General features: G+C 56.1%; 65 protein-coding genes and 2 non-coding genes across 67 annotated transcripts; 32 read left to right on the top strand and 35 right to left on the bottom strand.

Moving 5' to 3' along the window:
- Positions 1 to 4379: 4379 nt before the first annotated feature.
- On the bottom strand, positions 4380 to 5918 carry STR3 (cystathionine beta-lyase; the record flags this gene model as incomplete). The annotated part of the gene is made up of 3 exons (XM_066774620.1): positions 4380 to 4538; positions 4592 to 5638; positions 5718 to 5918. 3 exons carry the CDS (start codon positions 5916 to 5918, stop codon positions 4380 to 4382), a joined length of 1407 nt encoding a protein of 468 aa, XP_066634739.1.
- A 3631-nt stretch (positions 5919 to 9549) lies between these two features.
- Positions 9550 to 11680, top strand: SSC1 (Hsp70 ATPase ssc1; the record flags this gene model as incomplete). The annotated part of the gene is made up of 3 exons (XM_066774621.1): positions 9550 to 9576; positions 9630 to 9828; positions 9891 to 11680. The coding sequence occupies 3 exons, from the start codon at positions 9550 to 9552 to the stop codon at positions 11678 to 11680; spliced, it is 2016 nt and encodes a 671-aa protein (XP_066634740.1).
- Positions 11681 to 12999: 1319 nt separating this feature from the next.
- On the top strand, positions 13000 to 13707 carry SLS55_003142 (uncharacterized protein; the record flags this gene model as incomplete). Its single annotated transcript, XM_066774622.1, has 1 exon — positions 13000 to 13707. One exon carries the CDS (start codon positions 13000 to 13002, stop codon positions 13705 to 13707), a length of 708 nt encoding a protein of 235 aa, XP_066634741.1.
- A 1174-nt stretch (positions 13708 to 14881) lies between these two features.
- Positions 14882 to 16056, top strand: SLS55_003143 (uncharacterized protein; the record flags this gene model as incomplete). Its single annotated transcript, XM_066774623.1, has 4 exons — positions 14882 to 15245; positions 15307 to 15514; positions 15563 to 15788; positions 15841 to 16056. The coding sequence occupies 4 exons, from the start codon at positions 14882 to 14884 to the stop codon at positions 16054 to 16056; spliced, it is 1014 nt and encodes a 337-aa protein (XP_066634742.1).
- An 860-nt stretch (positions 16057 to 16916) lies between these two features.
- On the top strand, positions 16917 to 18141 carry SLS55_003144 (uncharacterized protein; the record flags this gene model as incomplete). The annotated part of the gene is made up of 4 exons (XM_066774624.1): positions 16917 to 17184; positions 17372 to 17567; positions 17700 to 17853; positions 17938 to 18141. 4 exons carry the CDS (start codon positions 16917 to 16919, stop codon positions 18139 to 18141), a joined length of 822 nt encoding a protein of 273 aa, XP_066634743.1.
- A 6202-nt stretch (positions 18142 to 24343) lies between these two features.
- SLS55_003145 (uncharacterized protein) lies at positions 24344 to 25357 on the top strand (the record flags this gene model as incomplete). The annotated part of the gene is made up of 1 exon (XM_066774625.1): positions 24344 to 25357. One exon carries the CDS (start codon positions 24344 to 24346, stop codon positions 25355 to 25357), a length of 1014 nt encoding a protein of 337 aa, XP_066634744.1.
- Positions 25358 to 27189: 1832 nt separating this feature from the next.
- On the bottom strand, positions 27190 to 30323 carry FOX2_2 (bifunctional hydroxyacyl-CoA dehydrogenase/enoyl-CoA hydratase fox2; the record flags this gene model as incomplete). Its single annotated transcript, XM_066774626.1, has 6 exons — positions 27190 to 27980; positions 28037 to 28144; positions 28334 to 29650; positions 29700 to 29808; positions 29864 to 30091; positions 30165 to 30323. The coding sequence occupies 6 exons, from the start codon at positions 30321 to 30323 to the stop codon at positions 27190 to 27192; spliced, it is 2712 nt and encodes a 903-aa protein (XP_066634745.1).
- A 435-nt stretch (positions 30324 to 30758) lies between these two features.
- SLS55_003147 (uncharacterized protein) lies at positions 30759 to 32100 on the top strand (the record flags this gene model as incomplete). The annotated part of the gene is made up of 4 exons (XM_066774627.1): positions 30759 to 30908; positions 30988 to 31493; positions 31703 to 31842; positions 31976 to 32100. The coding sequence occupies 4 exons, from the start codon at positions 30759 to 30761 to the stop codon at positions 32098 to 32100; spliced, it is 921 nt and encodes a 306-aa protein (XP_066634746.1).
- Positions 32101 to 37191: 5091 nt separating this feature from the next.
- Positions 37192 to 38530, top strand: SLS55_003148 (uncharacterized protein; the record flags this gene model as incomplete). Its single annotated transcript, XM_066774628.1, has 4 exons — positions 37192 to 37299; positions 37362 to 37601; positions 37795 to 38140; positions 38349 to 38530. 4 exons carry the CDS (start codon positions 37192 to 37194, stop codon positions 38528 to 38530), a joined length of 876 nt encoding a protein of 291 aa, XP_066634747.1.
- A 2331-nt stretch (positions 38531 to 40861) lies between these two features.
- On the top strand, positions 40862 to 42376 carry SLS55_003149 (uncharacterized protein; the record flags this gene model as incomplete). The annotated part of the gene is made up of 4 exons (XM_066774629.1): positions 40862 to 40871; positions 41478 to 41755; positions 41812 to 42057; positions 42158 to 42376. The coding sequence occupies 4 exons, from the start codon at positions 40862 to 40864 to the stop codon at positions 42374 to 42376; spliced, it is 753 nt and encodes a 250-aa protein (XP_066634748.1).
- Positions 42377 to 44072: 1696 nt separating this feature from the next.
- SLS55_003150 (uncharacterized protein) lies at positions 44073 to 44869 on the bottom strand (the record flags this gene model as incomplete). Its single annotated transcript, XM_066774630.1, has 3 exons — positions 44073 to 44197; positions 44259 to 44521; positions 44595 to 44869. The coding sequence occupies 3 exons, from the start codon at positions 44867 to 44869 to the stop codon at positions 44073 to 44075; spliced, it is 663 nt and encodes a 220-aa protein (XP_066634749.1).
- A 733-nt stretch (positions 44870 to 45602) lies between these two features.
- On the bottom strand, positions 45603 to 46006 carry SLS55_003151 (uncharacterized protein; the record flags this gene model as incomplete). The annotated part of the gene is made up of 2 exons (XM_066774631.1): positions 45603 to 45936; positions 45996 to 46006. The coding sequence occupies 2 exons, from the start codon at positions 46004 to 46006 to the stop codon at positions 45603 to 45605; spliced, it is 345 nt and encodes a 114-aa protein (XP_066634750.1).
- Positions 46007 to 46789: 783 nt separating this feature from the next.
- Positions 46790 to 47911, top strand: SLS55_003152 (uncharacterized protein; the record flags this gene model as incomplete). The annotated part of the gene is made up of 1 exon (XM_066774632.1): positions 46790 to 47911. The coding sequence occupies one exon, from the start codon at positions 46790 to 46792 to the stop codon at positions 47909 to 47911; it is 1122 nt and encodes a 373-aa protein (XP_066634751.1).
- Positions 47912 to 50567: 2656 nt separating this feature from the next.
- On the bottom strand, positions 50568 to 52211 carry SLS55_003153 (uncharacterized protein; the record flags this gene model as incomplete). The annotated part of the gene is made up of 3 exons (XM_066774633.1): positions 50568 to 51071; positions 51127 to 51914; positions 51968 to 52211. 3 exons carry the CDS (start codon positions 52209 to 52211, stop codon positions 50568 to 50570), a joined length of 1536 nt encoding a protein of 511 aa, XP_066634752.1.
- Positions 52212 to 54483: 2272 nt separating this feature from the next.
- SLS55_003154 (uncharacterized protein) lies at positions 54484 to 55248 on the top strand (the record flags this gene model as incomplete). Its single annotated transcript, XM_066774634.1, has 1 exon — positions 54484 to 55248. The coding sequence occupies one exon, from the start codon at positions 54484 to 54486 to the stop codon at positions 55246 to 55248; it is 765 nt and encodes a 254-aa protein (XP_066634753.1).
- An 87-nt stretch (positions 55249 to 55335) lies between these two features.
- Positions 55336 to 55938, bottom strand: SLS55_003155 (uncharacterized protein; the record flags this gene model as incomplete). Its single annotated transcript, XM_066774635.1, has 2 exons — positions 55336 to 55670; positions 55845 to 55938. 2 exons carry the CDS (start codon positions 55936 to 55938, stop codon positions 55336 to 55338), a joined length of 429 nt encoding a protein of 142 aa, XP_066634754.1.
- Positions 55939 to 56895: 957 nt separating this feature from the next.
- On the top strand, positions 56896 to 58141 carry SLS55_003156 (uncharacterized protein; the record flags this gene model as incomplete). Its single annotated transcript, XM_066774636.1, has 5 exons — positions 56896 to 56964; positions 57014 to 57353; positions 57447 to 57554; positions 57601 to 57795; positions 57846 to 58141. The coding sequence occupies 5 exons, from the start codon at positions 56896 to 56898 to the stop codon at positions 58139 to 58141; spliced, it is 1008 nt and encodes a 335-aa protein (XP_066634755.1).
- A 3084-nt stretch (positions 58142 to 61225) lies between these two features.
- SLS55_003157 (uncharacterized protein) lies at positions 61226 to 62682 on the bottom strand (the record flags this gene model as incomplete). Its single annotated transcript, XM_066774637.1, has 2 exons — positions 61226 to 62322; positions 62382 to 62682. The coding sequence occupies 2 exons, from the start codon at positions 62680 to 62682 to the stop codon at positions 61226 to 61228; spliced, it is 1398 nt and encodes a 465-aa protein (XP_066634756.1).
- A 610-nt stretch (positions 62683 to 63292) lies between these two features.
- Positions 63293 to 70775, top strand: SLS55_003158 (uncharacterized protein; the record flags this gene model as incomplete). The annotated part of the gene is made up of 5 exons (XM_066774638.1): positions 63293 to 64763; positions 64824 to 67382; positions 67441 to 68343; positions 68399 to 69151; positions 69241 to 70775. The coding sequence occupies 5 exons, from the start codon at positions 63293 to 63295 to the stop codon at positions 70773 to 70775; spliced, it is 7221 nt and encodes a 2406-aa protein (XP_066634757.1).
- A 662-nt stretch (positions 70776 to 71437) lies between these two features.
- SLS55_003159 (uncharacterized protein) lies at positions 71438 to 72745 on the top strand (the record flags this gene model as incomplete). Its single annotated transcript, XM_066774639.1, has 1 exon — positions 71438 to 72745. The coding sequence occupies one exon, from the start codon at positions 71438 to 71440 to the stop codon at positions 72743 to 72745; it is 1308 nt and encodes a 435-aa protein (XP_066634758.1).
- A 2224-nt stretch (positions 72746 to 74969) lies between these two features.
- Positions 74970 to 78705, bottom strand: SLS55_003160 (uncharacterized protein; the record flags this gene model as incomplete). The annotated part of the gene is made up of 2 exons (XM_066774640.1): positions 74970 to 78570; positions 78620 to 78705. 2 exons carry the CDS (start codon positions 78703 to 78705, stop codon positions 74970 to 74972), a joined length of 3687 nt encoding a protein of 1228 aa, XP_066634759.1.
- Positions 78706 to 79354: 649 nt separating this feature from the next.
- Positions 79355 to 80645, top strand: SLS55_003161 (uncharacterized protein; the record flags this gene model as incomplete). Its single annotated transcript, XM_066774641.1, has 2 exons — positions 79355 to 80525; positions 80581 to 80645. The coding sequence occupies 2 exons, from the start codon at positions 79355 to 79357 to the stop codon at positions 80643 to 80645; spliced, it is 1236 nt and encodes a 411-aa protein (XP_066634760.1).
- Positions 80646 to 81226: 581 nt separating this feature from the next.
- On the bottom strand, positions 81227 to 81591 carry SLS55_003162 (uncharacterized protein; the record flags this gene model as incomplete). The annotated part of the gene is made up of 2 exons (XM_066774642.1): positions 81227 to 81472; positions 81556 to 81591. 2 exons carry the CDS (start codon positions 81589 to 81591, stop codon positions 81227 to 81229), a joined length of 282 nt encoding a protein of 93 aa, XP_066634761.1.
- An 805-nt stretch (positions 81592 to 82396) lies between these two features.
- Positions 82397 to 82968, top strand: SLS55_003163 (uncharacterized protein; the record flags this gene model as incomplete). Its single annotated transcript, XM_066774643.1, has 2 exons — positions 82397 to 82405; positions 82645 to 82968. 2 exons carry the CDS (start codon positions 82397 to 82399, stop codon positions 82966 to 82968), a joined length of 333 nt encoding a protein of 110 aa, XP_066634762.1.
- Positions 82969 to 92112: 9144 nt separating this feature from the next.
- Positions 92113 to 93390, top strand: SLS55_003164 (uncharacterized protein; the record flags this gene model as incomplete). The annotated part of the gene is made up of 1 exon (XM_066774644.1): positions 92113 to 93390. One exon carries the CDS (start codon positions 92113 to 92115, stop codon positions 93388 to 93390), a length of 1278 nt encoding a protein of 425 aa, XP_066634763.1.
- A 14019-nt stretch (positions 93391 to 107409) lies between these two features.
- Positions 107410 to 109737, bottom strand: SLS55_003165 (uncharacterized protein; the record flags this gene model as incomplete). The annotated part of the gene is made up of 1 exon (XM_066774645.1): positions 107410 to 109737. The coding sequence occupies one exon, from the start codon at positions 109735 to 109737 to the stop codon at positions 107410 to 107412; it is 2328 nt and encodes a 775-aa protein (XP_066634764.1).
- A 627-nt stretch (positions 109738 to 110364) lies between these two features.
- On the top strand, positions 110365 to 115376 carry SLS55_003166 (uncharacterized protein; the record flags this gene model as incomplete). Its single annotated transcript, XM_066774646.1, has 9 exons — positions 110365 to 110727; positions 110780 to 111026; positions 111122 to 112168; positions 112227 to 113071; positions 113125 to 113673; positions 113720 to 114716; positions 114766 to 115017; positions 115078 to 115191; positions 115243 to 115376. The coding sequence occupies 9 exons, from the start codon at positions 110365 to 110367 to the stop codon at positions 115374 to 115376; spliced, it is 4548 nt and encodes a 1515-aa protein (XP_066634765.1).
- A 4516-nt stretch (positions 115377 to 119892) lies between these two features.
- On the bottom strand, positions 119893 to 122195 carry SLS55_003167 (uncharacterized protein; the record flags this gene model as incomplete). Its single annotated transcript, XM_066774647.1, has 2 exons — positions 119893 to 122154; positions 122187 to 122195. 2 exons carry the CDS (start codon positions 122193 to 122195, stop codon positions 119893 to 119895), a joined length of 2271 nt encoding a protein of 756 aa, XP_066634766.1.
- Positions 122196 to 123287: 1092 nt separating this feature from the next.
- On the bottom strand, positions 123288 to 124780 carry OLE1 (stearoyl-CoA 9-desaturase; the record flags this gene model as incomplete). The annotated part of the gene is made up of 2 exons (XM_066774648.1): positions 123288 to 124248; positions 124299 to 124780. 2 exons carry the CDS (start codon positions 124778 to 124780, stop codon positions 123288 to 123290), a joined length of 1443 nt encoding a protein of 480 aa, XP_066634767.1.
- A 3531-nt stretch (positions 124781 to 128311) lies between these two features.
- SLS55_003169 (uncharacterized protein) lies at positions 128312 to 130291 on the top strand (the record flags this gene model as incomplete). Its single annotated transcript, XM_066774649.1, has 2 exons — positions 128312 to 128406; positions 128578 to 130291. The coding sequence occupies 2 exons, from the start codon at positions 128312 to 128314 to the stop codon at positions 130289 to 130291; spliced, it is 1809 nt and encodes a 602-aa protein (XP_066634768.1).
- Positions 130292 to 131091: 800 nt separating this feature from the next.
- Positions 131092 to 132592, top strand: SLS55_003170 (uncharacterized protein; the record flags this gene model as incomplete). The annotated part of the gene is made up of 3 exons (XM_066774650.1): positions 131092 to 131318; positions 131601 to 131892; positions 132242 to 132592. The coding sequence occupies 3 exons, from the start codon at positions 131092 to 131094 to the stop codon at positions 132590 to 132592; spliced, it is 870 nt and encodes a 289-aa protein (XP_066634769.1).
- Positions 132593 to 132780: 188 nt separating this feature from the next.
- Positions 132781 to 133326, bottom strand: HNT2 (Dinucleoside triphosphate hydrolase; the record flags this gene model as incomplete). Its single annotated transcript, XM_066774651.1, has 1 exon — positions 132781 to 133326. The coding sequence occupies one exon, from the start codon at positions 133324 to 133326 to the stop codon at positions 132781 to 132783; it is 546 nt and encodes a 181-aa protein (XP_066634770.1).
- A 1433-nt stretch (positions 133327 to 134759) lies between these two features.
- Positions 134760 to 135885, bottom strand: SLS55_003172 (uncharacterized protein; the record flags this gene model as incomplete). Its single annotated transcript, XM_066774652.1, has 3 exons — positions 134760 to 135073; positions 135125 to 135227; positions 135283 to 135885. 3 exons carry the CDS (start codon positions 135883 to 135885, stop codon positions 134760 to 134762), a joined length of 1020 nt encoding a protein of 339 aa, XP_066634771.1.
- A 6328-nt stretch (positions 135886 to 142213) lies between these two features.
- On the top strand, positions 142214 to 142777 carry SLS55_003173 (uncharacterized protein; the record flags this gene model as incomplete). Its single annotated transcript, XM_066774653.1, has 2 exons — positions 142214 to 142220; positions 142293 to 142777. 2 exons carry the CDS (start codon positions 142214 to 142216, stop codon positions 142775 to 142777), a joined length of 492 nt encoding a protein of 163 aa, XP_066634772.1.
- A 3162-nt stretch (positions 142778 to 145939) lies between these two features.
- SLS55_003174 (uncharacterized protein) lies at positions 145940 to 147568 on the bottom strand (the record flags this gene model as incomplete). Its single annotated transcript, XM_066774654.1, has 5 exons — positions 145940 to 146047; positions 146361 to 146838; positions 146896 to 147073; positions 147143 to 147404; positions 147455 to 147568. 5 exons carry the CDS (start codon positions 147566 to 147568, stop codon positions 145940 to 145942), a joined length of 1140 nt encoding a protein of 379 aa, XP_066634773.1.
- A 766-nt stretch (positions 147569 to 148334) lies between these two features.
- On the bottom strand, positions 148335 to 151001 carry SLS55_003175 (uncharacterized protein; the record flags this gene model as incomplete). The annotated part of the gene is made up of 4 exons (XM_066774655.1): positions 148335 to 148682; positions 148741 to 149098; positions 150274 to 150407; positions 150459 to 151001. The coding sequence occupies 4 exons, from the start codon at positions 150999 to 151001 to the stop codon at positions 148335 to 148337; spliced, it is 1383 nt and encodes a 460-aa protein (XP_066634774.1).
- Positions 151002 to 154827: 3826 nt separating this feature from the next.
- SLS55_003176 (uncharacterized protein) lies at positions 154828 to 155352 on the bottom strand (the record flags this gene model as incomplete). Its single annotated transcript, XM_066774656.1, has 2 exons — positions 154828 to 155220; positions 155287 to 155352. The coding sequence occupies 2 exons, from the start codon at positions 155350 to 155352 to the stop codon at positions 154828 to 154830; spliced, it is 459 nt and encodes a 152-aa protein (XP_066634775.1).
- Positions 155353 to 157516: 2164 nt separating this feature from the next.
- On the bottom strand, positions 157517 to 158054 carry SLS55_003177 (uncharacterized protein; the record flags this gene model as incomplete). The annotated part of the gene is made up of 3 exons (XM_066774657.1): positions 157517 to 157636; positions 157738 to 157809; positions 157977 to 158054. 3 exons carry the CDS (start codon positions 158052 to 158054, stop codon positions 157517 to 157519), a joined length of 270 nt encoding a protein of 89 aa, XP_066634776.1.
- A 915-nt stretch (positions 158055 to 158969) lies between these two features.
- Positions 158970 to 159623, bottom strand: cdc4 (myosin II light chain; the record flags this gene model as incomplete). The annotated part of the gene is made up of 3 exons (XM_066774658.1): positions 158970 to 158998; positions 159055 to 159288; positions 159443 to 159623. 3 exons carry the CDS (start codon positions 159621 to 159623, stop codon positions 158970 to 158972), a joined length of 444 nt encoding a protein of 147 aa, XP_066634777.1.
- A 666-nt stretch (positions 159624 to 160289) lies between these two features.
- Positions 160290 to 161495, bottom strand: TMT1 (trans-aconitate methyltransferase 1; the record flags this gene model as incomplete). Its single annotated transcript, XM_066774659.1, has 2 exons — positions 160290 to 161163; positions 161491 to 161495. The coding sequence occupies 2 exons, from the start codon at positions 161493 to 161495 to the stop codon at positions 160290 to 160292; spliced, it is 879 nt and encodes a 292-aa protein (XP_066634778.1).
- A 475-nt stretch (positions 161496 to 161970) lies between these two features.
- On the bottom strand, positions 161971 to 164006 carry SLS55_003180 (uncharacterized protein; the record flags this gene model as incomplete). Its single annotated transcript, XM_066774660.1, has 3 exons — positions 161971 to 162521; positions 162757 to 163615; positions 163833 to 164006. 3 exons carry the CDS (start codon positions 164004 to 164006, stop codon positions 161971 to 161973), a joined length of 1584 nt encoding a protein of 527 aa, XP_066634779.1.
- Positions 164007 to 166285: 2279 nt separating this feature from the next.
- On the bottom strand, positions 166286 to 166585 carry ORC4_1 (origin recognition complex subunit 4; the record flags this gene model as incomplete). Its single annotated transcript, XM_066774661.1, has 2 exons — positions 166286 to 166553; positions 166581 to 166585. 2 exons carry the CDS (start codon positions 166583 to 166585, stop codon positions 166286 to 166288), a joined length of 273 nt encoding a protein of 90 aa, XP_066634780.1.
- A 344-nt stretch (positions 166586 to 166929) lies between these two features.
- ORC4_2 (origin recognition complex subunit 4) lies at positions 166930 to 168660 on the bottom strand (the record flags this gene model as incomplete). The annotated part of the gene is made up of 1 exon (XM_066774662.1): positions 166930 to 168660. One exon carries the CDS (start codon positions 168658 to 168660, stop codon positions 166930 to 166932), a length of 1731 nt encoding a protein of 576 aa, XP_066634781.1.
- Positions 168661 to 169090: 430 nt separating this feature from the next.
- On the top strand, positions 169091 to 172630 carry HRQ1 (ATP-dependent 3'-5' DNA helicase; the record flags this gene model as incomplete). The annotated part of the gene is made up of 1 exon (XM_066774663.1): positions 169091 to 172630. One exon carries the CDS (start codon positions 169091 to 169093, stop codon positions 172628 to 172630), a length of 3540 nt encoding a protein of 1179 aa, XP_066634782.1.
- Positions 172631 to 173001: 371 nt separating this feature from the next.
- SLS55_003184 (uncharacterized protein) lies at positions 173002 to 174034 on the bottom strand (the record flags this gene model as incomplete). The annotated part of the gene is made up of 5 exons (XM_066774664.1): positions 173002 to 173051; positions 173122 to 173297; positions 173369 to 173694; positions 173750 to 173816; positions 173871 to 174034. The coding sequence occupies 5 exons, from the start codon at positions 174032 to 174034 to the stop codon at positions 173002 to 173004; spliced, it is 783 nt and encodes a 260-aa protein (XP_066634783.1).
- A 735-nt stretch (positions 174035 to 174769) lies between these two features.
- SLS55_003185 (uncharacterized protein) lies at positions 174770 to 175471 on the top strand (the record flags this gene model as incomplete). Its single annotated transcript, XM_066774665.1, has 1 exon — positions 174770 to 175471. One exon carries the CDS (start codon positions 174770 to 174772, stop codon positions 175469 to 175471), a length of 702 nt encoding a protein of 233 aa, XP_066634784.1.
- A 656-nt stretch (positions 175472 to 176127) lies between these two features.
- On the bottom strand, positions 176128 to 177756 carry SLS55_003186 (uncharacterized protein; the record flags this gene model as incomplete). The annotated part of the gene is made up of 1 exon (XM_066774666.1): positions 176128 to 177756. The coding sequence occupies one exon, from the start codon at positions 177754 to 177756 to the stop codon at positions 176128 to 176130; it is 1629 nt and encodes a 542-aa protein (XP_066634785.1).
- A 2781-nt stretch (positions 177757 to 180537) lies between these two features.
- SLS55_003187 (uncharacterized protein) lies at positions 180538 to 182476 on the top strand (the record flags this gene model as incomplete). The annotated part of the gene is made up of 5 exons (XM_066774667.1): positions 180538 to 180985; positions 181035 to 181175; positions 181235 to 181569; positions 181643 to 182168; positions 182271 to 182476. 5 exons carry the CDS (start codon positions 180538 to 180540, stop codon positions 182474 to 182476), a joined length of 1656 nt encoding a protein of 551 aa, XP_066634786.1.
- Positions 182477 to 182965: 489 nt separating this feature from the next.
- Positions 182966 to 183064, top strand: SLS55_003188. The gene has a single exon. It is a non-coding gene; the product is annotated as a tRNA-Glu (tRNA).
- Positions 183065 to 185643: 2579 nt separating this feature from the next.
- On the bottom strand, positions 185644 to 187812 carry BEM1 (bud emergence protein 1; the record flags this gene model as incomplete). Its single annotated transcript, XM_066774668.1, has 3 exons — positions 185644 to 187446; positions 187609 to 187704; positions 187804 to 187812. 3 exons carry the CDS (start codon positions 187810 to 187812, stop codon positions 185644 to 185646), a joined length of 1908 nt encoding a protein of 635 aa, XP_066634787.1.
- Positions 187813 to 189315: 1503 nt separating this feature from the next.
- SLS55_003190 (uncharacterized protein) lies at positions 189316 to 190963 on the bottom strand (the record flags this gene model as incomplete). Its single annotated transcript, XM_066774669.1, has 4 exons — positions 189316 to 189535; positions 189588 to 189759; positions 189916 to 190803; positions 190957 to 190963. The coding sequence occupies 4 exons, from the start codon at positions 190961 to 190963 to the stop codon at positions 189316 to 189318; spliced, it is 1287 nt and encodes a 428-aa protein (XP_066634788.1).
- A 425-nt stretch (positions 190964 to 191388) lies between these two features.
- On the top strand, positions 191389 to 193337 carry VPS36 (Vacuolar protein-sorting-associated protein 36; the record flags this gene model as incomplete). The annotated part of the gene is made up of 4 exons (XM_066774670.1): positions 191389 to 191489; positions 191550 to 191685; positions 191742 to 191796; positions 192280 to 193337. 4 exons carry the CDS (start codon positions 191389 to 191391, stop codon positions 193335 to 193337), a joined length of 1350 nt encoding a protein of 449 aa, XP_066634789.1.
- Positions 193338 to 193926: 589 nt separating this feature from the next.
- SLS55_003192 (uncharacterized protein) lies at positions 193927 to 195039 on the top strand (the record flags this gene model as incomplete). The annotated part of the gene is made up of 2 exons (XM_066774671.1): positions 193927 to 193930; positions 194315 to 195039. The coding sequence occupies 2 exons, from the start codon at positions 193927 to 193929 to the stop codon at positions 195037 to 195039; spliced, it is 729 nt and encodes a 242-aa protein (XP_066634790.1).
- A 727-nt stretch (positions 195040 to 195766) lies between these two features.
- On the bottom strand, positions 195767 to 197044 carry SLS55_003193 (uncharacterized protein; the record flags this gene model as incomplete). The annotated part of the gene is made up of 3 exons (XM_066774672.1): positions 195767 to 196431; positions 196485 to 196785; positions 196982 to 197044. 3 exons carry the CDS (start codon positions 197042 to 197044, stop codon positions 195767 to 195769), a joined length of 1029 nt encoding a protein of 342 aa, XP_066634791.1.
- Positions 197045 to 197629: 585 nt separating this feature from the next.
- Positions 197630 to 198611, top strand: SLS55_003194 (uncharacterized protein; the record flags this gene model as incomplete). Its single annotated transcript, XM_066774673.1, has 2 exons — positions 197630 to 197833; positions 197931 to 198611. The coding sequence occupies 2 exons, from the start codon at positions 197630 to 197632 to the stop codon at positions 198609 to 198611; spliced, it is 885 nt and encodes a 294-aa protein (XP_066634792.1).
- A 306-nt stretch (positions 198612 to 198917) lies between these two features.
- GDI1 (Rab GDP dissociation inhibitor alpha) lies at positions 198918 to 200706 on the bottom strand (the record flags this gene model as incomplete). The annotated part of the gene is made up of 8 exons (XM_066774674.1): positions 198918 to 199006; positions 199065 to 199322; positions 199376 to 199927; positions 199948 to 200329; positions 200385 to 200412; positions 200468 to 200527; positions 200578 to 200602; positions 200661 to 200706. 8 exons carry the CDS (start codon positions 200704 to 200706, stop codon positions 198918 to 198920), a joined length of 1440 nt encoding a protein of 479 aa, XP_066634793.1.
- Positions 200707 to 201097: 391 nt separating this feature from the next.
- MRPL4 (mitochondrial 54S ribosomal protein uL29m) lies at positions 201098 to 202145 on the bottom strand (the record flags this gene model as incomplete). The annotated part of the gene is made up of 4 exons (XM_066774675.1): positions 201098 to 201235; positions 201292 to 201429; positions 201587 to 201753; positions 201806 to 202145. 4 exons carry the CDS (start codon positions 202143 to 202145, stop codon positions 201098 to 201100), a joined length of 783 nt encoding a protein of 260 aa, XP_066634794.1.
- Positions 202146 to 203349: 1204 nt separating this feature from the next.
- Positions 203350 to 204353, top strand: CDC36 (transcriptional regulator; the record flags this gene model as incomplete). The annotated part of the gene is made up of 3 exons (XM_066774676.1): positions 203350 to 203643; positions 203696 to 204144; positions 204209 to 204353. Coding segments are annotated over 3 exons (888 nt in total), but the record flags the coding sequence as incomplete, so codon positions are not given.
- A 2119-nt stretch (positions 204354 to 206472) lies between these two features.
- SLS55_003198 (uncharacterized protein) lies at positions 206473 to 208438 on the bottom strand (the record flags this gene model as incomplete). The annotated part of the gene is made up of 2 exons (XM_066774677.1): positions 206473 to 207151; positions 207780 to 208438. 2 exons carry the CDS (start codon positions 208436 to 208438, stop codon positions 206473 to 206475), a joined length of 1338 nt encoding a protein of 445 aa, XP_066634796.1.
- Positions 208439 to 216133: 7695 nt separating this feature from the next.
- PRD1_1 (metalloendopeptidase) lies at positions 216134 to 217350 on the bottom strand (the record flags this gene model as incomplete). Its single annotated transcript, XM_066774678.1, has 2 exons — positions 216134 to 216326; positions 217184 to 217350. The coding sequence occupies 2 exons, from the start codon at positions 217348 to 217350 to the stop codon at positions 216134 to 216136; spliced, it is 360 nt and encodes a 119-aa protein (XP_066634797.1).
- A 330-nt stretch (positions 217351 to 217680) lies between these two features.
- On the bottom strand, positions 217681 to 219712 carry PRD1_2 (metalloendopeptidase; the record flags this gene model as incomplete). Its single annotated transcript, XM_066774679.1, has 2 exons — positions 217681 to 219558; positions 219623 to 219712. The coding sequence occupies 2 exons, from the start codon at positions 219710 to 219712 to the stop codon at positions 217681 to 217683; spliced, it is 1968 nt and encodes a 655-aa protein (XP_066634798.1).
- Positions 219713 to 220452: 740 nt separating this feature from the next.
- On the bottom strand, positions 220453 to 220551 carry SLS55_003201. The gene has a single exon. It is a non-coding gene; the product is annotated as a tRNA-Glu (tRNA).
- A 124-nt stretch (positions 220552 to 220675) lies between these two features.
- Positions 220676 to 223276, bottom strand: SLS55_003202 (uncharacterized protein; the record flags this gene model as incomplete). Its single annotated transcript, XM_066774680.1, has 2 exons — positions 220676 to 223234; positions 223271 to 223276. 2 exons carry the CDS (start codon positions 223274 to 223276, stop codon positions 220676 to 220678), a joined length of 2565 nt encoding a protein of 854 aa, XP_066634799.1.
- Positions 223277 to 225373: 2097 nt separating this feature from the next.
- Positions 225374 to 227008, top strand: SLS55_003203 (uncharacterized protein; the record flags this gene model as incomplete). The annotated part of the gene is made up of 2 exons (XM_066774681.1): positions 225374 to 225377; positions 225435 to 227008. 2 exons carry the CDS (start codon positions 225374 to 225376, stop codon positions 227006 to 227008), a joined length of 1578 nt encoding a protein of 525 aa, XP_066634800.1.
- A 456-nt stretch (positions 227009 to 227464) lies between these two features.
- Positions 227465 to 228746, top strand: LAP1_1 (Leucine aminopeptidase 1; the record flags this gene model as incomplete). The annotated part of the gene is made up of 3 exons (XM_066774682.1): positions 227465 to 227665; positions 227719 to 228148; positions 228199 to 228746. 3 exons carry the CDS (start codon positions 227465 to 227467, stop codon positions 228744 to 228746), a joined length of 1179 nt encoding a protein of 392 aa, XP_066634801.1.
- Positions 228747 to 230786: 2040 nt separating this feature from the next.
- On the top strand, positions 230787 to 232847 carry SLS55_003205 (uncharacterized protein; the record flags this gene model as incomplete). The annotated part of the gene is made up of 1 exon (XM_066774683.1): positions 230787 to 232847. The coding sequence occupies one exon, from the start codon at positions 230787 to 230789 to the stop codon at positions 232845 to 232847; it is 2061 nt and encodes a 686-aa protein (XP_066634802.1).
- Positions 232848 to 234091: 1244 nt separating this feature from the next.
- On the top strand, positions 234092 to 235651 carry SLS55_003206 (uncharacterized protein; the record flags this gene model as incomplete). Its single annotated transcript, XM_066774684.1, has 1 exon — positions 234092 to 235651. The coding sequence occupies one exon, from the start codon at positions 234092 to 234094 to the stop codon at positions 235649 to 235651; it is 1560 nt and encodes a 519-aa protein (XP_066634803.1).
- Positions 235652 to 236400: the final 749 nt, after the last annotated feature.

The following is a 236400-nucleotide window of genomic DNA, read 5'->3' on the forward strand; positions in this document are numbered from 1 at the left end:
ATGGCTTCAACTACCCATGACATGAGCAAAAAAAAAAAAAGATCCACGCTAGCCATCGGCTGCGCGAAGGAGCTGTAGGGTCAGGGCGGCACAGCCTCGTCCTCATGCTTGTCTTGATCGAACTTATTCGATACCGCTGCCATGGCTGCCGAGAAGGTTCCCGGAGAAGCTGGTAATTGTCTTTCATTCGTGATCGTTTGTAGAGTTGTATCCTCGGGCTAGAGAAGTTGAACGAAGTCGTGAGAGGAGCGGATTATGGGCGACAAGCTCGAGCTAAAGAATGGGATGAAAGATTCTGCGTTTTGTAAAAACGTATTCGTGTTCACGACAAGTACGGTCATGCTTACACGTAGTCGAATCGGGCCGGGAAGGGCGGGCTGACGCGCCCTTTGCGCGACAAGCCGACGGAAACCGTCATCAGACTACATATACCCTTTATATAGCCACTATTCAACCTTCAGCAGATACAACAGCTAAACATCGATTCGCCCGTCTTCAACAGCCTTAATTGCCCGGGAAATCAAATCAAAATGACTGCCACCGAGTCCCACGAACTACCTACCGACCAGCGGCCATGGCGAAGCACTCCCCTGGTCGAATCCGTCGCCCTCTCCAAAGCGGCTGGATGGTACATACGATCTCCCTTCCCCAATTCTCGTCGGTCACAACTGACACTCAAAAAGCAGAGTCTTCCTGAAACTTGAGAACCTTCAGCCGTCCGGATCTTTCAAATCGAGGTAAGTCACGAGAAAGACGCAAAAAAGCAAAAGGTCGAGAAGAAGAGCAAGGAAGAGAAAAGAAAGGACACAGGGGCTAGCCACATTAGTTCCCCACACATCCAACACTATACCTCCCACCCAACTCCACATCACGTGCCATCCATCCCTTCATCCATCCATCCGCCCATCCACCAAAGAAAAAAGAAAAGAATCCAAACCTGACAAAAAGAAAACCAGAGGCATCGGCAACCTCATGACCCTCGCCCTCCTGCGCGCGCCACACGGGCCGTCCACCGTGCACTTCTTCAGCTCGTCGGGCGGCAACGCCGGGCTCGCCGCCGTGCACGCCTCGCACACCTTACACCGGCCCTGCACCGTCGTCGTCCCGCTCTCGACCAAGCCCTTCATGATCGGCCGGCTGCGCGCCGCCGGCGCGCACGACGTCGTCCAGGTGGGCGCGACGTGGGCCGAGGCGGACGCGCACCTGCGCGAGGTGGAGCTGCGGCGCGCGGAGGAGCGCGGCGAGACGGGCGTGTACGTGCCGCCGTTCGACCACGAGGACGTGTGGGAGGGGAACAAGGGGATCGTCGGGGAGGTGGGGGCGCAGCTGGAGGCGGAGTCTGGGGTTGCGAAGCCCCCGGCGGCGGTGGTGTGCAGCGTCGGCGGCGGCGGGCTGTTCAACGGGCTGTGCCGCGGCGTCGAGGAGAGGGGGTGGGCGGAGCGCGGGACCCGCGTCGTGGCGGTCGAGACGGAGGGCGCGGCCAGCTTGCATGCGAGCGTCAAGGCGGGGGAGCTGGTGACGTTGCCCGGGATCACGAGTTTGGCGACGAGCTTGGGGGCAACGAGGGTGAGTGAAACGGCGTTTAAGAATGGTTTGAAGGAGTATGTGAGGAGTGTGGTGTATAGTGATGGGGAGGCGGCCATGGGGTGCTTGAGGTTGGCGGATGAGGAGAGGCTGCTGGTGGAATTGGCGTGTGGTGTTTCCGCAGCGGTCTGCTTCGGCGGGCGGCTCGAAAAAGCAGTGGGGAGGAAGCTGGGGAAGGAGGAGGCGGTCGTCATTGTTGTCTGTGGAGGAAGTAACGTGACGGTGGAAATGTTGGCGGAGTGGCGGAAAGAGTACCAAGACGTGGAGTAAATTGCAGAATGGAAGAAGCCCCAGGGAAAAGACACCACCTACCGGTCGCCTTTCGCGACACAACTTTCTTTACCATAGAATCCAGCAAGTAGACTGCGGCCTAGAAAAACAAACTTCATTTGAAACCTGGAGCCTACTGAAAAAGCATCCAGTATCGACAATGAATGCTGACCTCTCTTCAGTAGCGGACAATTTCATCATCGATTACAAACGGAGATGGAACGCATCGATGAAAGAAAGTGGCAACAGTCAGTTGAAAAACAGAACCCCTCCAGAGATTGCAGATGTCCGGAAATTAAGATAACCTCCTCCCATCAAGAAGCATGCTTAAGATACCAGGTCTATAAGTATGCATCTTGATTCGCTTAAGTTACAGCTCCATGTTAATACTAATATGCTGCTTATCATCATTATATTTCAACGGTAAATTATATTCGCATTCCCAGAAAAATCTCATATTGAGTAGAAGAACAGTTGTTTTCAATCCTACCAAAGGAAAGAAAAGGAAAGCAAAGCAGTCTGGCTTTTTTTCTGGACTTTGCTTCGAGTTTAATTCATAAACCTTTTCGGATAAAATCTCTCGTGGAGTCGGGTAGACTTCGAAAGAACGGCTTTTTATCGCTCAACGAAAACACAGAGAATTCAATTCCACCGGCAAAAAGCGGAATCACATGGCGCAAAGGCCACACAAGTATCACGAAGCCATGTGCACGTCATTCCAATACAAACCGCGTTCATCAAAGGCAACGCCAAAAGCGCATCCACAATTAAGCCATTTAGAGGACATGTCTCCGCGCCGAGGACGACAACCTCTATTGAAACCACTACCGGTACTCTATGAGAACTCTATATAGCGACCACATAGCTGTAGACACTTCTTTCTCTTTATTTACAATGCTCATTCTACTTCCGTTCCAAGCTTACCAACAACGGTAATGGCGCTGTGTATCAACATCTCCAAATACTGCGCTTCCTCATTACTGTTGTGATGCCCCGCGAAATTTCCAAGATATGGCCCGATGAAGATATATAGAACAATACAAAAGACGCTAGCTCTCACAAAGAGCAACAAAACGAAGTATATGGGCAACATTCGGCTACTCCTTGACACAAGGGGCCAGCATGAACATCAAATGGTCAACCTTTGTATTCAGAAGAGCAACCTTTAAAACAATATCTCAATACAACTTCGGAAGTGAAACAACTGATAGAGATCGTTGGGCATTCACATGATTAGTTTTCTCACACGATCAGGATGTCCCTTACGACATGGCAACGTGAAAGCATAAGAGAAAAGCTACGGTGCCGCCATAGATATGGAGAGCAATGTAACGAACCGCAGTTTTGTGGGGACGTACGAATCAAGGCCGTCGCTTCACTGCGCTTCGATTCCTCGTCCCTCGCTCCACCCCCCGGCTGAGGCGATTGCAATTGACCAGTCACTAACTCACAAGAATTTACTGCGCCATACTTTCAAGATGATGACTCCCAGCATCAAACGCATATGCTTCTCGCCAGCTTGATCTTATGTCAGCAATGCGCCCATACTTATCAGCTCAACGGAGTTGACGAGAGGAAACAGCACCAATTCCTCAGGCGTGGGCAAACGACGAACGAACGGAGAAGGAGAAGTGGCATGGTGTTCTGCCCCTGAATTTGTCTTTGCATCTTTTTCACTTGGGGTAGGAGTTCATAGTGGTGGCTGCTTCAAACCAGACATCGAGGTTGGTATCTTGTTTTATACGCTCGCAGGCGAGAGAAATGGAGATTTTGCCACATGCCTCATCACCGAACTCCGGCCACTGGTATGTGCCACTGAATACCATGAACCCTCAGCTGTGAGTTTCTTGGGTATCCATATGACGTACACCCCCCTCTTGCAGCCGATGGCTAGCGCGAAGAATAGCAGAGCATGGCGTAACTATGCCTTAGCTCGTTCTTAAGAAAAAAAAAATACGTAGGTAGTTGAAGCTATGGTCCGGACGAGAATGTCGAATTAAAATTTCTACATACACGTCCGGATAATGGCTTCAACTACCCATGACATGAGCAAAAAAAAGGATCCACGCTAGCCATCGGCTGCGTGAAGGAGCTGTACATGTCACGAGCTACCCGAATGACGTTGCAAGCCCATTGCACTCAACTTGAAGGACCAGCTACTACGAATCTCATCACAAAACCTTCGGCTTCTCAGTCCACGAATAAACCAATCACAAAGAGCTCTCACACTCATATCGCCAAAGAAAGTTTTCACATTTTCGGCACCCTTCCAAATTTTGGCTAAATCGCCTTCACATCCAGTGTTTTGGTATCTCCTTGCAAACCACCACGCTCTATTCACCTCCGTCCTTACCGCTTGTTACGCTTGTTTTTCAATCAACCTCCATACAATCCAATATTCGTAAATAAAGACAAACTCCAAACACCACTATGGCATTTCAGGTCGCCATCGAAAAACCAAAAAGATGACTGCCACATGAGACCATATCCATGGTACAAAAAGAAAACAAAAAGAGATCAAAATTCTACTGCTCTTCAGCAGGAGCCGTACCCGCAGCCTCAGGCTCCTTGAAGCCATCAGCAGCAATCTGCTGGCCTTCGGCGGTACCCGAAGCGGCCGGGTCGGTCGACTCGAGGGAGGAGATTCCGTTCATGGTGACCTTAACGGCGCCGGCTTGGACAAGCTGTGTGCTTTGTTAGTATTCGTATGACCTCAGATGACAACATTACGACTTACCGCTCTCCTCAAGTCATCAATAAGGTCGTCAGCGTCCTCAATGCCGACGCACAACCTGATGATATCCTCAGGCATGTTCCGCTCCGCACGCGTCTTCGCATCGATACTGGCGTGGCTCATGCGGCAAGGCATGGAGATGAGCGAGTTGACGCAGCCGAACGACACGGAGATGGCCCAGAGGCGGGCGCTCTCGACGATGCGCTCGCTCAGCTCGACGTTGCCGGTCTCGAAGCTGAGCACGGCGCCGGCACCGCGAGCCATGCTCCAGTGCAGGTCGTACTGCGGGTGGCTCTTTAGGCCGGGGTAGCGCACGCGGAAGCCGGCCTCGTTCTGCAGGAACTCGGCGATGCGCTGCGCGTTGCCCTGCTGCTTCTCCATGCGCACGCCCAGGGTCTTGATACCGCGCATCAGCAGCCACGAGTCGAACGGGCTCAGACCGCAACCCGAGGCATTGATGGTGAAGAACAGCTTGTCACCCAGCGCGGCGTCGTTGATTGCCAGCACACCCGCCATGAGATCGTGGTGGCCTGACAGGTACTTGGTACCCGACTCGTAGACAATATCGGCGCCCAGTTCGAGCGGGTTCTGCAGCATCGGCGACAGCATCGTGTTGTCGACGGCCACGACGGCGGCCGGGTTGGCGGCGTGCGTCGCCGATGCGATGGTTGGGATGTCGACGATCTTGATGAGCGGGTTCGTCGGCGTCTCGAGGAGGACCATAGCCGTCTTCGGGCTGACGACAGCTTGCACAGCAGCGGGATCCGTGGTATCGACGTGGTGCACAATGATGCCGCCGTTTGTCGAAAGGTACTTGAGAAGACGGTTGGTGCCGCCGTACAAGTCGTCGCCGGTCACCACCTCGTCGCCAGGGCGCAGCAGACGGGTGATGACATCGAGCGCGCCCATACCCGATGACACGACGAGGGCGCGCCGTGCGTTCATAATCTTTGCAAGGTGTCGCTCGAGGTGGGTGCGCGTGGGGTTACCGGACCGCGTGTAGTCATACTCGCCGCCGCCGCTGCCGGAGTCCTGCTTGAACGTCGCAGTCTGCAGAAAGTAGGTAAGTACGGAGCCAAAGCTACGAGAAGCGAGCCTGGAAGGCGGCCATGCAAGTCTGCAGCCTTACCTGGTAGATTGGGGTGCTGGAAGCATTGTACTGGTCGCTGCTCTCGGTGTAGACCAACTCGGTTGCGAGAGCGTACTTCCGACCAGTGTGCGGGCTGCTGGGTGCTGGGCTGGGCGGCAGGTTGTGGCCATCCAGGTCGACGGTTTGCATGGCCTTGCCCAATGGGCCGGTCTTCTTGGGGGCGTCGTTCGGGGCGGACATGGTGCGCGGGAATGCGGGAGTGCTTGAGGTATAAGGTTTGCGACAGATCCGAGGTGGCGGACGTCGACACAGGGAGGGGCCGAGGACGGAGGACCTCAATTGATGGAATTGGTCGGGTGGTGTTGTGGCGAGGAGAAATGTGCGGTGAGATCGGGAGAAGATGTGAGAGAAATAGGATGCAGCAGATTGGAGAGGGTCTCGGAAGCTGCAGGTACGTAGCCGGGCTGGGGTGGAGCATAAACCGTGGGGTCATAAGCCGAAGACTCATTCTTCGCGATGGCGTCAGATCCTTTGCCGCTCATTCGCTCCGAAGTCGCTCTCCGCGCCGCTAAAGTCGTTGCCGCACCCCCGGCCAACCACAGTACACTCGCCGCATCACCAATTCTCTCGCCATTCGAGTTACACATTGCCTAAATAGCTCATTCTCATGACCGCTGTTTCAAGAATGCAAGGCAGTGCGGGCAAATGATGATCTTTTCGAGTATTCCGGCGTATCTCAGTAAACCATGACTCATATTTTACTGCAGCACACAGCTCCTACGAACTCCATATCCACCCTGTGTTCGATGTACCCAAATGCGCCGATCCTGCTAGCACTCCATCAAGGGAAGAGAAGAAAAGATATACCATGCCCGTATATGGTCGGCATGAGGATATGAAGATAAGGCACCGGAAGTCGCTCTCAGAAACGTCGACATGAAATCATCTCGGTTCGACCGCGCCCCACCCCTTGCGGCCGCGGACGTCAATTTCGAACTCGAAGATGCCCTCCTCAGTACCAATGTAAAGTTTTCGCCCATCTTCGCTCATCGCCAATCCGGCCGTCCTCACACCAAAGGATGGGTTCCAGCGACCAGACATGCCGACGCGCCGACCAATCACGCCATAGTCATCGAAACCGCGAGATGCAGTCTGCATATTGCGAACACGCTCACGTGCTCGAGCCAGCTGTCTCAACCGACCCATTTCGGCCAGAGGGTCCATTGACCGCGGAGCAGATGTGGTGTTGGCATTGCTCGGGCGAGCAGCTGCTGGTGGCTCGGGGCCTGTTGCTAGAGCCGCCTCAATTGTGCGCCATGCATCGGAAGAGCTAAAACTTCGCGCACCTGTGTTTGAGGAAGATCGGTTGGTATCGTCGTTTGCGCTGCTACCAACAGTGAGGATTACGGACGCTTGCCGACGCGGTGGGTGTGGGGGGACGTACGAGCCGCTCTCACGTTCACGCTCGCTGCGGTCGCGGAGAAAGTCTCTGAGAGAGCCGAGAGACGGAAGAGCTATGTTTCTGCCTTCGTTGCTTCGGTTTCCAGTCAAAGACGGAAAGCTGTCTGTTGCAAGCTCTGGCCTTCGTTCCCGGGACTCGCCAGTGGTACTTAGATAGTTGATGCTGCGAGGGATCGAGGCAATCCTCTCGCGTTCGCGCTGCACTATGTTTCGGTGCTCTCTGGTTCGCAGCGCATCGAGGATGGAGCGCTCTTGTGCTGTCAAGCCGTGCGGGTCATTATCCGACTCGACGACTCCAGCATGCCGTCTACGCTGGAGAACCGCGCTCATGAACTCACCGACGACTTCGAGCGCTGCCGAAGTATCATTCGCCGCCGACGCTAACGCTCGTCTGTGCCTGTTGATGAGGTCTTGCTCCTGAGTCAACTCTGACTCCAGCCGCGCAATTTCCCGATTCCGCTCGTTGCTCGATGGTTCGCGAGCTCCTTCCACGTCCATCAATAACGTCTCAATTCTGATTACGCTGTCTTCTTCCGGATCCAATGACAAGACCTGTCGCGCCAGAAGCCCCTCTCTGAGATCTGCAACACAAACTCTCGCTTGGTCTTCGGCCCAGATCAAGAGATCCCACGGCTGAGGCGAGAAGCACATGGTGCGCACTGCACCTGGGCCGTGCGTGGTGTCGGGGCGCGTTGAGCGGATGACTTGGACGATCGCATCTTCGCCAAATTCGTTGGATCTCAGGAGATCCGTGTCGAATACTGAAATATAGCCACACTCAGAGCCAACCGCACAAAGCTTTCCCGAGGGAGACCACGCAGTTGTGAAATAGCCTGTTGTTGCCGAGTTTGCCGGAACATGTAGCTGCGCAACGCATATGTTTGTCCACTCGGAGCGACCGCTCCCCGCTGCCGTGTCTGTTTTGGTGGATTGCGACCTTTGCCTCGACCCGGAGCGCTCGAAAAAGAAGGCTTGGTGGTAATCACCGACGGCAACCATTAGATTTCCATCTGGTGATATCGTGGCATGGTTCATGGGGAAGGGCAGGTCCAGCACAGCTTCCTCTAATCCATGTGTTAGACAGTATACGCGGACAGTCTTGTCGTTGTTCGTGAGGACTGCGACTACCTCATCTTCTCCCCCTTCCTCTGAGCTGGCCAGCTTGTGGATTGAGATTGAGTTCACAATCTCCTCCCCGATCCTTTCATATTTCACTGTTGGGGTTGTGGAAGCAGCTGGGCGACCAAGGGGGCGGTTGCCTAGGTCCAGTGGCAGGAGGGCGTCGACGTCGGCAGCCAGGGGAGAACCGCCGTTGAGCTTGACCGCAGCAAAGTTACCCTCCTCTTCACCGCCGCAGCATAGCCAGCCATGTCCGGATGCCGTGCATCGCGTGTCGAACTGGAGGGTTGCGAGGTGGGTGCGCTTCTGAGTGGAGGTGTTGAGAGCGAATACGTCGGCGCCGCTGGCGTAGTAAAGTACGTCTTGGCCTTCGCAGCTGATGTAGTGGCGGAGCTGGTAGTGGGCGACGGGAATTGTCAGAGGGTAGAGAGTTTTGAGCGGGAGGACAAGGGAATCGGTCTCGCGGAAGCTGTGCAAGGAGCTATCAGCGTGGGTGGTGAGCGCTCAGGAGCAGCGCGCCCACTCACAGGTACTCGTCCACGGCCATTATCAACTGCTGGTAACTTTATTCGATGCAGGTGTGCAACATTGTCGTGGGAGAGCTGCGAAGATTCCGAAGTTGCATCAGACACGCATGAGCCGGCGAACGCTCATACGTCACCCGGCTCGGGGAGCGAGTAGCGACGGCCGGACTGAGAAGAGCAAGACGAGTCACGGGTGGCGCGGGGTGCGGCTAGAGCAGGCGCGAGCAGAGCAGAATGCAGCGGGGTTTCAAGCAGCGCGGAGAGCGATGATGTAGTGTTCACGCAGGACGGGAGCTCCAAGACGGACGGGGCGAGCGAGGTGTGAAGGGAGCGTCTCTGGGCTCTGTCGCCGCCGCACGACTCGCACCGCCCGCACGGTACGCGCACGTGACGACGACATTTTGCGCAGTGGCAGTCGCGACTGGCGACGCGCGCCTCTCCATTGCGCACGAAGATTTCTCGGGCGCGACGGAGCTGCGCTGCGCTGGACGGCACTGGCCTTCATCTATTGCATCATCCATTGGTCGCTTGTCCGTCCCGCGGCAATTGGCCACTCGGCATCCCGGAGCTACGCGGGCACAAGGATTGGCGCACTGACTAGCGCAGCGTAGAAGAGCTTCGAATGCTCAACTTTTTCTCTCGACCTCGCCTTCCTCCACCATCACCACCATCCCATTTATACCCCGCCGTTCCTCCTTCATCCCCGTGTCCCTCACGTCACTGCCCGCTACTTGCGACGACCTCTTCGCTGAGCGCTCCCGTCCACAATGCTGTCCTCAAGGCTTTCCAGAACCGTAAGCCCGCGCTGTTGATGACGCGCGCGACCACATGCTAACACTTGCGCCAGTTCCTGCCCCGGGCTACTGCCTTCACCCGCGCCTCTCCCATCTCCAGGTCGCCTCTCGGCTCATCCTTTGTGAGACGGTATGCGGACGAGGCTCAAGAGAAGGTGAAGGGCCAGGTCATTGGTATTGACCTTGGTACCACCAACTCCGCCGTCGCCGTGTTGGAGGGCAAGCAGCCGCGCATCATTGAGAACTCTGAGGGTATGTCATCAATTTTTTCGCGCGCCTCTTTCCCATCAACTCTGCTAACAATTGCGCCACAGGTACCCGTACCACTCCCTCCGTCGTTGCCTTCAGCAAGGATGGCGAGCGTCTGGTTGGTGTCGCCGCCAAGCGCCAGGCTGTTGTCAACCCCGAGAACACCCTCTTCGCCACCAAGCGTTTGATCGGCCGCAAGTTCACCGACGCCGAGGTCCAGCGTGATATCTCCCAGGTGCCCTACAAGATCGTTCAGCACACCAACGGCGATGCTTGGCTCGAGGCCCAGGGCCAGAAGTACTCGCCCTCCCAGATCGGTGGTTTCGTTCTCGGCAAGATGAAGGAGACCGCTGAGGCTTACCTCGGCAAGAACGTCAAGAATGCCGTTGTCACTGTCCCTGCCTACTTCAACGACTCCCAGCGTCAAGCTACCAAGGATGCCGGTCAGATCTCCGGCTTGAACGTCCTCCGTGTCGTCAACGAGCCCACTGCCGCCGCTCTCGCTTACGGTCTCGAGAAGGAGTCTGACCGCGTCATTGCTGTCTACGATCTTGGTGGTGGTACTTTCGATATCTCCGTCCTCGAGATCCAGAACGGCGTTTTCGAGGTCAAGTCCACCAACGGTGACACCCACCTTGGTGGTGAGGACTTCGATATCACCCTCGTCCGCCACCTCGTCCAGCAGTTCAAGAAGGAGCAGGGCATCGATCTCTCGGGCGACCGCATGGCCATTCAGCGTATTCGTGAGGCCGCTGAGAAGGCTAAGATCGAGCTGTCTTCCTCTCTCTCCACCGACATCAACCTTCCCTTCATCACTGCCGACGCTTCCGGCCCCAAGCACATCAACACCAAGCTCACCCGTGCTCAGCTCGAGGGTCTCGTTGACCCTCTGATCAGCCGCACCGTCGAGCCCGTCCGCAAGGCTCTCAAGGATGCCAACCTCCAGTCCAAGGACATCCAGGAGGTCATCCTTGTTGGTGGTATGACCCGTATGCCCAAGGTTACCGAGTCTGTCAAGAGCATCTTCGGCCGTGACCCCGCCAAGTCCGTCAACCCCGACGAGGCTGTCGCTATTGGCGCTGCTATCCAGGGTGCTGTCCTTTCCGGTGAGGTCACTGATGTCCTTCTGCTCGATGTCACTCCTCTGTCTCTCGGTATCGAGACCCTCGGCGGTGTCTTCACCCGTCTGATCAACCGTAACACCACCATCCCCACCAAGAAGTCCCAGGTCTTCTCTACCGCTGCCGACTTCCAGTCCGCTGTCGAGATCAAGGTCTACCAGGGTGAGCGTGAGCTTGTCCGTGACAACAAGCTCCTCGGCAACTTCCAGCTTGTTGGCATTCCTCCTGCCCACCGTGGTGTCCCTCAGATTGAGGTCACTTTCGACATTGACGCCGACTCCATCGTCCACGTCCACGCCAAGGACAAGTCCACCAACAAGGACCAGTCCATCACCATTGCCTCTGGCTCTGGTCTCTCGGACAACGAGATCGAGAACATGGTTCAGGATGCTGAGCGTTACCAGGAGCAGGACAAGGAGCGCAAGGCTGCCATTGAGGCGGCCAACCGCGCCGACTCTGTCCTGAACGACACCGAGAAGGCTCTGAAGGAGTTCGAGGACCGTCTTGACAAGACCGAGGCTGGCAAGATCCGCGAGAAGATCGACTCTCTCCGTGAGTTCGTCAGCAAGTCTCAGGCTGGTGAGGGCACCGCTACCGCCCAGGACCTCAAGGAGAAGACCGACGAGCTCCAGTCCGCTTCCCTCTCTCTCTTCGACCAGATGCACAAGGCCCGCTCCGAGCAGCAGGGTGAGCAGCAGCAGCAGCAGCAGGGTGAGGGCGAGAAGAAGGAGTAAACTTCCTCTAAGAATTTACACCTTTCCTCGTTCTTCTTCCAGCTGTCTGTTTGTGCATTAGAAAAAGCGGTCTTGCATACCTCGGGTCGGTTTCAGCAAGCGTTTTGCTTTACACGCTGCCACCATGTAGAATATCCTCTTTCACCTTTTCTGTATTAAGTCTGACATATCCTCTCTTGACGCCGGCAAAAAAAACTCACCGTTCGGGAACGTTAGGAGGGTGGAGTAAGGGTTGGGGGTCCGGGAGCGACTAAAAGTCGTCATGGTTCTTTGTTCGCTTTTTGGGTCATTTGGGCGCATGGCATACATGACTGCGTCGGAAAGACGCAGGAGATTTGTGAGTGTTCTGTAGGATCCAAATGACGTGTAATGAAAATTCTCCTCTCAATTCAGCCAGTGTCTTCCTGCCGTTGTGCTAATGTTGCGCCTATCGGGAGGCCGTAGGGTCTCGGCCTCGAAAGACCACGGCATAGCTCCGGCGCCGGCCAGTACCGGAGCTATCGTCATGCAAGTTGCAGCAACTCCAACCTGTGCGGAGCGGGATGGCGTTCCAATATAGGGTTTAGGGGTACATAATTTAACTAAGGTGAGATGTCAATGATCGCGAGCGCCTCGCGTGGGCGGTTGCGCCCCCTGACCCACAAGCGAGGAGGACGCGCTTTTATCGTGGCCAGGACTCTAAATATTGTCGACGCCTCCGATCTTCGTTTCTTTCGACTTCGAGTCTTTTCCGTTCCCATATTGCTGGACAAGAAAAAGGCGACTAAAGTCATGACCTGGCGTTTGGAAGAATCTCCTCGGTATTAACGACTGCCGTACTCCTTCCGGGTATCTTACAGCAACCCCGTCCACTCATTACCTTTGCCGCGCGTTCCCTTTATCTTTTTTCTTTTTATTCTTCGACTCCGTCCGCTCCCTGTGAGTTGGTCAACGTTGCTCTTGTTGTTGTGCTCCACTGTCGCTCATTGCTCTATTCGGTTTCCCCTCGTGTCTCGCACTGTGCGTTTGGTTGCTTTCCATGAGTAAAGGTGATTTTCAGGTTATTCGTCCTTTCGCCTACGATCTTCTTCCCCTTCTTGGCCAACAGAAGCCTTGACTCAAAGAGTTTATTTCTATCGCTTCTCGTTCCCGCTTCCTTCGTTATTCTTTTTTCGATTCCATTCTACGTCTTATTCGTTCATCTGTTCCTTCTTACCGTCGTTGCTTCTATTCATCTTCGCGTTCGATTACCGGCTTTCGTCTTTCCAAACGGGGACATATCAACAAACAGAGAAGGAACGAAGAGCTTCCCCCCGACTACCACCAAAAAGAAACAAACCATGGCCATCCTCCCCGACCGCCCCGGCATCGAAGTCACCGTCCGCATCCAAGACCCGGAGGGCCAGTCCAACCCGCTCGCCTCCGTCTCCTCGGACCGGCCGCGCACGCCGAACCCGCCGCCGGACGCGGTCGAGTACCCGTCGCGCGGCGAGAAGGACCGGGCCAACTCGAGCACGCGCTACATCGAAGCCATCCCCGACGCCGACTTCTCCATCGTCATCAAGTTCACGGCGCGCAACGCGGAGCTCGAGGGGTACAGCCTGGGGCTCTGCATTTATGTCGATGGCATGCGCGTGCAGGGCAGCGTCATCGACCTGAAGAGCCACGCGAGCCAGCGGGCGTGCTGGTACGTGTGCGACGGGGCGATGGGCTGGGAGGGCGGGAGGTGGGTGCAGAGGAGTTTGCGGTTTGACCGGTTGGTCGTCGGTGAGTTTTCACCACTCCCTGTTGTTGGTGTTGTGAAGAAGGGGCGGTGGGCTGATTTTGTGTGTGCAGATAGGAATGCCCGGGAGAGTTTGTACCAGACGCAGTTTGAACGGGCGCAGTGCTTGGGCGAGATCAAGGCGCGGTTTTACCGCGTGCAGGAGGTGGGGAGGATTCCTCATCGGGACTGCCCCAGCCCGACTAGCCCGACTGGATTGGTGAAGTTCAACAAGGTGGCGGAAAGGGCGTTGAAGGAGAAGGCGATTGATCTTCAGGCAACGTAAGTGATCGTCGAGGTTGGGGGCGTAAGGGGGAAGGATGCTGACGGTGAACAGGACGGGAAATGTCAAGAGGACGTTTGGCAGATGCGGAAGGGTCTTGACGGAACAGATCGATCCGACGGACGAGCCGTGGGCCGAGTTTACGTTCAGATATCGGTCCTGGGAGGCGTTGGAAGAGGAGGGAATCCCGCCCAAGTCGCCCCCGCCGGCCACGACGTTCGACTTCCTGAATTGATGAGAAAGACCAAGGGTTAAAATGAGACGGCGAACGTAAAGGCCCGCAGAAGTACAATAGTGCAATGCCGCCCGTCAAAAGAAGTCGCGCCCCACCGTGCTGCTGCGTCTAAAAGTGCCAGTTGGCATCGCTGGAAGAGCAGAGAGGGCAGCTCAAGATACTTAACAAGCGAGCAAGGGACTAATGCTTGAAGTAGCAAGCCCGAACGCAACCATGACAACGGCAGCAGCGCCAATCTGTGGAGCACCCCAGAGAAAGGCCGGAAAAGCTGTTCACGAAGGGTCTATGGAACTCTTCCTATCCGGATGCTTCGGCGCATGGTGACTTGAAAATCCCATGCTGCACGCCAAGAGACGAGTGCTTGCCGGTTAGCAATAGACACGAAAAAGCGCAACGCCGACCAATTACGAGAAGTAGAGTTGCGGTAGTGCTTGTGCTATTCTTGAAATGTATACGATCTTGTTGGCCTTGAGAAAGTTGCGTTGCTGCCTCACTTCATGCCTGGCGTGACTGCCTGCCGACATATAGCCGATGGTTTCGCGTGCCCGCCTGATTCGCTGATGCGCTGACGCGTTTCTTCCTCTGCACTTCCAATCAAGACACATAGCAAACGACGCGGACTACCCAGCCCTTGCTTCTCTCCGAGGCTCCTCATCCAGCTCACCGTCGGCTATCGACGTTGCAGCTTCCCTCGCAAGCAAGCGAGCGTAACGTTCTGCGCAGCCTTGCAATATTGTCGACAGGGCTTATTTCGTGCCATAGCGCAAAGCTGAGCTCACCCGCTGATTTCTCCCATTCCGTCAACAGCTCCTGCACCAGACTCAGCTAGCGTCGCTCTCACCTCTCCTTACGCACTATTTGCTGCATCACACGTTACCAAAATCGCCTTTGACTTTCCGTGCCTCTGGGCGCTCGCGTGTTACAAGACGCCACCGGCTTATCATGGCAGTCATCTCCGATATTCCCGGCCTGAAGGTCGAGGTAAGGGTGCATGGCCAGGCTCTCGACGAGTTTCCCAGCGAAGATGAGTCAGATACGTCAGACACCGCTACGCGATACATTGAGGCAACTTCCGGTGTTGAGTTCACTGTCCGGATCACCTACGACGAAGCACTCGACCCCAGGTACAAAAGTTGCGATATTCAATCAAGGCTGGAACTTGATGGCAAGCCTGCCGATAAACGCAACACGGAGAGAAAGGATTGGATAGGTAAGGAACGTAAAGAGGTCAACTACTCCGGATCCCGGAGCCTCGAGAATGGAAAATGGTACTTCCGAACCATGGCCTTTTCACAAGTCAACATCGGTACGTCCGCCCTCTTCCCTTTTTGAAATTTAGGCTGATTATACGGATGTGTCTCATGAAGTTGATGAGAACGATCAAGTTCAACGTTCAGTTGCGGAAGCGGAGGCCATCAAGTCTCTGGGAGAGATCAAAGTCACTATCTGGCGGTGCAAGGTACCACGCGGATCGCGCCCACTCTCACCTAGCAAGTATCCCCGCCGCAACTTCAACTTCATCGACAACATTCCGGAGAAGAAGCTGAAGGGCCGAGCAATCAGCCATCAAGTGAAGTGGGTTTACACCCCGTACAGATTACCGGACCAATGCTAATAGTTCAGGCTTGGGGAGGCGCAAGACATCACGAACCAATTCACTTCCAATCCGCTTCCCTCTAAGAAAATTGATGGCAAGCCCTTCGCTATATTTATTTTCCGTTATCGTTCCAAGGATGCACTGAAGGCAGAGTGCGTCATCTCAAGGACTGTTACACCTGAGCCACTTGAGAACCGTCCAGTTGAGAGCTTGACGGCGGAAGAGGCCCGTGAGCTCGTGCGTCGCCTCAAGGTTAGTCTCGCATTCTACAACTTACTTCTGGCTGCTGATTACGCGATATCAGGACCAGCAGGGAGCGCGCCAGAGCCCGCCGCCCGAGACCAAGCAGGAGGTCAAGCAAGAGATAAACGACGGGTTCGACCAGGGAAAACGCACGAGCGGCGCTGTTGTCGTTGACCTGGGAAGTGAGGATTCAGACGTCGAGATCACCGGCGTGCGGAAGCGAAAGCGTCTGCGCACTTCCGGACCTGTCGAGGTCATCGACTTGAGCGATGACTAAGGGAAAGGCAACAAGGCGTGTGCACTTCTCATTTTCACTTGGCGTAGCTCGGCGTATGCACTGATCGTGCTTAACGGTGGGACGGCACTGGCTTCGCGGGCGCTTGAGGAAGGGTTTCATAATCAGGCTGACGAAGACATGAGTATTGGCTTAGCGGCAGGACATGGAAATAGCACAGACGTCAAGCTAGAGCGAAAGTCAGGCAATATTGAGAATTCTTGTTTTTTCCCTTTCCTGGTCGGCTTTACCATTTCTCTCAGTTCATGGGGTTTGTAGCCTTTTTTTTTTTTTTTTTTTTTTTAAAGAAAGAGAAGTTCGATCTAGAAAAGTGCATATGTGTCGTTTGCGAAGTTCGTCTATCAGTAGGGTCTCACCTTCCGAAACTGCGTTCGTCAGAGGCCGTGAATTGCACCCTGGGCCACCACCTCATCCGAATGAGGCTAGCGTGGCTGGTCAGGCGCGGATATATATCCCGTACCACCTCGTCGCCGGTTCACCTAACACCTCACCCACTACAACACCGAAACTCTAACGCTGCATGCGTTTGGCCCAGCGCAGGCCTTTGGACGCTGCTCTGGCGACAGTTCTTGAGAGCCGGCATTGGCGCTTACTGCGACAACCTCTGGCTCGAGGTTTCTACACCCACCCTCTCTCGCTCACCTTCCAAAGACCTCGGTCTTCTTGTCCGGAAGATCCGACACCGCGACATTTCCGCCCGTCCAAGATCCTACTACGCCGCTTCACTACCGACTACTGAAGGCACTTTTCCGTGCTCGAAGCAAAAGTCACTTCACCTCGATAGCTGTGTCCCGCCGCTACTCTCTCACATCAGCTTGTCAGTTTAAGCGTCAAGTCCAACCATGGCTATCATCTCATCGGTTCCTGGAGTCGAGGTGGAGGTGAGAGTGAATGGCGAGCGAGCTGAGGAGTACATGGACAGCAACCAGGACGATTCGGACAACAAGGCGATACGATACATCGAAGCCATATCGGGCGCCAGATTCACCATCCACTGCACCATTTCGTCTTCATGCGATCGTCAAGGCAAGGACATTTACGTTAAGATCATCCTTGATGGGGAGAAGATTAAGGGAATGGTCTTGTTCCTTAATGATTCCAAGGAGGGCGGTACACTGCATATGAACTATGCCACCTCAATCCATAACGGGCAACTAACCGGAGCACCTATGGTGTTTTCAGAACTCGATGTTGGTGAGACTCATCTAAGATTCGTTCCGATGCCCGAATAACCTGTCAGAAGATAAAAAGTGGAATACATTACCGAAAATGATCTAACATGACGTTTGCTATTTAGATGAACACAGCACAGATATCTCAGACGGAACGATGCAGGAAAAAGTCATGTCTATGGGAGTCATTAGCATACAACTCCACAGAGGTCTTGCAATTGCGAAACAAGGAACTCCGCGCAATCGCACCATTACGATGAACAAGATTGGAAAGGTCCCCGAGAAAGCTCTCAAGGGCAAACCTTTGTCTCATCAAGTCCAGTAAGTTCGGATACCTTCACATCAAGCCACCATTTCATCGCTGACCTACGATAGGCTTCAAGCATTCCAGCCAGTTACACAGAACGACAGTTGCAGACATGGCAACTTTCTTTGTAATGACCCGGAAAACAGGCCGTTCGCTGAGTTCATTTACCAATACCGATCTAAAACCGCACTTCAAGCCGAGGGCGTCATCCCGAGGACGCCGTCGCCAATACCGCTTGAAGACCGCCCGCTCGAAGAATTGAACCCGGAGGAACTTCGAGAGCTCTTGCATCGATCCAGGGTACGGTCACCAAGTCTTGACAGTCTTTGTCCTTGTTTTCTCATTTCGTTCTATAGATACGAATAACTGACCAATTGGCTATAGGAGAAAATTGCAGCGGCCACTGCAGTCAAGAACGAGAGCGAGAGCGAGGTCAAGAGCGAGGTCAAATCGGAAGACAATGCCAGCGCCAATGGGCCCAAGAGGGCTCATGATCGGTCTGAGCTGGAATTTGTGGAAGCGCGACCGGTCAAGCGTCAGCGTACCTCGGGATCGGCTCCGGTCATCATCGACCTATCCGATGACTGATGCTTTCAACATGGGTTGGATGAAGAGGCGTTCGGCCTCACTCATTCGTTTTCTTGCAGTATTGAACAGGGCAGAGACTCTCCATACAGAGTCGGAATTGGCATCATGACCACGGTTATCCGCAGACGATATGCATCAGATGGCCACAAAAGTTGGTGAGAGGGGGGTAAAAGTTGCAGAATGGCCAAAAAGATAGGAGTTTGGGTCAAGAGGTTAAGGGGGCCTCATTGATTTATGGTAGAATGCAGCATTTTTGGTTCTGAAGGTCGTCGTTATTACGTCTTGCGTTATGGCTTTGATGTCTGTTGAGGGTGTTTCACTGGCCAGAGAAGTGTTTGGTGTTTGAAGCGAGTCCATGACGACGCCGCGAAGTGCAGACGAACAGTTCCGCATCCTGACGAAGTCGACAAACACATCGGATGCGCAGCTGGACAAAGTCATTTCACGAGCTGATTCCCCCGGCGCAGCTGCCCGGCGAACGGCGGTGCTCGGTGGGCGGGCGGCCAAGTGGAGTGACGGGCGCAGGGGATCGAAACAGGCAGGCAGCTCGCAGCACGCCCGGGCACCAGCACAGAAGCAACCGGGGACCCTGTAATATATAAAGCTGGCGACCGAAAGCCCAATTAAAGATGGTTAGTGCGATGGGCAGGCTCCGGCTCAATACATCGCCACCAGAACCTTAAGGCAGTAAAATCCAAGGGTTTGTGATCTGTGGATTACCCAAATAGGAATTGAACACTTCTAAGCAGTTCATAGGTTCGATCCTACCTAGCGTCATACTTCGGTTCCTGCACTAGGATGGGGTGGGGCTTGTGGATTCCGGGGTTGCTTTTTTGCTTCCTTGATGCACTGCGCGCTTTCACCTTTTCCCCCACCACCTTTTCTCAAGCTCCCCTCTTTTTTGGAAACAGCCCGCTGCTACTTTCCTTTTCGAACCACCACCCCCAGCAACACGCCAACATCTACCCCTGCCTGACAGAGCCCACCGACCGCAACGAACCCACCCACCCCGATATTTCCCGACGACAACCCCACCGCCGACACACCCAACCACCGCGCCTCCAAGGTTCACCTCGCCGCGCCCGCCCACCGCACTGGCCTCTCGACTGGGCGCTGACCACCATGTACATCGCCTCACCCCAGCGTCTTCGCGCTCCGCCTCCCGGCCACCGTCGGCTCCAACCTGACGCACACCGCAACGACGACGATCATGGCAACGACAACCCTCTCCCGTCACTTGCTCTTCCTCCGCGTGTCGGCGTTAAAGCCGCTCCTGCCACTCGCCGCTTTGTGACGTAAGCGACGCGGCGAGCGCGCGGGTGTGAAGGCGCTGCTCAGTGAGGCTCGCGAAAGTTATCTCCGGCGTGAGACGGTGCACTTGGGAGCGGACGGCGGAGTGTCTGTGCGGAAGAGAAATCGATAACTAAAAGTTTGTACATAGGTCTAACTCGCTGACAACATCAAACCCTATCCCGTAGCCAGTGTATCATCCGTAATAATGGAGCTGTTGGAAAATCAAACGACGACAACAACTTTGCGTTCCTGGATAGTTCCGGCAAAGGAAGTAAAAACTGAACATCTTTTCCTTCGGCCTCTAATAGGGATATGCATTCTGGCAACCATGCAAGACCAGCGCGTGAAATTAGCCCACCATTTTGAACAAGAAACTCCATCAGGGAGAAATCTTCAGGAGAAACTTTTCTTGACTTTCCTATAAAACAGATCAATGAATCCAGCGCGGTATGACCATCGGATCTCATTGCATTGACATTCGCGTTGAACTCCAATAACAGGGTCGCTATCGGCAAATCTGAAAGGCATATCGGCTTGAAACGCTCCTTTCGTTTGCGTCGATTCTTTTCGCTCTGCAACACATCGCAGTTGGGATCTTGTCCACTCTCGAGGAGAACTCGAGCAACACCTGTCGCTCTGTCTCTGACTCCCCCACGCCATGAGTGGTAAAGGGGGAAGATATTCCCATCTGGGTGCACAAACAGCCACTGGAATGGATTTAAGCCCATATACTGGGCTTTTATATTAGCGCCGTTGGCCAGAAGAAGCTGAGTCATCGATGTGTAGTCGAGTCCAATTCTTCTATTGGGAGGGAGCACGTCGGGAAATGTGATGGCTTGGCAGAGAGAAACAAGCAGAGGCTTGTCTTGGTTAGAACTGACAATCGGAGCTTTCGATAGCTCAAGTTTTCGCCGCATGTAGAGCAAGAGGTTGGATACCACAGCAAAAGACGTTCCGGAATTGGTTGTGGAGTATAAATGCTCACACTCTCCAGTATAAGGACGAGGATCAGATGCTGGGATAGGTTGTATATCGTCTATCATCTGGTATTGACAAGTCAAAGTGGTTGTTTCAGCCATGAAGCAATAGTGCCTACATGCTGCGAGGAGCTCTAGGGGCTCAAGACGGCCGTAATAGCCTCTGTTTGAATTCTCATTCGGATACTGAAGCCGCGTAAGGAAGAATTTTGCAAGCTCGGTGTATCCATTCTGAGGCCGAGAGATAGTGTGATGGGAAAGGCAAAGCTGTCGGAACCCCGGTTGGTTCAAGAAGGCTCGCGCCGTCTCGTGCATAAGTTGAACGCGGTCTTCCTTGACGTTGAGTTCTATGAGGCCTCCACAGCGGTCTTTCAGTCTTTGGAAGAATTCTGACACTGTTTTTGCATCGGAAGGGTGACTGAGTCGACGCTCGTGGCACTCCCGAGCGGTTTTGCAGGAAGAACAGCGGACGATATCGTAGACGTCGTTGAGCCGAATTTCTTCTTCAGCACGGAGAGTAATCTCCAAGACAAGGTAAGCCTCCCATCTGAAATCTTGGGGGATTCTCTCAATGATCAACTGGTAAAATTCGTCCAGCTCTGGGGGGATCCGCTCGAAAAATAGTTCCAGATCATCGACCCTTGGATTGCCCCTCCGTCGTAGGGAAATGTTGACATCATCCATGGCAAGTTTTACCCAGAGAAAAACGCCGTCGGCTTTGGCGAGAACAGCCTCAACCAAGTAATCGGTCTGATCTCGTGTTGTTGGTAACGACTTTGGAACCGCGAAAGATTCCAGAGATTCTGCAAGTCTCCCTTCCGTATAACTTCGAATGTCTTTTTGGGTTTTATCTTGGATTTTGAAATTCGTGTAATGCCCAAAATTTGTTTGGAATATTTGCCGTGGTCGGCTTGAGAAGAAGATTTTACAGCGCACTGCTGATCCGGACTCGTGGTGGATCAAACGTCTCATGAATGTGGAAATGAGTTCGAGGTGACCTTCAAGCTCGTCTAGAGCGTCAATGAACAAACAGATCTTCAGCTTCGTGTGATTTTGTTCCAGGATAGAGAAGAAGGCATGCCGTAAGTTGCTTAGGCTCCAATCAAGACTGTCTCCATTTGTAACAGGCAAGCAGAACTCGGAAACCTCCTGGCACAGACTAGGAGCTTGCCTGAGGATTTGGTGTAGGAGACTTCGTAACATTCCCTCGAAGGATTTCTGAGCCTTGGATCCTCGGTGGTGGAAGAAAAACCCCGCTCGTATAAGTGATCCTGGCTGATTCCAGCTTTCCAAAAGTTCTTTTGTTCTCCGGTCCTTGTAGACGAATTTCATGAGTGTTGACTTGCCGGCGCCAGGCTTCCCCTCAATCCAATAAGCTCCATTTTCTTCTAGGAGCCAGGGAGCGAATTGAAGTGACTCATCACTGAATATCCACTCGAAAGTGGATTGAAAATGAGGAGAGATACCGTCGAATCGATGGGTAAAGACATCTAGCCAAAGCGACTTGAGAATTGCTGAGGAATGTACGTCAGTGTTGGCGAGTTCCATTCAGCTGTGCTTGCTTACTCTTGGCCGTATAATTCTTTGGTTGTTTCGGGGCAGACTTTGAAGCATCAGCCTTTCCGTACTCGGCCCTATCCCTATCTTCGAAGCTGCCATTGGCTGATGTTCTTGGAACAGAGCGTTTGTTGTTGTATGCCGTCTCATGGCCAATGATATTCCTGAAACAGTCCATGACTCCAGTGTAGTGGACGTCGCCAGGGGCGAACTTGACCATAGCTGAATGGTCTTCATCAATCGGACGCACCTCGCCCATTGAAGCACGTGAGCAGCTTTGGATGGCCGACTCTTTCTTCACCATAATCTTTCTCGGACCGCTCCGGCTCCATTTGCCGTCAGTGCATTGCTAAGTGTAAGGTAAGCATTTTGCATCCTTGTATTATCATTGCATGGCTTACTTCGACAGTCTGGGTAGTTTTTGTCTCATAGAACGAGAACAACGGGAACTTCCTCGTGTATTGAAGGTTGCTGAAGTACGTGTCGAGAGTTTTCAGATACTCGGATCCCGGTGATAGGTTCGATATCAGTTGTTCTGTTGGTTTTCCGTTTACCATTGAAATCAGCTGATCGGTCTCCATCCCATCGTTTGGAACTCCAAAGAGGAGTATCTTTTTGATTCTTCCCAGGATTGAGGGCTCCTCGCCACAACTCGGCGCTAGAATGACCAGGGCCTCTTTCAGGATGATTCCTCCCAGACTGTGTGCGATGAAGACGGTTGGTTTTGAAGAGATCCATCCAAGGCCTACAGCTGTTAGGCGATTGACGAGCTCCAAAGCAATGTCGGGGATCAACTTGAAAGACGTGCTGTCGTTCAAATGGGTGTCGTAGCCGTAGATGATCGTCCTGATACCGGGGGTGTTTTTCGGTAGCCCGTCCCTGAGCCACATGAAACTGTGCTCGTCTCCACGACATTGCCAGGACCCAAACGGATGGCTTGCAAGTCCGCTGATGGCTATGCAACTGATACTCCGTCAGATGATTGAAGACAGGCAGAATAGGAATCGTAAACCAACTTGAGCACGTGTTTGTCATCATCAACTTCGTTCAAGACTGTGAAGTCCAGAAAGTGGAGGTCAACAACAATTCGAAACTCGGTGTGCTCGTAGTCTGTCAGAAAGGACCACTGCTGGCCGTCTCTCAGCTGTAGAGGAAGCGGGTAGATAGTGACTGTTGCATCTTTGGAGTGGGCTGCCTCCGACGAAACCAAGCTTCGGGCAAGCGAAAAGACGTGTATTGTCGGAGTGCCGTCTTCTGTGGTCAAAAACCGTTGCAAAAGTTGTACGACGCCAGCCTCGTCGATGTTGGGCGGGAGCTGACGGACACGATAGGTAAGAGTTCGCTGATCGCGAGCCATCTTATGGGCAGCACGGCGCCGTTATTCAAGGATGTCGGTCCCGACGTCCCGTCGGACATGACAAGTAAGGCGGGTGTAGAGGGTTCTGATGGCAGCAGCTAGAGTTGCCGACTTCATGGCCGTGCATTCATTTTGGTTGAGTGGGGAGGGGAGGTACTGAGATGGAGATGGGGGAGGCAAGGCTGGAAAATGAAGCGGTCGAACCGCCCCCACTGATACCCTGTTCATTGGATGACTGTAGAGGGGGCGCACCATATCTCATCATTGGTTCAAAGTCGCGTCGCACAAAGCTAGCCCATGCAGGCTTGAGCGGTCTTCGGGCAAGGATATCGTCGGGTAGAACTTCCTCAATCTGACAATTGCGCCCGCAATTGCTGGTCTCGCATCAGCTGTCCATCCAACACTAAGTTGAGCAAAGCTCGAAAGCATTGTGTTACTTTCAAGCTGTTGCGAAATGTTTGCATACTGGTAGCGGGCTTGCGGTTTTTAGAGAGGCGGCACAAATTATGCACAAATTATGCACCGGTCTCGCGCGTTCATTAGCGCCGGATCCGAGCGAGCTGCTTCGGACCATTCGCTCTTGATCTCGGTATGCCGAGGAGCGAAACGACTCTGTGCAGTGAGTCAGCCGTGTAGTAAGCATCCAATATTGACGAAGCACCTGTGGCCGCTTATTGTTATACCCGTTTGGATCGTTGAGTTGCCCGCATCTAGCTCCAAAAGGGAAAGCGGCGCTGAATATACTCACTCCGCAGACACTCCGCGGCCGAGAGCATTTGTGCATCAAGACATCTGAAAGGATTCGATCTATAATCATCGCAAAGTAAAATCATATAAGAAGACAAGCCAGCACCATGCACCGCAACCCATTAATTCCCACATGAACCAGTTCTCCCTCCAACATCTCCTCCGCTCCACCATCAAACAAGCCGCAAAACCAAAACACTTCTCAACAACCTTCTTCCCATCATCCTCCCCAATCCCCCGACCCTACACAACAACAACAACAACCGCCACCATGTCCGCCGCCGCCATCGCACCCCCCTCAACCATGAAGGAAGCCCAAGTAACAACCTGGGGCGCCGCCCCGCACTGCACCACCGTCCCCACCCCGGCGCCCCCCGCAGAAACCGACGAGCTCGTCCAGATCCGCGTCCTCGCCGCCGGCCTGCCCACCCTCGTCCGCTCGCGCGCCGCGGGCACGCACTACAGCACCGCGGCCGCGCGCCTCGCCAACCAAACCCCCCACGTGCCCGGCGTCGATGGCGTGGGCGCGACCGTCCCCGACGGCCGGCTCGTCTACTTCGCCACCTTCGCGCCGCTCGGAGGGACGTTCGCGCAGTACGTCAACGCGCCGCGGGGGGCGCTGGTGCCGGTGCCGGTCGATGCGGGGAAAGACGAGAAGGCGATCGTCGACCTGGCGGTGCAGGTTGCAGGGCAGATGAACCCGGTCATGGCGTCGTGGATGGCGCTGGCGGCGCGGACGAGCGACTTGAAGCCGGGCTTCGCGGCCGTCGTGGTCGGGGCGACGGGGCTGGCGGGCGCGGCGGCGGTGGGCGTCGCGCGGGCGTTCGGCGCGGGCAGGGTCGTCGGCGTCGGGCGCGACGCGGCGAAGATGCGGGCGGATGGGCTGGGTTTGGACGCGGTCGTCGTTCTGGACGGCGAGCGGACGGATTACGGCGAGGCGGCCGGGGCGGACGTCGTCTTGGATTTCTTGTACGGCCCGCCGACGCTGGGCTTGCTGAGGGCGCTGCGGCCGAAGGGCCCGGTGCAGTATGTCCAGATCGGGACGGTGGTGGACAGGGATATGGCGCTGCCCGGAGATATCTTGAGGAGCAAGGATATCACGATTAGGGGGGCGGGACCGGGGTCGTGGCGTATGGAGGACTTTGCGGCGGAGGCGCCGCGGATGATCGAGGCGATTGTGGCGGGAAAGATAAGGCCGTACAAATTCCAGGAGGTGAAGTTGGAGGATATCGAGGAGGCGTGGGGTCAGAAGGGCGGAGATCGGATGGTGATTGTCCCCCAGTGAGCCGTGATGCGGAGAGGCTTGCTCGGCCGTTAATAGATCTCTTGAATTTGTAAGTTGCACTCGAATCAGCAGACACATTTCATATCTACCATGCAGTTATCACCCTCTTGGTTTCAGTGACGAGTTCCGCCCAGGAGAAAGCCGAATGATTAAATGAGATATAAGTATTCATTGGAGTTGGCGGAACCTTGGATGCTCTCCTACATAAGCTGGGCAGGTATATGTCAATTTCCGAGAAATGACAACAGCCGCTCTGAGAAGACTCCCAGATCCGAATAAGGCTGGGACTTAGGATAACACCTATGAAGATCTTGGCGTCGCCTGGTAAGCTGTTGACGGGTTTCTGGGCGGCCAAACTAACGCAGCGGCAGCTCTGATTGGTTTGCCCGTGAACTGAGAAGCCGAAGTAAGGTTTTGTGATGAGATTCGTAATAGCTGGCCCTTCAGTTTGGGTGTAATGGGGATGGTGGTTTGCAACGTCATTCGGGTAGCTCGTGACATGTACGTCATGTGGACACCCAAGAAACTCACAGCTGAGGGTTCCGGTATTCAGTGGCACATATCGGTGGCTGGAGTCTGGTGATGAGGCATGTGGCAAAAACTCCATTTCTCTCACCTGCGAGCGTATAAAACAAGATAGCAAGCAGCCTCGATGTCTTGATGCAAAGACAATTTCGGGATTTCAATATATCGTCACTTCTCCTTCTCCGTTCATTCCTGATTCAATGTCTGGTACTTCTCCTTCTCCGTTCGTTCGTCGTTTGCCCACGCCTGTGATATCGGCGGAGTTTCCTCTCGTCAACCCCTTCAGCTGATGAGTATGGACGCATTGCTGACATAAGATCAAGCTGGTGAGAAGCATATGCGTTTGATGCTGGGAGCCATCATTTTGAAAGTATGGCGCAGTAAATTCTTGTGAGTTAGTGACTGGTCGATTGCAATCGCCTCAGCCGGGGGGGGGGGGGGGGGGGGGGGGGGGGGTTCTGTTTTTCGACTGTTGCCACTTTCTTTCATTGATGCGTTCCATCTCCATTACCCGATGATAAAATTGTCCGCTACTGAAGAGAGGTTGTGAGAAAGTACTGAAACGTCCGGCCCGTCCCAAATGACTATCAATAGAACCTTGAATCTCGTCATCAAGGACAAATTGCTGCAGTACATCATCACATCATCAAATCTGCCTTACAACACCATTTACCCCTCCCTGTATCCATTGAGCCGGATAAATGCTGCGTTTCACTAGTTAGAAAGATATAATGGCGTCTGGCCCTCAGCAAAGCAGTAGAACAAAACGTCGTCGAAAGGAGGACGACACCACAGGCTCAAAGTGCCTTTTCGAGAACCAGTGTTCCACAGTAGGCCTTGCCATCCAAGGTCTCTTTCCACTCTGCATGGCCCGCTAGCTCTTGGTGATCAACGCTACACACAAGCAGCCGGCTCAGTTTTATACGCGCCAGCAGAGAAGATACCCAACCGCTCCAGCTGCCAACACGGTCCCCAACTGACACGTGGCTCACTCCCGGAGGAGGTCTCAGCTGAGTTGCGCCTTATAATCCTCATCACATGAACACAAGACACCACAAAGAGCAGCTGACAGCCACCCTCCTCCCCCCAGATGTAGATGCCCGAAAACAACATTCATTCAAATCATACACGAAAACCCCATATGAGGAGTGGGGGAAAAAAAGGAAAGGAGAAGACATCAAAGTTACATGAAACCCCCCCAACCAACATACCTAAACTCACCCTCCCCAGTTTCCACATTTTCCCTCCCCATCATTCACCTCCCTCTCTCTCTCTCTCTCTCTCTCTCTCTCTCTTTCTCTCCTAGATCACAACTTCGCCTTCTCCGCCCCCACCAACTCCGCGCCCGCCCCCGCAATCGCCAGCTTCCCCGTCTCCTTGACGACGACCTGGAAGACGACGGTGTTGCCATTCTTCCACATCTCGGTCCGCAGCGTCTGGCCGGGCAGCACGGTGCCCGCGAAGCGGACCTTGATGTTGCGGAAGGCGCCGAACGTCTTGAGGATGTGCTTGCCGGCGATGCCGAAGAAGCACAGGCCGTGCAGGATGGGCGTGGCGAAGCCGCCGACCTTGCTGAACTCCGGGTCGATGTGCAGCGGGTTGCGGTCGCCGCTGAGCCGGTACACGGCCGCCTGCTCCTCCGTCGTCGCCTCCTCGACCACGGCGTCCGGCGCGCGCTTGGGCGGCGCGTGCACCCGCGTCGCGGCCCCGCGGTCCGCGCCCTTCTTGGGCCCGCCGAAGCCGCCCGCCCCGCGGATGAAGACGGTCGACTCGTTGTAGAACAGGTCCTCGCCCGTCGCCTTGTCCTTGGTCACCGTGCCCGTCACGATGATGCCCGACTTGCCCTTGTCGACGACCTCGACTAGCGACGGGTACGACACGAGCGTGGCCGACGTCGGGATGGGGAACTTGCGGATCTCCAGGTACTGCTCGCCGTGCAGAAGCATCATGGGCGAGAAGTTGGGGACCACGTCGGCCATGCTGAAGGGAGCGGTGGCATTGAATGGAGGAATGACGCCGAAAGTTGGGACGACCTGGAAGTTCTCGTCACTTTCGAAAACGAGTGGTAGGTCGGTACGCTTTGCGCCAATGCCAAGGTCTGAGGAGAGAACATTAGCTATGGTACATTGTTGTGTTCGATGCTAGATCACTTACTGTAGAGGATGACGTCACGGTCATCATAAGTGAACTCGGTTCCGTCGGCCTTTGCTTTCTTCGCCTCCTCGATGTTCTTGAGGATCTCGTTGTCGCCATCAGAGGATTCTGCACCGATTAGTCAACAGGGTGTCATGAAGATAATGAAACACAGCTGGGCAGCGATCACAAAAGAAAAGTGGGCGGGTTCAGGATTGATGAACAGGGTATACATTTCTTTCATTATACAAAAATTTTCTCTATGCGAGACTTTACAACAACGGAAAATCGAATGGCTAATCTAGAGCTTGGACTTACCACCCGCCGAACTACTCCTGTTCTGGAAGTTCGCCATGATCTTGCCGGCGCTGTCGTTGGGCTCCGTAGGGTGGTCGGCACGGCCGTCGTCGAAGTTGATGATCTTGGGCCACACCTGCTTGACAGACTCGGGAGTAAGCTTGACATCGATCGGGAAGCCGTGGCCGCCGGAACGCTGCCATCTTGTGGCGCCCTGCCAGCCGCTGCCGACCTCGTAGAGACCACCAGTGGGCTGCTCAGGGACATTGTCGGAGCAGAGAGCGACGACGAGAGGAGCGACGTAGTCAGGCTTGAATGCCTGGACGAGCTCCTCAGGCATGATGGTGCGGGTCATGTTGGTACCGGCGTTGGGGGCGATGGTGTTCACAAAGATGTTGTTCTTGGCACCCTCGCGGGCAAGGGCGCGAGAGAAACCGAGAATGCCGCACTTGGCCGCAGCGTAGTTGGCCTGCCCGAAGTTGCCGTAGATACCGCTGGTGGAGGTAGTGTTGACGATGCGGCCGTACTTCTGCTTGAGCATGTAAGGCCAAGCGGCCTTGGTGACCTTGTACGTGCCACGGAGGTGGACATTCATGACCGAATCCCACTGGCTGTCATCCATGTTGTTGAAAGCCTTGTCGCGGAGGATACCGGCATTGTTGATGATGATGTCGATGCGGCCGAAGGCGTCGATTGCGGCTTTCACAACAGTATCGCCATCCTCCGCAGACGCCTTGACGCCAACAGCCTCGCCGCCGAGCTTCTGGATCTCCTGGACAACAGTGTCCGGGTCGGCCAAATCGTTGATGACAATCTTGGCGCCGTATTTCGCGAACAGCAGAGCATATGCGCGACCAAGACCAGCACCACCACCAGTGATAAGCGCAACCTTGCCCTTGAACTCAGGGTTTTGTGCGGGAGGGTTGGCGGGAAGCTTCTGGGCCTCTTCAAGCAGCTCCATGAAGTTGGCCGGACCGGTCGGGTACTCGGGCTTGGAGAAATCGTTGATGTCATTCCACTTGGATAGAACAGCGCCAGGGGTCATGGTGCTGTCCGCCTTGAGAAGACCACCCTTGGCACGCTCCCACCTCAGCTTCGCAACGTGGCCACCCCCAACCTCAAAGATAGAGCCAGTTTCCTCGGTGTTTGAGGGGTGGACCAAGACGGCAACGAGCGGAACGATCCAGTCGGGCTTGAGGTTCTCCAGGACGTCTGGAGGCATGATGGTCTCGGTCATGCGGCTTGCTGCGATAGGAGCAATGACGTTGGCGAGGATGTTGTACTTGAGACCCTCCTTCGCAAGTGTTTCGGTGAAACCAACCTGGGCCAACTTGGCAGCTGTGCTCGTGTTAGCAACTAGTCTCCGTGAAGCTACCAGATGTCTTACAAGAGTAGTTGGTCTGGCCAAAGTTGCCGAAGAGACCTGCTGCGGACGCGGTGTTGATGACGCGACCGTACTTTTGTTTCCTGAAGTGCGGCCATGCTGCTCTTGCGCACTACATCCAGCATCAGCTTCCATACGTTCCTTGAACCGTTCCGGAGGAGACACACCTTGTATGCACCCTTGACGTGGACCGAGTTGATCAAGTCCCAGTCCGCATCTTTCATGTTCTTAAAGCTGACATCGCGGAGGATACCGGCGTTGTTGATGAGAATATCAATGCGGCCAAAGGCCTTGATCGCAGTGTCGATGATGCGGTCGCCGTTCTCGACACTGTCGTAGTTGCCGACGGCCTTGCCGCCGGCCTTCTTGATCTCTTCGACGACGACGTCCGCTGCCTATCGATTTTCACATGTGAAAGTCAGCTTCGGGGAGCTCTCCGGGGAAGCTCTGGAAGCTCCGGGGACGCACCTTTGTCGAGTTGCCCTCGCCCTTGAAGGAACCGCCCAAGTCGTTGACAACGACGTTGGCGCCGCGCGAGCCGAAGAAGGTGGCATAGGCCTTACCCAGGCCTCCGCCCGCGCCCGTCACGACGACGGTCTGGCCATCGAAGCGCAGCTGCTCGGCCATGGTTGTAGTAGTGTGGAGGAGGAACACAAAGAAGAGGAAACAAGGAGCCGATCGACGGAAGCTCTGCGCAGCTCTCGTGTGGAGAAGTGTGGAGGAAGAGGGAAAAGCTGGAGAAGGGCGGAATGCTGCGGAGAAGGGGGGCGTCACGGTGCGGGTTGGTATAAAGTAACTTCACAGGGAACGCGCGCGTGGACGAAGCCGAGCTGCTCACGGCAATCGTCGTCACAGCCTCGGCTGTGCTGCAGCCGACGCCGCCATTGGCGGGGGAGGAGCACCAGGCATATTGTGGGGGCGCTAGACGGCACCCCACGAATCCAGAGCCAGCAGCCTTCACATGCCAGTCGACAGAAGATGACGCTACCGTCCGTAAACTCTGGCTCCCACCATCCCACCTGACTCCCGGCCCAAGCACGAGCTCGAAAAGCAACCGCAGCGATGTCCGCCATCATCGACGACAAGTCTGAGCACTGCGTTCCCTTCATCCTCGACCGCATCAAGGCCCACCGTGCCCTCCACGGCGCCGAGAATGCGCGGCCCTTCTTCCTGGGCCTTAACGGCGTGCAAGGCGCTGGCAAGACAACGCTGGTGAGAATGCGACAAACACGACACAAAAGAAACCATTGGCAGCCGACACCCAGCTAACAGCCCCGTTCCTCACACACAGGTCACCACCCTCTGCGCCACGCTCCGCTCCCCGCCGCACTCGCTCCCCACCGCCGTCCTCAGCATCGACGACCTCTACCTCACGCACGCCGACCAAATTGCCCTCGCCTCCACCGACCCGACCAACCCGCTCATCCAGCACCGCGGCGAGCCCGGCACGCACGACCTCGCCCTTGGCCGCTCCGTCTTCGCCTCCCTCCTGCACAAACAGCCGACCAAGATCCCCGTCTACGACAAGTCGCGCTTCGCGGGCGCCGGCGACCGCGCGCCGGAGGACGCGTGGGAGGAGGTGAATGCGCCGGGCCAGCCGCCGATCGAGGTCGTCGTCTTCGAGGGCTGGTGCGTCGGCTTCCGCCCGCTGCCGGACGAGACGCTGGAGGCGCGGTGGGCGGAAGCAAGGCGGCTGGTTGACGCCGGCGAGAGCTACGACGGCCAGCTGGCGCGACACGAGCTCGCGCACCTGCGCTTCGTGAACGACAAGCTGCGCGAGTACGATGCGCTGACCGAGTGAGTGCTGCTTTTCCCCTCTCTCCATCTCTGCTTTCTTCCCTCATTGCTCGCCCAAGAGTACCCACCCCACTTTTGGCCTGCCTGGCGCAGAGCTGGTGTTGGTGGGCCCGAGCCACGCGCCTCGGGTGAACATTGAGGCGTGGGTGGGTTGCATGTGTTATGCTGATAGCTTTCCGCGCCTTGCCCCGCGGAAAATGGGAATATAGCACTCTCGACGCCTTCGTGCACATCGATGCCGAACACACGCAGTACGTCTACGACTGGCGCCTACAGCAGGAAGCCGCCTTGCGTGCTGCCAAAGGCACCGGCATGACGGATGCACAGGTCATCAACTTCGTGAACGGCTGTAAGTTCGCACCATTCGCCGCTCGCAGCTTTGTCCTTCTACTCTGCTCCTGCTCCTCTTTTACTCCTTGCGGCGAATCAACGGAATTCGTCTGCTGGGGCACCAAGGCTGACTTTTGCTGATGAACCGAAAGACTATCCCGCCTACGAGCTCTACACCGAGTCCCTGCGCGCCGGTATCTTCAACGGCGAAAAGGGCAAGCAGCTCCGCCTCGTCGTCGGCAAGGACCGTCGCGTCAAGACCGTCGAGAAGCTGTAGCCGCAGCACATGCACACGCGTAAAAGAACTGAGTCGTTACGCGCGAAGGTAAGGGCCTAGCATCATTGTTGCATCATGTGAATAAGGCAATCCATACTCCCACTGTAAATGAGAATCGTCAGGGGTAGTCATGCGCAAAGGGCATTGAATTAGTCAAAGAGAGAGAGAGCAAGACTCGCAAAAGTCGGTGGACGAAAGGTGCTGCCCGCAACGCCCACGTCCGATTCAAGGAAGATGATCATCCCACGTACCTACACATGAATGAGGCGAACGAACGCTTTGACAAGGAGCTCAGACTCGATAACGGGCGGGCTTAACTGTTAAAGTCCGCGTCGTAGCGTCCATCGCAAGTGCCAAAAGGACGTGGATTACTGATCCTCATCTGGCTCTGGCTGCTTGTCATCACGATAGTAATCACGGGCAGATGGGTGCTCGTCAAAACGGTAAGTGGGTAGATAGATCTCCCGTATATTGGAATTAGAACAATCATAATACATCGTTTAAAAAAAAAGAGCACACTATTATTAGAACCGTGAGCTTGTGCCAACAAAAGCCCGATCGGGTGATCGTTGAAGCGAGAACGACAACTGTCACAGCCCGTCCGGTCGGCGAACGCAATCACCAGGACTTAGCCCGTCGCTCTTTCTTTCTCCATGCTGCGTCAACCATGCTTGAAAGAAGAGGCGGGAAAGCGTGGGTGAACTTTGAAGCGCAACCATGTACTACTGTAATGCTTGCTCACGGGAAAATGATCAAGCACGACCTACCGTATCCGCCTACCGTATTCGCGCGCAAAGATGCACCTGGGCTACCCTTGTTGTGTGACCTACCTTTCGGGTATAGAGGGCCTAATACTTTATTCTAACATCTGGCGGCGGCAGCGGCGGCGGTGTTCGACAACCGGCTCCCGGCTCAGCTACTTGTTGGTGGGACCTTTATGTGTATGCGAGGCAGAATACTGTACGAGCAAAAACCGACTTTCATCGCCGAGTTGAAATGCGCTTTGCGGTGAAGGAAAGCGCGTCGATTCGAAGCCGAAGCTCGGTAGCTTCGGTCGTATGTGAAAGTAGTCATGGCGGTTTGTTCGTTCGGTGGTATGGGCGACGGGGCTTTTGCGGAGGGCGGTGGGAAGTACGTAGTAGGTCGTTTGGCTGCACGATTCAGCCTCGTATTCGTACAGTCGCGGTACCAGGATCCTTTAGTAAATCATTTGCGTTCTGGGGCGGAAAGAAAGCTTTCGATGTGATGGTGATGGTGGCGGTTGTGGTGGTGTTGTTGTTAGAAAGCTGGGGTTGGTGGATCTGTACAGTCAGCACCTCAAGGCGATCGCTTCGCATCCCCTTTCCACCGTCTCGCCTGCCTAGTTCCTGTATGGCGCCACGATAGGCGAACCCATCGACACCGCTTCTGCAGCGCCTTGATAGATAGAACGGACGTGCGAGGAAGAACCGACAGCAGTTACGGTACCTGCTTCGCCACGAGCCACGGCTCGGCCCGCAACCGCATCGCTGTCTCCTGATCGATGACTCCCTCACCGCCGCATCCGAGAGCCCAACGGTCCTTTCAGATCTCTGCCGGCGATGTCAGAACAGCAAGACGGATCCCTCCAGACGAAGTATCGAGCCGACTGAAGTGTAGAAAAAGGGGTTCGCCAAAGCTGGCTCGTAGCTGGCTGGTAGCTGGTAGATTCCGCGAAACCGTCGTGTGGCGAACGAGCTGTGCTCTTTCACAAGTGCCTATTTCAGTCTGTCTCGATAAGCACGCAGCCAGAAGGTGAGATCTTGCGATTGTATTGAGGCGGCTTTGTTACCTGCCACGTTGATTGATTGCATGGGGCTTGATCGAGCATGTACACCCGTACCCGTTGACACTCTCGCCTGGTATTCGGGGCCATGTGGGTATGTCGGGCAAGTTGGAAATACCGGCAGTCAAAGTTCGATGGTAGTGGTAGGGATGGCCACGGTGACTTGGCGTGTTACTGGCAGGGACTTTCGATGCTCGATTGTCGATGGAGGAGGGAGGTGGCTCCAGGAGCTGTAGATGAACGCATCTATCCTAGACCGGCCATTAATTTGAGATCCTCGAGGGTAAAGGGATTGGATGCACTAGCGTGTGATAAGAGTACGCACGGAGAAAATCTCTGCCTGCAGGTGAGCATGGTCATTCAGCGTACACCCTCCAGTTATCGATCTCTCCCAAGCAAGTAGCTTACCTGCTTACCCAGGTCACTGAGCGTTACCAGACAGAATCTCAGTTCTTGCTTTGTCACCAAAGGCTCCGTGTGCTAGGTCAAGCCCCTGTGGTCCGTTTTGCCGAGCACGACTGAATCGTGCGATGCGGCTATCAGAAGACTATGTGGCTCCCCCACTAACAATATTTTTGGAAGAAAAAATATTTTTCTTCACCGGTGAAGCAGCTGTACCCGCTCTCGGCGTGCACGCATGGCGGAGGGCTCAGGGAAAGGCCGGTTGGTGGAGGCGGAAGAGGAGAAGATGAGGGGGCGAGGCCGTCTTCACTGGCAGCGGAGGAGGATGTGCATAGCTTCTACCTAATGAAGAAGTGATCATGAGGTATCGGTACATCAGACCCCTGCTACGCCCGTTAGCTGAAGGGTGACACGAGCTGGAGGTTGTATGTGCCCTCGATGTCCTGCTGCCGGCACTGGTGCGCTGGAAACCACAGTAGTCTCCGTTTGAGACGAATCAAAGGGGTTGCCATTAGATATTCCACCTCCATACACATATGATCTCCAATATAGATGTATATGGCATGGATGTCACTCACACAGTGTGCGGCTACGATCTTCGTTCTCTGTGCGGGAAAACCGCCGAAACGGACGAGGGGCAGGCCGGTCGGCGAAAGACCGAGCCCAGGGAACTGCAGCACCATGGAAACGGTCAGATACGGGAAGAGAACGCGTAGTTACGAGCGCAGCTAGGACGTGCTGCGTCTCAAGGGCCCGGGATGTAATCTTCCCTGCCTCGTCCAGCCGTGCCCCTCAGCGGAGCCATCTTCTGGAAAGCCTTGGAACTTCCTGATCGGGGGCCCTGTGCGTGCCCGGGAAGTCGTTTTCAGGCCGACGCAGGTCAGCTGCAATATTTCCCCAAGGAGGAAAAATATGATGCTATGGGCCACTGTATTGATTCGTCCAGCGCTGGCAGACGCTGCCGCAAGCGAAACGGGTCGGTTCCGATCCCAGCGAAAGGGAGGATCCAAAGAACAGTGGGCAACCAATCTCAGGCGATTGCTTGTCTACTCCGTAAAGACCGAGCTGTCCGTAGTTCGTGGTTGATGATTTGATGAACGCCGGGTAAGAAGCGGAGGCGGAGGCGGATCCGACAGGCTGCCCACCAAGCGTCCAGACCCCCTGCATAAGACCTATCGCATTTATCCCTGGAATGTGCATCCCAGGTAGAACCATCTGCCCATAGTACGCTTGAATGCGAGAGTTGGGGCCAAGGCTGAGTGACACAGAGATGGTTTCGTACAGGAGCCAGGCGGACTGGCGCCCACGTGGTCACCGCCTAAATAAGCGAAAGGAGAGCGCAAACCAGGAGCCTTGTCTTCGCCCCTAACACACTTAGCCCGCGGGCCAACTACGGCTCTGCACAGCCTGTCCCTTCAATCTTGTAGCGTCCGCATCGACCTTCCAAAGTCCGTGACCCTGAACATCGCAAGGAGAGGAGCGAGAGAGGGCACACGGTTGCCCGTCCCAAGGCCATGTCCCCGGGAAAATTCCCGTCACCAAGCCTTATCGGGCCCTGCCGGTGGCGGACGTTGCCCTGCCCGCCGGCCGTCACCGCGTCATTTCGGATCGCGGTGCTCTCGGTAATTGGGAATAGCCTCATCCTCGGTGGGAATGACAAACGACAACATCGATCCGATGGGGGGTGATCCAATTGGACGCCGCTGGGGACTGTGCGGCCGGCCCAGAAGGTGCGTCGAGGAGCGAACGATGAGCTCACTCTGTCCGGTCGTGGCGGCCTGATGCAGTCTTTCAGCTGCCCTTGGGGCTACCCCAAAACTTGCAGCGGATTGGGCGCTTCGGCAGTGTGATTGGGAATCACTACGACCTGTGACCAGATGACGCTGCCTTGCCAGAAGATCCCCAGCCCGCCGCTGCCGAGCGGGGGCCCACCGGTGCTAAACGGGTGGAGACGGCCAACAAGCCAATGTGATCCAATCGCCCGAGCTCGCGTGGAAGGCGCGTTGCCGTGACGAAACTGGCATCACCAGGCTTCGGGGAGGATGTACCAGGGAAAGGGAGGCTTGGCAAGGGAACGGGAATGCAGAGCTACTGCTCTTCGATCAGCCCGCAGGTCTCAATGCACTCCCACGCAGGCGGCAGATAATGACCGAATGTTGAAGTCTGGGCTAGGCGGGATTTCGTAATGGCGGGCGCCCGCATCAAGCCTTGGCCGTGGCTCCGAGGCACTCGGAGTCTAGAACTCGCGGCATGTTTTGCGTGGTGCTTGCATAGTCATCTGCTGTTGCAGTTGCAGTCGCTTCACCGTCTTTTGGGGCGCAATCGATGCCCTCGAGGCAGCGGGGTGTTCTCTAGCCTTCCTGGGTCCTTTCCGCCGCTTTCTGTTGAGGCTGGTATGCGTCTTCATCGCTTGTCAGGTGAGGACCGGTGTGCGTATGATGTTTCACCAATTTTGCGGCTGTGTCCGTCGACGGCGCGGGTGTTCTTGGCCCCATGCGGCAGCACAAATTGGTTCACCCGTGTGTCCGCGCTTTTGGGTCCTGTCTCGTCCTTATTGCGCGAGGAGAAAGCTCCGGGAGAAATGAAGAAGATCGTGAGGCTTGCGCAGGCCCCTTCGTGCTGCTGTTCCTGTGACATGACGCACATGACAGAGACGCGTTCTTGTTTGGCGGAAGGGGGCCTACTGGCGCTCTTGCGGGGCTGTCCGGCTTCCGCTGCGTCAGGCATCGTGTGCCCACGCTGCGCGCACCCACGCTATCCCGAGCAGCTGGTAGAGCCCCGAGCATCCAACCTTGCCCATGGTAATGCACGTCACCTACGTCGTACAAGAACAAGCCTCAGCAGTCGAACACACAAGCAGCGCATCGTAAACCGAGGGCGACAGAATGACTGAGTCCGTGTCTGATGAGTACAGGGAGATCGTGGAGCTGCACGACCGAGAGTTCCAGAAGTTCTCCATTGACAACCAAATATACTGCGTCCCGGTGGATGAGGTAAGTGCGGCGTGCTCTTTCCAGCGTTGTACATGGGGTGCATCCTGTTGTTCTGATCTCAGCCGGGAATACCCAGCTGGGAGTACGGCGGCCAGGATTTGTTGGAACGGTCGAACAGACGTGAGCTGAGGCGACAACAGGACGAAGAACAGCGGCTCGAGAGCCAGCACCAGATCTTGCGATATCTTTTCGAAGGACGGCTTTTCTTCCCGCCCATCCAGCGCCCGACAAAAATTCTCGACTGCGGGTACGGCCGAGGAAACTGGGCCCTGGAGATGGCGCAGACCTATCCGGACAGCGAGGTAGGTTCTGTAGTGCCGAATCTCTTCCTGGATCGAGCAAGGGATGACCGATAGGGGGCGGAAGGTGCCAGAAGATGCGAATTCTCGAACAGGTCAAGCGAGGCAGAAACGCTGGTCCGGAGTCGTCCTGTTCGGAAGGCGGGCTCGATGCCGCAGCGGCGCGAAAACTCTTCACTGACAGATGACATGATAGGTAACGGCCATCGACGTTTATCCCACGAACGAGCTGCCTGATGACCAACCGGACAACCTGGAGATTGAGGCATGGGATCTCAACCAGACGCTCACGCCGACCTATAAACCAAACGAGTACGATCTAATCCACTCGAGGCTTGTGGCCCCTGGAATAAAGCGAGATCGGTGGCCACGATACATCCGGGACATCGTACGGCTGCTGAAGCGCGGTGGCTGGGTCCAAATGGCTGAGTTCTACTACATCATCCAGTCGGACAGCGGACTACTGACCGACGAACATGCGCTGATGCAATGGTCCAACGGATACCGGCACACGATGGAGCAAGATCGAGATCCTCGTGCAGGTCGACACCTGGGACAGTTGATGCGCACAGCAGGCCTATCAGACGTGCAAGAGGTCACGTACCGGATGCCGATTGGAGGATGGCCGACGGGTAAGGCGCTTCGTTTGCGGGTTCCCCATGCGGAACGGACCTGGGGGCATGCGGAATGCGGCTGCCGCCTTGGTGCCTGGTTTGTGTAACACTCGGCTAACGGGCATCCTCGTCGTAGATCCGAGACTGCAGTGGGTTGGCCAACAGAACCTCGAGAACGTCGGCGCCATGCTCGACTCGCTGGCGATATGGCCTTTCACCACGCGCATGGGCTGGACTAAGGAGCAGGTGACGGCGTTGACAGACCGAGCACGGTCGGAAGCGGCCGATCCACGCCTGAAGCTCTACATTCCGCTGTAAGGCTTCTTCACCACCCCAGCGTGAGCCAAGAATTGACGTTCGACACAGTACCGTGGCTTGGGGACGGAAGCGAGCGTAAATCCTTTGCGGGGAAGAAGTGGGTCTTCTGCGTCGGCGGTTAGCCACCAGACAGGCCTGGCACTGCGCGTCAGACGCGCGGGACTGAGGTGCGAGACTGGACCAACCAGACGACGGCTGAAAGAGCATCCACCAGATTGATTTGGCGCGGCATATGTGACTGGCGTTCTTCCTAGCAACCACAATAAAACCTTTTTCGCTTGCTGCGTTGCTCACCGGTGAGGCGTGAGTGTGCGGTGAGAGCGTGATAGGAGCCAGGATGGTTGTTGGCCCGGCGCCACGCAGTGAGTAGGTGGGTGGTGACGTTGCGGCAGGCGCGAGTGAGCTGATGAGGGTGATGGAAGGACGGGTGCAGCAGTGAAGGCAGCGGCGGCCCGATTTCGTACAGGGACGGGTCCGGTCAGGGCAGCAGGATTGGAGAAGGTGAGCGGTGCGGTCTGATACTCGGCAGGCACGGCGTCCTCGAGGACGGCAAGAGCAGGGCGAGGGAGGCGGAGGCGGGCAACGGGTGGAGTGCAGTTAAAGTTTAGGGAGAAGATAGTGTACCGTGCCGCCAAGGATGCGGGTTCGGGTTCGGGAGGGCAGCAGGGCTGAGGCCAGTCTGGCCGTGCACGGCGGCAGGGCGTCACTGGCGAGGAGGCTGGCGGGTGGCAGAACGGCGGGCAGGGTTTGATGACACAGGCAAGAGCAGGAGCAGCAGCACTTCCACCAGCCCTGCTGAAACGCGCAGTCCGGGAGGATGGAGGCTCCGTCTGCGGGCTCCAGGGCTCGGCGGGAAAAGGAGGACGGCAGCGGTGGGCCACCCAGCAGTGCGGTTCCGACATGTCATTGAGTAAAGCTGGAGGAGATGTGGCACCTGGTCGGCTCAATTTCAAGGCGCATCCACGTCCGTCGACCCAGCGCCATGACTCGGGAATCGCCGGAGGAACAGCGCAGAACGAGCCGGAGATCGATCTGCTGCAGCGTCTGGCAGCGCTCTGGGGATGCGGAGGATCGAGTCCTCACCGCATCGCGCGCAGGCGTGGGCCGGCTTCGCTGCACGATCACGGCCACGACGTCCAGAAGCACAGAGACATGGCCTGCCAGCTGCAGCCGTGGATCCACATCCCGGTTGATCCGACCTCAAGCACCCAGCCGCGGCAGCGGGACTCTCGACTCGCCATCATCCTAGCTTTCGCGGAAGACGGCGCGCTGTTAGGGCCGCATGCGCCTGCAAGCACGTGCGGGCTTGCCGCCAGCCGCCAGCCGCCAGCCGCCGTGGGCTGCGCGTGTCGAGGTCGCGCCCGGCCTGATCGAATCCACTGCGGCGCGCCAGGGTCTCTCCTTCCTGCTTCCATGTCCTCCGGCCCCCAGCGCGCTGCATGGCGCCGCATTGGCATCAGCAATATCACGGTGAGCCTGCGCCGCACAGCGCATCGCGGCACAGCCTGCCTCCTTGCACGACCTCGACACCGCCCTGCCCAACGACAGCCGAACGCGCAGCCCGACCCGATGGCGATCCATCATCAGACGGCCGACTAGCCAGCTAGCACCGCGTCCCAAGCTGCGGTTGACTTTATTGCCGCGCTCGCAGCTCTGTCCCGCCCCTGACTCGCGCGCCTTCCGCCATCGTCGTGAAAACGCAAGTCCGCGGTAAGTCCGCTTCCCCGTCGCCAGGGCTGCAGGGGCTGCAAGCCATCATTCTTTCTCGAACAGGGCCTTTTGCGGATGGCTGGTGTCCACTTGCCGTAGCCGCCAGCATCACGTGGGCCGCGCGCTTCGCAGGAGCGCAGGTGGTGAGTGCATTATTAGCCTTCGCACCGCAGCTTGACGTGTTTGCAGCGCAGGCTCTTATCACGCACGCCGCCTCGATTCCCGCTGTAGAACCACACTTCGACACCGCCTCGTGTTCGGAGCATGCTCCAGGTATCTCAGCCTCCTTCCCCTCCACCCCGCACTCTCGGCTCGCTGCCGTCAGCCACCGTCTTCCTTTCCCGGCCTTGACCACAGCCACGCAGTCATCATCGATCCAAATAGCCTTTCGCAGCAAAGCCTTCAGCACGCGCCGTTGGTGCGGCCCCCTCCTCGGGGTTCCTGATCTTCCCTTTTAGCCTGTTGTGCGCCGCCACCAGCGCCGGACGTACGGCCGAGCTCGCTTAAAGCCTCTTCAGTACCAGCTGTTTCGTGCATTCTGGTGTGTTTCTCCGCCTGGAACCGGTTGCGCAAGTCCACCCCGGGACCAAATAACCCGTGCAGAAGGCCTCCGCACCCAAAATGCACCAATGTATGACCGGAACGTGCCATCCGTGTCTGTCATGTCATGTTAAGCAACGCTGCTATGTCATGCCGCAGAGGCTTAGCAACTAGCAGGCCTCGATTGCGGGGTGAGACGTGGAGTATAAATGAGAGCCGGATCTTGCAACGGCCGTTCGGTTCTTTCTTACATGATCGAAAGCTTGTCGTAGCTTCTCATACGTCCAAATCAAAAAAATTCTCCGTTTTGCTCGCTTGATCGCCATGGTTTACTCGCATATCGTCACCCCCCTGCTTGCTCTCCTAGTGGGCACAGCTTCGGCTATACCCACCCCACAAGACTACTCCCCACCAGTCTCCGCTGACGGGTCCTGGGATCTGCAAACATTCACGAGTCTGGTTGCCTTGGGCGATAGTTACACGGATGAAGGCCGACTAGCTTATTTCATATCCACTGAAGGCCAAGCTCCACCACTGGGGTGGATTGCTCCCGAGGTAATACCTATACAGCATCACGGAGAATGAAACCTGCTCACTTCCTTCTCGTAGAGCAATTCCACATCTACCGGTGGCCGAATCTGGCCTCGATACGTGGCGGATTACACGGGAGCAAACCTGTATGACTATGCCGTGTCAGGTGCTGTCTGCTCCAACAAGCAGGTCAACCGATACCTGGACTCGATCAATGGCCCTTTTCCCGACGTGGAGGGTTATGAGATCCCGACATTCCTCGCGGACAAGGCGTACTATGCCAGCAATGGCACGTCTGTGTTCACCATTCCCGACACCGAGACTGTCTACAGCATGTGGATCGGCACGAACGACCTTGGCAGCAACGCTTTCCTGACCGAGTCTCAAGCTCCCGGTCTCACCATTGTTGACTATATCAACTGCGTCTACAAACAATTCGACACTGTACGCCTTGTATGAGCTCGAGTTGACACGACAGCAAAGCTAACATTCCGGTGCAGCTCTATGAAAACGGCGCCCGATACTTTGTCCTCATGAACCTTGCGGCTCTTCAATTGGCACCTGTCTACGCAACGCCCGAGAACGGCGGTGTTGGTGAAGTCCAGAACCAGACCGAAACGAGCTACCGCATGAAAGAGCAAGTCAACCTCGCCAATGCTGTGTACAAGTACCAGACGCCCTACGAGCAACTCATCGCCGACCGCTACCCCGGCGCGCACTTCGCCATTTTCGACATGTACAGTCTGGTAAGACTCACTCACAGTACAGCGCAGCTTAACTCCTCTGCACCGCCTTTGTCTCGTTCGACGCAAGTCTTTTTGGCAACATGCTGATTTATGAGCACAGTTCACGGACATCTACGAGAACCCGGCCGATTACCTCAACGGCACCGCACCGTTGAACGTGCAGGGATATATCTCAGCCAACGAGTCGTTATCACTCAGCGACCGCGACAGTTACATGTGGTATGACGCGCTGCACCCCAGCGAACAGACCGACCGTGTCATCGCGCGCGAGTTCGTCGATGTTGTCAAGGGCACAAGCAAGTGGGCAACGTACTGGTGAATTGAGTGATTGTATATAAAAGTGTTCTACTCTTTTTCCCGGTATCACTATGCTCGATGTACGAATGAATAATGAGTCATTCATCTTGCTACTTCCAACGTGAAGGGATGGACCTCCCCGCATAAAGGTTGAAGATGGCGATTTACCCAGCGTCCAGTATGCCTCTCACGCCAGATATGCGAAACCCCACCAACAACCAACCAACGATCCGAAAGGCGACAACTCCTACATCCTCGGATCTGCGGTTCAATAATCCTGCAAACCGACATTTGCGATGTCCCTATTCCCCCTCCTTGAATATCCGCGTCTACGCGGCTGACCCCGCGCCCCGCACCGCACCAGCAAACCAACCGCGGATGCATTCCGCGGTTGGCGGCGGCATACGGGCTGACCAGCCAGAACCACGGCTATGCTCATCGAGTATAAGAAATCAACCCTGTAGGCCCGTCTGTTCGGCATGTAATCCAGACTATCGTCTCATTGTCCTCAACTCGAGCAGGCTATCGCACCCTTGAGCAAAGAAAAAGGGACACAAAAAAAAAGGAAGAAGAGAAAACAAACACCCCTCTCCTCTACTCTCCGCCACAATCACCAGCTCCTCTTCCCAATACCAAAACAAACCCCCGTTAGCAGCATAATGGCTTCGACTACCAGCACCAGCACCAGCAATAGCACCACCACCGGCACCACCACCGGCACCTCCGACGCCTCCCCATCCCTCCACCTCCACACCTACTTCCGCTCCTCCTGCTCGGGGCGCCTCCGCATCGCCCTGCACCTCAAGCAACTCCCCTTCACCACAACCACCGTGCACCTGCTCAAAGGCGAGCAATCCGGCGCGGCCTACCGCGCGCTCAACCCGTCGGGCACGGTGCCGACCCTCACCCACACGCTCTCTCCCAACAGGACCATCGCGATCACGCAGTCCACCGCCGCGCTCGAGTACCTCGACGAAGCCTTCCCGGCCGCCGGGCCCGCGCTCTTCCCGAAAGACGACGTCGAGCGCCGCGCCCACGTGCGCACGCTGGTCGCCATCGTCGCGTGCGACACGCAGCCGCTGACCAACAGCGCGCCGATCAAGGCGGTGGATAAGTTGGGGAGCGACGGGCGGGCGTGGGCGAGGGAGTGGACGGTGAGGGGGTTGGATGCGTTCGAGGCGTATCTGGGGCGGACGATGGAGGAGGGTGAGAGTAGTGGGGGGAGGTGGTGTGTGGGAAAGAGCGTCTCGGCGGCGGATGTGTGTTTGGTGCCGGCTGTGTGAGTTATGTCCCGTTTTTTTTCTCTTTTACTTTCCCCCTTTCTTCCTCCGCTGCTCGCTCTCGGTCTTTTTTGGCAACCTTATTTTTTTCTGAGTGGAAATGCTGATGGTGATGAGTGCAGGTGGGCGGCGCAGAGGTGGGGATGTGATATGGAGAGGTGGCCGAAGATCATGGGGGTGTTTAGGCATATGGAATCGTTGGAGGCGGTCAAGGCGGCGCATTGGAGGAGGCAAGAGGATACGCCGGAGGAGTTCAGGGAGGCGTGAGTGAGGATGGCGGAGGAACGGGAAAATGGTAATGGAATTGGAAACACAATTTGAATTGGAGTACTGAGTTTGATCGATTGAAAAGCAATATTTCGTGGGTATGTGACAGAAAGCAAGGCCAATCGGCCTGGGTATCTTGAAAATGGACGAATTCAAAACAGAAAACGACTTCTACTTCGCCGTCGGCGCCGCGTCTAGCCACGCCCAGGTGACTGTCACTCTACCGCTAGCAACGGGCGCCAGCTTCTCGAACGCGCCGGGGCTAACATCGAGGTCGGTGGGTTCGCAGCCAGTGCCTGCGCAGCTTGGATCAGTCTGGCTCCAGGTACGACAATGGTAGGGTCAGTCCACACTCACATCTGTCCACGACGGTCAGGTCCACGCTGCGCTCCTCACTGACGTCCTCGTTGAACCTGCGCGCCCTGATCTTCTTCCCGCACAGCACCACCTGGTTCGGATCCGTGCCCGTCTGCACCTCGTTCCAGATCTTCCACGACAGCGACACGATGTCGTCGTCGTCTCCAGACGTCTCGCCGCAAGCGCCAAGGCCGGGGTCGTAGAAAGTGAGATCGCCGGTGTGCGCTTCGGAGCTATCAGGGAGGGGCAGGTTCTCGCTGCCGCTGTTGTTGTTTATGACCGTCAGCATCGCAATTGAGAAAAAGCCAAAGGAGAGCAGCGGGAGGGAATGCGCACCTCTTCTGCGACAAGCCTACACCCAATCCCACGGCCAATGCGATGATGGCGAGGATGGCGCCCAGCACGACGAGGAGGAACACTCGGCGCGTGAGCCCCAGGTACTTGCGGTGCGGCGGGCACACGGCGTCGAATTTCTGGCGCAGCGTCTCGCCCAGTGGACGCTTGACGCCCGTTCCTCCATGCGCCTGGGCTGCGGGCTCCCAGTCGGGGACCTGCGTGGCACGCGTCGGCTCCGTCGTGGGCAGCGTTGCTTCTTCTTTCGTGGCGGCCATGGTGGTTCGTTCGTTATCTCTCGTGATCGCTGGGTGGACTCGGGGCGGGATGCGGGAAGGGAGTGGTGGTTACGGGTGGGAGAACATGTTTGTAAAGAAGGAGTGGACTCAATTGAGAGTGGAACAGGGAAAGCGGCGCGGAATGCCTTGGTTCAGCGCTTCGCGCGCGCGAGCGAGGCCAGGGTCGCGTCCGTCCAGGAACCACACCCACCTAAATCTCCGCCCCGCAATCTTAAATCATGAGCTTATCGCCTAGCCTCAACACCACCCTCTCAACCACCGCCGCCACAGCATCATTCACATCAGAGCCCCTAGATGGAGCCTTGCGTCTTTCTCCAAACTCCAATAACGTGTCTTGTTCCATCGATTCGCGAGACAATGCCACGTCGCTTGTTGTGCAGTGCAAGTTTGCGGCGCTTCCATGTCGACGCTATTGATTGGCTCCCGATTCACGATGGCGAATCACTATCTTGACAGCGCAATGCTTCACTCTCAGATCACGGGCCACGTCAAATGCAGTATCCAACAACTCTAGGTATTTGTCAAACATTGGAACAACTCAACTAATTTTATCCGTCCCAAGCCAGCTTCCGAGAAGTGAACCTCCCAATCAGAACAAAGCGCACGCGATTGTGCCCACCGACTGCCCTCCGTGGCTACTGCCAGCAGCAAAGCCATCTTCGTCGTCCCCCGCACCCTCCTCCATTCCCGAGTCTCTGCCGGCGGCCGCCAGCTAGTACAGGCCGATGCTGATGTCACCCCTCACCCGCGCCGTGAGGTGGATCTCGGCTTCCAGGTCGAGCTTGATGCCGATGAGCAGCGACGCCGACTTGGCGTTGCCGTCGTCGTCGGACGCGCCCTTGAGCATCTGGCCCGCCGGCGCCCCAAGGTTGGACGAAGACGGCGGCTGGGGCAGGCCCGAGCTCGAGCCCTGCTGCTGCGATGCCTTGGGGTCCTTGCTGTTCACCAGGGCGCGACGGCCGCCGCGGGCCTGGCCGTCCGAGTCGGTGTCGCTGTTGTAGGCCTGGCCAGTGGGGTTGCTGAAGGGGGCGGTGGTGGTGGTGGCGCTGTGCACCGTTATGGTTAGTCGAACACTCAGCAAACACTGCAGTCGCGGCTAGCTTACGTGGTAGACATTTTGGCGGGTGTGGTTTCTTCGACTCGGACTTGATTACGATTATGTTTAAGCGGAGTGGAAAGTCGGAACCGGCCGGCTTTATCGGTGAGGAGATGGATGGAGGAGGTAGTGTTGGTGGAGAGGACTGCTTGCTGATGAGTTGTTCACTTCACGCCTCTGCTGGTCTTATATACAGACTTCACGGCGTCATCGATGTTGTGGCGCTTGGGTTGCTTTGCGTCTTTCGAGCCCCAGAAGCTAAAACCAGCACGCATGAACCTCCTTCCACTCCGTCTGGGGCCGCATCGTTCGACGGAGCTACACACGGCACATCAGTAAACGCGCTGCGAGGACAGATTTTCGTGACTTACTGCAACTCCTGCCAGGCTGAAGCAGATCAGCGAGTCCTCTAACGGGAAAGGAGCTTGGACCATGACGTTGCCCCAGGATTCTGAAACGAAAAGGGTCGCGCACGTCAGGGCGCCTCTTGCTTCTGATCTGAGCATCACGCGATGTTCTCTACTCGTGCCGGGAACCGAGTCTTGGGAGGCATGTGGTCGCGATGGTCTTTACTCTGTTTACTGACCGGACGAGGATCGGCTTCACCCAAGACAGTTCCGCGACATCTCCATCTTTGCTCGCCTCCATCAAACATGCGCTTGTCGCAGCCCTACCCATCATGACTCTCTGGCCTGAGAATTGCACAAAAAATTGATGCAACAACGGTCCATGGAAATGACACCACCAATCCCATACGCCACAACGCCGTCGCAACCACCACCACCACCAACAGCCAAAGCAAGATGGTTCTCTCCATGCTCCTGGCTCTCCAAGCGTGCCCAGCAATGATGGGCACGCAAGAAGCGATCCGACAATCGCAGTCCAAAGAACGGCGCGAAGAGCACCGCGCCCGGCGATGCAACCTGATCGCGACATGCGTCAAGCCATCCATCCGCAGCCGCGAGATCAACGGACGGCGGGTCGTATTGCGCGACAACAAGCTCTACATCGACACCGGCGCCGCTCCTGAAGGCGATGTCGATGAAGAGGACGAGCGCACACACGGCCACCCCTTCGCCGGCTACTTCCTGCCGTACCCGGACGCCGAGTTCGAGGGCCTCGTCAGCACCATCACCGACGTCGCGCCCGTCCTCAATTGGATCTACGTCGACAAGGACACGGGCGAGGTCAAGTACGGCGTCCGCGCCGACGCGCAGCCGCACGTGACGGGCCCGTTTGACTGCACGCGGCAGGATCGTCGAATGACGTTCGAGGGCTGGGAGGGCTTCGTCGCCGTCGAGGAGTATCCGGCCGTCTGGGCGCTCTATTTCGACCGCGATGACGACGGGTTGAAGGGCAAGATCCCTTTCGGCACGAGGGTGCTGGAGGTCGAGCTGCAGCGGACGGAAAAGAAAATCACTCCCGATGTCATGCGTGAGGCTAGGCGGGAGCAAGAGCTTTTCAGATTGCAGATGGAGCAGAAACGACAACAGGAAGCCTTCCATCAGCAGGATGTGCAAAGCGCACAACAGACGCCAGAGGAGGATGCCGATGTCGAATCTCAGCAACACGAGAGTGAAAGGAGGGAGCATCCTGGCAATGCTTCCCATAATCACATCGACGAAACAGGTCTCGCAAGGCTCGAAATCAATACCGACTCAGCCGCCCATGCCGACCCTACAGAGGGAACGGTCACCACTCCCACAGATACAAATTGCGGGGCATCCGTCTGGTCAGCGCCTGAAGACACTCCGAGGCCTACGAGAGACGAGAGGGCCATCCCTCATGCTACCCCGGACAGCTCCGTCCAAGGAGATGACGAAGTTGCTTCGGTGGAAGCCGCATTCAGACAGAATGATGCTGTGGGCGCCCCGCCGCAGACACTGTCGCAGGAGTACAGAAAACCATATGTTGAGGATGATTAGGCAGGAAGTCACATGCGCAACTTAATTTTCGCGTCAAATATCTCTTTACTCGATTTTAATGGATAATGTTCATAAACGCTTTGGTACGAGCTCTTAGTTTTTGGTTGCGCGATTTGGAATTCTCTGCATCTTTTTTCTTAAGCAGAGTGTCGCGTTCTTCAGCACCTCAACCCACATTATATCTGACTCGCATCACCTTACAACTACAACATGCTGACTACTCAGTCCTACACAGTGCACCGCATCAACCGAATAAAGTGGATCCAGCCCCCGCAGCCGCGATGCTCTATTGGGCGATCATCCGCCATTCCTTGACAATGCGTGCTTCGGATGAGGGAACGTCTGGGAATTTCGAAACCCAGGCTGACCATCACCTGAGCTACTCTATGCATTCCGCTCGACACCGTCTCACCGCAAGCCTCAGACGCAAGCAACAGTGCCGCTTAGCCACTGCCCAGAGGTGATTACTCGTGGCCAACCGAGAGTTAAACACTACCAACCGGCTCTACTCCCCCCTTCGTTTCCGTCTTGCTTCGAAATGGATGTCTTCCAGAACTCGTTGACGAGTTTCCTCCCTTGGCTCCTTTCGCCGCCTACATTCCCTCTCGGACCAACATCGAAGTAGCATTCTGTGAATCGCTACTGCGAAGCGCTATAAAGAAATAATGTCAAATGGTTTTTACGAGCGCTTGAGCGCCATCAGCTCGGACCCAGCCAGCCCCGATGGTATGACCGAGCTAGTCGTCGCGGCGCTGGGGTCCTTTGGGCGGTACTACATCTGCTGGAAGACGCGTTCTGGGGACTACAAGCAAGGTCAGCAGGCTTCCATCACCGACATTTTGCTCTCCTCACTCCCATCCTCCACCACGTCTCTACATACCACATCAACCTGTCCACCAACAGCCCACACACTGACAGCCTCAAACAGAAAGCTCCGGCCTCCCCACCCCGCTACACCAATGGCTCTTCCCGGCCGAAAACGGCAGCACCACCGGACAGCACAAAACCACCCGCGACCTGGCCACCCTCCAGGTCGTCCTCGGCCACGGCGACGACTTCTTCGCGGCCGACCGCGACGGCAAGATCGAGCGCAAAGCCAGCAGCGCATCATCAACACCAGAGTCCCGCACGGCATCTCCCCAACCAAACGACCCGCACCACCGCTCGTCTCTCCCCCTACCAGCAGCCGGCGGCAGACCACCATCACTCGACCGCACCAGTTATCCAACGACGACCCAACGACGCAGAGCCCGCACCATGTCCATGGTCGGCCCGCCCGGCGCCGTCCCAACCTTCCGCCTCAGCACCAGCACCAGCAGCAGCGGCAGCATAAGCAGCCAACAGCCGGCAGCAACAGCAGCAGCAGCGACCACCTCAGCCGTCAGTCCGATCAGCGAACTCCCTGGCGTAAAGACTTCGTCGTCGTCGACATCAACGGCGACTGCTACTACGGCGAGACCGCTCGCCGTCGCCCGCCGCGTCACCGATTGGCGCCAACGCCCGCGGAGTATCGCGTTCGGCGAGGGCGAGCTGCTGCGTGTATCCGAGACGGGGACGGGGACGGGGACGGGCTTGTCGCGTAGTAGCAGTGCGAGGATGAGAGGCACGTCGGTGTCGGCGTCGTCGGCGTCGTCGCTGTTGACGCCGTCGATGGCGGTGGTGGGGGCGAGGGGAGAGAGGGTCGGGGGAAGGGGAGTAGAGGGTCAGGGGCCGGCGGCGGTATGTTGCAAGTGCGGGTGTCACGCTAATCCTGCTGCTGCTGCTGCTGAAAAGCCGGCGGCGGCTGGTGGTGGTGTACAGCAAGTGGAACGACCAGTGTACGCGACGGCGGGCACGCAGGCAGATATAGTTGACGATTTACCGCCGCCGCAGTCCCGGCCGGCGTACGTCGATGCGGGTGTTCAGACGGATGCACCGCCGCCGCCGCCGCCGCCGCCGCCGTCGAGAGTGCGGCGGTCGTCGTCGTCGTCGTCGTCTTCTGCACGAAAGCGGCGCTCTGTTGCCTCCTCCTCTTCCTCCATTTCTTACTCCGACTCCGGAACTTCTCCAGCACCATCTTCTTCATTTTCTTCTTCTTCTTATCATTCCTCTTCCTCTTCATCATCATCATACGACTCCGAGTCTCAGTCCGACACCAGCAGCAACAGCAGACGCTCCAGCGCGGCGCTGACGGACATCACCACGCCGTCGACGACTTACGAAGGTGGAGGAGGAGGAAGCCCCCTGCCGGCATTGGGTGGCAATCCGGTCCGGATGGGGAAGATGCAGGATTACTTTAGGAGCAGCAGGTACCAGCTGGGCGATGCGCTGCGTCCGCCGGCGGCGGTGTCGTATTATCAGATGGGGGGAGGATACGGTGGTGGTGGGTGGCGGGGAAGCTATGGAGTGGCGGAAGACGGTCTGATGGGAGGGGAAGTGTGGGAATAACGGGATGCACACGTCATGGCTTGTGAGCTACTTCTTCTTTTGGGAACTCATGGGAGCTGCTGGAAGCGGCTTGTGTTGTCAGAGTACTATCTGAAGGTGGATGAAGGGACGGAATGGGATTTGGGGGTGGTCTCGTCGTGGACAATACGACGTGTGAGAAAGCGTCAGAGATAGTCAAAGATGATCGATTTTCTTCTCCTTTCATACTTCAAAGCTCCGTGGCACGCATTCATCTCTTTGACCAGGTAAGGCTCACATCCTGCGGTCGAAGCATCTGGAAGAGAAGCACCATCCCACTGTTGGCAATGCAATCAGCGGTCCTCTTCCTGGCCTGTTCCATGTCCTCGCCAGCCAGTCTCACGGGCTCAACACGATGGCTGTGGAAAAGCGCTGCCATGACAGCGGCATGCTCCACCTGCGCAAACTTCTTTCCAGGGCATGCCCTGTTGCCATCAGACCAGCCCAAGAAAGCGCCGCGTGGTGGTGTGAGAATGTATTCCCTATCGATAGATGCGCCGTCCCCTTCTGCGGTCACGATCCATCTGGATGGCTTCCATTCCAAGCTATCATCTCCCCAATACCGAGGATGAGAGTGAACAGCATTGAGGTTTAGGATAACACGAGTGTTTGGGGGAATGATGTAGGATTTGCCATCGATCGTAAGGTCGGTTGTGTTGTCCTGGGTGCCTTTGACAACGCTAAGAAGGGGATTGTATAATCGCAGTGTCTCGTACTGTTTTCCTGTTATTTTTTTTCACACGCTGTAAGAGAATATCCGAAACACTTACCAGAACCGCCAGGCATCTGTTGAGCTTTGGGAAAGTGTCATAGTTCCAAGAAGAGATATCGTCGTCCCGGAAAACATACTTGATCTCCTCATTAATCCATTCCTGAACCCACGGGTGCGCAGCCAGAAGGTAGAAGGTAAAGTTGAGTGAATGAGCCGTAGTGTCGTGTCCCGCAAAATTGAAGACGAACATGTTTCCAAAAACCTCCTCGCGCGTCAACCCGGTCTTTCGCTGGCTTGAGTCGTCGTGCACATCGGATGCAGTCTCTTCAAGAGATGCCCTTACCAGGTTGGTCATCAGGTTCTCTCCGGTGACCCGTTTTTCTTTGAACGCCTTTCGCTCTTCCTCGTAGTCCTGGGTCATGTATTGTCTGAAGGATGTGATTGCCTGGCCGACCCGGGCTAGATTCCGGGGATACTTGATTCGCGAAACAAAATCTGGACCCAGTGCTAGGATCAGTAGTGCATTTTCCAGGATTTTGGCGAGAGAATCTCTGTAGGAGAGCGGGCCTGTCTCGGGCTTTTGCGTGGCCCCTTGGAAGGGGAACGATTTTCCAAAGCCCGCGCTGACCAAGACGTCAAGCGCAAGTGTTCGAGAGTCCGTGGCAGTGCTTTGTACCTCGCCGAAGCTCTTCCAGAAGATAAGCATCTGCCGGGCCTGTTGTAGTGCTTCATCCCAGACCAGTCGGTTGGTCTTCTCCGTGAACGCAGTGGCAGTAACCTTGCGATGACGCTGCCAATCTGGGCCATATACGGTAGATATGTTGGCTCCAAAGACGTCCAGAACAGCTGTGAAGATGTTAGCGGTCGCCTCAAATCCTCTATTCTTTGTGTATACTCACCCAAGAGCTCCACCGGTCTCTCAAAATCATGGCGGCGTTCACGCTGGATTACGTCGTGGATGGTTTCAGCATTACAGACATAGATCCAATTTTTCCCCGGAGAAGCCATTAGAATAGCATCACCAAAGTCGCGATACGCTTGGTACTTCAACTCCCATTCCCAACCGACGTGAGCAAATTTGCTGAAATTACCGTTCCCGAACGGCACATATTTCAACCAGGGAACTATGTGTCGGGCCAACATCATCCAGATTGGATTTTCGGGGCTGATAGGAACAATGACGACGGGAAGTCCAATCTGCCGTGCGATCGCATGGTTTTTGAACAGAGCGAAAAGCGTAGAGAGAAACAGGGCAGTAACCGGTCCAAGAAGGAGCAAAATCCAGACAAGAGCCATTAGGAAAGGTCCGACGGTCACGAAGATATGAGGAAAAGAAGCTGTACGCAAGAGAAGCCAGCTCGGTTCGACGAAGCTTGAAGTACTCGATGGGAGGTGCGAAGGCTTGGGAGCTGATCAGTGAGTAGACAGAAGGCTACGCCGCATGCATGCCAAGGCGGTTCCGTACGCGCCCGGATGAGGGACCGCGCATCTCCGTCGCCCCCCTGCAAGACATTGATAAGAAAATCATAACTCGTTATGGGTGAGTTCGCGAAACGTACATTCAGCCAGCTAATCAGAGCGAAGCCCACTTCCCGAGGCTGTGGGCAATCCGCTGCCCAATTAAACACAGCACTAATAATAATGTGAGCTCTCCCAGAACGCAGCACTCGAGCTTGAATCCTTGCATGGCGTGTGCCACAACCTTGTCTGCATTATTTACACATCATCGGGGCGTAATACCGTCCGAGAAGCAACGCAAGTGTAAATAAATTGGGTTGAGAGTGAGCATAAGCGGCATTGCATGACACTTTACGTTGATGATCAGGTGAATGAGCCTCAAACGATCTCCCGGGTCTGTCTTAATTGCTTGTTATGTAAACTCGCCATCCTATTCTTGTTCCTTGCCCTCGATCAGTCTATGCACAACGGTCGGTCGCCGGTTGACCCCAAAAAACATCTTCAGACCGTACATCAGTATTTTGATCGAGAAATGGTTAAAGAAGAAATACCATTGCAAACAAACAAAGATCTGACCGGGCCACATTAGCAAAAAAAAAAAAAAAAAATACGAGACAGAGATGAAGCAAGCGTACAGTCAATCCATGAAAGGTTCTGAGCTGCAAATCCCCCAACGGTCAGATTGTAGACCGGGCTGATTGCCAGGATGAACAGCACAATCAAATCGGCGGCCATGGTAGAGGGGCTGGTATGCTGCACCACCGGTCGGGCGTTGAGAATTGGGCTGATAGGATAAAGATGCATGATTGTGAATGAGTAGTCTTGACTTGAAGGTGGTGCTCAGGAATGTGAGATGAAGGATGATGTTGTGCTCAGAGAGTTGAGAACATATGCCGCCTTTTATCTTCTTCTGGCTCCAGCGGGGCGTAGCTTTTACTCCTGGAGAGATGCAATACTCTTTCCGCCGCGCTGTTGCTGCCACATCATTTGACGCTTCTAAAAACACCCGGCACTTGGAAAATGACTGGAACGCACCACGCGGAGACGGGTTTTCGCCATGTCGACGGTTCCAGGGAGACACAGTCGCTATTGTGGGAGCTTTCCGAGCGGGTTGAGATCTGATTCGGTAGTTTAGCTGACATGCAGCACGGGTGCTTTCAGCTCGCCCCCACGAAGATGGGGGCCGCACAGCTGACTGCCGGTACTAACCAAACCCGGATGCACAAATATATGATATCACCACCAAACAGCTTGACCTGGATGGCTATTTTGAGGATTCGTACCATAATTCGCTGATGGCAAATTCCGAAGCACGCGCAATGCGCGTAGGCAATACTGTCCACACCCTCCACGGGCTGTGATCTCTGATCGATTCGCCGTTCCATCCGGAACAATGTCCTCAATTAGTTTGTTACTAACCTGGCTGTACGAGTGCTCAGCGCATTCGCTTTTGATACGTGTCCCATGAAGTCTCCTTGAATGCGCTGGACTACGAAGTGGAGCGCTCTGTATATCTGACCAGTGTCTGCTCTCCATGAGAGCTGGAGATTCTTCATCCATATTCCAACCCTGATACTTGTATTCACTTCTATCAGTTGACCTTCGAACCTCAGCCGTGATGCTTGCCGAAGCTATTACTGGACTTGTCCACCGAGAGGGTACGCCGGCCGGCCCGCCACCTTATACCAAGAGCCTCCTCTTTCTCCTTACGTGTGTTATGGGCCTCCTTATATGGAGACTCTGGGCGTTCACGTTGTCACCATTGATGAACCCCAAGAGACCAAGGGACGCTCCTTACTGGATTCCATGTAAGCCGCTCTCCAGTGTACACGTTTTTCGAACGAGCTAATATTCAATATCAGTTTTTGGACATTCGTTACAATTCTTCTTAAACAGTGACAAAACCATTGAATCCGCCCTGTAAGTTTGCAAGCGGAAGTCAATACATCCAGTTCTGATGGAAGATATAAGGAATGCCTTCGATCGGACCCGTGAACCTTTCTCAATCCGGGTGTTCAGAGAGCGGATCTACGTCATTAGCTCGCCTTGGGATACAACAACTGCGTACAAGAACTCAACGAGCTTTTCATGGGATGAATACTTGAACCTTTTGCTCCGCGCATTCGGTATCACCGGGGAAGCTCTGGAACGCTCGTGGCACGATCCGAGACCGAACGACCGCGAATACGGCAGGAACCCTCTCAATCCACAGAACAAGAACCTTGTGCATTTGATTGAGGACTTTTACAAGTTACAGCTTCTTCCAGGAGAGCATCTGGCGAGACTCACGGATGCCTACCTCGACTGCCTGGACCGTGTCATCCAGTGGAGTGGGATCCCGAGCCAGTGCGTGTTGAACGAGGGCTTCGCATACAAAAGAGTGTCTCTGAAGCTTTTCGTTCGCACTACGATGACTGAAGCTATCACCAGAGCTATGCTTGGTGATGTGATCTTCGACATCGAGCCTGAAGTTGTCCATCAACTAATGGTTCTGAACGACTACTCCTGGGCGATCATATTCAACTACCCGAAGTTCCTTACGCCCAAGCTGAAGCCAGCTGTTGAACGGCTATCTCGTGCGACCCGGACCTACCTGAGGTCTCCGGATTCGGAAAAAGCAGACGCATGCTGGGCCATTCGATCTGTGCTCAAATCCCAAGAAATTTCCGGGCTCGATGAGGATAGTCGAGTGGCTATGGTAATCATGATATGGTGGGCGTAAGTTTCCCATGTTGACGTGTCAAGGATACCCCACTTACACTGCTGCAGGGCACACAGCAACACGGTCAATGCCGGGTTCTGGCTTCTTTCATATTTGCTGTTCAACCCCGCCCTGCTGGCAGCCGTCAGAGAAGAGACCGGCCATGCTTTCACGAACGGAAGGCTTGATACCGCAAAGCTTGCGAACGACTGCCCAATCCTGGATTCCGTCTGGCTTGAAGTTCTCAGGCTTGTAAACGGTGCAATGAGCGTCAGGAAGGTTGTGACACCGACCACAATCTCGGGTAAGGAATTGGAAAGCGGTAACACGGTGATTATTCCTTTCAGGCAGCTCCACTTCAATGAACATGTCTGGGGACAGGCAAGGTTTGGCTTCGATCCAGAACGTTTCTTGAAGGGCCAGAAACTGCGAAACCACGCGTCCTACAGGCCGTTCGGTGGAGGTGTCAGTCTCTGTCCCGGCCGACATTTGGCCAAGAGCGAGGTTTGCGGATTTGTGGCAACCCTCTTACAAAGGTACGATGTTGCACTGCCGGCGGCGCTTCCTCCGCAAGTGTTTCCGAGACTTGATGAGACGAAACCATCGACTGGCATCACCGGGGCACTGGGGGACATGGACGTTATTTTCGACATAGTCTCGGCCATCCGATAGATTTTCTATTTTGATTGCTGTGTAGATAAACTCCTTCATGATGGTTCCATGTGCCCATATTTCCTCCACAAAGCACATAATGCTGCACATTTCATCGTTATGGCGTGACCACTGCTTCGCCGTGCAAACAAGAATAATCCTCCCGTTGCAACCAGCAACGCCCAAGAGCTTGTCTCAGCCAAGGATCATTAAGGTGACACAGCTAGCAGGTCGGTATCAAGCACCCCTGTCAAAGATACAGACGAGAAACGGCTGTGTTGGTATGTACATTGCGCAAATACGGAGTAAAGACGCCATCTATGCAAGCCATCGATATTCACGGCAGGTGACGAAAGAATATCGCGCAGAATTGCTCGTTTTAGAAACTACGACCGTACGTTTGGGGGCCGAAAGCCCACTCTTGTAGGCAGCAACCGCGAGGGTCAAGGTGGGGCAACCCCCGGCTTCTCACATGGGAACGAGCTCATCCGGGGAACGTTTACGAAGTGCGGCCATAATTACGCTGCATGCAGTGTGGCACATCACGCTTCGCTGTTCATTGATTTTTACCTGCCCTGTTTCCGTAGCGTAGCCCACTGGTCTCCACCTTGCAGGCCGCACAGTGAGCACTTACCCAGTTAGACCGCGGCATGCCACATGCGGAAGCTTGCTTAACCGACGGTACCTACCATGTCGAAGAAGCGGCCCCATGGGAAACGATTGCGCATCTAATGATAGCATATTCACCACATGTGTCCGCTCAGCGCTTTACTTCGCTGCACTCCTACCGTAGTGCCTGCAATTAAGCTCTGGAAAGATGTTTACCGCCCGCAAAGGAGCTGCGAAGGCATGGGTATGCAGCCACTTCTTCTAAAGATATCTCGACTGGCGGTTACTACGGGATTCAAGACAGCCATACCGTGAATATCGACATTGGATGGGACGATTAAATGCCGACAATGAACGCTTCCGCTGGTGAATCATCGAATCCATTCTCTTCAACCAACACTGACCATCATGTCTGATCACATCGGAGTTGCCTCCCTTGCACCCAACCCAGCAAAGGTGCCTGAGACTGTTTTCATAGTAAGTCATTTATTCCCTTATACAAACGGCCCAACTAAATTCTGTACAGGCTGTTCTGTGGGCGGGGTTTGCAACAGCCACTATTCTCAGCGGCCTCAGGTTCTTTTTGCGTTTCCACGTATTCCGAAGGTTCTATCTGGATGACGCGTTCGTCCTTTTCGCCTGGATCATTGCCCTCTCGATTACCATTTCATGGCAGATCTTGGCGAAAGACATGTACCTCGATAATCGCGTAGCCTCAGGTCGTCAACTTCCGCCAGTTGACTTCGTCCCAAGAGTCGAGCGCTTTCTCAAAGGATCCGCTGCAATTGTCTTTCTATTTTACAGCACTCTGTGGGCAATCAAGCTGTCCTTCCTGCTCTTCTTCCGACGTATCTATATGAACATCGGTAGGCTTGTGGCAGTCTGGTGGGTAATTCTGGGGTTCACGATTGCAGCCTGGGCTGTGTGCGTGGGCACGATTGAATACAATTGCCTGGTAGAACCTTTGGTCGACATTGCGGAACACTGTTCGGGAACAAGAGACATCGAGTACCAGCGCAACACCCTCATGTCGAATTGCATCCTCGACGTTGCAACGGACATAGCCAGTACGTATGCCTCTTACACGTTCTGCGCAAAGCTAATCCATCGAAGTTACCTGCATTCCGATCAGCATGCTGTGGAAGGTGCGGATCAGCCCAAAGCGGAAGGTTGGCCTGGCAGCCGTCTTCTCTGTGATAGTCATCACCATTGTGTTTGCCATTGTCCGCGTGGCGGTGATCAGCTCGTTGACAGTGCAGCCGGACATGAGCTGGTTGTACATGTGGAGCAACATCGAGATATTCGCGGGTATGAATAGCTCATTCCGGAAATAATCGCTGTGGCTGACCTGCGAATAGCTTTGATCGTCGCGTGCCTTGGATCTTTCCGCAGCTTATTCCGCATGCAAGACTCGGCCAGAAGGGCAACGCCAGATGTGAATACATCAACAGACAAGAGCTCTCCGCCCAAGTGGCATCTGAAACGGACGCTAAGGAACTTCTTCACAGCCACGGACTCGAACGGCTCCAGCGGGCAGAGCACTGAAAACGACACTCTGGGGAGGATTATCAGCCTTTATGGCACTGGCAACAGATCACAGAAGCCTCAAAGCGATGAAGAATCCGCGAACTTTTCAGCTCGATCAATTAACTGAGCAAGTTTCGGACGCTGACTCAGACGCGAGTGTGCAAAAGTTCGAGGTTCCAAATGAGCATTGCGCACTCGGCAGGGAAATGCTCGACTCAGCTTGGTTGAAGGGTTCTTGGAACAACGGGCGGTAGCTGCCTGTACGGTTTTGCCCCCAGCGCATTTTATTTAGATTCAGCTTCATATGCATTTTGCCTTAGTACGTGCCAAAAATAAAGTGGCTACTTGCTGACGTGCTTGTCTCGGCCCAAATACGTGGAAGGCTCCACTCATATGCAAAGCTGCACGTTTCCCGGTGCAGTACTCCACCATGAATGACCAATCTTGATGCAGCGGCTGAGACAGTCTCCATTAAGCGCCGGATAAACCACCCTGGCGCTGTTGAGGCGCAGTAACTCCGGGCCCGACCCCGCAAGACCTTTCCTTAAACGACATCTGACCCTTCGCCCCTCCCGCTTCATGCCCTGACCACTTCAACCATCCCCGATATTGTCTGACCTGCCTCCATGGAGCCGGCATCCATTCTTACTATCGTGGTTACGAGTCTTTCAGTCATTGTCAAGACGTCGACATGTCTAAAAGAGCTGTCGCAAAAGTACCGCAGCGTCAGCCAAGAAGTTACGTTGATTATTGTCAGACTCAATACGATGGAGGCTATCATGTCTCAAATCGGCTGCTGGTTGAGGTCAGAGCCGTCTGTGGAGGAACAGATGGTATCGGATATTAATACTGCGGTGGCAGCTTGTGAGTTTGTTGTTGGTGAAATATACAATCACGTGGACCGAGTTCGCGACGGCTGGCTGGGCGGAAAGATCAGACACATGTGGACAGAAGATCAGCTACACCAATACCAGCGTAGTCTGGACTCTCAGATATCCGCTCTCGGGGTCTTGCTCAATATCGCAATACTGTAAATATTCTTCGTGCACTAAAAACCCTTGCCTGAGTTCTGACCGATGATAGGAGAAACCAAAGTCTTCAACACGCAGATCGGCGGAAACCGTTCCTCGAAGCTCCATACGAAGATGACCTACATTATTACTTCGACGAAACCTCCAGCAACACTATGGATTCCAAAGGTGGGGCACAAACGTCACCGAATGACCATTTCGATGCTGGGGGTTCGCCATCTTCAGGTTTCCACCAAGAATTGCTTCGATCGAATATCTACAAAACGAGCATCACCGGCAAAGATAAGAAGTACACAGATCCTTCGATTCAACCGATATCCACCGATCACACCAGGCTACCCGGAAGATCTGAGGAGCTGCCTACCCCGAGTAGTGACACAACGACAATCAACACCTTGTCTGGAAGCTCTTCAAACTCATCTACACGAAGCATCAGGAGCGAAAAGATCTTTCTCAACAACAAGTCTCGGCGGCAGCAAGAGGAAAAAGCAAAATTGAGCAAGGAACTCCGTAACGCCGTTCTTCAGGGCAAACCGTCATTAGCCCAGTCACTATGCAGCAACGGTGCGGATGCCAACTATCGGTATCAGCACAATGCCAATACCCGCGATGTGAGGTCGGTATTTGGAAGGCTTCTCCATCAGTCCTACGGGTATGGTGAGCCCACACTGTTGCATCATGCGGCAGAGAAAGGAAATCAGGATATTGCACGAATACTTCTCGCCCACGGAGCAGACCACAGTGCAAGAGACAAAAGTGGCAGAACACCGTTGCATCTTGCTAGTGATGATCTCGCAGAGATGCTTCTCCTCCATGGCGCGGATCCCTCACTCAAAGACAGCAAAGGCGCTACCCCACTCCACTACCTAGCAGCTGCCGGGCGCTCGAATGGAGTCGCCGCTCTGATACAGGCCGGATCAAACGTTAACGCGTACGACAAAATTCAACAAACACCATTGCATCTGGCTTGCATCGATGGACACCGAAAAGTCGTCTCTCTCCTCGTCGAGGCCGGGGCTTATGTTAAAATGGCCGATGCAGATGGTCTCACTCCTCTCCATTCCGCAGCGAAGCATGGGCATGACCGGATAGTCCGGGGACTTCTTCGAGCTGGTGCGGATCCCGAGGCTCTTTCAAAACGAGGCTGGCGTCCCATCCATCATGCCGCCTGCGGAGGAAGCACCAAAGTCATCAAGAGCCTCTTGGCCGTTCAGGTGGACGTTGATTCTCAGATCCCCGGTGGTCAGAGTACTCTCCATCTCGCGATATCCAACGGACAACAAGACGCAGTGGAGCTTTTCTTGCAAGGGGGAGCTGACATCGAAATGAGGGACGAGAAAGGGAACACCCCCCTTTTTCTGGCAGTCGCGAGCATGCGCCCTGACATCCTATCTCTTGCTCTTCAGCATGGAGTGAACGTCAACGCGGCCAAGCCCAATGGGGATACGGCCATATTAGAGGCATGCCTCTCCAAAGCTTCGGCACAGACAACCGTTGCCTTGGTGCAGTTGCTTTTGGAGAACGGCTCGAGAGTGAATCCGAAGAATGCAGCAGGGCACTCGCCTTTACAAGCGGCATGTTCGAGGGCAGAGGGTGGATTGCTTGTGGTGCAGCAGCTGCTGAGTCACGGTGCTCGGGTGCGTTACGAGGATTACGTATGCCTATGGCGTAATCGCAATATCCTTGCTTGGGAAAGAGGGGCAATCAAGGCCGAGCTTGACGTTGTTGCACCAGATGAGTTGAGAAAAGACGAGGTGGAGTGGGTAATGATTGCGCTTTGAGCGAAAGAAATTCCGGGTACTTTCAGCGCGCCTGCGGCCGAGGTTAATCGTTTGAGAGGCTTCATTTGACGGATGAGCTGCGGGAAGATTGCACAAGTATATGGGACCTACAGGGAAATTTCAAAGATGTTTCTCCTTCTCTCTGCCTCTTTTCGTTCTGATAAGTGTCACTATGCTGTGATTAAAGGAGATGAATATTGCATACCGTGATACTGACTACTGAAGCGGCCACGAATTGATCAGGTTGCGCGCTAATCAATTCGGACTTAGCGCTGCCGAGATACACACACACAGCCCAGGCCGTGAGTCCAAACCACCCACCGCAGGCAACGTACCCGGCCAGTAACCCCTCCGCTGCCATCTCAATTTGTTCTCGAAACCACCCACCGTTGTCACTCATCAATAACGACAGTGTCCGCAGTAGCCGCAGTCCTCTGCCGAGCATGCCGTGTAGTCCTGGTCAGAATCGTCATCGCTATTGAACAACACACCACCACCATCGTCGGAGTCGCCCAAGAAATACCCTTCCTCACCGTCCTCGCTGAGTATCTCATCGGAGCTATCATCGGAAGCCCTCTTGGCAGCCCAGGACTCAAGAAGCGTGGGTGGCAAAGGTCTTGGTGCATCGGGCAGCTGCTCGTGGATCTCCAACATATCCCCTTCGTGCCTGCGTATCTCGACTCGGCCAGCATCCGTGTCTTTGGCAATCTCAACTATTCTCCGGATGACCGCGGCAAGCTGGGTGAGGCTGTCCTGATTCTCAGCTTCCCATTCCTGGATTTCCCGACGAACGTCTTGCACGTGGACGTCGTTGAAGAGCCCGCGATCGTGGTACGCCAACACGAAGTTGGGAGTCTGAGTGATCCAGAGCCGGCCAATCTCGTCACCCAGCACGTCGTGGCCCTTCCTTTTCACGGACCGCGTTTTCAAGTCAAATACGGCGTCCTGTGATACCACGTGTCCACCAGCCTTGATTGTCGTCTGCGATGTCCTTGCGCCTTTTGAAATCACGTATCTACCTTCTTCAGGAGCAGATGTCGTCTGCAAGTGCTTCAGGTATCCGTCGCTCTCAAAGCGGACGATGCAGTTCAACCCAGCAAAGTCATAATTGACGAGACGCTGATGCGATTGCGAACCAGCGGTATCGCCCTCCCATGTCGTGTACGCCTCTGGGAAAGTGTGGCCATATCCCCGGACTCCTTCGATTGTCTCTGTAGGCGTGTTCTCCCGCCGTACGAAGAAGACAGTCCGGCCGACTACCTCCGCTGTGAATCGAAACGGCTTGTCGACCTTGCGGACAAAACGCAGCAGGTTACCGAGTGTACTACCGCATGCGAAAATGTCAACTTCTTCCATGGCGAAGGATTTGTCGTGCGCAAAAATTGCGCGGTATGCAGGCTCGATGGGGAAGTCGGGGTGACGCGCTGCATTTGGGTCTCTGAAGAATTGTCCCGCGTCCTCGTTCAGCGGCGTAGGCGTCTCAAGAGGAGTCCACGCTGGAGGCATCCCTAAAATTCTCAATGGCCGAAACGCGCCTCTGTGGAGTTGAGCTTACCGGGAATCATAACGGTGTGCTGTCCATTATCATCGATCCAGTTGTACGAGCCCACGTACTTGCAGTCGCTTATGACAGCCTTGGGCTTTTCACTGCCCACCTTGGCAACAACATCCTCTCTGGAGATCCTCTGGAAGCAAGGCCCAAGAGCCGGCGATGGTGGACCTGTGCTTTCCGTATCTTGAAAGCCCCAACGACCTTTGCTCTGTTCAGTGTTCGGGATCCTGCGATTTAGAAATCCCGGCCGAGTCGAAGCGGTCACTCTGCGACCGCTGCCATGCCCAGAATCATGGAATAGCATGGCAGGAGAGAACTGAATTTTGAAAGAGAGGGTCTGAGCAGTCGTGCCATCCGATGTTTGTGGTAGGAGAGATGCTCCTCGAATTCAACAGCATCCCCAGCGACCTTTATGCTACAAATGTTTGCCGCTCTGCAAGGCGCATAGCGCACGGGAGGACACAGCCAGAATCAGCAAGAAGCGAGTGCGCCTTGTTGCCTGGTGCGGCGTAGAGTGGCACAGCATTCGGAGACCAATCAAGCCGAGCAGCGGATCAACGGACAGAGGGTGAACAAACACAGCGCTTCCAGGAATCACTACGCGCCGTGCTTTACGTGTCTTTCTGTTGCTGCCTAGCACAGCCTGCTTTGACGTAAGGCACGGCGTCGAGATTTCTCTTCGCACTGTCCAAAGCTCATTGGACTCTCGCTTTGATAAGAAAGCCAGGTCGTGCAGCCGCCCTGCCGTGCAACGCATGCGTTTGCACCATCAACTTTGCCCTAACACTACTTCTTGAAACCCCGCAGGCCAACCACTCTTCTTTCCAAGCGTCCACACTTCGTGCAATTTTGGAGTTCTTCTCAGATACGACATTGGATCCATCAATTGTTGCGCACGTTGTTCAAGTATCCCCATGGCACTTCCTCCCGGACCAGATCAGGCCCGAGCCTCGCGTCTGGCAGCTTTTTACACTGCAGTCGTTAAAGGAAAAAGGTCTATCGCCACAGATCGCGACTCAGTACTCTTCCTGGAAGCCATCTGCAACGATCCAGAGAGCACGTCTTGTGTCGAAAGACTGATAGCAAGCAACACCGCCACAGATGCACTTCGTACCAGCTTACGCTTCAATATCTCCACCACTTTCTTGAACGGCCACCTGGAGTGCTTCTTGCGTTATCTGCGAGACCCAACGCTGAAGCATCTCTGCAACGGAGAGTTTCTACGCCGACTCCTCATACTCGTGATCGATCCGCCCTCGCTTTGGTACTCTATCGTCGAAGCCCACAACCAGAAACGGCTATCCTTGGAATCCCAACACTCATTCGCTTGGCTTCTTCTGGAGCTTCTATCGTGGAACGAGAACGCTCCGAGCAATCTCCAAGCCGTGGTACAGGACATTGTCGATCGCGGTACATTCGTCGACTCCGAGAACCATGACGTACGAGCTCTCGGACATCGTATCAAGCATGTCATGCACGCCAAATCCGGCTCACTACCTGTTTCGGTCGCCGGTCCCGGCGGACGCCACGACAACGACTTCGCCGACTTTCGTCAAATCGCCATCTATCCAACAGAAGACGAGATTATGTCAAAGGACACAACCTTCTATCGACACGCCTATACCGTTGCAAATGCTTCTGCCGACCAACGCCTCGCTGTACACCTCGATAACCAGTTTCGGCTTCTCCGGGAAGATATGCTGGCTGAGCTGCGAGATGATCTGAAGCTCTCGCAAACGAACAAGAAAAGGAGGTCTAATGCCAGGCTGCAAGGACTGGCTCTGTCGGGATTCTACTGCGGCTTCAGAAAGAATCGTACCGCCTTCTCAATAACAGTAACTTGCAAATCTGGCTTGGAGCGACTGTCGAATCGGACAACAGCCGAGCGTCAAGCCCTGCTCAAGGATGATCGTAAATTCTTGAAACATCAATCCGTTGGGTGCTTGATGGATAGTGGAAGAGTCATTGCATTTGCGACTCTCGACAGGAACGAGAAGCTGCTTGCGGCAGAGCCGCCACTTGTCACCCTCCGCATCCCCGAGATACGGGCGCTTGGGAGGGTTCTCAGGACTCTGAAGCTTTCGAAGAATGTCGAGTTCCTCGTCGTAGATACTGCAATGTTTGCGTATCAACCCATATTGGATTGCCTTCAACAGAAGCTTGAACTACCTCTTGCGGATGAGCTCCTTTTCCTCAAGGAGCAACAGCCGGTGCAGCCGTCATCCATCTGCCCAGACGATATTGTTCAAGCTGTTCAAGATGGAGCCGGCAAACATTTGGATGAAGCGCTGGACCTGCCACATTCGGTGGATCTTGACCCGTCACAAGCGGAATCTCTACTTGCCGGATTAAAGCAAACAGTCAGCCTGATCCAGGGACCTCCAGGTGAGATATGCCCCTCCTCGCGCACCGATATTGTTTCAGTCACTTACTAATTATGCAAAGGCACTGGAAAGTCGTTTGTCGGCGCACTCATTGCAAAAGCATTCCACGACCACACTTCCCAGAAAATACTAGTGATTTGCCATACGAACCATGCTTTGGATCAGTTCCTGGAAGATCTTCTCGACATCGGCATCCCTGACCGTAGCATGATCCGTCTGGGAGCAAAGTCCAGCAGCAGAACCGAACATCTCAGTATTTCCAATCAGAAGACCGGCCACCACCGCAACCAGGCAACGTGGGCTGTGATTGATAAGCTGGAAATAGAGCTACAAAGCTACGAGTCGAGCCTTCAGAGGCTTCTGGGGACGTACATGCAGTTCAGCGTGCGGGCGAGTGAGATCTTCGAGTACCTGGAATTTTCCGAGGACGACTGCAGCTTTTTCGACGCCTTTCAACTTCCCACCCAAAATGATGGCTTCGAATATGTTGGGGAAGACGGTCATCCAGTGAGGGATACCTACCTGTACGACCGGTGGTGCAAGGGAGAAGATGCGGGAATATTCCAAACCATGATTTCTCCCACGAGCCTTGATGTATGGAGCCTGGACTCCAACCGGAGGCGGGAGAAGATCAACGAATGGACCCAAATTCTCCTCGAGGAAAAGATATCTGGCATCACTAACCTTGTGAAACGCTTCGATGAGTCTCAAAGACAACTTCACAACACGCTTAACGAGCAGAACGCCGAGCTCTTGCGTCAGAAGCGCATCATCGCATGTACAACCACTGCTGCCGCTAAGTACTTCCAGCAGCTGCAGTCTGCCTCGCCAGATATCATACTGGTCGAGGAAGCCGGCGAGATCCTCGAAAGCCATGTCATTACCGCCATGACACCACATACCAAGCAGTTGGTTCTTATCGGGGATCACCAACAGTTGCGTCTAAAGGTCAACAATTATGCACTTACCGTGGAGCAAGGAGACGGCTACGACTTGAACCGGTCGTTGTTCGAGCGTCTTATATTGGCTGGCTTTCCGCACACCACTCTCATGCAGCAACATCGCATGTGTCCTGAGATCTCGACTCTCGTGAGGAACTTGACGTATCCGGATCTATTGGATGCTCCCACAACGCAGAATCGACCGGCTCTCCGCGGCCTCCAGAACAGAGTCATCTTCTTCGATCACCAGGAGCTTGAGGTCTCGGAGCGCAGTATTGCGGACCGTCGAGACCAAGGTTCCGGGGTCAGCAAAATGAACGAGTTTGAAGCCGACATTGTTCTCCGAATTGTGCGATACTTGGCACAGCAAGGCTACGGTACATCTGACCAAGTCGTCCTGACACCGTACTTGGGCCAGCTCAGTCTCCTCCGTAAACGCCTGGGCAAGGAGAACGATCCTGTTTTGAATGAACTGGACTCTTTTGACCTGATCAAGGCTGGCCTTCTTGCACCAACGGGTGCCGGCCACAAGGGTCGGACAATCAGGCTCTCAACAATCGATAACTACCAGGGCGAGGAGAAGGATATCGTAATTGCTTCCCTCACCAGAGCCAACAAAAGCGGTGACATTGGCTTCATGTCCTCTCCCGAACGCTTGAACGTCTTACTGTCCCGCGCACGCAATGGTCTCATCCTCATCGGCAACTCGAACACTTTCCTCAGCAGCCGCAAAGGGAAGAAAACGTGGGGCCCATTTTTCGAGCTCCTCGGCAAGAACGGCCACATGTATGACGGACTCCCGGTCAGGTGCGAGCAACATCCCAACAAGAAGATGGTGCTGAAACAGCGGGGCGACTTCGAGGAGCTCTGCCCCGACGGCGGATGCTCGGATCCCTGCGGCACCAAACTCAACTGCCTCATCCACGAATGCCCGTCGCGATGCCACCAGCTCGCAGACCATTCGAAGATGAAGTGCCAGCAGATCCTGACCGACGCCTGCCCCCAGAAGCACAAGCTGACCTGGCGCTGCTTCGCGGGCCGCCCGAGCGTCTGTGCAATCTGCGACGCCGAGGCAAGGAAAAAGGCCGAGAAGCTGCAGAGGGATGCCGAGCTGGACGAGGTGCGCCAGAAGAAGCAGAGAGCTTATGCGCGAGAGTTGGCCGAGCTTCAGGACGAGATTGCCCACGAACGCCGGCTGCGCTGCGAAAACGCCGAGCAGGAGGAGAGAGACAGAGTCATCCGCCAGCACCAGAAAGATCTTCAGAATCTTCAATCCCGTATGGCTGGACTGAGTCTGGGCTCGCAAAATCCACCCGTGTCTCAATTTGTCAAGGCGCCCGACACCCCTTCTCCGAGCCCTCCTGGCCCTCCGAGCCCAACTGCGGCTAATGCGGGCTCTACTCCCACTGCCCAGCAAGCCAACAAGTACAGCCATGATGGGAAAGGAAAGGGACCTTGGAAGCAACCAGACTCCCCTGTGAAAGATGAGTGGGAATATCAGAAAAAGTTCGAAGGTGCGTCGAACGATACTCTCGACGACCTTATGGGTATGATTGGACTGGAGAATGTGAAGGAAGAATTCCTCGCCATCAAGGACAAAATCGAAGTTGCCATTCGCCAAGGGATCGACATGAAGGACGAGAGATTCGGAACTGCTTTGCTCGGAAATCCGGGCACAGGTAAGTCTGGTGTTCTCATGACCTTGATATTTTTTTTAGTTTGCTGACTTTATCAAAGGGAAAACGACCGTGGCACGTCTCTACGCAAAGTTTCTGAGCTCTTTCGGCGCCCTTCCCGGACATCACTTCGTCGAGACCAGCGGCTCGCGGCTTGCAAACGATGGCGTCTCGGGCTGCAAGCAGCATATCGACGACATACTCAATGCAGGAGGCGGAGCTCTCTTCATCGATGAGGCCTACCAACTCGCCTCCGGCAACAGCCGGACAGGAAAGCAGGTCCTCGACTTCCTTCTCGCCGAGGTCGAGAATCTGACGGGCAAGGTCGTCTTCATTCTCGCCGGCTACAACAAGCAGATGGAGTCCTTCTTCGCCCACAACCCCGGAATCCCAAGCCGATTCCCTCGCGAGATCCAGTTCAGAGACTACAAAGATGAAGAGCTGCTAGATATCCTCAACTACAATCTCGACAAGCGCTACCAGGGGAAGATGCGGGTAGAGCTTGGATGCAGGGGTCTCTACGCCCGCATCGTCGCCCGCCGCATCGGTCGCGGCAGGGACCACGAAGGTTTCGGGAACGCTCGAGCGGTCGAGAACAACATCGCGCGCATAGTCCAGCGTCAGGCGAAGCGGCTCCGAAAGGAGAGGAAAGCCGGTGGGCTGCCCGACGACTTCTTACTGACCCAGGCAGACCTTTTGGGACCGGAGCCTCAAGATGTGCTCAAGGATAACGCTTCTTGGGACAAGCTCCAGCAGATGATTGGCCTTGGCTCGGTCAAGAGTGCCATCCAAGCGCTCTTTGATGTCATGCAGTACAATTACACGCGTGAACTGGACGAGGAGCCTTTGATCGACTTGAGCCTGAACAAGGTTTTCTTGGGTAACCCGGGGACCGGCAAGACGACGGTGGCGAAGTTGTACGGTCAGATCCTGGCCGACATGGGTTTCCTTTCAACGGGTGAAAGTAAGTCTCCGTTGTTGATCTATCACTTCCACAGGCTGACACATTCGCATTATAGTGGTGGTGAAGAGCCCGGCGGACTTCATTGGACAGTACATCGGGCAATCCGAAGCGAAAACGAAGGGTATCCTGGCGGCAACACTCGGCAAAGTCCTAGTCATCGACGAGGCTTACAGTCTCTACGACCACAGCGCCAAGGGAGGCAACACGAACAGCTTCAAGAACTCCGTCATCGACACGATTGTGGCCGAGGTCCAGAGCGTACCTGGCGATAACCGATGCGTGCTGCTCCTGGGATACAAGGAGAGAATGGAGGAAATGTTCCAAGAAGTCAATCCCGGCCTGACCCGGCGATTCCCCCTCGATTCCGCATTCAACTTCGAGGACTTTTCCAACGCCGAACTCGAAGCCATCTTCGACCTCAAGCTGAAGCAATTGGGCTTCAAAGCCACGAAAGAAGCCAAAGCGGTGGCGCTGGACATGCTCTGCCGGTCCCGCAACAGGCTACACTTTGGCAACGCGGGCGAGATCGACATCCTCTTCAACAAGGCCAAGCTTAGCCACCAGAAGCGTCTCGGAAGGGGGAAGCATAAGATTGCGGCCATTTTCGAGGCCCCCGACTTCGATCCCGACTTCGACCGCGGCGCGAGGGCGGAAACTAACGTTGACGTGCTCTTTGAGGGGGTCATCGGTTGCGATGAGATTGTCGCGCAGCTGAAGGGCTACCAGCGCGTGTATGCAAACACGAAGGCGCTGGGCCTCGATCCCAGTGAGCAGCTGCCGTTCGCATTCCTTTTCCGCGGACCGCCTGGTAAGTGATCCCCCTACGTTGGAGCAACAACTCAGACCGATCTTCTCCTTCCCTGTCAACTCACGGCACGCATACTGACACATTTTCAGGCACGGGCAAAACCTCGACCGCCAAACGCATGGGCAAAGTCTACTACGACATGGGCTTCCTCGCCTCGGCCGAGGTCGTCGAGTGCTCGGCCACGGACCTCATCGGCGAGTACGTCGGGCACACGGGGCCGAAGACGCAGCGGCTGTTCGAGAAGGCCCTCGGCAAGGTCCTCTTCATCGACGAGGCGTACCGGCTCGGGACCGGCGACCGCTTCGCCAAAGAAGCCGTCGACGAGATGGTCGACTGCCTCACGAAAGACAAGTTCGCCCGCAAGCTCGTCGTCGTCCTCGCCGGCTACGACGCCGACGTCAACCGCCTCATGCTCGCCAACCCGGGCCTGACGTCGCGCTTCCCGGAGACCGTGACCTTCCGCCCGCTGTCGGCCGCCGAGTGCCTCGACCTGCTCACGTCGTTGTTGCTCGGAAAGAACAAGAAGCGCAACGTCTTGGACGCGGCGGGAGTCCTCGACCCGCCCGCGCCGGCGTTCCGCGACCGCGTCGTCGCCGCCTTCGATGCCCTCGCCGCGCTGACCAACTGGGCCAACGCCCGCGACGTCCGCACCATCACCAACGCCGTCTTCGGCCGCGCCATGCGCAGCACCACCACCGCGGGCCTGCAGACTAAGGCGCCGAGGGTCGTCGTGTCGGAGGCGTGCGTGCTTGCCGAGTTGGACCGCATGCTCAAGGAGCGCACGCACAGGGCGCTTCATGTTGGAAATGGCGGTGGTGGTGCGTCCCGCTTACCTACTGCTACTGCCCCTCCTCCTCCTCCCGAAGCGACGGATGACGATGATGCTCCGAATGCGCCGCCGGTGGCGGCGGGCGCGAGCGGTGGTGGAGCGGGGGCAGCGAACGGTGCCGACGATGATGGTGATGGTGGTGGAGCATCGGAAGCACCGCCATCTCCTCCGGCGCTGGAGACGGATGATGATGCGTCAGAGCCTGATCCAGAGACTACGAGTCAGGAGGCCGACAACGGGGACGGCCATCATCCGCGCGACGCAGGTGTTAATGATGAGGTGTGGGAGCAGCTGCAGCGCGACGAGCGGGCGGCGCAGGCCGAGGAGCAGGCGTGTCGGAGTGTTGCGGCCGAGGAGAAGCGGCTGAGGCGCGAGCTCGATGCGGCGGCTCGGACGAACGGACAAGATGGCAGCGATGGAGATGGAGATGTCACGACAGTCGTCGGTGATCAGGCGGAGGGAGAGCGGCGGAGTAACGCGGTTGCTAATGACGCGAAGAAGCAAGAGCGTGAGCGGATGCGGCTGCAGAGGATCGAGGGGAAGCAGAGGCGGGAGGAAGAGGAAGAGCGGAGGCAGAAGGAGATTGAGAGGAAGAAGAGGGAGTTGGCGGAGGTTGAGCGGAGGCGTGTAAGGATGGAGGAGGATAGGAGGAAGGAGGTGAAAAAGAAGGAGTGTCTGAGGAGAATGGGTGTCTGCTGCATGGGATATCAGTGGATCAAGCAGAAAGGGGGGTATAGGTGCGCGGGCGGTTCGCATTGGGTTTCTGATGCGGATTTATCGCGGTACATGCAGTAGGTGGAGAGGTGTCTTACGGCCGGACCGTCATGAATGTCACTTATCGTTACATGCGACTGCGACTGGCCCGGTTACGAAGATGATTGAACTCGATGGCCCGGACTTCGGCCTTTTTCGACTCCGTATGCTTCTCACGTATCACATCATGGAACTGGGTATTGAGTAGATTACGTTCGGATAGGAAGAATTATAGCAGACCACAGCCTCAATATAGACGTAGCAAAGAAAAAGGAAGGAATTTTCTCATCTTTGATACTGTCCGCCTCAACGGTGGTCGTTGGCGGCGTCGGGTGTTTGCCTTTGGCACTTCAGGAAGCCAGAATTCCGCTTTGGATTGAGAAGGGAAATCATCCGTTACTACACCATTTTGAGAACGTCCATTTTCCAGAATAGGGAAAAATGGAAACTGCCCCGCATTCCTTCGGCTCCTCCAACCAAATCCCTGTCCAAAGTCTTGGCTGCTGACAGAATTCATCAGCATTTCGGACGACCACGGGACCTAGAATAAAAGCCACGCGAAGCTACTGCGGGTATATAAAGCGCTTCCCTATCGATCGTGGGTGATAGATGACCAGAATCTGCTACAGGAACCTCCCAGTCTCCCGAAGCTCCCGACATCGATTCCATTATCCCTCTCTCCACCCAAAAAGAAACACTCCACCATGGCAAACCTCATCCACGCCATCTCCAAGCACGACAACAGCCATCATGCCGTCTTCCCCGTCCCGGAAAACAACACGCCTCTAGCCCCCAACTCCGTCCGCGTCCGCACGACCCTCATCACGCTCTCCTCCAACAACCTCACGTACGCGCGCCTCGGCACCACGTGGGGCTGGTGGACCGCCTACCCGGTCCCCACCGCCGTCGCGCCGCCGCCCTACAACGACGGCGACGCCTGGGGCATCGTGCCGGCGTGGGGCTACGCGACCGTCGTCGCCAGCACCATCGCCGCGCTCCCGGCCGACGGCACCACCACCATCTACGGCTACTGGCCCACCACCTCGCACGCCGTCGACCTGCAGCTACAGCCGGCTGCTGGTATCGAAAACCACTGGATCGAAACCTCGCCGCACAGGCAGGCCCTGATGAACATGTACAACCGCTACGTCCCCGCGCCCATCCCGTCGACCGCCACGCCCGCCGCGGCCGCCGCGACCGCGCGCCGCGTCGCCCTCAAGCCGGTGTGGGAGTGCGGCTATCTGTTCTCGCGCTTCAACTTCCCTCCCGCCGTCGTTGAGGACGACAGTGGCAGTAGGCTCCTGCCCGTCCACCCGCTCGGCCTGCCCGCGCCCGCCGCCCTCCCGTGGACGGCGCGCGACGCGGACCTGCGCCGCGCCGTCGTCGTCGGCTTGGCTGCGACGAGCAAGACCGGGCGGGGGTTCGCGTGGAGTCTGCTGCGGGATCGGAAGGATGGTGGGCCGTTGGCGGTGTTGCAGGCGACGTCGGCGCCGGGGAAGGTGAGGACGTATGATGATGATGTGACGACGGCAAGGAAGAACAAGGCGGTGGGGTATGGGGAGTTGAACGGGGAGGAGGGGGTGGGGTGGGTGCTGGGCTTCAAGCCGGAGAGGGTCGTTGTGATTGATTTCGGGACGAGGGACGGGGTTTTGGAGGGGTTTGTGAAGGCGGTGGAGAAGGAGGGGAAGGGGGTGGAGGTGTTGGTTGTATTGGTTGGGGCGGGGATGAAGGTTTACTCCGAGGACGAGATGAAGGCGGATGCGGAGACGGCGCAGAGGCTGAAGAGCGTGCAGTTCAATACGAGTACGGTGCGGGATTGGGCGATGGAGATTGAGGGGCCGGAGGCTTATTTCGCGAAGGTGAATGAGGCGTGGGAGAGATGTGAGGAGGAGGGTGGGATGGGGGAGTTTGAGGCTGTTTGGGTTGATGGAGTGGACGGGATAGAGAAGGCGTGGCAGGATTTGTGCGACCAGAAGGTCAAGCCCGATGAGGCTATTGTGGTGCGGGTTTGAGGTTGATATTCCAATCTTTCTGAGGACCTCGAGTACTTCTCTAGCTTTTTGTCCGGAAAGACAGAGTTGTACGAAAACAAATTGAAAGCGACAATCAAGTTTGCTTAACGATGTATTTCTCGTGACTGGATATGGATTGGAACTTGGTGTATCTCTTGGGTGCGACACTCTTCACCTCTAAGGATTTTAGCAGAACCTTCTTCTTCAAAAGAAGGGAAGGTTGGCTTGCGCTTAGACATTTGGAGTGGCCGGGCCGTTGAGTGAGTCCATTGCTCGATCTAAACACTGAAAGGGACGACAGACACAGCTACAATGCGGGTGCAGGCTACGTAGGAAGTCCTTGAGTGGCATGAACCCATGCACGGTTCCATACGGTTAAATACTCGGGTACAACAATGTGCAGCAAGCTAGTTATATTGTTGTTCAACACGGGGGCATATCAGAGGCAGCGGTCAATTTGTCTGTCCTCTTGGTCACAAGTGTCGCCTACACTTCCGAAAATGCCGTTCAATACCAGTGCACGTTTGCTCACTCCACCCGGACTTCATCCCGCAGCCTTGCGTCGATACGTATACCCTCCAACTCCCATCCGAAAGATCCGAGCCGGGATCTGGCAATCGGCAGGGAGTATGTGAAACAAGGTCTGTCCCCTGCTTCTGCGATGTCCTCTTTACTGGTGACGATTGGCTCAGTCTTCTATCGCATTGGTCTGGATCCGAAAAACATCAATGCTCTTTGACTGTCAGTCCACCACTTCCCGACTCCAGTGACAATGGCGAAATTTCTCAGAAGATTCGCCCGAGCTGCCGCGAGTCGTCGTTGCGTCCGCCGCACAGCCCCGCTCCCGTGTTTGAGGCTTTGCGGCGGAGAACGCTCCGTGTTTCACGAACCACCAGACAACAAACCACGGCCCTTTGACCATCGCAGTGGCTAGACATGCAAAGACATGCTCCAAGATGCAGGTGATTTGATTGCGGGGTGCAGGAAGCGATGTACACACGCCTGAACATTTCATGCTCAGCTAAAAATCATACATCTGGCAATAATTTACCTGCCATTAATCCGCTTCCATACCAGAAATTTGCAGGGAATAGCATCCGGCGTTTCCATCATTGCCGAATGACATAGAGCTTGTGGAAAGCCGAACGGACCAAAAAAAAAAAAAAAAAAAAAGCTCGAGCATACAACGGCGACGGTATTGATTACCCGACGGACGTCGGCTCCCTCCTCGACCAACTATCCATGTCGGCTGATGGGAAGCCATTACGACGCCAAACAAAGCCCGAGCCCCCGCCGTAGTAGTACATGAGTTGGCAACGGCTACTCACACGTACTACTCACTCACAATGTAGTTATACCTAAGCCGCAAGGGCGGGCCCATATCGGCTTTCGTACCGGGATTGTATACGTGCCCGACTGACTCAGTAAGCGCCCGCTCGCCAAAAGGGGCAAAGAAGAAGCAAAAAGCAAAAACAGCAAGGCAACTCCTTTTCTTCACGCAAAAAGAAGGGGAGAAAAAGCAAAAGAAAAGGAAAAGCGCAGAGAAGCGGTGAGGTTGCCATTTCGCGGAAACAGCTCCGCTCTGGTCCCTTCCCCTTGCTAATAATAACAAAGGCAAGGCAGACGGGACAATGTCGGTACTTGCACGATAACTAACCTGCTGACGTCCCGCACCAGCCAAGCAGCCATCGAGAACGAACTCGGATCGGTCGATGCCCAGCACAAATCGGTTGGACGGACAATTTCAATCTTGGTTGGCGCAGTCGGAACGCGACGATGATCGCATTTGATTGCCTGCCTTGGTCTACGGACCCATTCCTCCTCCCCCCCACACCCCCCTTCTTCATGATGACGTTGATGACAAAACGACGCCGGAGCTGGTCTAAACGATGCATCTTCCCAGAAATGCCTGACGTATCCTCCCCGATACTGTTGGTACAAGTTCTCGTAACATCATACTGCGGATCATCTAATGCGGGTCCCATGCCGTAAAACAAAGTATACATAGCCTCCCGGGATGAAAACAAAAAAACAAGCACAACCCGCGCCATGACCATCCTGTCGGCATAAAGAGACACAAGAAAAATAAAAATATACAACACAAGAACGTAGAATCCGTGTCGCCGTCCAGAAACCTGTTCCGATCCGTCGCGACACTCCAAAGCGCCCCATACACACGCGCACATCTCACCTCATCCGTTCCAGTTATCCGATACCCTCAGCTTCACCCCTTCATTGCCTGTAGTTTCTCTTCCTTCTCTTTCACCTCCTCGGCGCGTCCGCGCCCGTCATCTCCGAACAAAACTCCCTTCAGCCTCTTCAACGGGACTGGCTTCATCAAGAACTCATCCATCCCGCTGCTGAAAGCCTCCCTCTGACTCTCCGCCGCGCCCAATCCGGTGAGAGCGAGGATCCTGACACCCATCCTCTTCCTCCCTCTTCCTCTCCCCTTGGGGCCGCCGCCAACGTCGCCACCGTTTCCATTTGCTTCTCTTCTCCCCCCTCCTACTCCGCGCTGCTCCCTCTCCCACGCCCTGATCGCCCGGGTGGCCTCGAATCCGTTCATCACCGGCATGCTGACGTCCATGAGCACCACGTCAAATGGTGGGTGAGTTGCCGACTTGAAAACTTCGACCGCTTCGTGTCCGTTGGTCGCCGTTGCGAACGTGCAGCCGAGGCGGCGCGCATATGTCGTCAGAATCTTGAGGTTGATGTCGTTATCCTCCACTAGTAGGAGGTGAAGCGGTCGGTCGGTGCAGTCGTCTCCTGCTACTGGTGTCTGTATGGCAGAGGCAGTAGGTTGTGGGGGCGGTGATGCAGGCTCGGGGGAAGAGGGGCAGGGCGAGGATGGTTGGGTGCTGGTGGCGGTGACTGGGGCGCCGATTGCAAGGGCGCCGGCGCCAGAGTCGCGATTTGAAGGACGGCTCTGAGTACCGATCCATGATGTTCGTCGTTGAAATTGGTCGGGAGGCAGCGAATCCTGATGGTAGCGGGAGAGAGCGGCGTTGAACGAATGCTTCATCTTTTTGGGGCCAAAAGGCTGTTGAAGAAAGGTCGCATTGTAGATACCTGCAATTAGGAGCTGCTTCTGCGTAGGCTGGCGTGTACAAATGACAATGATGGCGCCGGTAACATCCTTCAGGGCACCGTTTTCGTGTGCGGCTTCAAGCTGCGCAGCGTGGAGCATGCAGAAGTCTGCTGCCTTGTTGGCGTCTTCAGCATCACTCTGGGAAATTTTCATGTCCCACCAGGATTGAGCGGTATCGAGGGCGTTCGAAAGAAGCTTCTTCCCTTCTGTGTCCGGACGGGATGAGCGGTCACCTGCCAGGGCCAACACAGACTTCCCATGCAACGTTTCCGTAGCCTCCTCGGATGGATCTGGTGCGCACTCGGATTTCGAAGTGTTGCCGTCTGCGTCATTCGGAATCGGTATCATAACCATCACACAAGTTCCAACGCCGACCTCGCTGTGTATGTCCACCATCCCATTGAAATGTGTCACCAGATGATGGACGATAGACAAGCCCAGCCCCGTTCCGCTAACCAACGGATCTTCCTGCGCGTAAGGGGTAAATAAGCGGTACTTCAAATATTCCTCGCTGATGCCACGGCCCGTGTCCTTGACGGAAAGACACATGTAACGCTTCTCGGAGCCATCCTCGGTCGACGTAGATTTTGGTCCATTCTCCGCGCCGACGCACTTCAGGCTAACTTCGACAGATCCACGATCGGTGTACTTCAGCGCATTGCCGACGAGATTCAGAACGATTCTCCTCCACGCGCCAGGTTCGGTGTGCAGTCGCCAGTCATTGCGCTTCTCGATGGACATCGTCAGTAGAACGGGTTTGGACTTGTGCGGGCGCACACTATCCAACTTGGAAGTCGGTGAATCTTCGTTGTCCAGCGGCGTGGACCCGGCGTCAAACTGTGCCCCAGCCTGGGCGCTGTGGCCTAGATACGCTCCTTCTACTACCTCTTGAACCAGCAGGCCCAAGTCTGTTGTTTTGCAGAGATTCAGATAGTCCTTCCTGTTTCTACTTCCTCCTCTGCTCCCTCCGAGGCCATCGGATGAAGTTCGGCGACCCTTTCTGTACAAGTGATTGATCTTGGCGAAATCGAGGAGATGGTCCATGGTTTCCAGCAGAGTTACTCCACACACTTCGACCATGTCCGCTAGGGCCATCCGCTCAGGATCGAGATCCGTCTGCTTAAGCAACTCGGTGCTCGCAAGAATGCCATGGAGAGGCGAGCGGAGTTCATGCGATATCGACGAAATAAAATTGGACTTGGCGTGACTGACCGACATGGCTTCGATGCGAGACACCTCGTTCATGATCGAGTTCCCAAATGCAGAGATGTACACCAGGTCTTCGGATGCGAAAATGCGATTGGCCTTTGTAGACCAGCCAATGGCGGCCGCGTACCACACTTCTTTCTGATAATCCCAAAGCGGCATGAACAAGATCGAACGTGCCGAGCTAAAGATCTGGAAAAGACTTTTCGCATCGCTGCCCTCTTGCTCGTCCAATGCGTCAAGTGCATCAGCGAAAAAGCTAGTTCCTCGCCGATGGGTTTGAAGAAGTCGTTGTAAAAGCGGTTCGGGAATCGACAGAGAGCCTTCAGAGGAGTTGCTGTCACTGCTGACAGACTTTCCGAGCGTCTCGCACATCTTGACCCGGGGGGAATCCTCTGTAGCGGACATCGGTGAGTGGGCCGTTGTCAAGTTGTTGGAAGCGTTGCCACTCTTGGCGTCCAGGCGGGTCCCAAAGCCATTTGGGGATGCGTCCAGGAAGACGATGCCCTCAATGTCCGTCGCTTCTTGGATGAGATTTGCTGCGCGTGAAAAGGTGGCCGGAATATCTCTCGACCGCTCTGCGGGGGGTGGTCTGTCAGACGATGAAGAAGAATTCTGGCTCAACATATGGGTTGGCCTCTCGGGCGCGAAATCTGACGACTCAAAAGGGTTCAGTCTCGGGCTCGGGCTGGGGGTGGTTAATTGCGTCTCCAAGGAATCGTCTGAGTTGGAGGCGGAATTGTCGCGAGAGTCGTTGCGAGATGTTACAGGCCCCGACATAGGGCTCGGCTCAGGGCTGTCCCGAGGTGTGCTAGCTGACGAGCTTTGGTCGCCGTTGTGGTTTGTTTCAAAAGCCTGCATGCTAGTATTCTCTTCGACGTACACACAGAGTTTGTTGAGCAATCTCTCTAAACGGTGGTGTTGCTCTTGCATCTTGACGAGTTCAATATGGTCCATGATAGTTTGGGCAATCTCGGCCAGGATGTGGACGGCAAAGTCATCGGCCCAGTCGTCGCGGATGCGGTTGTCGACTACACAGTAGGATCCGATAACTTCACCAGTCGAAGTGCGCAGGGGCACTTCCAAATAGGCGCGAGCGTAGGGCCAGGCAGCGACATAGGAACGGCTGGCATAGTGCGGGTCGGCGCGAAAGTCACACATGCGGTACCTGGAGCGATCAGCCTGCACGTTAGGAGTGCAGATATCTGAGCGGCCGGCAGGATCGGTGAAGACGTGGATGGTATCCGGGCTCCAGGCAGCGTCTAATGCGGCAACACCCAGGTAGAGGGGGTCGTTTGAATGGCGGGCCAGGTCGAAGTAAGACAGCGAGCGCGTGGCCTCAGCAATGATGTACTGGTGGCTGCGGTCAGTGAGCGAGACGAAGGCGCGGTCGCACTGCAGGCGCAGCGGGCCCAGCTGGGCGAGCGCGGTGAGCGTGGCATCTCTGGCGACAGCGGGCGAACTGGAGACCGGGTCGCAGGCAGGCGTGGCAGAAGAGTCTTCAGGCACTATGCCGAGCGAGCCGAAGTAACTGTGGTTGTCAGCTGAGGCAGGCGGGGGCGGACAGGCGGCGGACGCACCTAGCCAGCTTCTTGACGCGGGCGCGCTCTGCGTCGAGACTGGGCGGCTGTCGCGGGGAAGCCTTGTTTGACCTGGAGGACGGCATGGGAAGCGTCGGGGAGGAGGAGGGAGGTCGCAGAGTCAGGGAGATGGGCGGATGCGCAGTATGGGCAGCGCAGACCAGCTGGGCCGGAGTGGAGCCGGGGCTGAAAGCAGGCGGCGCGCATGGCAGCGCTGGGCGTGGGGTGTGCGAATAATGGAGAGGGCGCGTTGCTGGTGATCGAGGATTAAGAAGGCATCGCATCGCCGGGGCAGGCGCCTGTTCAGAGTCGGACTAGCCTCCGGCCAATCGGCAGCGCCCCCTGCCGCCGAAGCATCGAGGAACGACGCATCTTCGATCCCGCCGCCATTCGATTTGGACCGCCGCGACCGACGAAACGCAAACCCCGATGATCTGGTGTTGTACCAATCTGGAAATTCGTGGCTCGCGTGGCGCCACTTTGCCACTGGCCGCCCACCCACCCTCCGCTCCCCACAAGCCACAGCCCGATGACGTCGCCGCCCCAAGCCCGCAACACGACTCTCCAACGTCCCTTGGACCCTTGAGATGCTCGCCACGCAGATGACGTCGCTTCCCTTCCCACATCGCGCACATGTCGTGAGCGCTGATTCAACCAACATGCCCATCATGCCGCTCACCCCGTCAATTGCGACGCCTCGTCTCGTTCCTCCATGCTCCCTCCATTGCGTCCACCATGCCTCCCTCCGACGCGTCGCTGCACGACGACCACCCCGTCGATGCCGCAACTCCGACCGCTTTTCTCCACACCGACCTTGACGCCATCCTGCCGCCGACCCTCGACGACATCGTGCTCTCCTCGCTGCACGACCTGCATTTCGTCCTCTCCCCGAGCACCACCATCCTCCGCGTCTCCGCCAACTGCCTCAACCTGCTGGGCTGCGAGCCGAACCTGCTGCTGGGCCAGCGCCTGGCCGCCCTGATCCACAAAGATGACGCCCACATCTTCTCATCCGAGATCGACGACGCCCTGCTGCGCCCCACCAGCAGCAGCAGCTTCAACACCGCCAACACCTTCGACGCCTCTCTGGCCGCCGCCGCCCCTGGCCGTCCGCCCTTCCGCTTCTACTGCCGCATCCGCAGCGTCGTGCACGTCGGCAGCGACTACTCGGCCTTCGAGCTGGTCGGCCACTACCAGGTCAAAATGCCCGCTTCGCTGTCACCGCTACAATTGATGATGCCGCCGCCCGGCATCATCTCCATCACCGCCCGGCCCGCCTTCACCCGGAAAGGGCGCCTGATGGACGGCATGCTCGAGTTGAAGATGGAGCAGATCCGCCTGGTTACGCTGCTGCGTGAGATGCGGCGCGAGGCCGCCAGCGAAGGCCACTTCCTCGAAGCCGACGACGACGAAGAGCAGGCCGTGCTGGCCAAATCCACCGCGATGACGACGACGCCCATGCACTACCCGCTACAAAATATGGAGGACAGCCTGTTTTGGAGAGCCGAGCGCCGCGCCAGCTCGTCCGGCCGCCGCCCGTTCAAGCGCTCTCGCAGCAGCCCGCCGAGGCTGACCTGGATGGCTTCTCCCATAGCGCCAGCGGAACAACAGCAGCAACAATACACTCAACCGGACCACGACGAAGAGGGCAGCTCGCCTTCCATCATCCAAGCCGACGAAGAGGGCCTGCCGGAGGAGGACTCGTCGAAGGTCAAGCTGGGGGATGCGGGCATTCCGTTCTTCGTCAGGCCGGAGGGGTACGAGAGGAAGATCAGCGATGTCCCGAGACAGCCCAAACGCAAGTTTGCGGCCAAGGATTACTGTTGCTCGAGGTGCGGGACGGTGGAGAGTCCCGAGTGGCGGGCCGGGCCCGACGGGCCGAAGACGTTGTGTAATGCTTGTGGCCGTAAGACATTGTATTTGCGTGTATCTAGTCCGTCTGGTGCTAATTTCGTTTGTAGTGAAGTTTGCAAAGGAGCAGAAGAGGGCGAAAAATTTGAACAGCAGAGATGCGGAACCATCATAAACTGTTTTGTTTTTGCTTTGGCTTTTGCCTTCCCCTTTGCCGTCTTTGGGTGTTGTCTGGCGGAGGGTTGTCCGGCGTTTTGTCTTGTAGAAATACCCCAAGAAGGAACCCAGTTCCCCCAGGTCATTGGCATCTGTGTGTGTAGTTTTGCTGAGCTTCTTCGTCGTACCCCGCTTGGTAGTCTGAAATATGGATTCTTTTCTACTGACCAACCACAGGCGTGAAGCTCTTGTGGTAGCAACAACCCCCATACACCTGTGTGGCCTCACGACGCGTGATCTAGACAGGGCCCAGGTACAGCCAGACTCTCACGCTCACCCTTACATCATCGCGGCCGTTTGCAAACCCTGAGAGTTTCGGGATGACTTCATCGGCACGCACCGGTGGCACGTTTTCGCGCCGATGAGCTCAGGCCCGAGCCGTTGTAGTTCTGGACTAACCGGGTCCGGCCGTAGCTTGGCCCGCCCATCGACGGTCTGGCCAGATCTGCCCACGCTTTTCGAATCCGATCGACTTCAAACATCACGATCTTTCTTGCCGTCCTTTCGTAGATGGCATTAGGTTTTTCTCGGGAAAGAGGCTCACGCCCCGGCCCAGGCCTTGCTTTCCGACCGAAGGAGCTTTGCGTCGTCATCCCCGTCGGTCTTCGTGGTCCAGCTCTCAGCCATGACGTCCCCAACCTTGACCAGGCTGTTAGGCTTTGGCTTGTTATAGTTGAGGATGTGGTTCGAGGCGGGCTGCGTGCGATCTGGTCCCAGCCACAGCGGGAGGATTCCTTGGAGGAGCTTCTGGAGCGCACTTGAGGCCATGATGGAACACAGGTCTACCTGTGGGGATCATGTGGAGTCAAAGGCCGTGGCAGGGTTTTTTTTTTTAGTAAAAAAAAAAATAGAAACACGTTCAAAACCACGAACTGAGTTCCTTTCGTGAACTTGGCCAGCGTCATGGCTGTCAAGGCCCACTGTTTGAATTTCGGCAGGTAAATCGGCGGTCGCAAAGCTTCCGAAGCAGCCGAGACCCTCGGTGGGGGTGGGACTTGGCTTGTTGGAGGCTTGAAGCCGGAGCCGGTGAGCCGGAACGACTGAGGTCATTGTGGCTGAACCTTCTTACGACATCTCCCCTGAGAGTCAGAATTTGGATGGCCATCGGGAGAACTGAGATATCGATCGCGCCAGAGCCATGCTCACCTTCAGCCGCCAGGGCGTAGCGCATCGGAGGCTGGTTCCCCCGGAAAGAGCCATGTCGATGTCGTCGTTGATGCACATCATCAGTGGCACCCGGTCCAGGGACCTCTGTTACGCGAGGGCGAGCTGCCTCAGGCATCCATGCGCTTCCACCAATCACAGTACAGCAGATCACAAAGGACTCGGGTCCATCCGCATCTGTCCCATAGCTGCTGTACCACACTATTCTGGTAGTTGAATCCATCACTGGTACATGTCAGTGTCGAATGAGAATATGTTTGTCCAAGTATCGAATCCAACGACGAGCGTAGCGTCTTCGGCGGGGCTCAGAGGGCTCAAACTTTTTGTAACCTGCTCTGATCACATCGGTTAGCTCACATACCGAAGTTGGTGTGCCTCCAGGCTCAACCGTGACCTCTAACAAGTAATGTCTCTTTTACAATTTCTGATGGAGCGGTGTATTCGGTGTGCTGACACAGCTTCGACGCCTCATGAGCTCGATCCTTGGCATCCTTCCAGGCAGCCATCAATGCTAAAGACTCGACACCACGGTCCGTCGCGACAGCTATGGCCAGGGTCAGTTTATCCTCAATCCTATTCAGTATCCTCAAAACCATCAGCGCGCAGATCAGTCACCGCCATGTCTGCCTTCCTCCCCGCCTGCCACCTCCTCGCCTACAGCACCCTCCTCGGCTCCACCCTTTACCAAGCAAGTCACACCACTGATCCCCGGAACCCCCCACCACTCTCCACCACTCCCCACCACTCCCCCACTTCAGCCCACCTGGGCTAACCAAAAAACCACCACGCCACAGTCCTTCGTCATGACCAGGATCAGCCACGCCGCACTGCCAACCTCCGCCTTCACCACCCTGCAGAAGCAAGTCTTCCCCGTCTACTTCCGCCTGCAGGCGCTGCTGATCCTCGTCACCGCCCTCACCTATCCGCCGCCGCCACACGACGCCACTACTACCACCACTACCAGCATACTCTCGCTGCTCGATGCGCCCGTGGCGGATTCGGGATTGCTTGCCTTCGCAGGCGCGACGGCGGTTGCGAACTGGCTGAAATACGGGCCGGCGACTGCGGAGGCGATGATCGCGCGGACCCATCAGGGTGAGTTGGTCGGCATTTCCTGATTACCGGACGAAAAGAAGAAGCACTCATTGGAGAACGCAGCGACGAAGGATCATGGGAGGAGGAAGCACGATGATGGCGGTGGTGGTGGTCCGGTGGGGATGAGCGAGGAGATGAGGGCGAGGAGGAGGGCGTTTTCGAGGAATCATGCGATGAGCATTCATTTGAATCTGTTGGCGATAGGGGCGGCGTTGGCGTATGGGGTGCGTCTGGCGGGTAGGATGAGGTTTTAGTTGGGTGGTGGTGGTGGTGGTTGGGCGTGATCGGAGAGCTACAAGCCTTCCAAGGACCAAAATCCTTCATAGACCTATCTTCGTTTCATCTGATCTGGTTCTGCGCAAGCAAAACCAGCAACATGATATCGATATTCAATCCCAACATATAAGGCGAAAGAGAGACTAAAAAGCCTTTAGCTCCTGGTCGACCTGAAGATGTGATGACTCCAGAAGAGATGAGAACCACGACTCACCCATATACAGCGCTCTTCAGCTCGAGAAATAAGTGCCACGCAGATGTACCCTGCTGAGCTCGGAAATATTGTCTTGTCCCGTGAAATCTGTGCCGGCGACCTTCATCTTCAGCCCTTCGCTTCATATCTTCCAGCTTACCGAGAATATTTGGCATGCGATATTTCCATACCATACTTCGAAGCCAGGTGCTGCGCAGCCTCTTCGATATTACGCAGATGGATTTTCTTTACATTTTGTCCAATCTCCAGGGGACTCCAAGGGGGAAGGTAAGGGAACTTCGGCATTCATCCCTCGTGAAACTCGCCAACAAGCCGTGAAGCATACCGCCTCGGGGGTGTCAAAAAAACCTTGCGCATCGAACTTCAAACTGAATAGTCCTCCCAATAACAACATAGCTCGTGCGTGCATGTCCATTTAAGGTTTTCAACGTTCCGATTCTCTAACGCAGTCCTTTCTCAAGCCAGCACAAGCCTCACAAAAGTCTATTCGGCTTCTTCTACATCCTTGATTTGCAACAAGCAATTCAAGAGATCTACAACGTTGTCTTTAACATCATCAATTGGACGTGCTGAAGCCAAATATCCGATGAATTTGGGTTTCAGCGCAAACTTCAGCGCTAACTTGATAAGTCCTTGGGCGTCAATTTTCCAGGCCAGGGGACATAGATGTCCAGAAATCCGTAGGCTGGTGACCTCCATAGAAAACAAACTCTATCACTTGTTCAACAAGATCGATGTTTTCGATGAAAAGGATAGGAAGTATCAACGAGATGGTAAGTGCTCAATCTCGATGTTTTCCTCCAATATACAGGCTAGCTTAGGAGAAATCGTCAATCCCTGCCTGTTCCCATATCCGTTCAGATCGGAGAATCTGCAGACATCCAATTAGCAGGATATCTGTGACACTTCTTGCACACCTCTACGCTGCCACTGCAGAGAAGAATGCTAACCACACAGAAACTCTCCTCGCTGGTTGTTACACTTCATCCGGCTGGGAATATGAGACCGAATGTTCCCATCGATATGGTAACGCAGCTTGCGCAAACCCCGCTCATATCATCTTCGAATCTCACTACGCCAATGTCACTCGTATAAAGTGTCACAGTGGTGCATCGCTGTATATTCACGTTGTACACTGTATGTAACAGGCTGGGCGTGCAGAATCCGAATCCGACGCAGGTGGCCAATCGCCGAAGAAGCCCGGTATACCAGGGCGATGGTTCCCTATCTTCTCTCTCACCCATCCGGACTTTGATGTCACAATTCTCGATTGTCTATCGAAGGGCCCCTGGCCTGATGTTCCTCTACTAGCCTCCAACGCCACCGTGGAGCGAGTTCTCTTCGGAAAATTAATTTCCAACGGTAACTTTGTCCGGGGGCCTTCTGAAACAGGATCTTCAACTCTACTTCGTAACAGCAAATGGCCCGTTGCACGAACTCTGGTTTCTTGGCTTTCCGAGTACTCTCTGGGAGACATCACAGTCTCGCAAATCCTTCTCGTCCTTGACATAGGAATATCCTGGTCTGACCTAATTGTTTGGGTCATTCAACGTAATGAGAGATTCGATGCAGTCCATCTTACCAGGCATGTGATCAATGGACTCGTCCCGAGAGAGCCAACGTTGGAAGATCTCTTTCCGTGGACCGCAAAGGAGCCCGCTGATTACTTATTCTCTGGTCTAATCACTCGAACTGTCATAGTGGATATGACTCCACTGTATACCCTACCAACTACCATAGAGCAGTAGATGGACACGGAAGGGCCTCCTAAGAAAGCTCAGTCAGCCTTGCAGAGCAAGAAGAGAAACTAATCCAGCTACCAAGAAAGCCAGAAGACTCCATTACCAATCTACAAATTTCGTTCTACCGAAAGCTAATTTACGCGTTGAACAAATGGACCCATGCTCACAGGTAAATGTTACCTTTGACCCTAAGGCTATTCTTCGTTCTGTTTTCGCTAGCATACTTCACTTTATCCCATTTTCGCTTTATGATGTTCTTACTCGCACCACCGACCTGACCAATGAAGCACTCGTACTTGCCGACCAGTCTTTCAAGTTTCTCAAGGGTGCTCTTGACTTCGCTCATGATACCGTTCGCATGCTTGACCAGGTCGTGTCCACACCTGGCTAACAGAGAGTTCGGATCTCTCACTTCCTGTACAAGCATGCCAATGATAGTCATGGCTGGGACAGCTCATTCTGAAGACAGGTGATTTCCTCGGCGCCTCTCTCGAAACCGTGTAGACGTTCCTGTAGAGCTTTAAACACAGCTCCCCGGCAGCGATGAAATCGCCAACGCCGAACGCGAGGGAAGGTTCGTCCTCGTCACGGCTCTTGTCTGCACATCGAAATGGCGCAGGTACAGGTGGGTGGGAAGGTAGTCGAATGTTCGCTGACTGGAGGTTGGAAAAACATGCTCCACCAGGCCATGTTGTCTAGCAAATTCTGCTTCATGGCTGGGGACAGCGTCGCATATAAGCACGAGTAGAAACCGCAAGGCTGAAATTTTCGAGATGCAGGTCGCCTCAATGGTGCGAATCAAGACAAGTTCCGGTCTGCGCGTCGCCACACGGCCACGCTTCAGCACAGCATAAGCAGAATGTTGCATTTGCATGGCGGCTTACGGTAGTCCCGCAAGGCTGAGATTTGCAAGAACGAAAGGTTAAAAAACCCCCCTCCCCTCCAATTCAAGCCGTGACAGTCCAAACCCCGAGTTCTTTTTCTCTGCTTGTTGGCTTGTGAGCAGTAGAGCATGCGTATCCACGTTAGTGTTTCGACCTGGTCACCCCATCACACCCCGCCTGACCCCACTCATGACTAAGCATGAGATTGCGGCACAGCTGGGTTCAAGGGCACTTCACCTATCGTGACCCTTTTCAGGATAGCCGGACTCCATAGATATTGGAAGCAAAGGTTGCGACGTGGACTTGGGACCTCAAGGTACACAAAAAAACCTCGGACGTGGGCTTCACCTACGCAAGTCGGGAGGGTGCAACATCTTCCGCGAAGCATGCTGCGAGAAGGGAAGATTTCATGGGACCGGTTGAGCAATGGCTTTCGAAGGAATCAGATGAGCTTGCATAAGTGCAAGAGGCCACGAGGGAACCGGAATGTGCGCAACGTATCGTCTGTAGAGGTCTATCGTTTCCCGGAGTTGATCGGCTACTCAGATTCAGTGCCTGAGGCATGAAATCGCAGCGACTCCGCAACTCCATAGGCGGTGAGTTCAGTCATCCATCCAATCACAGTCGACATCTGCCAATCTTCATCAGCCATCGTCATCCTGTGAAGAATCTCACTGCAGTTCATGTTGAGGTTGCACAGGTGATCCCTTGGCACAAGACCTCGCCTCCACGACGTTCTCACCGGAGCCCCTATCATTCCCGGTCCACTCCACTTCTCTTTCCGTAGGGTGTTTCCAACCCCAGAGCAAATTTTTCTTCCTCTCCACGCACGGCGCGTCTCCGCAGCCAGGCAAGCATCCGGCGTCTCGTTTCAACGCGTGGACCTGCACTCTATCCCCCAAGAGTTCGTAGAGGTGTCCAATACCCCTCCACCGCCATCACGCACGCTCGTGTCAATGTGGCACGCAGCCCCGCCCTTCGAGCTTACGGGTCCACCAGGCTGTTGACCGCAACTGCACTGTCTCCGGGGAAATTTCGCCGGGTGTCCGCAACGATGAGGGATAGCCCGAGTGAGGGCCGTTGGGTACGCGTAGGCTCGTTGAGAGAGGACAGAACGGAGAAATACGCTGCGCCAAGCGCGTCTCGAGATACGGCGTCACTTGCTCTCAGGGTCCGATCGGTGCCGCCGGGTGTGGTGATCATGGGGAAATGTTGAGGTCCCTCTTGGTCCGAGTGGTTGGATGGAGAAGGCGGCCCCCATTGTCAAGTGGCATGGCGGTGTCTGAGAAGCTCCATGATGGTGTGCTACCCCTCACTCCTATTCGATATCCTCGCTGGCCTCTTTCTGGCCTTCGACCGCGCTATTGTTCCTTCACCGTATGCTGCAGGGATACCCCACGCCGATCCCCAGACGACGGGCGCGAATCGGATACTGTGGCCATGGGAAAACACGTAAGAGGTGGTCCGGATGATCTTTTAGCACGTTAAGGAGGAGGCTGGCGATGGTCTCGGTCGGGATGACGGCGTCCAAGAAAGGGGGACAGGCGAATAAGAGGGAGCCACGCTGTGATGTCAGAGACTTCGAAGCAAAGCAGAAAACTTTTCACCAAGAGTCGAGAAACGGAAACCAGTCTCCGACAGCCCTCTTCTGTCCTGACTCGATTTCTCCAGTGGAGTTGCCTATGCTGATTCAAGTGCTACCCCTCACGTCAGCTATGTGGAGGCCCACGATGTGCCCGGGCATAAGACTTTGTTTTTCATATGCCCGGGCATAGAAAGTCCCGACAGGCAGTTGCTGTTGTGCTGGCAGCCGTGATGCGCATCCACAGGTCAGCCACATGATCATGATCACCGCGCAGCCGCCGACCTACATGCGTCCCCAGACACACAGACTGGGAAGTTGTCAGAGCTTGCGACCCCTTCTGACTCGACATGATGGTGCTTATTGAAACTACATTAGAAGGGATCAACCCATGCGATATCGGCCAATATTCGCGGTCAAGGGAAGACAACGGACGTAGACCGGCGGAAGACGCGAAGCCGGCTGGCAGCAATACAATGAGACCGACAGTCGTAAGTGTAACCTCAAGGGGTAGCGATTGGTAAGAAGTCGGGAAGAATTTTGCCAGCACGGACTATAGGACGAAAAAATTAGGCGTATCACGAGCTTGTGGGAAGACTTGTGCAGGGATAGCTATCACTTGCAGAGCGGTGTGAGACATAAGCCTCACTGATGTGCCCTTGATTTACAAAATCCGAACGTTAAGGAAGGCTTGGTATTGCCCATCGGATCTAGGATCTGTGGAATGGACCTCGGACGGCTCTCAGTAGTGGCATGGAATTCTTTCAGCGGTCAAGGAAAGAAGTGCCGTCGGAGGAACCGACCTATCAGCGCAGACACCCGCTGGTCGCCTGTAACAGTGTCGGATGACTTACTCCGTGTATGAGGCGGATCGGAGACAGCATCGGAAGGCGAGGGGCATGGTGGCAGCTGCATGGCATATTCAGCCGGTCGGGCCGAGCCTTACCCAGGCTGCATCGGCTATCGAACGTCAACCTTGCTCGGGGAAACAAGAAGAATTGAGGCTGCGGAGGCTTAGCTGGCCGAGGTTTGTCCTACCATCTCCACAAGGGTGCGCGCAAGCAGAGACGGGTGACGGGCCTGCATGGCGTGCGGGGACGACTGTGAGACCTTGTCGCGAGTCGAATGATCACCCCGCAAAATCTGATGAGACGTTGACGCTCGGCGGCAGCTGGCACGGATGTCTCGCTGCGCGAGGTGTGGTGAGAAGGGCTCACGTCACGGTGGTGTGACACTACTGGGACGGCGAAAACGGCAGTCAAGGCGGCCCTCCGGCGGAGGCACCTCAGCGTGCAGGACAGCTCTCAGCAATCCGGGCTGGGCGGTTGGACGAAAACATCTCCAGGATCTCGAAGATTCGGCGTCCAGGCGACGCCGGCCAGGGTCGAGAGCCGCATCTCGCGCCAAGCGGGAGGCGAACAAAGGAACCACGCTGCCCTTCCCCAGATGATGATCTCCGCCCAGGCCGGGCAGATCCTCAGCGCCGGCGATGAGCCGAGTCTCGAAGCGGCAAAAGTCGCGTTCCAGTGGCGCTCGGCGCGGGCTTGTACCGGCGCTGGTACGGCTGGACGGTGGTAGGCGGGTGCGGCGTGCTGCTGCACGTGTCTGGACGGGCCTGGTGTGAGGGTTGGGCAAACTGGAACACGCAGAGCGGGCCGGCTGCTCGGCCGAAACGTAGGTTGGGGAGGTGTGGAGTGCGGTCTGCGAGGACTGGTGGTTGGGTGGGCGGAGCCGCAGAGCGCAGCGAAAGCCGCCGGCGAAACGGACAAATGGCCGCCCCCATTTCAGCGCGAGGCTCCGCGTCGGAAATCGCTCGGACGCGCGCGAAACCTCCAGGTGGGCAGGGCGGACGGCGCGCTGTCGACTAGAGGGTTCGCTCCGGAGGCCAACGCGACGGGCTGGGATGGCGCGATGGAGCGGAAATGTCAGTCGATACCTTTCTCCACAAATGGCGCTGTGCATCCGACGGGGCCTGCGCGAATCTGCTCAACGCCTGCTGGAGCCCCGGACGTGAGGACGTGTGTGGCTGCGTACCTTGCAGCAGCGAGCCGGGCATGCTGCTTCCGGTTAGCTGCGCCACAGGCCGGCTGCGAGGGCGCTGCGAGAGACGGTGGTGTTGAGGCGCTCGACCCGGCTTCGCCCGAAAGCGGCACGTACGGCGCGCCGCCCACGGCCGGCAACGCAGCCGGATCTCGGTGATAGGGAAAGTGCCGGTTACATCTGATCCAAACCACTAGCTCAAGCGGGGGCTCCACTAGTCAGAGCACGAGCAAATGCGGCACTGTGGAGATAACGACAGCTTGCAACAACGCAGCCTCGTCCGGATCGAGATGTGCCCGTCTCTCCCCTGCCGTGCGACGCCAGCACCAGCACCGCGAGGAAAGGGGCGCGCTCGACTTTGTACCATCGTCCTGCTCGGCGTGTCACGGCAGCCTATTTTTGTCGCCCCCGGTCCAGCATCCCGCAGCGCGGCGGGAGCCAGCCCGGTTGGGAAGGCGCCCCCCCACAGTCGCAACCTCGCACCGCCGAAGCCACCGCAGCGCGACGACTGGCCAACGTCGATGCTGACGGCGATCGTTGCTGCAGCTGCGCCGACTCTGCTTCCCCGAGACAGGGGACCGATACGACTGCGTGCAGAATGGGCAATGCTGCCGGGCCTCGCCTGCATTGCGCCAGCGCTCGCATGGGCCTGATACGCAGGGACGCAGGGACGCAGATCAAAATTATTTCCAGAACCGCTGCTCAGATGGGCGTTTGCCATGCACTGGCAATAGCGGCCGCCTGTATAGACGGCCATCGCACACGGCACCCGCTGCCAGCAACGCAGCCGTCCGGCGTTTGCCCGCGTGGCCACGGCATGCCACCGCGACTGTGACATCGGACGACGAGAGCGAGACGCCCTGCCTCACCGACTGTTGCCGCTTCAGCCCAGCGGTTATATTTGGCTGCCTCAAAGATCCTTCGCCCGCCGCCGATGTAGGTACCGACCAATATCAACCCCAGGCGCGCTGCGCCTCAGCTTCACAGCGTCAGCACTGCTGCTCTCATCGACCTGCGCCCCGTCAGTACCCCAGAGCGCTCCAGGTCTGCGAGGTCGCATCCCCAACCCAGCCCCCCACACACATTCCAGTCTCCTGAGCCCTCTCCTGCTGTGCGACAACCCCAGGAATTGGTAGTGAAGTTTTATTGGACCCAAGCCCCCAGCGTCTTCACATGTGCCTGTGATGCGTTGCATGCTGTGCGATTCGTCATCCGGACGCAGCGTCCCCCCAGCCAGAGTCGTTCCCCAGCTCCTGACCGTCCGCGGAGGCTGCCCAGAAATGCGCGGCGACAAGCTCCTGCCGCGATATTGGGCCAGATGCGCGAAAATGCTGAGATGGCGGCGGGGCTTGGCTGGCGAGATGGCGAAACATCCAAGGGGCCACTCGCAAGCGGGTCCTAGGCATACCAGCGCGCGGCAGCTCCGGCGTCAGGCAGGCAGTCGGTTGCTGCGGGCGCATTGCAGCGTCTCGTCGTGGTCGTTGTTGTCGTCGCCGCCCCCGAACCCCGGATCTGCGGAATCACTGCCGTTCGGCGCCTAGCAGAACGTGGAGATGCCTTCACGTCCATCAGGCTGCTGGTCCCTATGCTGGCCCTTATCTCTGGCACGTCTGCCACCTGACGCGCTCCTGGACGCGCCTGATCGAGCGGCTGCGCCTGGTGACCGATAAGAGGCGATCGCGAGCGAGGCTGGCGGTCAGGCAGAGGTAACGCGCGCAAGCTCAACGGGGACGGCCGGCGCCATTTGTCATCTGTCTTGCGCTGTCATCAGCTGAAAATTTGTCGAGCTGTTACGTCGGCCGTGCCGGTGGGCGAAACGCATCTCCACATTTCCACCCTGCGTGGATTCCGCCGGCGCTGGCGCTTCGGTGCCCGCGCACCGCGATGCCCCGGCGGCGACTGCCACGTCCACTGCCACAGGGAGCAGCACCGGGTGCCCTCGCGCTCGCCGACCCCGACGCTACGCCGCTGCTGGCTGGGCGCGGGCGCGGGCGCTTGAGGCGCAAAAAGCAGCACCGAAATAAAGCCTTGGAAAGGCCCCAGCCCCAGGCCAGCGAAAGTCCCCACAGCCGCTTGAGCGCGCGGCCCCCTGTCCCGTCTGACCAGCGCTATCAGCCCCAGCACCCCTTCGCGCGCCCCAGCTCGCGCAGAAAATTCCTCCCTCCCGGCTCGACTGTTCGGGCTTGGCGCCGCTCCTGCTTTTCCGGCTGATCCTCGTCGACTGCACAGCACCCGGCTCCTCGTTCCCCACGTTTCCTCTGCCTGCGCTGCGTCACCCGCGGCTCACCCGAGCGAGCTCTTATAAGATTTTCTCCCGCCCCTCCCACCCCTTCTCCGGTTTTCGCTCGCCTTACCTTCCCGCATCCCAGCACCATCCATCACAAAAACCACCACGCTCCCGCCCCAGGACCCGCGGTGCTATCTGTCACATGCACCAGTCAACCTCTGCAGTAGATTTCAAAAATCTGCTGAACCCCGAGACGCCCTCTACTCAGCCTGATATCACCAGTCCGACGGCCTCCGCCTCCGCCGCCAACAACAACTCGATGGCCGCTGCCACAGTCCAGCCTGTCGGTCTCATGGGCTCAATGCTTCAGAACGCGCAGCCTCACCAGGACGACCACCGGCAGGACCTGCCGCGTCCCTACAAGTGCCCGCTCTGCGACAAGGCCTTCCACCGCCTTGAGCACCAGACCCGCCACATCCGCACCCACACTGGCGAGAAGCCCCACGCCTGCCAGTTCCCCGGTTGCACCAAGCGCTTCTCCCGTTCCGACGAGCTCACTCGTCACTCGCGGATACACAACAACCCCAACTCGCGCAGGGGCAACAAGCAGCATGCCGCCGCCGTCGCCGCCGCCCAGGCTGTGGCCAGTGGTGGAATGCTCGACAGCGCTCAGATCTCCCACATGATGCCCCCGCCGTCAAAGCCCATCTCGCGCTCTGCGCCTGGCTCGAATCTTGGCTCCCCCAACGTTTCTCCCCCGCACTCGTACTCCAGCTACTCCAACCTTCCCGGCCTGGCCGCGTACAACAGGTCGAACCCGACCAGTTCCATGGGCATCCTGGCCACGGCTGCTTCGCAGGTCGAGCAGCAGCAGCAGCAACACGCTCCTTCCTTCCCGTCGAGACAGGGCCACTTTGGCTCTCACCAGCACTACAACAACAGCGGCCGTCTTCCCGGCGTCACCGGCCTGGCCGCTTATGCCTACTCGTCGCAGCCCATGTCTCGCTCGCACTCGCACGAAGAGGACGACCAGTACTCTCACCGTATGACCAAGAAGTCCCGCCCTGGATCGCCCTTGTCGACCGCGCCGCCCTCGCCAACTTTCTCACATGACTCGTATTCCCCCACGCCTGACCACACGCCTCTCGCTACCCCTGCGCACTCCCCGCGCCTCCGGCCACACGGCATGCACGACGTGCAGCTTCCTCACATCCGTCATCTTTCGCTTCAGCATGTCCCTGCCCTCGCCCCCATGGAGCCTTCCGCAAACGGCGAGGTCCCGTACATTCCCAGCCAAACCGGCGGTCTCAGGATAGGCGACATCATCTCGAGGCAGGACGGCTCCCAAAGAAAACTGCCCGTCCCCCCCGCGCCCAAGGTCGCTGTCCAGGATCTGCTGAACACCGGCAGTGGCTTCTCTTCCGGCAGCAACTCCGCGACCGGATCGGTCGCCGGCAACGACCTCGGCGATCGCTATTAAGCGACCAACATCAAATGCATGATACTGGGCGTTTCGGTTTGGTACGACCTCTTTCGGCTGCGCTTAGCGAATTTCAGCGTTTCTGGGTTATAGACGGGAAATGGGGCACAAAGAGATGCACGACAACGTGGCATCCTACGGCGAAACTTGGTCACGCTTTACTCTTCACTCATAATAGCTGCACCGCGCTATCATTTTCCTTTCTCTGTTGATTGATTGACGTTATCGCTTGTTGCTTTTATAGACTTGGACCGGTGTTTGCGGGTGTCAACGCAAGGCTCAATCATACCCCCTCCGCGGTCATGGTAGACTCGCACGATGTATATTTCCTAGTTGTTATTGTTACTCTCGGGCAACGGAAGAGGACTGATTACGTCTCTCCGGAGCGATGGATCGAACATGCTCGGCAGCTCTGATAGATTTAGCTGTCTGGAGAACGCACTCTACTCCCCTAATTCAAAAAGTCACGGTTCTCATTTCCATCACTACTCACTCTCCCGAATGACACGCGGCGCGACATGCAGGCGAGAAGGTTTAATTTCGAGGTTTACCAACAGCAGCGAGCCAGTGGATGTTGTGCGTGCGTGTGACGTGATCTCGTTCGCATCTGACGCAGCTGCGGAAGGGAAGAACCACGACGATCAGACGGGCTAGGCTGGCTGTAACACCCCGGCTATGCAGATTTGAGCCATTCCATCCACCGGACGCCTGCCCGGGGATCGAAAGATCGAAAGACCTGGTCGAGAAGACGGATGCTGAGAAAAGGAAAAAACTACACATCAGACACGATCGGATGATGACGCAGATAAGCATGCTTGTCTGTCCCACCTCCGCGCCCCGGACTCTCCGGGTTCTCAACCTTTCTCCCTGTTTTCAGTCCGTGTTGCGCCTGCCTTCTCCCCTCACACCTCACAAGCCAGAGAGAGGACCACATTCGATCATTCCAGTCCATACGGTTCTTTATTCGTCCGTGTGGCCGGCAGCAACACAGCGTTCTGGTGGCCAGCCTTTCCAATTTAGCGTTGACGTGTGTACTTGCTTTTTTCCTTTGTACTAACCCCACATTTTTCTTGGGGGCGCTGCGGATTTCCCCATGGAGAACGAATCCAGGGGCGGGAATGGAGGGAAAGAGGCAGGAGCGCCCGCAGGCAAGTGTTCTCAGGCGGTTTCTCCAGATTTGCGGGAGAGGCTAGCGGGAATGCGGAAATAAGTTTCCCATTGGGTGCGAATCAGCTTTCTTCCGCCCCAACCACATAGTGGTAATGGGTTACCAAAGCCCACGCCGTTTTGGCTGAAACCGGCTGACACCACAGCGCTTGGGGTCCGGTGCCTGTCCATCGGGCAGCGGCCTCGGCTTCTCGACGTCTTCCCCCTTTGCTTTTGGTGATTAGAGAGTCGTAATTTTGACGGCATCGCTGCCCGAAGGAAGGGGTGCGCTACCTGTTGAAAAGAAAACTTCAATTTTCTCCACCGTCTGCCCCTCGGAGCCGTTTCCGCTTCTGCTCCCGTCAGCGCAAAAGACTTTGGGACCTTCCTTCCCGACGTTCCGGGGCGCAACGCCTATCATTCATCAACAGCAACCCGTGTTTCATCAAATCATCGCCGCACACCCGTTCCTTCTCCCCGCGGGGTGTCGTCGCCCGTGTCCGAGCAAATGCCTAGCGTCCCCCGTGCCGCCGCCAGAGAGCCTCATCCCTGATTTCGAAGGATTCCGCGGGGTGAGAACCAAGGGTGACACAACTGCATCCAGCAATCCAATGGAAGATTCTCCCGGCCGATAGCGCTTCTTCCCCGCTACCCCAGCTTCTGCTTTCTGTTCGAATATACATCTTTCGTGTGTGCTTGCGTTGGTGGTTCGTGGCGTAACCGGGGTACTCTAAACACACGCCCCGTGGGGGCGTCTCGGCGACTCGAACTGTTCCTTGCGCCCATCCTTTGCTCGAAAGTGAGGGGAAAAGAGCAGTGGCACAGAATGAGATATCACGAGAAATGAATGAGACACGATCGTCGAGTACAATCACGAGTCCAAGCAGCCCTTTCTACCGGCTTTACCCAAACAGTAAAAACAAATGATCTCGGGAAATTTCAAAATGAGGTGCGAAAATTGTTCCGGTCCTTATCAGTAGATGAGGATGTCGCCAACGCTACAATTGCTTCGTGTTGCGAAATAGCAGCAACTAGGTGGAAAGTGGGTTCCGGGCGATGATAATGTGGGCCCGTGCTGTTGATCTACAGCTACTTTCACTGCTCTTGAGACGGCGTGAGGGGAGAAAGCTGTGGATTGGAGGGGCCAGATACTTGCTACTGCGGCCTCAACAGGGACTTCTCGACCGTGCGACCCTTCACTGTTATCGAAGCGCGTGTTTGAGGGTTGAGGGGCTTCAGGAAGCGGAGGGCGGTGCGCGCCGACAACGGACCAGTAGGGTGATGGGGGTTGCACACGAGACATGGCAGTGCATGCGAAGAGCAAAAGGACAGAAGCGGCGCATGGGGAGGAGGGAGAAATTTTGCAGATCCCCGCATTATCCGGCTGCACGGCTCCGCGGGGTCGGGACGCGGTGGAGTGAGCATCTCGTTACTTTGCTGTCGCCTGCGAGAAGCCGGTGCTTGCGCTTGCATGCAGCCTGCATTGCAGCAACACCACACACACCCACGCACACATGCATGCCAGAACAGGTACGCGCACTCCGCTCTCCGCTCACCGCTTTTTCAGGGCGTCTGGCATTCCTGTACGCAATCGCGTGCCTGCTGAGAATTTTTCCTGCTGTGTGCCTTCCCTGCGCGTGTTAGCTGTTGGCGCCTCCGCATTCAACCACCACGCCTCCGGCACGACTTTTAGCCAATGGCCGGGCTCAACGTCACCAAAGACGGTGACTCGGCGACGCGACGAGGCGAAGCGCGCGCAACCGATGGCGAATGGTGCCCGCCAGCACTGACAGCCGGCGCGCAGACCGGGCCTACCCTGATCACGCCCGCCCAAGGATGCAAGGCCCGCGATCGAGTGGCCCGATGATGGCCGTCCAGGATGCATGGGAGCAAGCTGATGACACATACGGCATGCCCAGCGTGCTCTGTTGTCGTTGCCTGTCCGGGGAAGGCAAGAGACTTACTCCACATTTTGCCTCTTTGCGCCCGGGACATCCCTGTCATGCACTCCACAATGCAACCGGCGGTTGCGTGATGGCGCTTGGAACAATGATTTCCAGACGACAAAGAAAAGGACGTTGGGTGGACTGAAATCCTCCGCGGCGAAATGCGCGGGCGCCTAGCAGCAACAGTCACCAATTGCCAGCCCAAGGCGCGCGTGCGCTCTCGCCGGCACCGCCTCAACCACGCCGGCGGAGGGTCCAGCCTCCCACCACTGCAGCCATGACAGCGCCCGGCGGGGACAGGGTGGAGCCAGGAAGCAGTCGAGAACAAACAACAACAAGCCATCGCGATACTAGCTGCTCGAATTCGGTACGTACTGCATCCGTTCGTTCGCAGCTTCCCAGCTCGCTAGATGCGGCAATCAGCACTTGCCTGCCCTGCCCGATCGCGGCCACAAACAGGATGTGACGAGGCCCGCCAGCGGACCGGTCTAGGCTCCCGAACGATGTACCAGCATTGCCTCATCCCGCAGCTGCACCCTGGTGTCTCATCATCAGCCCTTCCAACCAGCCACCAACGTTTTTCTTCCCCGGTTGCCGGGCTTCTCTCACGGTCCGACGCCCGCCCTATAGCCTTGTTTCCAGGCGCGCCGCTCAAGACTGCACATCAGGGAGGCGCACAGAGCCGGGCTGAGGCTTACGTCAAGATGGGCAGGAGGTGGAGGATGCCACGGCGCCCAGCGGTCACGGATTGCGACAGCGTAGCGGCGGAGCGCGCTTCGCGTCCGCCCGTCACTCAACGCATCATCGGCACTACGTAGCTCCCACGTGTTGCCTATTTGCGTGGAAACTCGAAGCCACGCCTGCAGTTAGTGTCTGGTACCTACGCTTCCGGTCGCGCCCCGTCTCAGTCTGCCGCTGCCGCCGCGTCCTGCCAGAGGCTCTGGTGCATGCGCACAGGTTTCACCTCGTCGACCGGCCAAACTCTACTGGCCGCTGGCACATCGCAAGCCACACGGGGGCGAAGTTCGCGAGAAGGCGATAAGAGGGAGCATGCGTTGCCGAAACGGGCAATCCAAGACCCCCACGGGCCACGACGTCAAAGCCCGTTTCGCTTTCCCCGTGGGTAAAGCTCCAGCTCCAAGACTTTCAGGCGCCCCACGGGAAAGCTATGGCCTCCCAATCAACCCACCCACACCCACCCATGTCTCCGATTCTTTCCACCCACCCCCATCCACCCACTCACACGAACGAGACACGCAATGCACACACACGATCTGACGCAGCCATCGTCCATCATCAGACCAGCCGACGGAACCCGAGGCCTCCTCGACGCAAACCACCTGCCTGCATCCGGTACCGGTACCACTAACTGTCCTCCTAACTTACCTACCCGCTCCCCCACAACCACCACCATTACCCCATTCGTCCGTGACAGATACGCCCTTTGCGCCGCCTTCCCGTGATCATCGCCCAGGTTCTTCTCCTTCTCGATGCCCTTTCGAAGGGCACAACGAACGGCCCACCATGATTATTTCCGGATAAAAGCCCGCACTAAGGGACCACTGGGACCTCGCTGCCCCCGAATGATCAGACCAGCATGGTGCCCAAGATGACCTCGGTGCCCCCCTCTACTCCTGTGCCCTCTCTCCGCCTGCCCGCCTGCCCGCCCGCCCGCCGGCCCGCTCACGTCCAAAGGGACCGGCCAAGCAAACACATTGCCCGCCCCGGGTTGGTTCGAGCGCACATGGCACGACGCAGTCTCAGCCCACCGGAAGAAGTCTTTCGCGAACCGGGGCGGGACTGCCCACTAGGGCCCTTCCTGCCTTTTGGATGGGGGGACGATTAGGGGTCCGATGTGTCCCAAGGAGAGGGAAGGGCAGGTAGTCGGGGAGTAGTACTGGGACGGGACCATCACGGGTACACCCCTCCTATCACACACACACTCTCTCTTTCTCTTTCCCCTTGCGGACTCGGTCGGCCTCATTCTGGCGCGTGTGTCTGGTGAGAATGGGGCGCGTGTGCTGCGGAGGACCGCAGTTAAATCCGACGAGGCGGCGGACGGGGCCATTGTGGGTTTCTACTCCCTCTCTCTCTGTGTGTCTCTCTCTCTCGCTTTCCTGCCGATGGGCACGAAGTGATGGACGGGGTGGGTTGTGCGGACGGACCAGCCGCCACCGAAACCCACACGGGCCCTTGTGTTCTCCGGAATTTCTCCAGAAGAACGAGAGAGGAGGGTGCACGAGCCTATGTGGGGTGGAGGCGGTTACCTAGCAAGCCCCCCCGGTGTTGGTCGCTGCTTTTTTTGCGAAAGGGAAAAACATCGGAGGGCTCCACCGTCGCTCTCCGGAGCCGATGATATGGCGAGATGAGATGACTGGTGGTGGGGATGGGGGGAAGTAGTTTGATGATGTGCGGCGATGTGCGCAGTCCGATGTGCGCGCGCGCCTTGACTAACTGACTGGCTTCCCACTCTCGTCTCCCCTCCTCGCCCTTTTCTCGCACGCGATGCGGAGCTAACGGATGGAAGATCTATCGTGCGGGTATGTGCTTTGCTTCTTCTTCTTTTTTTCTTTTTTTCGACGGGAGCGCGGCTGATGCAGTGTCGGAGGCGGCGTTCTGCCTCGTCGCCTTTGGGGTTGTTGTGTCAAGAGATGCTCTGGTGACACTGATGCAATTCTCCGGGGTTGCCCCTCTATCTCCACGGTTGCAAGCATATGGCCCGCAGGCGGAACGGAGCTTGCTCAGAGAGCGGCGGGCGGAGAGGTACGTACCGTTCTGAGGGCGGCGCGGCGCGGCGCAGCGCGGGGGCATGTGGGTTCTCACTCTCCTTCCATCTTCTCCCTCGGCCGGGCTGGGCGGCACGGCGACGTTGCTGGTCGTGGTTGGTTGGTGGGAAAAGTGCGAGAGAAAGAGAGCCTCACTTTCTGACACGCAACTCTTCCGGCGGTTGACGAAGCGGCCCACTTGGGCTCTTCTCTCGCCCTCCTCGCCCCGTTTCAGGTGGAGCTGTTGTCGCTGCTTGATGCCTTTTTCCCTCTACACAGTAGTATGCACCGCCCCCCGTGTTTCGACGAGGTGCGGGTCGATGACGCTTGGGGGTAAGCTGACACTAGGTACTGCCACATTGCCGGCCCTTCCGCTCCAGTCTCGTTCCTGAGAAATGCTGATGCCTGCTGCTTATCTGCATGCATGCATGCCGGCTTTCACGATGGAGTGCCTGGCGGCCGACGACGGCCCTTCTTTCCCGCGCAGTTCACTGCGCCGGTCCTCAACAACAACCAGCTACAAGAAAATGAAGGCCCGCGATAGTGGCCCCATTAGCTCGAGATCTTCCTGTCATGCCGTGTCCCTCCGCCGTCCGGCCGTTTGGCCGTATCGACAGGCCATCTCTCTTCTCAACAGCCTAGCAGTGGCGGAGGAAAGAACAAGCCCAATCACGCGCGCGCGCCCACAAACGCCTATCTGTGGCCACTCATCAATCTCACGATTTGTTTTTTCCCACTCAATAAATTCTCCGTCTGAGCTGGATAGGTGGAGCCGCCTCCTTCGCGACGCCACCCCGTGGGCGCCCCGCCTCCCTTCCCCAATGCTTCCCATGCATGATTCACATCATGCACGGCATACCTCGCTTGGCGGGGGCGCTATCGAAGGGGGTCGCGTATTTTTGGGGCGACGAGGGGTGATTGCTTGATTGATTGATTGAGGCGGCCGCGACGGCTGGGGGCGCTTTCGGTGTAGCACCAAGCGAAAGAAACCGGCCATCGGACCACGTTCGTCCGCCGTGTGGGGGGAGAGGAGAGACCCGAGACCACACACGAAACGTCGTCGTCGCCGCGGCAGTAGCCGCAGTTCGATGCTCTTTACCCTGATTTTTTCCGTTCTTTGCACCCTGCTGTTGTTCGCAAGGTAATCGAGAGAAGAGCGCCAGACAGACGAAACCTGTCTTCCATGCAGCAGAATCCGGCAGGCGAAAAGCAAGCAAGCCACGCGCGCCACGTCGCTACGAATCGGTCCCTCGTAGCGAGCAGCAGCAAAGCTGGGAAGGTCATGAAATGAATGGAGTTCGATAAGCGGAATGCGCCGTGTCGTCTTTCTCGTCTCCCATTGCCCCCCAGGAAATTGTCCGTGAGCTGATGTTGTCGGAGGTCACTCCCTTCCCCCATGCATTCTGCATGAGCCTGCGACAATTTGCATGGAGCTTCTAATTATGGAATGGCATGGCACGGCATTGCATGGCATGGCGCTCCCTACTGATTATTACGAGCAGAGCCGCGTCCTGCACACGCAACGCCGACGAGGAGGGAGGAGGGGCAGCTGCGGCTTTCGCTTTGCTACTGTTGCGAAACGGGGACCAGGTGCAGTAGTAGGCAGTAGTACATGCCCGCATAGGTACGTACTGGCAACTTTCCCCGCCATCGCTGTCTGTATTGCTTGCGGGGCCCCTCCATACCCCTTCCCCTCCTTCCTCCTCCTCCCCTCATTCGCGCAAGCGAAATATCGGTCTTCACCAACGGTTCAATGATTGGTGCTTCGCCTCCTGTGTGTTTTTGAGTTTTTTTCAATGGTCGCTAGAAGGAAATGAAAAGAAATACAACAGCCGTCTTCCAATGCCGAGTACCTACGCGCAATACACAGTAGAGACAGCGCTGCACTCTTTTTGGCGGGCCCCGGCCCCTGGGGCCGCTGCGCGCAACGTCCACTCCACGTCTCAGCCCGTGTGTTTTGCATTTTCTGTACGTACTCATGTCTCGCCTTGCATCTTGAGGGGGAAGGTGCTGGCCACATAGAGGCGTGTACACACACTCTCTCTCCGCGCGCGATTCGTCATGGAGAAGCTTCACTACTACGTGGCCCGTGTGTTGGCCTTTCTTTCTTGATTCCGGACAGGGCCTCCCCCTCCCTCCCCCCATGAGTACGACCATGGCTCTTGCCGTACGTACTCTTCGTCTGGCGGTGGCTTCTGCGCAGCCCCTGTTTCACATCGGCTCACGAGCAGGAGGAGAGGGAAGAAAATTCCTTGCTCCACGGATCGATCGGCACAGGGTCGTATTGTATCTTTGCGAAGCGAGGTGCGATAGGCAGAGAAAAAAAAAATATCGAGCCCTTTTTTTGCCAATAGTGAGTGGGGTTTGGGGTTAGTCGGGGTTGGGTCGGTCTGTCGGGCGGTCGGTCGGATAGAGGGAAGGAGGGCATCGAAAGCGTTGGGGGCGGTGGGCGATGATTGGGGGGTGTCATGAGGCTCATCATTACTTTCCTCTCCTCCGTTATCATGTTCCGCCGCCGGCAGGCGGAGAGCGCATGTGAGCGAGTGTCATGTGTGGCGCAGCAGTCGCCGGGCGGGCAAGGGCAGCGAGTTCTCTTGTCCCGCCGGAGAGTTGACTTTAGCCTAGAGTCACCCAAACCCTCTCCGCCCCGGGCGCAGCGCCGCCCCCGTGCCCCCGTCCTCCCCCCAGCACTAAGGAAACACGCAATAATAGTTGGCACGCTTGTTGGAAGAGGCTGGTGGGAAAAAGGACGACGAGAGGCTACGATACTTTTCCCCGCGACCCTGTTTTATTAACCTCCGATGGCGCAATTTTGGCGTGGATCGGGGGTTGTGGCAGAGAGCGAGAGAGCGCGGGGGCTGTCAGTCGGCCTTTGACAGAAGAAACACCACCACCGTGTACTTGCAAAAATCCAACCACACACAACGCGTCCTCTGTCCAGCCCAACCGAACCGGGCAAGGGGATGGGCATGGTGGCAGTGTGTAGTCCACAATTATTTTTCTATCTCGGGCCACGAATAGCACAAGACCATGTCATCGGTCTTCTTTTTCTTCCATGGTTCCTTTGCGTTTCGCCTTGCAGCACGACAAGGAAGACAACACCAAGGGAAAAGGAGAGTTACCCCGATACCAGCGTCGTGCCATTTCCCCGTTTCTCCCCATTACCCCGGCGCTACTTTGGTGTGTCATGGAGCGCTAAAAAGCCTTTGCTACGGTGTGTAATGGTCATGGTGGCGGCCGGCTCGCTCCTTTTCCACCACCCCATCACCATCATCGTCGTCACATGCCGCTAAGAGGGCGAAGATAAATCCCCGGTCGATTGTACCCAGTGATTTGGGCACGCGGCCGCCACGCCCGGGGCTCGGTTCGGAAGATGGCGGCGGCCGGCCGGTCGGATGGACGGGGTAAACAGATGGTGGTGGTGGCTTGCTGCAAGATAACGAAGGTTTAGGGTCGTTCCTGCGCCAGTAGCGGGGAGCGCTGGCACAGCTGGCGCTCTTTCACATGCTCGTATCCTCGTGACAATCGTCATGGTCATCATTAATGATGACTGATGGTCATGAAGAGCTTCTAGTCAGTGAGCAAATGCCGAATGCATATTCCCGCTGGCTATTCTTCGGTGGAGGATGCGGAAATGGCCCATGGGGTTTGTGTTTCGTTGGGTGGCCGTGTGTGGGACAATGCGGCGGGCGCTTTTCACATGCTCCTTCCATTCGCTCCTGCTACCAACCACCTTGCCCCGCAGTCAATTTCCACAGCACAGAAAATTTTCGCTGGCTGCCACTCTTTCGGTGGTGAGAAGAGGGGCCGCCTGAAGAAAGGTTGCTGGCAATTTCAAAAAATTTTCTCCTCGCCCTTTTTTTCTGTTGGCGACTCCACTCTCCAGATGTCGAACGGTAGCTGGTGTGCCTGCCCCACAAGTAGTGAAAACGACGGCGTGCTTCCCGAACGTGTTCGCGCGCGCGCACGCACGACAAAAAAGCACAAGGCAAGCAGAAAGGCTGACCGCACGTTAGGGCGCCCAGCGTTCTCGGGAGGATTCGTCGGGTCCCAAACTGTTTAGCACAGAGCAAGCAGAGCGCGACGCGCCAGAAGCGCCAACGCCAGCCTTACGCAGCGGGCACCAACACTACTGATTCACAGGCTGCGAGCTGGCATGGGCTCTGCCGCTCGGCGCACGTCAGGGCGTTCGTGGTTGGGGTGCGCGCAGCTCGTGCGATGCAAAGACGTCAATAGCAGCAATTAAGGCACCCCGATGGTTCCTGCCTGCCCCTTCAGGCACGACATTCTCCTCTTCTCCCATCATCAGGCAAGCAGAGGCTGCATAGGCCAGGTTGGGTGTCGTCATTGCACGGAAGACTGGGGGCGGTGGAGGGAATGCGCAGAGAAGAGGTTGGGTGATGGGCAGATGTGGGTATTGCGACGTGGAGAATCTCTCCAGGAGACGGTGTTGGAAGCAGGGTGCGCGCAACCTGCTTTCTCGCTGTCTTTCTCTTTCGCTTTGCGCCTGATCCTTTTTCTCTATCTTATCTCCGCCCATCGGACGACCATGGTAAGTTCCGATCCGTTGGCGTGCAAAACGTGAGAGGATTTTTTTTTCTCGCTTCTTGAAGACTGAGGGGCGTCTTTCTCGGGCTTCGCTCGCATGCGCAGGCAATGCCGGTAGGTACCGGGGCCATGCGGAAAATCCGAAGCTGGGCCACTCCCTCCTTCCCCATTATCTTTCGCGCGTAAACGGATCGAGGGTTGCGAAGCGAGGAGCAGCAGCGTTTGCGATCCTCGCGATCCTCGGCGCCAACGAAACCGCCATCGTTGCAACGTGGGAATGCTCAGCAAGCAAGCAACAAGTAAGCGAGGAGAGGCGTCGCAACGATGCAATGCGGGGCGGTATGACGCCGCCAATGATGTCTTCTCGCGCAGCTGTTGTATGGGGAGGATGAGCCAGGGAATGTCATCATCATCGACCAACGAACGAACTTTCGGTGACGGGATTTGCAAGATGCTGCGGGCTAGCCGAAGCACACAACGTCAGTCATCAACCAGCCCGGCAGGTCCAGTCGTCGCGGATGTGCGGATGCGGCTGTCGACCAGGAGGATGTGAGGACCAGCGGCCGATCGGAGGCTGTCGTCAGCAACCGGTCCGTTCTCCATCCGTCCATCTCCCTTTCCCCCTATTGTATCATCGTACATGCGGCTGCGTCTGGAGGTGACTGTGGGGAGCTTTCCCCCGGCTCTCTTCCTTGGGGGGTATGACGACGGTCCACGTCGATCTCAGGCGATCAACACGCGGAAGCCTGGCCTCAATGCCGCGAAGCAAGCAACAGACAGAGCAAGACAGCGGAAAATCGGCAGAGTCATGAGCGTTGTCGACGGAGAGCGCTCCGGTCCGGGGGGATGCAAAGCAGCTGGGCAGGGAGCGAGAGTGCGACGCTCCTCGACCGCCAGCGCCATGGACGCTCCCAGCCCGCCAGATGGTGACATATGCTGGAAGGTTGATGAATGGATGCTGACGTTCGTGCTGCCCGTTCATGACTCAACAGCCGGCGAGGCTGGGTAAATGGCAGTGGATGGGACGGCGATTGGCTTGGCCAATGGCTGTTTCAGCGCGCGCAGTGTGACGACACTTTCCTGCCTCAGCAAAGCGTGTACCTATCCAGTAAGCAGCGCCTACGGCTACCTTTGGTCGTGTTTCAATATCGCGGCTGGAACGGCTCGGTCACCGGTCAGCGCACATGTACGGAAAAGGAGGGGACGAGGACAAGATGCATATGAAGCAACAGTGACGGGACAATAGCGTAAACTCATGTGTGAAACTGACGCGATATCGACAGCATGCATGGTTTAGTGTGACATGTGCTGGCTGGAGTGTGGAGTCAAGGGAGGAGGAATGCGGGGACCCCACACTCTGGCCCGAATAGTAAGGCAGTCGCCCTACTTTCCTTGCTTCCCCACGCCCACCCCCCATTTGCTTACCCCGTATCATGCACGGTGGAAGGCCTTCCCGCAGTGCTTATCTTCTTTCTTGATCCCGCGGTACGTGGCTTGCAGCCGATGCGGGGGCAAGATTGCAACACCAGGCAGAGCTGGGCGAAAGGCGGGCTGCGAGTCGCCGGTTCGGGCCAAGCTGTGCTGAAGTCGTGCTGAGCTCATGGGTGACCGGTCAATGCAAGCCGCCGAGTAAGCAACCTGGAAATGACTCCGACCTGCTCCCAAGGCATGTGATAGCAAGGCCATGCCTTACGAATTCAATGCCGCGCTACGGAGAGCTTTCCTATCTCTCCTCTGGCATGTATCGATCGGCATCGAGGCCTCGATGAGACTGAGCTAGATAGGTCGCCGGCGCTGCTAGCTTGCTCTACGGGCAGTGAGATGGAGGTGTCGTCCGGCTAATGAGCCAAAGGCTGATAGTGTGCGCCCCTCCGGCGGCACCCGATGCGCAGCAGTCGCAATAACCTAAATTCCGCCGTCATCTTCTTTCCGGCGGAAGTGACAAGCTCTGTGCCTTGGAACCCGGCTATGCCTTCGGTTACTGTGGTTACACAGGCATAGCCGTCCGCATCCGCGGCCGCGCGTATGCACCGTCAGTTCCAGGGACACAAGCATGCAGCCGGCTAATCATAGAAAACAATGAGTAACAGCGGATGGGGTCGAGACTCTGAGTAGCAGGTAATTCTGACACTGCATATTCAGGCCTTTGCTTATCGTCCCGACTGCCTTGCTGACCATTTGCGGCATGTGGAAGTAAAAAGAACGTGTGGGAAGGAAAAAGAAAGTTGGTCCAGAATCACACCATGATCTCTCCACCACCTCCACAAAGTCCCAGAGAGCGGGAAAAAAAGAAAAACAATACCCCGATCGCGTCTGACAGGACTTCCTCTCCGACCCGCCCAGCCGTTCTCCATCTCCGATATCAGCAACACTCGCCTCTCTTGCCAGAGATGACCTGGTCGTACATATCCAACACTACTACCACGAACCCACATGCTCCCTTCCTCTCCCACATTTCGCCTCCCCCCTCATTGACCGGTCAACCTCAAAGTCACCCCACACCAACCTGCCCCTCCACTCCCCCAATACTACTATTGGCACTAGCGGCCGCATACTGCAATGCTGTGTCACCCCCCATCCACCATGCCATCCCATCCATCTGACCCCCCAGGGTTTATGCAACGAGGGTAAGCGTTTGGTAGCGGTATCATGCATACCAGAGGTTACACGCGCGCAAGCAACGCCCCCCGGCCTTGCTCCGCCCGGGTCAGGCGGGCCGTTCGCTCGCTCCCTGTGTACCGATGACTCCCATGCCTACCGGTGAGCAAAGGAAGGCTGCTGCCTGCGGAGGAAAAAAGGTGTTCGTGGTGGGGTATCTCTTTTTTTCTACCCCTCTCTTGGCGCGTGCGGTGTGGAGAAAAGTGGTGGTGTGCGATATGCATTGCAGATCTGCCGCACCACCAACGACACACCGCTCTCATGCTTCCCGCGTCGAAGGGTTCGGAGAGGTCTTTTTTTTTTCTTTTTTTGTGGGGGAACGATGGGGAAGGTGAGGCGGGGCAGAAAACAACAGGAATGTAGGTGATCTGTCATCTTTTTTTTGCTTCTTTTCCCCTTCTTGTCCTGTTGGACCCTTATCTCGATTTCTGGCAGATTATTGTGGTTCTGCGTTCTGCATGCGGGGCGGGTGTTGTGTGCGTGGGGAATCTGCGTTTCTGCTGCCCTTACGGTGTCGGTGTCGTCTCTGTGCTTGGTTGACCGGTTTCGTATAAAATATTCAGTGACTGGGGCAAGGCGCATGAGGAGCGGCTCTGGGAAATGGTGGGCTTTATTGCCCGTCACTTCGATTTTCCCCCCTTTACCTCTATTACTGAGAAGTCGGACCTGTACTATGTCACAGACGTTTACTCTTATTCACTGCTTGGATTATTTCGCTGTTCGTTCAACGATATCTAAATTGGGAACATGTGAAGGACTGGCGCGTATCCAGAAAGAAGAATCAGTATTACTTTTAAGTGCGAAGTGAGCTCTATACAGCGCAACTTGTGCGACAGTGCAAAGCCCCCCGAACACAACGGTCGTGAAGACGGCACTTCCTCGACTCGAGGACTGTACATCTCAATAGTCTTCGACAGTATTATCAATTAAATGTTCGTCCGAGCAGATGCCGGACATCAGATCCCGCCCCGCAACCCCGGCGGCCACGCAAACGTGACATCCATCTCCGCCTCCCGGCCGAAGAAGCACAATCCGTTCATCCAGCGATTGGTGCGCAGCACCGGAATGCCATTGGCGCGCTCCTCGTCCACCTCGACTTCCAGCGAGACGTACTTGTCGATCTGGCTCTCCTCGATGTTCCGGTCGTCGTCCTCGGATCTCCCGCTCCACGCCGTGAAGGCGAAAGCGGGCAGTGACGGGCTCGAGACGGTCTCCTGCGTCGGCGCCGGCGTTGCTGGAGACTTGGAGCAGCTTTCCCGCGCGCAGGAATCACCTCTCCTGGAGCTCTTGGCGCTGGTGACGGAACCGTCTCGTTCCTGAACCTCGCGTCCGCCAATGAAGATGGCTGTGTGAGGTTCCGCTGCTTGCTCGTCATCGTCACCCTGCCCATCATCCCACAAGCGGCCAAGGAATAGCGTGCGGCCTTTGGTGATGGCACGTCTCAGGTTTTGCGCCGTCATGCGCAGGTAAGTTTCCGCAGGTTCGGGCCTCTCACTGATGCCACTCCCCTTCTCTTCGACATCGCTGAAGTATCCGTTGGATTCCAGCAGTTCTGCTAGCCTCTTGTGTCCTAGGTGTTGCAGCTCAACGCCGAGGACTTGCAAAGAATCCGGTCCGCGGAACTTGGGGTCGTTTGTGGAGATCTGCCGGTCCAGTTTCCATAGCCAACCGCTCGTCGTGACCCCGTTCTCCGACACCTGTACGTCGACAAAGCGGCATGATTTCAAAAAGGTGAGCTGTCCATTCTGCAAAGGCGGCGAGAAGCTGTCCAGCGATATGGCCTTCAGGTACTCGAAGATGTTCATGGACTCCAGTTCGGCCGGCGTCGCCTGAACATTACCTTTGAAGATTTCGCCATTGAGCAGCCAAAGCGCCAGGATGCAAGCCGCGAGGCTGACGTCGGACTTGCTCAGCCTGTTCGTGTCCAGGCGGACGCCGTACTGGCAGCAATTCGACGCAATCGGCAGCAAATCAGCGCGGAACCTGGCATTCCGGTGCGCGATATCCTCCAGGATCCTCGTCGTCATGGTGCGGGAGTAATCCGTCGCGCCGGCCACGTCGCCGCCGCCATCGTGCAAGATGGTGTACGAGTACCTGCCCGCCTTGCGTATGACGGCGCGGCACGCCTCCGCCTCGCCCTCGGCCACGAACGCGCTCTGCAGGTACGCCAGGCAGAAGCGCGTCGCCGCCTTGTGGAACTCGACCGAGCTGACCATCAGCTCGCCCGGCACGTCGCCCGTCCGCCAAAACTCGTACTTCCTCCTCTTCCTCCACCACCGACCGTCCCCGAGCGGGATCAGCAGGCTCATCTTGGGCCCCGCGCAGTAGTCCTCCTGGAACGTCCACGCGCGCTCCCACCACGGGTCGTCCGTGATGCCGCGCAGGAGCCGCAGCGCCCGCCTCGCCGTCGCTGCGTCCACGCTCTCTTTGAACCCCCCTTCTCCTCCTCCTCCCGTGCCACCACCACCGCGCAACAGCTTCCGCATCATCACCCGTCCGAACAGCTCCACATCCCCCTCCGTCCCGAGCGTTGGCGCGAACAGCAGCGCGACCGGATGCGCGCTCAGCCGGTACACCAGGTCCATCGAGTGCAGCGCGCGCTCCTTTTCCGCCAGCGCGGCCGCGCTCGCGTCGTCCTGCGGCACGCACTCGCGGTCCAGCCACAGGCGCGGGCAGCCCAGCGCCGCGGCGCAGCGCCAGGAGCGGGCGAGGACGGCGTCGCGGACGGATGCGGGGGTGGTGGTGCGGGAGGAGGAGGAAAAAGACGATGAAGAGGAGGGAGAGGCGGGGCCGCGGATGCGCCATGCGCCGGGGGTGGCGGCGGGGCTGTCGTGGGTGCCCGGCTGCGTGCTCGCGGTCCATGGGTAGGAGATGGCGATGTAGTCGCCGTCGCGGCCGTTGACGGTGGTGCGGGTGAGGGTTTTGTGGTACGGGGTGAGGTCAGAGGAAGGAGATGTGGCGGAGGAGGAGGATGGGTGCTTGCGCTTCCGCGCGAAGGGGTCCTCGGTTGTGAGGCATTTGAGCTCGGTGATCCAGGCGAGGGATTTGAGGTTGTGGAGGAGGTAGTGGTCTTGGATATTCAGGAGTTGCGAAACGAGGAGGTTTTTGGGGTCGTGTTCTTGGGCGTGTTGGTGGCCGAGGCTGCGGCTGAGGTCCCGGAGCGAGAGGCTGAGGTCTGTGTTCATACGGAGTGAAGGGTTGGAGCGGTGGCCGTATTGTCGAATATCTTGTCCGGAAACGGATGAGTGGAAGGATAGGAAAAGAAGGTCGATTGTCGTCGTCATGCAGGTGTAGCTGCAGAGGCGGGCGCTAAGCCTCTTTGTCAAAGGTGCCCGACGATTTCTTTGGCCCCCACTGACTTTCCGTCGCGAAGAGTCCAGACCAGACCGGCGAAGCCATCAACTCCAAGTCTTTGCTAGGTGCATATCTACTCGCTAATATTTTTGCCTGAATACACTGCCGAAAAGGTCGACGGTCTAATTGAGTGTATACCATTTCCATCTTCTAATTTCCCATGGCCAGTTGAGACAAGGATATACAGAGACGTGGATGTAGGTCTTACAACCACATAAGGAGAGAGTGTGCAAGTCTCATCAGACGGTGCACTCAGAGAACTCTTCCTTTTCAAACTTACGCGCGTATTGTCGCGGAGCCCGGTCCGTACAGAGACTTTACCGACGAATTACATTGTGGGCGATGGCTTGATATTTTTACCTGCAGCTCATGAGCGGGGTTGAGATCATGCACGTAAGAATTTGTGTGGGTCGATGCGAGATAACTGGCCAGCCTTCGCTAGGCTGCAGGCTCACTTCGCCACACATGTTGCTTACTCGCATATATCTCAGCCTCTTCTTCACATATGAAAGCTGACGGGTATCCTACCGTTTTCCGGCCCTTCACTGATTCGCGAAATGAGTGTCGTGTCCAAGTCCAGCAAGAAAACGAGCGAGAAACCTGTGGCCGTCTCAGCCGAACTCTGGATCAAAGCCGAGAAGATATTCTACAAGGAGTATGACAGGTCCGAAGTTAAGACTGGGAGGGTGCAGCTCAGCCTACGACACGCAATCAGAGAGTTAAAGAAGGGGCCGCCGGAGTCATCTGAGAAGAACCATGGTAGAGTCAAGCGGACCGAAAATGGAAAGCGCATTGCGACAATCAACAGACGCAGAATCCTTCAGAAGCTGGAGGTGTTGCTCGAGTTCGGAAACACTGTCATGGCGGGGGCTCCTGACACCGTCGCTTTGGTGTGGATGGGGCTCAGTGCAATCGGAAAAGTAAGTGCGTTCTGAGCAAACGGCCACATCTGGAGCTGAATATCGTGTGCAGATTTTCATTGTAAACAGTAAAGTGTCGGAGATGATCGAGGAGACCACAGAACGGATGGCAGAAGCCATACTTATCTGCGAGGTATACGGCCTGAGATACCTCAAAGGCCGAGTCAAAGATCAATTCGATGGCACGCAGCAGTCTCTGCTGAACAAGATCCCAAAGCTCATGGCTTTGGCATTGAAGTTCTTTCACCTAGCCAACAAACACATGAAAAAGAACGTTGTGGGTAAGAGGATCCTCGAGCGTGTGGACAGGAAAAGTTGCATGTTCTGACCTCGGAGAAAGACCAGATTTTGAGGAGTACCTTTGGGACAGAAGTTGCAGAGCTGAAATCCACAGGCGTCGAAGCAGAAAGCCAGATCCGAGATTTGCAGGACACCGCACGAATTGATTTCGAAGACACTGCATTGAGCCTCCTCCGTGAGGCAAATGGCAGTTCCGCGGAGCTCCCACGCCTCAAGGGCCTCGTCAAAGACGCTTTCGAATCCATATCCAGCCGCTTGGCCGACATGCACGACCTGCAAGCTGCAGCAGAAATAGAGCGGAGCTTCAACGCCAGTTTGAAATGGTTCCAAGACGGCCACAAAATACCCCTGAAGTCACCTGTCGATCGGTACCTCGAGAATATCTCTGAGGAAAAGCGGCATAAAGGATCTTGTAGCTGGATTTTTGACGAGAAGAAGTTCCAAGAGTGGACCAGTCAAAGCTCTGGGGCGCTGTGTCTTACGGGCCAAGGCGGCGTAGGAAAGACAGTTCTGGCATCCACCGTCATAGAGCACTTCGAGCAGCTGTCCAAAAAGCAGACAAAAGCAGGAAAGAAGCAGAACTTCATGTTGCTGTACTTTTTCTGCAAACTTGGGGATCCGCATGCGGCCGCTGCTTCGAATGTCATGCTTCATCTCTGTGCCCAACTCTTCCAGAAGGCGGCGGATGGAGATAGTCAAGAGAAGCTATATAAGCAAAAGGACTGCATCGCGGTCGTCGAGCAAGCCAAGGCTGATTTAGCAGATTCTGAAAGGAAGCTACCGGCTTCCATGAAGATGTCTTCCCTCATGTCGCTTTTCAAGAACCTTGGAAGTGTGTTCGGTCTGCCTTTGGTCGTTGTTCTGGATGCCGTGGATGAATGTACCAACCAGCACTTTCCAGCCTCTTTGAGGGATTTGGCATCTTCCTCGAAAATCAAGGCACGTATCCTGTTTTCCACTCGTTCGAAGCCCTCAAGAATCGAACACATTGAAATCGACCGGACCAAGACCGATTCGTACATCGAGAAGTACGTCCGCGAAAGCATCGACAAGCTCAAAAAACCGTCGGAGTCATGGACGAAGAAAGTCCGAACGGAAGCTACGAAGGACATAGTGTCTTTTGCAGATGGAAACTTCCTATGTAAGTAAAGCAGGAAAGAGTGACTCTAAGAGAACTCATGGCTGATTCGTCCATCAAGATGCAAGCAGTGTGATGGAATATATTCGGAAACCGGAGAAAGACTTCCTGCCTTATGCGAAAATCAAACCAGAGCTGCCCCGTGGCACGAACGGTCTGTACAAACAGAAGATCAGCAGGCTGAATGAGGATCGGCTCACCATCCTTGTCACTATCCTCCGCTGGCTGATCTGCGGTACTGATAGCATGGAGCTGCTCCCGATTGCGGATGAACTTTCGAGCACATATCCATCCGTTATGGATGGGAATATCAACGACAATGATGCCCCGGAAGAGCCGGACCTCGGAAAATTGGCCAACAGCTTGGCTCAAATTGGAAGAGACTTCCTGAAAATCACCGGCACTACCGTCCAACTGGAGCATAACTCCGTTCGTGATTTTGTCCTGTCACGAACTGACAAACGCGTGGCAGATGCCGGAATGGTTGAAGGTCACCTGCGTATGTCGGAATACCTCATGCGCACACTCAACTCACCGCAATTCCGAAAGAGGTTCCTTTCAGATAAAGCTTTGGGCGCATGGAAAAAGCAAGTCAAACGCAAATCAGAAACGCACTTGCGATACGAGCTTGAACATTGGCCAAGACATCTGAGAGATACTGAGATTGCGTTGGGGTCCAGGAAGAACGGCGGATCTTACAAGTCCAGGTGGAACCAGCTTCTTGCAAAAGCTGAAGAATTCATGTCCCAGAAGGATGATTACCAAGTCTGGCTAAAGTTGTCAAGCACCACGCAAGAGGACCATAGCGGTGACTCGGTATTACACACGGCAGCTCGCTACGGACTGAAATCACTTTTCGGGAAACACGCCAGTGAAAGTGACATCAAGGCTCCAAACAAGCACGCGGTATGTATACAGGCGATAGTATCCTATGCTGGCACGTTACTCACTGCACTCAGAACACGCCTTTGCACCTAGTATGTCTCGGCGATGGTGGCTTTCGCGGTTTGGACGAGCTCTTGGCTTCTTCAATCATGGATACAGAAATTGTGAATGCGAAAAACAAGGAAGGTGCCACCCCAATCATCTTGGCGGCCAAGAATACTGGAGAGGACCCGAAATTGATCAAGCAGCTATTGGATCATCACGCAGACCCTACCATCGCCGACAAGTCAGGAGCTACCTGTCTTCACTTCGCCGCTGGATCTCACAAGACCGAAGTTTGCAGAATTTTGCTTGCACACGGGTCCAAAAGCGGAACGAAGAGGGTAGATGCCAATGCAGAAGATTCCAATGGAGAAACACCTCTGCACTGGGCGTGCAAGTTGCCGGATGCTCCGAACGAACTTATCAGACTCCTCTTGAAAAATGGGGCGGCTGTGAATGCACAAGACAAAGAGAGCCAAGCGCCTCTGTATGAAGCTTCAAAGTCTGGCAGCGCTGAGGTGGTCAAGCTTCTTCTGTCAAAAAATGCCGATATCAACGACGATGACGTCAACCGCAATACGGTGAGTCCATTTCTAGAGTCTGTTCGATCACCAACTAACCCGGTAGGCGTTGCATGCGGCTATCACCAACGGGAGCTTGGCCATTGTAAAGACATTAGTCAACCACAACGCTGATGCTCTCGACATGGCCATGAAGCAACATGACGAACAGGCGAACCAAACGGCTACTACTGACATTGACGCCTACAAAGCCCTTGTTGCCTCGGCGGCACAAAAAGTCAACGCCGTGAACATTTTTGCAGAGGACTCTTCCAAAAGGGATGCTGTTACGTGCGCCGCGGCCCGTGAAGAGTTCGAGATCATGGCTTTTCTATTAGAGGTACACGAGCAGCGAGCCTCCAATCTAGACTTCTTACTCCAGCCCGACCGGAAAGGACTTACTGCGTTGCACCACTGCGTCAAGTGGAAGAACTATCCGGCTGTACGGCAATTGCTGGAAATGGGAAGCAGCAAGCGAGAGACAGATCATGACAGAGAACCCAAAAGTACACGCAACAGACTAGCCGAGGCCATGTGCAAGGTGGCCGGACCGAGTGGAGATCAACCGCTGCATACAGCAGCTTGGTTAGGCTACCGCCAAATCGTCAAGGTACTGCTGAAATACGGCGCTCCATTCGATACACACAGGACAAAGAAGAGCATCTACGGCCAAACACCACTCGATGCAGCATTTGGCGGTTGGCAAGAGAAGTCTGATATCACACCAGGGAAGTCGCGCGCTTTCGAGGGGATCATTTCTGAACTCTTAAAGGAACATGGTAGTTCTAAGATCTCGGGAAGCCCACTGAAGCTCAAATGCGCCATCGAGCGTGGATCGAAAGATGTGCTCAAGTTGCTCCAGGAGCGCCAGCTTGAAAAAGACGAATATGGCTGGACATCCGAATTGGTTTCGGCGTATTACAACTTCAATCAAGACGGCAAGCGCAACCTGGAGGAGCTATCCCGCCAAGGGACTCATCCGCCGACCAGATGGAGCAAAAGAAACAAAGTCGAGGGCTTTGATGTATCGAACGATGGCCTGGTTGTCTCTCTCGAGCCACATGGTATGAAAGCCCCTTGTACCAAAGATAAATTTCCAATTATGACTGACAGAAACACCCCTCGGCCTCCAAGGCTCATCCAAGACGTTGAACATGTCTATACGGGCAAACAACCCGGTGCAGCCACGGAAAAAGCACTTCTACTTCGAGGTCAAAATCCTGGAAGACGACAACGACACTTCAGATCCAAGCCACTCCTCCGATACGTCCAAGACGAACACTCCACCCGGCATGGCAGTCGGAATCGGGTTCTGTACTAAGCTCGCTCTCCTGAACAACACGCTGCCAGGGGATAAAAACGCACGTGCGTTCACATGGGGCTGCCGAAGCGACAGTGGCCATACATACACCCCGAGCAATCAAGGAAAGGAGTTCAGTGACGGCTTTGGTCCCGGCGATACCGTCGGGTGTGGCGTCAAGTTCGACCAAGGCTTGGGTCGAGGCATTATCTACTACACTCTCAATGGGAAGCATCTCGGTGAGTCTACCTACTTGTTACATCGCCCGGCGGGACTGATTCAAAATCCAGGAAATGCATTCAAAGAAGTCAAGGGACAGCTCTTTCCGGTCGTTGGTCTTAGAAGCAGCAAGGGCGTCAAGGTGTCAGTTCGTGCCAATTTCGGGAAGGATAGCTTTCGGTATGAGGAGACAAACGGCTCTTAGAGACATTGAAGGTTTTCTACTACCTAACTTCTACCTGTAGTTTCAGTCGCACCTATGTTCACTGCCGGAGCCCCTCGGAATGCTGGACACAAGCGTTGTAGCATTTCTCCTGTCTCTATCTACTTTCTACACGTGCCTTCACCCCCCCCCCCCCCCCCCAAAAAAAAAAAAAAAAAAAAAACCCCTCACTTTTCACCACGTTTATGACCGCATACATATATTCAGAGAGTATCAATGTAGGCTCAATGAATCCCTCTGTAGAATAGGTTCCATTAGTTTAATTAACAAGTTCAAATGACTAAGTTCCCAAAAACATACCCGCTCTAATCTATGCGTATTTATGTACATCTATCCAAATCCAAATCAAGACATCCAGGCTCGCATCTTGTATAAGCATGCGATGATACCCGCATAAAAGAGATGTTTCAGTCTTCTTATGTGGGTAGTTGAACCAAATTTCTGGACGCGTTTTTCTACGTTCAAGACTCGTGTCTACGTGCGGGGGTTGGCTTCTGATACCTACATATATTAGTCTTACTCTTGTTCTATAATGGATTACTTGACTTGCCATGCGACTATAAAATCTGGTGCTTGTACTTGCATGCCTCTCCACCGCAATAAATTTCTCCATCGGGAACCCCCATTTCGGCACCGGTCCTGTCTGAGTTAACTTCCCATTCTTGATACCCCTTCAAATTCACATACATGGTGGACACAGAGGGATGGTTCGTGTCTGACTCCGGTTCTGATATCGAATTGTGGGGAGGCGCCGCAGCCAGAGAAACGCTCTCATATGTGCAATTGCCACACTTTGCAGTGCCACAGCAGGTGCAAGCGTCGTAGAGAGAGGATATGTATGGACCATAGCCACATTGGCAACAGTACCAGGTCCCGTCTCCTCTTGATATATGGAGGTGTGCGACTGAATCCTCCGCGACCGGGAGGTCATCTTGAGCCACTGAGGACAAGGGAGCTTCTGCCATGTTGATTGTGGTGAAAGAGTGCTGGAAAGGTTTGGTAGGATCGTAGGCGAGAGATATGGGGAGAGAAGGATAGCGGCGTGCCTTTTAAATATATCACGGAGCCGCATTCGCGTTATGCCTGGATTTTGACCTCGATCTCATCTGCGCAAGAGAGATCCAGCTTTTGGTTCGTGAGCCCGAAAAAGCCTTGCGTATTGGCGCTCAGATGCGAAGAGAGTGATTACTTGGGTCGGCGGTGTATGCCTAATTGCATCTTGCTCTGCGGCAGTGCAAGCTTGAGGCTCCGCTGAAGGAACTAAGCCTCAATTTATCTCATATATGAGGCTACACTGAATATGTCGTGGCCACTCAACGGTAGCCTTGGAGAGTATCTTGTAGTTGCCAGCGGGTTTGCCACAGCTTTACCGAATCCGACGTTCAAAGTTGTGTTAATTCAAAGCTTTCTATAGGCCTCTACAGCCGCCACGGGTGGGTCAAGACGCATATCTGCCTGCGGCGGTGACATGTTGAGCTATGGCAACAGTAGCCTGGAGCTAAAAAGTGGAGAAATGGGTGGCTGAAGCGTTTCGCAGGTCAGCAAAGATGGGTAAATAGCAATTGGCAGTACTACGCTCTTGCAAAGATTCGCAGTTGCGGGCAGCGTTGTGGTTTTTTTTGGATCGCATTCGCGATCACGGCTGCTTAGGGCTTTTCGCGGAAGCGTGGGTGTAACACAACGCCTATGCTTGCTTACGCTGCATGCAGATGCATATAGCGAATGCGTGATTGTGACGTGTTCACGGTGCACCCTCTCAAGATAATTGGCTGTAAATTCTGCTCGCGGTCGCGAGGTCCGCAATTGCGTGTAAAGGACTGTTTGGAGCAGTCATCTTACTTCCACTGAAGCAGGCGCCAGGGCATAAATAATCCAAAGCGGGCTGTGCTTTGCCACCCATGGTTGAATCTTTCCTCTTTTCCACTAACAGCATCAGCCTTGACGAGAAACTGAGGGCCTCAGCGCCTTCGGACTCAGCCTTGCATTCCGAGTGCCGTTGTTGGCAGGCGCGACCGACAGGGGGTAATTTACACCTTCTTCCGCTCACCGATACGAGACCTCCTCACCTCACCGTCAGCATGTCGAACGATCGCTACGACGATTCCTGTTCGACATTCCCCTACATTTACTCGCCTGAAGAATCCCTCGGACGATTCCGCACCGCGGGTGCGAGGCTTCCGCACACCACCTCTGGATTGTTCGGTCAAGGCCTTGCGAACTCGGGGTCACGCCGCGGTACTTCGAAATATGGTAACAGCACGCTGCCGACCAGGTACCTAAAGCCAGAACAGGGATTCTTTTGCCCATGGATGCTCCGAAACCCTCACTTGCCCCCAAAATCGGACACTTGTTGGACTGAAAGGTTCCGCAACACAGAAAATGTGAGGTGAGTATCCCACGGTGATGCATTGGCTCCAGTCTATCTCTAAATTTGGATCAGAGCTCATCTTGAGCAGGACCACGGCTTGCAAACACGCTTGCTGCAGAAAGGTTTGACTGAGGTACAGCAATTTGAGTCGCTGTGGCACGAGCTGTTCCCAAGTTATCAAGGGGAGATACCATCACCTTGTAAGTGAACCCCTTACAAGTCAGAAGACAAACTTACAGTTTAAACTCTTGATGATACATCAGATGGCTGGAGTCGAGATGATTTTCGCCGGCAGCAGAACCTCATGATCATTGAGATGTATGAGCGGCATATCCAGGCTCGGTTGATGCTATCAGAGAAAGTCATCGGGCATGATGAGCTACAACACACTCTAGACGAGTTCCGGACCAAATCCGCAAAGCGACTCCTCCCTTCCTCTTGTGATCCAGCGAAAAGTGGAGCAGATGTCAGCACTTTGGCTTCGGCCAGACTTCCCTACGGTTACCAACTGGCTGAATTTGAGGCACCCAGTATTTCCCCATTCGTGCAGCTTCTTACTACCGAAAGGACTGGAGAAAGCCAACGCTCTCCGAGTCCTGAAGACTCCCACTCCCCTGAGCCAATCGCGACTATTGTTGAAGCGTTCACAACGACGATGAAGCGCACCATGGTTGACAGGATGATGGATTGGTTGCGGGAAACGGCTGATTCTGGCACAAGCACCAATGATGAAGAGGAGGAAGAAAGCAGCACTGACACAGACGTTTCCAAACCAGAGACTCTACCAAATGGGAGAGGATGCAGTTACGGAAACACCACTCAGGGAAGCCCGGACGATGCAGGCGGAGGATCCCGGCAAGCAGCTCGCCATTCATCAAGCCAGGACAGCGGAAACGTTTCGACTACAATTTCGGGGTCCTCGAAGCAAAGCGGTAAGCGTAAAGCTAGAGATCAAAGCGCCTCTGGAGATAGCGGACGTGGCGGTGGGAAGCGCCACAAGCCGACAGCTCCTGCGGATCAAGAGTGCGCCAAACCCAGTCGGAAATTCGCGTGCCCCTACTTCAAGCACAGCCCCGAGAAGCCGGATCGAGCCACATCGTGTTGCTACCCAGGTTTTACCTCTGTGTCTCGTGTGAAGTAAGTCCAGCTCAGCTTCCACTCGGAGATTGGCACTAATTGGAACGTCACAGAGAGCACATTTACCGAATCCATGGGCCACTTAATCAATGTCCAAACTGTTTCATGGGATTTGATGATGAGGATACCCTGGGCCAACACATCAGAGCCGAAGAAAGATGTATCAAGCAAAACGAGAAGCCAAAAACGGAAAACTTGACTGTGAGGCAGGAGCGGAAGCTCCACACCAGGAAGAACAAGGATATTTGCGAGGAAGAGAGGTGGAAGCACATATACCGTTTGCTGTTCGATCTTGGCGATGACAGCGAGACACCGAGTCCATGTAAGTTCCCGAACCCTCCTGCAAGATAGATCGACATAGCCTGCTCATGGCCTGACCTACCCGACTTGCCGTACAGATTGTGAACAAGCATCCTCGAAATTCCAACTGCTCGAACGGTTTGAACGATTCAGCAGAGACAATTTGCCGCAGCTACTTCAGTCCGAATTCATGCAAATGGTCGAGAGTGACACACAAGTGCTTGAAGCGCTGGCACGGCTACAGGGTCAGGTGGTTGGAGTAGCCCAGCGATGCCATGCAACTCTTTTCAGGAGATTCAGAGAGTCGGAGCAAGGCCCGTCACTGAATCCGCAAGATCAGGATCCAGAGGCGGCTCAACTTGACATATCTCCACGAACAAGTCCAGAGAGCGGCCAAGGGGGCGCTGTGACGGGTGCAGGCCACACCTTCGACTTGCCTGACATTCCAGAGATTCTCTGGGACTTCCAATACGGTTCATTCGAATCCAACACCTTCATGCAGTAATACAGCTGCACGTACGGTCACAGGTCTCGAACTTACGAGATTGGCTGGCAAAGAGTCACTATAGTAGTAATGTTAATGTTCAAACATCTAATGCTTTTCATTAACTCTGCCATTGCACACGTACTTCATAGCTTGTTCTTTGACCGATACCAAAGCTATTCGTATAGCTTCATCCGCATTACCCTCATTCAGAACCCTTGCCACACGCATCCATTCACGTCCGGCTCCCCATACCTCGCCGTCGGGCACCACGGCTCATCGCCCTCCTGATACGGCGTCAGGGGCCAATCGTACGGCATGCGCCATCCCACCACAACCTTCTCCCCACCGCTCAACGCCCTCACATCATCCGCCTGCGGCCCATCCCTCCCAAACACCGGCACCATCACCCCATCCTTCCCTCCGCCCTCAAGAGCGTTCTCCGCAAACAAAGCCGGCCACACCACGACGCCGACCTCCCAACTGCATATCCTGACCTCCTTCCCTTTCTCATCACCGCCATCGCCAACCTGCTTTCCCATCTTCTTCCCCTTGGCCCCGCCGCCGCCGCCGCTGCCACTACCGACACCGTTATCCACACCTTTCGCCACCGCCGGCAGCGCGCCCCACGCCTGCGTCGACAAATTCGCCGACGTCAGCATCGCCCACTCGATCCGTGTCGCTGCCGCCGGTGTCTTCTTTGTAGTCGCATACCGCACATAAGTCTTCACATGCGGCGCCGCGGCACTCCTCAGCGCCCCTGCCGTCAACCGCTGCTGATCATCCGCCGAAGAAGCACTCTCCGTACCAGTGGTGGCACCGGAGGAGGAGGAAGAGGAGGTGTTCCAACGACAGAGCAGCGGTCGCATGTAGGCCACCTGCTTCTTCTGCGCCGCGCTCTGCGTCTTCAGGTGGATGGAGCCGCCGGCGCGGTAGCCGTCGAGCGAGGCGCGGACGTCGGCGACGGTGGGGAAGATGATGCGGAAGACCGGGGTAGAAGGAGAGGACTCATTCGGCCGTGGTCGTGGGAGACTGGAGGCGGGCTGGAAGCCGGTCGAAGAGGAGAAGACGTTGTTGTTGGATGAGTTGCTGGAGGGTGGAGTTGCGAGTGACGCCGACAACGACGATGCAGATGATGCGTGTTTAATGCTGGTGGTTCCGAGGACGGAACGGAAGTGCCGCAGCCACGCGCCGGCCTGGTCGAGCGTTGCGATCGAAGAGACCTGGGCGACGGTCGTGTGCTCGTCGTCGTCGGTGGCGGCGAGCGGGATCTGGCTGAGGACTTCGCGCAGCCCGACCCAGCCCCAGGATGTCCGTTCGTCGGGGTTTGTATCGTCGAGTTTCACGCGGTTTGGGGTGCTTGCCACGAGCGCGGCGCGGATGGCGGAGAAGTCATAGCGGACGAGCTGCTTTGTCAGGGTGCTGAGGCGCTTGCCATAGGCGGATAGGTAACGGAGAAGGTCGACTTTGAATCTCTGTCCAGTGCCGATGGCATGTCTCGCGTTGCCAGTCCCGCTGATTCTGCTTTCTGAGGTGGATGCGGGTGTGGTCTGATGAGGCTGACTTGTTTCGGGCAGTAGAGGTAAAAGCGGAGAGCGCCAGACGGCGTTGGTCATGTTTGTCCAGTCCTTGGGGATCATGTTGGCAGTGTGAATGACAACTTGGGCGGAATCGCCTGCACGGATGAGAATCATCATTTTGCTGTGGTGTGTTCCAAAAGCTTCCGGCATATAAGCTTGGATGACTTCAAGGTTGGAGTATTGCTTCGACCACTCTTCCAGATTCTGTCTCTGAGCATCCTCTCTGCGCCAGTTCCCATGCACGACCTTGACCCTCATACTACCCCTGACGTCCTCGTCCAGAGCACCCATGAGGAAATCCATATCAAACATGTAGTTGAATTGCCACATCTCGACAATCAGTGGATCGCCTAAAATATCCTTCAGGGCGAGAGCATCCACGTTGGCGGCTGGAGAGAGATCGCGTATGCGCGTAAGATGCACTGGCGACGGAACGAATGTAGCCTCTCCCCGCTCCACATCACCATCGTTCCCGACAAATGCTGTTGAAGAATCCGTCGTAGCTCTATCCAGCCCCTCTTCGATCTCTCGTTGCTGGCGACTTCCCGTAGACGCCACATCCACCTTCTTCACCTTAGCAGCCTCCAGCACCACGCCCACCTCGTCCTCGTCCTCCGTCTCCAGCCCCGCCTCCTCATCCTCCGTCTCCGCCTCACTATCCACCACGGCGCCTGTCCTTCCCCATCTCCTCACCGGCGGGCTGACCTTCCTCTCCAAGCTCCTCAACGGCGTCGACGACGTTCCTCGACTCGACGAATCCAAAGCTGCGGCCGCAGCAGCAGCAGTAGTAGTAGCAGTAGCACGAGCGCCGCCATCATCCTCGTCCCGCTTCAGCCGCTTGGCGGGCCTGACATCTTGTTGGTGGCGCGCACGAGACTCCGGACGTCCGACCTGCCGGCCCCCGCCCCCAACCCCACACCCACCGCTACCATTATCCTCTTCTACATCATCATCCTCATCGTCCGTTGTGCTTTCTTCGTCGTTGGTCGTAGTTAGCTCCTCGTCTTCGTCACGTGGCGGGAACGCGGCCCTGCGACGACTGCTGCGCTGCATGACGATTTATTATTGGGCCGGGCGGAAAGCAAGTCTTGTGTCCGCGTCCGGTCCGGGGGGTTTCGTGTGACCCTTTCCAGCGATGGTGGGGGAAACCTGAAAATCGGCACCACCGATGATGACGTCCGCCGACGTCCGCCGTCGCCCGCGTTGCCCTTTTCGGTGTCGGACCCCAGCGATTCTGTTATTTTTGGGCGTCGGAGAAATAATCGGGATACCGGCACGGCAGTTCGGAGTCCGTCCCAACCCGGGGTGCGACAGTAGTACCTAGTGGCTGTGGTGGATGGTGATCGATCCGGCGGTCCAAAAAAGCGTGCGGTTGCGTTGCGTGTCCGCTGGTGGATGTCGTTCCGAAGTTGCTGTGCCCTTGCGCAAGTTTGCGGGTGTGGCTGGGCGTGGCGAAAAAAGCGCATTCTCTGGGTCGGGAAGGAATGTCGCGTGGTTGCCTGGCAGGCTTAGTCACGAGCAAGCGCTCACACGCTTTCGGGTTGTTGTTGGGAGGGTTCAAAGGGTCACAAGGTTTAGGCTAGTGAAGCCTGTCTCCTGTGCAACTGTGTCAACGACCAAGAAGCATGCTAAGTCATGATCAAGTCACTATGCTGTCTTGAGTGCAAGCACATGTACGGACTAAGACTTCGAGCAATATTTTTCGCAATTGCAGATGGCATGTCACGTCCAGTTTTTGCAGCGGCAATGAAAGTGAGCGATGAATATGTCATAATGAAATGACCTTCAATTTGTGAAGTTTAATGATTAGAGCCGTGATTAACAACTCAATGTCCGCCCAATCCGTGTTCTACTCTAGAACTACGGTCGATGAGAGATAGTATCTCACTCCTTGAAAGCAAAGGAAATGCCCGCTACCCTCCCAAACGCCTCTCTAAAATGAAGCCCAGACTTTGCTGAACATTTGTTCACACCACCATAACCCTATAGTATTTTTTCCCCCATCCGTTTAAACCTCAAGGAGCTTAAGCCGCGCCAGCGCTGACCATCGGCTGGCGAACCTTAGTAGGCTGCTCACCAGCACGAACGACACGTTGGCCGTTGGAGTCCTTGAAAACCTCGACGTTCTTGGTCTGGTTGGCACGCTTCCAGATCTCGACCTCGCAACCACCACGGATGACACCAACGCGCATAGTGGAGAGCAGGTTGTGCGCGGCGTTGGAGTGGTCGTAAACACCACCGTTGAACATGGCGGTGGCGTCCTTGCCGAGACCGGAGCGGATCATTGCCTTGCCACCGGGGTGATCCTGGATGAAATCGGTAACATCGTGAATAACACCGGCGATCGCAACAAGACCACGGCCGTTCTTGGCCTGGTCGACGTAATCGTCCCACTCCATGACGGGGAGCTGGTCGAGAGGGACACCCCAGTCAAGCTTAGCGCGCTTCTGGTCGAGCTTCTTCTGAGCCTGCTGGACACGGCCCTTCTCAATCTCGTTGGCACGGAACTGCTTCAGGTCGTAGGCGAGGCCAAGCTGCTTCCAGGTCCAGATGCACCACTTGGTGGGGTCGTACTGGAACCACTCGATGGCGTTACGGTAGTCGCTGGGGAACTCGTGGTGGAAGTTGTGGTAACCCTCACCAAGAGTGACCAGAGCCGTCACGACGTGGTCACGAGGAGAGTTGCGGTCGTCGAAGGGCTGGTCACCGAGCCAGTGGGCAAGGGAGTTGACGCAGAAGGTGGCCTGCTGAACGAAGAAGATGCGGAGGATACCAGCATAGATGAAGCCGCCCATCCAGTCACCCCAGCCAAGACCGGAGACAAGGGTGGGGAAGATGATGCCCATGAAGATGACAAGCTTGACGTAGTGGCGGTGCTGGAAGACAACAACAGCGTCGTCGTTCAGGTCCGAGATGTCGGTACGGCCAATTCTCTTCGGGTTCTGCTTCATAACCATCCAACCAATGTGTGAGTAAAGGAGGCCCCTAAAGCGCAGGTTAGAAGAGTAACGTGACAGACGATGGTAGAGACTTACTTGTGAACGGAGTAGGGGTCCTTGTCCGTGTCAGTGTAGCGGTGGTGAGCACGGTGGTTGCGGGACCACCATCTGATGGAGCCCTCAACAGCACCGGCACCGACGAGAGCGAGGAAAATCTCCAGAGGGCGGGTGGCCTTGTAAGAGGTGTGAGACCACAGACGGTGGTAGCCAGCAGTGATGCCAAGACCGGTCCAGTAGTAGTAGAGGACCGACCAGAGGAGGGTCTTCATGGTCAAAGGGGTCCACCAGGCGGCGATGCAGCCCATCAGCGGGATGCCGCCGATGAAGTAGACGTTGAGCCAGTCGACATGCTTGTACCAGTTCTGACGGGTGATGGGGTACTCGGTGATGTGCTTCTTGGCCGGGTCGTACTTGGGGTTGCGGTTGGGCTCCGACGTCTTCGCCATGGGCGAAGGCTGCTCCGAGAGGAACTCGGGCTTGACGGCCTCGTCGCCGGCAACAGGCTGGTGCGAGGGCATGGTGGTAGCGGACGGCGTCAGCAGCAACGATTGAAGTGGTGGCCGCGGTTGGGAGCCTGTCCTGGGGGCGGAGTGCGAGGGATGGTGCAAGTGAGCGAGCGGGCTGAAGAAAAGGGAAGGCGGAGGGGGGCGCGGCAGAAGTAGTATTTAGGTAGCGACATTGAGGCAAACAAAAAAAAAGGTGGTGGGTGCTTTGCGTGCTGAAGCCGCTCCCCAGCTTCTCCCCAACACCGAGCAGTACCGCCCTCAACGAAAATGCGAGCACGGGCCGCGTGTCGCGGCGTTGGCAGCTGTGATTCGCCGGACCGCCACCGTCGCGGCAGGTGCGCGGGTATCAGCCGGAAGCGAGGGTCCCAGGCTCCTTCTGCCCTTGTTCCTGCGCGCGACCTGGAACGTCCGCCGCCGCCCGCCCGCGATGAAGTCGATAAAGAAAAATACCGCCGGGCCTCGCTGAGGCACGCCTTGCCGTGGCATCAATTCTCCTGTGCGCTCCCGCCCCTAGCTGCGCCGCTGTCAGCTTCCGTGCGGTCCCACGCCCTCAGCGCGCCGCCCCTTCAGCCCTATGGTGGCAACTCCAGGATGCATCAGCTTCTGGGGCAGCGATCCGCAGTCCACATGTCCGACACCAATCAGGCGGCGACCTCGGCATTCGAAGACATCATCGCTTAGCTGTGTTGTTGGGCGCCTCCGCATCTCTGCCACGGCCGCCAATCGCCGACGATGTGGCACATCACAACCGTGTTGGTTGGCAAGAGGGCCTGTTTCATGTGGGGAGCCTGTCTCTGGTCCGGCTTTCACATGGCGAGCAGTCCCTGAATGTTGCTGTCGAGACCCCGCCGTATTGTGCCGCGAACGGTCTATCATCGTGCCGCCAGCCAGTAGCTACGCAAGCGTTGAGGCCATCCCCTCGCCCGCGTGCACTACTTACTTCGAAGCACATGCTCGCCGCTTGACTCCGCAGGAATCCCAACGCTTCTGTGTTGATGATATCTTTGACCGCCAGCCGGTAATCGGGCCTGGTCCAGTAAGACACGTATCTGCTGCGCTGTCGACGTGCTTTTGCAGCTACGTGCAGAAGGACCCGTGGGTTTGGTCGCGCAAGCCCTCATTTTCTCTTTGTCTCTCCTGGCTTACGTAGTCAAGGCGATTACTTTGATTTTCTTGGCCCGAGTAGCTACTACTGGTAAGTTTGATGAGATGCGTATACCCCTGTAACTACTCTGGGACCGGTTTGCCGCCAATGCCGTCGGCCGTATTGTCGAACGTCTGAAGCCAGATCTCGGTTCCCGACCAACACGAAGGAGTCTTCATCCACGGCACAAGGAAATTGCATCTGCAGTGCAGAGGCAACGGTGTGGCATCCGCGCTGCCACCTTCCAACGTCTGGACGTGGATTCTGGTTCCCGGCTTTGCGCAATGGCTTCAACGCGGCATCCGCGTCTACATCTTCCAACGCCGGAACCCTAAGTCTGGTTGCGCTCTGCGCGGATGGGGCTCGTTGTCGTGGACGATGGATAACGAAATGCGTGCAAAGATCCCCATCTGGCTTTGGCTGCGAAAAGGGTCACGCCACCGTGGCTGCGCAAGAGAATCATCAAACGCTTCGGCCATAACGCGGCCCTGAGACTCGACTCCAATCCAGAGTCTTCCGAGTGAACGGGCAGTCTCCTAGTTGAATCCGACTCTTGAGTTTCCCCCGAGTTTGGGAGGTCCAGCAGCGCCATCGACGCTGGAATGGAAACATTCTTCGACTCTTCGACAACAACGGGCCCGACGCAGCGGCATCGGCGGAGGCTCTGCACCAGCAGCGTGTGCATTCTGCCCATCGCACAGAATTGCGTACAGAAACCACGCGAAGTCCGACATGCGGGGATCGGTCGTGGCAAACAGAGGACCGGCTTCCCTGTCAAAGAGTAAAGATCAGAGGTTTTGCATATAACTGTAACGACTGACTCGTGAAAGAGAGCAATAGCACAGTGGAGACAATTGTGGACCTTACGATCTCAAAACCTGAACCCTTCGCCACGGAGAAAGCACCGTCGACAATGATTAAGCTGCCACCCTGCGCCACTCACTGAACCTCGTGCGAACCCACCGTGCTTGACACGCCACACACCGCCCACCTCATCGTTGCAGTCGACTCGTCGAGAGCAAGTTTGGTGCTTTGGTCCAGCATCAGCGATTGCCCTGAAAGGCCGTGGTCGATTGTAATGCTATAATTGTGAACAAGATAGCGAGGGACGTGGAGGTTGGGCTACAACTTCTACACACGAACGATGGTATGAAACGTCGCATGGCTGGTGTGCATGCCGAATTGAGGCAGAGTTCAGCCTGAGCAAAGCACATAGCCCAATGCATTGGCTATATCCATACTGGCATGGCATGTTGCTGCTTCTTTGGACTCGCTCAAGGTCTCTGCTATGCCATCAGCAAACCAGCTTCTCGTCAACTGGCTAAGCACATCGTGTTACGGAACAACGGCAGTCAAGGTAGGCGCAGACAGATCGCCGTGCTCGTGTCATACTAAAGCAGTCCGAACCCGGCATTGGCCCTTGACAATGGCTTGACCTTTACGGAATTGATGCTGCGTTTAGTTGGAGAAGGAAATGATGTAACAAGACGAGCTGAAGTTCAGATAGTGATTTCTCGGAGGTCGGCGGGCTCACCAATGGGCCAGGTCCGGAACGCAGCCACGGGACTCGGTGAAGGCAACGCGGAGATACAGATTTCTGGGCTTGCGGGATGACGATTGCTTTTGTGGGCGTTAGTGTGCAGGACAGCAGCTGGGGCAGAGCTGGTGTTCGGAGGGCACCGTTATCGGGCCAGCCGCCAGCCAACCGACGGGCGGGCTGCGCCTTATCAGCAACCCATCACTGCACCTTTTACCCAAGCACCGCCCTCAGCCCGCCTTCTCCCGTACCCCCAGAGATGGATGCGGCGGCGGAGGACGACGTCGGATCGCATGTCGGCCTGTTCCAGCGGGAGCGGGCGCGGCCAGCTCCTTCCTGCGACCCCCCATGACCTTTTCGGGAAGTGCACGCGAGTGCTGGAGATACCGATTTTTCGTACTTCGACGCTCGCCATGTAGAGATATGCCACATCGCCTACGCTGATATATATGTCCTCCGCTTCTCAGCAAATCGTCATCACCTCAGCCTTCGCATGCCCCGCGCTCCCGCCCGGTAGAGACACGGCCCTTGTTCTTCTCCTCGCCTGCGGGATCTACGCGAATTTTCTGCTCTAGTCCTTGTCAGCACCCGGCCCCAGCCAATCCCTTTGAGCGGGAAGCTATCTGCCGCGAACGCCACCCCCGATTACTTACAGACCGTTCCTCGCCCTTGGATTCAGAGATTTGCGACCTTGTCCAGACGCCGGGTTTCCTGACGACGACAACCGTTTGGACTGGAAAGAGACCTGCGCCTACGCCGCATGATCCGCTGAGCCTCGCAGCCGCGAAGAAGGTTCGACCAAACCCTCGTGAAAAAAAGTCAACCCGGAAAACTTGAGGACGCACCTCTCTTGCTCGTCATTATGGATGACTCTCCTGATCGCATCGGGCCTGATGTGGGCCCCAAACAGACCTTTGGAGATAGGTTGAGGAGATTTAGGAAGGCTTTTACCACGAAGTGAGTGATTTGGTCATCGTTGCAGAAGTTCTTTGTTTCAATTTGCGTGGAGCATATAATCCCAGCCTCGTCTTGATACCGACCCGAAAATGGTGGCTACTTCATTACAAATCTTCTTTTTCATGTATTTCGAGTAACAGTCGCTCTGTTGGATACTGACTGTCTTTCAAGGGAGGGCCTCATTGGTTCCTACGACTATGCATTCCTCTTTAGACCAAACATCCCCTTCGTCAAGAAGCAGCGCCGTGCTGCACCTTTCTTCGGTCTCCACGACAAGATGCCTGTTTTCTTGGCCCTTCTCCTGGGATTTCAGCACGCGCTTGCAATGCTGGCAGGCGTCATCACACCACCAATCATCCTCGCCAGTGCTGCCAATCTAGTAACGGCGCAGCAGCAATATCTCGTGTCGACGTCTTTGATCGTCTGCGGTATTCTTTCGTCCGTTCAGATCACCCGTTTCCACGTCTGGAAATCACCGTACTACATTGGCACCGGTCTGATCTCTGTCGTTGGCACATCCTTTTCCACCATACCCGTTGCCACTGGCGCACTGTCTCAGATGTACGAGACCGGCTTTTGCCCAACGGATGCAAATGGCAATAAGCTGCCGTGCCCAGATGGCTACGGCGCCATCATCGGCACGGCATGTGTGTGCGCGTTGATCGAAATCCTGATGTCCTTCATGCCGCCCCGGATGCTGAAAAAGCTGTTCCCACCTCTCGTCACCGGCCCGACGGTGATGCTGATCGGCATCAGCTTGATCGAGTCTGGCTTCCAGAACTGGGCGGGCGGCAGCGGCGACTGCTTGACGAACCCGACCGGAATCTATGCCCTCTGCCCCAACATCAACGCGCCACGCCCTCTGCCGTGGGGCAGCGCTGAGTTCATCGGCCTGGGATTCCTCGTCTTCGTGACAATCATCGTATGTGAGCGTTTCGGCTCCCCCATCATGAAGTCGTGTGCCGTCGTCGTTGGATTGCTGATCGGCTGCATCGTGGCGGCGGCATGCGGCTACTTCGACCGCTCTGGCATCGACGCGTCGCCAGCGGCGTCGTTCATCTGGGTGCACACATTCAAGTTGTCCGTATACGGCCCAATCGTACTACCACTGTTAGCCGTCTACATCGTCCTAGCCATGGAAGCCATCGGCGACATCACCGCCACCTGCGACGTCTCGCGCCTCCAAGTCGACGGCGCCCTCTTCGACAGCCGCATTCAGGGCGGCGTGCTCGCCGACGGCCTCAACGGCATCATCGCCGGCCTCTGCACCATCACGCCCATGTCGACGTTCGCGCAGAACAACGGCGTCATCGCGCTCACCCGCTGCGCCAACCGCAAGGCCGGCTACGCCGCCTGCTTCTGGCTGGTGCTGATGGGCATCTTCGCCAAGTTCGCGGCGTCGCTCGTCGCCATCCCGTCGGCCGTGCTCGGCGGCATGACGACCTTTCTCTTCTCCGCCGTCGCCGTGTCGGGCATCCGCATCATCTCGACCGTCCCCTTCACGCGCCGCAACCGCTTCGTCCTCACCGCCGGCCTCGCCATCGGCTACGGCGCCACTCTTGTTCCTGACTGGTTCGCCCACGTCTTCACGTACTCGGGCCCCAACCACGCCCTGCTCGGCTTCTACAACGCCATCGAGCTCGTCCTCGAGACGGGCTTCGCCGTCACCGCGTTCGTCACGCTCATCCTGAACCTGTTGCTGCCCGAGGAGATCGAGGACGACGCGCAGGAGTTGCCGGAGCTGACGGCGAACGAGGCGGATGTCGAGGCGGATCGCGAGGAGTGGCGCAATGTTAAGGGGAAGGAGATGGAGGCTGAGGCGGGCAGGACGGGGAGCGCGAGCGGGAGCGACATTGCGCCTGCTGCTGCGAGGCCGGCGGTATGATTGGAACCGGGTGCAGGAGGATAGTTCGGGATGTGTGTGCGATTTCTTGTCATGAAAAGCTAAGGCTGGAAACTTATTTTTGGATAGGGGAAGTTTGGGTTTCACTGTGCTTCTTCCCTGTACTGGTCGTGCTTTTCAGCATTGTCTTTAATGTGAAGTGGAGATATTGGAAATTCAGGGACGAAAAGTTATGTATTTGCTCGTGCAGCCAAACTACCTCACATTCCGAAACTTATGAGTTTAAGGTAGACCCGCCGCTTTCCATTTCCCGCGTGATTGACTTGTGGCCAGGCGCGTGGGATACCGCAAATAGTGTCGACAGCACAGACACCCTACAGTACCTGAGCTTTAAGCGCCTGCATTTACCTCTTTCGAGTATATCCGAACGTCGCCGCGAAGGGGACGATGCCAGAACGCAGCATCCGAAGTACAAATGTACTCGGATTGCCTGTTTGGGACTTCCCGAGTCCCCCCTCATGCTCCCTCCGCCTCCATCCCCCCGCACTTCCCCGCCGTCGCGCGACCGCATATGTAATGACGGTAAGCCCTGCCGTCGTCATGATTTTTGAGCTCTCTCGAATTCAACTCCTTCCATTTACCTCTTGCAATATACATGCTACGAAGTGTTTCTCCAGGAAGTGATTCGTGCCGAGCTCGACCCGGCGCGGCTTTAACAGGGTTTCCGGAACGACCGCTCTGAAAGGGCTATTATTATTCAACGGAGCTCAGGACATCACGGCCAAAAAAAAAAAAAAAGGTTGATAACAGCGGAAGGAAGCAAAGAGTGAAAGGGAAACAGCATGGCCGCCACGGAGGAAGCACCCACAGGAGGAGGAGCACAACACAGCAAAGAAACCTTCCACCTGATCAACGCGCCAGGCGACGCCATCCACGAGGCGCTGACGGGGCTGACGCAGCACCACCCGTCGCTGTCGTACGCGCCCACGCACAAGATCGTGTACCGCAGCGACCTGGCCGATTTCCGCCGGGACCACGTCACGACGATTGGCTTCTCCGGCGGGGGGCAGTGAGTGTTTTGTTTTCTCTCTTTTGTTTTTTTGCTTTCAAGTCCTCTTTCTGCTGGTGTCTATTTTTGGTGACCTCTCTGGCTTGCGGTCTGGTACTGCATGTCTCTCTTCTCTCTTTCTTTTTCGAAAGAAGGGGGAGAGGGAAAGAAAGAAAAATGAGTCAAATATTCCTCTCTGCGTCTTTTCCCAACCGCACGGCCCCAGCAAAAGCGAAGAAGCAAGAAGAGAAAAAGAAGAGTAGTAAGAAGAAGTCACTGACGCATACATACAACAATTTGCAGCGAGCCCATGTTCGGCGGCTTCGTCGGGCCCTCGTTCCTCAGCGCCTACGTCTCGGGCAACATCTTCGCGTCGCCAACGTCGGCGCAGATCCTCGAGGCCATCAAGCTGTGCCAGCCGCTGGACGACCCGGAGAGCCACCGCCACCCGGGAACGCTCGTCGTCTGCGGCAACTACACCGGCGACATCCTGAACGCGGGGCTGGCCATCACGCGCGCGCAGGCGCTGGGGTACAAGGTCGCGTTCGTGCCGGTCGGGGACGACGTCGCGGTGGGCAGGCGGAAGGGCGGGAAGGTGGGGCGGAGGGGGTTGAGCGGGCATTTGGTCGGGCTGAAGATCGCGTGCGGGGTGGCGGAGCGGGAGTGGGGCGGTGTTGGGTATGGGTTGGAGAGGGTGAGGGAGGTGATGGAGTGGGTGGTGGCGAATGTTGGGACTGTGGGTGTGGCGTTTGATCGGTAGGTGATGCTTGTTTGTACTAGATACCCCGGCTGACGTTCTTGACAGAGTTTCTCTCCCTACCGGCACTGTGGCTCCAGTCCCTCTTCTCCCTCCGGATACCATTGAGTTGGGCATGGGTGCCCATGGCGAGCCAGGGCTGCAGCAGCTTTCACCTCCTCCAGCGCCCGCCAAGCTTGTCGCGCAGATGATCGATCTGATTACCAACACTTCGGACGAGGATCGTGCTTTTGTTCCATTCACGGGGGGCGCCACCGCAGAGAACCCTCAGCGTGTGGTCTTGGCCCTGAACAGCTTGGGAAGCACAAGCGATGCGGTTCTCGCAGCCTTCGCGGAGTTGGCAAAGGAGGAATTGGCGAGGAAGAATTATGTTGTTGAGAGGGTGTTGCTGGGACCGCTTGTGACAAGTCTGAAGATGAGCGGCGTAGGGATCACGGTCTGGAGATTGCCTGGAGATACAGAGAAGAGTCCGTTGGAGAGAGGAGAAGCATTGGAGCTATGGGACGGCAATGTTGATGTTGTTGCATGGAGGCAGTGACTGGGGTTGGCCAAGATATCCTGGAATTATTTGAGTAATGGATTCGTGGAGCGGAAGTCCTAAGACCTGGAGTTGCGTAAACTAGGTTTTTGGTCCTGTGTGCTGTGACTGGCGTATTATTCAAGGCGTCTCCTCATCCCTGGGAACTGCCTCATCTGTTGCTGCGTCTCCAATTGCCTGGTACTTCCTCAATCCACCTCCTTCTCCATCTCCTCGGCCAACATCTCCGCCTCCTTGCTCATCTCCTCATCACTCCTCGGCTTCCGGTCCGCATCCGGTCCCACAAACTTCCTCTGCTTCTCCCCACCTTGCCTCCTCCTCAACTCGGCAGCAACATCCCCTTCCTCGCCCTCCATCATGTCATACAACTTATCCCCACCACCCTTCGCCTCCATGTCCGCATCATGCCGGGGTATGATATGACAATGCACATGCTCAACGCTCTGGCCGGCAGCACGGCCGTCCTGGATCGCAATGTTGAGTGCGTGCGAACCATAGACGCGCTCGATGACACGGGAGACGCGCTGCACCGTGGCAAAGAGGTCCGTCACCTCGGCGGACGTTAGGGAGGTGAAGCGCGGAACGACGCGCCGTGGGCACACCAGCACGTGACCTGGCAGCAGCGGCTTGAGGTTCACGAGCGCGTAGCTGAGCGGCGTGAGGTGGAAGACTTGTGGTGTCACGATGAAGGGTCCAAAGTGGATGGGGAGGTGAGTAAGAGGGTGGGGCGGCATGGTCGCGCAGGTGTCGGAGACGGACGGTTGTGGTGAGGAACGTTTGCTAGGCGATTGGGTCGGTGTGGAAAGGTGGTGAAAGTTGGTGGTGTCGCAGTGGAAAGATATCTGGAGCTGTGAGTACTTAGGGTGCGTCATCGCCTGTCTTCAGCCCTGCGACTTGGCGCGTCGACCAGAAAATCCAACGCGCAGTTACCTACTATCGCGCCTTCCATACCACCCACCACATCAATCGTCTCCAAATTTCTTCCAGAGCTCAAGCGCACCTCCGATACCACTCCGAAGCACACCAACCCGCCAAAACACGGACCGCGCAACCATGACAACCGCCTCCCCTCCCCGCGCCCCGGACAACGCGCCGCCAACAATAACAATGACCAGCCCCTCTCCCTCCCCCGCCGGCGACGTCGCACCCGTCCACACCTACCACTGCATCTGCACGCAGCTCCTCCTCGCCACCACAACGCCGCTCTCCTCCCTGCCCCGCCGCGGCCACGACAACGACGACTCCGCCCTCCTCGACCGCGCCTACATCCTCCCGCTCCCCGCTCGGCCACCAACCGCCTCCTCCCCCTCAAACACCGACGAAGCTCCTACAGCGGCAGGTGGGGGAGAAGAGAAGAATGGCGGGCACTACGCGATCCTGCTGAACGTCCAGCTCGACCGCCGGCCGCGCATCGTGAGGCGTGAGGACGGGCTGGAGAAGCGGTGGGTGCAGCGCTGCGCGCGGTGCGCGTGCGTGGTCGGGTATCAGCTGGACTGGGCGCATTTTGCGGGCGGCGTTGGCAGTGGCGAGAATGAGGGCGAGGGCGCGGGCGAGGGAAGCAGCACACCGGCAGGTCGAACTGGGTGGAGGAGGGATGTGGTGTACTTGCTGCCGGAGGCTTTGGTCGGGACGGACGAGATGGCGAGAGGGGAGGGGCCGCAGGGCGGTGGGGTGGGAAAGGGTGTGGGCGGGAAGTAAGGCTGGTTTGCCGAGGATGCGGCATTTCACATACTTGTCTGGTCTCGGAAGAGGGAGAAAGGAGATGGATTTGGGTCGCGGTCTCCCGCGACTTTGCTGGTTGGCTATTGGTGCTGCAACTACGGATATTGGGAGTATTTGAATGCTCCGAAACTCCAGGATACGGGTGTCCCAGAACGAGGACCCTGGCCGGATTGTTAGCCAAGCCACAGCTACGGGGAAGAAGGGCATCATTTGATAAGGCCCAGAGAGGAGACTGAGATCTCACAGGGGATATTTTTGGAAAAAACAGAGCACCGAGAAGTACAGAAAGCTCGACACCATTTTACCCAGCGTGAGAACAAGGTGCGCTTGAATGAACCCTTGGAATTAGATAAAACCCGGAATATCACATAGCTACACACACATGGCGTCCCCCTGAAGGAAAAACGAAACAACTTCCTAGCCTGGTATGACCTCGCCTCTCGGCCTACGACGGACCTTGAGGAATATAACAATGTTCGCCCACCTCTTCCACTACGATCTCATCCCCAACCTTGACCTCCCCTTCATCTCCACTCATCGGCACCAGCTGCATTCCCAAACAGGGCCACTTTCCCGCTCCTGGGTCAATCTTTCGGAACTCCGCCATGGTCTTGTACGGCTCATTGCGTTCAAGCTCCGCGGTTGCCGGGTTGACATTGACCATAGTGCAACGCGCTGTGCGGCAGCTGACGTGGTAGCGCCGCGAGCCAATGCGAATAATGCGCCAGTGGTCTTCCGCGTAGGCAGGTGGACCAGTGACTGTGGATCGTTAGCACGACGTTTTCCGGTGATGGCTGCTGTGGGACTTACGGTAGATGTTGGCGCGAAAGCGGATTGCGTCGAGAACGGTGGATTTGGGTAGGCGGGAGGCGACATCGCGAACACTGGCCAGATTGATGATGTGGAGAGGATACTAAGGAGTTATTGAGTACGACCCTCGATTAACACTGGATTCGGTACTTGCTTACTGCGTCTGCCATGCCGACGATGGGCTGGTACTCCACATCCTGGCCTTTTCGGGGAGCGCAGCGGTAGACTTCACGGAAGCGTTGGGGGTCCACGCGAAACAGGGTGAGTTGATTTGAGATTCCAAGTGTATATTTCAGCTTGGCGAGTATCTCCTCGGGAATCTCGACGCCCATGTTCAGTGCCTCAGGACATTCATTCCAGATTTTCATAGGCTCCCGGGGATAAGCTTTTTCTTTGATGCGCTCCGAAGGTGGGTTGAAGGGGACGCGGAAGGAGATACGTGGACCATCGTAGTCGAGGTGGTTTTGCGTGAAGACGCTGCGAATGAGAGCACCCAGCCTCTCGAGTCTATCGCTAATCCAGAGTTTGTCTTCCATGTAAGGGAACGAAATGACAATACAACCCTCACTCTTGACCCACTCAGCGTTGGGAGAATAGGTGGGTGACGAAGGGTCAGGAACCCAGAGCTCGGTGGTGATCTTGGTCAGGTGCGGTGACTGACGTTGAGTGAGAAAGGACCATTGGTGGGTTATCTCCCAACTTCCGTCCTTTGCCACGGAACTGATGAGCTGGGCAAACGTGAATTGGCGGTCGTATTTCATGCCAGCGGGGATGACCTCGCCATGTTCAAGCTCGACGGGGTAGCAGCTTTTGACTGGATAGATAGATAGAGCCTTCACCTTCCATGACGACCTGTCTTTGTCGCTGCCCTTGGCGTACTTCTGGTTATACTGATCGCGGAGATGCGACTTTCCTGGAGGAAGTCCGAGTCGACGACAGCCTGCTGGAGGTTCTGCCTCTTGGTCTTCCCGACTGACGTCAAGAATTACGGCAGCTATGGCAATTGAAAAGGCGGTAATCAGAAAAAGAGAAAGGATGGCAGGCCAGGCCTGAAAGACGACCGATGCGAGCATGCCGCCGGTCTTCGGAGCAATTTCTTCGATAGAGAGCGAAAGGGAGCAGGACAGAATCAATTCACTCGGATCAAAGAGCGAAGGAAGATGGGTAAGAATGAGCGAAGGTAAGCCCAAAGCGCAACCACCTCATTTGTGAGGCAATTTTCGAAGATCGCGAGTGGCCGACGTTGTGTTGGAAAGGAAGCTTCGTTCAGCTGAGAGCGGTTTGTGCGTGACTCGGGTGGTGTCTCTGCATGACTCGTGCACGCTGACGTCGCGCGTCTCTCATCCAAGACGCGTCCTCCTCAACCAGCCCGCGTCTCAACCCATCAATCCTCACCCACGGCTTGGAATTTTGCTCAAACTGCTTGCAATGGAATCTGCACGATAACAATGGCTCTCCAAGATACGAACGCACCGTCTTCCTCGCAGTCTGCTCGTAAGCTTTCGGTCCCTACTGTTCGACAGCTGCTGACTCGACCTTAGACCGGCTCCCTACCTTCTCTGCTTCTCAGGCCCTTCGCACCCTCAGAATCAGCGGTCCCCGCGCGATATCAACAGGCCTCGCTCAGCTCGATGCCCTGTTTCAGCCTCGGACAACGACACCCGTGAAAGGCGGTCTCGCCCGTGGCCAAGTGACTGAGGTCTACGGGCCACCGGGCTCGGGCAAGACTGCCCTTGGGTATGTGTATACCGGTATTGGTTGGCCAAAGTATGCGCAATATATGGGACACGTGGCTGAAAAAGCAACGCAAGACTTCAGGTTGCCAAGAGTGCACTTCAACGAGGCGGCCATGTCGTGTGGATAGGCGAGTACACTGGCTTCCACTACCGGCGGTCATTGCTGACTATACAGCAGACGCAGCGGCGGATGTACCAAAGATACGTCTTGAAACATTGCTATCTGCTCCCCCGTCTCCCGCACCCGAAGGACCGAGCTCTTCAGTGGATGAGGCCCTCTCCGCCGCTGATATGCTCCCACTTTTTCACCATTACTCTACGCGAACTTTGGCCCACCTGCTTGCGCTAATCGCGCATCCGGTCGCGAATTTTCCTCCAGAAGGCACTTGGCTGGTCGTCATTGACTCGGTGTCTACTTTATTCGACCACGCTTATCCACGGACCAGTGCTGCAAAGGGAAACAAAAACGACAATTCGAAATGGGCAGCAGGTCGGAGGTATGCAGTGATGAGCAGCCTGGTATCTACACTAGGCAAGATTGCAGCAGTACGCGACATTCCGGTTTTCCTTACGAATCAGGCGGTGACTCGCTTTCGAGAACATTCAAATGCGTTGCTGGTGCCAGCTATGGCGGGATTGGAATGGGACAATGGGATTGCGACGCGCTTGGTGATGTTTCAAGATTGGCCGCCGGATCCGGGGAGACTAGCTGGCATGGATGATGAGAAAAGAAAGAAAATCAGGTACATTGGCGTTGTGAAGGTTGCCGGGATAGGGCTGAACGAGGGTGACGGGCTAGGCGCTGTGATTCCTTTCATAATCGAACCCGTAGGTCAGCGAGTCTGTTACTCATTACCCATTGCTAACGTCTTCAAGTCTGGACTCTCCGATGTCGATTTGAGAACGGTGGAAGTACCGCTCCAGACATTAACATCACCCGCCCGACCCTCTACTAGAAGGCCCGACGAAGTTCCCGACTCAGAGGACGAGCTCAGCTCTGATGAGATGTATGGCTGGGGCGAAGATGATGAGCTCGCAGCTGAAGGTCTTCTGGTCGATGAAGCAGCCCTTGCAGCGGAACGATCCGATGAAAGATTAGACCAGCCACCACCAAAAAGGACTAAAACTCAAGAATCAGCTCGGACACTCTCCCCCACGCAAGAGTGATGCGGCATCTACAGAACCTGTGGGCTTTCTTCGCACGGCACAGCTCTGCACGGTCAGCAAAGGTGGACTCGGCAGTGCCCAGAGTTGACTTGTTGGCAGCGTTTGGTGTGCATGTTAGTGCTCCAGCCACGCATATCAACCATCGTCTTACCCGGCGATATCCTCCATGACTATCTTTCGATCCCACTTCCTGCTCCACGTTGCACTGTGTCCTCTATTCACATCCTCATTGTCATCATGCATGCTACTAGAGCCGAAATATTTTCGTAGAGCTGGTGCATATTCCTCCGAAGGTTGCCTACATACAACACCGCACCGCTGGACCTCATCAGCAACGTCTCCGGTACACTCAGGTCAGGGCACAGCTACGTGCTCGGCAAGGCTCAGTGCAGGACAGTTGTCATAGGATTCGTGATGGAAAGAGGCTCGCACACGTACTTCAGGTTATTCCCAGGACTTCAACACTTGCCCGATCGGTCTCTATCTACATTCCGTAGAGATCAGCTCAAGGTTCTCTTAGGGGAGGACAACGATACTACCTCGCCGAGTGGCTCTTTCCCCCTTACGCGACCACGCGGCCCAGCCATCGCCCATAAAACCTCCTCGGTGACCGCTAGCAGTTGCGAAACGGGAAGATTTTGGTGGTTGAATATGGGCATAGGTGAGCATTTGGTCGTTGCGATCTTGTGTCCGCACTTGGACTTCAGTTGTCTACAATAGTCACGTACCACATCTCTTGTACATAGAATTTAGAAAAGTAAAATGCGTTGGACTGGGCTCGATGCCGCGCGTTGTCTATCACGGATTCTTCGGACCTGTTTTGGGCCATACGGCGCACTTCCATTGATAGATACAGCCACAAACCAACGGACTGGGTTTCTTTATTCAGGCATTGGGAATCGCCGTCTCCAACGTCCTGACATTTGCTATGAGAAGAAGATCGTCAGTAATACTCCGTACCAGGCATCGCTCTCATCCCGAGAGACGACAATAACGACAAGCGCATGCAGTCACCAGATCCGATAGGTAGCACGCTCATGATACAGAGGAAAAAGAATATCCCGCCGCCATACAGGGTTGCGGTGGCCCGTATCCCACTGACGTGCTGGGTCCGAGTGCGACATCCGCACTTTTAGACAATTTCTCTTGCACGACCGGCACTCATCCACAAACGCAAGCCCATGACCTTGCAAAAACTAAAAATTTTGTTTTAGGTTTGAGCCTTTGTGAAGAAACAGAAGGACTCCAAACCTTCTCCATTCGCGTTAATTTCTGAAGTGCCCTCGGCCTCGGGGCGCTTGCGGCGGGGTCACGCCACGCCAATTTGAGCGTTGGCTTGCTACACTTGCAGCCGTAGTGTACCTTTCTTTCTCACGATCCCAATCTGGTTGTTCTCCAGCCTGCGTAGTCAATGGAAGAATTGCCTTGAAGAGAGCTTGTTCCAGCTTTGAGTACCTGGAATCGGGTATTACCTGCCCATGTCCATCTGCCGAGGTATCTATATCGAGAGAGATGAACTCGTGGTGTAAGTTGATGCTTAACGATCGGTACAGGTTCTCTCCAACCATCTTGACTATCCTCTGCTTGTCGTTCTCAAGCTTCAGCAGTGGGTGCAAAGGGTGGTTGATATTGTCTGCCCCTGCCACAGCTGCTTGGAGAAAATTATCCCAGTGCTTGGTTGCACTTACACGTCTTCTGTCGCCATCCCAGGGAATCGGACCTGGCAGATGCTCCAAAATGTGACGGAAGTACAGATCAGCGGTGATGCACTTGTATCTTTTCAGCCGTTCCTCCAAGTCTTTGATCTTCTGCTCTTTCTTTTCCAATGCATCCAAGAGTGTACAAGACGCTGGATTGATACTTTGGACGTGTGTTCGTAGCACTTGAACCGCTCGCACTGGGCCATCGCGAAGCGCTTGGATCCCGGGGATGCCGAACGTCGACTCTCCGTAAATTGCGATTCGCTTGCCCAGCAGCTCGGTGCGGTTTGCTGCGCTTTTGCCAGGATCATCCATCACGCTGCACCACAGCGCCACCGCCGTCTCAAAGTGTACTCCACCGGGTTTGAGTTCGTCGTAAGTCCCCCACAGCGAATGGAGGAGATCCCTGTAATCATCAAGCTTCAAAGTCTCGCAAAGATACTCGCGCAGACCTTTGATCTGCTCCGTTTTACCTTTCACCACCCTGTTCCGGAAGGACGCGCGGTAGGTGTGGAAGACGTAAACGTTAACGAGATCGGCAAGCACCCCGATCATGGATCTTGGGTCCGGCGACGCGTAGATACGCGTCTGGGGGAAGCCGCGGTAGACTTTGTAGCTTTTTTGTACGAACTCGTCGGCCCAAGGGATGGCTTCCATTCGCCCTTCCAGCGGGGAGATTCCTGCCGTGCACGGCAGGATAAAGTCACAAAAGATCGCCTTCCCGTATTGGGAGTGCGCGTCGATGCGCCAAAAGTCGGGAGTCCACGCGGTGAATGGGTTGTCGGCGGACCGGTCTTCAGAGAGCTTCCAGAAGTCTACACTTGCTTCCTCGGCATCGGTTTTGAACGAGTCGCTTGAGCTTCGACTCAGTTGGTCCTCGCTCGGCTCGTTGATTTGGTGATGTTCATGCGATGGAGCTGGCTCTGTGCCTGTACTGTTCGACATCGGTTTCCAGTCGGAAACTTTCAGTAAGTAGTTTCCACTTTGTTGTATGTATTTTGAAGCAGCAGGAAAAAATATCTGAGGGAATAGAAGGTCTAAAAGAAAAACTTTATTGGGTTGGAAAACCTTAAGTACTTACAGCAGAGCGACATACATATGGCAGACGAAAAAAGATGAACGTGTCTTTCCACTACTCCCTTAAATAACGACGCTTGTTGAACCAAATCATATCGGGATAACCCACAACATTTACGATCGATCACGGTGTCAGAGCTATGCGTGGAGCTGTCGATGCGGCGGAGGCCACAACGGCACACTACAGTTGACACGATGGCCTGTACAACTCACCAGCCACATCCCCACGCAGCTCATACGACTACAGCTCGTAGAAATGCACAGCATTTTCTTTGTTTTTTCGACAATTACTATTAGCTTTGACGAAGTAAGGCTCGGCCCTTCGTCACCCTGCTGCAGTTTCTCCTACGCGACAGGAGGCTATGCAAGCGTACGCAGCGGGGATAGACAGCCGCCGCCACGGAGGGTAAGACACGACAGCAAGATGCAAGGTTGCGCAAGCTGGAATGCATGGCAGGGGAAAACGCTGTGACAATGCGGGGAAGAATGCATCAGTGCTATTGCCGTTCCTGATGACAAGGCTGACATATCTCGTTTGCACGTTTGTCTATTGTCCTGTTGTAGGTCTCGGAAGCGAGAGTTGCCAACGAACCTATCGGGTAGTTTTCTTGCGTCTAAGGTTAACGTGGTGAGCTGAAGATGGTGAGAGGTATAGCGTCGGATCCCCGCACTCCACCCCATGTCCGACTCCTATACGCTGGGGGCGGGGTAGCTTGCAGCAGATATCAGCACGTATCAACGCGGGTACCATGCAGCCGGATCCAGGAACCAGACTTGATGCGCATGAAATATTGCCAAGATGCGCGCATACGTCAGCCGCAGATCTGTTAAGTTGACAACGACATCGGGCTCTTTTGGTTCTATTTCTTAAAATGTCTTCCAGCCTTCTGCCCCCTTATGTGAAACCATCAGGCAGGAGTGTTTGAGTCGGTTCGGGAGGAAAGTAATTCCAGCCCTCTTGAAATTGTGTTTAACCGATGCGCGAGCGGGAGTCAAGAGTGGTGGCTTTCGTGCCGTCCCTGGTTGCTTATGTGCATATAAGCTCCTTACCCGGATCGTGATCAGAGCGACCCTTGCTTTTTCTTCTGCAGTCAGCTCTGTCTTGAACATTGGGACCGGGATTCAAAATACTCTGCCACTGTGTCTGGTCAATCTTGCGTAGCCAAGGGCGCTCTGCGCTGTCCGAGTTCAACGCATTCGGACAACCCGACGGAGAACTTCATATTGCGTATAAGGTTTAAAAGAATTATAAAGTCGACCGCAGCTCCCTCCTCTAAGTGCTGCAGATGCACTTCGTCCGCCATACTCTACCACTCACTCCGCGTCTCATCGTCTCAACATGTCTCTCGGCAAAACGGCATTGAATTGCTTCGTCGGAGCCTGGGGCTTCATCAACTCGTCGCTCGTGTATGCTCCGTCCTTGCTCAACCCCTTTCCACACTCCACAACATAAACCCTATCCCTCGTCTTCCCTTTCAACCACAGCAGCTGACCCCCTCCCCCTCCTCCCAACCACCAGCAACACCACCACCGGCGACCTCATCCCCGGCGACTGGGCCTACCCCGTCCCGTCCGGCATGTCCCTCTACACACCCAACGGCTACTGCGCGCTGCTCGTCACGGCCAACGACACGACCAAGCCGGAGCTGCGGCCCACCTACCTCGACCAGAGCGACCCGTCGTCCGGCACCGACGCCGAGTGGGCGCTGATCGGCAAATACAGCATCGCCGGCGCCGGGCCCTACCACCTGTCCAACGTCACCAGCGGCGGCAACGGGACGGGCGTCGGCCCGCAGGGTACGGTGACGGGAGAGTTCCTGACCGCGACGCTGCCGAGCCGCAAGGGCCCGTTTGAGTTTACGTTCAAGTTCTACGAGGATTGCGGCGTGTGGAATTTGCATCAGAGTACCGGCGTGGACTCGGAGCGCGTGGCGTGGTACGAGAAGTTGCCGGATCAGGATGTGTATGATTAGTGTGTTTGGTGGGGATGGGAGTGGCTATTTGCCCGATGTGTTGGGGGGGGGGGGGGGGGGGGGGGGGGGGGTGGGGTTGGTTTCTTCAAATGGGCTCTGTCTACCGTTTGACAGTTTGATGTTAAAGGGGAAATGCCTGTTACCATTCAAGGGGAGAGAAAAAATTGAACGATCATTCATTGAGGGACTATAAAATCCGAAATTGAACTAATCAAAACGTTGGCCCTTCTTTTTGCAATATAAATACTTCCTTCAGTGGGTGAGTGCAAGCTACCATTGAAAATCGCGCCAGATAAGAAATATCAGACCGCCGCGCAAAGATCCACCCATCGTTCTCTACGTTTCCTCTCCATAAGAGTAGCCACGGACCATTTGCCAATATGCGAGACGCTACCAATGGCCGTCTGTGAGTTGAAGACGTGAGAGCGCCTGATTTATGGTTCTCGAGGCCTTTTTGGATGGAGACGCTGTTTCCAAGCTCGTATTCTCCCCGACCAGCTTTTCGCGTCACTGTCGAGAGGTAGAACAGATGAAGTTGAGGTGCATCTGTCTGCAGGCACGGACTCCGCGGAGGGATGGACCTCAACACCATTTTGATCATTCGATGTAGAATTTCCATCCAACAGCACAGTAGCATCATGGCTGGCTGAAGAATTTTCGAGGACATGGCCATTGCCGGTCGGGAGTGGTATGGCGAGCGGTCCGCTGCTGTCAGGACTCGCGGGTTCAGGCTGTCCATGAAATGCATTCTGCGCACCTGCATCCTCAGCACCTATCGCTGAGTCCTCAAGTGGATCAAGACCAGCGGGTGCTGTCATGTGCCTGGAATGTTGTTTTGAAGATGTATGACCGAAAATAACAGCTCCCTGGCAAGCCTCGGCTGGCAGCTCAGCACACTCTTCAAGCTTTCTCTTATCAGAGAGTTCTTGAATCTTTGAACAGCAGCACTGCTGCCCTGATCTGCCCGGGCATGGTTCAAAAAGGCTTTGTGACGCATACCAGTAGTATCTGGTGGATTTGAGTTGGCCCTGTCCCAGCTGGGTTCTTGCGAGCTTTTGTAGGGTTGTCACCTCAGCAGCCAAGAATGATCTGTCTTCTGGGAGACTGTTGAGTGTCGAACAGAGAGGGAAGCCCGACTGAGGTCGAATGATGTCCTGGAAGTTTTCCCCGATCAAGAGAAGCGCCGGTAGCTCACTCGCAAATAACGGCCAATTTCCGCAGCCTCCCGCTAAGTCCACCTGCTTCGGTAGCTTTTCGTCAGATTCTTCCAGGATGTCCATGTACTCGTACGCGACGATCCTCTTGGGGCCAAAAATTCCAGGAATCCGTTCTAAGACGTTTTGAGAACTCGCCTTGACGTGGCGTTGAGACTCCGCACGAAGAAATGCCATGCCGTCCATGAACTTCCTCGCGTAATCCGCAAAACAAATGCGTACATCTTTCCCATTTTCCAAGTCCAAATCCTCGTAGAAAAGCACACTGCAATTCTCGTTCATTCGACGGCGGACGGAGGCTGGATCGCTTGGGTCGGCTGGTTCGACCTGAGATCTGACGTTGCCGTCCACGAGGGGGAATTTGTCGGTTTTCAGCCCATGTAGTATCAATTGGAGAGCCACGCGCTCGGAATCCGTTAGCCAACTGCGCTTTGCCTTCGTGTCATAGAGTATGACGCTCTGCTTGGATGCATGCTGGCACAATTCTTTATACCTCGTACTTGGTTTGGGAAGTTCTCCACGGAGGTCCTTTCTGCCGAGTTCAAAGGGTATGGTCACTCCAAAAGTCTTGGAAAAGCTGATAGAGACCCCGGTAGGGTTGAGGTATGTACTTGGGACTAACGGCTCCCGTGATAGTGCAATCTTGTCGTAGTCGATCAGGCCCGTGGCTTTTCATCTCGTCAGTGCGCTGGCAGTGGAGAGTCAAGGATGCAGACGTACCAGCACAGTTGATGGCATGTGGAGACCATCCAAGAAATCCTATAGCCGTGTTGAGCGCTTGATCGTCGAACTCATCTCTAGATAGGCGCTTATGGCTCAGAACATCTTCGTATGTCAGCGGTCCATTGTCGTCGTTTTGGAGAAGGTGCCACTGGATGTGATTCTCGGATCCTTCAGATTTCCCCCTCTTCACAGGAATGAACGCGACAGAAGGCCCTTTGAGAATCAGACCGGCACTGTTTCCAACTACAGTGGAAATCTCTCCAAGAGCGGCCATGACCTGAAACGGGATCTGAAGCCCCGCTATCCCTTCTGACCGCCTGGCGATAGGGTATCCTGTTGCGACAACAGAGTTCCCACTAAGGCTTGTCCAACATCCCTTCGGTTCCTTTTCGTCAAATGGAACAACTTTGTATGAAATATGGAAGGAAGGCACATTCTTGTTGTCTGAGATGTCATCTGCCCAAATAGTATCACAGTAGGCGGGGCCAGCTCCAGCAGATGTTCGACAGGCACAGCCTAACCAAGCAAGCTGCTGACTGATAGCAACAAGTGCTACAGAAGGACCCGATGCAGTGACGAGAGCTTTCCCCAGTTCACACGTTACTTCGATAGTAACATTACCATCGGAATGGTGGAAGATTTCGCGACCTTGGGCCTTTGTCAGTCGTGAGCTGTGAATGAGTACGCAAGTATTGCTTACTTTGACCTGTTTTTTTGCGCTCCTGATGAGAAATTGCCTTCTGGATGACAAGCAGAAGAGAGTTACTACTCCACCCCTGAGGGCTCGACTGTATAGGCCATGTTTGGATGAAATATTCATGGATCGTCGTCATTTGTGCATCAAGACAATTACCCGTGATTGTAAGAATGCGCCCCACATCAATATCTTTCTTCAGTCCATATTGGCTTTTGATGAAGCCAAAGATGTCCCAGTCTACCTCCAGGGTCATTGACAGTGGACCTCTTTCTGGAGAAAGACAAGCTGTGACATCTTTCTCGATCGTTTGCATTACATCGAGGCTGTAATGCCTTAACGTGTCTCTGACCTGATCAACCAGCTCTCTGAACGCTGGAATGCTCGTCAAATTGTCGCACACGTCTTGCCGGTCAATGCCAGGGGGGAGGTGTGTCCGCGATGTATCAGCTCCTGGAGTTTTTCCGAGCGGTAGACTGCCGAAAGCTGACGTCCCCTCCAACTCTTTCTCTGCCAGGAAATCTACCCCACTCAGATCAGCAACTTCTGAAGTCTCAAAGCTGTCATTGTGATCTTGCCAAGCATCGATTTTGTCCAGATAGGACGGTGCAAGGCCAGGAGGTCTTTCAAGTCCTCCTTCTACTCTCTGATCGTCGACATCAAAAGACTCAATGCTTTCGAGGCACCCCACTATCTCTCGAGCCTGGGCATGGATGGTTTTGGATACCGTCCTCGTATGTTTAAGCTCAAGCGTGCTGGGCTGTTGCAGCAATACTTTTGCGTATCGCTTTATCTGTGCTTCAAGAAGCCCTCGACAGGTCGCATTGAACTTCTTCGAGATTGAGGGTATGCTGCTGTCTGTGCAAGTTCTCAAATAAAGCAATCGCGAAAATTCAGTAAAGATGTTTGCCCTTTGATCGCCAATCAATGGGACAGAGTCTAGGGACCATACGGACTCGGTTTCCGTCTGGTCCGTTGTGCCGTATTGTCCATCCATAGAGCCTTTCTCAGAGCATTGGAAAGAATCGGCTTCTTGTGTTGACGTCAACGGAGATCTCATGGATGAAATGACGGTGTCTTCAGCAACGCCTTTGGTGAGCTTGTGAGAGGATGGGTTTCTATTTGTATCATCCGCCTTAGAGGGTTGCTTCATCGCGCTGAACTCGGATGAGGATAGGGCCAAGGAGTGCGAAAAGATCGATGGTTGTAAAGTACTTTTCATTTCAGTCGACACATTCTCTTGCTGCACTGGTAGTGTCGGAGCCTTGGAACCGTTTGAGGAAACTTGAAGCGTTTGACTGTTACGGATGTGATACCTCGGAGACGAGGTAGTACCGTGGTATACCGGGTCATCATCTAGATAGTCTGGGATGGAGCCAAGAAGCATTTTCCAGACGTTACCGTCGCAAGGCTCGACGTCTACGATGTCTCTGATGAATTGTCAATATCGTTTCCCATTATTGTGAGTTTGTAATGCCAGTACGTACGAGTAGTGACCCGGTCCCGGTTTAAGGTAATTAAGTCTGGCGCTTGCTGCAGAATCATCCCCGAACGTGATGAACTGAATACCAAAACCACCATTCTTTTCGATACTAGTGTCTTTCAGCCCCCTGACAAAGTCATGCAATACGCCTTCTACCGCATTTTGCGACGGCCCAAGGTCGTCTGTGAAAATGTAGCATGTCTTTGGCTTTGAAGAAGCTTTGTGTTGCGCGATATTTTTGTGAGGCCCACTCGCATGTTGTGACTGGATGTATCTAGCTAGGATCATCTTCATCGGTTGTGCAAGGTCTGGGTCTCCACTGTACGATATTGCCGCGATGTGTTCGATGATCTTGTCATAGCTTTTGTTCTGCAATGCGTCGCTGGAGCCGGTGAAGTAGACATCAATGCCATCTTCGTCAGAATTTTTGAGTATCCAGGCGAATAGGCCCATGATGCTTGCGATCTCACTACGATAACGCTCCATCGATGATGAATTATGAATCAGGAGCACCTTTTTACACAATCAATACCAAATCGTGTACCCAAGTAATACCGACTTACCTTGTCTCGACCTCGAAGTTGATCCATGAGATCCTGCCTATCGCCAAGTGGTGAGCTCTTCCTGAGAACTGGCGATTTCGTTCTCTCAGCCTCTCTCCAACGAACCGCGGCCATTGGAGATAGGTAGGGTAGTCTTTCCGACTATATAACTGTCAGTGCTATAGTGGGGCCCGTCTTAAGACCGCACCAGACTCACCACGTTGTTTCTTCGTCGTGAAAGGCAGCGGTTCAGTCTGTCAAACACCTGTAACGCATTCAGACGTGAGGATTCTGGTGTTAGCATATCAGGGATGACGTCCAGAAAAGGCTTCGTGACTGTGTCATTGATTCGTAGGCTGAACTTCAAGTCCGTGAGTGTGTCCAAGACACAGGGAAGGACATTTGTGCCGTCGTGGAAGCAATCCAAATCTTGGAAGCTAGGAATACCGCTCGTGGCTTGTTGACGCAGGTTTCGATACTGTTGGAGCCCATCATGTCCACGGGCAACCCAAACGGCAGCCTCGCTGAAGATGCAGCCATAGGACCAGATGTCGACGCTGGGGCGGACACTCAGCGGAATGCTGTGGGTGTGCTCGTTACCTCGATAGTATTCTGGAGCTCCTGTAAAATAACTTAGTACTTTTCCTGCAGATGTAGAGCATGTGCCTTTACGTACTATAAGTGCGTGTTTCGTGGCTGTCTTTATCAGGCAGAGGGATGCCTGATGGAGCCATCGTCTTGAAGTGACTTTGCCCCAGGTCTCCAAGCTTGAATTGGTAGGCATACTTGCAGTTAGAGTCACTACTAACTACAAGGATGTTGGCTGGCTTGATGTCGTGGTGCGATCTGCAAGAGTATGCACGTCAGAACTGCATGTCGCGGTGGTGGTGCGTTCATTCTCTCACCCTTGTTGAATCGGCGACTCATCGCCTTCACGCTCGATCTCACCATGGATAGCGACCAACGCTTTGGAAATGCCAGATAGGCCAGACCAGAAGCTGGATATGTCATCCGATTGCCATGGAGCGCTAACGTTATGGAAGTAATCCTCCAGCGTGCCTTGATCGGCGTATTCCAGGAGAAGGTTGTAGGTGTCACCATGGATGAAACTTCCAAAGAAGCCAATGAGACCGGGCGTGCACTGTCCATTACGCATTAGCGTGCAAAATGCATTGCACTCCCTGTGGAAGTTCCGTTTGGCGTTTTCCGGGCGATAGGTCTTCAGTGCGAAAGCCCTCCCCGGTCGGTTCTGCAAAGGTTCACCAAGTCAGCCACGAAGAATGTTCCATTTAGACGGATTACCTTACCGCGCTCCAGCTAGGCGGTAACTGGTAATGTGCCTCATGCAGAACGACTTTGCGAACCACTGCGCTATGTCCCTCTCCGCCTTTAATGTCCTCGATCTTCAGAATCGGTAGTATGTGCTGCGGGGACAGACAGAGATGCGTCCGGTAAGGTTCGAAGAATACGGCATTGAACATCCACTGAGCATCGCGAAACTGCTCAAGTAGCGATTCGGTGGACTGAGGGAAGTCTGCCGGCTGTGCCTGGAAGGGTAGCTTCGAGTCGTTCAAGCTCTCGTGTGGGATGAAGTTCTCTATGAACTGGCCTTTACCGATGCTGAGAAGAATGCAGAAGACTTTGCGGTATTTATTGAGGATAAGGCTTCGGCTTGCATGCACATGCGCCGCGTCCACGGACAATGCGCTCAAGATCTTTTCGATTTTGATTTCGCCGAAGACCTCTCCAATGTTCGCATTCGATATGAAAGGTTGATCAACGGCGGTCGAAGGGCCACGAGTCCCCAATTCCTGCTTTCGCTTGAACCAAAACAAAAATTCTTGGATTGGAGGTCGATTTTCGTGCTGTGTTTGCGCCATTTCGTCCAGCAGCGCTATCACAGCCTGCAGGTAAGCGGGTAGAGACCAGAGCGGTGTTGCATGGCAAATGAGGAGGTCTGATCAGTGCAGAACAGCGTGTTCGTGCATGATCTGAGACCAGGAGGTTGATGGCGGCGGCAGAGGCGGGGCAGGAGACGGCGGGGGAGGCCGCGGGGGAGGCTGCGGACTTATCAGGTGCTGGCATGCATGTCAGCTTCGCTCGCCAACATGCATCTGGGCGCAGAACGCGCGTGGCGCCCCGGAAGTACCCAAGGCAGACTTCACCGAGGCTAGCGCGCCGCTGCTCCTTCAAGGCTCTTACTGGCCTCGCTGAGCTCTCGGTCTCGTACTGCCGGTTACACAGGCGGCTAATTTGCCACTTCGTCCAGCAGTCCCAGGGCAACCCGCTCGAGTGACAAGAAGCATGGACAGCTGATGAACGAGTAGGCAGCTGGACTAAGTTGACGCTTGACTGCCGTCCAGGTAGCGTATTTGCCGGGGTGAAACCCCGCCTCTACACGAAGTAGTTGCTTCGCAGAGCTGGCTTGTCGCATGATCAAGGCGTTGGCTACCCATGGATATCGATGGCTTGGATGTGGTTGAAGAAAAGCATTACACAACCAGGTTTTAAGCATGCGGAAGCTAGCGGCTAGTCGTCTAAGCACTTAGTGTGGTCCCTGAATTGACGGATTTGCAATTGCCCAAGCTCTGAGAAAGTGTACTGAGCATATACATCACTTAGTCGCACCTCGCTCTGGCCGTATTGATGACACTGTTTAGGAACAGAAACCTATCAGCGGGGAAGTTAAAGTTCTTTTATTGTGTCTACTGCAACCAATACTCCCGTGCGCTCTTTGCTAGGGCCCGCATCTGACCGCACTCGTGGGAGTCTGTGATTCAAGATCCACGGGCCGGTTCAGGGCTCTATCTTTACGTCTCAAAACTCGAGCCACCACGTACCACGCCAAGAACGTCAGCAGCATTAAAGGGATAGTGATGGACATGAAAAACTGCAAAGCCCCAAGTGAAACAGTTTTCCTCAGCTCTTCTGACGATTCCGCCTGCCATCGGATGATGTCTGTGCTCATGAGGGTCTGGTTGGTCTCATCAGCAAAGTGTCTTTGGCGTGAAGCCATCAAACGCACCGATATGAAGGTTCCGGGCAGGAAGAAGAGCGTCACCAAAGTGATGATTCTCATCGAAACCGTCTCGTGCTTGGTCTTTCGCGCAATGTCATGCATATCCTCCGTCATGGCTCTCATGTCTTCTGCCGAGATCTGGGCTTTTTCAGAAAGAAATCTGGATGCCTGCATGTTTTGATACTCCAAGATACCGAACAGGAGGGTTTTCCTCTCCGACAGACGTCGAATGATAGATTTGGCCCGCGACAGCTGCATGCGCATGTCGCTCCTGACTGCCTGAACCCGAGTCTCCAATCTCTCGAAATCCGGCCTGCACTTGAGCTTCATTCCTTCGGGGCAGTCAGCCGAGCTGAAGACGGACTTGTAGAATTCGACCAGCTGGCTTAGGATGTTCAAGTTGGCATCGATAACAAGCATGGCTTCATTGGTCTTGTCCTCCAGAAATTGGTTTTCTTGGAGATCGTCAATGCGGAATCCCTTCTCTTCAGCATCCACAAAAGAGCTCGAAGTAGGTGCCGATGAGCTCGCTTGGATTTCTGCATCCATGGCGCAATTTGTGCGAACTGGGGGGAGACGATGCAGCGATGCGAGAGGTTTCTCGGACGTAGCACTCCAAATCGACGAAAACGTCGACTTCCTCGTTGGTGGGTCTCGAGTGCTCGTGGGCGACGATGCTTCAGAATACCGCGGTCGCGGCACTGGCTTCTGAAGGACTGGCCTTGTCAATTTCTGCGCTTGTTCTTCCAGGTAGTCGATATACCAGCGCCAATTCTCGCCAACCCAATCCACAAAGATAATGTGAGTGAGGATCGTCGCAGAGAATGCATGACTGTTGGTATCAAATCTTGCCATTTCAGGATATCCCTTGGCAGCCGTTGCCGATCGAACCCGCTGCTCGATAAGTTTGTTGGCCTTCGTCACGATCCATGTCGCGCGCCCTGAGGAGAAGTCAAACGAGTGGTGGACTGCTGTCTGCCGGGGTGCCCATGGCCACTCGTCGGCTGACTGCTCTACCGACCTCAAGTTGAAGCATAAAGAAAGATCTTTTCCGGAGCGCCCTAATTCATCGATCATGCACCCTCTCGACGTGTCCGAGATCCGGAGCTCCTGTCGGAATCCAGTGAACGGGAATTCCTTCTCATAGTGTCTGTTGCCGAAGGTCACAAGGAAGTCGAGGTAGCTTGGCATCACTTGGTGCCACGAGAACAAGAGCTGGGCCATTTTTTGAGTGAAGTTTAAAGCCGCTCGTGAGTTGGGTGCAGTGATGAATCTGTTCAGTCAGACAATTGATCCTGATTGTAACAAAAATTGCCTTACACGAAGCGGCACAATGGATCCGCATGCTTTCCTTGTAATATCTCCCTGAGATCACATAGACTCTTCACTGAGCTGTCGTAGAAGCCTGGATACGTATCGTTAACAATGCCGCTATTGGTTGGTGAGATGTTACTTGGAGGCTGACCATCTATTTGTTTGTCACAATCCCGAATCCGCAGATGACAAAATCGGCTGTCTTCGGAACAGAACAGATTTTCTCTGTTCATCTCCAACGCCTTGACGTAGGCGTCTGTGTTGAAAGGTAGCCCATGGGTAGAGAGCAAGTTGGCTGGATAGTCTTCAAATCTCCGGATAGAGTCGTTAAATCGCTGAACAAGGCTTGAATCCATGATTGTGCAACGATGGTAGACTGCATCTTCACTTGCAAGCCAAAGTTACTCTTTCCAACGCTTCATATTCATTTGCACTGCCACAAACAAAGTCCGAATTCTGCCTCGATACAAGGCCGGATTCTGCCTCCAGGCAGACACGGGTCCAACCTCGTGAGACGGTATGATAAGCATTCTCCGCTCCGTCCTGAGGGCTTTTACCAATCAGGACGCGCACAGATACAGTGCGTCCACATGAGTTGCTACCCGAGGTAACACAAAATGCGTCCTCATGCAACCACGGCATGGTTATACGCTCAACTAATCGGACGTATCACAGTCGCGGGCCCCATTGATCCCGCCCTCTCGCTCAGCCTGCTGTCTCATCAGAGCGCATAGCCTCCCGATGGCCTGACGAGAACTCACATCTGTCAAGAGCCGCGGAACCATGAAGTTGAATGCGTCGTTGCGATACTACACTTGGTGAGTACTTGTTCAGATTGGGGAAATTGCGGGGATTGTTAACCTGGATTTCAAACTTTTGCGGTGCGTGGCCTTTGAATGTGTTTTGCAGGTATTCCTGCAACTTGTCTCGGCGCAGGCGATAAGCGGAGCACGTGTCTTGCACCCAGCGGGAGGTGTCCATTATGATGTGGGCTTTTTCGTGGCTGATCCGAGTGACGGTATGAGCAGACCGGTCAAAGGCAGTGCAAGGCCGGAAGGACGTGGCAGAGCAGAAGCCTGATCGTTCAAGCGATCGGGGCCAGCCTGATGGCGCGCGGCCTTAAGAAAGCCCACGGTGTATGAGGCTGAGATAGTATGACCGCAGCCTTTTTACTGCATCCAACCGAAATCCGCCCCGTAACCATGCAGGGGATATATAGAAGATCACAATTGGCCACGGCTTGCAGCATACTTGCTGCTTTGCTTCAAATTAAATGCGGTCACGCGCCTGCTGTTAAGCCCGACACAAGGCTGAGGCTCAAGTGCAAAAGTGGGGATGGCGTGAGAGTCTTCTAAACATACAGTGCACGTGTGGTATGTAGGGAGTGAGGAGTGAAGCGCATGCTCAGACGAATGGTGGCTCATGTCTTGACGATCTATGAGGCGGTCATCCGGCTTTTTTGGAATCCATCGTGGAGACACGGAAGCTCCTATAGTGGCAGCGATGAACACATCCCCTGCGGCATCCCTGTTAGTAGCGGAAATGCCCGATATAATCTCGATGACGTGTTGGACAAAGCGCCAATCAGGTACACTAGCTACCTTCACTAAATTCTTAGGTGCAGACGGAATGATGCTGTGTAACATCTTATCGCAGAGTGAGTCCGCCGACAATGATCTCTTCCTCGACGAAAAGCCGCTGGACGTATCGCTTCGTTGATCTCGAGGCTGCGGCTGTAATTCGACAGTCGTGAATAATTACGCTGCATGCTTATGTCAGATGAGTGAGTTAATTAATAGGGCTACCAACACTGAGTATGTATCTCAAAGCCTCTGGTCCGATAAGAAAGCTCAGTCATGATTTGCTCTGGCTCCACACGCCGAGCGAAGAACTCATGGGAAAACAAAGAGTAGAAACCAGAAATAGAGCAGAAGAAGCCTCCTTTGCAAACATAAAACTTATTCCGGATCGCTAAAGTGGTATAATGCGCTCCTCCAATCCCATATCAACCCTTATGTACCAGTTATACGTGTTCCGGACCAAATCGTTGGCTCTCTCAATTAATCTCCCGGTAAAAGACAGGCAACCTGTCGCGGTCAACAACACTTCTCTTACCCGGAGTCCCACCCTTCGAGACACTACGGCCCTCTTTAACATCTTGCCGCTATTGAGATGGCGAAAGATTGTTAGAGTTCTTTACGAAACCCAGTTCCAAATCCACAATCTCAGTCGTCATTGTGTCGTCTGTCGTTCTGAGCTGCGGCTCATGGTCATGGGCAAGAACGCTCTCCTGCTCCTCCACCAAATCAGCATGATGATAGTCGGTGTTCCCGCTCAGATCGTCCATCAGGATCATTGTATCGCTCTTGTTGCCGCCGCCATCCACCACACTGCCCAGCAGCCCCGTACCGCCCGTCACTGCCGCACTCATCCTACTCTTCCTCCTATCCTCCCGCGACCGCGATGTCGTCGTCGTAGTCGTAGTCGCCGTCGTTCCCGTAGTCGTCGTCCCCCCAGTCGAGTTGGTCCCCCACCCCCACATGCTCCAACTGCTCCTCTTCTTCTTCACCACGCGCCAGTATCCGGGATCGAGCGGCGACGGCGTTTCTCCCGCATCCTGCCCACCCACGGCTCCTCCGCCATCCACTCCTTCCCCGACTCCATCCCCGCCATCAACATCCCCCTGCACACCACGATTACCCCCCCTACCGCCGCCGCCGCGACGAGAGCGACGAGAAGAAGAAGAGGGAGACTCGCTGTTGCTGAACACGCAGGGGAAAGCGCGGACGAGCAGCGGCTTGCAGCAAGGCAGGCAGGCGCAGACGAAGCCGGCGTTGGTCTCGACGGCGAGGATGACGTAGTTCCACACGCCGTCCCAGTACGGGTCGTGGGAGCGGAACCAGACGGTGAAGAACCACATGCGGAGGACGCCGGCGATGCAAATGCTGTTGTTCTTATCAGTTTCGGTGGATGGTTCCCGGGGGGGGGGGGGGGGGGGGGGGGGGGGGGGGGGGGGGGAAGGGGGGAGGAAGGGGGATCAGGAAGGAAGTCAAGACAAGACTTACACGACACCGACGCAAAACAGGCCGATGAGCCCCCAGCGCTGCTCGCGCGGGACGTGCATGCCCCAGACGTAGCGGGCGGGCCAGAGGAAGATGCACAGGTCGCTGAAGCTGTTGAGGGCGGCGGTGGCGATGAGGAAGGCCTTCTGGTCGATGCAGTCGCGGTTGACGCGCACGCGGTCCGGCCCGTTGGACACGGGCGGGCACTCGACGTACTGGTCGATCTGCGGGATCACGGTGCTGAGGCACCAGCACGCCGAGAAGGCGATGGCGCCCTTGCAGAAGCACTCGTTGAACGTCTGCAGCGGGAAGATGCGCAGGTAGTTCAGGCAGATGGAGATTTTGGTGAGCGTCACGCCGACCGGGTAGAGGATCTCGAACATGACGTTGATCTGCGGGTGGGTGAGACGGCGTTACGGTTGGGTTGTGTGATTCCGGGGGCGGGCGGGCTCTCTTACTCTGAGTGCTTGCTCCGCCCATTCTGGTTTCACATCCCACAAGTGGCGGGTCAAGTGGAGATGCATGGTTGAGTAAAGGCTGGTGATTGTGACGGTCGCCAAGCAAGCCTTCACTGATTAGTGTTTGAAGGCATGCAAAGATACGTGGAAGTGAGCAATACCCATGCCGGCAACATGAGCCAGTCGTCCCATGACAGGATCCGCCGAAGGACTGCTCTGCTGTAGAAGCGGGCGGCGAGAGCCAATGTCATCAAGACCAACAGCGGAATCTCAATGGACGCGATGTAAGCAACCCGGTCAGGAGGATCAACAAAGTTGGGCGCTGGCCAGTCTGCCGAGACCCCGGCAGCTGCCATGATGCATTATGACGCTGGAGGCTTGAAATGAAGTGCAGGCACGAATTGGAGGGGATAAACAAAAGGGAGTAGTTGTATACGAGAAATATAGAATGGGACGGTACGCCAACAAAGGAAGGATGAAAAGCTTCGGGCGGGCTCAGAGGACACCTAGCGGCGCGCACACCATAAGACCTGCGCGTATCCCTTCATGTAACGAAACGCCGGGCGGAGCACCTTCTGTAACTGCAGGGCGCGCGGCGCGCTAACCTGGGGTATTTTTAAGCTTCGTCCAAGCCTGGGTATCCCGTCTTCTTGAATGTCGTCCGTTGCTGTGATTGGTCACTTTTTAGATGCATTTTCCAGGGCGTCTTCCTTTACCTGATCAAATGTCCTTTAGCCTGGCAAGACTATCGTTCTTACTTTGTGCCTCTCCCATAGCGGATCCGCTCTCCATGATTGCAGTCTCAGCCGTACAGTTCAGACTTTAAACTGACGCGTCACCAAGCACCAAAATCTCAGTTCCATGATTGCATCAGAAAGTGGGGTGAAGCGACTTCTGTCTCCTTCAAAACGCAGAGCAAGTTTGTCCCTGTCCTTCGGCGGAATCCAATTCCTCCCTGGACCGTCCACGGATAGACCGGCGATGGCTGAGCACCGAGGCAGAAAATAGAACGGAAGCTTTTCCGGATACGGAAATCCCAAATCACCACAAGCCATCAACACGACTCGTGATGCCAACTAACAAAGGCGATCGCAGCGCGAAGCGAGATGGTCGGTCTGGACATTGTCTCAGCGCTACCCCCATTTTCGGGTCTATTAGCACGTGTAAGCTCCTGGACGAGGTTACCTCAGCTCTTCCCTGCTTCTCGGCAAGAGTGTCGAAGCTTTTTGCTACGGTGTCTTGACTGCGGGTACTCTTTCCCCTTCCTAGAAGATGCGGGGAAATTCGACTGCTACCCTTGCACCTTCCATGGGGACGAGAGCGGAGTGTTGGAGATAAAATGAATGAGTCGATTTCTTAGGCATATCCGGCATGGCGTCGGAATACCATCCACTGTACTTTAACAAATCTGCCACCCGTACAGCTGTCCTACAGTGTCGTATCACAGCAAGCCATGTCAGCTGCGGCGGGCCGTTGCATTGCGCGTCCTACGGGTACCTGATGAGCCGAAATGTCAATAAGCTTGGTGAGCCAGTAGCAAGTGCGGGGTCGGTTTCATTAGTATTGCAACAATTTACTACCATATATTCGGCCCGGTAAATATTACGGCGGGTATGTACGTCCGTAGCGATATCGGGGTCCCGCGCGGGGACGTACCATACCCATGCCGGCCCGGTCGCACTCCAGAAATGCCGAGGCCTGGGCCGGTGTGAAGATTTGGGCGCTACTTGGTGCACAGGAAAGACTAGTCTGATCGCTGGTGCTGTTGTTGCCACATCCCACTGTCTGATGCCGTACTGCGGTGGAATAACATCAGCGGGGACGTTAGACATGTGTCATCGCGCGTGAGGAAACGATATGTTCGTCCAGATATTGGATCTAACTGCCCCACGTAGGAAGAATGAGGTGTTAGAAATAATAATACCAAGTACAGCTCCTGAACAGCAAATCCCAGACTTACCTCACCCTGCACGACGCTACCATACGTCTTAAAGACAAGACACATCGCACGAACTTAGCCCACGACGGCAATCCACAGTCAAGCGCAACCGGTCGAGCAAGAGGGGATCGAAATCACCAGCAAAAAGCCAAGATTCATATTGCCGCTAAGATTATTTTATCCGCAGCTATTTCCAGCCTGGTCTGTTTCCAATATCCGTTTTTCTTTCCCTTCCCCCAAATACCGAGAGGAGGACGTGATCATCATCATCATCATCACCATCGTCGTCGTCTATTTCGTGCCGTAGGTCTTCTGGAGCTGCGCGACAAGCTCGACGTACTTCTTCTCGGCCTGCTCGGGGGTGACACCCTCGTCGAGCTTGGCCTGCCAGGCGTTCTTCATCGTCTTGCCCTATTGTTCATCGGAAGAAATTGCCGTCAGCGAAGATCTGCAACCACGGCCTCCAAATGAAGCTTTGGAGTACGGTAGAGCGGGACGCATGGCTTATTTACCTTGATGTCGAACATGCCGGGCTTCTTCGCCTCGATGTCCTCCTTTTGGGCGATCTTGGCGTAGGCGTAGAGCTGTGGCGCATCATCCGTCAGCAGACGTTCTCGGGGAAGAAAAGCGATGGGTGCAGTATGGGGCGAGGGGAGAGAGCGCGCGCATGCGTAGAATCTAGTAGCGCTCAAAGGAAAGAACGAATGTTGGGAAGATGAGGTGCGCGCGTCGTCTTCAAGGTAGAACTCACGTCAAGCTTCTCGGTCTGGTTAGGCTCGGCGGCGAGGTTCTTGACGTCCTCGAAAGCCTTCTTGAACTCGGTCGACATTTTGAATTATGGTTTGTGTGTGTGTGAGGGTGGTGTGATGTTGTTGTTTGCACTTGGTGGGAAGATGCAGAAGAAGAAGAGGTAGTTGACGACGATCTTGTTGACAGAGAGGGACTGCTGAGATGTGGGGTTGGCGGGGCACGTAGCGTTTCCCATCACGAGGCTGTGACGCCATGGCCGACGCCTGCCCTGTTGCCCAACAAACCACGATCTCATCGGCTAATCACCGCATGATTTGCATGTGGCATGCCAGTCTTTTGTTGGCCGGTGCTGACTACTGCCATGGACTCACTGTGAGATCGCGGTGGTGCATCCGTCGCCATGAGTTGCAATCACTGCTTAGGACTTTCGAGCCTTGGTGCTGGCCGTCGAAGTGCTCTTGTTCCCTGTGTAGCACTGTCTACCGTTTGGGGCGTTTTCGCGTGCAGCTGCAGGTTAAAGCAATGCCGGCATTAGCTCAAGGGCCTACAACATCACGGCTGTCAACTCCAACGACAAGGTGATTCCGGTCCTCCGCGGCGGGGATCCATGTGCATCCAAAGCCCAGGCGCCCAAGGTAATATGTTGGGACAAAATCCCTCAATGTTTGCATTCAAACTCTACTTCCAACATCCATGCCGCTGGAGCCGCCCCTAAGCGTTCAGCTGCATGACATGCAACAAGTCCGCTAGCGACAATCTCCACCATCTCATCGCACGTTATTGTGGTTTCTCCCTCCTCCCTCCCGCAGATCATGGCGCGTAATTCAAGAATTCCCGTCCGCCAGTAAAGCCCCAATGAACGCCTAAAAGCAAGGATCCGTAATTAAGCTATCAAAAGCCGCATCGTCGCCGATTTGTGTGTCTCGTTCGTCGTTACGGGGAGAGGAGAGAAGGAGAAGAGTGAGGGCCGGCCGTCAAGCCTTCCGGGTCGCGCTTAGTTGGCCAGGATGGTCGAGACCAAATCTACACCGCATGTCAGTGTCACGGCACCGCCAAAGCCGCACGAGGTATAGACGTACCCCTGTATGCGATCTCGCCGGAACTGGTGTCGACGGCCTTGAGCAGCTCGTCCACCTCGTCGTCGCTCATCTTCTCGCCCAGGTTCGTGAGGATGTAGCGCAGCTGGCCGACACCGATGAAGCCGGTGCGATTCTGGTCGAACACCTCGAAACCGCGGCAGTACTCGTCGATGTCGCCGGGGTCGCGGAAGCCGCCGGGGCGGTTCAGGATCTTGGAGAAGGTCTCAAAGTCGACTGTTTCCCACGCCGAACGAATTGTCAGCGGCGTCCGACAGGAAAGCGTGGCCGCGGAGGGCTAAAGCGCGTGTTCACGGCACAGATTGACACGGTCGGGCTGGTTTGGACCAGCGCTTTCGCGGGTGCTCTGTGTGCACAGGGGCGGACTTACATTCACCACCGGCCTGCTTCTCGAGGTCCTTGATCTCAGCAATTGTGGGGTTCTGGCCGCAGGCGCGCAGCAGGTCGCCGAGGGAGTCGACGGCAACGCGGCCGTTGCCGCGCTTGTCGAAGAGCTGGAACGCTTCCTTGTAGTTGGTGGAGGCCTGCACTTGTGAGCTGTCGTACGCCATGGCGGATGCGAAGCGGAAAAAGACTGAAGGAGTGTCGTGGGTGCGAGGAGACAATGCAGGCGCCAAAACAAGAGATTATGGGGAAGTGCGAGGCTCGGATAGCGTGATTTGGGCAGCTGATTTGACTGCGGCGGGGAGGACGCGTTTGGGGGATGGCGGCTTCAGGGAGCGGTGCCAAAAGCGGAAAAGGAAGCGGAGGGCGAGCGTACCATCTTCTTGGCTTGTCTGTTGGTTTATGCGACGCAGCACACGGGCGAGTAGGCGCGACAGAAGCGAGGGCGGCGGAATGCGGTTGGCGAGGGTGCGAGGTTGTACAGCAGAATTGGGTGTTGCACGGTGACAGATGTCCAGCCCCCGAATGACAGCCCAAGCGCGCAGGCCGCACTGGGGCCGGCCCATGCGTTGCAGAGGCAACGGCCCGAAACACAACAATGAACGTCATATCCATCTACCAAGCCATTGCCATGTGCAAGTCCCGCCAAAGGAAATCCTAAAGCCGCAAATGTGCCCTGCTCGGCCATGCCATTGTGCCTTTCCTATCTTATCGAGTAGTGCTACTGGACACGATACCTCCAGACCCTTCCCACCTTCCCTTCCCGCCCGGACAGGCCTTCACCGCAATCTCGCCGAACCTAACGTTGGCCACGCTTAGTACCACCTGCGTCCTCACTTCCTCCGCGCCAGGATTAGGCCAGTCCCCCACTCTAATTCCACCTCCACGTCGTCGTCCTCCCACCCCTCCGCCGCACTGATCTCGTCAAACATCCGATCCATCACGTCGCCTGTGCCGCCGTCTTTGCGCGGTTTCACCTCCGGGTGCGCCTCGTGCCAGCCGTGCCACGCGCTCCACGTTCTGAAGTACTCCCTCCATTGGGCCACCGTCGCCTTACGATATAGACGGATCGCTTCCTCTCCTTTCCCGCTGGCGGGCCCCTTGGTGTCCGGCACATACTCGTAGCGTTTGATGTCCTCGAAAAACTCGTCCGCCGGCTGGATGGGGCGGTAAAGCTGCTCGACGATACTGCGGCCGGGCTGTGTCCAGTATGCGCCCAGCTTGTCCGGATCGGTCGTGTTGGTCGACCACTCGGTGATAATCTCCGTCGCTTTGGGGCAGTTGACGAAGAAGGGGTTGCCATACGTCCAGAAGGCAACGGTGCCGCCCTTGCGGAGGACGCGGGCCAGCGAAGTCCAGACGCGCGGGTACTCGAACCAGTGCGCTGCCTGGCCCGACAAGACGGCGTCGACGCTGGTGTCGCCGAAGAAAGGCAGCTCCTCGGCCGGTCCGCTCTGGAACGACACGTTTGGGTACGTGTACGAGTCGGTTCCGTCGCGCGCTTGCTCGACCATTCCCGCCGACGGGTCGACGCCGATGACGTTCTCGAATTTGTGAGCGATGGCGCGTGTGACGATGCCCGGGCCGCATCCGATGTCGGCGCAGAGGACCGTGGGCCCTTGGTGGTAGGAGAAAATAAGGTCATAGTGGGATTGCGGGTAGCTCGGGCGCAACTTGGCGTACGAGGTGTAGGAGAAGTCGGCCTTTCTGTGGTGAGTTCAGCATGCGTGAAGCTCAACGTGATGGGGTTGTGCAGCACTCACGCGAAGGTAGCCATCCTGAGTATACGTGGTAAGCTGTCCCGCTGGTGCCGATTGATCTGTAGCTCAGTGCATGGTACGGATGTCCGCAAAGATGATATGATGCAGAGCAGCTGCCAAACTAGCAGACCTCGGCCAGTTGATATGCTTCTGGCAGCTTCTGCATGAAGAAAGCGCAGCTGATGCTGGGCGCCTGTTGCTCCTACCCCACGTTTGCTTGTTTGTTTGCTTGCATGACCGGCTGCGTGCCATCCGACTTCGCTTCCGGTATCACGTCATCGCCTGCATGCCCAGCCTCATTCACGCTGCAGCTTTCCATCCACGATCAGCAACTCCCAACTTGAATGGTGCTGTTTCTGAACTCACCATTACTCATTCTTCAACCGTTTGGGCTTCCTGGGTCTTTTGAGCAAGGTATCCGTGCAACTGTAGTTTTTGCTTACCGGATTGGCTACCAGGACGACGGCGCCGTATCAATCTTCAACATCTGGCGGGAAGTTCGTCCCACATTGGTCACATTCACGTGTAATTATGATGTGTCTAAGACTTTGGAAGCAGGTTATCCCGCTCATCTCAAACACCATTCGAACGAGCTCACGCACTAGCGCATCAAGTACTACAGTCAAACAATTGTGATTGTCCTGCGCCCCCAGAGCGTTCAAGGACGCAGCTCCTACGTGCATGACCTGGGTCTGTTACTTGGAGTAGTCTCTCAACCTTTCCGGCGAATGCGCCTGCGCCTCGGAAATCCACTTCACCTCGCCGACCTTGCCATGACGTTCGCCACAGCTTCCGGGCTCTGAATCCACTGCTCATCCTCGTCCAACAGCGCCTCCCGCTGCTTCTTCCAATGAGTCCTGATCCACTCCGACTTATCCTTGCTTCTCGGTTTGACGTCGACCTCGAACGGATTCATCGTGTTCACCAATCCCGGCCTCAAATCGTCCATATCTATGTCGATCTCCTTCCCGGTTTGTGCATCCCTCTTCTTCCGAACATCGAACGCCCATAGCCAGTGCGAAATGACGAAGTAGAGGTTCCGTTCGCCGACGTGCTGGCCTGGGCAGATGCGCCGCCCAGCGCCGAAGGCAAACAGGTCCGTCCGGGCGCCGACTTGCTCGTCTGACACCACCGTCTCGAGCTTACCCTCCCAGCGTTCCGGCCGGAATACCTTCGGATCCGGGTAGGCTACTGGGTCGCTATGAATAGCGTGGGTGTTGAGAATGATTGTTGTCTCGGCGGGAATGTGGTACTCGCCGATTTGGATGGGTGTGGTGGTGGCATGAGGCAGGGAAAGGGGCACGGCTGAGATCCAACGCAGGAGCCTGGAAAAGATGAACGGATTAGCATGGGATCTCCCTGAACAACCCAACGAGCTAGGGGGCATACTCTTGAATACACTGGCGGGTGTAAGGTAAGTTGTTGGCGTCCTCTTCCGTGGGTAGGCGGTCTGGGCCTACAACTCTATCGATCTCTGCACATTACCGTCAGCAAGAGACTAGAATCCAGTCAGAACTGCTGCGCAAGGGGATCCACAAACCCTCCTGCGCCTTCCTCTGTACATCCGGGAACAGCGCCATAGCCGCCATGAAGTTATTCAAGCTGCTCGCCGTCGTATCCGTGGCCGCGACCAGCAACTCATTCGCGATCTCCATGCCCTGCCTCTCGCTCACCCCCTCCCACCCGGCCCTCAGCTTCTCCTGGATCGCCTGGATGAAGTTGGGCAGCTGCTTCTCGCCTTTCTCCGACCACCCCTTGGTGTTGTTCCAATGCCGCGTCAACATGGCCTCGTGCACCGCCCCCAGCCGCTCCGCAGCCCGCTTGGCCGGCAACCACCAGCGGCCGCCCGGCAGTTTCCACAGCCACTGCGCGCCGTCCATCCACTCGGTCCGCAGCTGCAGCGTCGAGATGTTGGTCAGGTCGTCGATGACCTCGCGGATCCCGGGGTCCTCCTTGCGCGGCACGCGCCTGCCATTCAGCATCGTCATGCCAACACTATTACTGAACCTCTCCACGTGCGTCCGCCACTCCGCCGCACCCCCCACACCTCCTTCTTCTTCGTCGCACACGTCCGCCAGCAGTTTGACCGTCTCCAGCGCCTGGTACGGCAGGTACGAGCGCGCGGCGCCGACGTTGAGGATGGCGTGCCACATGCGCCGCGCCGCCCGCCACGGCGCGCCGCCCATCAGCGCGGGCGCGTAGTTGCCGCGCGCCGCCAGGTCCACCTTCATCCCCGCCGGCCGCCCCGCCGTCGCCTGACCCCGCCGGTTGAAGACGTCGTGCGCCGCCGCCGCCGTGTTGACGACCACCACCGGGATCGGCCCCCGCATCGCCGTGATGATGGGGCCGTAGGTCGCGCTCCAGGCGGCGTAGGTCAGGTGCGGGCGGAGAGTGTCGATCTAAGCGGGGTCGGTGGGACGTGGTTAGTTGGTGGGGCTTGGTGGTTTGGTTGTTGGGAGGGGGTGATATAAGATGGGGAGAGGGAGAGAGAGAAGAAGAGGTAGAGAAAGAACGAGGGGTAGAGAGATAGGATAGATCGGTGAGGTAGTTGGACGTCGAAAAGGGAAAAGGGGCAAGAGAGTGAGTAGGATGGTAGGAATATTGAAGTGGACTCACTTCCTTGAGGTTGCCCCAGATGGGGCGTGTGGGCGGCCCGGGTGGGAAGCCGGCGGGACGCGAGCCAATCTTTAAGATGCGGTGCGTGAGGTAGGCTACGACCGTGAAGATGAGAGCACCCAGAGCCATGGAGGCTCCGGGGTGGGTGGAATATGCGAAAGTGAAAGTGTCCATGATGGTAATCTTGGGCAGAGAGAGTATGGATAGGGAAAGGTCCGGTGAAGGTAATGAGGGACGAGAGTCAAAATATCAGTGCAGAGAGCCGGTATAAGTACCCCCACATCTCTTTCAGCCTCTTCTTTGCCACCACGGGCGTTTCTTCTTGATTGCCTTGATCAAGGCAAGGCCCAAGGCTGCAGACGCTGACGGCTTGGCGAATCACATAATCGTGAATAAATTTGGGATTACCCTCTCAAGTAAGTGAACCGAACTTTGATCAAATGGATAAGGGCTTGAACGTTACACAGCAGGTGTGTGGGCCATCCGACGCATTTCTAGACGACTATCACATTGCTCTTCAGCCTCGGCCTTTCAGTATGTAGACTGTTCATCCTGGGTGTCTCCCTGCCAACGCATTGCACTTGACATGGAAATTGTTTCTCATGCACATAAGCAACTAGTAGCCCTCGAGTACAAAGTATCGGCCTGGGCGATGTGGGCTGCGGATATGCGAAGGAGGCACGTAACACGCACGACTTGGAAATCGTTGACTTCTTTATATACGCTAAGGGCGAGAGCAGTTGCCATTCTAAGTGACGACTTTCTGTGCCGCCAGCCATGCGTACCGCCTTGGTGGAGCTACTTTCAGTTCCCATTTGACCCGAGTTGTTGCGCAGCGGGACGCCGCCGACCCTTGTCCCTGCATATAGCCGATAATTAGACCCGCCTGTTGATTGCGTGGACGCGAGACGAGCCGGATGATGCTCACGATCCCCGCACTTGGCGAGCAGTTCATGGGAAGGCCGGTCCATCGAATCCTATCCGTCGAATCAAGGGGACGAGAATGGCAATAGTAGGCAGACATGCACCCACGTATCTCTCGCAAACTACGGACCGGTAATTGGGCGTTGGGTAGTCGTCATTGAATAGCGGGGTCCCGTCCCTGGTGCTTGGTATGGTACGTGTGGAGCATGATCTTCGGACGTGGCTCTCGAAACGGAAGTTGCTGGTTGCTACCATGACGATAAAGCAAGGTAGCTCAAAACGAACCACGCCGAGACTACGCCCTCTTGGCAGATGGATAGCCTTGTTTCTTTGTCAGCTGTCGTGTATGCACGTCCACTTTCCAGGCAATAACCATGAAGTCGCAGCTGCCGTCGAGACAATACTCTTACTTCACGAAAGATGCCACCAAACTCTATTCACTCTGACGTACGTTCCAGAGAAGAGACACCGTCAGCTTATGCTCACGAGAAGCTAAAAGGCTCGTTGTGGAGAAGAAGTCCACTTTTCACGCGCTTAATTCTTCACCCACTCCACGATCGGTCCTACCCGGCGCAGTCAGCGGGAAGGATCAAGAGAACTGATCCTATCGGAATAAATAGGCCAAGCTGACTGCTGTGCTTAAGCAGTCATCCTCATCATCAGTTATCTCCGGTAAACACCGGAACAAGTAGCAATGAGCCTGACAATAAGAAATTAGAATTAAAAAAATTAGCACAAACCAGCGCAGATCAAGCTCGACAGCGCTATGGTCGAAACATCTTTCAGAGCCGGCTTCGACTGCTTACGGTGACGCAGGACGGAGACGTGTGCGTCCGGGAATAACGACGGGGGAGAGCCCAATATTTCCTTCGCTGTGTGACGCGGAGCTCGCCGCTAAGTATATCGATTGGCCATTCGAAACGTGTCGGGCCTGCATGTGACGGCGGCAGGGGCTTGCAGTGGGGTAGGATAGGGCTGGCTGGCTGGCCGTGGTAACAACGGTGTGCAACGGCCCCGATGACACTACGCATGCATGAGAGGAGGAAAGAGGTCGGCGTTGATACTAATGAGGGACACCGATCGGGCCCAGACGGGAAGGGCTGAGCACCGCGGCCGCTCAGGTGGGGTAACAGTGGGGAAAACACCTCTCTTCCTTGCGGAGTGACATGCATGGTATATGCATTATCGTCTATCGTTTGAGAGACAGGGGGGGCTGGCTGTGCGTACAGCCTCGCCCTTCCACGGCTGAATAGAGAACAGCAATGGGTGTGCACTGTCAGCAACTTTTACAGATGGGGAAGCATGGCACACACAATGGATGAGGAATTAGTACTTCTAAGTTATTCAAAGACTAGAAGCAGGTGATTTTGGTCTACCCCCAGTAGGTATACAACATTACCCTTGAACGAATACGAGCGGTGAGGGATGACCGAAACCCTCCCATACTCATCATCACCATGAAACTTTCGCCCTTTCTCCTGTCGGGTGCAGCTCAACCACTGATAGCACCCACACCTCACCCCCCTTCCTCAAATCTGCCTACACCACCTTTCCACAACCCTATCCAGCCCGGGTCCCACGCTCGGCGCAATCTCCTCCAACGCGACATCACACCGCACCATGGCGCTATCGGCCGAGCCGCCTCCAATGCCGCCGCCGCTGCCGCCGCCGTTGACCACGGGCATGACTAGCTCCCAGCGGCTCAGGTTCTCCCACTCGCGGCGCGCGGCCTCGCGGCCCCACACGCGCGTGCCCGACGCCAGCGCGCCGCCCGCCGCCGACGCGATCTTGGCCCGGCTCGCCAGCGCCGCGTACTCGGCGTACGCCATGTTGAAGTTGCACGTGTCGGCGTCGTGGATGATGTCGAGGCGCGCGGCGGCGACGAGCAGCGCGAGCCCGAGGTCCGAGAGGTGCGCGAGGAGGGAGAGCTTGGAGTCGGGGGGCGCGAGCAGCGTTGGGGATGTTGCGGTGGTGGTCGCGGTCGTCGTTGATGTGGTGACGAAGTGGGCGGGGGTGAGGGGGAAGGTTGAGGGCGAGAGGAGGGAGATGGGGAGGTGGAAAGTGGAGAGGGCGGCGGGGACGGACTTGTGGAGGTGGTAGTGCGGGGCGAGGTGGGATTGGAGGAAATGCTCGTCGGAGAAGAGGGTCTGAGCCGCTTGTTAGTTGTTTGGTATCACTGATAATCAGTAAAGTGACTCACTTCTACGGAGCTGTTCCAGGCTGTGAGGATGTTTGTGGAATGTGCCGGTTGTTTGCTCTTGGCGCCAGTTCGGGATTTCGATGGAGTTTGACCAGCAAAGTTGGTCGCTTCCGACTCGGTGAACGTCTCAGGTCGAAGCATCAGGTTAGACTTGCACATCTCTTGAAACGACGTAAAGCTCTTTGCCAGCGACAAATGAACGTATCGGTGGCTGAATCTGCTCTTGACTCGCTTCTCGAGGTTCTCAGAAACACTAATTCTTGTGGTTAAGCCTAGGACGGTAATAGGCGCCTTTTTTGACTGTGCAATGTCGAACAGATTGTAAAGCAGAGTCTGGCGCGGATGTGAAGCAAAGAGGTCGAATTCATCCATCACGAAGATGACTGCTTTTGCGACCTCGTCTGACTCCTCTCCAGCTAGTTCGGAAGGGTGAGACAAAAGCGCGAGCAGCTTAGCCAAAGTATCGGCATAGTTCTTGCCAGCGGCATCTTCTTCCACGTCCATTTCTTTCCCGAGCTGCCTCCAGATTTCCCGGAGCGCAAGTTTGTCGTCAGTATGGACAAAGCCATTCAGCCTGATAATGTGGAAGTCCTGGCGCTGGTCCCTCGACAGCTCTTTCAGCACCTGGTTGACCAATGCTGTTTTGCCACTTCCACGAGCACCAATCATGAGCATGGAGTTTCCTTCTCCTGCACGAATAGTCTGCTCCACTAGCTGATGGACCTTCTTGTATTCTTCTTCCAGACCGACCAGCGGCACGGGCTCCTTGCCGGTGACTTGACCCAAAGCCTTAGCTTTTAGTAGAGTTAATGCTTCCAAAGATGGGCCCAAATCTACTCTGGAAGAGTCTACCGCCTTCTTTGGTGTACTCTGCGACTTGGCGGACTGATTGCGCCGTTTCGAAACCGGAGATACATCAACGGGCTGGGGAACAGCGTCGTCGGTATCATCTGCGTTGGCCTTGTCTCCATCTTCAACCAAGTCCAGTAAGCTCGCTTTCTCCTCCGTCGGCTTTGTCGCCGATGGCCGTGGTTTAGCTGGCGTCTTCGCCTTGCTGGCTGATTTCCTCGCAGTCTGCGGCTCGTCCTCCTGCTCTTCGTGGCCGTTTTCCAGAACTTTTTTCGTTGCGCGTGTTTTCTTCGCCGGGCTTTCCTGCTTCTTCTCTGCCGCCTTCGCTCTACCGCCATGCGACCTTGTGTGCGCAGGCTCGACCTCTTCCGCGTCTCCTTTTTCTGGCTCGGGCGCCGGAGCGTTACGACCGCGCCTCACAGGCTTCGGTGGGGTCTCATTTTTAACCTCCTGCTCGCTGTCCTCCTCAGGGATGTTCTCCTTCTGCGAGTCGCTCTGCGGCGCAGGCTTCGGTTTCGCTCGCGTCGCAGGCTTCGGCAGCGGCACGCGTTTAGCGGCGGTGGTAGCCTCGGTGTGCAGCTGCCTAGCCGGCGATCCTCCAAAGGCGCTGTCGAAATCGTCGTAGACGTCTGGGTCATCGAGGTCTTTGGCGTAGCCTTGTCGGCGGGCGAGTCTCGAGCTGGTGCGGCTGCCTTCGGTCGAAAGCAAGCCGGCGCGGCGCGGTGGTCGCTTCAGCGTGCCTTTTGCAGGCGTGGAGACGGACGATGTGTTCTCGGTGGTCGAGGCGGCGGCGGACGCATCATCGGGGGGAGGGCTCAGCTTGCGACGCTTTGCTGATCGCGGACCGGTAGCCATTTTTCGATGTTGCTGTGGCCGATGGAGTCAGGAGCTTGTAGGGGTTCAATTGGCCATGTTGTTAGTCGAACGGAAAGACGCAGCGATTCTGTCGAGTAGAACAAAGGCGAAAGGTGGATGGGTGGTGCAGGTGTGTTTACTTCGGCCGCGAGTCGAAGGCTTGACGAGATGCGCGCCGACCCTGGCGCCTCGACACGTGAACATGTGAGACCGCGTCCGCGCGTCGCGCCTTCTCATTTTGTCTCTTGCTGGTCTTACTTTATGATTTACGAGACTCCTGGACTTTCCTAAGCCTGTCAACGATATTACTGTGCATCTTCTTGTCTGTGGTGGTGAATCGCGCCAAGTCGTTGCCGGCCTCGCATCTTTCACCCGCGTCATCGACGGTCGCCACCTCTGCCTCTGTAACTTCCCACGGCATGCTCACACCATGGCGAGGCTACAGGCAGCCAGTCTCTCGAACCGCACAATAAAGCGGCCGCGCAAGAGAAAAGCTCCGGATGAGACTGCGGCAGAGGAAGAGCAGCGTGCTGAGAGTGTCGAAGCTGCAGCAGACGCCGCCTCGGCATCCACCGCTGCAACCACAACCGTTCCAACCAAGACGCACGACGGCGGGAAGAAGCCGCGACGCACGAAGAAGTCCGACTCTGGCTCTTCCAACCCCACGCTACGCAGAAAGACTTCTTCCAGCTTTGTCGAATCCTCGGTACCATGGCCCGACCATTTTACGAGGCTTCAACAGGTTTACCGCGCAATGAACTTAGTCTACACTTTCTGCTGCACCCGCAAACATTTCGCCACCACTCTGGAGAACATCAAATCCACTGTCGAAGGCCACATCAAGCGGGAATTGATGATCGATGACGTTGCTCAACTCAAAGCTCTCGTGCCATCCGCCATCAACTTCCTTTACGTTGATGAAGCCATGCTTGAGGTCAATCTTATGGGCTCCGAGGATAACATGGCTGGCAGAAGAGCCAATGAATTTCGCCTAGCCGACCCCGAAGACCGAGAAAAGGAGGAGAAGCAGAAGGGTGAAGTCCTGCTCTTCGAATTCGTCGACGGAGATCTCAAGCGACAGGTGCAGCACAGAAAGACTGGAGAGCCAACCAGAGTCACTCAGCCACTACGCCGAGAGGACTTAAAGATGCCCGTCTACAGTCAAAAGCAGATGTTGAATCTGATCGAGAAGCGCAATGCTAAATTCACCTCTGCCGTCAATCAATGGCTCAACGACTGCGCCGAGCTGGAACAAGACTCGGTGCAGAAGCTTCTAGATGAATACACCGTCTACATCCCAACCCCATCCGAGAGCCGAGCATCTACCCCAGGGCCAAGCGACCGAACAAGTAACCTACCATCAACAATCCCTTCAGAGCGAGCGTCCATCCCAGAGATCGTAGAAGAGATCAAGAAGCTAGAGTGGTACACGAGTCAGATCGTCCCAGATGGCCATAGAGTGTTTGATCCGCAAGAGGCTATCTACGGGGACCTCAACTTCCAGCTTTCACAGAACCTTGTGAATGCTCTGTATAATACGCGGAACATTGAACGGCTCTATGCTCACCAAGCCGAAGCCATCAACAACCTCTACGACGGCCACAATGTCATCGTGTCAACTTCGACGAGTTCAGGCAAGTCCCTGATCTACCAGATCCCGGTGCTCCACGAATTGGAAAAGGACCACGACACAAGAGCCATGTACATTTTCCCGACCAAAGCCTTGGCCCAGGACCAACGGCGAAGCTTGAAAGAGCTGCTGCGTTTCATGGACGGCCTTCAGGACATCGTCGTTGAAACATTCGATGGAGACACCCCTTTCACCTCTCGCGGCTACATCCGCGACGAGGCACGTATCATCTTCACCAACCCAGATATGCTTCACATTACTATTCTTCCCCAGGAGGAGAGTTGGAGAAACTTCCTCCAGAATCTTAAATATGTCGTCGTCGACGAGCTGCACGTTTATAATGGCCTCTTCGGATCCCACGTGTCCTTCATCATGAGGAGATTACGAAGGATATGTGCGGCACTCGGCAACCACAACGTCAAATTCATATCCTGCTCTGCTACAGTGTCGAATCCTGAGGAGCACATGAGGACCATCTTCGGCGTCGAAGAAGTAAAGCTTACCGACTTCGACGGTTCACCGTCGGGAAGAAAAGAGTTTATCTGCTGGAACACGCCCTTCAAAGACCCGGGGGATCCTTCGTCCGGGAGAGGTGATACAATGGCCGAGGCTGCGAAGTTGTTCTGCCAACTGATACTGCGCGGTGTGAGAGTGATTGCATTCTGTCGCGTACGAAAGCAATGTGAAGGTCTGATCAGTGCTGTCAAGACTGAGCTCAACAATCTCGAGAGACCTGAAGTCATGAACAGGGTCATGGCTTACCGCGGCGGCTATACTGCACAAGACCGGAGACAGATCGAGAGAGAGATGTTCGACGGAAAGCTCGTCGGTATTGTCGCCACCAGCGCGTTAGAGCTGGGCGTAGACATCGGATCACTCGACGCGGTCGTCACCGTCGGCTTCCCATACACGATCGCCAACCTGAGGCAACAGAGTGGTCGTGCCGGCCGCCGGAACAAAGACTCTCTATCCGTCCTTGTTGGAGACTGCTTCCCCACCGACCAGCACTACATGCAGAACCCAGACGAGATCTTCACGAAACCCAACGCGGAGCTCCAAGTGGACCTGGAAAACATGCTCTGCCTCGAGGGCCACATCCAATGCGCCGCGCACGAGATGCCGATCCGCGCCGACGAAGACTCCAAGTACTTCGGCCACCTACTCCCCAGCATCGCGGCCGAGCGCATGCGCAAGGACGACCTCGACTTCTTCCACTGCAACGAGCGCTTCCTGCCGCGGCCCTCGGCGCACGTCGCGATCCGCGACACGGAAGAGGAGCACTTCGCCATCATCGACGTGACCAACAACCGCAACGCGGTGCTCGAGGAGCTCGAGGCCTCGCGCGCCTTCTTCACCATCTACGAAGGCGGCATCTTCCTGCACCAAGGCACGAGCTACCTGGTGCGGGAGTTCTCGCAGGACGCCATGCTCGCCAAAGTCGAGCGCGTGAAAGTCGACTGGACGACGCAGCAGCGCGACTTCACCGACGTAGACCCCATCGAGACGGAGGCGATCCGCGCGATCCCGGGGTCGCAGTCGCGCGCCTTCCGCGGGCCCATCCGCATCACGCAGGTCGTCTTCGGCTTCTTCAAGGTCGACCGCCGCCGCCGCATCCTCGACGCCGTCGCCGTCGACAACCCGCCCATCGTGCTGCGCAGCCAAGGCATGTGGCTGGACGTGCCGAAGCGCGCGCTCGATATCATGAAGCAGCGCCGCCTGCACGTCGGCGGCGCCATCCACGCCGCCGAGCACGCCGTCATGAGCCTCATGCCCAACTTCGTCGTCAGCCTGCCCGGCGACGTGAGGACCGAGTGCAAGAACGCCCTCAAGGAGTTCGCGACGAGGGAAACGAGTCGTAAACGCCCCGCGCGCCTCACGTTTTACGACGCCAAGGGCGGCGCTAGCGGCGCGGGCATCGCGGCGAAGGCGTTCGAGTTTGTGGATCTCCTGCTGCGCCAGGCGTGCGAGAGGGTCGCGGGCTGCCACTGCGAAGAAGGCTGCTTGGAGTGCTGCTGCGACGAGAGGTGCAAGGAGGCCAACGCCGTCATGAGCAAGGCCGGCGCCGAGGTCATCCTGAAGTGCTTGCTCAACTGGGAGATTGACGTCGACGCTTTGCCGATGGGGCCAGAGGAGGGCAGGGAGGCGGCGGGCGTCGAGACGGTGGTGGAGGCGGTGGAGGTGCGGCCGGCAAGGGGGGCGAGGGTGGAGGTTGTGGAGGTGAAGAGGGAGGGGGGTGCTGCCCGGGGGCCGGAGAGGGTGGTTGTGGGGGAGGTTGGGGATGGTGGGGAGGGCGGGGGTGAGGGTGAGGATGCTGTGGTTAAGGTCGAAGATGACGAGTAAAGAGTGTTTTATTGGTCAATCTTTTAGACTACTGCATGGTCTATGTCGAGAAAACGAGCAAGTATGTGTCTGAGTGGGCGAAATTGAGCCCTATGCCACAGCGGGTGACAAAAGAAATTGCCACTCCTACCGATAGTGCACCATATTCATGGGCAGTTGAATCCAAGGTCTGGACGCAGTTGGTAACGCCGAGCTTTGCATTGTAGTAAGAAATACGAACGATGTCCTGCCCTTCTAGTCTAATCAATATCCAGATGCGGCGCTCAAAAAGAAAAAATTCGCCTTTACTCCGAACCATGTCCCACCGGTCATCTCCCCTTCATTCTCGCCTTTTCTCGCAAACTCGAACAGAGATATTTGGCTTGATGGACTCAAAGGTCAATGTTGTCGATGTTGGTACATTTGTTGTTGAACCACCATTCTGCGAGGCACGCCCAAATTAGCAATCTCGCTTTGGAAGAGGTGAGGGGTCGAAAGGAGAGGAAACCAACCAGTGGCAGCGGCAGCAACGTTTTCGGCGTTCTGGTATGGCTTCGGGCCATCATCCTTCTTCATTGTGTCCGGATCTGCGACCCATTTTTGCAAGAAAGCACGTGCGGCTGGGACATAGTCATCGCCGAAGCCTGTAACATCGATCGTTCCGTGCGAAGTGATGCCTTCGTCGGTCCTGTTGATGAGGAGTAGTTCCATCAGTACGTGTAACAAGCAGAAAACGGGTGCGTGCGTGCAAGGACTTACGCCTGGGGCAAATCGCCCTCGTCTCCGACAGCGTCGAAGTGCGTCAGCTCGTGGAGGATGGTGTGGCCGGCCGTCTCAAAGTCTTTGAACTTGTAGTCCGTCTGGCACCAGCTGTTGCGCTTGTCGGGTATGTAACTCTTTGATCCGAGGTCGTTCTTGGTTCCGGCATTCGTGAAGAAGGCGGGGCAGATGGTCATCTCGGGGACAGGGTTGTCGTCGTCAGCTGGGCTTGGGTTGGTGTAGGCGAGGCTTTTTGTGGACACGTTAGCTCTATGGCCGTAGGCGATGGCAGAAGGCCGCCTCAGATACTTGCCTTGCAGGATTTTCTAGACACTTGTCGCAGCGGACATTGAACTTGTAAGGAGAGTCGTCGCTATTAACCTTCGCGACCGCTTTCCAGAGCTTCTTCGTTTCCTTTTTATCGTCCTTGCGGAGGTAATGCGAGAAGCTTTGATCACACGCGGTGGTCAGCAGTGTTCATGAGTTGACAGGTAAAACTTACGCGTTGCTGTCATCGTCAATGTCATCTGCGGCGCTAGCCAATTTCACAGCATCCTCGAAGGCTGTCGTGAGTTTCTTCTGCTGCGCAGCCGTACAGCCGACGATTTGGTACGTCTTTCCGTCGCGAGGGAGGACAGTGTGGGGCAGAGCAGTTACCACGGCCATGGTGGAAAGCAATCCCCAGGAGAGACCGACCATGCTGAAAGGGGATATCATCTTGGACGATTGACAGAAATTGAGTGGATAACTGGATTCTAAGGGAGATGAATGTCTTGTTTGCTGAGTGCTGTTGAGTGATTGTATGCCTCCAATTATCTACCCTTTATACCTTAGAATCGCAACCATACACAATTACGATGAGTAGCAGAAATTGGAGGTCGTATGTACATTCGGTCACAACAAGCCCGTCGGCGCCCTACGGCTTGGTCTAAAGTTGTGACTCTACATACAGGCGTCGTTTCACTCGTTCTTGTGACTTGGTAGGCCAGAATAATGGCATCGTGCCGCACAAAACCAACTGCGCAGCCGTCGGATCTCAGGGGTCGGTGTAGCAGCAGTTGGAGCGGAAAGCGGCATCCGTGTCCGAAACCAGAGAATGGGAACATAGGATGCTATTACGGTATGTTGGAGCCTGGGTTGGGGCTGATTCGGCAAGACCAGTTGTTGTTTCAAGCAGTTCAGTGGCTGGGCGCAGCGTGGGGGCCAGCCAGTGCAGCCTAAGATTGTGGGAGGCCGCACGTATGTAACCCTGTACAGCGCAAGCGCCCAGCTGCTGTACCGCTGTGGGGTAGTGGGGTCATTGACGTCGATCCGACCCTCAATGTTACTACTTACATATCTACATCGCTGCAGAGTCTACGGCCATCGCATCCCTACCTTTGCATTTCCCCCACCACAACCATGCTCATCAAGAAATCCTGCCCTCCCGAACGGCGCAAGGCGACCATCGCCGTCTCGGCCTCGGCATCCTCGCCCACCCTCTCCATCAGCAGCAACCCGCCGCAGGATTTCAAGATCCACATCTCGCTGCGCATCGCGCAGACAACGCGCCCCGGCCAGGCCATCACCATCCTCGGCAACGAAACCATCTTCGAGTACGCCAGCGCCAGAGGCGACATCCTCCGGCAGCGGAGGGGAGGGCTCATCGCGACGGCGACGAAGGACGAACCACCCGAGCGGCGCCGGCGCATCAACCTCGGCAGCATCATCCTCCACCACGCGCGCATGGACCCGCCGCCGTCACCGGACCTGAAGGAGCGGCCGTGGGCGCGGCTGCTGACGATCCCGGCCGAGGGCAGCGTCGAGATCACGCACGACCTGCCGCTCGCCCGCATGTTCGAGTACGAGCGGAAGCTGAAGCCGGAGGACCTGGTGGGCGAGGAGTGGCAGTTCCGCTTCGTCGACGCCTTCGTGGGCACGACGTGGTGGTGCTGGGGCGACCTTGACGGTGACCTGCGCGAGAAGCACCTGTCTACCTGGCATGAGGCCACTTTCTGGGAGCCCAAGCCCGAAGTGGACGACACTTGGGTCCTGGGGCTCGACCCGTCCGAGTTAACCTTCGAGGTTGACCAGACCGGCTCCGAGTTCCGGTTTGTGGAGTAGGTAGCATCAAAAGTCTCAGTAGTGGTAGTAGTAAGCATTTCCTTTGAAGAAATGTATGCTGATCACTAGACCAAGACCGGAGATAATTTAGACATTAACGGGTCAAACCAACACTCGCTGACAAAGAAAAGAGAGAGAAAAGGACGCACTGGAGCCACAGCTCTCCACCCGGAAGCGACAGACGTCATCCATCCATTTCCCCTCCATCCCAGCATTCAGCAATCCCTCAACAACAACAGTGTTGCGCAAATTCCACAAAACATACCTATGAAAACCCTTTGAGCCCCTCCCATCCCTGCGTCACCAAAACAGCTTCACCATCAGTGCACCACCGTCGGTGCATTGAACGCCGTCGACAGCCTCCTCAAAAACCCGCCGTTGACGCTCAACCCACTCAAGCCATTCGCGTCCCCGCTCAAGATCATGCCCGTCATCTGGGCGTCGTCTTCCGACAGCGGGTCATCCTGTCCACTGTAGCGATTCGGCCAAAAAAGGTTCCATATCAGTAGCTGTAACAGTTCTCGCGCAACAGAAACCTTTGAATCGCTTACATTTTCTTGCCATCGCAAAGAAAGTAAAGAGAGAAAGAGAGACACAGAGAGAGAGAGGTAGGAAGAAAGGAAAGGTGAGAGGAAAAGAAAGGAAAAAGGCGAACCTTACATGGAGAACAGCATGTCATCGAACACCGGGCGCACTGAGTCCTGCACGTTCGCGCTGCGCGGACGCGTCGACGTTTTACCACTGCCACTATTGACACCGCTGCCGGTCGCCGAGGCGGCGCTACTGGTGGCCGTCGAGCCGGGCGAGCCGTCGTTGTCGCCGGTATTGTTGTTGCTGTTGCTGCTGTTGCAGGCATTGGTGGCGGACGGCGGGTGCGTCGTGCTGGTGGTGTTGGTGTTGCCGGGAGAGTAGGTGCGCTGCGCGATCTGTTGCCCGCCGGCGGAGGAGGGTCCGGCGGAGGTCTGTTGATGCTGCTGGTGCTGATGCTGGGCGGCGTTGTTGTTGGACGCGCTGCTGCTGGCGGCGTTGGTTGAGAAGTGCGTGGTCGGCGGCGCCGTGGGAGGCGGAGGCATGTCTTCGCCGACGGAGAAGTTGCTGTTGCTGCGCGGTGTCAGTGCGGAGGAGCAAGCGATGGGCGTGAGAGGGGGAGAGAGGGGGGGAGAAAGAGGAGGAGCAGAGACCCACCCGCTGAAGGAACTGTCGAAGGGGTTGGTGTTGAGCAAGGCGGCCGCCGGCGTAGGCGGAATCGTCGGCATCAGCTCCATCGGGCCCTTGCTGTGCTTCAGCGCGCTGGGCCTCCAGCCGACGCCGCGTAGCGGCGGGCCGGTCTGGATGGAGCCGTGCTGCAGCGGCACTACGGGCGGCATGCTGTTGGAGACGGACATGACAGACTGGCGGCGGGAGGGCCCGGCCGAGTTCATGCCGGACGTCATTGCGGTGCTCATGCGGCGGAGCATGGAGCGGACGGTGCCCTCGGTGGCGTCGGAGCGGTGCTGCTGGGCTTCGGGCGCCTCGCAGGGGGCCATGAGGTTGAAGATGCCCTTGATGGCGCCGATGGAGGAGCCCACGGCGCTCTGCACCACGCTCCATGCGTTCTCCAGCCGGATGAAGTCGTCCAGACACACTTCGATGGCATCGACCTGCGCCAGACATACCTCCATCGCGTCCGCCACGAAGGTCGTGCCCCAGATCCACACGTTGGCCGCCTCCTCCTGGCAGTTGACCGGTTGTGCGTTGATCATGGTGATGGCCGAGTTGATCATCTTATCGATGGCCTTCTCCGCCTTCTCCTTCTGCTGCGCCGCATCTACGTAGTAGATGGCACGGCGGTCATCGTAGCTGCCGGCCTGCTCGCGCACCCCCGTCTTGACGCTTTCGTAGACGTTTTTGAACGCATCCTCATGCACGTAGGCCATGACGGAATTGTAGTTGTCGAGCGACGCCAGGACTTGGTCTGAGGCATCGCCGATGACAGCGCTCAGGGCGGCGAGGTGATCTGTGCCTTCGAGCAGGCGGTGGGCCTGAAGTGTCTTGAAGAAGGTGAAGTCTCCGGTGCGGCTGGCGGCATGGAGGTTGTGCCTGATGAGGGCCACACGCTGCGTCCAGTGGAGCTTCTTCTCGGCGAGCATGTTTGGTAGGTCCTGGAAGATAGCAAAAGGATCCGGGGGTGAGTTGTTACTTGGCGGGTTGAAGAGATCAGGAGATATGAGAGTGGGACCAAGCTCGTGGAAGAACCCAGATTTATGGGAGAATGGCTCAATCGGTGTCAACCAGCTGGTATCCATGGAAACATTAGCCATGGGTGTATCCCACATGCTGAAAACGCTGCTAGTGCTGTCGGTGGCGTGGCAATCAGTATGTTTGCAACGCGCTCTTCGGTGCTTGCTCAGATATTGGCAAGGCTGGGTCGAGATTCCTGAGTCCAGGCAGGTTTGCTGTGATCTAGACGGCTCTGGTAGACTGCACTGGGTGTTTATATGATCTAGAATATCGGCTTGGCCACTCACTCCTTCATGTATGACAACACTTGGCATCAGTCCATGTTCTGGCCATCATCAGAGCAGTCGGAGTGAATCAGAAACCCTTGTTCATCAGGGTCCGATATTTCAGACATCTGGGGCCTAGACTTTCACTTTGACGACGATGCTGATCAAAGACCCCCAAACCACTCTACCAAGGAAATAATGTGCTGCATCTTCGATCAATCTCCACGGTTAGTGTTCACCAGGGAGACAAGTTGCGGCAATAACAAGTTCCGCATGTGCGATCAAGATGTTGCTTTACGTTGGGGGTAAGGAGACTTCATACTTGGAGGCTGTTCATTATGCGCCGTTTGGCTGCCAAAGACCCACATGGCAAAGAAACCCGAGTGGAACAGGTGTGATGATTTTGCCGTTTGAAACGTAACATGTCTAAGAAAAAGCGTACACTTCATTGGCACTGTTAGTTATTCCGAGATTCCGTAGCGGTCGTGTTGGGGCTCTTTTCTTTGTTAGCTCCGCTCGCAGCTGGCCGAGGGGGAGTCTGGACGAAGCGGGTGAGACATCTACATGAAGTCAAAGGGGCACGGATAAAGATCATAACCCACAACTATCATCGTCTCTCCAGTTGATCTTTCTGCTGTTTCTGACCAAGGTTAGCAAGGGCTTTCCTGCGGCCTGCGCAATTACCACATACGCCGTGAAAGACTGCTTGGTGCGTCACCTGTACACGAGATGAAAGCCAGCTCGAAGTTATTCCCGTCCACTGAGGATACCTCAGGTCAACATGACCGAGCTGGACGGAACCCAGTTCCGTCCGGCTACTGCAGGATGACTGCTTGGGATTACGAATACCAAATAATCTAGCCACCTCGTGGACGTTTGCAGAACTTTGAGAGGCTGCCGCTTCCAATGAAGGGGACAGATCGTATCAACCATCACTTCCCGTTGCTATCTTGTACCAAAGCCCTGAGAGTATTGCGAGCAATGTTACGTGATAGCTCACCAACAGGTCAACAGGATTTCCGTGTCTTTGTGCTCCCAAGGTCTCCAGCCTACCATCAAGCTCATCAGTACCTGGGAAGTCAAGCGAGTGGGTCGAAAGGAACGATAAAAGGTATGCATCGGCTCATGAAAGAGATGATTTTGGGGGCCTCGGATAAACCTTCCATCAACTGTAAATACGAGATAGATCTGCGAGCCCGCATGTACCGACCGGCTAAGAGCGCCAGTTCGGAGGCCAAGGAACCAACTTGCTCCTGGACATGCTTATTTTGAGGAACGTCAACTGGCTTATGTCGGCATTCGGCGTGGTCCTCGCTGCATACTTCTGCGTGGTGATTGGCTTGTCGCTACCTGCTGGTTAGACGCGGTTTCTGCTGTCACAGACACGAATCAATGGATGGATCACTGCTCGAAAGCGGGGTCTGGTGAAGTCGCTCAGAGCTGCCAAGTACCAAATAGATATTCAATTTGTTTCCCTATGGTACCTGATAGAGGTTGTCATTGCAACCATATTGGCAGGTCCTCTAATGAGCCTCGGGTAACACTGCAAACTCTGATGTGCCAAGGAAAGTATCCAAAGAAGTTGTTGTAGCAATGCTCGTACTTGATCTCAAATCCCCCTCCGGTGGCGCCGAGTTTATCTACTACTGCCTTTTGCGGATCTCGAGCTGACATACCCGCAAATAGCCCCCAGTACCGGGTTCAAAGAGCATTTGAAGGCGACAGCGCGATTTCTGGGTCAGACGCATGGACATAAGGTCTCTTGTAGGCGGTCAAAGCATTCTGGCCCCCAATAAGGCCATCAGGCCTAAGCGAAGCCAGCACTAAGCCCTAAACTGTCCAGAGCACTTTCCTTTATCACGATCGCGATATCAGAGCTTCACTTGATCGACAGCAAGCCTAACACGCCAGTTCTGGCAGAAATAACTATTAGTTGGAATTATTGCACCTTCCTCCGGTTCACGTACCCCAAGGCGAAGGCAGCTGCTCCCCAATATCGTTAGGGTCCTGCAGGGCGGTGTTTGTCAAGGTCAGGACGCTAAGCGGCAGAGCACTGTTCTGGATTTGCGGGTTCCCACTTTTCCGGCGCAGGGTATTTCGCACCACCGTGGGAGGAACTTACCGCTATCGCTCGCCTTCCAATCACAGCTGAGTTACATACGTGGGCCATGTGAATTCAGAAAAAATGCAGCCTGATAGGGTCCCCTGTACCACTGCATCCTACTTGCATCGAATCATCCTTCTAGGATTTTCCTATGCAATCCCCGCGGCAGACCGTTTTGGAGCTCCACCGCCTAAGATTGATGTCTCCGAGCTATCGAAGCGCTTGGCTTTGAATACTTTCAATAACTCACTGATCTCCCATATCCACACAGCTGCCTGGAGTGGGGTTGAGCATGACACGGATGCCTCGACAGGGAATATTCATTGGGCATGATCGTCCGCCACGTAATCGGATGATTCTGGTCGAGGTAGAAGATACCAAAAGTATACATATAAAAACACCGACGACGCGGCAATACACTTCGGACAGCAAGTCTGCGCAGCCACTCAGTCAGCGCACCCTTCAATCAGCACACCATGCCCGCAAACATCAACCCTTTGGCGCCGCTGGCGCTGGGCACATTGGTCCATTGGTGCATCAAAGGGTCGGGTGTGCAACTCGATGCCAAGGGCTGGCGCGTCATTGGAGTCTACGTCTCGGGCCTCGCGACCCTATTCTGCCACTCCTTCTTCGTTTCCGAACTCGCCTTCTCGTCTTCCGCCTGGCAGACCTTTCTCGCGGCGACCTTCTTCAATATCGGTCTCTACACCAGCATCGCAGTTGGCCGTCTCATCCGCCTGCGGCACATTCCTGGCCCGATCCCGGCAAGACTGTCTCAGTTCTACGGGCTGAGCCTGACCGTCAAGAGCAACAACCGGTTCCATCTTGAGGTGGACAAGCTGCACCAACAGTACGGAGACTTCGTTCGCATTGGTCCCCGTCACATCTCGATCAACCGAGCTTCTGCCATTCCACTTGTATATGGTAAAGCTGCCGAAGGGACGCGATTTGAGCCAGACGCTGACAGTAACAGGTCCGCCGTCCAAGTGCGCTAAAGGTCCGTGGTACGCTCAGGGAGGCGAGGATCCGTCGAAAGAGTCTATGTTCTACACCAAAGTGCAAGAGGTGCAGAAGAACAGAAGGCGAGCATGGGACCGCGGGTTCAGCGTCAAAGGTATCGCAAGCCAACCACTTGAATGATCCCAGGCCGGCAATATGCTGACAGCGGCGCAGCTCTGGCTTCGTATGAGGACCGTGTCAAGGAAAAGGCGGAGCGCTTGGTCGAGCAGCTTGGCAACCGCGAAGGAGAGCCGGTCAACATCACCTCCTGGGCCAACACGTTCGCACTGGACGTCATCGGCGATGTCGGCTTGGGCACCGAGTTCCGTTCGCTGGACCACGGAACCGACCACCCCGCCATCAAGGGCGTGCACGAATCCATGGCCATCATCGGCTTCCTCAGCTCCGTCCCGTGGCTGCTGAAGATCCTCACCGACACCCCGGGCGCGACCAGGAAGTTCCTCCTCTTCAAGCAGTACTGCAGCAACCAAGTGGCGCTCAAGGAGAAGGTAAGAAAAGCACCACACACGTCATTCGACTGCCCCCCAACCGCCCCGTGCTGACATCAAATTCAAAAAAAAGACCCTCGACCGCAAACACGAGCCCAAAGACCTCCTCTCCTGGCTCCTCAAAGCGCGCTACGAAAACGACCGCTCCGCGCCGCCCGGTAAGGTCGCCCTCGACGAGGACGCGCGCCTCATCATCATCGCCGGCAGCGACACCACCGCCGCCGCCCTCGCCAACGCCGTCTTCTACCTCGCCCGGGACCGCCGCGCGCTCGCCAAGCTGCAGGCCGCGCTCGACGCCGCCTTCCCCGACGGCGTCGCCGGCTGGTCCTACGACGCGGCGAAGAACGTTCCGTATCTCGACCACGTCATCAACGAGACGCTGCGCCTGCGGCCGCCCGTGCCGTCGGGCCTCTCGCGGCTGACGCCGCCCGAGGGTTTGCAGATTGACGAGGTGTACGTGCCCGGCAACACGGTGGTATCGATTCCGGCGCACTCGATCCAGAGGGACGCCCGGTACTACGAGGATCCCGACGCGTTCGTCCCCGAGAGGTGGGAGAACTTGAGTCCGGAATCGGCGCCGTTCCTGGCGTTTTCGCGAGGTGAGATATCTGCCCCCTTTTTTTCTTTTCGGAACCTTTTGACGATATATATGCGGCCGAGGAGAAATGACGACGATGCTGACGCTGGACGACTTCTTGCAGGTGCGACGAACTGTGCCGGCAAGCAGTTCGCGCGGATGGAGCTGCGTGCTTCCATCTCGCAGATTGCGCTGAGCTTCGACATGAAGCTGGCGGACGATGCCACGCCGGCCGACTTCGACAAAAACCAGCGGGATACGTTCACGCTGACGCTACCGCCGCTCAACGCCGTCTTCAAGAAGAGGAGGGCCGGCCAGGCTCCGGTTTAAATTTGAATGCTGGGGCCGGCGATTCGCGAGGGAGAGAAGACGCTCGGAGATATACTGAAGCGTCGTCCATGTGTGAGCTCATTGTTACGATGGCAAGTGGACGTCAATAAAAAGGACTGGAGCACGGAGACAAATGACTGAAGTCTACTACGTGGGAGAGATTCGAAAATGGGGTACATTGAAATCACTCCTTGTTGGTCATTAGTGGCTATACGTACCGTGGTATGGATCAAGGCTGCACTGAGAGAATCACTCTGCATTCTTAGCAATGCAAGATGACCGTGATTAATGTTTGACACATCGTACTCACCAAAGAGCTTCACTGTGGTCCTCAACCACGCACATCCTCCGTTTCTCTCTATTCTATCCCCTATCCGGCGAGTGATTTCCACGGCAGTGATTGTAGCAATCTATATAGATTTCTGCCGCAAAAATAACCCTCACAATCACCTGAGAGAGACACTCGAGCAATCGGGTAGATCTACAACTTCCGTTGTGGTCTAGGGGCTAGGATTTGCCGCTCTCAGATACAGAGCACTCCTCGCATCAAGCGCCGGCAAGGCCCGGGTTCGATTCCCGGCGACGGAAAGGAAGTTACGTCAGTTCTTTTTGCCCTCTTCAAGCCCTCTCATCATCATGGCTTGTGGAGGCGTTCTTTTTTGCTTGTGGTTGATGAAACCGGGATGTGGGCCCCCGCTTTATGTGTGGCTGAATTTCCGAACCGCTGATGTGGGCCGCCGGCGATTGGCGAAACGCGGCAAGTTGAAACACGCCTGTTTCGGGGAAGCTGTGCGGAGCACCGACGTTGCGCCTCGAGGCGAGAAGGGATGCGTGTCCCGCAAAGGATGATGAGCAAGAAGGGCCGAATGACTTGACTGATCACGATTGAGCTGGAGGTGGCTGTGGTGGGAAATGTGGGCACCACCGAGCGCAAAGGGTCGGTCGTTGTGAGACAGGCGTGCGGGAACTGATGAAGTGATGTTGAAGTAACCGAGGAGTGTTATTATTACTCGGATCCATATGGCTATAGGTGAGCGCCACAGCTGCGGACGTGGTTGGGCTCAGGATATCTACTGGAAGGCAGCAAGAGATGAATATGCATTCCGTGTCTAAAGACCTTCTATGAACTATGTAACAATCGATTGATACGACCATACCATTCGTCTTCCCACGTCGCCTACCCAAATGTTATTCACTACGTCAACGGCAGGCGGGCGGCCTGGTCTAGCCCAGCGGCTGCGGCGGACGCCGTACGATCTGCGGCAACCCATTAAGACCTCCAGCCCCTATATGAAACATGGAACGAGACAGGGAACCTTGATTAGTGAAGTTTATGCTTTCTCGTCAGTGCCTTGGTGCAAGGTATTTTCCCACACAATCTTCGGAAAAAAAAAAAAAAGGAAACAAACTCACGAATAATCAAACAACGTTCTCATAGAAGAAGACAACGGAGGGAACATGATTCGTACTCCATCGTGGGACGCGCCGGTTCTATGCGCGACTTCATATTCCCACCTAGCACGTTCTACACTGCGGAATAACAACGGCTGATGAGGAAGAGACAGCCAGAAATCTAGGCTTTCTGGGTTCCGGCCTAATCGGTCCCGAATCGCAGATCTCGAAACTTGGCTGACGACGTTTGATGACTCGAGGCGTTTTCTTTTCTCCATCTTTTCTCGCTTCCTTGCGCCACGGCGTGTTTGATGTGCGTATAGCGCGGTCCTGCGCCGTGCTAGGCAACGTAAGCGCGAGAGACTTTACCAGTCAGCGTAACGGTCATGGTACCGGCGGCTGCTTGAGCTAGTGACGGGTGTGTGTGTGTGTTTGCAGGCATACATGCATCGGGGTTCACCACATGATTTTGAAGCACCCATAAGTGTGATACAATTGCATGTTATATAACTCCAACGACAAGAAAAGCAACGTGCATTCAAATACCGCATGGCCTCATGCATTCATCCAGATTCTACGTAAGGAAGCGGTAATGATGGCAAACGGGAAATCCATGAAATACTTTTGAGATACTAGCGTGATAGAGAAAGCAAAGAAGTAACAGTACTTTGACAATGTCGTTTGACACAGGACGTCAAATGTCACCCTAGCCAGTCTTACCCGATACCCTCAGGTAGTCCATAGACATGGTCTCACTTTACATGCACCGCATCCGATCCGATCAGGAAAAGGAGGAGCAGAAATGAAAAGAAACAAGAATTTTGCAGGTGATGACCAATTACCACTACTAACATTTCCTCTGATTTCCTTGCGCCTCTTCAATGCTCGGCTTAGCCGTCTCTCAATAAATCCCAACACCCTCCAATACTCATTCCTACTCCTGTATGATCTTCAGCGGAGAGAATTTGAACCTTTGCTCCACGCCCATGCATAGAGCATAGTAGACTGCACACCGGACGTCCATTCACCTTGAGTCGGCAAGGCCACAATCAAAAAAGAACCGGAAGACGAGGTCAACAAGAGAAGAACTGGGCACGCTGCTGAGAAGATTACGCCGCGAAACGCCTCAGACGAGGATAAAGGAAACCGGGAGCTCCGGGTGTCAAAATAAGTAAGGAAAAGAGTAGTAACAATGAACGTGAGTGTACCAGCAAAGGAAATTGAGAAGGACCGAGAGACCGAAAAAAGAAGACAGGAAAACTATTTCTTATCCCAAAAAGCAATAAATCAAGACGCCTGGAAGGAACGCCGTACTGGCAAAGGTCGTAGGGACGGAACAAATGACTTCTGTTCATAGCCGGAACATGTTTGTGAAGCCTTGGTTCTTCGTTACCCTATCCAAGCAGAGACGATTTGTCCATCCAGCACCGCAGCAATGAAGATGCAATAAAAAGCAGTAAACAGGCGAGGGGAAACCAAAACAGAAAGTGATATCTTCAGTCGTGCGTCGTTAATCAGGAGGTATAGAAAAGAGAAGGAAAATATGCAGCCCACCTAGTATGTCCGTTGCCAAATCAAATGGAGTCCAGCGTTTTCGGTGTATCATGTGCTCCTTACCAAATTTTTTCTCCTACTCTTGCTCGGTTCATTCGTCCGTTCTTTGTCGCAGTGCGGCATATCTCCCGACGAGAAGTGGGACCCTTCGACTCTGGTCTTCCAGCGCCTGCGCATGCAGGGAAACTCTAACCCCAGTATGCAGCGCCTCAGTCTCCAAGCTACTGAGCGGCACTGACCCACAGCACAAGCTTGGGGCTTCGAGAAATCGCGTCTTCTAGTTGCTCGTCGTCTCCAATGCTGTAATATTGGCCATCGGCCTCGTCCCTGTACTCGACCAACAGCCCTTCATCAATCACCTCTTGCGGGCTCACGCCCTTCTCCAGCGCACGACGCTCCTGCAACTTCTTGTACAAATCCCCGAAACGGAAGTACGCCGGCATCCTGATAATAACACAGTTGTCCTCTTCGAACCAGACCTTGATTTTGTGGGCACCGACACCAGTTCCAGTGACAGTACTGTTGCTGTTGCCGGCGGATGAGGCTGACCCCTGCGTCATGGAACTGTTATTCCGCTGCATTCCTGGGTGCTGCTGAACCGGGTGCAAAGATCCAGCCTTGGATGCCTGGCGCTGGTGGCTGTGATAGCTAGATTGCGATTGGCTGTGCGAGTGGTGGCTTTGCTGCAAATTCCCCGTGGAAGACTGTCTCGAAGCGCCACCAGACGGATCCGTGGAATGCTGAGACGCGCCGGATAGCCGGTATCCATCGGCACTGATGTTGGGGTCAATTTCGTAATCATTCTCCTTGGGCTTGAAGAACTCGCAGACGAGCTCCGAGCGGGTTATATGAGGTCCGAGTTTTAGCAGGTTTACAATGTAATCGTCAAGATTCGCCCGGCGGCCGTTGGTAATATTGTCTGTAACGTAGGTGACTGGTCCAGGCATGTAGGGCAGGGTCCTTTCGACGCCCTCGACTTGTCCGGCTTCCAGCGGGAAGGCATTGATGAGCTTGATCTGAAGGTCGTAGAAATCCTGGTAGAGACGAGAGAGTTCCCAGTAGGAGCCATCCTCCATTTGGCACTCGACGATGAACCAGAAGATGTCGTTTGCGAAACAATACCGGGGAACACTTGCGTTGATTGGCGCAAGCAATCGGGCTTCGGCCTGGTTGGACTGGCGGTAGCCGCCGTTGGGGGCGGCAACGCTTCCTGAGCGGGAGTGGGACTGGTTGCGCCGATCATTATTCAGGCTCGCGCGGACTGGAAACTCGTTCGGACTTACCGTTGCGTATCCGTTTTGACCGTTTCGACTCTGGACGCTCATGCGCTCCATGCCCTGCTGCAGCGTCTGCTGCGAGTTGGACTCCAGCTTGCCGAGCGGAATACTACCGTTCTTGTACTCGGCCGCCATCTTCTTCCATTCTTCTACACGCGGCACGCCGGCGGCGCGCACGGCCTCGTGGGGATCGGGGACGGCCTTGCCGGTAGACATGTCGCGGATCTCGATGAAGGAGACAGGAATCAGGCCAGGGCCACCCAGGCGGGTGATTGGCTTAGCGACGAACCACTCCGGGTTCGACTGGGCAATGACGATGATGGCCTCACCCTCCTTGGCCTCCAGCTCGTCAGGGCGCTCGGCCTTGAAATCGTACATGACGACGCCGTAGACCATGGCACCGGTGCCGCCGGCGCCGCCCTTCAGCGACGACTTGCTCATCCTTGCGGGCTTGGGGAAAATGTCGTGCTCGGCGGAAGTTTTCTCAGCGTAGCCACTGTCGTGACCGGCACTGTGTAGAGTCGCGAGATCGGCGTGGGAAACGGAGCTGCCGCTGTCTCGCACAGTCTTGCCGACGGTATCAAAGTACTTGACGGGTACCAGTCCTCGCGAGCCGTGCAGCGGGTTGCATGCCTCGTACCAGTCGGGGTCGTTCTCGCGGCCGACGACGTGCAGGAAGTCGCCTTGGGTGAAGCTGAGGTAGTGTTCGCTGTCGGGGGCGCTGTAGTCGTAGAGGGCTTTAATAACCTAGTAAACGCTGCGTGTTAGCGAGAGTGGCAATTTCGGCGATATGACTGCGCGGGCACAGGGACTCGTAAGGCTGGCCGGCGGGCGCGCGGTGACGCGGAGGGCGGGCGTTGCGTCGCCGGGCAGCAGTGCGGTCGGGGGGGGCGGGGCAGCACGACGCACCTTCTTGGGCGGCACGATGGCTATCGCATCCTTGGGCGGGATGGAGATGTGGTGTGGCTTCGAGTCGGCCTTGTCGCTCTTGAGCGATCTCCGGAACTAGAACGGCGGCATGTCAGCGCAGCGTTCGCGGGACTCAGCGGGCAGGGTCCACCGGCTGGGCCACGGGGCGCGCTGGGGCTGGGCCGAGGGGCTCACCTTGACCATTTCGAACGTCTGGAGCTGCTCGGCGCGGCGCGGCGAGAGGCGGGGAGCGTTTGCTCGAGGGCTGCTGTTTGGTGGGGAGCAGGCAGGTTTTGGTACGGGCAGGTGTTGTCACAGGCAGGCAATCGCTTTAGCGCGCCCTGGCCGGAGCTTGGTCGCGATCGGTGCTTTGCTGGTCAGGCGCAGGCGAATGCTTGGGGGCGGCGGGGAGCAGAGGGCGGGCGCGCAGGCGAGCAGAGGGCGGCTCGCGAGCAGAAGGGCGACAGGCTGCGGTGCGTCGGGCTGGAATGAAGGCCTGCACGTCAGACGTCGTGGGAGACCCTGGCCCAAAGCGCCTTTCCTCGTGGCAGCGCGCCACCAGAGCGAACAATGAGATTGCACGCCGGCTCCGCTGCGCTGCCAGGCGCGTAATAACCTGAGACTGCGCGCCCAAGGCGTCAGCGCGCGCGGCGGGGAGGCGCCAGGGCCCCGGATGCGCTCGTCTGTGCGCCGCAGCGATGCAGCAGTTGGCGATCGCGTTCCTAGGACGCCCACGCCGCCGGGCTTGACAGCGCCTGCCAACGCGACACAATCAGCCTTACCGCGAACCAGTGGTAATGAGCGCCATGCCAGGCGACACGTCAATTCCGCTACGGATGTGCAAATCAAATCCCCAAACGCCCGCGTCCAACCCCATGCCGCGCGCCCGCGGTACCTGCGCCGCCCGCGTGTAAGCCAAGGGCAGCACTCGCCGCCTGCTGCAGCGCCGGATGTCGGGAGCGCTGCACTACTCAGCACCACGGCCTGGGCATCCATCGCTGAAACCACCACGCAAAGAACCCGTACAGCCCATCAACCCAAAACTCCGCCAAAGACGCCTCCATTTGTCATTCCGCAAGCCTCCCAGCCCGCATGACGCTTGCCAACGGCTGTGCAGCCTTCCGCTCGGACAAAGCTCCTGCACGTCGCATTGACGCACCGACAGGCATAGCCACGTTCGCGCCGCCCGGGCCTTGTTCCGAACAAAGGCTGCCGTTGCCGATCCTTCCAGCGTTGCGCGCCACACCCTCACCAGTCGCATCACGCCCCGACCCGAAACGGGACCCCTGCTCTGGCTCGCCAACGTCGCCGAGGCGCCCTGTCACCGCCAGAAAGCTAAAACTTGAAACTTTCCTCAGATGCCAAAGATCTCGGCCCTCGCGCGAATGAAGGTCGTAAACGAGGCGACGCCAAGAGGCTGGAATCGCCGTGGCGACCTTGAACGTGGGTTTCGGGAGGGTAGGTAGATAGATGATAGAGAAAAAAAGAAGTAAAAAATGCAAGTTGCCGTTAGGCGTCCCCGGAGGGGACTTCGATGCGAGGTGGACGCATACGAATGCGATGAGTAAAAAGCATGCGACCGCTCGCATTCTGGTGAGACACTACAAGGCCACCGGAGGCTCCGAAGCCACAGTTGCGAATACTCGGCGCATGGACTACGCGAGCACCGTAGGATGGGCGAGGATCGTACCGATCTAGCGCGGTATTTCATATTTGGCCCTTGATGTCGACCCGTGCGAAAGCTCCCGCTTTCAGCTGTTCGAAGAGTGCCGCCGATTGCGGTTCCGTACGGAAAATCACACTACCGTCATCTTTCTGCTCCAAGAACTGTTGAGCGCCACGATCACACAGATACTGCACGCAATCCTGGTAAGACTCGAATCCAAGTTCGTCCGTGAGGAACTTGATGTTGATGTTGGGCTTGTACCTAAGGACAAGTTAGTATTCTCCAATCGTCGGCGGAAAGAGGAGGGACTTACGCTTTGCAAATGTTAGCCAGGGCGGCTAGTCGCTCGCGCACAATGAACATGTCCATCAAGTATGCCCCCATGTTCGGAGTGTCAAGGTACAATCTGAAAAACTTATGGTAGTTGCCAAGAGCGAGAGCGGAGCGGACGTCCAGAGCGTGCTTGACCGCGGGTTGCGTTTTGTCTGTGGGGGTTAGATCGGCCAGCACCTCGTTCATATCGGTTCGGTTTTGCGTATAGATAAAATAGAGAATGCGGTATGCCAGAAACTCTGCCGGATGCCCTCCGAGCTTCTGCGAATACAGTGCACGCAATTGCGTCTGGCACTGATTATACTCACCCAAATCCCCCTTCTCCAACGCGATACGGGCGTGGATCTCATACACTGTCACGGTAAAATCGTTTTTGATGTGTTGCACGGTCAGGTCCTGGCGAAGCGACTTGAACTGGTCGCAAATGTACGCGTAGTTCCCCTCTTTCTTCCACTTGTGCTTGAGATGCTCCAATGTCTTCTCCAAGACTTGCGGGGGACGGACGGCCTCCGGTTTCGGTGCTGATGTGAGACGAAGGTATCGTTTCTCCAGATCCTGGCAGGTGCCGACAACGGGTCCATCGTTGGCGTCCGCAGGCGAGTCATCGCGGGAGGTGTTCCAGGGCCGCGGGGAGCTTTTGCCGTTGTAGAAACGTTGCTGGCGCTTCTCGATCTTGTCGGCATCGTTGTCGTACTTACTGAGTCCTTTGTCGCGGAGTCCTTTCGGGGTGATGTGGTGGTTCTTGTCCATTCTGTCTGCTAGGCTCCGGACTACGCCGGGCGAGGTTGGGGGGTCGCTGCGTTCATCAAGTCTTCTCTTGTTAGTTTTCCGCCAGGGTGGAATTGAAGTATCGTCAGCATCGTGGTTCGCATCGGGAGACTTGCGCTTCTTCGGAAAAGCGCCATTTGCATCCGCCATGTTCTTTTCCGGGGTTGAGTGATTCCTCCAAGGCGAGTTGGCTACGTTTGCGGCTGAGTTTCGCTGGGCGACGATGATCTCTTGGGGGAGGGGGTGCTTCTCCCAGTCGATTTGGTATAGCATGTTGGCCTCGGTGGCTTCGGTGATGACCCTCTTGAGTGTCTCTTCAATGTCTTTGCGGCCGATGTTGGGGAGGGCAGAGAGGTCGGCGAACGAGCGTTGCACGTATTCGCGGACGGAAGGTGGCCACTCCACTTTCTTCGGCGGTGCCGAGTTTGCTGCGGGTTGGGGTTGGGATGGGGGTGTAGACATGGGCTCGGGTCGGGCAAAGGCACGACGAGCGGGAACGGCAGTGTAAGCGGGTGCTGGGGCTGGGGAGACGCGACGCGTGAGTAACGGGCGTTTTGTGTGGTGGAGCGCGTCTGGCTTACGATTCATGGCCGCAGCGCCGGGCGGCTGGCGCCATGGCACAGAGGCAGACATGGCGTTGCGACTGGAGGAGCGAGCAACGAGAGCAGAAGCAAGGGTAGGCAAGAAGACGGAAAGCCGTGGGTGGGCGAGAAAGGAGGCTGGAGGAAGGGGTGTGTGGTAGTGAGGGAGGTGAGGCGGTCGGTGGAATGTCGCCTTAAACGAGCAGTCGCTTACTGGCTTGGCGGCACGCGGGTCGCTGGCCCAAGGATCGGTGTAAAGTGGAAGCCGCGAGCGGCGCTGCCTGACGGCCCGGGGCCAGAACGGCAAGCCGGCGCACGTGAGGAGCCAATCAGCGCGATGACGGAATTGCACCAAGCTGCCTACACCCGACCGCGGGGCGCGAGCTCAGCCATCGCTGCTGCTGCTGCACCACGCCTGCACCCATGCGCTGAATGTTCCTCCACCGCCTTGACCTCACCACTGCTCTGCGTCCTGAGCTCCTGCCGGACGAGACGCTCTTGTTCGTGCAGGATGCCGTCGGCCTGTACGAAGGGTGAGTGCTGCTCCCAACAGCTTCGCCAGCGCGCCGCGAAGCTGATGGCCGCCTCCGCAGCAAATACAAGATACCCGACTACCAAGATGGCCACGCCTACTTGACCTCGCACCGTGTCTGCTATGTCGACAACAAAGAGCCGCGCAAATTCTCCGTAGCCGTCAACCTGAAGGACGTCGAGCGCCCAGAGTTCTATGTATGCGCCCGAGCGTGGGGATGGCAGGCAAGCGTGCTGATTGACTCTTAACACAGGCCGGCTTCCTGAAATCGTCGCCCAAAGTCACCGTCTATCCTAAGCCCAACAAACGTCCAAACCTCGCGGCGACCCGCAGTCCAGCCCCCCTTAGCGGTAACAGCGCAGGATTCAGTCCTGTCTCGACCCCGCCGCGCCACGGTAGTCCTTTGCGCCCTTTACCGCCTACACCCGCATCACCTCCAAGCGCTTCCGCGACATGGGTCTGTCCGATATGCTCGTTCTCTAATCCCGTGCCATCAAACTTCGATCCCGCGTTGGCAAACGCCAACACGCCGCTGCCGCCATGTCTGGCTTGTGGCTTGAAGCCTCCACTTGTGCACCTTATCAAAGCCGCTATCGCAGCAAACAGGCAGGCTCAAACCGAGTTACCCGGCAGCCAAAGGGCTTCTGAGTATTCTTATTCATCAGCCGGTGCGCGGATTAATGACACCTCTCCGGGGACCGCTGCTTTTCAGTGTCCGAGATGCACGTTCCAAAACCATCCATCGTTATTGAGCTGCGAGATGTGTGGCGCTTCTCTTGTCAACGCTGTAGATAAGCGTGCCGACGTCAATCATTCTCCGATACATAGGAACGATTCGCCTGCACCGGTCCTCAGTGGCGCACCCATCGGCGATGATGTACCGGAGTGCATCAAGTTCTCGTTCCGTGTTGGTGGAGAGAAGATATTTTTCGAGAGGCTAAAGGGCGCTCTTCTACAAAGGAAGTGGTTGTTGCAGAGTGCACCGCCTATTCCTAAACCGATCGAGAGCTCTACACCATCGCAGAGCCCAGGTGATCTGCCGATCAGAAACAAAGCGGTCGGGATCGGAGGTCTTGAACGACGCGGAATCGAGCAGCGCCAGAACAACGAAATCATGATCGGCAGTGCCTTTGAGGATCTCGAGGCTTTGATGACTTCAGCCAAAGAAATTATAGCTCTGGCGGAACAGTTTGCCAGCCAAGCAAATCTGAATGGAAACGGAAATTCAGAAGCCGACGCAGCTCTCGCCCAGTCGGCTTCTGCATTAGGATTAGTCACAACAAAGGATATGCTGGGTTCGGGCTCAGACACGCTCTATATTTCAGAGCTGTCGCGTAACTTGGCAGAGTTCTTGACAGATGACAGAAAGGGCATCCTGAAGCGCGAGGGTGGCATCATGAGTTTGGTGGATCTTTGGGCCGTCTTTAACCGAGCCAGAGGGGGCGTTGAGCTCGTCAGCCCCACAGACTTTGAGAAGGCCGCTCAGATGTGGGACAAGCTCAAGCTACCAATTCGTCTTCGACGTTTTAAGAGTGGGCTCCTTGTTGTACAAGGTCGCGATCGAACAGACGAAAAGACAATAGCTAGTCTGGTGAGCTGGCTTCAGGAGCTCCACACTGCTGCTCCGCCTGGAGAGGCTGGCTGGGATTGGGAAACGTACGGACGGGGAGTCACTGCACAAGAAGCTGCGGAGTGGTTTGGCTGGAGCGTTGGTGTGGCAACAGAGGAGCTTGAGATGGCTGAGGAGAAGGGTGTGCTGTGTCGAGAGCAAGGGCTGGACGGCATCAAGTTCTGGGAGAACTGGATCGTAAAGCTGCCACGCGTGGAGGACGCTGTGGTAGCGGAGTAGTGCAGCCACATGCATCTGTGGCGGGAATGTAATTTTCCTGTTTTGGAATGAGTTGAGATGTAGAAAATCCTGTGTTCATCTTGAGCATGCAAATAATCCAGCCCCCTGGGGCAAGAAATATCATCGCAGATAGCTAGGTGAGCAGAAGTTGCTCACGATCTTCAATTTGCTTGAGACTAGATCATTCCGCGGGATTTCTCGATCATCTAGACCGTCGTGAGCATCAGGGAGCTGGCTTGCCTAAACGGGCATACCTCCCCGCGAGCTGGTCCCCAGACGTTGGCAAAGGCCGATATCGGCCGCTTAAACGCGGGCACGGAGGCATGATTCATGTGGCTTGGGAAACATGGGAGCTTGTGAGGGCGCTCCCTTTACCAATGCAACCCGCGCCTCTCGGCCCTGACCATCAGTCTTTCGTTCCGTACTTTTAAGGCATCAGGTCGTGGCTCGCCCCTGGGAACTATTGTATTTGCCCCCAAAAACCCCAGGAGACGCAGCCATGAGAGAAGCTCAAGCGGGCGAGACACCCGATAGCTATCGTAGCCCGCCGCACCACCAGCAGCCGCCGATGACGCCGGCGGCTGCAGCAATGCGTGGAGCAAGATACGCAACAGATGCGGATCACCAGCGGGTAGCCGCGGTACCCTCTCGTCCTACTTCCCCCCTTGTCGATGCAAATGGCACGACACCAGACATGGACATGAAAACCACAGCGGCTACCTCGTGGAATACCAAAAATTTGGGCTGGAGAATCGGCGCTGACTGCACGGCGGCCGCCAGCGCTGGAATCCTTGTAGCCCCAGTCGTGACGGCTATTGATCGGTGAGTTGTTCTGCAAATCCGGGGTAGAAATCAGGCCACTTTGGCTCGCCTACCGATGTACGGCGCAGCAACCCTCTCCCATGTCCATTTACCCGTCCTGCAGCTATTACTACGTACCTCAACCCCTCGAAATCGCTAACCCTGCCCTCATAGAGCCATCATCGAAAATGCCTCTGGCCGCTCCACCCTCCGCAACTCGCTCCTCAGCTCCCTCCGCACCATCCTCGTGCGGCCGCACACCTACATCTTGTCGCGGCCCTTCGCCCTCATCTTCGCCCTCTACACGGGCACCTACCTGACGGCCAACACGCTCGACACGACCACATCTGTCCTGCGCGCCACGCCCGCCGGGACCACCACCGCCGGCGCCCCCAAGTTCCTCGCGACCAGCAGCGCCAACCTCGCCCTCTGCCTGTACAAGGACAGCCGCTTCACGCGCATGTTCGGCATGACGACGGGGGCGCCGCGCCCGGTGCCGCGCGCGACGTACGCCCTCTTCGCGCTGCGCGACTGCCTCACCGTCTTCGCCAGCTTCAACCTGCCGCCGCTGCTGGCGCCCGCGCTGGCCGCCAAGATCGACCGCTCGACGGGCGCCCTCGGCGACGCCCTCCGCAGGCACGTCGACGCCGCCAGCGCCGCCCAGTTCGCCGCCCCCGCCGCCGTGCAGATCTTCAGCACCCCGCTGCACCTGCTCGGCTTGGACCTGTACAACCGCCCGCGCGGCTCGCCCGGCGTCGGCTTTGCGGAGCGGCTGGGAAAGGTCACGAGCAACTGGGGCATGAGCTGCCTGGCGCGCATGGCGAGGATCGTGCCGGCGTTTGGGTGCGGAGGCGTGGTGAACCTGCGGGTGCGGAGGGAGTTGATGGGGAGGTTGGAGTGAGCGCGGCGCGTGGAGTGTGACTGAGATCGGGGGCGGGCCAACATTACGCTCGCATATGGATGACAGTGCATCGATGTCTTTCGGTAAGCATGGGAGTGCAATTACAACCACTACGGAAAACGCATGGCGGCGTGCTCGCGTTCGGACCAGCAGCGTCGGCGAGATGCACCATACTTAACGGCATGAGCTACGATACGGACGACCAACCTTGGGAACCAACCCAGTTCGAACTTTGTCTTTCGCGGTTTCGGTTTGATTAAAGCATATACTTAGACTTGCATTCAGGTGTTGTGTTTCGGTTTCATGAACGGCCTGCCTCAATGATAACAATTCGACAAGCCTCTAAGACTTCGTGTCCAGAAGATCACACATAAGAACACGCAATGCAGTGAACGGAGAGCGGAATGCGAGATGCTGAAAAAAGTGCTTTTGGTGCGTGCACTGGACTTCCGCAATAGGAAAGACGAGGTGAGGCGGACGTCGATCAAAACAGCAAAACTTGATCACCGCGTGGACAGAACACCGGTGGGACAAGAACAGACACTATGAGGATCGCCTGTCTTTGACCGGCCTCAAACTCGTGACCTCACCACGAGCTGCCTAGGAGCGGTGCATGGTCCAAACCAGGCGAGGTTATGGAAAGGACTTGCTTGCTACTCCTGTGTATTACGCCTTACTGCCTCAGCTGACACACTGGCATAGACAGTGTGCTTGTCCACCAACAAACTCACGATACCGGTCCATGCAAACCCTCTCTGGCCAGATTATCGATGTGTACCGGCCCGTAGCTCAGTGGCCCAATCTTGTCCATCAACAGCTTCTCGGTCAACATCCACAACGCCTCACTCAACTCCTCATTCCTCGCCTGGTCACTCGGCTCTTCAACCTTCCGGTCCGGCACGATGTAAACGCCCTGCATCCCCTCACGCACCACATCCTCGCTCGTCGCCGCGAACAGTGCGGGCCTGCACCCCTTGTCGATGGGGTCCTTCATGAACGGCCGTATCATCGCCGCGCCCACCTTTCCCACGGTGCCGTACGCCTCGACGGCTTGGTCCGGCTGGTCCGTATTCACCCCGCCCGGGTGCGTGGCGATGACCCACGGACCGGTCGCCATACCCTGCTCGCGGAAGCCGAGCTCGTCCTTGGCGGCATGGCGGGCGAGCGCGTGCACGAACAGGATCTGGGCCAGCTTGGTGCGCGCGTACAACTTGGTGGGGCCGATGTCGGTGTTGAGCTCCTCGAGCGAGGCGAACTTCATGGATGAGTCGGCCATTCGGTGTACTTCGGATGATTGGAGGACGAGGCGGCTGTTGGGCGTGCGTTGTAGGATCGGGAGGAGGACCATTGCGAGATGGAACTGGGAGATGTGGTTGACTTGCATGTGGGAGTCTGTGATATGCCGTCAACAATGGTAAAGGGACGTTTGGTGGGAACAAGCTCACCGATGCCGTCTTTGGTCTCGCTATAGACGCCTACACCCACGCCGGCGTTGAGGATCAGACCGTCCAACTTCTCCAAGTCCGAGAGCTCTTTCGTAACTGCGTCGACTTCCTTCAGGTCTTGGAGATTGCACTTCTTCCATTCGACTCTAGTGGCGTCACCGTACTTCTTCAGGTCCTCTTTGGCTTCTTCCGCGTGCTCCTCCTTGTTGGACAGGAGGTATATCTTGGATGCATTGTGCTGCAGCAGATGTGCAACGATTCCATAGCCGATACCAGCCGAGCCGCCGGTGACAACATAGACCTGGTTCAGTTCGTAAGTAGGCAGCCTTTAGAGGGCTTTGAAATTGGACATTTTGTCTTCAAGACTGTCAAAAATTAAATCGTAGGGGCAACGTAGGTTCATTAATGCTCAAATATCAAGCACAACCTTGAGGAAGCCACGAATAATTTTCTGTCGATCATCGGGAAAGTGTACGAGAGAAACTGGTTTAATATACCTTTCCACTAAGGTCCGGAATGTCCTGGTTGGGGTCGAATTTGTTGTTACTGAGGAGAGGCATGATGTGTTATTTCTGCATATAAGACAGAGAAGCTTCTGATGCACATCCTACCTATAAGGCATGGAAATCCACTCAAAATATATCGAAGATCTCCATCGCGTTATGAAGGGAAAGCACCACACATGTGAGCGTCATGACCGCGCAATGATGTCAGCAGAAGCCAGCTGCTTGCCTATTTCGGCGACTGTGAAGCACATCCATAGCGTGCTGCCCGAATGAATTCCGGCATGGCTGCATCGTGCCGCAACGATGCTGGGGTAGATATGCGTCATCATGAAGCCATGAGTAACTCCAGAGTTGTCGGACGAAAACCCCTGGTGAAGTGCGTGTGCAGAGGAGCGGAAGACGGAAACCGCCTGCGGGAAAGCAGACCATTTGCCAACGGCCCGCTGGCGCTCACCGCCCGGCGCACCGACATCGACACCTTGCGTTAGCTACCCCATCGCCAGCTCCGAAGACCGCAGCACCCACGTAGCCCAAGCCGTACAAAACCCGCACAGCTTTTCGGAGAGTGGAAGTCAATCCATCCCTCGCTGCAACCCCCTTCCTCTCCATCTCGATACCTTTGACTCGCCCCTAGCGACCATGGTCGAGTGGTACGAGCCGGACAGCTGGGTGACCAAGCTGTTTGGCGCCCATCTGAGCACCTTTCTGCTCACGCTGGTCGTCGCGTTCGGCCTGCCGCTTATGCTGCACCTGTGGCTATATCGCCACAGGACACCAATCAACACCGCCGCCTTCATACTGGTCGGGCCAAGCGGTTCGGGCAAGACGTCGCTACTCACTGCTGTACGCAAAAACCCTACCTTAAACCTCACCACCATTGAGAAAAGACCCCACACCCACCCATTGGAGCATCCGCTAACCTCCAACTCCCCAACCACAGCTCGAGACCGGCCGCGCCATCCCCACGCACCCCTCGCAGACCTCTCACCGCAGCATCCTCGCCCTCCCCGAAGCCTTCATCCCCTTCAGCGCGCGCTACCGCAGCGTCAACGACCCCACCAACGCGCGCACACGGCAGCTCTCCCTGACCGACACGCCGGGGCACGGCAAGCTGCGCGGCGGGGCGCTCGCCTCGGCGCTCTCGACGGCCAAGAACCTGCGCGGCGTCGTCTACCTCGTCGACGCCGCGGCGCTGGCCGCCAGCCCCGCCGGCCTCGCCGAGGCGGCCGAGTTCCTGCACGACGTGCTGCTCGCGCTGCAGAAGCGCTACACCGGCGCCAAGACCAGCAAGGCCACGGCCGCCACGCCCGTGCTCATCGCCGCCAACAAGCTGGACCTGTTCACGGCCCTGCCGCCGCAGCTGGTGCGCGCCCAGCTCGAGCAGGAGGTCGAGAAGGTGCGCGTCGCCCGCGCCAAGGGCATCCTGGACGTCGGCGCCAGCGAGGACAGCGTGGGCGAGGAGCATGAGTGGCTGGGGCTGGGCGGAGAGAGCAAGTTCGAGTTCAAGCACATGGAGGAGATGAACGTGCCGGTGGAGGTGGTGGGGGGAAGCGTCAAGGGAGAGGATGGTGAAGGTCCTGACGTCAAGGGCTGGTGGGAGTGGATTGCCCACCAGATGTGAGGAACACCAGAGGTGAGGAATGTTTTTTTGCGAGGAAATCGGACTGGGTCGGCAAAAAAAGGGGTCCGTAATATTGCATGATATCCCAATCTCCGAGTCGGAGAGGAAACGTGGTCATAGTAATGGGAGCTTGGGCGATACAAAGAGGCGAACGCCGTCACTTTCTCAACTGATATCGTGTTTGATTATGTATGCGACGTAAAATTGATTCCCTACCGGAGTATTGGCAGTCTTATGATCTCCATGTACATCCTAATTCTTCGATGGCTGCCAGCCCCTATAGCCCCTTTAACCCCCCTAGAAAGTTTACTCCTCCGCAGCGACCTGGACTTCCCTAAGGCCCTCGACGACCAAGTCCTCGCCCTCGGCCCTCCTGTAGATGTCCTTGATGTCATCTGCAATGTGAAGTTAGCATCCGAGTCGTCAAAGTAGCCCGGACCATTGCAAACTCACCCGTCGTAGTCTCGAAGTGGCTGGTGGCATCGTAGCTCTTCGAGATGAAGACGTTGTCGTTGGAGCCGTCCTCAGTGGGCTCGTAGAGGGGAATAGGCGGGCCCATGAACTTCTCCTCGATCTTGCCCAGGCGCTCGAAGCCGGGCTCGAGCTCGAGGTGGTTGTTGCTGTCAGACTCAGCGATGGTGCTGACGATGGCAATGTAGTAGCCCTTGGGGCAGACGTTGTGCGCCGAGGAAACAACAGCAATGTAGACATCTGATTTAGAGTTAGTATAGTGGTGGCTTGGCGGAATATAGAGCGTCACATACCGTTCTTGCGGCCAACCTGGCTCTGGGGGATGATGAGCTGGAGGGAGTCGGAGTCCTCGGTGCCGGGGATGGGGTGGTTGAGGATGCAAATGGCCTTCAGCAGGTGGCCAGTGGGCTTGACCTTCTGGGAGAAGTAGCTGGGATCGGCAAGGATCTTCTTGCACTTGGTGGTGAACTTCATGCCCTCGCCGGGAGCATCTCTCTCCTTCATGGTAGCCTTGATGCCAGAGACCTTGCCGCCCTCGTACAGGACCTCATCGACATCGGCGTTGAGCATGTAGGTACCACCGTAGATGGCGGACAGACGAGCGAAACCCTGGGGAAGCTCGCCAAGACCGTAGAGCGGGTAGATGTAAGGCGACTTGCCGTAGCGGGCCATCGAGTTGACGTAGAGCCTGATGCGCTCAATGGTCTCGTCGGCCTTGCCAACAGCGCCAATGTACTCGTCGGTCTGGTACAGAGCCATGGAGTGGCCAATGAAGTCGCGGGTGGAGTCCTCGAGGCCAAACTTGTCGTAGACATCCTTCATGGTGCAGGTGCCAATGTTCAGGCCTGTCTCGCGTTAGTTGGACAGCTCCAGAGAGGATTGCGGGGCAATGGCAACTTGCCCTTGTGGGTGCCAGAGTCCTCCCTCTTGTAGGTGCCGACCCACTCGAGGAAGCTGCGCGCACGCCTCTTCTCGAAGAGACCCATGAGCGGCGAGCGCAGAGCCTCGCCGGCGTCAGAGGGGACCTTGGCAACGGTGGCCTTGGGGCCCTTGCCCTGCTGGACGAAGCTGCCAGCAACCTGCTTGAACTCGAGGTATCGGGTAACATCGGTCGAGACGAGGATGTTGGTGAGCTCGCCGTTCGACATGAGCAGCTTGGGGACAAGGTCGATGTTCCAGTCGTTGGCACGGCCGTACTTCTCCCACGGCTTCTCGCCCTCCTTGTAGTTGCCGTACTTCTTGAACATCTGCGCGGCGTAAGTATTCAGCGGGCTCGTGGGGTGCGGGGTGCGGGCAACGTACCGCCTCGATGTTCAGAGAAGCAGCCTCACTGGCAGTCGTCAGTACGGTTTGATGCTGTACCGGGCTCAGGGATGCCAACTCACCCGCCATAGTGGTCATTCCGGTCCATGTGCAGGACCTTCTTGCCCTTCACACTCAGGACACTGCTGATGGTTAGCACACGCTCAGAAGCAGCATCTCAAAGTGAGCGTACCCGGACAGCACGCATTCCGTCAGGCCTGCATCTCCGTGTTAGCTGTCCGCTCGGCGGCGAGCTGCGGCGGGGTAAGTGCATACCAGTGCCAAGGACGACGACATCATACTCGGGGGCGACTTCTTCCATGATGGGCTATGTTGTGTGAATTTGGGCTTAGGGAGGAGAAGAGAGGACTGGGTGTGCAAGATATAGGAGTCGGACTCAAGAGGGTGCGCCGGTGGTCGTGGGCGGTGAATGGTAATTGAGGGGGGGCGGCGAGCTTGAGCCACCGCTCGTGCTTGCTGCGCGGCCCGCCCGCGACGCCAAGATCCCTGAAAGCCGCCCGAACCATCAGCTCACAATCAACTAGACATGCCAGAAGTGGTATTCTACAGATGATGTACACAGCTTCCCGCCGCGCCTCGCGCTTCTAGATGCGTTCGAAGCCCCGTGACCTTCGCGGGGTTGCTCTACGGATCGCCCTACGCCTCGCCCGCCCTCCGTGCAGCACCGCTCCCAATTATTCCTCGTCTGCGCTCTAGATCCAGCGGCGCAATGATGGTTTTCTCTCTGTGTTCGTTTCCGCGTCCTTTGTCTCCTTCTCCGCATCCGCCACAGCTTCCTCGCCAACCTTCTCCTCCTCAATCTCCTCCTCAATCTCGCTCTCGAACGGGTCCTTTCGTCTTCGGTCAGCACGCGATTCATTGGATGCTTGGGCTACACTACACGTACCTGCACAACAGGGTTGTAAGCCTGTCCATCGCCAGACAAGTCAACCTCGTCATCGGTGGCGGCCACTTTCCGCGCGTTTTCCCAAGCATACCACCGCTCCGTCAGCGTGTGCTTGATTGCACGCATTGTGCGCTGGACCTATACCGGACACCCGTCAGCCAGGCCCATTTCGCCTGCGGAGATAGCATTGATCCCATTTTGGCAGTCTTCTGGTACGTGCAATATTGCACAAATACGAGTACCGTGCAAAGCTGGGGTGACCGTGCTTGGTGGCGCCCATTGCAATGTGACGTACCTCTTGATCTCGCGCCTCTGCCTCATACTCGCCGTAGCCTGCATTGATGCGCTTGCGCTCGTAGGCCTCCGTCGCGAGACGATTGCGGTCCTTCACGCAGACCCACCAGAGACGGTGCAGGTCTTCCCACGACTTTAGCCGCAGTTCTCGCACTGTCCATGCGCGGCCTGTAAAAGATCAGCCCTTGCTATTATCCCCGTGACTATCTGTATCTCGCACCGTGTCCGCTGTCCTCCTCGGGTGTTGAGAGGAGTTTCCTGTCCCCGGGGAAGAATTGCCATAGCCCGTGTTGTGGATCGACTTCCACTTTCTTCCGCTTGGCTGGGTCCAGCACCGGGACGGGGAGGTCCTCCTTCTTGACGGAAAGGGTCTGTCGGGGGCGAAGGCCAGTCCTCCTCAGAGCAGAGACACCACGACTTCTGTTTCTATCGTGGACACATCGGCGCTGGATTATCGAGAGCTGCGACACGGGCGTATTCGACGCGGCGAGTAACGGCAAGAACGGTTCTGCGGCGGACCGAGCATGTAGCGAGATGCGGGCGACGGAGCGGACGTTCATGGTGGACGGCGCGCGCAGAACGGTTTCCGCTGCGGTTCAATTGGCCAGAACGTGGGTTGGGAAGACGCAGCGCTGGTGAGAGATAGATGGTGAGCTGCGCGGAAAATCCGCAACTGCAACCGCCGGGCTGGCAAGTGCCGGGCCCTCGCAACAGAACGAACGCCGCGCCCAGCAACGTCAACGACGCCCGTCCTTCCGCACTTCAACGCCGCACACCTTCCTCGAACACCGCTCCACGAACACCCACGTACAAACGCTGCACCGCTGCAGGTCGTCTCATCCCGCAAGCATGAACCGGCCAGGTTTGTCCCCTCGACCGCTGCCCGACCCTCTCCGCCGCATTGCCTCGTCCTCCACTCGTCGCAAAGCTCCTGTTGCGCCCGCCGCTGGGCCCTTGCCGTGCACTTCACCCCCGGAAGCTCGAAAGTCCACCAGGCGGCTGTGACCGACCGTTTGGAATTTCCACTCTGCCCTGCCTGCCAGGATGGGGCCCGCGACATGGGGACGGCAGACACCACGAGCTTGGCGAATTCGATGTCAAGAGCAAGGATTGAAGCTGACGCGGTAATACAATAGGAGCAGGGCCGCAACAATTACGCAACATGCCTGGTAGTATGTTCCAGCAGCAACAGACGGGCGCCGGTCGTGGTGCACCTTTGCAATCTGGCAGACTGCAAGGCGGCAAGCTTGGTAGCATGCACCCTCTTTCTCCCCGATCGAAGACTGATCCGCGTTCCACGCAGGCAACGGATCTGGATGGGGCTTCGGTGGCCCTATGGGAGGCGCACCTGGCCTTGCGGGTGTTCAGTCGCGCAACGCAGCGGGCATGTCGAGCTTTGCCCAGACGATAGGAGGTGGTTCTCAGTCGCACACCCCTCTGGATCCTTCGTATGCTCCCCTAAGCATCCCTTTTCAAAAGTAATTGCGAATGTAGTGTTGAGGTCGACTAACGAAAAGATCTCGACCTTTCAGGGAGTTCCCCTCGCTCTCTGGAGCCCCCCAGACGCAACAGCAGAACAGCCAAGCTCAGGCGATATGGTCCAACCCAAACATCAGGACGGCTCAGCATACACCAGTGCAACGTGCACAAGGCCAGGGCGCCACTCCTCAGCCTCCCTCCGCGCAAGCGAATCGGCCGCAGCCAGAGCACCAGCAGCGGGCTCCGGACGAGCCCTCTTCGGCACATTCTCAGTACGGCGGGGCAATGGATGATTATCGTTTCGGTGGTCAGTCTGGTGTCGGCCAGCTGTCAGGAGCCACCCAGCAACAGCAACAAGTGAACATTGAGGAGTTCCCGCCTCTTGGAGGAGGCGGTGGAGGAGACTTGGGCCAGGATAGGCGGACGGGCATGATTCAGAATGCAGCATATGGTGGAGGCAGTCCATTTGGCAACAACGTGCATCAAGGCCGCAATGGCATGGTCAGCCCAGTAGAGAGCCAGCAGGATTCCGTCAGCGAGAGGATAGGCGGGACTGTACTGCGCGACGACAGGACAGCGGTGGGTAACCAGTTGCAATCACACTAATGTTCATTTACTGACATTCGAGCAGGCGGAGCGGAGGGCTAGAGAAGCTAGCACCACCTCATTTGGCAGCCAGCCTGTCCAGCCGCCGTCGAAATCGGGCTCCATCTCTCATGTTGAGCAGACACGGCTGTCTCAGATGAGCGAAATCGACCGCTTCGGACTTCCTGGCCTTCTTGCCATGATTCCTCCGGATAGTCAGGACCACTCCAGCCTGGCCGTCGGTCAAGACTTGACCGTCCTTGGTCTGGATCTGAACCGCCCTGATAACTCTCCGCTGTACCCGACCTTCGGCTCACCCTTCGCGGAAGCGGGCTCTCGTCCGGTCATCCCTGACTTCAGCTTACCCGCTGCCTACACCGTCACGAACGTGCCTCCGTTGCATACGAAGATGCCAAGTTTCTCCGACGAGACTCTATTCGCGATCTTCTATCAGTACCCCAGGGATATCCTGCAAGAAGCTGCTGCACAGGAACTGTAAGTCGATGGAAATAGCTTAACGATAGATCGATGGATCGATCGATGCTAAACGATGACGTAGCTTCAATCGTGATTGGAGGTGGCACAAGGAGCTCCGGCAATGGATGATGAAGGACAACACTTTCCCGCAGCCGCAGCGCATTAGCGAGAAGTCGGAGCGGGGCTGCTACATCTTCTTCGATGTCAACAACTGGAGGAGAGAGAGGGTAAGTAATCCATTGATTCCCTGAGCGCTGCAAACCGTGCTAATAAGCGAACGTACTTAAGCGGGAGCTCCTACTGCACTACGATCATCTTGATCAAAGACTTGGCACTACGCAACCCGCAGCGGCCCTATAAGGCGCGTCTGCATCTTGCTGCATATATCGATGGCCCAATACTTTCCCCGGTAATTTCGGCTTCAGCGGACATGGCCAACTGGGTCACAAAAAGTTACGATGGGCATCTGGGGCTTGCTTTGGCGGGGTGGTCATGGATTGGGTTCTTGCAGTGGACCTGATATCATTTCAAACGAATGATGCATTAAAAATAATTGCAGAAATGGAGACAAGCTCTCGGGCTCAAGCGCCGTAGCAGCCTGTTTGGTATTTCTAGATCCCTGCGGGTTCGCTCTCGAGTCATGGGACTACCTGCACTTGATTCTCCATGCCGATGACAGTTCATGTGAGTTCACGCCGGGGATGCCCGCACAGGAGCGGCGTTTCCATGACGGGCTCAAGCTTGACGCAGTTGCAGAAACGTCTCGTATTTTGACCCAGACCTGCAAGTCACCATGTGCTCTATGGATGTATCCTGCATATCTGACTGTCGTAGTACCGTTTGAGTGGGAATGCAAATCTTACGTGCCAGAGGCAGGGTACCCACAGCCCATGGGGGAAAGGGCGTCTTGTCCCTTGTCGGACAAGATATGCGCGAAGCCCACGCATCCGGGCGGAGGAGGGCACGGATTCCCAAAACCATCTGACGTGTGCCGTCCCCCTTCTCCCCCTCCAAAAAAAAAAAAAGGGAATATATAGAATGGGGGGCTGCATCATTGCTTTGCACCCTGCCGGTGGGAACGCATATATGCAACGACAATGCTTTCGTGCAAGCCACCGGCACATGTGATGAAAGATGTGGGTTAATTTGTTTTTTTTCTTCTCCTTTCTCACTGCTGCATGCGCATTGCCGGCACAGTCGTAGAAGTACATTCACCCAACGCACATACGCCCGTGGTGCAAGTAAGCATAAGCTGGGTGGCCGGATAGAGCGAAATGTGCTTGGCCTTGGCGGAGAAAGGCTGCCCTCGTACGACAGGGAGTCGGAGGGGGGGATGGGAGGGAAGAAGAGGCCGGGGGCAGCGGAGGTTGAAGGTGGGGCACGATGTGTATGTGATCGATGAGGTCAGAGGGTAGACAGCATCATGGGCAAGGGCATGGAGCGGAGGTGGAAACCGGGGGTAGGCGGGGATGCAAGACATCGGGCAAATCAGGGGCCGGCTGGATGATGCTGCGCGTGTCTCAGGTGTACGTCGAAGCGCCACATGCACAAGGGGCTCTTGTGTCCATCGCAATGGGTTGGTTGTAAAAGATTCGATCCTTGGATGCCCCACGCAGGATGGGTGTAGCATCCATCCTTCGCGGGGCACTCGGAGCAAATGCCCGAACGTGGATGCGAGTTTTGAAACTGAACAATCGTATCCTGGCATATGATTCTACTGTCCACGTAGGCATTCCGTAAGATAGGCCGGAAGAATCGGTATCTCTGTAACCTGCTGTGGGGCCGGAGTGACAACTGGAGGCAGGTACGAACGATGGTGTGGGAGGTTGAAGCTGCTTCCCGATTCGTGCTGCGCGCGGATCTTCGTCGGAGATTCGTCCGGCCGGACAGCGCGCTTCCATGTGATTAGCTGACTTTCCCTCCTCCTTCCATGGGCCTCTCTCCACATTGATGCGTCCGCGGTCACGCTGGCCTAATGGCCGAACTACATCTCCGTCGTCGTCTCGGTCTTAGTCGGCCCAACTCCCACGGAATTGCTCGATTTGGCTTCGCCGCTCCGTGTCGTTCTGCCCTAGGAGGGACGTAGCCCCCGCTAACGGTGATAGTTCCGCAAGCTCGGGAAGCCATCAGCCTCGATCAGAGATGGCCGAACCATCGGAAAAAGCCTATGCATTCCCCCACAGGTTCGACAGCGTGAGCTCACTGCCCGCCGCCCCATGCTCACACCTCGCTCCTCTCTCCCCCGCACGCCTTCGCTGCCCTCTGGTTGCATACCAAGTACGTCCACCGTATCGTGCGTGTGGACAATGTCGAAGAAAGATGAAAGAGCTCAAAGGGTATCAGTTATTACGGATTGACCACCGAGTTGATTTGCATCGACCGCGCGTTGCTGCCCCCGGACGCAGAGCTGCTGGTTGATTCGGACCGCTGCGCCATCAGTCCAGCATCTCGCGATCCGGTTCCCCCGCCGACCCACTGGCTGGTCCCTGCTGCGCCGTGGACCTCGACAGGAATGGCCTGCTTCCACTCTCGTTCAAACTCTACCCCTAGATTGCGGTCCACGCGATGTCGGAGCATCTGGTAGGGTTGGGTAAACGTCACTCTTTCGCACGCGTCAAGCATCTCCTCGGGCCCGTAACTCGTGCGTCCGCCCATGAGCTGTCGGACATCTTCCGGCAGGCTGACGCACTCCTCTTCTGCTGTCTGGCAGAACATGAATTGGAGTGGACCGACGTAAGTGAAGCCGGCAAGGGATTCGTGGGTGGCTTCCAAGGCGAATTGCACTGCCCGCTTCTGGTCCCTGCCCGCCCGCAAGAGCGTCTCGCAGATGTGAACGATACAAAATGCCAGCAGTGGATTCTGGTATCTGTGGGTGTACAGGCTTCTGTACCGCTGTAACAGCTGAAGGCCATCCAATGCGCTTTGGGTCGTGATGCTGATCAGGCGTGCTCTTGTGGTCTCCGGGATCTCAGCGAGCTCGAGTATCGGCCGGTACAGTTGACAGAAGGTGACGTGGTAGTGGATACTATCGGCTGGTCAGCTACCGTATTCCAACTTCTCAACATTGGCGACTCACTGAAGAGAAAGAACGTGCGGCAACGGGTGAGAAAGCGTCACACCGTCGCTTGTGACTGCCAGCGGTAGCGGGAGTCTTCTCTTCCAATCGTAGAGCCGGCGGCACAGGCCGATCACAGAACGCGCAGTTACGTTGTCGTCACGTCCAAAGTACACTCCGGCCATATCGTGTATTATTTGTCCGAGGTTCGTCATCGCTTCCGCCGTTGCAATCGCCTGGCTCGGAACTTGTTGCGTTGTTTTGTCTTGAAAGTAACGATATGGCTGCCAAAATCCATCGCTTCTGAGGACGTCTGGAGAATTCGATATCTGAGAAAGGGGAAACGCCGACGTAGGTTTCTGGTACGTTAAGGATGCCCAAAGCCTTCACTGGAGAGTTAGCTACTGCATACTGATTACCTTCAAAACGTCGAACTTACGCGCACAAAGTATGGATACCCCTCGCGGTTATCTCGGAAGCCGCTGGGGCATAAGCGGCTCTATTCAACGCAGCAACATTCTCGGCTGCCAGTCGCAAATGGGACGACGCATTCCGCGCTTGGTTGCAACCCAGTTCGACCAAGAAAAGCAGCGCGTACGTGGTCACGCATGTCAACGACCTCGGATCCTCTTTCGCAACTTCCGCAATGCCTCTCTCGAAGAACCGTTTCTGAAGGACTCTGGACTGCCGTTCGTCGCCAGACGGATCGGTGTGGTAGTGGCAGCCCATGGCGCACATCATGTTGACCATAGCCGGTGAGCAATAGTCGCGGTCGCCATCGCTGAAGCTTCTCATGAAGTAGTATTCGCTGAACAGCATGTGGATGGGGTGCACCCAGGTGAAGAACAAAGCGATTAGGTGGTCCGTCAGCTGGGGGTTGGCGAAAGTCCATCGCGAGCGAGAGTCTCCGTCTGGTGACCGCGAACCAACATGCGTCTGTGACGGGTCATCGTAGTCCTGTGCGACATCCGGAACGCTGATTTCGGAACCCGGTGACAACCGGTCAACATCGCCCACAAGAGGGCCACCGAGCCACCCAACGAGCTCTCGGTGGGACTGACCGGCTCGTAGTCGAGCGATAACCTCAGAGCCGCGCTCGCCGGTCCTCAATGCCTCCAAGATGGCCTCAATCTGCCCATCTCTCTCCTTGACCGATCCCTGCAGTTCCGCATTCTGGTGCTCGAGGCTCTTGATCCTGCGAACCATCTCCTCCTTGGCCGTTTTGACGTGCACCTCATAGTGGCATTGGTCACCCATCTCACGGCTCAGACATCTGTTGCACGGTTCCGGCTCTTGTCCGTCGCACTAGTGGGGGTGAGTCAACCAATGCCCGGCTCGGCGGATGCGGCGGAGAAGAAGGGGGTCAATACCTTTGCTCTGGCTCTCTTGCAGTTGGTACACGCGTTCTGGGATACATGGGCTGGGGCGCGGCGCTTCCTCACCCTTGCGGGATTGGCGGAGTGCGGGTCATTGGTGCCGCCGGCCTCACTGCTGGCCGCTGACGAGGGTTGGGCCTCGTCGGGGTGGGCGTGGTCGGAGGAGGGGCGCAGTTCACGGAATGCGGCCATGTCAAGTTCGGAGTTGGCGGGGATGAGGGTCGCCGGAATCACAAGACCCCCAAGACGATGGAAAGTGAGGCGGGCCAGCCTTTTGGCGAGTGTTTGGGAACGATGCCCGGTTTGGGAGGGGTTTTGCTGACGGCGACTTATGGGGCAAGCGGCGGCGCAAGAGTTTCAGGATGTTCTAACGCCTTATATCAGCCGCAACGTGCACGCGGCGAGGGCCAGGGCCGGATTCTTGACCCAGACGCTCGAGCTGGCAAATGTGACGAAAGGTCGGGGAAGAGGAGGAATCTCCGCGGATTTCACGTGATGCCTCAAAGCGAGATGGCCCCGAGAGGCGGGACCTGGACTGGGCCGCCGGCGCAAAAGTCATTATATATACGCGCCTGCGGACGGGCCGAGGCGAGCAAGAGGCGACCTGGGGAGCGACGATGGCGGGCGCTGCGCCGGCGGAGGTTTCTCACGGCCAACCAGTGCATCTCTCGGCACGGGCACGGGAGAAACGTTTCTCGAGGCTTGGGCAGAGGGCATCGCGGCAGCCCCTGCGGCGGCATCCAGCCACAGGCAGGCCTTGTGCTGCAGGCCGACAGAGGGAGGGCTGTCGCATTTCTGTGGCATCGCATCGCACGGGAGCTCCCAAAGGGCAGGCAGTATCTCGATCGGGCGCGGGCAGTCTCCCCGCCCTTGGCCGCTAACGATGGGTGACAACTACCGCGCCCAGCTGGGCTCCACCTGCGCCGAACGCTCAGCACGCGCCCGCTCGAAAATCTCTGCACCGCTCATGTTCCCCTGATGAGGCTCTCGCGTGGCGACGTGCGCCATCGCGGACCGCACCGCGTCGCGCGGAGGTAGGGCGAGCGCTGCGACGGGGACGGAGGCGCGCCCGGCGGCTGTCGTTGGCGAGACAGTTGACATCTGCATGCGTGCGCTTGGCCGACTGCGGCCGGGGGGAGCCCACACTGCCACTGCCACTGGGCGAACGGGGCCCGCCAAGGCGCGCGGGACACGGCCGTCAACGCCGCATGATGGCATTCTCATCCTCGCAGATGCTGTTTTCGCCGGCCGCAGCCGACGCGCCCGCTCCCTGCGAGTCCCACCACCGCGTCGACATGGCTTTCTTCGCAGCATCACTAGCCAGGCCAGCCGCAGCCAGCGCCGTCCGCCCGCCGCCCAGCGATTCCGCGGCCGGCGCGCTGAGGTGTCCGCCTTATTCCCGCCGCCGCCGCGGATCCCGGCGCGGCGCTGATCGGCCACACGCCTGCGTCGGCTGCGAGCCACGCGCGGAGAGCATGCTCTGTCCCCGCCGCCCCGGCTCCCGGCGCTGCTAATGGCTAAGCTTACACGCCCCACCGCGGCCTGTCCTGAAGACTGCAACTGCCGTGCGACCCCAGGGCCCAAGTTGCGCCTCCTCCCACCAGCACGCAGCAAGGCAACCGCGCCCTTTCCGCTTCCGTCGCGACACGTCCAGCCCGCCTGCACCTCACGCCATGCGCGCATGCGCCGTTGCCCATAGCTGCTTCCTCCGAATCCCGCGCTGCTTCACCACCCACGCCGTCTCCACTCTCCATCTCCCGCTGCACGCCCGCTGCACGCCCGCTGCACGCCAGCGACAGGGAATTTGCCTGCCCCGGTCCGTGCACGGCCTCCTGAAGATATTGCATCACAACCACCCATTGTCGCACACACCAACGCGACCAGAGCCCAGCGCTGCCCCGGACACCCTGCAGCCGCCCTGTCCAATCACGCGCCCCGCGAGACATGTGCCCGACCACAGCTGCTTCACCCTCCGCACAAACCGCAACATGCTGAAGCGCTTCGTTCGAGCAGTCGCACTCTTCTGCACCTTCGACGTATTTAGCGCGTACCGCGGCTGCTGCGACAATGCCATCCGCTCTATGCGCGCGCTTCTTCTGCCGTGCTCCTGTGCCTCCTTGCTGCACACCTTGCGAGCATCATGACAGGCTGCAACCACGTCGAAAACAGTCATTCGTGTACCCTCAAAAGACGAGCACCTTCTCCAGACAGACCGCTACTTGGGGGAGCTGTGCCGCAAAGAACAATCTTGGAAGCAGAAGAGGTCCACCCGCCTGGTTCCATAGGATTCGCTCTACCTTGATCAAGTCAACGGCCTGTCAAATGATGGTTCACCCCCTCAAGCCACACTTCTGTGGCCCTTCGATCTCAACGGTCCGCGAGGCTGCAGGGCTAGAACCCGAAGATCGATCTCTAGAAGGCGGGCCATTTCTCCGAGTAGATGGGCGCTTGTTCCGGTGCTACTTCCACTCCTCCTCCTGCATTCCTTTTGGCTGGTTTGGCCGCAGGAACTAAGCCCTATCTCTCGACTTGTTTCCGCTCCGGGATAAGCTTATTAGATCGCTTGCAGCAGCTAGCTCACGATTCCAGTGCCATGGACAACAGGTACGTGAAAGCAGCTATTCATTTGCTTGGTCCTGCGGAGCTAGGACTACAACGACTAGGCATTGAGCGGAAGGAACATGCCGAGGTTGCTCGACGAAACTCTATCCACTCCTTGCAATTGCACTACACCACCGAAGAATCCCAGGGCCCGCGTCTCGGATTTAACCGGTGGAAGCGCCAGAGGAGCGTGGTATGTGCGTCTCAGCTGGCGCACTTAGTATTCTGCACGCCACCTCATTGACGTTCGCGCTAGTAGATGGATGAGGCTACAGCTTACCCTCCAAAATAGTAGCGCCCGGAAGATCATGCAGGGTGCAGTCATCATGACCTCGCCCATCGTTCAGCCGCGAGCCATGCAGGAAGCATACCCTTGCTCGAAAGGAAACCGTAGTATGTTGATCGAGGTACGTGTACTCGTGACTTCTGAACCTCTTTTCTTTCCTTCCATTTCCCTGGTCAGGTACATTTTACACGCAGTCCACTGGGCGCCCCTTTCTTCTTTCGCGTACGAAGCCCCATGCGTGTCCCACCCAAGGTTTCCCTACCCAAGCTCCACAACAGACACCGGATTTCACGGCGTTCTTCAGCTCCGAAACAGCGCTTTCGCCGTTCTGGGCATGCTATCAAGTGGCCGTTCACACATATGGTCTGTGCCTCGAATGGATGATGTTATTGATGGATGCCTAATTGAACACTGCTGCACTGGGCCAACGAGGCACATTCGAAGAGTGTTTAGGACTTCTTCTGTGGTTGGGAGGAGAGGGGAGGAGAGATGAACGCCACGAACCAACGAAAAAACCGGGGGAACCAAGACTCGCGTGGTTCGAGACGTACGCCACACCTGCAGCCACCTGGATCTCTAGCTCGAAATTAGTTCGGGTGATCATTCAAGCAGGGTGGCACAGTCAAATGAAGAATCGGAAGGGGAGGGGTATAATTCGGAGATGCTTCATCGCAGCTGAGCAACGAAAGGGCCAGATTGAGTAACTTTTGTCAGCATGTGGGAAGCCGAGGTATTCGGTAGCTGGCTGCGTAATCGTCCTGGGATTCGTTGAGCCTTTTTTTTCTCCTTTGAGCTGCGGAAGCTCACCATCAGGCTTTCAGCCGCACGCTGATAAGCGCCAGCGCCTAGGGCTTCTTGAGCATCGTGTGCTCGTTAGCACATAACGTGCGTCGCTGTTGCGCACAGCATTCCAATCGAGGCCTAGCTTCCCGTTCCTTTGCGCTTCGAACACCGCTAACCACGTGGCTAAATACTGGAGAAAAGAAAAAAAGACGCTTCTCCACCTGGGCGGTGATGCCCCTTGGGCAGCAAAGCATGTTTGAAATAAGGATGATCGTGGGGGCAGCAAGCAAGTAGTCAACTAGGCGGAGAGCGACGTGCGTTGGCAACGGGAGCCCTTTCCGAAATTCCGGGACTGGACAAGAAGTCGTCGTGTGGGCAAATACGCCGTGATGGCATCCTCACAGTTCGCTTGCTGTTTGGCCCCAAGCGGACTGGTACAGTACAACCGCTCGCTCGTAAGCATGTCGCTGGAATAGGTAGGTGTTATCTCGATCCCGTTGACCGCTCAATCGTTAGGAAGCAGGAGACTTTCGGATTCAGTCATGGCGGAAGCTGAAGACAGTTCGGATTACTCCGCCCATGCTTCTGCGGCTGACCGATATGCAGCTCTCACTGCTGTTCCCTGTGGGATTTATTCCTGCAACGGACGGACATCGGATATCGGTGTGGACGTGGTGTGCGGGGTAGGCGGTCTTTGCATGAATCTTCGTTTCTGAAATCGCCATAAGAGATACGGCGAGAACAAGGATGACGACGACGCGGGCCGAGATACAGCATACGCATCAACGAGCATGCTCTGCATCGCGATGGGATTGGCAGGGCCAGTCTGGAGAAGCGCGGGTAGTGATCCTAGGGGTTGGGCTGGCTGGGGAGAGGCCGCGCGCGCACATATGCACGCATCGCGTCAATGGACTCAGCTCCCAGAATGCCGTACCAGGAACGAAGGATGGGGAAGACGACGATGGAAAGGCGCGGGTATGGTGACACCACGATAGCATTGTCTCTACGGGAATACTGCGCACGGTCCTAAGCACTGCATGTCGTAGTCCCAGTCGTACACGATTGATTGCGCCCTGCTTCATGAGCGACGAACCCATCGACTTTTGCCCGATGTATCGGGAACCAGATGATTGGGCTGCGAGGGGTAGCGAAAGAATAAAGTTCGCGCCCGTTGGAGGGGGCCCTGGGAATTAAGATCTCGGGGCTCACTGCTCCTCTAAGGTTGCGTCTGCACGCATAGAGCCATGCTCTTGCATATACGTTTTTTCCAATCCCTGCGTGTGCGTCGACTTCGGCATGATCCCTCACATGCCATTACATGGGTGCTCCGCAGCAAGGTGGTCCCCTTTCAGACTTACGTCACTTGTTGACTTCAGGAGCAAAACCTCATTTGAGTCACCCTATTATACTCGCCCTGATGGTCAGCCTGTCCAACAAGTCAGAGGCAGGGCTCCATAAGCATAGAAAGCGTTCCGAATGTTGGACGTGGGAAACGGCTCCTGGTTGGTGCGGATGCCGAATCCGAGCAGCCAGCCCACCTAGATTTCGGAAATTCAATGCAACGACCATCTCCTCCACCTATATCTCGGCCAACTTCTTTTTCATCGCATCAGGACTCTATCCATCATACAATACCAATTTATCATCACACCAGTAAAGTTGTCATACATACGTCGACTTCAGGGGCCAGCACACGCACGCCGCACAAGCATGCGTCCGGCCGACCGGCTCTAACGGGGGCACCTCTGAACCGACGACAAATAGGGAAGAAAAAAAAGGAAAAACAGAAAAAGCAAAAGCATCCGAGTTAGAGATTAAGGCCAAGCGTGCTTCGATGCCCAAGCGGCACAGCTGGAGAGAGCGGTCTGCCTCTCGTCCGGGGAATCCGAAAGCTTGAGACGAATGCGAGAGGATATGGCGTAGTGCATGCATCAGTAGACCGCGCAGCAGTCCTTCCATCTTGCGTCCGCCGCCCCCGGTTACACACGCTTCCTTCGCCGATGCAGATCGGCGAGCCCGCCGCGCATCTCCAACTCTCTCCTTCCCGCCTGTTATGTACGTACCAACCACGGCTGATGTAGAGAGGGGGGCATTGGCCCAGCGGCGCGCCATCGATCGCCTTGCCGCATTGCATTTGTAACAGATCTTTTCTCCCCCGAAATCTTGTTTTTTCTCCCTTGTAAAGTCTGGTCGCTTTGCATGCCAAGGTCTTACACGCATTGGGCGGTATGTATGAGGGTACTCTGGCTTGCGTGACGTACAGCGTATCTAGCCCTTCTGCTGTCTTCTTTGCATATAGCGTCCTGTACCTTCTATCTTGTTTACTAAACATTATTCTGGAGTGGATGAACACGTCAGTCCCCATCGCGATTGTGTTCCTCTTGGGCCTGTATTCGCTTTGCTCTTTGCTTTTTCTGAATGCTGCGGTCGTTTCTTCCCCCCTCGCAGAATGCAGAGACGGAGGCACGTGCAACGGGGCGGACAGGCCTGTGCGTAACTTGCCAACTCGAGAAAACAGGACAAATGTGCCAGAGCCAGCTGAAGGACTGCCAGGCGGCTTCATATTTTTTTTTTTACCCCTCCCCTCAACCCTGCAGAAAGCGCCGACATCCGAGCCTATCACAAACAGCCGCGATAACAAGCAAACATAATCCCATCTCTTGTACCACCAGTCGCGTTATTCTTTCCTAGAAGCAAAAACTTGTACTCTTGGGGATAGCAGAACCCTCGAGTCACGGTCCTCCCGAGCCTAAGAGCTCGGACATAAGAGGCTTGGTAGGCCGAACTGTACGCTCCGGGCCTAAGCAAGCCCACGCCGATCCGCCCTCGCTTGGACTTTCCATCCTTAGATTCTATGTACACCTACTATGTAGCACCCCTCCGTTTGCGCCACGCGTATCGCTACGGCGGAGCAAGATAAGGACAAGAGAGATTGTCGACGAGCAGGCTCAAAATTGCCGGCGTTCAGACCCATGTGTTACAACCTGCTCTACCGACTCACACTTACCGCCGCGTCCATGTTTCCATCCTTGCCACAAGATAGACGTCTATAAGCGTAGTAGAAGTACGTAGTAAGTGACAAGAATAAAAATAGAGAGAAAAAAAAAACTTAAAGTCCATCCCCCCCACAAACCTCTCTTACAGAGAATTCAAGCATACGTACGCGGTCGGTTGGGTCTAATATCTAAACGCGATCGTCTGCACTCAATAGTTCTCATCTACTTCCTGACGTAAGGAGACCCAAGTAGGCAGAGCGCAGCATCCTCGGCGCTTAAGTCTATTCTAGTATACCCCTTGCTCTGTGTAGCCAATTTGAGAGAAGATAGCAGTGTCCGATTCCAACCCAGCCACATCGTTTAGTAGACATTCAAACCCCGACCGAACAGATAAAGCGGCGGTGAAAGACAAAAGAGAGATGGGGACAGACATCGATAGGGGAAGAAAAAGCATAGACCAAATATCTTGTTGCATGAGTCAAACATGCGTCGTTCCTGAACAACCGAACTCGAACTCAACAAAAAGCACATTACATGATCTTCATCTTTTAACACGCCGCACGATCCGTCACTCCCTGCAGAGTAGTAAACAAGCAACTCCGTCCATAGGATCATTGGCAGAAGGACAACTTCCCTAGGGTTTATGGGGACGGAGAATGAATGGCCAAATCGATCCTCTTGCTTCGCTTTTTACATTCATGTTGATTTTCATTATTTTTTCTTGTCTCCTTTCTTTTCTTCCTCTACTGTGACATATAGACACCCGCCCACTACACATCACCCTCCTCTCACAATTCAATGCCCCCGCATATGCATACAACCAACCAACCAACCCTCATCATCCAAGAAAGCAGCCTCCTAACCTGGTCGATGCGATGCCCCAAGAAGAGATTGGAATTTTGCCCTTTTTTTACGCCAGACCCAGCTCCTTGTAGAAGGCCTCGGTGCTGGGCTTCCTGCCGAGGAAGTCCTCGAGCGTCTGCATCTCCTCCTGGCTGCCGCCGCGCTCCAGCACCGTGTGGCGGTACCGTCTGCCCTCCTTGCCGTTCATCGGGTCCTTCTTGAAAACCGTGTAGAACATGTCGGCCGAGTAGACCTGGGAGCTGTAACATTGGAACGTTAGTACGAGTTCAATGAATTAGCGAGCAAAGCGGCATGCAGTGATGGTGACAGCAAAGATGTGAAATGAAAGAATTGGAAAAAAGAAAGCGGTTGGAGAAGCTGAAGCGCATGGTGATTGGCTTGTGCTGCGGCGACGTGCGAGGAATGGTCCGTTCAGGACGCATTGCTGATTGTACATTGCCACAGTGCGTGGAACGCATGTACCACGTAAGGAGCAACTTCCGCAGGGCAATTTCATTCGACCCAAGGAAGAAGGATGGAACCATGGCTTCAACAAATCACGCACAACGTGACCGCGGCTCGATGCACGCCACCGCCAAGATGATTTGCGACGCAGCCTCTGGCGCTTCTTGTTTTAGTCCGGCCGAAGGACACCCTAGGCTCAGTTCTGTCGACTGGAAAGCCGCCATGCGCCACATGGATGGCCTTTGACGTTGGAGAAGGCGGGTTGCGGGCCTTTTCTGGTCACCACTGACGGGCTGATGACGGGCGGCTACGTAACTGGGACACATGATGTGTCAAAGGTTGGCGCAGCATCATCGTGACAGCCCGGTCACGGTCCTGCGTGCATGTTGTCTCGATGAGGAAAGTGTAGAGAACAAGAACGGCCAGGCGGGCTTCCAGGCTGGTGCCGCGCGACCGGAAGCGCTACGGGTGGAAGCTCGGGACGACAGGTGATTGCAAGAGACGGTTGATCTCTGCCGCCAGTGAGGTCAGAGAAGGAGCTTCTATCGGCCCATCTACTCGGTTAAAGGACCGGGGTTGCCGGGCATGGTGGTCGCCGTATGCATGCCGTCATACTTCCACGGGTATGGAAACTCGGGATTTTCGATGCCACGGCTGTTTCGGCGGACCCACCGAGGCGGAGGCGCCGAAGAAGCGAGGTGCGGACGAAGGGCACTGGGAGAACAAGAGAGTGCCCGGAGCAAGCTCCTGGCCAATCAGGCGCGGGCGGCCGGCCAATTGGGCCGCGAGCTTCGCCGCCAAGGCTTCCTCAACGGCCATCACTGCCTTTCGCCTCTCGGCCGTGCTGTCCCGCCTCTCGTTGCACGTCGACGCGCGTGCTCGAGCTTTCGCCTGCTGTGCGCCTGATCCACGATCCGATCGGATTTAATCAAGACCGGTCAGGGTTGACGTAAGACGTACGCGCATCTCTGGCGAAGCATCCCTTTCCAAGCTCTTGTGGTCTGTGACCCCGCAACGCTGCCATTGCCCGGGGAAATACGCAAACCGAAAGGGGAAATAGACGCAGGCGACGGGTATATGAAGATATATGTGCAAAACACGGAAGGTGGGGGATGACAGAAAAGAAGTGGACCGAAGTTCTAAAATAACTCACCTCAAGTATCCGTAGTAACCGGCGTCGTAGCCGCCAATCAAGTGGCCGAAGGTTGCTTGTCCGTTGCCCCAGGTCCACCTGTCAGACGAGGACAAGACCTCCGGACCGTCGATCTTGGAGATCTCCTTGCGCAGCTTGTTGTACGTCTCGCTAACCGGCAGCGCCTCGACGTCCGCGTGAGACTTGGGCGTGTGCACCGTCATGTCGAAGATGCCGAAATGCAGCTGCCGCAGGTTGAAGAGAGCGTCGTTCACGTGCTTGGTGCTGATCAGGCTTTCGATAAGGGAGTCCGGAATGCGCTCTTCCGGCTTGGCCGCACCCGCCGAAGACTCCTCGTACGCGGCCTTGTAGTCGGCCGAGAGGTACGAGTAGTGGTGGGAGAGCGACTTGAGCTGCGACGGGGTCCAGCACCAGTTCTCGAGCATCTGGGAGGGGGCCTCAACAAAATCACGGACGGTGCTGGTGCCATGGAACTGGGAGTAAGTCGTGCGAGAAACCAGATCGTGGATACCGTGACCCAGCTCGTGGAACAGCGTCACCACTTCCTCGTGCTTCAGCAGCGAAGGCTTCTTGGGCGTCGGCTTGGAGAAGTTGCACACAAGAGCCGTGGCCGGGTACCTCCGCGTGCCATCCTCCTGGATGTAGCCGGGCTGCAGGTTGAAGTTGGCCGCGTGACCGTACTTGCCCTCGCGAGGGAAGAGATCAAGGTACAGGTAGCCGACGAAGCCAGCACCCTCGCCTTCATCATCCCAAACGCTGAAGACCTGGACATCCTCGTGCCAGACAATGTCAGAACCCTTGCCGGTCTCGGAGATCTTGCTGCGGTCTTCGCCCGTGATCTCAACGAAGACCAGGCCAAAAAGCTCCTCGAAGATTTGCAGCATGCCGCGGATGGTAGGGCCGAGCGGGAAGTACTCGGCGATCTTGTTCTGGTCAAGCTGATAGTCCTTCTCGAGCATGAGGCGGTCGTAGTAACGGTGGTCCCACAGGTAGTAGTGGTCGTCGAACTTATCGCCACGGCCCTCAACATCGCTCTTCTTCAGGTCCAGGAGCTTCTTGATCTCTGTCAACCCACCAGGAGCAAGACGCTCACGCAAGTCGCCTAGGAAGTCGTTGACGGTCTTGGGGGTCTTGGCCATCTTGTCCTCGATGCGGAACTCGGCGTGGTTGCTGTAACCCAGCAGACGCGCGGCCTCGTCACGCAGCACAATGGCCTCGCGGAAGAGGGCCACGTTGTCGTTGCACTTGTTCTCGTTCTCGACAAAGACCTTCTTGCGCACGTCGGCGTTGGTGGCGTACTTGAGGGTAGGGAAGAGGTCGGGATACTTGAAGGTCAGGCGGACCTTGCCCTCGTTCTCGCCGGTGCCCTTCTCCAAGTTGTTGATGACATCCTCGGGCGCACCGTCCAGCTCTTCCTTGGTGAACCACAAGCCGCCGTTCTCCTCGTTCAGGTTCTTCTGGAAGGCAATGCTGATCTCGCTCAGACGGTCCTTGATGTCCTTGAAGCGGTCGCGCTTGGGGCCAGCCGGGATGCCCAGACCGTTGCGGATGTAGCTCTTGTGGTTCTTCTCGAGCAGGCGCTGAGACTCGGGGTCGAGCGACTCCTTCTTCTTGAGAGCGGCGTCGACGAGGTTGAAGTAGTCCTCGCGCATGCTCATTTCAATGCCGAACTTGTCCATCAGCGACTCGGCGTCGTTGGAAGCGTCGCGCAGGGCCTTGTTCGTGGACACGGCCGAGTAGAAGCCGAGGATGTGTGACTCGATGCCCATCTTGTTGTCATCGTGGGCGACGGGGAGCAAGACGTTGGCGAAGGAGGCCTTCTCCGCGGTGATGTTCTTGACGATCTCATCCTGGACGTTGCGGGACCTGGCGATCTGGGAGGGCGTCAGCATCGGGCGATCGGGACGGCGCGGCGCATGGGTGACAGGCGCATCATACCAGTCTCTTTGTCTCCTCGAGAACGGTCTCGGGGGTGTGGGTGAACTGCGGCGGGGCCTGCGGCGGCTTCTGGTACTGCGAGGGCGCCATGGTGACGTTGGTCAAGGGCCGGGCTTGTTGGTGACCAAAGGTGAAGGAGGAGGGACGCAGGGAGCCGAGTACCGCTTGCAGACGATACCCTACGCGTGAGGAAGCCAAGATGAGAGAGATGGTGACGAAGAGGAAGAAGCCGATGAGCAGGAGCCTAGATTGACGTAAGCCCGCCAGCTTGAGAGTGGACGCCCGGCCGGGCGATTTTGCGAGTATTGAGGAGGAGGAGGTACTTGTGATGCAAGCGCGACGAGCGGACGGCTTCTGCGACTTTATGGAGGGATGCGATGTGGGTGTAGCGGTAGGTTGAGAGCTGCGGGCTGCACCACTGAACAGCTGGAGCCCGCGCCCGCGGCCTCGATCGCGACCCCTGCGCACCTTCCCCGCCTGATTTGAGCCGCAAGCTCCAGACGCATCTCGCCTCAGATCAGGCACCGCTCAATCACAGCTCTCAACACACTGCTTGTCTTTCTCTACCTGACGCCGCTTGCCATTGCCTTGCAGCCTGCATCGCTCCTTATCCTAATTAATGGCTCCAACACCTCATTCAACATGCAAAACGGTACGATCCGATTGAGGGCTTTTGCTCCTGGCTCAACAGGTTACTGCGCCCTTGATACTGGCCATCTTTCAATCCCGATCAGGGTCCAACACCCCACCTACTCCAGACCAAAAAGAAAAATATTCCACGAATCCAGCCAGGAGACCACAAAGAGCAAAAAGAACTGAATTAACTTCCTTTCCGTCGCCGGGAATCGAACCCGGGCCTTGCCGGCGCTTGATGCGAGGAGTGCTCTGTATCTGAGAGCGGCAAATCCTAGCCCCTAGACCACAACGGAAGTTGTAGATCTACTCGATATTACTCGAGTGTCTCTCTCAGTTGACTGGAAAACGACTGGACGGCAACAGATATATAGTCGCACAGCAACCCAACCCATATGCTTGCTCTACATCAACCCCAGATCACTCTCCAAGCACGTCCCGGAGAAGCCTCCGTATAGCCTCATCATCAGCCGTCTCCTCCTCTCTCCCCAGCCCCACCAGCGCCATGGCGTCTTTCCCATCAGCATCCGGTTGTCGCGGATCCGCCTTCTTCTCGAGCAAAATCTCGACCGCCAGCGGCAGGCCCGCAACAACCGCATGATGCAGCGCGGTGCGCCGCTGCGTGCCGGCAAACCCGTCCAGCCTGACGCCCGGCTGACTCGTCAGCAGGTCCAGCATCTGCTCGTCATCCGGCGCCATCGTCGCCGGCGCCGAGGAGGAGGAGAACCCGCCGCCCGAGTGGCGCCACGTCAAGGCGGCGGCGAGCAGCGGGGTCATGCCGGAGGCGTTGGCGGCGTTGACGTCGGCGCCGCGGTGCAGCAGCATGGCGGCGGCCATGGGGCTGCGGCGGCGCACGGCGAGGTGCAGCGGCGTGTCGCGCGTCGCCGGGACGCGGATGTTGACGCGGGTGCCCCCGCCGTCGTCCGCCTCGGACAGCAGCAGCAGCGCCAGCGCGTCGAGCCGGTGCTTCTCGAGGCGGCCGCCGCCCTTGAAGATCTTCTCGAGCGCGCACTCGCCGTTGCGGTCCTTGGCGTTGGGGTCGACGCGCGCGAAGACCATGTCGTGCACCATGTTGACGTAGCCGTCGTTGGGCTTGTTCTCGATGGCCAGGTGCAGCGGCGTCTTGTTGTAGTGGCGCGGCGCGACGATGTGCACGTCCACGCCGTAGTCGAGGAGGAGGCGGACGACTTTGCTGTGGCGGGCGCTGGCGCCGCGGATGGCGTTGAGGAGCGGGTCGCGCCGCGGTTTGGCTGCCGTGCCCGGGTTGCATTTCTGCTCGAGGAGGGTGCGGACGGCACGGGCGGAGCCACGGGCGCAGTAGCGTTCGAGGAGCCTGTTGGTGTGATCTACCCACCGGTTGATGTTGTAGCCGGCCAGGGCCTGCTTGGTGCCCGACGACATTTGGCTCGTTGCGATGCTTTTGGCGTGTTGGCCGGCTTTGCGCGCCTCCTCCATGAAGAGGGTTGGAGATTCCGCTGGCTTGGGCACCCTCTTCGTTACTGCTGGTCCCTGATTCGCAGCTTTCGGAGCTTCTTTGGTCTTTGACGATTGCGAGGCTTGCTTTTTCTCCCTCTTTTGTGACCTTGCTCGCGCTTTAGTTGACTTCGGCGAGACACTGAGCCCAGGCGCACTTGAGACGCTTTCCTTATCCTCGAGAGGTTCCATTGAAAGGCTGACACTCGCACTAGGGCCGCTCCCAAAGTCCGTATCGCTCAAGTCTTGCTGTTGCTGATGTTTCGACTTTGTCTCCGTGGCGTCTTCCACATCCTCAACGGTAGCTTGCTTCTCTGCGTGATGACTCTTCTTTGACTTGTCCAAGTCCTCATGATCTGACAAATCTCTTGAGATCTTTTCAACTGTCATCCAACCCCACCGAACCCTCTTATTCGGACTACGAGACTTCTTTGGCGATGGACGTTCCTTCAATGAGTCGTGGATTGTCAAAGTTCTCAATATTGCCTTATCTGTGACTTTCTGCGCAGATTGGTTATCCTCACATGCATGAGATGAAGTTTCTCCTTGCATATTTCTTTGCGTCGGCATTTCAGATGTTGCCTTGGATGGCTGTTGCTCGTGGGACGGGGCTGCCAGCACCTTTTCTGGGCCACCTAAGTTATCTCCCGAGAACAGATCACCCGAAGTACTGCTGGTAGTAGATTGAGAACCCTTCTGATACTCATCTTGATGCTCTACTGGGAAAGGCGGTGGATAATCAGGAGGTGGCTTCGAAGGATGCAACCCTTCATCAAAGAACTGTAGGGAAGCTGGTGGGGTCTTGTCTGCGAACTTTCCGCCTTCAGACTCGTCGGGTTGCCAAGTCAGGTAAAGGGCTCCGGTGTTTGAAGCATCGGCATTCTTTTGAGACCCGTGGACTGGCCACGTGTGTGAATCTGAAGAACGCTCGTACGACGTGTCCATGATGGCTTTTTGCTTCGACCTTTCTCGATCACTGTCCGGCCGATACAGCACAAGCTGGTTACTAGTGTCCATAGTCAGAGCTTTGCGATTGATGCTTTCGAGCGGGGCCAGTGCCCATTCGTCCGAATATTCCTCCTCTTCATAGTCATCGGAATCATCCATCTGCAACTCCCAAGGTTCCTCTTTGCCGAACTTCGAGACATGAGAGCTGGCAGAATCCCTGCCGGGTATTTGCACGAGTGGACGCGGTTGATCCTCAAACGAATCGGAGCTGTGTGATGGTTGCAAAAGTGCGGTCACCTCAGAATAGCTAGCCTCAGATCCTGAAGAGTCTTCTTCGATGACAAACCCTTGAGCAAGATTTGCTTTCTCCTTCGTAGCGGCATCTTCCTCCTCTGAACTTCGGTCATCTTCAACGAGGTAACCAAGCCCAGAATCAACCCCAAGGTCCCCGTCGGCAGAATTTGCAGGTATTTCTTTTGACGTGGGCTCTTTCGTGTATCTAAGGCCCGTGTTCGATGGGGTGGCGGTGGCGTAAGAAGCTTCAGTTTCGTCCACGCTCTGAGGGAGTGATTCCAGAGAACGCCGTCGGTGCACCGTCATGCTGTGCATACCTTCCCAAGTAGAAAGTGGGATATTGTGCGCATCAACTGTGGCACTGGTCGAGTCGGTAATCCAGTTCTCGATTGATTGTGAGCGGCTGGCATCTATCGGAGCTGAAGGAACCTGAGGATCGAAAAGAGCAGCCGCACGCGCTGACACCTCAGCGGCAGTGGCATGCTTCATCGTTTCGTTAAACCCTTCGGCACTCGACGGCGTTTCGAAATCAAATGCCCTGGCCTCAAACTCGGGCCAGCAGTGCGTACAACAGAATTCCCGGAATGATGGAGTTTGTTGGATATCCACCATCAAGTCCTTCACAGTTGGTCTGCTCTCTGGATCGTCTTGGAGAAGGCTTTTCACCCATGTGATAGCCTCGTTCCGTGTGATAGCCTCATTTGTTAGGTCAACGTGCAGAGGCATGATCTTCGCTAGCCAGTCTAAGGCTATGGGTAAGTTTGCCCAGATAGATTGTGGATGATCTTTGTTTTTCGCATGTCTTGCCATGAACGTTCGAAAACTCGCGAGGTCGTTTCCGAGCAACACCGTGGTGATTTCGAGGAAGACAACTCCCAAAGACCACATGTCACTCGATTTGTTCCTCCCTCGACGGTGAGCAACCTCCGGAGCAATATACTCGATACTGACCGGGATCACGTCGTTCGTAGTGCTTCTGCCAGACTGAGAAAAGTCTGTTGCCGTGCCAAAATCACTGAGGCAGATTTCACCCTGCACAGTAACAAGAACATTACGCGTAGTGATGTCCGTGTGCCTGATACTTTGATCATGAAGATAGTCAACGGCGCTTGCAAGGCAGCCAAAGAAAGGTTGGACCTGCTTTCTTTTCTTATTGCGAGGATCGCCGAGGAGGGTGAGAAATTCGAGAAGATTGCATTCTGCCACAGGATGCATCAGGTAGGCAATGTAGTTGTTGTCCGTGTATGAGCCGATGTAGTTCACCAGATGGCGATGGGAGAGCTTCTTCAAGATTCCGACCTCCTTGATGAAATCATTCTGTCGCCTGAGGTTTGGTACCGAATCTTTTCGCCGCGGAACCCTTTTCCGTGCGAAGACGTTAAGACTGAGTTTGCTAAGGACTCTATCAACCCGTCTACATACGAGTTGATGCTGGTTAGCTCAGAAATGTTAAGGCTATCTTCTTGCTTACCCAAATCCTCCTTGTCCGAGCACTTCAAGCGACCAGAAATGTGCGTCAGCGCTTCCTGGGATGAGTTGGTGTTCTCCACCTTCGATCTCGAGTGAGCGTGCTTCAGGGCTCAGAACATGATGTTGGAAGCTGAGGAAGTCATTTCTCAGCTTGTCACTGTCGAGGAAGCCCGGCAGAGTTCGATTATCGAACGGGAGGTGGAAATCCAAGTAGCCGCCAGCCACGAATCGATCCATAAACTCTCCATGGCTCCCAGCTGCGATATTGCGTAGCACGGTGTAGGTTCGCGGTCTGTATCGCCAGCTTCTGGGATCTGAGAGACTGGTCCCTCGAAAGATGTCGAGCTGTACGAGAAGACCCTCAATCCTCTGGAACTTATCCGGGGTGAAAGGAGGTTGGCACAGCCTCTCCAATGCTCCTTCAGCCTGGTCCACTGGAATAGGTGTCCAAGCTTGTTCTCTACCGCCGGGCTTCCCTGGGCGAAAGAGATTGGAGAAGAAACTCATGATGAGCGCCGAGTGGGGTCGGGCTGGCGGCAGCAACGGCAACCAAGCGGAGCTGATGGCGCACCACACTTAAGTACTCCGAGAGGCGCCTGCACGTCGCTGAGAGGAGAAGGCGGAGCTGTTCAAGTGGGTCGTACGACGCACCCATCTTGGGGGCGCAAACTTCAGCCGCGTAAACCCCGCACCTCAGCCACCATACATTCATTCAGCCTTGTCTGTATATCTGGCTGGCCCGCGCAACAGCCTTGTCTGAATCCCGTTGTGACTTGCGATCCTTTCTACCAACACTGACACGTCGTTCAGAGAAGAGCAGGTATGGCTTCCGGAGTCGAGGGAGCCGCCGCCATTGTTGGTTTCCTTTCCTTGGCCTTCGAAGCGTTTGAAGGATGCCTCGAGGCGTACAAATTCGTGTATACAGCCCAGCACATGGGTAGTGACGGCGACTCCGTGCGTTCGAAACTGGTCTGGGAGCGGCATAGGTTGCGAGAGTGGGGAGAGCGCACCGGCATTCAGACAAGCTCTCCCCAGGAAAAGCTCAACTGGACGCTTGTCGTCGCACTGTTGAATCAGCAGAAAGCGCTCATGACCTCTGCGGAGGCTTTGGAAAAGAAGTACAAGCTGCGCGTTCCGGAAGAATTCATAAGTGTCAGCGACGCGGAGGACGAGGCCTCGAACGAAAGCACTTTGGGGAAGTTGCTCCAACGGCTCAAACCAGACATCACCCAACCCAGCAGCAAGACCATCCAATCGCAAAACGGGACACTAAAGAGGCTCAAGTGGGCCGCCGTCGGGAAGAACCAAGCCCTTCGAATTGTCGACGAGATAGAAGAGATCAACAACCGCCTGCATAGTCTTTTGGACACGGCGGATCAGAAGCGGCTGCAGCTTGCCACGGAAGCCCTCCTTAGGGATCTTGTATCCAGGTCATCAAACTCAACTGAGCTTGAGTCCATTCAACAGCTGCTCTACCCAGATACTTCATTCAACGACCGCCAAATTGCAGCAGCGGCAGAGCTAAAACAGATCATGTCAATCGTGGGCAACAACAACCAAGACCATCCGCTCGATGCGGCAATGCTAGTACGGATGGGCTTGAAGCTCAAGCTCCTCAGTGCGAAAAGACTCAAACCTTTGCCTCCTGCGTCGCGCTTGGAGTGCTGTGGCATCGAGTTGGGAAAGTACCGAGATACCGAGGTCCTCATCGAATGGAGAGCGACAGATGAAGAGACGTGGGACCTCATGGAACCTCAGATGAGGGCGCTTGCCGTGCTTCTGGGGAAGATGGATGGCGGAGTCTTCCCTGTCCTCCCCTGCTTGGGTCTTATCTCCTGGAAAGAGCTCGACAGCTTCGCCCTGGTGTACGACCTGTCTTCCATCACAAAGCGGAACACTCGCGTTGAGCTGAAGTCACTGCACCAGATCATCTCCGAGCAGCCCCAGGCGTCGCTAAGCCGTCGGTTTGACATCGCCTTGGGCTTGGCCGAGGCGGTTCTTCAATTCCACACCGCTGGCTGGCTGCACAAAGGCATCCGCTCAGAGAACATACTCTTTATAGTGACAGCAGGCGTGTCATTGGAGCATCGTCTAGGTACGACAGCCTACCTCATTGGATTCGACAACGCTCGGCCGGACACGGAAGATGGCCAGCTGTTGACCCAGCAGCCGCAAATGGACTTGCAAGCCGACCTATACAGGCATCCGTCAGCAAGAGGAGCGGATAGACAGTACTTCAGAAAATCGTTTGATTTGTATTCGCTGGGGTGCGTTCTTCTAGAGCTTGGTCTCTGGAAAAGGCTTGTGGACGTGCACCCCGATAGTCCAGATCTTGGAGAGAGGATACGGAGAGCGGAACAAGAAAAGAAAATGCTGCCTCTACCCTCTCTCGTAAAGTTCGGATACGACCCGGAAGAAGTGACCAGGTTGTCTCATACGGCAGGGCAGACCTTTGCAGACGTAGTGTCTCGGTGTCTTACGGATGAGGAGTCGGACAAGGAGAAAACAGATGATTCATTGGAGACTCAGAGATCGATTGTAAACATGCTGCGTAGCTGTAGTTGCTGATGAAGATTCAATTTAGAGCTTAGCGGAATTGATTCGACGTATTGCTGAGCATCACCTTTGACGACCCCAGCGAAGACGACTGAAGTGCTCCTCAGCAGCCTCGTCGAGAGAGGATATCTGGGCTTCATGAATCCCGTTGGACATGGCATCAATCCGCCGGAGCCGATTGAGATTACCATGTCAAATTGAAGTGCGTTGTCGTAGCAGAGAATTGACGTCCAATAGTCAGGGTCCAACGACGCTATGGAGGTGTCACGACGTTGGGAGGATGAAGATGCAGGAGGCAAGGGCGACGCGCATGGGCGCGGAGCGGGCCTGACGCGGAGCGCGTGACTGCCCGATGTGGTGCAATCACCGAGCCGACGGCGTCATTGGGCCCCCCGGCCTGGCAGCTCCGTATCAGCTATCAGCTCGCGCCCAGCTCCAGGCACCGCTCTCCGCAATCCAACATCCACCATGAAGTCTGCCGCCATTATCTCATCCCTCGCTGCCGCCGCCTCCGCGCTGTCCATCCTACGCGATGGTCAGGCACCGCTCAAGCAGCCCAGCATCGACCTCGCCGACGAGCCCGTCGAGCCCGCAGAGTCGTTTCTGATCGAGCTCTCTCCCGGCGAGACCCGCTGGATCTCCGAGGACGAGAAGTGGGAGCTGCGCAGGGTGCGTCGAATCTTTGTGCACACAACCTTGGGCATTCGCTAACATCTGCGCAGCAAGGAATCAACTTCTTCGACATTACCGACGCGCAGGACCTCGGCTCGACCGCCAAGAGCGCCGCTACCGTCAAGTTCCCGCCCACCACCGCTTACAATGACACGGTCAAGCCGCTGCTCAAGCAGCTGGAGAAGAAGAACATGCGCAAGCATTTGGAGACGTTCACGTCGTTCCACACGCGCTACTACCGTTCGCATTATGGCGCCGAGTCGTCAGCCTGGCTCCTGTCTCAGGTGAACCAGACTTTGGCCGACGCCGGCGCACTCGCCCATGGTGCGACGGTGAAGCCGTTTGAGCACCCGTGGGGCCAGAGCAGTATCATCGCCACCATTCCTGGAAAGAGCAACAAGACTGTCGTGATTGGCGCCCACCAGGACAGTATCAACCTGTTCTTGCCGTCCATCCTCGCGGCCCCTGGCGCAGACGATGGTAGGTGACCTCATATTGTATAGGCGAACCTGTGCTAATTGTGCGGAAAGATGGCTCCGGTACCGTGACTATTCTCGAAGCTCTGAGGGTGCTCCTTACCTCTGATGACATTGTTGCGGGTAAGGGTGAGAACACGGTCGAGTTCCACTGGTACTCGGCAGAGGAGGGTGGCCTTCTTGGATCGCAAGCAATCTTCCAGTCGTATGAGAAGGAGGCGCGGAATGTGAAGGCGATGCTGCAGCAAGACATGACCGGTTACGTGCAGAAGACGTTGGACGCAGGCGAGCCGGAATCCGTTGGCGTCATCACTGATTTCGTCGACCCCGGTCTGACCGAGTTCATCAAGGAGGTGATTACCACCTACTGCGATATTCCCTACGTCCTGACCAAGTGCGGATATGCCTGCTCCGACCACGCAAGCGCCAGTAAGGCGGGTTATCCGTCTGCTTTCGTCATCGAGAGTGACTTCAAGTACTCGGACTCGAAGATTCACACCACCGAGGACAAGATCGAGTATCTCAACTTCGATCACATGCTGCAGCATGCGAAGCTGACTCTTGGTTTGGCATACGAGCTGGCTTTTGCCAAGTTCGATTAAGTTAGGCCATTGATTGACCTTTTGGCTCATTGGTCCGCATTTCTTGTTTTTCCCGTCTTGCATGTTGATTAATAGGTGCGGAGGCATCAAGAGGAGACACAAATCTGTCAGGGATACAGTTAGGCTCGAAAGGGAATAGACGTGTTGAACATCCCAACGTGCATTTTGATCGTGTAAGGCTGAGATCAAGCCTTCTCCAAATCCAGCAGTACTGGGTATCTGCCGATCAAGCATTATCAACTCACCTTCCCAGCACTAACAGCATCTGTATACCTTGTCTCTATCATGGTTATCAGCTGTTAATACGATGTGTCCGTGGAAATCGGGCATGCTTGAAAGCCTTGGCCCCCTCACTCAGGTAAGGAACGCCACACCGCTCTGGCCGTACCACGCTCTCAGATATAGGTACTACCTACCCTGTCGTTTGTTGTCTTCTGCCCCATTGAACGCGACAACGAGGCAACTTTTGATTCTCACAAGGTGCTAAGACCTCATGCTCGATGGCATATACTTCTCAGCTGGGACACGGAAGCTGGTGGGAGAAAGGGAAACATACTTGCGTACAAGAACCGACAAGGTCGACTACGAGGTTTCCCGCATTAGCAAACAGCAAAGTCCTTAGCAACCCACTCACCGCCTCTTTTTCACCCACCGCAAGCCCCCAAATTAATTGCTCTGGTCTTCTTACTTCAAATCGGTCCCCCACTTCAAATTACCACCATGCCGTTGAAACAAGCGAATTGAAATTGAAGCCCTCCAAACGGCTAAGGTACCGAGGGGTGAGATTGAGGAGGGGCCGGGTTGAGACTGCGGCATGACGGGCGTGATGCTTACGACCTAATCCATCCGTTCCGTGTTTTTTTTTTTTTTTTGGTGATGTGTTATTTTGACGAGTTTGCTCTTCCCGACCGATGCCGGCCTTGCTTGCCGGGCTATACGTGCCGTCGAAGGCTGCAAGGCTGACCGCTTGCTGTCTGCCGCAGTGGCTTCTGGTTCTGGAATGCAAGGGTGGGGGGCGGGCTCTGCTAAGGCGGAATCCGGCGGTGTACTGAATGCGGTGATTTAGATGCGGTAGAGAGCAAGCTACGAAATTGAGGATGACAGAAGATATGGCTAGTATCGCACATAGTGCGGATATGTGTTTCTTTGTAGACTGGCAATTCTCTTCTTTTCTGCCTCAACAACATCAAACCACGAAAACTGGACGTGTATGCGGACTAGTTATTTGGTGCACGGAAGTATGGTTTGAGGGAACGATGTGACGGCGAATCAGGATTTCAAGGCTAGAGAAGGAGGAGGATGCGGGGAAGTAAATGGTCTGGTGGGGTCGTCCGCGGTGAAGGTGGTTGCCTTCAGCAATGGAAGGATCTCTTCTGCGGTGTAGAATGGGGACAGGGTCGTATATGCGAGAACGCCCCGTTCCTGAAAGATGCAACCTGTGTCTCTGATGCCTGCAAATAGAACAGGGCAGTCGAGCTCCTTTTACTTTTTGTTCGTGTGCAACACGATTCCACGAATAACGATTTTACAGTTCCATGGATTCGCATACCCCGCATTCACTGTTGCACGGCACATGATCGAGTCGGGTACCAAATGTTGAGCCGGCTATCGCTTTCCTGGGATAGGCCAGCGCTTTGAGACATGGACAATGCGCGGGTCCGGAGAAAGACTGAATCAGTCGCTTCTTTTCTTCTCTTTGTTGCAAGCCGCATGACAGTTTCGGGCCATGTGACGGCAATGGCCACGGTCGCAAAGCTAGCGGGGGAGAGTCTGCCTCGCAGGGTTTCGTGGTGTTGCAGCTCAGCCCTGCGACGATCTCCCGCAAGCTCGTTGGATTGGCGTGTCCCCACCAAGCTGCAGCTCCCGAGGCTGCACATTCTCCACCACTCAACCCGCAAACACAGCCCCCCGCTCTCGACCGGCCTCTTCGCGCTCCAACCAGCGCCTTCCCTGGTCCGCTCACCGCGCAGATGCGACATGTAAAGCCACCCGGCCGCCCCCGCTCCCACCACCCCAACTCCCAACGGCTCCGTCCGCAGCATGCTGTCCGGTCTCCCCTTTCGCGCAACCCTGCGCCCCCGCCAACCCCAGCCTGAGCCTGCTGATACGCCCACGGCTCGCCGGAGCCAGAGCATCAGCCCGCATGCCGTGCCTTCCTTCGATCCCGACCATCCGCGCCTCGAGCCTGACGACCCCGACTCAAGTTCGCTCAATGCCCAGCTCGACGTCCTCACCACCGTCTTTCCCGATGTCCAGCCTGAGGTCTTCCGTGAGATGCTGAACAGCTTCTCTGAAGAAAGCAGGATCGAGGTCGTCACCGAAGCCATGCTCCGACAACCCGACCGTTGGGTGCGCGGCCGCCATCGGGCCTCCCCGCTCGACCAGAAGGACCGGGACGCTACCGACAACCCACCACTCTTGCGCTACATCTCCGACAAAGACGCCAGGTTGCCCGTCGAGGAGAGGTTTCGGAACGAATCGTACAAGCTGGCGGTCAAGGAGGCTTTATATCAAGAATTCAAGGGCTTGAGTCACTCGACCATCCGCGCCGTGCTGGCCGAATGCAACTATTCCTACACCCAGGCTCGCCCGACCCTGCTGGCCCTCGTTACCAAGTCGTGGAGGTTTTCAGTCACAAGCTTCTTTACCCGGCGCAAGCCGCCGTCTGCCCAGGACCACCCGCTCGTTGCCTGGCAGAAACCGGACCCGCGGACTGGTGGGGCGTTGGTGCCGCGACTGATGCTGACCAAGAGCGCCGAGCTCAACAAGGAGTTGTACGATACTCTTATTGCCCCGCTGCTGGTCAAGCAGAATGAGGAGAGGATGGTCCAGGATCGAGCTCTCGCAGAGCAACTCAACGAGGAAGAAGCCGAGGCTGCCGGCGAGATGTACGATTGCGAGTGCTGCTTTACTCCCAGCGCGTTTGAGCACATGTCGGCGTGCGACCAGAACGGCCACTGGATATGCTTCCGCTGCATCCGCTTCTCCATGAATGAGGCGCTGTACGGGCAAGGCTGGGCTCGCAGCGTGAACACGGACAGACTGACGCTGAATTGCATCGCTCCTGTGTCCGAAGGCCAATGCCATGGATGTCTCCCACAGCACTCTGTTATGCGCGCCCTCGCCGAAGAACGTGATGGCGAGGCCACTTTCCGCAAATTCGAAGAACGGACCGTTACGGACTCGCTGCGGAAAAGCGACCTTCCCTTCATTCAATGTCCCTTCTGCGCCTACGCTGAGGTCGACGACGTCACGATGCCGCTGCTCTCGTGGAAACGACGCTCCCGTCGCTTCCTCGGCATCTGGATCGTCTCGGCCGCGCACTTCCTCTACCTCAAGCCCATCTACTTCCTTGTCCGCTTCCTCTCCCTCTTCTCCTTCTTCTTCGTCACCCTCAACTACCTCCTCCCCTCGCGCTTCCGCATCGACCTGCTCTCGCCCGTCCTCTCCTCGCGCCAGCGCGTCGCCCGCCGCCGCCGCGGCCTGCGCTTCACGTGCGCCGCGCCCGCGTGCGGCCGGGCTTCGTGCCTGGCGTGCCACAAGGCGTGGCGCGACCCGCACGTGTGCCACGAGTCGGCGCTGGCGTCGCTGCGCACGCACGTCGAGAACGCCGTCTCCAACGCGGTGAAGCGCACGTGCCCGCGCTGCAACACGTCGTTCCTCAAGAGCGGCGGCTGCAACAAGCTGGTGTGCGTGTGCGGCTACGCCATGTGCTACGTCTGCCGGCAGCGCATCACGGCCGACGAGGGCTACCGCCACTTCTGCAACCACTTCCGCGGCAACAACCCCGGCGTCGACAACGCGTGCGACCAGTGCGACAAGTGCCACCTCTACGCCGAGGAGGACGTCGAGGCCGTCGTCCGCGACGCGGCGCGCGAGGCGGAGCGCGAGTGGAAGGAGCGCAACAGCGGCGAGGGCGAGGGCGGTGGCGCCGACGCCGCGGCCGTTGCCGGCCTGAGCGTGCAGCAGGCCGCCCTGCTGGGGTACCATGCCACGGCCGGCAAGCAGCAGCAGCAGCGTCAGCAGGAGATTGTGGGCGTGGGCAGGGTCAGCGAGTGGGAGGAGTGGCTGGATTGGGTGGTCGATGCCGTTTTGGAGTAGGGAAGAAGCAAGCGGCTTTCCCCCACCACCGTCGGTTGCTGCTGTTTTTACTCTTTTCACTTTCTTGTTCCCCTCTTTTTGCCTCTCCTTCTTGTGAAGGGTGGACAACAGGGGAGGCTTTTTTTTTGAGGTATTGTTCTGGGAGGGGGTGTTTCTGTTTGTCTCGTTCGCCTGGGATAAGGGTGTTTGTCTTGGTATGCATAGCGTTGGCGCCTTTTATTATTGTTATTATCTTTTTTCTTTTCTTAATGTTTATGACGTTCGACGGCGTCTTGAGAAGAGTAGGACACTAGACTGAATGCACACGCTGGTATGGAAGCGGTGGAAATGGGAGGGAAATGGCTCACTCACTGCTCTCTTATATTCTGTCTTTTACTCGTCGGGTATATGATCCTTTGATGCAATCTAGAGGTATAGGTGTTATGTTTAATGCAGACGAAGATTTAATTGACGGCCTTGAGCGTGCTCGTAGGTCAGTTGAAATTGGAACCGGGACGCAATTTGAATTCTTCCTTGGATGAGTAAATGGCTTAGATCACTCTGTTGCGGACCAATATGTTACGAAAATGGCATTGGTTCTTACTAATGCGTACTTTTGCTTACGCGCTGGCTATTACCTCCCATTGAAGCCATATCACGTGCCAAGCATACGTCCACCTACAGTAGTATCCCGTACATGCTTATCCAGACATACCTCGCATGTGCGTAACAGATCAAACAGGGCCAGTCGACTCCGGCGGAGCTGTTGAGGTTCTGGCTGGAAGAGCAAACGACAAGGCAATTTACCTTTGGGGATTGGAGATTCTCACACTACGATTTACTTTGAAGACAGGAGGAGGAAAAATCGCCAGGTAGGATCGTACCTATCGGATGGCCGGCCGGACGGGGCTTTTTCGGGCCGGGCAAAACGGATTGCATTGCGTCATCGACGTGGACTGAGCCTCACCTCAACCACGCGATTGTTACTGAGGGAAACAATCAATCGTCGAGTTCGTTGCGGTGTAATACTGTCGCTTCCCCGCCCAACTGTTTGGTTCAAGCAGCAAGTGAAACCATCTCGTTTCGAGGCCAGCTGTCTCACTCCTCTGGTTGACTCCCCTCATCCCTCACCGGAACGTTCGGATACTGTTGATACCCCGGGATTCCCCCACGAGCTGATTGTTCCGATACTGGCTACATTCCCCCTACTCGGTCCGATCCATTTAGCGCGTAATTGTCTATCCTAGGTGTAGCAATAGCCCATAATGTCTAGTATGGACCACCACAACAACGCCGTCAAGGCCATTGCTTCCCAGGTTGAGAATTTTTACAAACGCAAAGAGCCTTTCCGAATCTACCATGGCTCCACCAACAGCACCAGGATTGTCCAGTTCGACAGAAAAAAGATGCTCGACATGAGCAACTTCAATCACGTTTTGAAGGTCGACAAGGACCGCCAGGTTGCCCTTGTACAGCCCAACGTGCCCATGGACGCTCTGGCCGAGGAGACCCTGAAGCATGGCCTGATACCCCCCGTGGTTATGGAGTTTCCTGGAATTACCACCGGCGGAGGCTTCTCCGGTGTAGCTGGTGAGAGCTCTTCTTGGAAATGGGGTTTCTTCGACCGCATCGTCAATTGGTGTGATGTTATTCTCCCCACCGGCGAAATCGCAAAAGCATCGCCTACCGAGCATTCCGACCTCTTCTATGGCGCCCCGGGCACCTACGGCACTCTTTGCGTGACGACGCTGTTTGAGATCCAGCTCATTCCCGCCAAGAAGTTCGTCGAGCTGGAGTATGTGACCGTCGACAGCGTGCCGTCTGCCATCGAAACCCTCCAGCGCGCCATGGCCGAGGAAAAGCACGAATACATCGATGGCATCATGTTCTCCCTTAAGCGCGGCACCATCATGCTCGGCAAGCTGACCGACTCCCCGTCGACCAAGACTCAACGCTTCTCCCGCGCGTGGGACAACTGGTTCTACCTCCACGCCGACTCCGTCACCAAGGTCGGAAAGCCCAACCACGTCGAAGCGGTGCCGCTCACCGACTACCTCTTCCGCTACGACCGCGGCGCCTTCTGGACCGGCCGTTACGCTTTCAAGCGCTTCCACACGCCCTTCGACCGCCTGTCCCGCTTGATCCTCGACCGCCTCATGCACACGCGCCGCATGTATGCCGCCCTCAACGCCAGCGGCTTCACCCAGCAGTACATCATCCAGGACCTCGCCCTGCCCTTCGACGGCGCCGAGGACTTCATCAACTGGGTCGACGGCGCGGTGAAGAACTACCCGCTGTGGCTCTGCCCGCTGCGCGTCGAGAACGCGGGGGCGGTGCCTCTGCACGCCAAGATCGGCAGGGATCCGGAGAAGAAGGCGGCGGCCGCGACGTCGGCGTCTCCGGCGGACTCGGGCGCGGAATCGGGTGGCGGCGCTACAGAGACGACGGGGATCAGCGCGGCGGGGGCGGGAGCGGGAGCGGCGGGCGGCGGCCCGCAGTTTCTGCTGAACGTTGGCGTCTGGGGCCCCGGTCCCCGCAAGGCGGAGCCGTTCGTCAAGTTGAACCGCGAGCTCGAGGCGGAGGTGAGGCGGCTGGGCGGGTTCAAGTGGTTGTATGCCAATGCGTACTACACGGAGGACGAGTTCTGGCAGATTTACGACAAGAGCTGGTACGACGGGTTGAGGAGCAAGTACAAGGCGGAAACCCTGCCGAATGTTTACGACAAGGTCAAGGCGAAGGAGGAGCGGGTGCCGATCAGTGGGTTGAGGGGGATCAAGACGGCCATGCTCGGGGGGACGAGCGGGAAGCATCTGCTTGGGAAGTGAGCCAGCCCGCCCGCGTGCGGGTTGGTTGTCAAGGTAACACCACGCTCCTGCCATAATCGAGCGGTACCCACCAAAAGACTTCCCCATGCGGCCGCGATGCGGGCGCTACTCGTGGTTCGAAGTTCGAAACCCCGATGCTCCAGCCCGTTCAACGGCCACCCGACCGTGCTTGTCCTCCAAATCCTCGCTATATCGGGCCAAAAATGAAGCCCAAGAAGGGCAAAAAGGAAAGCTCATTTTACACCGTTTTGATCTAGCCGTAGCGACCCGGTGACCCCCGGTCTTTTCAACCGTTGGACGTATGCATGGAAAACCTTCTCCCAGTATGCAGCTGCCTCTCACCTGCAGTGTGAGTGACAACGCCTGGCGACCACAAATGACCCCCGCAGATGACTCTTAGTGTTTGCGTCCAAACGAGTCTTCAGTTCAGTCCGACCACCGTGGATTTTGATGGTATGGGTTTCGCGGAACCAATATATCTATTACCCCCCCGCGCAACCAGCTTCCGCCCACCCTTTCTACGCACCCCAGAGACTCTCTGTCACTCCAGTCTTGCATTCCTGATGATGCTCATGCCGGTCGCGATCATCCACTGCCGCCCACCCTTCCTGAGCGCCTGCCGCCCCCCATGATGCGCCTCACCCAGCGCCCTCCCCTTCGCCCACTTCTTGATTCCCGTCCTACGCTCCGCGTCACTCAACGCCTTCCACCTTTGCCTCTTCCTGACATTCACCCCGCGCTCCGCGTCA

Source organism: Diplodia seriata (genome assembly GCF_021436955.1).
Source record: "Diplodia seriata strain FDS-637 chromosome Unknown scaffold_3, whole genome shotgun sequence".
Taxonomy (NCBI): Eukaryota; Fungi; Ascomycota; class Dothideomycetes; order Botryosphaeriales; family Botryosphaeriaceae; genus Diplodia; species Diplodia seriata.